We start from the raw sequence: 259,135 nt of genomic DNA, 5'->3' as shown, positions 1-259,135 counted from the left end.
AGGCTGTACATTACAGTCCTGGAGATGGGAATGTCACTTGAGGAGGTTTCCAGCCTGTTTGATATTTGGGATTGTACTTCATCACTTCCTGCATGTTAAAAAATCTCTTGGTTATTGTGAGTTTTAAACAGAACTAGTGAGATCCTGGGGAGGCAGGGGAGGTTGTGGAGCAAAAAAGGTATGAGGAGGAGCCTTTGCTGTGGCTCCCAAACCAGGGGTTGGTATGTTCCTGTGGAGGCCCATCTGCCTTCTAGGGGTGTTGTGCCCAGCAGGAGCCCTGCTCTGAACAGGAGCAGGACTGAGCCTTCCTTGTGTGGTGGATATTTAGTTGCACAGGTGTCTTTGAGATGAATGTTTTCGTGTGTTTAAGAATATATATGAAATATGGGGATCTGAGTGCTGAGATACTGAAGTTGTGTGTTGGTGCCAGCAGTTTCCTCTCTTTCGAGGTGGTTGGGATTGGTTGTGCTTGTTGCTGGTGAAAGCCCATTCTTTCACCCCGTTTTAATGCAGCTTCCAGTGATGCCTCGTGAGTGTGGGATGTGCAAAGCTGTTGGGTTTCACCCGCACCTCCCTTTGTTCTCGGTGATCTCTTTTTACTCAGAACACAGTAAAATTAGTATCTACCCAGAAATGCTTAATTTTTACAAACTCAATGGAAAAATGAGCTCAAAGCACCAAGCAAAGCTTTGAAAATAACTAACCTCATTATATTAGAATGGAAAATGCATTCCCTACTTACTGGTGGCATTTGGAAATAGGCTATGGAAAAAATTTCCGAGTGGGATGGTGTAGTAATGCTTTAACCCTGGAGCACCTGCATCTGAACCTGGGTAGGAAATTATGGAGAATTCTCATACTCCGAGTTCCAACCCATATTCCCTGCCAGGAGAAGTGGGTTGTGTTCCTACCGTGTGTGTCCGTGTGTCCGGCTGTTCCACTGCTGCCATGACACCCAACCCCTGCCGAGGCAATAACAGAGTCTAAGTCAGTGAAACATCGGCCAGGAGTTCCCTGCCTTGGGCTGCCTATTCACTTGAGTGTCAGAACCCTGCAGAGATTTTGTGTGTGCCCCTTCAGAAGGGGGAGAGAGCTCTTGCTGCAGTTTTTACTTGGCTCTTCTGCGGAGTAGAAGTTCAGGTGTTTAATTCGAGAACATGAAGTGCCTGCTGTTTGCGTTAACAAAATTGCATGTCTCACTCCAGTGGGTTTATTGGGCTCCCTCCCTCCCCCCTCCCGAGCTCCATGGCTTTTAATCATGTAAAGTGGAGACATTAGTTTTGCTGCGTTTTATTACAAAACCTTTGTTGCAATAAAGATGCTGCTAAATAAATTGAATTAAATGTTGGGTTTTCTTCCACCCTATTTTCAACTGTCTCTCTCCCTGATTTAGGAGAGCTTGTGTGTAATTAAATCTCTGCCCTCGTTGCGCTGTGGAAAGCAGCAGTGATGTGTGTTTGATGCATGTCGGGTGTTCCGCAAAAGCATCTGCCATGTTTCCTGTCCCTTGTGGTTTGGGAGATGGATACCATCAGGAAAATCAGGCATTTCCTTGGCACAGCGATGTTCCCTCTCCAGAGTGTTTCCATGTGAATGCTGTTAGCAGCTCTTGGCAGCCACCAGCCGGAGCTGTCGCACCGGGGACTGCAGGACACAGCCTCGCCTAGGTGGGACAAGTGCCACAGGGGAGGAGGTGGCCCTGGTGCCCCAGCAGAGGAACCTGTGTGAGTGGAATGGGCAATGCAAGGGAAGAGATGTCTCTTCATACAGTCACCTTGTTCTCAGCCTCCTGTTTGTCTCTCTGAGCAGAATGGGCCTTGCAGGCACCCCAGTCCCATGTAGTGCTGTCCCAGAAGGTCTGGGGGGGCTCAAGGCAGATGCAATTAATGTTTTTACTCATTTCTGATTTTTCATCCATGGAGAAGCACCCCCTGTTCAGGAGGGGGGGAAATGCTAGCCTGTGCTCTGCCCTCTTCCTATACAATGTTCCCAGTTTGCAGTCCTTTGTGTGCATCCATGGAGGCTTCTGAGATCTGAGAGAAAGGAGCAAAGATTTAGCAAAGTCCTTTCAGGCTAAAGTCATGGTATACTTTTAGTGTTTGGGGTCACAGTACTGGTCAGGGACAGGATAACAGGAAAATCTTTCCTGGAAGAACTTACAGCCTGGGCACAATTAACCCTCTCGTCTTCTTACGGGATTAATAACAAAACTGCAAATGGCAGCTGGGATTAAAGGCCTGTGTTTTCCTCCCCAGCATCAAGTCCTTTCTCAGTATAATCATTTTGCAGACTGCTCCTGCCAACAGACCTATGGAGAACCAGTGCTGGTTCACTCAAGCTCCTCAGCACAGGCACGCAACACCACCGGGCTGGCCCTACGGGGCTGCACATTTCCCAGGGAATTCCCAAGATCAGGATTTCCTCTCTTAAAAGCAAACAGCAACAGACTGCTCCAAGGCAAAAACCAGCAGCAAGGAAATGATGACCCAAAAGCAGCAAGGTAGGAACCTGTTGGGAGGAAGGAGTGGTGGTACAGGGCTGGGACTGCATCCCCTCCCTCAGCTCTTGGAGCCATGCTGTTTGCTTCCTGCTGGAAGAAAAGCCCCTTTGCTTTTCCAACAAAGACAGTTTGAACAATTTGCTTTCACCATTGCCCTCCCTCTTCTCCTTTCTATTCTACTTGCAATTTTGTTAGAAATAGATGAGTAAATACCATGTACGTTTGTGTGGGAGCTGTGGTGGCTTGTGGTTTTATGATTTTCCCCCCAGCTGTGATTCATTGCTTTTTACATTTTTTAATCTATTCCCCCACACCCCCTCCTGCTCTCCCTGTCTCCGTGCAGCCCAGCAGCTGTCATTATCAGTGAAATGACTTGACATTATTTTGCTGTACTTTGTTTCTATTCATTGATTTGTTGAATGAAAACTATTTATCTGGCACTGACATGCGAGATTGGAGCCTTTCAAGAAGAGGCAACTCTGCAGTACAATTTTGCTCCAAAATGAGCAGAGCAAGAGCTCTGTGTTAAACCAGCCCTGCTGAAATCCCTGGCCCCATGACGGAGCAGAAGCAGCGGCTGCACAGGCTACGGAGGTGGTGTATAGGAAAAGCATCTTTCCTTATCCTGCCTGCCCCGTGGGAAGCCCTGCTGGGCTCTTGCCAGAGGCAAATGAGGGATTTCTCTAAGGCTGGGGATGCAGGGAGGTGCAGGAGGGGAGGCAGGTGCTGGCAGCAGGTATGCAGTGTCTGAATGGGGCTCCCAACATCAGAAGGATGTGGAGCAAGTCCAGAGGAGGCCATGGAGATGCCCAGAGAAGCTGTGGCTGCACCATCCCCATCTTGAACACTGGAAGTGTTCAAGGCCAGATTGGATGGGCTTGGAGCAACCTGGGATAGTGGAAGGTGTCCCTGTCCAAGGCAGGGGAATGGAATGAGATGATGTCTGCAGTTCCTTCCAAGTGAAACAGTGTCTGATTCTGTGATTCCTTGATTTTGTCTGGGTGCAGGTGAGTTGTTCCCCTCAGCATGATGAGCAAGGCAGTGCTGGAGCAAAATCCAGACTTGCTCCTTTGCCTCCTGTCTTCTCCATCCCCTGTGAGTTCACCCCCATTTCAATATCGGGCATCCAGCAAAAACCACATTCTGGATCTCTCCTGTGATCCAGTAAGCCTGGAGAGAGGGTTGCACATCTCCAAAAACAGGTGCCAGTGGCCGCTGTGATTTTAGTTTAAAAAAGCCCTGGGCATTGTCACCTCAAATGCCAGAAGCTGGTTCCCTGCCAGCGCTGCTCAGAAAAATCCCACCTCCTTGCCTCCATCAATACCATCCCACAGCTTGAAGGACAGGTTTTGCCAAGGAAATACACTCTTGTTTGAGGGATTCAGGATCCCTTTTTCCCACAGAGCCCGGGCTCTTTTCTTTCGGCACAATCAGCCCTCTTGCCGCTTTTCTTGCCTTTTCTTCCATCGCTTTCCCACATTCTGTTCACACCTTCATGAATATTCAGAGGCCATTGGCCATATGAAGCTATTGAGAGCTCTTGTTAACACTCCTCCTAATGACATGCACCTTCAATAGAAAACAAAAACACAGATAAGAGCTTGTTAGCGCAGACCCTTGTTCCCCACCTAACAAGGTTTCCATTGACTCGGACACTTGTGGTGACACATTGCTAGCTCTCACTGTTGCCTCTTTTGATTTGCGACTGGCTTTTACGGAGGGGTTTTTTTCCTTTTATTTTTTTTCCTTCCTTTTTTCCCCTTTTTAGATTTTTTTTATTGTGCGGTTTTAAGCTAATTAAGAAAAAGGTCAAGCTCCCCGAACAATGAGGAGCGGTGGTGCAATGTGCCCTGGGAGCGGCGTGCGCACAGCCCCAAGCAGCAGGCGAGGACCGGCCTCCGGCGCCGCGCGCCTGGGAAAGTTGTGCCACGAGTGGCACAGGAAGAGCCGAGCTTGGGTCAAGAGGTGATTAAAGCTCGGCGAGAGGCTCTGAAAAGGGGCTGAGACCACCCGCCGCGGTTCCCAAGGACTCCCCGGGTCCCAGCCTAGCTGGACATCCGCGGTGGCCAAAACATTGTCCCCAAGGCCCAGGCCACGGGGTGACTTACAAAACATGACCAGGCTTCTGTGAGATGCTCCCAGTGATGCTGCTCCCAATTTATGGCCGATGTTCACGGAGGGCAGAGCCCCATAGCCACATCCCCAGTGGCACATCTGCCGCGGGGCTTTTCCCTGGGACTGGAATCCCATCCGGCTTTGGCAACTCTTTTTTTCCCTCCTCCAGTTGTGCTTCACCTCCCTCCCGCCGTCACGGAGATCTGCCAGGCTTTCATTAGCTGGGCCCACCCATTCGATACCATGAGATGCCTGGCTTCTTGTTGGGTTTTTTGGCCACACCTCATTATTCTTGCTATTATTAGGCTCTCGAGGCGTTATTTGTCATCTTGTCAAGGCCCTGGAGTTTCTATGGATACTGGTCCCCTAAGTGGCCATGCTATCAATTAAGACAGCTCCATGTCTGAACTCTTCCAGGGGACTTTGTGAAGATCCACAGATAATTTCCCTGATTTCCCTGCAGTTGTCTGTTCCTTATGTAGCTGCCTTTTCCGTAAGGACTGCTCGGTCAGAGCTCAGCGTAGTCGGGTGTTTCAAGCATCAAAAGGCAGGATTACCTACTTGGCTAATAGAATTAGCTGGAGGGTGATGGGGTTAATGATAAACCACCAGATTATATATATATGTATATTATATGCATATATATATACACACACACATATATATAGATATATTTATGACAGGCTGTAATAAATAAACAATAATGAGATAACCATCACAGTGATGTAAGTAAAAGCACCAGCAGCAAAAGCTGCTATGGAATAAAAATATGTATGCTTTATTATGCTTTTTTTGGACTCTCTGGGAAGAGGAAAAAGCCTCTTTTTTTTCCTCTTCATGCTCAGCTTAAGGACAGACAACTGTGCAAAGCTCAGAGGATGCTGAGTATTTATTCTGAAAATAAGACTGCTGAAAGTTTCCAAATAGAGCAACTTAAATTTGTTTTCCTTATGAAAAGCAGCATAAGCAAGCAAAATGAAAAGCATAGCATTTCCAGTGGGAAAATTAGACAGAGGAAGATGGTGCTGGGTTGATCAGGACTTTACTGGGAACAGGCTGAGCACAGGAGCAGCTTTGCTGAGCACCTGGCAGTTTCTCACTCTCCTCTCGCTGTTTCTTGAACACCCAGTATGTTTCCTTGGATAAATTTGCTTCACCTACTGATTTTTCTTTCATGGGCATTCTGTCTCCATGCCTGTACCAGCTCATTTTTTGCTCTCCCAATGCAGGTGAGCAGGACAGGGGCGTGTTTCTGGAGCTCCCCCGCTCTCAGCCAGGCACTTCATTTTTCTGTGTCTGTAACCATAAAATGTAGATATTTAATGATTTCTCAGAAGTATCAGGAGGTTTTCAGCCAGAGAGGGGCCGAGCACTGTTTGCATTTACTCTCTGGTGAGAATTAGTATCTGGGGGTAGGAGGCAGCAGGGAAAAAGGCTTTGATTTGGATTTGAGTTTTGGCTGGTGATTACGATTCTTTATATGCTCTAAACCAGTTTATCTCTCCCTAGGTGGATGTGTGCTGCCAGCAGTGCGATAATATCCATCGAGGGCTGCCCAGAGGTACAAGGAATAAACTCATCCGTTATTAGCTAATACAGGAAAGTGATTCGATATGGGTCTCAGAAGCTGGAGTAGATAAATAGGATGATAAATGTTGGCATTAGCAGACGTGACTGACTTCTCTGTCTCTGTGATTTGGTAGTGCCCAGTAATTAAATAGTTGGAGTTTAATGTATTTTAAAGTAGAGCTGCAGCCTGTAAATCACGGAGATTATGCTCTTCCCTGCTGTGCACTCTCTGGGTCGGGAGGAATTCCCATTCCTGTGCCGCAGCTGTCCACGGCTCTGGCTGGGTATTGCATCAGTTGGGACTGGGAAAGGCAGCACCAGCCCTGCTGCTGGCCTGGGGCAGTAAACACATTCCCAGAGCCTTTCCATCCCAGCAGGGCACGTTCTCCAGCCCTGGAAGGATCCCAGCCTGTGTCCTCTCCATTTTGGATTGTCTCTTCTGTTCTGGCGGGAGCAGCTTCATGCCCACGTACACATGCAAACACACCCCAGGCCACTGCAGAGCCTAAATTCCAGGGGGCAAAGCATCCCAGGGGGGTGATTTCCTCCCCAAACCTCTGCTGTGTCACTGTGGGGGCATCAGCCCCTTGGGCTGGTTTTGCTTTCAGACATGATTTTCAGGTTTATTGTTTTCAATGATCCCAATTTCATCATTGTATTTCACAGGAAGATTTACTTTTCTTTGCACCCATACTATGACCTTGTACTAAATTAAAATGGTTGTCTTTTTTTATATACAAGTTGTCCAAGAAGGAAACCCAACCCATTCCAATGCAGCTTGAAACTGTACTGAACTAAAAGTTACTTTTTCTCTATATACAGAACTATTTTTGTTTCTCAGCCATTATTGGCCAGACCTGACTCTTCTGCTGGAGGTTGGTTGTATTACGCAGAGTTTCCCCATTAACAAAGGACAAATTTAAACATTTCCATGAAATTCAGCCATTTTATACCTTTTAAAACCATTTCTGGATTAGTTCAGGCTTTTACTCAGAAATTTCTCTGTGATAACTGGCCACACATTCAGACAGGACTTTACCAGAGCCCTGCCATGATGACCCGGAAATGCTGTCTGGAACTACAGCTGGAAAAAACCTGTCCCTGCTCTTCCTGCATATAATTATTTTTAATAAAATCTATTTGTACCTCAAATTATTTCCTCTTCCAAGCATTTTATAATTGAACAATTAATTTTGCTGTACTGTTGCAAGTTACAGTCTCTGAGGTCTGCCTGCTGCTCTGCACAGAGTGACGGTGAGGAACTTTCCTCTGGGGGAAGGATAAAAATGAGTTCTGTTTTAGCTAAAATAGATGTTTCTTTACTCTCTTGATGAGCAGAAGCTGATGATTGTCAACCCACAACCTGAAGCAACAACTAATATTGCTTTCAGAAAGATCAGCAGCAGCTTAATGACCGATGAGCAGGAGAGGAGTTGTGTTTTGGAAAGCATAAGGTATAACCTTCCCCACTGGGCTTTGCAGGGAGTTGGATCATCTGTTAATCATCTCTTGTTTTTTCCATACACGGTTGCTGTTTTCCTTCCAGACTACTTTTAGCCTGCCTGTTCCAGGTACAACTGTGATGCACAACCCGCACAAACCCAGGGGACTTCACCCTGTGAAGGGTGGCGTGGGAGCTGCCATCGGAAGCTGCAGGACATGGGGACCTTCAGACTCTCCTGGCTCCATTGTGGACTGTGGTAGGGCTAAGGATCAACCGCCTTTTCCAGGTCCCAGTGTAACTCCCTTCTTTCCACGCTGTTGTGCCTCCCTGTGCCCCATCCTTTGAACAGAGGCTGTTCTTTAGTTGCACAAGGGGCCATGTGGGTGGGATACACTGCAGGTTGCCCATGGACCAAAGGAATAAACTTTTACAAGCTCTTGCTGAGATTTAGAATGAAGCTTTAGAATGAAATATGTGAGCTTGTAGCTGTTGGACCAGAGAGGCTGTTTGGATATGAACATGGAGCCATGGAAAAAAGATATTGGTAAGAGTTGGTATAGAGCTGGCAGAGCTGTCCAACAGCAGCTGGAAGATTTTCTCATGATGAAACATCTCTGGAAGAATGAATTCCTAGCCCTGGGTGACCTACAGTCTTAAGTGTTGAGGAAGAATGAAAATGCCCAAATCCTCTCATCCTTGCAGCTGGAAGTTAATTTTCCTCCTGTCTGGTCCTCTGCTAAGCAGAGTCCCTGCCCTTGCAGCTAATGGCACCTTTGGTTGCTAAAGTTATTTTAGCATGAATAGAAGTGACTCAAAGGAGAGTAGTGTGTGGAAAGCAGTAGAAGCCACCTGGTCTGATACAAAAGGGATTTTTTTAGCTAAGTTAAGTGGTAAATGGAAAATACAGCTGGATATAGACAAATGCAAAATGATAATTGTGGGCAACGAATGGAAAGAGGGTGGAAAACAGCAGTAGCACATCAAAACTGGAACAGCCAGAGGGGAGGCAAGAGGTAATGCAAAAATCCTTCAGAGTGATCCAGATAACCCTGGATGAAATGGAACAAAGTGCCCCCATACACTGTACACGAGCAAAGGAGTCAGGGGGGCTGCAGAGGTTTCCCATGTTGACAGCTAGCCCATGGCTTAGCAGCAGGGACAGTGAATATGGCTGTGTCTGAGGAACAGGTCCACACAGTACCTTTGCTCTGGCGCCTCTTTTAAAATAGAAATGATGGGTCATTACTGCAAATTTGCTGAGTTAATTTGTTGGGTTTGTGTGTGTGGAGTGGCAAAAAGGAAAGCAAAGGGGTCCAGGTTTGCCTGCAGCCATCTTTTATAGTCCAAGCAGCCAATTTTCTGTGTAACTGTAATAAATCACAGCGACAGACACACAGGATGGCTCGGTCTTTATATAATTATTCCATAAATCGCCCCATTTTCTCCCCCAGAAAGGCCTCTCAGTCCCTTCTCTTTGCTGCAGCAGGTTGTTATCCTGAACACAATTTGACAAATGCATTTGAAGAACTTACTTTGTAAGCAAAGGGTAAAGAGAGGGAGCCTGCTCCTGTTTCCATCACATGGCTGTTTGCTCCAAGGGGATTTGCAAAGCAAGAGAAACAACGTTACAGCTCAGGAAATCGAGCGTGAACTCCAGGACTGAAGGGAAAGCATGGCTGAAAAGCTAATCAACACAGCTGAGCTGCCAAGGGAGCAGCGGGCAAGGGCATGGCCAAGCAGGGCCCTGCTCGTCCTTTACTCCACTCTTCCTTCCACTGGGTTGCAGCTTGCAGGTGCCTCCTGCATTCCCTGGAATTAGCTTCCGTGATGAATTTTGAAGTCCCTCGCAGCGGTGACAAAGGGAAGCTTTGGCATCTCTGAGCTGTCACTGTGCAAGTGGCATTTTAGTCGCTGCTGTGGACAGGGCAAACTCAGTCCAGCAAAGTCACCTTGATGAGCAGTGCTTTCCAAACCATCCCAGCTCCTTCCTGCTCAGATTTGCTTCTGAGAAGCTTTTAATTCTCTTCTTATTCCTTTTCCATCCTGATCCCCTGACTAACTCCAGATTCAAGCTGCTTAGCTGGAAAGCACAGACCAGGGCAGGCTCTGCCTGCAAGAAGTCAGATAAACTGTTCTCCTGTGGGCACCCAGTTTTAAAACCCCCACAATTTGTGTACAGCGGGACTTTGGGGACCTCTTGGCTTGGCTGGTGTTTTGATAACTGAGCTTGTGTTGTTTCTCTCTCCTTCTGCCCTGTAGAAGATACTTTTTAAAAATGCAGCAAGTGGGAAGGAAAAAAAAAATAAGACCTTTTTCCAACAGGGATATAAAACTTCCATCAAATCGGCTGTGTCACTAGAGACCCAAAGCTAATAAGTTGATCTTACAGATGTATAATAAACTCATTTATTAGGTTTTTATTTTAGGAGTTGGTGGTATTAATTAGATTGATATGGCCCATAAATCACTTGATCTGGCTGAGCCCTCAGATACTTGTAATTTAAATTAATACAAGTACAGCTTAATTAATCTGATTAAATCCTGGGACAAGCAAGGCAGTGTTTGCAGCATCCAGGAATACATCACAAGAAAAAGGAGTATTTTAAGGTAAAGCAGCTTCTTCTCTGGAGGGTCAGTTTTGTTCAGCTGGTGATTTAGGGGACAAGAATGGAACTACAGAAGATGCAACCAAAAACCAGACACTCTGGCTCTGCCCTGAGACCTAGCAGCTGGGCAGAGCTCATTGCAGCTTCTGAGCCCAGCAAGGGGCTGAACTTCACAAATTCATGGCAACCGCTCTAGTTTTGGGGAGTCCTGATCTTTCTTCATCCTTTGGCAGCAATAAATGAATTCTCAGAAGGTGAGTTTAAGACACTGGTGAGCATAAGCCACAGTGTGGTCTCTGTTGTGGTCACAATCTTGATTTTTTACTCCCTTCAGTGCTACTGAGAAGAGATAACATTTCTTTCCAGGAGGGAATAATCCATTAATTGGTTCTTGCTCAAGAGACAGACCTTTCCAGGCACGAGTTGCCATGTTCCCGAGGCCAGGAGCAGACCTGGACAGGAAACAGAGGAGGCAGAGGTGGAGGTGAGCTGACATATCCCACCTGAGACTTACCTACTCTGCTATTCCCTTCCCATCCCAAGTATTCCTCCTCAGGGATGTTTCCGAGTAGTGGATGGTGATTTTATTGTGACTTGCCTCTAGAGAAGATGGAATGCACCCTCCTGTGGGACACACTTTGCAGGGTGCTCTCGCAGGGGGGCACCCGTCTGCTTCCCAGCATTGATGGTTCCTAAACCTTTTCCAGGTGGATAACACCTGACACTCAAACAGTGTTTCCATCTATTTTTTTTCCAGAATGCTCTGTACTTACAGCTCTCAAGATTGATGTTCCAAGTCTGTACAGTTCAGGCAGTTGCTGAGTAGCCTTTTCCCTACACTCCTGCTAATTTGCCTTAGTCTAAGTGAGCTCCCCTATGGATAGGAGTGGAATTCAGACCCTGTGGTCCGCCCTAGCGTTGGTTCCTCTGTTGTCCACAAGCTGTCCATGCAGGGTGTAGGTACATGTCTGGTATTTACAGCAGCTCCCTAGAATCTGAATGAAAACCCCTTTCAAGGCTCCCATGGTATGCTTAGCAGCAAAGCACCAGCCCAGGGCTCCTGCAGCCACAGGTTGTTTCCGTTAGTGTGGACGCCATAAAATACGTTTTCTTTAAAAGCAGGAGATAATGCTGTTACAGCAGTTGGATTAATCCAATATTCTCCTTCATCTTCAAAAGAGAATTGCCTAAATAGCCAGAGAGAGGCACATTTTATGAGTCCTTCTTAAGGGCTATCAATCAAACCTTCCAAGAAAGGCACTGATGCCCTTTTGCTCACGAGAGGGAAATTGGATTCCCCACGGCTTTGCTTTCCGTCTGCTGTAGCCTTGCCGTGTAATCGCTGCATCGCAAAGGGTCTGGCCATCATTTTCTTCTACTGGTCTGAAGAAAAAACCCACATGGAGGAAACCTGTAAGAAGAGAGGGAAAACAGCCCAATTAAAGGCAATGATCTCTTAGCTCTCTGCCCTCTCTCCCGCCTGGATGAGGCAGATGTAAAACAATAGCTTTATTTGTGCAAGTTTTAATTGGGTAGTTCAAAGGAAGGAGCGGAGGCTCTTTTGATCTCTTGGTGTGTTTGAATGCCACGTTGCAACGGTGTCTGCTGGCCACGGAAGTGACCTCTTGTGTTAATTAGTGTTTATCTGAAATCGAATTAGCTCACAATTGGGAGAAAACAGAGTGAAAAGCAGGGGATAAGCAGAGATTTGTGCAGTTTTCAGAGGTAAAAGCATATCTGCTGAAGTTGATGTTAAAATAACTCAGAGAACATTACATTTTTGCTTTGTTTTTCTAACACTCTTGGTCAGATGGTCCCATTTCTCTTCCTAATACCCTGTGCTGGCTTCATCTTTGCTGAGTCTGCTGGTCCACGCCGCTCATTGGAACTTAAACCATAAACCAACACCGAACAATGATGCATTATTTATAGCAGACCGAAGGCTGTGAGGTTGACAATAGTGCAAAGCTTCTCTTTCTTGTGGTCAGTAATCCATAAATAAATACACCATCTATTTAGGTTTGCAGACTTGTCTGATGGATGGGAATAGCCTGCATTATACAACAAGGGCAACAAGGACCTTGTGAAAGCCACCACCTGCTTTTGGGACAAATTGGCTGTTTCTGAATAAATTCTTGATGGAAACAGGGGGTGTGAGAGCTGCCCAGTCACCTTTCTGGTGCTCATCTGGGAACTCTCTTGAAAGTAAAGGGAAAGGGGCTTAGAAATGCATAAAACCACCAGGTTCTCTGAGTGAAGCATTAGCAAGGACAGAATTTTATAGCTAAAAGTATCTCGCTGGACAGGTATATAATCCTAGTTTCTGAGCAGAGAGTAGCCAGGGTTGTGAAAATCAAACATCTGTCCAAACATCTATGAACATCTGCAGGCCTTCAGAGTGTTGGACTGGCTGAAATCCCATCCTCAGAACAGGTCTGGATCCTAAGGTTTTTCAAGTGCAGGAAGGAATGGTTTTATTCCAACCTTGCTTTTCACTCCTAAGCTGGCTTCAAGTGTCAGCAGGCTGGACTTCGCTGCTTGCCCCCGCAATGATCTCATCACTGTGGGGGAAGGCACCCCAAAAATGCCATGGTGGCACTTACTCTGTGTCCTTGGGCGTACAGCACTATATTTTCTGCGATTAGCCACAAGAGGGTGGCATGAGGATGTGCACCAGGCAGCCTCCCTGCTTTGCCGCATGGCATTTTATAGCCAGCTCTGTAGATCCAATAAAACTTTGGAACAGATACTTATTTTTGGCACATGAACACATTTCCCACTACAAACGAGCCTGCCGGGTGTTTCTGATGGCAGCCCTGACAGAGCGTATTCCTTGATGTTACACGTGTTCTTTATGCCTAAACCCAGCCTTAGTTAGTGGGTACCATAGCAGCATATAAAATTTAGACTATTTAGGATCAAAACTTTTATTGGTCCTTGGTAACTGCTGTAGGGAGAAGTCCACAGGTGTTGTTTACGAGAAAATATTATTTTTCCTAGTCCTGTGTGTTTACAAGACAGTGATGTTCCACATGACTGCTTTATAACACACTGGGATGGTTCCAGTAGGTTTTTATTTGGTTGTAGCTGACAGTGAATGAGCTGGTTAACAAACATGCACAAAAATGCCTCAATGACAGCAAGGGACAATAACTGAAATGAAACAGATTCATTTCATCCAAAATCTCAGCCTGGATTGTCTTGATGTGTTTTTTTTCTGGATTGGACTGTCAGCAACCCAACCCAATTCACTTGTCTCAAATGATCACAGAATCCCAGAATGGTTTGGGTTGGAAAGGACCTTATAGATCATCTCATTCCAACCCCTGCTATGGGCAGGAACACCTTCCTCTAGACCAGGTTGCTCAAAGCTCCATCCACCCCCCCTGGTCTTGGACACTTCCAGGGATGGAGCAGCCACAGCCTCTCTGGATAACCTACGTCAGGGCCTCACCACCCTCACAGGGAAAAATGTTTTCCAAATATCTAATCTAAACCTACTCTCTTTTAGTATGAAGCTACTCTCCCTCGTCCTGTCATTCCATGTTCTTGTTAAAAGTTCCTCCCTACCTTTCTTTCACACCTTCAAAATCAATCGATGTGTCTCTGTGTAAGGCAAATTCGCATTTGGTTTTGCAAAGCTTCACCTCACCTGTCTGACAAGTCCCAGAAAGAGCAAGAACCAGGGCACCAGGACATCCAGGCAGCAATATAAATCAAAAAGACATAAAAACCCATGCCAAGTTTGATGTTCAAAGCTTTGTAAATGCTGGAGGTTTTGTACCTTACTTTAACATGATAGTTTTCCATGTGCAGGCAGAGGGATGATGTTGGTACTTAGAATCCACCCTACCCTCATTCCTGCTCCATAGCCTGGCACTGTCTGTATCATAACTCCCCCATCCTGGATCTGTGCAGGTTTCTTCAGGGTGTGAGTCTCTGCTCACCTGTGGCTCTGGCTGTAGGACCAAGGCCCTTGCACACAGAAATCCCTTTTGCCATGAACATATTTTAAATACAAGCTTCCGAATCTCATTATGTGCTGCCTTTTCCATTCGTTTTCCTCCTAACAATGCACCTGCCAATATCTGCCCCTGAGCTCCATTTTAAGCAGCGTTTTCCATAGTTAATGTCACACTCTTGCTCCCAATCTATCTTTGGCAACTGCTGACTGCCTGCAGCACGACCACGGGAAGAAGGAAGGCCCTCCCTGGGTATAACAATAACACAACACCCATTCCTGGAAGAATGATGAGATAAGCTGTGTAATAAATATTTATAAGAGCAAGCGTAATGAAATGGATGTGTAGGATGCTGAGTCTCCCTTAGGGTTTGGTCATCACATGTTTTTTTCCTCTTTTTTCTTCCCTGTGATACAGAATTGTCCTGATGTCCCTGGGTTGTTGAGCAAATTGCTCATTGTGTTGCTCACTTGCACAATGCATGTTATTATGTACAACCAGCTGCTCCTGTTTGGCATTGCTCATGCATACGGAACAGGAGGCTACCATCACTTTCCTTGTCTGGAAGTCAGCATTCCCTCCAGCATTGAAGTTGCTGCCAGACCAGAAGAAGTCTGGGAACAAAGTGAGTCCTGGTGGTAAAGGTCCCCGAGAGACTGTTTCTGGGAAGACCAAGGTTTAAGTCTTGCAGTGAGTTTGAGCTGATCCAGCTTTGTACTGCTGTTGAAAACTTCCTCATGTCTCTGTCTATCCCCGTTGCTTTCCTTGTGCTGGCACTAACTCCTGAGTGATTGCACAGGGAGCTGGAGCAGGGCCCTGATTTTGTTGTTAATGTTGTCACCAATTAAGTTTTCAGCACCATCCTTCCCTCTGTCCAGCTCCAGGCTCATTCAGACACTAATGCCGTCACCAAGGGAAGAGCAGCCAACTCTTCTGGTAATTAGAGCTGCTTAAATCCATCATAAAATGTCAACCTCAGCACTGCAGACACGTCTGGAGTCAGGGATGGTTAGAAAACAGAGCAAGGCTGTATTTGAGACTGGGAAGTTTAATCCTGCTTGGGAGAGAAAGAACCTAAGATGTCAATCTTCTTGCTCCTCACTGCTTTCTCTCTGAAATAGCTTCCCCCTGTTGCCCAGGTTTCTTTTATTTTAGGGTGGTTTTTTTGGAGCAAGTGTTGTTCTTTACCTGAATTTGTTTAGTAACTTGTACAACTAGATCCTGGTAGTCTAAATCCCACAGCTGCCAGTTGGAAGTATACATGGGCTGCTTCGTGTGGGTTTGGACCTAGAGCTGGAGAAGTTCGGGTCCACATCCCTCTGTAATGTGTTGTTGTGCTCTGAGGTCTCTTGCATGACACCAGCCTTTCAAGAAGCATGGATCCTCCCTTGGCTACAGGCTGCCTGCATGGGAAAAACCCTGAAAAAATGAGGCTTTTAACCCTTAAAATGGGACTTTGTGCCCTAAAAATGTGTCTTTGGATGTTCAAAATGACTGCTGAGCTACATAAATTTATAGCAGCTTTTGCTGAATTTCCCTAGTGGGCTAGTATTCCTTGGATCTTATACAAACCAAGACCTGTGTATGATACACTGTCCATACACCTGACTCACCAAAAAAACTTTTGTAGCACAGAAATAATGTCTCTCGAAGGGGGAACGAAAAGCTGAACTACAAACACCTGCCATTTACTGCTGCTGCTCTGCCCGTCACACTTTCTTCTCTCAGAGTAGCAGAGGTTTGCAGCTATTGAAAGGCAGAAATGCCTCATTGACAGGAATAGGAACGCTGGGGAGTCTACAGCACATAAATGGGGGTTTTGCTGCCCTAAGTATTGGGGCAGAAACACCATTGTCTGGGGAGGGAATGTCCCTTCTGTTGGCATGGCCGTTGTCACTTTGTTCTTTATGGACTGACAGCCAGAGAGTTATCTGATCCTTCCCAAATATTCTAAGTGGCTCTTTAGCCAGGCTCTCCCTCTGTAAGTGCCACAGGGAATCATTTCACCTCTGTGAGCAGACACTGGGACTTGGTGTTGCTCCTGCAGAGCACAGGTGTTGTCAGTGTGATGGAGCTGGTGCTCCAGGTGATGTTTCTGCCACCTTCTTAGTTTGGGGGCTGTTTGCCAAGTCATCTTTTTTTCTTTTCCCCAGGGACAGATATTAAAGGAATATGTGTTGCAAGCTTGGGTTTGTCAAAATATTGGTTTAATTCCTTGGTTTAATTCCATGCAGGAAGACAGAGAGGTGCCATGGAGGAATCAAGTAACAGTAAGATCAGGTAGAGAGCTAAGACAGGGATGAGACCTCAGTTTTTCAAAGCCTGGTCTAACCCTGGTCTGCTGACATGGAGCTTGGTCAACACCTTAACACAGGCAGGTGCTCTTAGCCAAAGTGTGCAGTGTTTTGCAGACCACTAGCAATTTTCCTTATTTATATTATGCTAGACTTGCCTGACTGCAGGGTAAAGTTTTTCCTTGCTTAAAGGGAGGGAGAAATGTCTGGGATTTGAAGAAAAAAGGGCAGGAGTGTGTCTGAAAGAAACCACTGGCAGACACAAGTAGATATTCCTTTACAGACTAGTTAAAGCATTTTGACAGCACCCTTAAAACCACCTCACACATAAAGGAGCAAGTGGGAAGTACTCAGAGAGAAAGAAGGGTTTGTTGATGACGTTAATCTTTACCTCCATGTTGGACTAGTGCAGAAGAGAAGGTGGATATTACTACCCCTTTTTCTTTCCATAGGGAGGTGAGATGGTGCAGGAATGGGGTCAGTGGAATGCTGTGGCCTTATTACACACTCCTCAGCAAGGTGCACAGTGAGTGCCCACCTGATGCTGGGCAAAGCCCCCCTGCACATCTGTCCAGAGGGGGGGGGGCTGCTGCTTCCCAGGGCTTGTCTGTACTGGCAAGTGCCAAGTATGAACTTAGAGTTGCATAACTCACACTCCTGGGAAACCTTCTTCCCACCACACAGCCTTTCTGGTTTCATTTAAAATTTTATAGTTCATTATACAAGCTAATAAATAGGAGGGTCTGGATTAAAAAGGTTTCTCTTTTCATATTCTGCGTAGCTGAAGCTCTCTCCGCATTCCACACTGCTGTGATGAAACATCGCTGTGTGCTGGGCAGCTTCGTATCCTTTTGGAGTGCAAAGCAGACCCACTCTAAATAAGGCTGACCTTGTGTTTGGTGCCAGGTACCACTGCCGAAAGAAGGACTTGGTGTCACTTGCCCTTGGGACTAAACCTGCACCTGTGGCTTTATGCACAGACATGTGGTGCGAGTTTGTGTCTGGGACCCAGCCAAGCCAAACTGGGAGTCAGCAACTCTGGACTCCCATCTCTCATCTCCTTGCCTCATTTCCACTGCTTGGCTCAGCTGGTGGATAGGTCCTGCCGCTCTCCGCAGGGATGGGGTGCAGACATGCCACACGATGTATTTTATTTGCTTTATTTTTTCAGATGGCTGAGAAGCACAGGCTAGCCTTTGACGACCACTGAACGATATACACTTGAAGGAGCTGTGCCTCGAAACTAAACCCCAACAAAGCTATGGCGATGCGGGAACTGTGACGATGCGGTCACTGGTGTCCGTTTGCCTCCGCTGCCCAGCCGGGCTCGACTCGGTGAGCTCCGGCAGCCCCGACGGGCAGCGGGGCCGGCGAGGCGTCGCCGGCAGCACCGTGAAGGGAGCGCGGCGGCGGGAGAGGCGCAGCGGTGGGAACGGCGCGGCGCCCTCCGCGCTCACCCGTGGCAAATCGGGAAAAAACGCTAAAGAGAATGGGGGGGGGGGGGGCGTAGAATTTTGATTTTAAAAGCCACATAAAATGTTATAAATGTTTGTGGCTTGCGGAGCTGCTGGCGGGCGGAGGAGCCCCGCACCTGCCCTGTCCACCCCCTCAGGGAGCGAGGCCGCTCCCGGGGCCGGCTGAGGCGTCGCCGGGCAGCATCGTGAGGGGAGCGCGGCGGCTGGAGGCGGCCCTCCACGATCACCCGTAGGAAACCCGGAAAAAAATACTAAAGTGATTGAAGAAAAAATTATTTTAAAAACCCCACATAAAATGTTATAAATGTTTGTGGGTTGTGGAACCGCCGGCGGGCGGATGAGTTCCGCACCTGCCGTCCCCCACCCTGAGGGAGCGCGTACGCCCCCCCGCCGCGGGCTGGCAGCAACCTGTTGGTGCGGGCGCTGCCGGGCGGCGGGAGGAGCCCCTCGGAGGGGCGGCCGGGCCGCTGACAAAGGCGGAGCAGCGGCAGCCCAGGGCCGCCCCCGGCAGCGGGGCCCGGCGGGCAGTGCGGGGCTGGGGCTGGGGCGCTCGCACAAGATGGCGGTGGGGCGGCGGGAGAGTGCGCTCCCCTCGTAGATGCGGCCGCGGCGGCCCCTGCTCCCGGCGCCCGGCAGGGCTTACATGGCGCTGGAGGACCTGCTGCTTTGTCTCTGCTTCTCCGCCCTCGCCGTCCTGGCTGTGCAAGGTGGGTGAGGAGGGAGAGGAGGGAGGGAAGGTGTCGGTGACCCCCCAGCCCGCGGGCGGCCGCGGTGCCACCTGCCTTCACATGGGTAGCGGGCGGCTCCGCGGGGATGCGCTCCGTGGTCGGTCACCCGCTGTACCAGCCTTCCTTCCACTTTAGTGGCCATTTACTCCCGTCGTCCTTTTCCCCCCTTAGTGGCCGTCCCGTCCTTCCGTGGCCATTCCCCCCCTCTCCCCATCCCTTTTTTCCCTCCGAGGCGGACGACAGCTGTGCTCACGGCGGGTGCCTAGATGGTGTTTCCTTTGGGGTCATCATTTGAGGGGTGACACCGTCACACTTTGAGGGGGACACTCCCCAAAGGAACTCCCCTCGGTGTCCGGGCTGGGTGGGCAGCAGACCAGCAGCAGCAGCAGCATTCCACGGTGTCTGCCTGGACAGTGGCAAGTTTCTGCCAGAGGGACGGTGGCTGTGCCAGGCTGGCAGGAAACGAAGCGTTTTTCCGGCACAGGGTGGCCCAGAGCAGGCCCAGGTGTCCGGCAGGGCCATGGAGGGAACCCTTGGCTTCCTTGCCCTGCTCTCGCCGGCATGGGACACACGGGTGGGCAGATGTCCCATTGGTCAAGGAAATGACCCAGGAATAGCCATGCTCCTCGCTCTCGTGTTTTGCAATGGTTACACAAACGGCACCGTGCGAGGGCACACGTACGCGGCCGCCGGGCGTGTTGGTGGCTTTCTGTGGTTGCCGTCGAAGTTTGCATTGGGGGTCGGCTGAGCAGTGGACCTTAGGTTGTGGGGTTCCTTCCCTGTGTGTGCACAACACACTAAAGGTTTTGTTCTCATTTCCTAGAAGGGCTTGGAAAGGTATAGGCTGGCAGAACTGCACCAAAAAATGTGAGCGTGTGCCACGGACTTGCTCTCATCTAAAATCCCCCTTAAACGGGGTATTGTGGTGGAGGAGCCATCCTTATGTCATTGTACATTTTTATTTCTTATAAGATGCATTCCGGTTCAGCAGAGCATAATAATAGTACATGGATGGCTGCAGGGTTGTTTTTATTTTCTTTCTTTTTTCTTAGAACATTATGAGCTCCTGTTAGGGGTACATTATGATTTGACATAGGTGCAGCTTTTCAGTGGCTGTTGTAGAAGTGAATAACGGTCCATGTAAATGGCCCATTGCCACCAGTGAGTGTGGATTTTCCTAGATGGATGGCAGGCTGTGACCCCACCAGCAGCTGAGTGGGTAGGCTGGACTGGGTGGGAGCTGTGCCTCCTGTGTGTTTGGACAAACAGCTAAGTGGATCCCAAGGCTTGTAATGGACAACAGTGATTTTAAAAGAAAAAAAAAAAACACAACAACAACAAAAAAAGCCAAAACAAAAAAGCGAACAGAAAAATGGGGGTGGTGGAGTGGATGTTGTTTTTCCAAACACACTTCAATAAGAAAAGTTCACATGCTTTTCGAGAACTTGCAGTTGTGACTTCTTGGTGTTTCTTGCAAGCAATTAGGCAACTAGTGAAAATTGTTGCTGTTTGTTTTCTAACAATGGGCCACATCTTGTATAGGGAGTCAGTGAGTACATTTGTACAGTCCCAGTCCCTGGATGTGCCGCTGGGTACATGTGGATGTGCTTTTCAACAGGTGGGTTTGATTCTGAAAAGAAAAACACGGACTTGTTTCAATCTGAAAGTAATCTGGCAGAGGGTTGAAATGGTTTTGGGAAAGTCTGCGTTTGATCCCAAAGCTGCCTGTATTTTGATCCAAAGTTCAAGCCTCGCTGAGTATGAAGTACCTGGGAGAGGAGTGGAAAACCTACCCCCCTCTGGGCTTGATGGAAGTAGTGCCAGTGTACACTTGCTGGGGGTGTGATCCAGTGTTTTTGAAAGCCTTCTGCTGTCTGACTTTGAGCCTGTTTTCCCTGCAGTAGCAGGAAAGGGTTTAAGGAAAAAAAACAAGCACTAAACAACTTTCAGTTGACTCCAACAAGGGGGTTGTGCTGGTTCCTTTCCTTGGGGCTCTCTATTGGGGACGTGTTGGTGGGAAGTGGGCTGAGCTTTCCATTCGAGGGATCAGCTGAAATCCATCTGGGTTTGTATAGTTTGGTTTTGTGGTTGAGTTCTCTTGCTTTAGAACAGATTTCCTTTTTCGACATCACCTCACTTGAGTTGTGATTTGTTTTATCCTTCCTGTCGCGTTCGTCTTGGCGGCGTGACCTCGCAGCCGCTGCCTGCCGTGAGAGCCTGTGCCGGGGAAATCGTTCTTCCCATTGTTAGGGATCGAGTGTCCCCGCTGCTGCGGCCGCCTCTGCTTCGCAGGATGTCACCTGCCTGCGGATCCGCCGGCCCTGTGACTGTGGCGTTGCAATGTCACCGGGATGGGCGGTGCAGGGAAGCGGTGTTTCCTACAGCCCCCAAGAAACTGGGGGGGCACTGACAGTGCCAAACACTGTGCGCACAGCGCTGGCGAGACTTCACCTGTATCCCCTTTCCAGAGGCAGGGTTCTCGTGCCAGAGGTTGGAGCTTGCTGCCGTTGTGCCGTGGCTGTTGTGACAGCCAGTCTCTCCAAGGCAGTCAGGGGCTGCTCCAGCGTGGGGAATGCTTTTTGCTGGCATTTGTCTGTTTCTCTTCTGGTCTGTAAAGCTGAAGGAGAAACTGCTCAGGTTTGGTTCTGGTTTTGTCTCTCCTATTTTCCCTAGCTTTTCTTTTTTTTTTTTTTTTGGTGCCTTCACTGCCTTGAAGTCCAAAGTGAAGCAGAACAGGCTCATTTTTAGGCACATCCCTCTTTTGCAGCAGACTTTCTCCTGGCAGCTGTAGCAGGTTTGATCTGCTGTGGAGGCCCTATGGGGGAGGGTGACTGCTGGTGGTACATGAGAAACTTTGGAGTGGTGCAAATAAGAATTGGAAAAGAAAATATTTGACAATCTGCCTCTCCCTGGGGATGAAGGGAGATGATTTTCCCTGTGTGAAGCCTCATTTGGAGATGGAGGCAGCTTCTGTGGGACAACATAAGTGTCTCTGCACTGGAAGCACCAGGCCCTCCTGAGTTTGCGAAGCACTGGGGTGGGCTGTGGCATACACGGCATCTCTTCTGAGTGCACACTGTGATCCCAGGCCAGTGACTTCATCTGCTCTAGCAACCTCATGGCCCATCTTTAGCCAATGTAGCAATGCTTCTCTATGTCAAAGATGAGGATGAAATCCATCAATAAGTATTCAGTACATACATGGTCTTTGTCACTCTAGTGCACAGCTATCTTGAGAGCAGAGTGCTGTGTTGTCCCATGGGTTTGTGACTCCTGATACCATATTGCTTGCCAGATGATTTGAATTCTTACCTCCCCTGGAGCTGTTTTTCCAAAGGCTGGCTGTTCTCCCAGGGAAAAAATCCAGGTGCTTGTGAACCATTCTGGGCATTTGCAGTGTAAGAGATGCTGCTTGCACTATTTACATGCTCCTCTCCTGGTTAAATGGCTTCAAGGCCATTAAGCCTAGTCATGGTTATATAATTAAGATGGAAATTAATATTTAATCTGATTGTAATTTGTTGCTGGAATCCATCCCAAACTGTATCCCTGTGTGAGGTGAGTGGGTACCTGAGGGAAAATTGAGGCCAGTGTTACATGCAGGGTATTTTTTGCATGGACACTGGGAATTACAGGTCTGCCTTGGGTGACAGAGAAACCCTAACCTTTACAAACCCCGAGTGATCATAGTCATTTTGTTATCAGTAGGAAGCAAATGTTTGTTTTATAGTCAGCTGTAATACTAGAGGGGATATGGTAAATCATTGTTATCAGTGTTTGCCAAGTGCACGTTGGGCCAAAATCAACTCTGGTGCAATTTTGTTACTTTCTGGAGAAGAACTGGCTCCACTTGACTGCAGTATTTTTAGCTGGTTTTTGAAGGTGAAGAGGTGTAATTATCCCATCCAGTTATCTGTCCATCTCCCTTTTCTTTTTCCCAATGATTCCTGGACCTGCTGGTCAGTCATAACTAGTTTGGACATGGACAATTCAGAGTTTTTGAAAATAAGTGACCAAGTAGAGGAGGGAGATGCAGTTTCTGCATGGACTGAAGGAGAAGCACTGGAAAACCCACCTGTGGAGGAACCTGAAGTGCCTCAATGGCAGGAAGAGCTTTGAGCAGATCATGAACCTTGTTTGGGTAGAACTGGGCAATCCACTCACAAGACACAAAACTGCAGGAAATCACAGTCTCAAGTCCTTGTATTCATTTGCTTATTTTTGAAGTATTTTCTGCTGTAAAACATTACTTATGATTACACCAGCATTCACGTTATGGGGCTTGGTGTCTGCTTTGCTTTCCTTTTTTTGGGAAAGCACTTCAAAACACAGGATTTGGAGCTGCTGTGACTTTGGCTGTTTTAATTGTCTTTGTGTTGGTCACTTGCTGTCTCTGCCTCAGTTTCCCCACTTGTTTCCACTGATCAGAGGATGCTTTTACACGCTGTAAACATGAAGAACACCATCACTCTTAAGCGCTCTTCTTGCATTTATTAAATCCCTTGAGTAAGTGACCGCCAAGTGCTGCTTGTGCTTTTCTGACTTAACAGCTTGTTGGTGAGAGGATCCACAGCTGCTAAAACTGAATTTGCCACCTTCATAGAAAGCAGCATTGAGCCATGTTTTTACAAGCCCTTCTAGAGCTGCCAAACCCTCCACCAGATGTGGGGGGAAGTCTGAAGAGCTTCTAATTTGTCTGACTAGCACTAGTATGCTGAAGTCACCCTTGAAACACCGTTGTATTTCCTAATTCTGAAGTATCATGGAGGCTTCAAGGAAGAGGAAGAGCTGGTCAGTGTTTCCTTGCAGGAGGGTAAAATTCTGCTGGAGCTGCAGCTGCTGAGAAGGGAAATTCGTGGGGGAGCCAAACCAGGTGTCTGAGCCTGTCTAACATTGTCCTGTTTGCAGGTGTCAGGACACTTTGTGAGTGTGTAGGTCATGGAGCTTCTCCCTTGGACGTGTTTTTGTTCGTGTCACTGATGCCCTTTGGTGCCTCTGAGTCAGATCCTCTCCGGCTCCTAATCCATGTAATCCTGCTGTTGTGATATGGGCTGGCTTTATCTGAGAAGTCCAGCAGCTGCTGTGTCTTATCTCCGTGGGTAATAAACATACTTTTTGGTGGTTATGATAAGCAATTACTGTGTTCCGGGGAAACTTTCATATCAGATGTTCTGAAATTATTTAAAAATATTTATCAACATTTTAAACACAATTGCCTGTTATTGCCATATTAAATTCAGCTGAGGTATTGAATAGCCTGGTTTATTCTATCCTTTCTTGTTTTCTGTGTTTTAATTTTTTTTGAGATCTTTCATGAAGTTGTTGAGGACAGGTCATCAGTATTAAAGGTGTGTTAATAAAATGTGAGCATCCCCAAGGTTTGCTCCCAGCCTAAATTGGTGGGAGAATTAAAATCTAGCATGTGAAGTATTGCATTTGTTCTCAGTCTGCTGTGGGCTCTTTCCCTTGTTCTGACTGACTTCTCTGGTCTCATTTCCTGCTTGGGTCTTTGAACCACATTGAACCCACATCCCTTTGGAGTTGGGATGGCTTAGCACTTTGTTAAATGTAAGACTTTGGGAAGTTAAACAGTTAAAATGGTGCTAGGATGGCAGAACTTGGTGGAGCAAACCTGGGATGCAGAAGCAATGCCAGGCTGGCAGCAGGGATGTGATAAAGTCCTAGTTCTGTTTTACTGTGTGCTGGGAAATGTGCATCCTTGATGGTTTCTATTTACTGTCAATAGATGATCAAGGTAATTGGTGTGACCAAAAGGTCATTACTTAAAGAAATGGATTTCCCATGCCCTGTCAATACACTGAGAGTTTTGGCAAAATCTGTTCGTGCCCTCAGGGCTTTGATAAATCATCTTTTTTCAGAAGCATCATCAGTGCTTGCAGGTTCCAGAATTGCCTTAAGTTTTGCACCTAAGGTAAGGCTGTCCTCTCTGTGGCTGTTGGCTGGCTGTTGGATACAGCTGCAGAATGGGTGCATGTATTTTCCAGACAAAACTTGAATTTTCCCTGATATTAAAACTAGTCAAGAGTTCACTGATTTTTTTTTTTTTTTCTGTGCATGTGAGAAGGATTTTCTTTTGGAAAGAAGGATGTTCTTTTGGAAATCTTTGTCCCTTTTTTGTCTCTTTTTAGCTGATGGTCTAGTGAAAATGTGCTCTTACCTTTCTGCAGTTATCTGTGCTGCTTTAAAGGAATGATGAGCATAGTCCTCCTAATTAGATACGCCCAGAAGGGACAGAGCCAAGTTTGAACCCATTTTTGTGCCCTGCCGGTCCCACCTGTCTGTCTGACTTGTGGCAAAGCCTTGAAAGAGCTTGTAAGAAAGAGACAGGGAGCTTTTCATGGAAAGAAAAACCAAACTAAGGACTGGGGAGGACAGAGAATTAGCAGGTGTTCAGGCTGATGTCGGGGGGGACACAGGGGGACGGGGATCAGCATGTGGTTTAGGGGTGGGAGCTGCCCCTGTGTGGGAGATAAGGGGCTCCTCGTTGAAGGTTATCTTCAGCAAAGGGGTACAGAGTGTGGCATGGGGTGGAGGAGCTGGGGCTGCTGGCTTGGCTTCATGGTTTTCTTGCTTGATAGGTATTTCCCCCTGTCACAGAGGCTAGGGCAGCCCTGCTGTTGGAGAATTCAGGCTTTCACAAGAGGGTGATCCTGTCTGTGGGTGACAGGTCTGTGTGGTTTGCAAAGACACTTCTGAAGGCACGTTGCATTGTTCCATAGCAAGGCATCTTGGCAAAATACACTCAGATAGGATAAAAAGGGAAAAATAATCCCAGGATTTGATCCAACACCAGCTCCTTTGCTGGCTTGGCAAAAATTGTTTAGATTCTCCCTCCCAAGAATGGTTTTGTAAACATAATACTGCCTATTAGCCATGTAAATTACTGTCATTGGTGGCAATTGTTGTGATGGAAAGATAAGTATCTTGAAACTCTAGTTTGATTTACCCCCCTTGCCCACCCAGCTTGCTAACCAATTGTTTGTGTCAGTGCTGATTGTGGTTTTTGTCAGAGAAATCAAAATATTGATCAAATTTATTTAGCCCTGTGTTCCCTAGGTCACAGTAAAGGCAACTTTTCTTTCTTTTCCTTTGTACTCTTTTTCTCTGTACTGAAAACAAAGGAAACCTTCCCTCAAGAAGATGAGCCATACGTTCCCAAAGTCAAAAGTCATCTGCTTAAAGAGGATCCTTGGGAGCAGTCTTCCTATCTGGAGGCTTTTCTCAAGAGTCTGTTAGTGGAAAATCTGGCGAGCAGCATTGCCACAAGTACTATTGTGGGGTTTTCTTTATGTGCACAGTGGGGAGAGATGGACGTTTCTCCCAGCTGCTGGCAGAGAAGAGCTTCCCATTTACTTCGTACTTGTGGCTGCTGCCAGGATTTGCTGTTTAGCAGCAGAGGAGTTAAGTGAGGGGTGAAAGGCTTCAGCAACACTTCAGCAACCAGGCACGAGACTGAGCTGTCAGATCATTCTCTGTTTTTTACACCAGTGAAGGCACTTGGGATAGTTCTGTATGTTTAAGGCAAGCAGTATATTGTGCTGCCTTCTTGTGTACTGTGGGAAGCTGAGACATTTCTTATTCCAGGTTTAATGGTTGTGCTTGAGAAAGAGCATCTCTTAAAAAGCAACACCCACTTCTGACTTAAACATTTTACTGTGGGTGCTTGTCCATCACAGCCCCTCAGGAGGCTGGTTTGATGTCCTTGCTCAGTGATGTGCACCTTCAGTTTGAGTTTATCCAGCTGGGGTTTATAGGGGTATGTGAAGACAGGTCCTGGTATGAAGAGCCTCCCTGTGAGGATGGGTACACTCACTGAATTTCCTGGTAACCTGCTCTTCATTAAGCCAAGTATAGGCAGGTACTTTCTTCACCTATTTTCCGTCCGTAATCTCAGCCTTCTGTAGTAACAGTACTAAGTAAGCCCTGCTTTTCTCAGTCAGGTGTTTGCTCAGCTGGGGAAATCTCTTACTGCTTCAGATCAGAGCCTGACTTCTTGGATCTGGACCGTGAAAATCCCTAGGGCACCAGTTCCCTCCAGCTCAGTGCAGAGCTGCCATTCAGCCAAGACAGCCAGTGCTGGATGTGGCTTTCCAGATGTGATGGGATCAGAGCCAGCAGAGGGAAAAGTAAAGAAACCTTCAGCTCCAAGAGCGTCTCTTTGTGGAGCAGCCGAGCTGTTGCTGAGGCAGATTTGGCATGTTGCAGGAGGATGCTCACATGCAGGAAACCAGAGGAAGCATCAGGATGGGGGCACATCTGTGTAACTTCCATATAGATTTTTAAACAGAAAGGCTAAGTTGGTATGTGGTATGGGCAGGGCTGTAAATGAAAATTCCTGAATACTTGTTTGGTATTTTAAAGTTTGTGAGGTTTAAAAACATGCTGCCCTCATAGGGAGTATTTTCTTCTCACCAGAAAATTGCTAGACTACAAATTTGACAGAACTAATTTTTATAGCATTTTCTAAGATGAACTAATTGTGTATTTTGGACAGAGGAAGACAACAGTGTGGATGTGTGGTTTTTTTTAGATTTCATTTAAAATGTGACTTGGATTATCCTGCAATTTATCTGACCGATGTAAAGGTTTCTGCTGGAAAACGCAAGTGATTATAGGCTGGTGACTAACAAATAATCCTTGGCTAATATAGGTTGGGATTAATTAACGTTAATCCCTTCTCAACAGTAGTAAAAGTTGGATAAAGGAGATTTTGCAAGGCTGTTGCTGACCTGAACGTGAGAACGATCACACAGCATTCCCTGAAATGAAATTGGCTCTCAGGAAGAGACATCATTCTCATAATTTGTTTCTAACAGCAGAGAAGGAGCTATTCAAAGTGGCCCAAAATTGTCTGGTTATGAAGATGAGGATTTCTCCTGTGCTGGTGTTATGTGCTGAGGCACAAGAGACCTCATTAAAGGAGGAGCAGGAGTAATTAGTCTAGATTAATGGAAATAAATATGGTTTTAGTAAAAAATGAGGTTGGATTCCTTGGTCCAGAGCAGCCACCATCTATAGTGCTCATCTTGCAGTCAGATGCACAGAGGCAAAACTCTCCTTACTGTCGAGAAAAGTGGACGATCTGGGGTGTTTTTGTTGAAATCTCAGCGTAAATCCAGGAGTGGTTTTTAGATGTGTTTTGGTGAAATAAGCAGAAGCCCAGAGACAGCCAGGGAGAAGCATCATATCCAAGCCTGGACCCCCATTGATCCAGGACGGCCCCATAGTGGTGTGACAGTCCCCGCAGGAATTCTGCTGCTGGGATACTGTGTGTTGAAAGCATGTCCTTCACCAATTGGAAGCAGACACAGGCCTTTTACTGCTTTGTCCTCAAACTGTCATGTTTCAGCTGGCTGCAGCTTTGGAAAACAGAAAGATTTATGTGTTCTGAAGAGAAACTTGGGCTAACAGTGGGTAAATGCACTGTAGATGCTGGAAAGTTAAACAGCCAAGTAGGTGTGACGCATTTTTGAAATAGGTTATGAAATATATTATCCTCCTGTTGTTATGATAGATGTATGTTTAAGTTTGGAAGTGGGAGGGCAGATTTCCACCCATTCGACCCTTGGTCCTAACCATGTTCAAAAGTTTGTACTGCTCCTTGTTTCCTTCCACCTTCACGTTCATCCCTGTAGCCACAGATATGGCTGTTACGTTGCAGTTTCTCATAACACAATCCCTGAGCTGTAAGAGGTCACTTTGGACTTTCAATGATAACTAAGTTTCCAGATCACGACCAGATACTGTCCTTTCAAACAGGACTAGGTAAGAAGTTAAGCCAGGAGGATTGAAGTCCCAAGGTGGTCAGGTCCTTGGTAAGATCACTGCATGTCTAGCTGTGGGCACCCCTTTGATTTAACAGTTTATCATCTCCCATTTTATTATTTTCTGTGTCAAACCCGCCCTCTTATCTGCTATTGTCCCAGCAAGGCTGGCTGGCTGTGCTGATAACATACCGGTGGGGTTAGGTGATAACAGAAAGAAGCAGAGCAGGTCTAGATAAAGCCAGGATGGTCCACGCCTGTGGAGTGAGCTGGTGTCAGACACTGCAGCTGTAGCCAGGCAGTGAAGCCCAGATGGGTTTTGTGACTTCCCGAAGGCCATGCGGTGGGTGGTGACAGGGCTGTCCCTGGACAGGCTGGTGCTTTGTCAGGACTGCCCACACTGTCTGTTCTCTGCAAAATTAACTCTTGGCCTAAGCCCCCCTCACCTTTGCCTTGTGTTTGTGTGCTGTGTGGGTGGCCTGTATGTCCTTGTGTCCTCCAAGGGAAGTGACACCTCTCTTGGGGCAATGTGGGCTTGCAGTGACAGTTGTCTGCACTGAGCTGTTAAAAAATACTTTTCCTTTAGTTCTCTTTGTTGCTGATCTGAATTGTCTTCTCTTCCCCTGTGTGCTGGCTTATTATTTCTTATTAATTCATAGTTTGTGCAATTACCTGGGAAATGCAGGAGAGTTGGCAGGAATTTGACAAGCCCGACTTCTCTTCTTGGCAGTAGATGACTTTGTTCCAATGCAGCCTGGGAGGGTTGGTTCTTGTCCTCTCTGAGTGACAAGTTGCACACCCAGGCCTTTCTGCAGGACAGATTGGCTGTTTGGGAGAGAGATAGAAAGCACAAGGAGCAGGGAGAGGGTCTATGTGTATTTGCTTGTGTACCTTGTAGGACTGAAACCAGAGCTGTTTTTTGACATTCTGTATCTTTGCATTATGGCACTTTACACCCTGCCCTGAAGACACGCTCCAGATTTGAACCCCAGCCTATCAAGAGCAAACAAGGGAGGCTCTTTGTTTAACTTGAAAAGACAGAATTGTACAATAAATAGTTCTAAACACGTGCCAGGGGATTTTGTTTATTGTGAAAGCTTTCAGCTCAGTCTGAGTAGTGCATGTGTCTTGGGGTTGTCACCGAAGTGACACCCCTGCAGAAGGGTTCTTTGCCCCTTTTCTCTGAAGACAGTATTTCAGGTAAGAACAGAGATGTGATCTGGTCTCCTTTTGAAAGGAGAAAGCCAGCACACAGCAAGATAAAAGGGCTGTCACTGGTTAAAATGTGGCAGTTTGGCTGCTTGTACCTTATGTTTTACTGGCAAATCTGTTGTGCCCCTGGTTTTCCCGTATGAGTGCTCCTCTTTTTAAAAACTGTTGAATTCATACATTGACTTCCCAGCTGCCAGGAAGGACCTCTTCTTGGTGGAGCTGGACTAAGCTGTTTGCTGGATGGCTTCACAGCTAGACTTCAGGCTGTTGGTAGAGAAAGAGCTTTACCTGCCCTTCTCCTTGCAATTTTATTTTCAAGTGAACTGCAGAATTTCATTACCCATGGCAGTGGCAGGGCATTGAAGATTTCTGACCTAATTATCTCATTTGCACTGCAAGTAGCAGTAAAATTCATGTGCTGTCAAGGGGACTTCGCTGTGGCAGCTGTAGAGCGGTGGGAGAAAAAGCCTTCATGAAAGGGCTCGTGCAGAGGATTTGGTTCCCACAGTGCAGGCTGGCTCGGGATGTCTGCATGTTCCCAGCTGTACAGGTGCTTTCCTGCAAGACCTGGATGGCTTGAATGAGGTGTAAGTGAGAAGTTACCACGTTCTGGACTCCACTGAGGCCCTTCAAATGCCATTTTTGGGTAATGTTTGTGAAGGTCCAGCTTGGAAGTGGAGTTATTTCTTTGTCAGGACTGTCAAAGATTAATGTTATGTAGAATCTGCCATTTGACTAAGCCTTGTCTACAGAGGCTGTTCAGTTGTGGTGGGTTAAATATAGCAAGTTTCAGTGGTGAGAGCTGCGATAGAGCCAGGTATTTGCACATCATTTCTGAGTCTCTCATAGATTCAGGTCTCTGTATTTATGCCTGGATGTAAGGAATCTTCTGCTGTTTGAGTGAAACAGATCAAAATATTAACTCTAGCTATTCCTACCCTGAAACTTCAGTGAAGTGTTGCTACATCTCTCCTAGGCAAGGAACTTGTGAGGCAGATGTGGTCTAAGTAACACTAAACTGTGTGTAGCAAGAAGGCAAGAAAAAGGAATGTGGGAGTATTTGGTGCCTTGATCATCAGTTGAAGGCAGAGGGATGAGAAAGATCTTTGATGATTAATATCTTTGATCTTGAAGATGATGAAAAATTCAGAAACATTAGCGTGTGCTCCATCCTGGTATAATTTCTTGTGTATTTTTGGGTCTGTATCTCTGTGCTTCCTCTACCTTATGGAAACAGTAACAACCATGGCTAAAAAAGGTTCCCAGGGGTAGTTTGTTTTCAGGTGCTACAGGTGGCTGTCCTTGGGGGGTCTGTAAGAGCTGTTTTTTCTGACCTCCTCTCTAAGCTGTTGTTCAGAGTCATCTTCCAGGTTTCTGTGTGGTTGTGGCTCAGTGGAAGGCAGCGGATTGGTTCCTGTGGCAAAATTGTGACCAGTCACAAAAGCTTGGCAAAATGCTGGCTCCCCCTGGCATGGCGTGAGGGTCTGAGTGTACCTTCCCAGTACTGATGTGTTGTGAAGCCAGCCGGTCTCTCCAAGGCTACTGCTTATTCCTAGCAACCCTCCCTGTGGCTTGTGTATCCAGGCCACTGATTGCTGAGTAAAACAAGTGTGCAAAGTTAAGTAATCCTTGTACATCTTGAGTATTGCTTTCCCTTTCTGTGGTTCCAGATAGCAGCTGGGAGAAAGTTGGTTTGGAAAACAAAGCTGTTAGGAGCTGTTTGTTTAGACACAAGGCAAAATGAAAGTGGAAAACATAATCTGTCTGTCCCCCTCCGCCTCCCACCTTCTTTTTGTTTAAAATGTCCACATGCTATTTACTTTCAATAAACAAAAGATGTTTCTTATAAGCTGGTGTTTACTAGTAGGGGTATGTGATTTATTAGGAAACAGAAATCCCTGCTCGTGCCTATGTTTTCAAACTGAAGCAAGAGTTCATAATTTTATAGACCTTTCAAGAACAGATTTTCTAAAGCAAACAGTGAGGAACTGTTAAATTATAGCCATGTAAAACAACAGTGTAATAGTGTGATTGCTCAGTAGTAATGGCTTTATTGTTCCATCACGAATAGGAGTGGTTTGGGCTGCTGGGAGATAATGTGGCTTTTCTGAGATAGCTTTGGAGCTGATTCAGAGGAGAAGCCCATTTTAGATTATTTTCCTCATGTTAAGGAGATAAGGAGTGCATGGGTATTCCCTTACCCCAGCTTTCTTCCAGGATCAGGGAAGGTGCAGCTTCCAGAAAAGCGACGCAGAGTTCCTCTCTAGAGCCTGAGAGCCACCAGTCTCCCACTGTCCCTCTGAGTTAGACAGGGTGTCACTCCCCCAGCATTTGCTTGGGGTGTTTTTGTGACTTGTTTTCTCTTTAAAGGGAATAGGAGAGCGCTGCATTCTCCCCAGAACCATGAGTAGTGGGGGCTGTGTCTGTGCCTCTTCTCAGTCCTGTCTGAGCTCACAAGCCCTGCAGGACTCCCAGGCAGTGCAGTGTGCAGGCCAGGGGCTTTGGGAATGAGCTGCTGTGGGTGCTGCTGAATTCTTCAAACCCTTGAGCATGAGCAGAAATGTCCTCGGAGTACCTGCCACTGTCATGTCTGGATCCTGTGGAGCCCCAGATTTGTACCTCCTCTACTCCTTGCTTTCCACAGTTTCTCCATGAAGCTTAAGCAAGTTGAGGTGCCAGATGCCTGACCTTACCTCTGTCTTCCACGTGTCTGTCACCTGTGGATGTTGTTGATGGTGAAAATGGCTGTTGGAGGATGGTCTATGCTCCCTCGTGCAGCTCTGACAGCCAGGTGCTGGCACTTTGACACTGCAGGTAGCGAGTGTGAGGCACGAGAGGCTGGGTGGTCTCAGCTGGAGCTCCTGCTTTCTCTAGCCTTGCAGTTCCCGTGTGTGAGGATGCCTCCCTGGAGCCTGAGTGGGATCCCTGACAGATGCATGCATGGTGCCCTGGCCCTCCTCCAGTTCCGAGTAATTGCAGTGACCTCTGCTGAGACACTGTGTGTTGAAAGGGACCCATCTCCTGTGTTTATTCCTTTCTTTCTCCTGGTTCCCAACTTTTGCCTGGTATATCAGGCTCTTTTCTGGCTGCCCTACACATGTGCCTGCTGGAAAACCTTGTAACAGCTTAGTTGGGCTCTTGGAGGAAATTATCTGCGCAAAGAGAGCTGTGATTTGTAATGAAGTGGCTTTACAGTGACATAGTTTTAGTGCTGCAGTGTGTCTCTGCTCATTTTCAGGTTATTCCTGGGCTAAAAATACGGCTCATTAAGACTTCTGAAACAGGATGCAACCATATTTTAAAGGTATTCCTGGGTATTATTACAAAGTGATTTAATTGATACTGCATTTGGAGACCTACTTTATAGGATCTTTTATCTGAAGTGGAAGTTGAGGAAAGAATTAAGTGTGTACGTCTGTGTTTCTGATAGTGAGGATGTGGTGCTGGCATGGAAGGCTGGGAGGGCTTGGGAGCTGGAAGACAGCTTGGGAGCTGCACTGGTGCCTGGTGCTGACTGATCAAAGCCACTGGACTAGCTATTTCCATTTCTGGTCTTCCCTGCCCTCAGACAACAAGAGAGTCAAAACTGCATGGAAAAGAGTTTTACCACCTATTTCATTTGAAGCTGGATGCACTAGAGATGTGTTGAACAAATGGACAGTAGCCTTTCTTCTCCCTGGGGACAGCTTTTACATGGATGGGAAGCTACAGATGGGGCCCAAGGCAGAAATGCAAATAGGCAGGGCTGTGATACGAAGCATTTGGCAGCATCGCAGGCTTAAAAGCTTCGTCCCCACGGCTGCTTGATCCTCCTTTCTCAGTTGTGCTGACACAGCTGGTTGTGGGCTGTACTGTGAACTGTGCAAGTGGAGCTTTGACCTCAAAACTGTGGGATTAGGGCCTTTGCTGCTGGCACTGCGAATCTGGCCCAGCCTGGGCCATCCCAGAGCTGCTTGTGAGAAGCCCTCAGAGATGTACTTGCTGTGGTTACAGCTTTGCAGAGAAGAGCAGCAGTGAGCACAAACAGCTAATTAGTTTTTATAGCCCTCTTTTGTTTGCTTTTGAAGACACGAGTCCTTTGCTTGCTTGCCTGGCTCAGCATGGTGACATTGTCAGCGCGGGTGTGTGAAGCTCCGGTTACATGGGGAGAGTTCAGACAGGTTTGGTTTCAGCACAGATCTTGTCCCCGAGCTGTTCCAGCGCTTTCCTGACAGGAGGCAATAGGTGTCAGAACAGGTTTGGCCCTGTGACTGTGAAAAAAACCAGTGTTGAGGGGCAGATCTCCAGCGGTAATGAGTTCAGTGGTGGGCTGTCTGTTTTTTGTAGATGAAAAGGTCAGATCTGCTGCCTGGGTTATGTAGGAAGGTTTTGTTCTGGAACAGCCTGCTCCTCATGAGCTCCTGTCTCTGCTGAGCTGCCGGGCACTGTTCTAAACGGTGGTTTTCCTACATTTTCCTCATCAGTGAGTGTTGGAGAGGTCACTTTTCCCTACATTTTCCATTGTTGGGTGTTGAAGAACTTGTTTTTTAGGTATGCTCATTTAAGGATGTGAAGTTTTGAGTTTAGATCAGCAACTTGGACAGCTTTAAAACCTCCATGGTTTTGAGCCTGCCCTACTTGGAGTTTGGTTTTAATCACAAGTTTTAACTGAGTCTGTTGAAAACATTCTCAGTGAAACACCCTCTTTTTTTTTCCTCAGAAGCCATTAGCTGTCTTCAAGAAACAATATTTTAATTGAAGCCATGATAAAAGCAGAGCGGCAGCAGTTGTTGTAAAGCTTAATTTATTAAACAGCCTTGTTTTTAATGCAAAAAAAATCTGTAAAGAAAAAAAAGCTATGCGCTTTAAAACTGTCAAAATAAAACCTACAACTTTGAAGTCTTAAAATACTTTGGGAAATGCTGAATGTTTTTGACTGGTTATATGGAACAGCTGAACTGACTTAACTGGAACAAAATTAGAGGCACAAAGAGGTTTTGTTTCCAGAGTGTATTCTTTGCCCTTTGACAGCACTGTCTGGCTGACACTCTTGAGTTAGATATACGGAGCAGGTCACTGTCAGCTTCCCCCCCTTTGGTTAGACTTGCCACATAGCCAACCCCACTGGAACAACAATAGTATGCTTATAAAAGAGCAAAAAATGCAGGATTCAGGGGCAAGAGCAGAATATGAACCTCCCATAACTGCTGGGTTGGTTTTTTTTGAAGGAGTCTGAGTCTCATATTGATGGTGCCACGTGTCAGTGCTGAGTTTGGGGATACCTCAAGCTAGCAGGGCTTTTCCTGGCTGGTGGTTGATGTTGTTTCCCACACAACTAGACCTTCTCAGCATGCTCTTGAAGTAAGAGACTTTTTTCCATGGAAGATGCTCTGAAAGTCTCCCAGTGAACTCTTCCCATATACCCAGCACCTTTCATCACCAAAAGGGTGAGAGGATTTCTGTGCACATGGGGTGTCCCTGGCTTGGTATTGGCACCCTGGCTCTGGGAGGTGCTCACTGTTCTTCTGTCATTCCCGGCTATTTGCATGAAAACAGCCTCTCTGAAAAGTCTGTCTTCTTTTGGGGAAGGGCAGACAGCAGGATGAGATGAGCAGCTGAGAAATGGGGCTCTTGTTTCCATGCAAATATCGTATAAAGAACAAAAGCGGGGGAGAAGCGTGCACGGAGATGGAGTCTGCCAGCAGAAAGGCTCCAGAGTTGTTTTCCATGAGTAGCATCAAGTCCATGTGAATGTAATTTTTACACTGTTGTGGCTGTGGGTCTCGTGGGTGAGTCACAGATGCTGCTTTTGTTTTGGACTTCTTGAGGGCTAAATCCTCCTCTCTGTGGGAATTTTGCTGCTGAATTCACTACCAGAGAATTAGGGCTTTTAGGATCTGCTGCTGGAATGAGTTACTTCTTGTTCCTGAACCTCAGCTTGTACAAGAGGTAGGATGCAAATGAACACAAGAGGTGCCTTGTGTGTCCCTGGCTGTACCACTGTGTCTGGCTCTGAGGATGCTGAGGGCACATTTCACTGGCTGTAGGACTGCACTGTGGTTTCTTTCCCACTGCATGGGAAAGTGCTTACTTCACTTTTCATGGCACCTGAACAGGCTGGGAAGGTGTCAGAGGGTGGGAAGCCCTGCATATCCAATAAGACCACTAGGAAAACAATGTTGTGAGCAGCAGCCTTGCTGGAGTTGACTTTGAAGGTCTTGGGGAGGAGGTGGGACTGGAGATAGGGACAGCCCTGTGATGCGCTTGAATTGATGTGTCAGTGGCAAAGAGGACTTGGGGGCTTGCTGCTATTCACTGCCGCAGGAGCTGGGGTGGTTTAAGACTTGGCTGCTCAGAGCTGCCTGTAGTAGAGGGAACCGGCTTGATAATAAAGGCAACAGGAGTAAATGTACATCTCCCTCCTCCATCACTGCCCCCAGAAAGGCAGAAACCTTCCTTTATTAGCATTCGTGTCCTTTTCACCTACCGGTATTGAGTTGAGTTGCAAGCCAGTTCAATGCTGGAGCAGATGCGCACTGAATTTAGTAACTTGCTTAGAAATAAGTATCAGCAAGATGTCAGAGAGGTTAGGCTCATTATGAGATCTCATTAATTCTGTGAAATACCCTGTAGAGAATATATTAATATTCTGTTGACATATATTAACATATATAATAGTTGTATAATTGTTACTAATAATTATGATAATAATAAGCTTCTTCTCGTAGGCAAGTCAAAATGGATATTCAGAAGTCCCTGTAGGTACTTTTAACTCACAGTTGATGGACAGAGGTGCTGGTGCCTACAGTGTGGTGAGAAGTGCCAGTTCTTGTACCTGCTCCTGCCGGGGAGTAGCGTGAGCCTGGAGGCCAGATTTCACGGGTACAGTTGCTAGTGTTCATCTGTGCTGCTGGGTTGGGTCAGGCGGTTTGGGTCAGGAAGTTCCTATGCTGTTGACTGGAAATTACTGTTTCCTACCCTGGCATTTGCTGCCATTCAGCAGAAGCACCTTAGTTTGCTGTGTGCCTGCTCTTGTGCCATTGCAGTGGTGCAAAAATAAAAGTCACCTTCGGCCTAAAGCATTGGTTTGGAGAAGCCCATTCTGCTTTGCCTTGCAAAGAGATCACTGTCAGTGACAGTCTCATCGGTGGGTCTCCTTTCTTACCAACTCCAGGCTTTTCAGATCCCTACCCTAGACAAGATAAAGGTCTTGGTTATGTGTGTTTTGTGTGCGTAGTTGCCATCGTACTAGGCCAAATCTTGCCATTAGTTCTAACAGAAAACCAGAGGGTGCTCTGATTTTTAAATCATTAAAAGATCTCAAAGACACGTGGAGCTTGAAAGGTTCTGGATTAAAATGTGTTCTCCTGTTTTCTTAAATATAAGACCTGCTAACAAGCACACGGAGACCCACAGCGATTACAATTCAAAGCTTGGTTCAAAGGGTAAAGCTCTTCTTGATTTATTGGAGAACATTACTCTGTGGCATTACTCTGAAAGCCAGATACAGGGTGATGAACCAGCAGGATTATGGCAAAGCAGTAGTATTAAGGATTGTCCAAAGAAAGATTAACTTTTCCAGCCGTCTTTTACTGATGCAAATTGCCACCCTCTGCGTTGCAATAAAGAGCAGAAATAACTAAATATGAAATGCTGACTCGTAAAGGGGAGTAATCTAAAGTGCTTTGTGTTGCAAGATTTCATGAAAATGGTTTTGAAATGTTCTGCTGCGTTTATCTTACAGAGGCCAGTTGTGCCAGCTGGCAGGTGCTCTCGGCAGTGCATCATCCTGGAGTTGTTCGGGGTGGAGCCTGAGCACTGAAACATCCCATCCGGCTCAAAGGGGTCAAAACAGGATTGTTCCCTGTAGTGCCTTTTTCTTCTTTTTCTTCTTCTTTTTTTTTTCAATAAATAAATTTTAAAAGGCTTTGTCCAGTGCAGGTATAAAAGTCTCCAGCTTGGTTTCAGTCTCTTTTTTCTGGGCAACAGTTCCAAATCACTCCCTTCCCTAGCAGGGGGATGGCTCTCTAAAGTACATCTTAGGGTTCCTGGTCTTTAGGATCAATGCAAGTTGTGTTCAGTGAAGGTCTCTTTCATTAAGTCCATATTATACAATGTAAAGGACATTTTTCTTCCTAGTGTGAGCCCATTGCTCTGTGTTGTAGGTAACTTGTATCCTGGTGCCCAGTGTTACAGTTCCTGTTTCCTTTATGAATTGCTCTTTTGCTGCTTCCATTGTTAATCCTTACCTGGTTTATGTTTTTGTGGTATGTTGGGTATTTCTTCTTTTTTTCTTTTTTTTTTTTTTTCAGTAGCCTGCATTAAAGTTATGTGTTCTTTATAGCGGACATCTTGGGCTTGATTTTTTGTTTGTGGTTGTGAAGCATCCGGTACAGTTTTGCAAGACCACCCCGAGCTAAACACTACTGCCTGTAGACCTTGTCCTGCTAAAGCTTAGAGGTTTTGATTTCCCTGAGTTTTGCCAAGACCCTGTTGGGCTAGGTCCAAAAGGTGAATTCAGACACCACCCAGCTTCTCTAGAACTTTGTTTCCAGCTTCAATCCTTGCATCCCCTCCCCTCAGTCTAATTAAACCCTGCTGTAACGAATGCTGTGAAGCCAGCTGCCATGCTTTGGCAGGTAGCAAGCACAGGGCAGCAAAACCTCCAGCTAATCCATCCATGCTATGAAGTCATAAGAATCTTGTTAATTTTTAAAAAGCCCTTGATGCCCACTAATCCAAATCAATTTTCATTTCTTTCATAAAGTCGTGCTTCCATTTAAGCTTCAGCTAAGAATTACAGCTAATTTGTTCGATTTTATAACAGTATAATTGAAAAAGTGATTTTAATGTCCTGGCAACCATATTCCCTTTCTTTGGTTGTTAATGAAAGAATCCATTAAAGTTAAATGATTTGGGCACAGATTCAAGTTGAATCGCCTGAATATTCTAGGGGAGTGTTTCTGACCATCTGCTGCTCTGTCATTGGCATTTGTGTTGTAAATGGGACCGAGAGAAGGACTTCACAGGTCTTGTTCGAACCATTAAGCATAAAATATCATTTTAATTTTCTGATCTCAGTATAAATAGTGGAAATACTCAGGAGAGTTGGGACTGCGCTGGTCTGTGGGATCCTGCACTCATAAATACCGCTGCTGAGCAGTGCTCCCACATCCTTTCCAGGGGATCTTGTGGCTATTTGTATTGATTACAGTACATCATTCAGCAGCGGGTTGTGAGTTCCTTTTAATGACAGGCAAGACAACTCGAAGTGGAGCCTGTGAAGGGTAAAGCACACATGATGGAGAAGTGTTTTTTCCGCTGCCTCGAGTCACATTCTCCGTTTCTGTCTGGCTGTGATTGGAGTGGTGCATCCTAGGGAGGGTTGGTGATCATGAACAGACACAACTAATAAATTAGAGCAGCTGTTGTCAGTGCCTGCCTCCTTTGCAGAGAGCTGTGGTGGGCGAGTTGGGGCTCTGGGGCCAAGCTGGCACTCCAAGCACAAGCCTTGTGTGCCCAAGCAAGGGCAGAGTCAAGGGGCTCATGTCCTTTCTCTGTAACATGCTCTTCCTCTTTCCTTTGCTGCCAAGCTTTCTTGCTGTCCTTGGTGACATGCAACATGCCTGACATGCTGGGAAGCAAAATGGACCATGAACCAGGTCATGAAATTCACTGGACGTGCCTCTGACTCTCACTGGAGGTGGATGAGTCTTTGGGCACACCATTAAAGCTGGAAGCATGCCTGTCTTGCAGTGTGAAAAAAAGAAAATAAGATTACAGGTGGTGTGTTTCTTTTGAAATTGTAAAGTGTAGCCCAAGTTTCTGGAGGTCTTTAAAATGAGGGAGGAGCAGGATGGGCTCTGATAAAGCTTGCTCCACAGCTTTACACTGCATTTTGTGGATAAAATTTTGAGTTACAAAGGCTAAAGAATTATCAGGTAGAGAGGACAGGATGTATTAGCTGGGAAGTTTGGCTGCTAGATTCAGACTTGGAGTGGGGACACTGTTTCAATCCTCTTTGGCTTTTCCCAAGGTTTAGCATTGGGTATACTGCCTTTTCTTTTCTTTTTTTTTTTTTTTTTTTAGATACTGTAGGGTGATGAGAACTTGACTGATAAAATATTTGCTGTTGGAACTGAACATTTTTCAATTTAACGTATTCATATTTGTATCTTTGGAATATGCAAAGTCCATGACCCAGGGGAAAAGAGCTCCAAAACACTCTTAAACTGTAGCCCACAGGTGAAGGATTTTTGTGTTTTTATTTGGCAGTATTAATTTCTGGTTAAGTGACTATTCTCAAGAGGGATGATACTGAAGCTTGTATCATACTGCATACTTTTAGCTTTCTCAGGCATGAAGAGATGAAAGTATATCCTAAAAATATGCTAAACTGAAACAGTTGAAGTATAAAAATAGGTAATGTTGTAACAGATGTTGTTTCAGACTCCTCTGTGTCATTTGCAGATAAAGTGTATGTATGATGAAGTAAAATCAGGAACTTGTGCATCTCACAAAAGCAAAATAACTGGTTTTCCTTTCCAACATCAGTGAAAAATGCAGGAAGTCAGTATGTGTTTAAATGGGTGTCGGTGAGATCATGCAAATCCAAGGCAGTCGTTTTAGTCTGCAAATCTCAAGCTTATTCAGCCCAGACCCTCAGCAGCACAATTACAGTCACTGCAGCAAAAGGGCCTTCTGATGTTAACACCAGCAGATAACAAAAATAGCATTTAATAACTTTCATTAGAGTTAGTGTTTCTAGGGCTTTGGGGCTTTGCTCTTTCAAATAATTTAAATAATTTGCAGGTACAAGCTGCTGTGCCAGACTGTCCATCTGATTCTCTCTCTGATCAGAGCATATTAATGCACTTGTTTGATGGTCTGTTACCAATAATTACCTTGGATTGCATTAGGAGCATTTCCAGCGTTGCAGCTGGTCTGTATTTTTCACTAAGTGTATTTCAGGGCCCAATTACAGGACTCTGATGTGTTATTGTTCCAGTGCGCTTGTTCAGGCTTGTAATTTTAATGTGCCTCCACACTGTAAATCTCTGAATGCAAACCCAAGGCTGTCCTGAGTTTCCTATGCATCCCGTGCCTGTGGCAGCTTCTGCAGGGATCGTCTCAGCTGTTCCTGTTTGGCTTTTTAGGAAGGGAAGGATGAGGGCTGGGAGATGGACACTGCTTTGGAGATGTTTACAGAGTGAAGCCTGAGGTTTGGTGCATCATGTGCTTGGCATGGAGCAGCTGGGAAAGGCACAGGAACAGCTCAATCCTCCCTGGGTTGGGCAGTGTGGGGATTGTGGAGAGGTTTTCAGGGATTTTAGTGTTTAAGGCACTTCGGCACCTTGAGCATCCTTCAGTGCAAGGGAGGCTGACCTTTATATTGCTATACACAGGGACACCTCTCCCTGTTCTGCTGTGAGACACCTTGAGGAGAAGACCTGGAAAAGGCTGAGTTTAGCAAATCTGGATTTTGAAGTTCTAGACTTCATCTGCCTTCAGAAACCTTTCTGGGGTCAGAGAGGAGAAATACAAAAGCTTAACCTTTGCAGAAGTCAAGCACTTTACTGTTATAATTGCCATTGACAGTTCAACATGATGAATAGATTATTACTGCTATTGATTTGTTTCATCTTTCTGGACCATTTGTTGCACGGGATACATCAGAATAACACACATCTCAATGAGAATGAGCTTGATCTTGAGAGCTGATATGGTGTTTGTCCCTGTCTGTTAGGCATCATCTGTAGACAGATATTTGGGCAAATCTGATGCTTCTGTGGAAGCATGAGAGCACATAGCCCTTTCTAGAAATTGATTGGCATTTTACTTAGGTTAGAGTTTCCAGGGCTGCGTGGGTTAGTGGCTTTGATGGTCTTGGGTGGCTGAAATGAGCAGCTTCAGTTGACTTCAGTGTTAGGAGCATCTTCAAAAATACTTCCATGGGGACCTTTTCAGCTGTTTTATTTCCTTGGTGTTTTCCTTGGTGTATATTTATACACAAAGGTATTCACTTCCCCATGTGAAGAAAATTAATTCAATCCCATCCCAAACCAGCACATCTATTTATTGTAATTACGGCTTTAGATTATATCATTCTTTCCTGCTATGGCCCATAAACAGTGATGCAGTGTTGCACGTGTTTTAGATGTTTCTTTCATGCCATCCCTTTTGCTTTCTTATTTTGAACTGGGAATTTGAACAGGACAAAGGCCAGAGGCTCATGCCCAGCATTGTTCTTCAGGGAGAATTGCATGCTCCAGCTTTCCCTGCCAGTACTCCATCCTGGGTCCAGATGTGTGCTAGGACTTGAGGAGCACCACCAGGCCAAAGCTGGGGAGTGACCAGGACACTGTACATACACCATGACTGCAGCTGGATCTATGCAGGGTGAGAGGGGATTGCTCCTGGCATGGCCTCTTACCCAGCCCGTTGACATGGGGACAATGTGACACTCTCCACATGCTGCCTCTTGCTGCCTGCAGTGCTGGGCTGGCACCCAGCTGCTCATGAATGGCAGGGATCAGCTTAGTGACAGGGGATGATCTGAGAGTCCCTTGCTGCCAGCTGGATAGATACTCCTGCAGCAGTGGGACATGCTGCATTATTAAATAAACCGTCTAGGTTGTTTACATGCAGAATTAGGATAAGGTTGGCTTCCCACTGGTGAACACTGCTCAGCACTGGAACTGCTCCATTGTGCCTGGATATCGAGTCTTAATGAAATGGTCTTTTCAGCAGCTCTGGAGATTAGTTTTAGGAGCCTTCTGTTCCAGAGAGGCTTAATGGGTGTTGAATGTGTAACTTTCTTATTCGTGTTGCTGTTACAAGGTAGAAAGTTCCAGTAACATCTGGTAACTGAATAGGGAATGTAGGGATCTTGACCCTTCTGTCTCACAGGCCTCCTTTACGGTTGAGTGGAAGAATGTTTTCTGTTTTATTGTGCCATGGGGAGGCTGAACAAGTGATGCACAAGGGGATTTAGGTGCCCAGCTCCTCTTTCAGCCTCCCATTCTGCAGAGATCATGGGAGTGGGGTGCTCCAAGCCCAGAGCTCCTCCGGTTCTCCTTTCAGTGCTGATGTTGCCGAGCACCCAGCATGCAGACTGTCAGAGACCTTCATCCAGATTTCTTTCTGGGTCACCACTTGCCAAGTGCAATTGCCCTAAAAACAGACTGAGACCAAGCTATTGACTTGTAATTGTCAATGCATAAAGTTTCCAAGAAGAAAGAGAGCTTTGTGTTGCTTTAATGGGGACACACTGAAGTATAGTCACTCTTTGAATTAGACAATGGGAACGTAAAGATTTTCTACAGCTCTAAGAGCCTCTGAAGAGCATCGGCAGAAGGTTACATTAAACAGAACAATGGCACAGTAGTTGGCTTGCTGAGAGGTAGGAAGACCCTTTGGAAGGAGTAACTTCACTTTTCTTCAGTGCTGTTCACTCCCAATTAAATAAGATTAATTGTGCTGTTGAGTTCCACGGGTTCAACATCCAAAATAAATACATAAATTAAGGCAGGCGACAGTGCAGAGGCTCAAATGCAGTTTGAATTCCTGCCACCTCCTGTGGGATGTGAAGGGGAGAGCGGAGCCCTTTCCTCTTACGGCCTGATATCCCACAGAACACACACGACGACTGAGCGCTCTGCTTGCCTTGCCTGAGCCACTTGCCTTGCTCCTGGGAAGGTTTTCTTTGGCTGGATCTCTGCAAGGTGCACAAGCCAGTTTCAAAGTGCCAGATGTGTGTGGAATAGGAAACGTGCTGGCCAGGCTCCAGGCTGTGGGACCTGCAGCACAACAGCGGCTCCCCAGGAAAATCTCTGGCTGCCAAGAATTAGAAGTGATGTCAGCTCTGGAAGTGTGTCAGATTAGAAACCCTTGTACTTTGCTCCCTGTGAAGTATTAATCTCCCAAGGCCTGTGCTGTAATGGGTCTTGTCTGGCTTGGCTCAGCTCTCTTTGTTTTGGGCTGGGACTGTTTGAGGGGTTTCACAGGAAGGCACTGGAGGCTGTCAGTGGTTTGGCTGCTTTGGGCTGGGTGTCCTTGAGCTGCTCCTGGGGCCTCTCTCAGCTATGCTAAAGATGGGCCTCCCCTGCCTTGAATTGAAGGTCTGAGCCTTGGAATTGTTGAGTGGGCTGGGGTTTGTAGGCGTGGTTGTGCCTTGGGATCTTGTGTGTGCCTAAATGTCTTCGGCTTTCCACAGCTGAATGAGTTTCTTGAAGAGAAGATAGAATTGATGGAGATGTGCTGTCAGTCTCTTATGGACCTTACTTGGGGATTGTGGATCAGGTGATTTCAGCTGTGCTAGAAAAGAAGCATAGATATGCCAGTGCACTGAATCCGTTTTGGTTTATGCCTGAATGTTTTGTTTCCACGGTAATTACTAAACCACGACTTGTTCTCCTCCACACAAAGCCATTTGTCTCCTGTTGAACAGTAACCTTTTATTTGCTCGTGGTGTGTAGCAGAGCTCAAGGACATGTTTACTGCTGATAGCCAAAATTTCACCAGAGCAAGCATCTCCCTTGTCTAGGTTTTTCCACCTTGATTTAAGTGGTTAAACCTCAGAAAAGGGGAGGGAAATAGCCCTGTGTGCAAGGATACAGGTGGGGGTTTGTGCTGTTTTTAGTCATGGAGTGAAGGCTCCCAACTCTGTGGGCTTGGAGTATTGCATGTCCTGGATGTAAAATCACTGCTGTGAGGGTCTCACCTCTGTCCAAGTAATTGCATTGTCAGGAATCTTATCGACCTCGCTGTGTTGCTCGCTCACACTTCACCTGCTTAGTTATAGATTTGAAATTAAAACCCAACAGAATCCATTCTTTTTCCTCTTTACTCAGTGGTGCATTGGGCTATTCCTGCCTCCCTTTGATGTTGGGGAGAGGAGATGATAGGAGTGTGGTTTGGCTGGACGCTGAGATGTGTGATTTGGGAAGGGCTGTTGGCTGGTTTAATGTGGATTTTCAGATGCCTGCCTTGGATCTGAACTCAGGCTGGCAGGGGCTATGCACCTATGGAGGGCAGAGGACAGCTTTGTGCCTTGAAGATTTGACAACCTTTATTCATTTGAAACGCCCTGGTTTTTTATGCCACTCAACAGGAGACTTTTAAATTTACTTCACTGGGCCTGGATGCCGGAGGTGGATGGATGGCTGATGGAAATGAGGAAATAGATGGGAGAAAAGGAACATTTTCTCCTGGGCTGTTGTTATGCACAATGTAGCCTAGGGGTTAGCAACATGGGGGAGGGTGAAAAAACCCTGCAGAACCTGGGTCAGAAATTTTCATGGGAACAAAATGCTTTTAACTTGCTACATAGAAGACCCTTCGTTCCAGGTCATGCTCTGTGTTTGAATACATCTGCTTTCCCCCAGAACTCTGTGTATGTGAATGTACAAGCATGTCATGTGTATCTACAAGTGAGTGTGTGAATGTGCACATACATTTATGATCTTAGAGCCATTACTGCCCACCTTGGAATAGCTCAGCAGTTGAAACTACTTCCAGGAGGAGTCAAAAGCAAAAAGCTGTCTGGCTCCAAAGCAGAGGTCTGTAGCTGGAACACCTGCCTGGGACGGATGTGTAAAAAGCTCTTCTGGCTCCTGCCTTGGAAGCCCACCTTGACTACATTCATTACAGCATCACCTCCAGCAGGTAAGAGGGTGGAGGTTAACAGGAGGCTGTATGAGCACGTGGCTCTGTGCTTAAACAGGGTCCTATCCATTTCTGTCACTATAGGATGAAGAGTGGAGGTTGGAAATAGTCAGCAGCTTCTGTAAGCACTTAACATTCCTGATTTCATTTGTCTTTGATCTCACTTGGACTAATTTTACTCTCTTCTGATCCCTTCCCTTGAAGGGGCTTTTATCTCGTTGTCAGGCTTGCTAATTTAGTGCGGTGTTTTGAACCAGACCTCCTCCTACATTTCCAGAGCCTGGAAGGTATTTTTTCCTTAATCAGGAAGTGTTTATGCAGTTCTTTGAACATCTTGGGACAAAAGTCATACTGGGGCTTTTTGCAATGCCAGGTCTGCACCCTGGACCCTGCTGCTCAACCTCTGTATGTGCAAATGGCTTGTCACCAAAAGCCTGCAGTATTTTGGGGGCCGAAAGGGCAAGAAGGAGGACTGGATGATTCGGGACAGGTCAGAGCAGTCTGGTGTTGGGTGGGAGCTTCATTTGCCCAGCTCAAGACCTTCCCAGGCTGTGTTAAATAACAAACAAGAAGGGGTGGTCACATGTGTTTGACCAACCAAGCAGAAGCTTGGATCCAGGTAGGTTTTGACTTTGGGGAGAAGAGCTGGGTGATTTAGGGCTGTAGAAACATCACCACATGTTTTTGAAAAGAAATACTTCTTTTTGCCCTGATGGAAAGTATGTTCTGTTCTTATTCTGCTGCAAGTAGGTTGAGCTGACTTTTTAAGGAATTGAAGTTTGAGAGGCTGATAATTGCTTCTTACTATGGGAAGCTGTGCTGCAGATCTCTTCTCTCTTCCTGGCTGTCCCCTCGCACTTCACCTTTGGAAAAGGAATAGTATTTTCAGCAAAGTGCCATTCTAATTGCTGTCTGAAGAAGCTAGAAAATAGGACAGATACACAGGCTGTGTTTCCCTAAGAGATGAGCAGGAACTTCTAAAAATTACAAGTGTAAGGAAAGGCAAATAATGAAGACTTTACTCAACAAAGTTTCAAGTATTTTGGAATAAGCTCTGTGTCACATATCACAGCCTTTGCTGTAGCAGCCCTGCCTCCACAGAGGTGGTGTGTACACACAGGCTGGCTGAGCCCTCAAGACATTCTGCCGGCAGCAGCTGCTATAGGGACATCCCTCTGGAGAAGTATCTGTGTCCCTGCTTTTCCATGGATGAGGATTCTCACGTGAATGGGGGTTCTCGTGACAGCATCTGAGTGTGCCTCCTGTCCCGAGCTCAGCTGAATTTTCTCCAGCTGTTAACCCTCTCCTGTGCTTGTCTATGTCACCTGTACAGGTATTTAGTGTGCTAAATTTCTCACTACTTCATACAGTTTTTTGGTACCAGCTGTCTTGCATGAAAGGTTTCCAGAGGCAATGTCTTTCCAGTACATCTGGGGCAGCCTTTCAACTCAGCTTCATGTTCCCCTGCTTCTATCCTCCTGGGGAGCCACTGAGTTCTGTAGCTTGCTGTGATCCTCAAAGGACCAATCTACCCTAGGAGGCATGAATGGGCAGAATTGCCCTTACCTCAGGAGGACACTTGGTGGCATTTGCCTGACCTGGACCTGCCACGGCAGTGCTGGCTGACAAATCCAGAAATTCCATTGTGGTGTGTGCACAGTGGGAGCTCGGTGATGCCTGCTGCTTCTGGCTGTGCTTTCTCTGTGCAGAGTGTGAGATAGCAGCATGCGGGAAAACGCTAAATCCAGGGACTTGCAGATAGCTCTGTGCTGGCAGTGGCTGCCTCCTTGTCACGGAGTACAGTAGCTGGCTGTTGTGCTGACTGTGACATGGACATCTCTGCATCTTGCTGGAATTTGGGGACTGGGAGATTGCCCCCTGGATGTCCTAGTGAAGGTGACAGAAGAGGGTCTGTTCTGTCCCATAACAATGGCAATCAACAGGCAGGGTTTTTGTAAGGCCTCCTTGTCACTAAAGGGACAGAGCTGGCCAAAACCAAGTTCTCAGTGGTCATTGTACAGCAGAGGTGTCAAACCTCACAAGTTCCCATCCCCACAGGCACCAAATCAGCCACACGTGGGGATGGAATTAAGCCCTTCCTTCCAGGGACACCTGCGGTTTCCAGCACACGCCATGAAATAATTCCATCTCCCTGCATATGTAATTTTGCGTGTCATTGCCCCTAATTGCATGCTTAACACACACTCTTTTAAAGTGCAGCCCTTTTATCAGCAGTAGGTAGTAGCAGGTTTAATAGGGTGTTTGAATTCCTATAAAATTAATCTGTAGCCTTCTGTGATAGGAGACAGGCAAGGAGCCATGTGGTTCATATCCAGTGTTGATAAACTTGTTATAGAGGCAGGAAACATTTCTGATTGGAGCAGTGACAAAATAATTTGGAGCGGAGCCATAAAAAGAGTGGATGGTGATGGTTTGAGCGCAGCAGAGATTGAAATTGCTGGTGTGTGGAAGCAGTGCTGCCAGCTAACATTGACTTAGTGTCTCTGGAGAACTCTAACGGCAAATGCATTTTATTAATGGTAATATTCTTTTAGGAAATGCTGAGCATTGTTTCAGAGGTGGAGCTCCCCTCGAGTACGTGGGTTTGGAAGTCAGCCAGACTGAGATGTTCAGCTGAGCTTGTTGCTGGTCACTGCTCTGGCCTCTGGCTGCAGCAGCAAGGTTGCCTAAGGGCATGTGCTGGGTACTGTCTGCAAACAATTGGAATATCCTTTTTTTAGTGGGGAAAATGCATCCATCTATTCTCACTCTGGATTCACCTGTATGGGATAAAATGCTCAGAGACATCAGGTCATGTTTTTAACCGTTCTTTTGTTGTCTTTCCTTTGAAATGTGTTTCCCAGAACATGAACATCAGTGGGAGTTGCTGCTTTCCCAGCTGGACTTGAGCTCTTACTGCCAGTAAGAGGGGGAACTGCTCTAATTAGGTTGTGGTCATTGGCATTGACGTGCCACATGGGGCTTGGATACTTTTCTTTGCACTTAATTGTCTTGTGGGGGTTGATGAGCCTTGGAGGAGGCTCTGATGTGCAGATGAGAGGGGAGCCTGCCAGGGCAGCCGTGGCAGATTGGGGTCCTTACTGCATCTTTGGTGCTTGCTCTTACTGTTACCACGTCTTCACCTCCTTCCAGCTGCTTTCTGCTTGAATCCAGTGTGGAAACAAGTGTGGACAACAGGGGTGGCTGCTTGGCCCATTGGGGCAGAAATGGTGCAGGTTGTACAGCCGTAGGGATGGGGGATGGAGAATGCAGAGCAGAGAATGCAGAGGAGTCACGGGCAGTGCTGGTCACCCAACAGGGCTGGTTTTCACCTGGTACCTCCAGCCACAGTTCCTTCGCTGTGTAAAACTGGGATGTGATTCATCAAGGAAAGCAACCCCCACTGCACACTGTCTTTTCTTTGCAGGGAGGCTGTCGGAAGGGGGTTCTCTGGAGCTGAGCTGTAGTGCTGGTCCTGCAAAGGTGATACTGGAGCCAAACCAGGTGGTGATTTTGGACTGTAACCTGACCCCTGTTGAGCAAGTGATCAATATCACATGGAAGAAGAATGGGTTTCCATTAGTGGAGCAGGAACATCTCCACGTGCTTCCAAATGGATCGCTCTTCATCTCATCCCAGGCTGTGGCAAAGGACAGTAAATATCCCGAGAGGGCTGTTGCTGAGGGTAATTACTCCTGTGTGTCTCACAGCTCCCTAGGGACTGTCACCAGTCAAACAGCTGCAGTCAGATTTTCAAGTAAGTATTCTGGGGGTTTTGTTGATTTTCTTTCTTTCTTTTTCCTCCTGGTATTTATACAGAAATCTGCTTCCCCAGGAGCTTGAAATAAAATGTCTGGGAAATAAAACCGTAATAATGGTGTATAGGTGGGATTGGGCATAGTCCACAAATAAGCAGTGGTGTCTTCCTGTTATCCCAGTGTTAACATCCTGTGTAACTCTCCCAGGTAAGTGACATCAACTATGAATTAAAAACAGGACCCTCCTCTCTCCAAAAGATAGTGCTTGTTTTTGCAGAGAACTTCAGAGCCCTGAGTGCAGCACCCCGTGCTTGGCGAGGTGGCTGTTGGGGGGTCTGGCTATGACAGCCTGTGAGGTGAATATCTCTTTGTATGGAAGAGGTGAAAGAAAGGGTTCTTCAGGGCAGTTTTTGTTTGGATCGAGAAGGACACTCCAAGATCTGAACTGCTGAATATCCACACAGAGTTTGAGAATAAAATTCCTTTGTATTCAGGGTTGACTCCTGGGGCTATTTTAAGTGAGTGCAAATAAATGATTCCTTGACCTACCAAATAGCTGAGGCTAGAAAATAGTACAAATACAGTAACACTTTTCTCTAGTACAGTGACTTGTGTAAATGTTGCTGAAAACAGCTGCACAGCACACCATGGGAGCTGTGGGGGGTGAAGGTGCAGAGAGAATGTCCTGGCAGTCCCTTTGCAATGGGACGTTTTTAGGCTCTGGTACCCCAGACGGGGCCATCTAGGTTTGGCCAAGTGAGTGTTTCAGTCTGTGAGCACTGTGCTATAAAACCAGAACTGCTGGTGAAGCTTTGCCGGATCAGGGGAAAATCTTTGACCTTTGCAGCATGTCCTCCTTTTCTGCTCAGAAAATGTTTAGCATGCAGTCAGACATCCTGCACACAGGTATTGCTTTGGAGGAGGTGGAAGTCCTGCAGTAGAAAAGCTGTCATTAGTCCAGCTGGATTTATTTAGCTGCTTCTGCCTCAGTGCCAGACAGCCTGAGTTAGGATATATTTATTCCCTTTTAGGGGTGACTTATGTTGAAGTTTGTGCTGTGTCTCTTACACAGTGGCAATGGACTGTGTCTCTTTTATGGTCCTGGGTTTATTGTTTGATGTCTTACAAGTTAAAACAGTGGAGACATCTCAAAACGGGGAGGCTGACTTAAATTGCCCTTCTCTCCTCCTGGATTTTTCCAGAGGGGCATACATGGGTGATGCCTCTCTCCATCCCCTTCTGTGTTTCTCCCAGAAACAGGAAATTTCAAGTGAACTCTTTTCTTGTGTGTACTCATATGTCTCCTTTTATTACCATCTTCACGGGGAAAATGCTGCTTCCATGGCACACACATGCACCTGACATAATATACCCATTTCTGAGCGGGGAGCAGCAAGGGAATTGATTAATGAAATGCATCTCTTGCTTCGATTTGTTCCGAGGGTTGGGCAAAAGTGCTTGCTCCATTAGCATTCAGCAGAAGCAAGTGAGGATTTTAAAGGCTTGGGTTTTTTCCCCTGCCACTCAACACAGTCCATCCAAAGCTGGATGGAGTGGATGGACTTACTCTTTGTGCTGATTGCCCTGGGGACTGCTGATCAGGATGGGGCAGTAGAAGAAAACCTGTTCAGCAGGTGGGATGTGTTATTCCTGCCCTAAGCTTGTCCTTCTGACCTGCAGGGTCTTTCCTTCCCTGGGATGAGGTTCCCATGCAGGGCTGTGGGGCTCTCTGTGTGCCACTGAGTCTTGCAGTAACAAGTAGGAGCATTGGGGATTCATAGCACCTGCCTTGCTCAACACTGCTTTGGTGCTGGTGGTGTCATCTGCCATGTTTCAGGCTTGTGGGAGTTCACTTCTCCCCCCTGAGAACCCCAAGAGCAGCTCTGGCTCCTCTGTGTAAGGGCTGCTGGCTTCCCAGTGGAGGGAGGGGATGCTCCAGGCAGCAGGGAGCCCGGAGGCTGGAGGAGGCCTTTTGAAGGTGGGAGTGGTGGAGGTTGGGTGGCGTGTAAAGGCTGTGACAATGTGATGACTTCCATCCTTCCACTGTGGTCCAGGAGTTCAGCTTCTTGGCATTTTGCTGGATAAACATATGGCTCACTGCCCAGTGATCCCTGGTGCTCTGTGTGCCACCAAGGGACCCATGCCATGGTCCCCATCCACACCTTGTGGCAGTGGTGGCCATGGCAAACGAGGAGGCACGAGTCTGGTCCCAGCCTCGTGTGTGAGTACTCCTGTTGAATGAGCAGCTGCTCAGGGTGTTGAATTGGGTTTGCAGGTTTTCCTGAGCCCCACATGCTCCCACATGGAAGTACCAGGGGCGTTACTGTAGTTGTGGGAAGGTGTAGCTTTCTACCTGTTAATAACTACATTGATGAAGATTTGTTAAAGCTTTTAATTTAGCTTAAACATTTTGTGCAAGGGAGGTTGGAGAAAATTACAGTAATTTTGACTGTCAGATGAAGATGTTTGCTGTGCCTGAAGGGAATGGGCCAGTGTCACGTGGCTGCTGGCAGGGAGCAGCAGGGAGAGATTTGGAGTGTTTCTGCACCTGGAGGGACAGGCCACAGCAGGAATCAACACACAGGATCTCTCATCATCCTCTCTCCACACGGACAGTGTCTCTTCTCTGTGGCGCCCTGCGTGTTTGGGATTTGAGGAACGGCAGACCAGGATTTGTTTTTACTTTAAGGATTTATTTTATAGATTTTAACCTATTTATTTTGTGAATTAGGGGAATAGGTGAGTGAAGGCCAGGGACTGTAGGCAGAGCCAGACTGGGCAGTAATACCTCCTGCACATGAATGCACAAGCTCTGTACCATCCGTGACTTTAGATGTGGCTTTAGATACTGTTTTGGGTAGGTGGGGAGCTGGCTTCTGTGGAGAGCAGGAGCAATCCTGTGCTGCCATATGGCCCTGCAGACAGCACTGCGCTGGCTCTGCCTGCGCCGTGCTGGGGGACCGTGGCAAATTGCTCCCACGACTTTCTTTGCGTGTTCCTCTTCTGCCCCTGGCCTGTTCAGAGGTGAGTCATTCATAGAGGGGTGGCCTGGGTGGTGTATGTGATCTCGGTGGGGGCTGAAGTTGCCCCCACCTTGGAAATACCTCCTAATAATTATAAAAGGTACAAAGAGGATGATCACGAAGAGAGTCTGGGGGCAAAGCACTGTGGGAGAGAGCAGTGAGCCCCTTTCAGAAGGCTGAATTCCTTGCATAGACTGCATTTTCTGCCTGGGGTGTAGTGTTGCTGGCTGGCAGCCTTTCCAAGCCTGCAGCCTCCTGCACGGATCACGCTGCTGGGAGAGGGGGGAGGGTGCTGTGTTCCACCATCCTGCAGTCACCCCTGGGCTCAGGGCTAAAAGCCTTGGCACACACGGCTTGGCTCCAGCTGGGTTTAACATGTCATCACGGAGGGAGCTGCCTGCCCCACTGCTGGTGGTGCAGAGCTTGGTGCTTCGGCTGTCGCTGAGGGCAATTTGCTGTAATGCTCTTCACCTCCTCACCTGCAGTAGGTAATTTTTACTGAGTGGCCTATTATGGTGTTCAGGATAATCAGTGCAGCGGGGCTGGGAGGTGTTTTGTGGCTCAGGATGGCTTTGCAAGCTAAACCTTAGTTGAGGAGTTAAAAATAATGTTGAGTATGTGTCATCTTTGTTTGCCTTTTCCCCTCAAGCATCTCCTTTCGCTGCCTCCCTATGGGAAAACCTCTCACTTAGCAGCACTTCTGGAGCAGCCCCTTCCATCAGAACGTGTTTGTGGGAAGAGAACAGCCCCTCCAAGGATCCTGTGGCCCCAGGGTGCGCAGTGTTTTGGAGCCTGTCCTGCACTCGCTGTGACCTGCACACACATCCATGCAGCGTGTCCAAGTGGCAGGACCTGCTCTCCAGTCCTCTCCTCCCCTGCCTGCTTCTTTTTCCTCCCAGCACCAGCTGTTTGCAGCACAGCTCTGAGTGTGCTAGAGGTGCTGCACATGTCCTGCCTCATCTATTCCACCCTGGTACTTCTGGGGATGAGACAGGTGGAACGCAAGGGATCAGAGCGTGCTGTGGTGTTGGCCCAAGCTGATGCAGATGCTTACGGAGTAGCAATGAGCCCAGCCAGCAAGTCTGTCTCTGCCTGACCCTTTCAGAGCCGACATCCAGGGGTCTTGTTCAGTCCTGCATCAAAGAAACTTTTTCACTTCTCTTGCTTTGATTTGGTGTTGCTTTCTGTGCTCAAGAGATCCCAGTTGAAGTTCCCTGTCCTCTCCTTCATGGAGGAGGCTGCAGGCTGCTTCTTTCAGAGCTTGCAGAGGTGTTTTTTTCCAGCCTATCCCTATCCCCACTATCCCTATCCTCTTGCTGTAAAAGGAATATGATGGAGCTGCTCAGCCTCTGAAGTCCACCCCAGGAATTCTGAGACGGCACTAACAGACAAACCTGTTTGCTGGGCATTGCCAGAGTTGAACCCCTGGCACCCACGGAGCTCTCGGCCTGTCGTGGCTCTGCCAGGAGCTGTGATTCGTCTTGAGAAGTGTGGCTGTTCCTGTGTGCTGCTCCAAGCGAGAGGAACACTGCACTCACTAATCAGGATCGCTGTTTGGTCACACTCCTCTGCATCCCAATGAGGCTCTGTCAGGGGTGCATTTCTTGGCTCTTTGCTTGAGCCGTTCCAGCACGGTGGGTAGATGGGGCTGGCTTAAGGTGAAGGGCAGGATTTGGTTCTCAACTGGGAATTTCAAGCTTGCAGGACCAGGTCTGGCAAGTGAAAGCCAGGAATAACCAGGATAGGTTATTGCCAGGGAGCCTAGGAGGCTCTGTCACTTTTTGTACACCAAGATGATGCCACTTAATAATGAACAGCAGAGAGACAGGTGACCCAACATGAAGTGGAGGAAGCAGAAATGCCAACAGATTTCATCTTTTCAGAAGGATTCCTGCCTCCCATCATGATCTTCCTGGGTACATGACCCTCCACAGCCTGCCAAAATATTCTCATTTTCACCTGTAGGATGAGAAGAGAATAATGGGAAAGACGATTAAGGGTATCTGCTGCCAGGAGAACATTGTTTTGATGGTGCCATCCTGAATATGCACTGGCATTTGATGGATTTTCTTTTAAACTCTTGGGTTCAGCAAGTTTTATTAACGTGAACTTAAAAGGTTTTGTAATCTGTAGAAATTACTGTGTTAAAGTGGTCTGCAGTGTGTATTTGAGAATACTAAAGCAGTTGGCTGAATTAAGGTCTTACATATTAATGTATTTTTCAAATTTTTCCAGGAAAACATTTTTCATTCCATTTGTATTGAATTGGAAAACTAAACGTGGCGGACAGCTGGTGGGAGAATTTGGTCTGTAGCTGCTGCGGAGAGCAATGAGTTGCTTGAAACATGTGATAACTATTTAAATTAAAGAAAAACACTAATGACAGCTGAGAATATGCCGAGGTTAAAATGGGTCATGCAAAAGCATTTCATTTTCCAAACTGTACATACTTTCTCAAGCTCACACTGCAATAAAGCATGTATGTGTGTGCATGGATGTTTGTGTGTGTGAGAGATGGAAAGAAAACTTCAAGTCTGTAGTCCTACAAAATCCAAAGCTATGATGGATGTTCTTGGAAAGCGGTGGTGAAACAAGCACATATTGTGTTGGAGGGCCAGGAGGTCACTTGGGGTCTTTCTGAGCACAGTGCTGTGCTCGGCCCAGCATTCAAGTGTGTTTTTTGGCTGTAATTTATGTTCATTGTGCCACGTTTGGGGTTTCTGGCACTTGTGTTACAGCATTGTTAGATGGATTTGTCCGGCAGCAAAGGCAGTTTAACAGAGATGGATAAAGCAGAAGCCAGTTTTTCTGGTGGAAAAGAGTACAGGCTTTCTGCCCCCGTCCAGGAGCCTGCATGAATATTCAAGACTCCACTGTGTGGCTGAGATGCCTTCCGGTTATGCTGTTGATAGGACAGATGCTGACAGCCCCGGGGGAGGATTTCTGCTGCCGGGTTTTGCTGTGTGCGTGGAAGGGGAGGAAGATGAGGCAGCTGTGCATTGCGGTCCAAGAGTGATTCCAAACCTTAGTGTTTTATCTCCAGAACAAGTTCAGCCTCTTTACTATGGAAGGACACATATAGAGAGAGGTGACCGTTGGAAAGCAAACAAGTGTCCTGGCATGTATGAAATCCATCCTCCTCTTAGCAAGGTGTCTGGATCCCCTTGGCTGCCTCCCATCTGGTTGAGTAGGATGAAGTTGGTTTTTGCAGGTAGGAGAGGGTGGGTCAAAACTCTTACGGGCTCTGCCTCTGGTCTCCAGCACTGCCAGCCTGTGGGCAGTTGATTTGTGTAAGGAGCTTGACATCCGGCTCTTGCCTTGTTTTAATTTCCTGTGGCTGCAGGAATGCTGTGAGGCAAGGGGGAAACTCTCATCTCTGGGGTTGTGGCATTTTCACTCTGTTTCTCATTCTGTGTCCTTCCCAAATGGCAAGTGAACAGACAAGGAAGCAATTTAGGAAGGTAACTGGTGAAACCACCTAATTGCCTGTCTTTCTCTCACACTGTTGCCTTAAGGGAGAAAATGAGGCAAGAAGCAAATTTGCACATTGAAACCTTTCAGTTACTGTTGTTAGGGCTGCTGAGGGTCTGTAGGGGCACAGGAAAGGGAGGAGTTACATTTCAGGCTATATTCAGGAGAGAAAAGCCTTTCTCTTAGCTCATACATCGTAACAGGTTTGCATTTCTCAGCAGAAACACTGAGTTACTAACTTTTCTTCCCTTCTTCTTTCCCCAGCATTATCACGCTTTTTCCAGCAGCCGGAGTCGCAGACAGTGGAAGAAAATGGCATGGCCCGGTTTGAGTGCCGGATCGAGGGGCTGCCCTCCCCTGTCATCACCTGGGAGAAGGACCATGAAGCTGTTCCAGCAGAATCCAGGTGATTCCCAGATTGCTTTCCTGGGCCAGCTTGAAAAAGAGCAAAGCAAAACCTGACCATTTAGGATGTGGAAGTCATTCTATAAAATGGTAGAATGACAAGAGAGGTGATAGACCAGGTTTGGACCTGATAACTAAGTCATATAAGAGGAGGTATTCAAGAGGCCCAGGAAAAAAAGTCCATAAACACCTAAATAAAATATCTTTCCCCCAGATATCCAAACCACAAAGGAAGAACAACCCTTGATATTGTGCCAGTTATTACAGCACAGAACCTGCACTCTGCAAGGGCTTGTATGTGCCTGGGATGGGGCATGGCAAGGCATGGACTGCTTTGGCTTGTCCTCTTGTGTGAAATGACACAGAATTCTATGGGGGATTGGGGCCTGGGGTGAGGATTCTTGACCTGGGCATACCCGACTGTACTCCATGATGTGGTTTTTCTTTGATTTTGGTTATGGTTTTAGTGGGAGGTCTGTAGACATCACTTCTGCAGGGGATCAGTGACTGAATTGTCCTTTAGTTCTTAAAAACTCCTCTTCTGTTCTGCAGAAGGAGCTGTTTCCCACCTGGGGAAGTTAATCCAAGTGGCAGAAGAGGAAAAAAAGAGGGTGGGGTGGGGGGATGTTTAGGAATACTTTTGCAGCAGTGACTGTTCTATAAGACTACCCACTTATATCCTTGAGTCTGGAGTGTGGCATCTAAAGGTTCATAGGACTCTGTTGCTTCGTAATGAAAAGAAAATTAATAAAAAAGGAAGGAAAAAAACAAAAAAAAAGGGATCGTAGGGAGAAGTGTGCCATAGATACAATGGCTTTTTAAATGAGACAGCTCGATGGATATTGTGAAATTACTTGCTCAGAGATTGCTTTCATCACAGGCAGCCTGAAAATTGTTTTCCTTGTAAAAGCCAGGCCATAATCTCTGGCTGCAGATCTTGCTTTTTAAATCATGTTCTAGCTAATATGCTTTTTCAGAAGGATTTGCTTTTTTTTGTTGTTGTCTAGTTGTTGTTGGATTTAATATAACCGGCTTTCAAAGGAATTAAGTGAATTCCAGGAAATGTTGGCTGCCAACCAGAGCTTTCTGTTATCCTCCCTGCATCATGCCTAAGGATAGGATCTCAGGCTGGCCTGATTACTGTGGGCTGCCTCTTGTGCACACTTCGGATGAGCCTGTGAAAATGCAACCCTTTGGCTGGGCAGGTGTCAGGGTGATGATTTCATATTCCAGAATAGCCGGGCTTGGGAGGGTGTGCAAAATCAGGCTTGGGGACTGGAGATACAGTCTTGGAGTAATGTTACTAACATCAGTGTTTGTGATTTAAGAAGGCTAGAATAATTGTGTGGAACTCACATTGCTTTTCCCTTTCCTTGCTTTCCCTTTTCCCCCCTCTTTTTTTCCTTTCCCCCCCTCTTTTCCCCTCCCTTTTCCTCTTTCCCCTCTGCTTTTCTTTGTTGTTCTTAGCTTTGGGTACTCTTTTCAGTCTTTGCCCCTGGGTGCAGGTTCTAGAATGGTGCCACCTCAAAGGTACTGAAAGCTAAGCTTAAAGAAGTACTTAAACCACCCAAAGGGTACCAAAGTGCTGATTGGTATTTTTAGAATACCTTTCCTGTCCCTCTTCAGTACAAAAATCTAAATTCCATGTGTGAGTAAGGCACAGAGTATTTTGCAGTTCTGGCTCTGGAGTACATTGAATAAATACAGTCTTAAATCTGCAGCAGCTGCTGAAAGGTGGCTCACAGGATTTCTCTAGATTGCAGTTGCTTTGAGGTGTGTGCAACATCTCTTGGCATAATCTGTGATTTAGGTGCCGGCTGAGTTTCACATCAGGTTCCAAATTGCTGTTTATTTTCTCTAGAGACAAGATGAGCTCTTGCTGGGAACTGGAGGTCTTTGGACGTCTTCACAGCAAATCCATAACCTACAGACCACGTGCTCTGCGGTCATTTTTCCACATTTTGGCTAAGTGAGGGTTTTATCTGTGTGTAGCATTTATTTCTGTGCTGTGTCAGGAGTGCCTTGATGTGTCTCATGTTCATGTACAGGACTCTGGAGCTGTGAGCAAAATGGTTTCCAAACTGAGCCTACAACAGGGCTGCAGATTCCTCACTGTGCTCAGGACTGGTGCTTTGGGCTGTCCTAGGCACCTTCAAAAGGCTGCAGGGAGGGTGTACTGGCAATTTACTGGGGAGAAGGTAAGAAAGGGGATAGAGCTGTTAATGCTGGAATATCCTCTGAGCTGTAGGGTTGCAGGGTTTGGACACGAGGCAGTGGCTCTTGATTTCAGTTCTTGAACACTGCCCTGGTGAGCAGCCCTGAGCCCCTCAGTGCTCTCAGGGAGGAGAAAAGCTCCGTGGGTGTGCCCTGTTCTTCTTGCTGCCTTTGAGGCTGTGGTAGTTGGCCCTGCTCTGAGTGTGCTGTCCTTCAGTGTAATCCAGGGGGGTTTGCCTTTCGCCCCCGTCGAGGCAGTCTTCTCTGAGGTCCTGACAGTGCAGCTATCAACAGCAAAACTCCTGGGAGTGCCAAGGTTCCAGCGCTTCTGTTGCTTCCAGGGCCTTTGTCTGTCTGTCCTTTAGGTTTTGTTTCCTGCTTAATCCTTGGTGAAGGTGAGCAGACAAAAAGATTTGCCCTTTGTGTGGAAGAAAAGCTCTGCCAACTGTCTGCTCTGAGTCATCAGGCAAATTTCCTTGTAGGGAGCCTGGGGATGGAGCAAATGCCCTTGAAGGCTGCATGAAGGCTTCTGGTTCAGGGCTGCTGGGACCCTGAAGAGCTGGAGGCTTTGTGAGCAGCTGGGAGAAATGGTGGATAGAGAAATTCTACTTTTCTTCCCTCCTTGCTTCCCCAGCAGAGCCGTCCTCGCTGCTGCCATGTTTTCTCAACAGGATGTACTGCACTGAGTAGATCTCTACCAGTGGTGCTGAAGGGACTGTCTCAAGCTCTTTTGATGAAGTTTCCCCACTCAACCCCCTTTTTTCCAGCTCCTGCTCTCTTTTGAGACACAGTGGTTTGTTTTGTGCCCTCAAGAGAAGCTGGGTCCTGAACGCCCTGGTCTAGTGACCCTGCTCTGAGAGGACAAAAGCCACAGACCAGAGGTCCATCCCAGCCCCAGTGAATCTGTGATACATCACTGACGCATCTTTTTGTGGCTGGGAGATGCCTTGCCTGGTGTTTGAAATATGTTGATATTAATTACAGACTCAAATAGCAGATGCACGACAAAAATAAATATTATCCCAGTGGGAGGCTTTCCCTCCGCGGAGCTGAGAGGATGCAAATATTTGTCATCTTTCTCCTGAGTTCTGATGAGGCATCCTGATGAGGGCTTTTGTGTGCCACCTCCTCTGAGGTCTTTTGGAGCTTGATTCTGAGCAAAATCTCTTTGTAAGTAGCAGGAACATGGCTTTAGGTATGTAAAGCCATTTGTTTGTGTGCGTGGGAAGCTTCAGCCAGTCTGTGTCTGTGAATCAGGCTGTAGGATTGTTCCAGTGGAGACAGAATGGTCACTGGAGGAGCTCTGGTAGCTCTTCTTTCTTCATCAGCTGTGAAGAGGACAAGACATGATGAGCTCAACTGTAGTAGCTGCGGTCCAGGATCGATGCAAGATTCACAGCAGGGATATTTGTCTCTGGAACAGACCGCTTGGGGCAAGGGAGGTGTTTCCATGAGTGCAGATTTAGGATAAATGTTTGCAGGAGCAGGCATGCTGTTGATGACCATGGCTTGAACACAGGATGAGTGATCCGTTAAAGTCTTCCTGGCTCCATGATCCTCGTTCGTGGCACTCCAGCAGTCTCAGTACCTGGAGAACCACAGTTTGACTTACTGTGATCTTTGTGGATGGCGGGACTGGCATTAATGGTTATAACTTGTCTTTGTGCTGTTCCTGTGGAATAGCTGCTATCCCTCCCCTTAGCAATTGCCTTTGAATGTGTCCTCTTCATAATGAAGACTGATAACCCAGAGCTGCCTGTCAAACCTCAGCAGCTCTGTTTATAGAGGCTTGCAATTAAAAATGGATCTCATATATAATTAAAAAGGATCACGTAGGCTTTGCGCCTTTCGTTCAAGAATAAAGAGGCTGCCATCTAGGAATCCAGGCAGAAAATGGAGATACTGACAGCCTGCTCCTACTTTTATTCTAATTGCTAATCATGTGCTTTGTTCAGTGTAATGCAGCAAGGATTGTGTTCATGTGTGAGCAGTGTAGCCATTTCATTCCGTGGAAGTGTTTCCCAGTAGCATCCCATGGGCAAATCAGGGGATACTGAATGCCCAGCTGTGAGTTTGTCACCTTGCGAAAGCCAGAAACTTGTGGAAGAAGGAAAGGAATCACTACAACCCAGAAATGGTGCAGGTTCAGGTGGCTGTGTCGTGGCTGCTTTGGCCCATGAAGGTGCAGCTGTGTATCATTTGGTCCCCCTTGCTGCACCCTGAGGTGCAGCAAGAAAAAGATGATGTTCAGACTTCTTTGCAATGTGTTTTTTGTGTGGCAACCAAACCTTTGCAAAAAGCAAGTGCTGAAAATGGCTGTAGTGTGTGCTCAAGCACCTGTATGCCTGGGGACATGTACAAATGTGTATGTAGAAGCGTGTGTGTATGGAGTTGGTTTGTACTGTCTAGTTGGTTTGTGTCAGCAAAGTCCTGTTAGTGTGGTCTCCCAAAAGCACCTTTTGCATTGTGAAGACTCCAAGGTGATGGATAGGTCTGTACCTGCTGCTTTTTGAGAACCACCAGTTGGGTTGCTCAGAGGTTCCCTGATCCCATTCTGCTGTCATTACCAGGACCTGCACATGAGAAAAGAAAGGGATAAAAGGGCTTTGGGATGATGAATAGGTGGGGCAATGCATAGCCTGTCTCACACTCTTCCTTTTGGTCACTCAGGTTTATAACTCTTCCCAATGGTGTCCTCCAAATCGTGGATGTGCAGGAGAGCGATGCCGGGATTTACCACTGCGTGGCAACCAACACCGCCCGAAAGCGCTACAGCAGTGATGCCACTCTCAGCGTGGTGAAAGGTGAGGTGCTGGCAGCAGCCTCTTGGGCTGGGCACAGGTCTGCCATATAATCATCTTGTGTGGTGGAGAGCTGTGCTCAAATACCAGTGGCCTTCTCTCCTCCTGGTGTGGCTCTGCACGTGGCCAGCTTTGGTTAAAACTTGTAGAGAAGGTGTTTATGAAAGATTTCTCTTCGCTGTGATGGGATAAGGAGGCTGAGTTGGGAGGACTCCTTTGTGCTCTGGAGTTGTTAGAAGGGATGAGGCACCCTGTTTGCTCCTTGGGGACAGCAGCATTGTTAGTGGTGTTCTCTGCAGCTGCCTTGGATGGCAAGACAGGCAAGGTTTGGCATGTGCAGACAAATGTGCTTCCCAAGCAAACAAGAGAACTAGCTGGAGACTGGAGTATCTGGCAGGACTGTGCCTACCCCAGGTTGCCTGGCACAGTCCAGAAGAGGTTGAGCACAGTGATATCTGACTTGTGTTCTGAGTCCATATTGGTGGTGCTCTGCTGAGCTCCAGAGATCACCAGCTGGGATTTATCCTGGTGATACAGGCCTTTGGAGCAAGGCTTTGGGTGTGAGCTGTCTTACGCTTCCTGATCTGGGCCTCAGCCTCTGCGTGCATTTTCCTGTGTAAGCCAAGAGTGCAGTGGGCAGGTCTGGACATGAGAATGTAGCTGAGAGCATAAGTGCAGTGGGGGTCTCCAGACTCCAGCATCCTTCCCAGCACGCCTGGCTGCCTCCCCGGCTTTGTATAATCCCTGTCCTGCAAGTGGACAGACTCACCAGGGCTGGGAGTCTGGCTGAGCTGTCCATTCTCTCAGGACCCCCTGCCACATCTGTCTCCTGTTTGTGCTGACCCCAGTGTATCTTACAGGGAGCTTTAACCTTGAAAGCTCTGAAATCCTTCCCAGACCCTTTCGTCTTTGTTTAGGATTGCGTTGCTTGACATTCTGCTCCCGATGTATTTTCCCAGCGATGGCTTTGCTGTTCATCCATCAGCAGGGAGTGTAATTAACTGTGGAGCCTGAGAACACACCTCTGATCAATGGATTATGTCGCGGAGGTAATCTGGGTGGAATCTGCAGAGAATTCGTGAGTGGTTGAATGCTCTGTATATAATTGCCAGCCCCTGCCAGATCCTCCGTGTGTTTAATGAAGCACGGAGCCGAGGGGAGCACTTCCTATGGGCAGTTCCACGCTCCAGAGACAGCTCCCATGTTGGGTCTGGTGTGCTATTGATAACTAATATCGATCAAGCTGCAAAGGTGAATTTGATGTCCTTGGCATCATAACTGATTCTGCATAATTGCATCTTGTAGCTCTGCAATGTTTAATCTGCTTTGCAAATGGAGGCACTGGAAGAGGTTAAATGGGAAGAGTTCCTTCTGGAGCACCAGCCGGCCTGAGCAGATTTCTGCCTGGAGTTCTCACCCAAATCTCTCTTCTGCAGCACCACACCACCCGCTGGCTGCTAAAACAAATATGTGAGGTTGAGTTTTTCACCAGATTGAGCTGATAGTGATGAAAAACATGCCTGTTAAATCTCTGGGGTTTTTTATAATTGGGGAGAATATCTCTGAGACAGATGGGAAACTGCAGTGACCTGTGCAGGCTGCAAACTCCTCCACGAGTGACTGGCATGGTCTTGATCCTTTTTTGTTTCAGCACTTCACCATCAGGGCACATTTTCTGATGCCTGGACTGGCTTGAGGAGTCTTTTCCTCCCTGTTCAGAAGCAGCTGATAATAGTTGGAGTGAACTGGTCAGGCAGAAATCCTTTCCTAATTATGAGAAATAAAACCAAACTAAACCAAAACAAAGAATTCTAGGAAAAAAAAACCCAAACCAAACTGAAAAACAGATGACAAAAGAACAATAGTCTGAAATACAGTTATTTAGTGTTGCTTATTTGGAAATTTTCTGGGACCAAACTCCTATGTGTCTGCAGACAGAAGCAACTAAACTGCTTCTTCCCTCCCTGCTCCTGGCTAGGGACTCCTTTGTGCCAAGATAAGGTGACAGTCCAGCTTTTCAGTCCCACTGTACTTCCAGGACCCCTGGAAAAGATTTGTGCAGTGGGACCTCGTGTCTCCTTACCCACTGTCCCACTGGCAGTGCTGTGTCATGATGGTAGAGGCTGTGCTCCTGGCAGATTTTGGGGTCTTGCTGGTGATAATGCAAATGCTTCCAAGGATCAGGCCTGGGAACTTTTCATGTTCATGCCTCTGCCTTCCAGACAGGGCTGGATTTGAATGGGCTGTGCATAGCAGAAGAATCTGTTTCCCTATAGCTCTTCTGCCCAGTTGTCCTGTTCCTCCCCCCTCTCTCCCCTGTTCCTGATACCATGGCTGGGAATAGTTCCATCTCCCTTATTAAAGGCCTTTTCCAAGTAAAACCAACGATTAATGTGACCCCTTTCTGTCATATCTGCACGACCTAAAAACCCCAGAAGTGTTGTTTCCCTGGACAGTGTGACTTCCCCATCCTGGGGGGAATTCCAGCTGTGCTGTGTGTCTGTGGCTGAGCACATGCTGGCCATCTCAGGCAGGGCAGGGAGCAGCGGGGCTGCAGATGTTTTGGCTGTGCAGACTTCATTGTGCAAATTTCCAGGCCTTCCCTGGGGAAGTGGCATTTGGAGCTGGAAGGGAAAAGAGCAGATGGGACAGCAGGATACAGTCACGCAGCCCTGAAACAGAGCCTTCTGCTGAAATAGGGGTGGTTTGGATTTTCCCATTGGATCTCCGCTGCTCCCCAGCGGACAGAGTGCCAAACACATCTGGCAGCACTGTCCCTTCAGCCCTCACCTGGACAGGTGATGAATGAACACTGCGGCTCTCTCTGCCAAAAAGATCATTAGGAGCTGTCTGTGGGATGCTTTTCCTAGGCTCCAGCTGTGCGTGCTGCCTTTCCTTGGGGTCAGCTGTGTCTTGTTTCTTGTCACTTCTTCTTCTGGGAGCAGGCTCTGGAGCCCTACCCTGAACTTGTAGATAGAGAACGAATTCCTTATGTGTCCTGGTCATGTTCCCAGGTTCTTGACATATACATGGGCACGTTGCCATACTTCATAAAGCAGCTCTTAAAATAGAGTAGCAGAAGGGTTTGGGGAACATGACGTGTGGTCTCAGCAGGTCACTTTGCCTGTCACTTCGCTTTCCCCCTCCATGTCATGCGCCTGCTTGCTCTTTGTGTGTTTTCATGGGAATAGGGACTCCCTCTTGCTGTGTGTTTGCCCCTCAACTGGCACAATGTAGCACAAATAGCAGTCAGAAGCTGTGCTGCTGCAAGAACAGTAAACTTTTGCAAGGATTTGATCTATTCTGTTTTTAAATGTCACAAGGAGGGTGGCTCCCCCTAATTTCCACTGCATCTTCCCCATTGAATGAATGCTGGGATATCTCTTCTCCACAGCTAACCCAAATTTCACTTCCCTGCAATTCATCCTATTAGTTTTACTTGCAAAGCATTGGCAATCTTGAAAAAGTTTACATTCCTCCTTATTTTTTAATCCCTTTGACTATGTATAAGCAGTGTGGTGTCCCCTAAGTGACCTAAAGAAAGTTAGACATCTTGGCAATTTTAGAATAAAATAGAGTTTTCTTCCACTGGAGTGGGAGAAACAAGTTTGAGATCCTGACCCCAGAGCTCCTTCGTGTAGATCTGTGTTTGTGTCTATTCATATTTAGTGGGTATTGCAGAAGAATTGTCAAAGCACAGTCCTGGGAGCCAGGACTCCTGGGTTCTCTCTCCCTCTCTGTTGTTGGGCTGCTGAGGAGAATCAGTTCCTCAAAGTTTTAATTTCTGTAAATAGGGATAATGCAATAAATAACATTGGAGTTGCCCTTTGGAAGGGATGGGTCAGTCTGGAGAGTGATTATGGGCATTTGGTGCTGGAGGTCGTGGAGGGGCACATACAGAGAGAGGTGTGGACATGTATCTCAGTGTGGGTGTGAGATTCCTCTTCCTTGTGCCCTCTGCACCCTGTTCCTGGTCTGTGCATGTGAGGTGGCCGTGACTGCTGTAACATGTATGGGAAAAACCCTTGCCTCAAACCAGGCTGGCAAGAATCAGAATCTCACTGTGCTGCAATAATGCAGGAACTGGAGAACAGAGCAGGGTGATGGGTGGAGGTCTGGGCTGAGCAAGCCACAGGAGGGGTCTCCCAGCAGCTAAGCACATCCCCCACAAGCTGGGATTTAGTGCCGTGTTATTAGAGATGACACTGCGAGGTTGCCGTTGGCAGAACATCATTTACGCTGACAGTTGTAGCGGCTTGCTGCAGCAGTGTCCCAGGAAAGTGATTTTTCAGCCAAATATTTGTATGAATGTGATAACAGGGACAGAGCTTGGAGGCAGCTGAAGCACCTTCAGGTTTTTTGCTCTTTTAGTGTTCGTATTGCAGTGCCTTGCAGGTACCAAGGGAGAGCCTGGGACAGGGGTGATTCCTGCTCCAAAGGGCTGTGGGAAAATACAGCTCTTGACTGGGATGAGCTTTAGGGATGGAGGGGAAGGTGGTGATGAAGTGAGCAACAGTCGCAGTTGGCCACCACCTTGCAGAAACAGACGTGCTGTTACCACAAGTGGATTTTCAGTCCCTGCATGTGTGAATGACGTGCTGGATGCTGGCTTGGCGCTCAGCCTGAGCCCTGGCCACGTGCTCTGCTCCCCTTGCGGCTTCCGACACAGGTACTGGGCAGCCAGGGGACAGGGAACTTTGGATTTGGGTCAGTGCTGCTCTGGGCTGACCTCCTTGACCTCAGTTGGGTGTTGATCCCATGTGTGCTGCCATCAATGGAGAAGGGCAGTGTTAACCAGAGTGGAGGGATGGTCCCACCTGGATTGGGGTGGTCTTCCTCTGGCAGGAACCCCTTGCAGGGGCAGCAGGGCCCTGTGGGGTTATGAGGGCAAAGCTATCCACAGCTGTGTATGGGCATGGCATGCTTCTTCTGGGAGGCAAGAGTCATTGGAACGTGTAGGGAGAGAAATTGTGGGGCTTTTTTATTGTTGTGTTTTGTTTTTTTTTTTTTCATTTTTGCTGTGAGTTGTTGGTGTAACCAGCAAGTGATGCACCACCTCTGGAGAAGGAGACAGTTCTGGCCTGCAAATGCCATGTTCCTATTCCGTGTGCCTCCTGTACTGGACACAGAACTGTCACTTCCCCCTCTCTCCTTTTAGCATCCCATTTTTCTTTGCCCTCTGGTCTCTCACATCACCAGCAGTTAAGCAGGGAACTGCTCTCCACTTGACATCCCAAAAGCTCAGCCATGAGGACTGTTTACAAGTGTTTCACAGCTCTGGTTTCCTGGGAAGCAGGTATCTGAAGCTGTTTGCATAATGCATCTGATGGATTCTGTAAAATGCTGTTGCTCCTGCCTGTGGCAGAAGGTGCTAAGCAAGCCATGGTAAGTGTGAATTCAGAGGATGGCAAGATCAAGGAGGAGATACACAACATTTCATGCTTAATAAATTGATCTTTAAAGCTAGAAGTGACCTTCTGCCTAACAAGCTGTAAACTTTAACTCCATCTCCCTTTTACTGAGCCTGGCAACGCTGGTGGGTTTGAAGCACGCGTGGAACAGGATTCAGCCCATAGATATTGGATGAAACTTGTGAAGGTCTGGTGCAGACGTCAGGCACCCATCCAAACACACAGCTCTTCTTGGCTGGGGTTCCTACAGGGCCAACATGCATCCACACCCCTCACGTTGCCGAGGGAAAACTGCTCGTAGCTCCAGTGTCAGCAGCTTACTCTGGGAGCCCAAGGGGAGTTCCAGCTCAGCTGTCTGTGAAGTTCCATGGGGCTCTGATATGCCACACTTCTGACAGCTCCAGCAGCCTACAGTGACAGAGGGTTTGATACAAAATGCAGAGCCCTCACCTCCCATTAAGCACAACAGCTAAGCCCGGGGATGGCACCAAAGTGAGTGGCAACAGAGGTGTCAAGGATAATAGAGCAGAACAAGGGATGTACGGCTGGGAATAGGTGAGCTGTTTCCAGGTCCTGAGGGGAAACTGGTCTAATCCACATGCAGGGTAGCTGAGCATGATGTTTAGAGCTGTCAGATGTGGCCAGGCTCGTGTGTTACTGTGCCTCCAGCTCCTGAAGACTAGAGATGTCTGGATTCAGGTTTGTGGTTTGTGGTCCTCTGGTGTTCTCCACATGCATCTCTTACTAATTCAGGTCTGCTGCACTTTTGAGGCTTCCTGAAATAAGTGTCTGCTGATGTTTGGTAAGGCTCAGACTGAAGCAGGGTTTAAGCAGTAGGGTCCATTCAGTTCTTCTCAGAGTCCCTTGGTGGTGGTGCAATCCTGTGGTGCATCAGCACATCTGCACTACAGGGATCACACCTGGCCTGTCCCAGAGAGTGTGGGACAGGCTGTGCCTTCATGGGGAGGCTGAAGGCAGCTAGGAATAGAGACTATAATTAGGTCAGCAGCTTGCAGTGGGCTGCAGACAGGAAGGTTGATGTGGTTGGGCTCCTGATGACACTTGTTAATTATTAATCATTGGTGTTACAGCTGCTGAGGCTGAGGGCTGGCAGTACCCTCCGGCACTGACAACGTCCAGCAGCTGGAGTGAGTATGTTGGAAGGGTCTGAAGGCATAGCAAAGCTCATGGTGGTGTCTAATCCCATTACTTTCGTCGTGGGATAGACATATGGAGCAACCTTGTCTCTGTCTCTAAGACCCACCAGTACCTACAGGCCTGGAGGGTGCTAAGGAACAGGAATAGGAGGAGTTGGCCTGGGTGACAGGGGAGGCTGAGTCAGGAGCAGAGCTGTGCTGCTCTAAGCCCTCGCTTGGATATCTTGGATGCTAGGGATCACTCAGAACACAGCCGGGAGTTTGCCTTCAGTAACAGAGATGTTTTTGCCCAACTCTGTTTCTGGTGCAGCCAAGGGGCAGTGCCACGTGGATTGTAGACAAGAATGAGGAGCAGGAAGAGAGAGGAAGGATGGGATAAGGAGGGGCAGGTGGTGTTACCAAACACTGTCTTAATGTGTAGCCTTAGACAGATAAGGGTTCTCTGTGGCACCCAGCAAGTGTCCAGCCTAAGGGCTTTGACAGAATCTGTGGATATCAGTGATGATCTTTCCCCATGGAAAGCCAGCTTTTCTTTCAGACTTTTCCTAGAAAAACAGATTTGCATTGTCCTGAGTGAATGCAGATGCATCCATCTGCTTTTAGTTCTCCCTTCCAAGTTGGCAGTCTCGGTTTGCTGCCAGACTGTGTTACTGTGGGCTCCCAGCGTGTTGTGTGTTCACAGCATCGTTTTTGGGAAGCATTCTGTGTACCTGGCATCAGAGGGACCCCACTGCAAAATCCCTTCCCAGAACGTTCCTCTTTTCAAGGCTTCTCAGGACAGTGGATGCTGCTCTGGAAAAGGGAATGGGGCACAGCAGGAGCCGTGGCCACAGAAGGAAGCAGGTTGTGTCCTCCTGCATGGTCCAGGGCCTCCAGCCTCATCCCTCTCTGCTGTCTCTGGATGTGCCTGAATTGTAAATGAATCTGATGTTGCAAATAAATCTGAATTGCAAATAGATCTGATGAAATAGGTGTCAGCCCCTGGGAAACATCAGCCTCAGAACACAAGGAGGAAGTGACTGGAGTGAAATGGCTCCAGTCACTGAGGCAGGGTGAGTAAGGAGGAGTTTCAGGGTGACTTGTGAGCCAGAACAGGCTTCTGTTGACCGTGTCTCTGTGTCATTTCACTGCAAGAGGTAAAAAAAAAAAGCCTTACAGTTGTTTTTTTTTCTTGGACCTTCCTCATGTATCATCCTGGAAGGTGATGTGCTGCCCTAGGATAATGACAAAGAGAGCTGGTGTAATGATGGTTAGAAAGGTGTGAGGATGTTCCCATTGAATCCCAAAGGCTGGCAAGCTTATGTCCCCAGGACCATTTCATGTTTACTGATTTTGGGGGGCGGGGGGGGGGGGGGGTGCGAATGGATGTCTGTATTTAAATCATGGATACTGTGGCTTTTGTCAAGGGTCTTCTGATGCTCTCTGGCTATTACTTTTGCACCTTTACTTCTGTGAATGGCTGTGTTGTGAACCCTGAGCAGATGGAGTCCCAGAGATGCTGAGAGATGTGCCCAGAGCAGCACAGTGACTTAGTGACAGAGACCAGGGGAGACTGGTCCTGCTGGGCAGCTGGGATATTATCCTGACTGGATGTCAGCCATGGGATGTTCCTGGTGTACTGTGGAGGTTCCTGTTGCAGTGGTGACTTTGCAAAGCAGCCTCTTGCAGCCCTTGTTTTTCTAGTCCATGTTTTTGGCAGCTGCTGGGGAATGGCTGGGGCTTACAGTGCTTTAAGGGCTCAGCTTGAGTAACATAAAGCTGTCTGGGTGTTAGGGTAGGGAGGCTGCTCTGCTATTCTCTGCTACACTGAGGTACCTCTGCTCCTTTCTTCATTTCTCCTTGTTGGCCTCTCACCTGATCTAGAGGCTCAACTCCCTCTGTACACTGAGTGACTTTCTTATAAGGAGTTTGCGCAAAAATCTGTGAAAATGTGCCAAGAAAGGCCTATTAATCAGTACTTACTATCTAAAATGGTGACACTATCAATGCTGTTCCAACACAGTCCTTCTGTCAGGTCTCAGCATCCACTGTGCCCTGAGCTGGGGTTTCCTATTGCCTGTGCTACATTCCAGCTCCATGGGGTGCTGCTTCTTCCTCCCACAAGTTCTCTGTGATGTATCTTCAGGCTTCTGAGGATTCAGATGCCTGAAGGCCTGAGGTGTCCAACCTTCTGGCCTGTGGCAGAAGCCAGAAGAGCCCCAGTTCTCAGAGCTCTCTGCAGTGGGGCCGCCTGGCTGTGGCTGCCGGGACAGCTCCTCCTGTTTATTTTGTCTGGCTCTGGCTTGGAGTGGTGCAAATGGAGGCGCTTCCAAGCGCTCTGGGGAAGCGAGCAGGAATTCGTCGTGCAGTCTGGCTGGCTCCCGTCCCTTTTGGCGTGATGAGGCGCAGTTCCAAATGCATGTACGCAAACAGAGAGCCAATGTTGACAGCTTTACAAGAGCTGGAGTGGTGGGTAAAGCACACTCCGACTGCTTTGCAGCAGAATTAAACATACCCTGGACATACAAAACTCCATAGCCTGAAGGATCAAGGGTTTGGGGAGTGGGGCAAGAGCCCCCCTAAAAATCCAAGGCAGTTCCTGGAAACCTGCCACTCTTTCTGGGCTTCTGGTTGCAGAGAGTTCAGGGTGTCAGCTTGTGGCTGAGCTAGTAGTACATTAAAGGATTTAATTTCTGAGCTGAAATCTGTCAGCTGTATAAAGAAGTTGAGAGGAATGAAAGAGTACTGCCTGATGGCCCCTTTGCCTGTCTGGACTGCGATCCATGTGCTCCCAGGGCTTCCAGACACAGGATGTGGAACTGGGGAAGACATTGGACAGGCTGTTTCTCAAGCCAAATGGGAAGCTGTTCCTAGTGCAGCTTCTCCTGCCACAGTCTGTGGAGAGACCCCAGAAGCTGTGGCAGGTGGCGGTCTGAGGAGTGTGTCCAGGTTGTAAATGGACACTCCTCATCCAAACTAATTAATCTCTCTCCATCTTTTTTTAATCAGAGAAATGTGTTCAGTCTGTTAAATTCTCTGTTTTTCATGTATATGCAAACAGGAGAGGAGCAGGTTTTATGAAGTGTAGGTTGGACATATATTTTAGGATCTGTTTGATGACTTCTTTGTTGGAGGTTTTAGGATTGTAGTTTTGAGATACAAGTGCTGTATGTGGAGGTCTTTTAATAACACTAAGAAAGTGATTGAACTATGTTTTAATCACATGTGTCTTTGTGTGCTGCTTTAAAGATGATGGGATGTGTCACTGCTCTGCTGTAGCACCAACTTAGTGAGGAAGAGAGACTGCCCATTCCAAAACATGGAGATAAATTCTTCCCTGTTCAGCTTTTCAGTTCAATGTTTGCATTGACAAATGCATAATTGCTTACAAAACCTTTGGAAGACATGAGGTAAAAAGACAATACAAAACTGATTTATTGAGCTCATCTGTATTATTGGGCAGAAATAACTTGTTATGCCACTACACTGAGCAATGGAAGCTGAGTTCCTTTTCTGCCTCCCTTCCTGGATGACTCATGTGCTGACACAGACACTCCACAGCTACCTGGGAAGTGAAAGGAAAGGAAAGGAACCTTTCTGTGAACATTTCTGGTGCTGACACAGTGTACTGGGACAACCTCTGCAGTCCCAGTACCAAAGCATTGCTCGTGCTGGGGTTTCTGCTGAGGCACACACCTGAAAGATCCTGCAAGGCTTGGGAACCAAAGGCTGCAGAGGAGGAGTTCTGAGATAACTAAAGTTTGGAGAATTGGGTCCGAAATCTTGTAACCAAAAGTCATCCCATCCTTCAGTGACCGGAAAACAGAACTTGGATCCAAACTGCTGCAGGCACCAATATAGCACAGGTGGGAGAAAAACCCCAAAAAGTCAATGGTAATTTTCAGAAAGGATGTGTGCTCGCATTTGGGGATAAGAGGAGGCAATTTTTGACTTAGGATCCTTGGGAAGGCCTGATTTATGGTGTTAAAAGGGCACCACTCACCTTCTCTAGTCACCTATGAAAAGTGCCTCATGCTAGTCGTTTTTGCTTTCCTCTTTGCAAAGCTGTGCCTTGCCATTTTCAGATGAGAATAGTTAGAAAAGAAGAAATGCCTATTGCTAAACATGCTCAGGTATGAGATCTGACATTGTTTATATTGCCCCCAAAGCAAATATTCCCTAGTGTTTGGATACAACCAGGCAAGAGTCTTGCCTAGAGATTTTACATGCTGGTTATCCTGTCCTGAAGTAGAAATAAATTACAGACAAATTTCCAGGGCAGTGTAAAGGGAGGAGAAAGGCAGGTCTGGAGGATGTTTTTCTCTTCCACAGTTGCTGTCAGCTTTTTCCCTAGCAGTCCAGGAGGTCTGTGAGTTATTCAAGAAAAGGGAGAGAACTGGAGAGTGGGAGTAGGACATGCTGTGCAAACACAGCGCCCACATTTTTGAAGGTGTGTGCTTTGCAATGGGTAATTTGCTCCTTTATTGTCTGCAGAATAACAGCAGTGACAGCATTGACTTTCTCTAATGAACAGCTGCTCAGTGCTAGGATCTATTCCCAGAGGAGGCTAGCAGGGATGAATAAGGTTTCATGCTCCTCCTCCAGAGAGGGTGAGAAAGTTTGCAGAACAGAAGATTGTTGCTTGATTGTTGGAGATCTCCAAATCATGACCTGCTGAGAGCTGAATGTGTCGCCATGCAAGTCATGCTTAACCTTCCAGCACTTTTGCCGAGGCAGGGTGTTCATGGAATCGGGAGAGAGGTGTTAGTTCCCATCCAAGAAATCATCCTCTTGTCACTGCAAGCGACCATCACAAATTGGCTGAACAAAAAGTGTTTTCCTCCTGTTGCACTGCCTGAATTCTTTGCTGATACTCTACACTAACAAGAGCAGGGAGACGGGAGAGGATCGCTCTTGAATTATGGACGCATTAGAGACAGAGCCAAGTTATGAACTCTAGGAGCTGGAAATCATGGATGGATGTTATAACTCAAGCCATAAGCTGAAATAAACATTTTGAGCTTTGTCCCAAGCAGCTCCCCTTGGTGCCTCCCTTGACATCCCTGCTCAGAGTTCACCTTCGCTGTGAAATGACTCAATTGGATTTGAGATCAGGCAGCCTTGGGAGTGGACTGAGGTGCGTCTGGCCACTCACTCACAGGTTTCCTGTTCTCCCCTCTCCATCTCCTTTTGGGTTTACAGCACACATGGTCATAACTGCTTTGTTGTATATCCTCTGTGCCTTGCCTGAACGCAGCTCCAGGCACTGAGGGATGCCTGTGAGAGCAGTGGTACCACCAAGTTGAGCACCCAAGTTTGGCTAATCTCTCCTGTCTCATGATAGGAAAGTAGAAAAACACTTAAACTGAGAAGTCCTCTGTAGTGAGTAATTTGGAAACAGTAAACTGTAGGCAATATATCGAAATATTTCTGCAGCTGATTGGTAAGTCTGGTCTCTTGGTCTGTGGTAGCACTTTTGTTGTCTCCCAATGCAGGGGTTAATGAACTGTGCAGGAAAGGAGCTGCCTTCTCAAACTCCTTCAATGCCCCAAGAATTTCCTTCAGTTCTCCCTCAGTACTCCCAGTGATCCCAGAGCCATTCCTGGCACCCCATAGGTGTTTTCTCCAGTAAAAGAGGGTAAAATTGATCCATCTGGTTCAGAAGGGCAGAAAGTCCACAAAGGCCTCAATGGTGGCAAGTTTTGATGTGAATCCATGGGTTGTGCCTTGGGCTGTGCAAAGCTTTTGCCTGGAGCAGCTCTGCTGCTTGGAGAGACAAAACAAAGCTGGCAGAGGGGGAGAAATCTCAAAGCCCAAGTTTTAAATAACAGCTCTATGAAAGCTTTTAATGCCTCAGAGCGGCCAGCACAGTGCAGATGCATTCAGTGACCTGTTTTGTTCAGGCAGTGAAAGACGTCTTGGAAACTTCAGCTCTTTTTTTCCTTTGGTTCTGACAGTATTCCCTGACAATTTTCACCTGAAATTGTCTTAATGGCAGTGGAGACAAAAACCCTCACATTGGTTTTACTCTTTGATGTGTGTTGGAATCCCCTGTGTGGAAGTTTTCCTGGTTAGCTGAGTACTGTTCTTGGGAGCTCCTCAATGGAACACAGTTTGTAGGAGTGAACTTGCGATCCATTGTGTCCAACCAGCCTAGAGAGGTGACAAGGGAAAAATGTGCTCCGAGTGGGCTCAGTTTGAAGAGAAACTTGACTTGTGGACTTGGTCTGAGAGACCCACAATGGAATACAAAGCTGGAGAGAAATGTGTTTGTGTGAGCAAGAAGTGTAAGGGGCATTCATCCATGCACACACCCAGGAATGCACTGGGAAAGCAAGCAGAGCTGTTTATGTTTGTAATATAATTTTCAGTAATAATCAGTTGTGGGGGCTGGACTATTATGTTTTCCCAAAAGTTTTTCAAGGCTGGAACTCCATTAAAACCCTTCTCCTAGTGACTGACAGCACTACCAGGCAGCTGTCAGGGACCAAGTGACATGGGACAAGTGCCTTCAGGTGAAGCTTCTATAACCTGTGAAGTGCCTTTGCCAGTCAGCACCTGGGGCCATGCACCTGATGGAACAGATGAGTGTTTAAGTCAGGTTGAGGAGCTTTCTCTCTTTCTCTGCCTTAAGCTTGGTAGAGATCTGCTTGGAAATCTGGCAGGGAATATATTACCATCTGGCCGGTGTTATTTTTTTACTCTAGATTTATTTTTTCCCCCAGCAGTGCAGAAAAGGACAGCTTTTTGCACGCAGGCATGTCTCAGCCATGTCCTGCCCAGCAGGTATGTGGCAGCTGGTGGTGTTGGGTAAAGAATCTCACTCCCATGGTAGGCTGGAAGTCTTACCATGGATATTCCTGCTCCCAGAATGTGGGGTGTCAGCTGCTGCCCTGTTCGTTTTCATCAGAAGCTGCCATGGCCCTGCAGGCGATGACCAGTGGGCAGATTTGGCTTGCTGAGCCCTGTGCAGGGTGAGCTGGGCCTGAGCCTGGGCTGTGTGGAGATGTGTGACCTCATCCAGCCTTGCTCAGCACAGAGCAGCTCCTCACCTGGGTCCTTTGTACCACTTTTCCCAGCTTGCTCATCACAACTTACTGGGTTCTCCAGAGTCTTTCCAGCACTGTGGCCTTCCCTGCAACGTCTGCTGTAAAACCCTTTTCCTTTGTTTCTGATGCTTTTTCATGTGTTTCCTTCCAGATCCTGGCTGGAAGGCTCCTTGTTCTTCCTCTGACGTTGCCTCATCCCTCTGTGCCATATGGGGTAGAGGTCTCGCACTAACAATGTGCAGAGCAGCCTCACCCATGCAGCTGGGCCTCACTGGAGTCCCTGTGCTCAGTTCTTGTGCAGGACTAATGATTACTTGTGGATTTTAGTGCTTTGTTGAACTGGAGCTGGAGTTAAAAGATAGTTGCTGTCCCAGAGAGCCTTGAGTTTCTCTGATCCTTGAGCTTACGTGCCTGGAAGCTCTCGTGCCAGTTTTTCCATTACGCCCATTTTCTGTCTCAGTCGTTCAGAGTGACCAGGATTTTGATCTGTTTGTCAGTGAATTCTCGGAATCCATATTTTCTGTGTTTTCTTCCAGTCCATTTGCTGTCCCCCAAGTTGTCCTCCTGCAGCCAGGCGTGCTGTCTGTGAGGCTGAAGGTGTCTGTGGATGTGGATGATGGGAGCAGCAGGGGATGTGACAGAGCAAAGCCCTGGCCAGCCCAGGAGACTGGGTTTGCCTGTCCACACCAGCCCCTCTGTGTAGGGTACTCGTTCCACTGGAAGGAGGACAGCTGGTCTGGCTCTTCCCTGCCCCAGGGCAGCTCCTCTTGCTGGTGTTTGCCCAGGGCTGGGGTTGGAGGTCAGCATGGTCCAGCCACTGCCCCAGGTCAAGCACTGTGGGTGCTCCTCGGTCTCTGCTTCCATCTGCTGGACAAGCACTGGCTCCTGCTCGCTCCCGGTTTCCCTTGGTGCCTCCTTTTGACTGTGCTCATGTAATACTAGAGATGGAAATCCCTTTCACGCACGTATGGACTGCAAGAACATTTCAGTGTGGAACCAACTCTTTGGCAAGACTGCCCTGCTTAGATTGACTGGCACTGAGCCTGGGGCTGGGCTGAGCACAGCACATTCAGTGCAGCCCTATGTGGCCTGCTGCCATGCAGGCAGCTCTGCCTGTGAGGCTGAAGCTCCTCTGGTTTATACCCCCAAGGAATTCAGATATGAGTGAGTTGTTTGGATGCCACATGAATGGCCCTTGAGGGTCTCCAGAATTGACCAGAGCAGGTGCTAGAGGACAGCATGTTAAAAAACTGGGCAGGGAGGACATGGTGCTTTCCTTGGACATCTCCCTGAGCATCTGACAGTCAGGGTCCCAGTCAGGAACATTTTGGGCTGGCAACAGTAATGATATCATATTTAATAGTCCTGGTAAATGTGTCCTTTATGAGCTTGTCTGAATCTCTTGGGTTTTGAACTCTGCAGCATCTTGATACACTGAGTTCAGAAAGGTCCTGCTTTTATTTGTTTGAGACCTGCTGCCAATAACTTTCATTGCAGGCCTAAGTGTTACTGGTACTACGTGACTCCTCTACAGTTACTTCTCCCTTCATGAGAACAACAACAAAAGTGTCCCCCAGAGTTAGAGGTATTTGAGAGAGCTGGAGGAACTGGTGAGGGTCATGAACAGTTTGGTCTGCTCAAGTGCTCCACTTGTTTTCATCTGACAACAGAAATTTGGCTGCTGCAAAGGCATTTCCTTAACCTTCCCTTAACCTCTGCTCAGCAGTGGGCAGACACAGGCAGAAGGATCATTTCAAACAGAATATCCCCATCCCATTCTCAAGGCATTGTGCAATGCAGCCTGGAGACCTTCCTGTAAACCTTGCTTGATTTAAGTGTTGGCTCTTGGTCTGTGCACGTCCAAGCTACACACCATTGTCTCCTCCAGATGTGCTATGACTGATCAGTCTTTGTGCCTTCAGGTGAAGGTCAGGACACAGCCATGACCTCTCTGTGTTGCAGTTTACAGTCCAGCATCTGGCTGTTAGAATTTCTTTAGCCAAGTGACTGGATTTTTTCTGAGCTGCTCCAATGCCTTGGCGAAGGGTGAGTTTTGGTGTTCCTCTGAGGACAGCAGTGTCTTGTTTCATCTAATGAACGAACATCCACATAGCAACAGTTCATGAAGGTGCTGGGTTGAAACTCTGTTTATTTTCCATGCGAAAATCCTGACATTAATTTTTACTAGGGCCAGCATGATTAGAGTAAATCTGCAGGGCAAATTGTTCATTTCCTCAGTAAAAATATTGTAGTTGTGTAAAAGCAAGACCTGTTTTTCTCCCCCAACCAGGCATAAGCCGTTTCCACACATGAGACTGCCCAGGGAAGCACAGCTGGGGAGCCAGGGCTCTACATGCTCTTTTTTTCCAGGAACTTGGAAGGACAGACTTCTCTTTTCATTTTTGACATTAGGTTCCCAGCCAGCAGGAGGAGATGTCACCATTGTCGCCGCTCCAGAGAACACCACGGTGGTGGCCGGGGAGAGCGTGGTGATGGAGTGTATGGCAGCTGCTGATCCCACCCCGTTTGTCTCCTGGATACGACAAGGTGAGTATGAGGGGCAGGACTAAATTTTCGTTGTCCATAGGAACCTGTGGATACTACATTCTAAAAATCTATTAGAAGTGGAGAAATCTGGGACAGGAAGGGTGCTTGTAACATCAATACCTAATGACACAGGTGGTGTCACAGTGTGGGATGTCCTTGCTGAAGTGGAATTATTAATTAAATCTTGAAGGTTACAAAGCACGCATTTCAATTTATAGTTGTTTGACCTGTGCCTGGATGCCTTTTGATCTAAATTAGTCTTTCTTGTGTGAACTGGAGCAGTAAAGGTAATGAGATGGGGTCAGGTGCCACTCCTCCCCGCACTCCAAGGTTACTGGGGATTCTGTGGAATCTGCCATTGCACTGGAGAAATAGCTTGTATTATCTTGCAGGATTATAAAACTTGATAAGATCTGTTAATCCTGTTACTGGGAGGTTTTTGTTCAATGGAAGGATCAAGGAGCTGCTTAGGTCTTGTCAGAGGTGTATGAATGAGCCAGGCTGTCAGATGTTACCCAGGGCTGATAGCCAAAGTCACGAGTTGGATGCCTCTGTCACTTCACTGAGAGTCACATCCATCAGGTGTGTTTCAGAGGCACTGACTGAAGACATTCTCGGCTCAGAGGTTGATTCTCCCCCAGAAAAGGCTCTCAGCCATTTTCATAAATCCGGGTCACAATTTAAGACTTCTCTCCCCTGTAACCATTTATTGTGGACGGTTTTCAGCCCAGATTTGTCCACAGGTGGTGATTTTAGCATATAAAAGTACTTCCTCTTCCCCACAAAAAAGGAGCAAAAAAACCTTGGAGGATAACACTTTGGAAATCAAATGAGCAAGGATTAAATGTTATGGCAGAAATGTTTCTAGTTTATTCCATGCACTTCACAATTACAAATGCTCAGCATTCCCGTGCTAGATCACTTACTGCTTTACTGTAAGCTGCTGATGCCCATGGTAAAATAGATATTATTAGAGCTAATTATCATTATGAAAGTTTTTTGTAAGGAAGGAAGACAAGGGTGGAGGGGGGAAGGACTGGTGAACTAGTTCTTTCCATGCTTTATTTTGAAGCGTTTGCTTGGTCCCAATCTCCTTCCTTGTACGGACTCCTCAATTTAAAAGGATGGACTAACAGTGCAAGTCATTCTGAGTTACACAAGTTTCTTTCCAAGCCTTCATTAAGGAGCAGGCTGGGTTACTGGACCATCAGTCGTGTGGGGAACACCAAGGATGTACGTCCAGGTTGCCAGTTTGGCTCTTGCCAGCCTTGGTGGTGTCAGCTAATTGCTACCATCTGGAGTCAGTTTTCCAACCAACTGCTCCAGTGCAAACGGGGTGTGCAAATTGTCTGCTCTGAGTGTGCAGCCACTGAACAGTGAGACCATCTGAAGACCCCCAAAATGCAGGGAGGGGGCAGAGGATCTGCTCTGAGCCACATTCCCTGCTGGTAGCGCTAAGACAGCGCAGCTGCTTGCAGTGGAGGTGGGGATTTTGTCCTGTGTGAGATCCAGGCTCAGCTGAAGCTGGAGAGGTTAAGGCAGGCAGTGCTGAAGTGGTGCTTCTGCAGGTGGAGAGGGACAAGGTCTGGTGGTGCACAGGTACTGCACAAATTAGCTGGTTCTCCCCGTCTTCAAATTTGTGCCAGACCTCCGTTCCAAGGCTTTCCTCAGCTTGTCCCCAGCTCTTGACTCTGTCTCCCACACTCATTCAGAGGTACCAGCGCCATACCCCCGAGTTTCTCACCTCAGAGTGATGCTGAGAATATGCAGTGCCCAGCACCAGCCTCTGCTCTGTCTGTGATCCTGAGGAGCCCAGGGCTACTTGAAGTTGTTAGAAGGACATCTTGGCTTCTGGCCAGTAATATGGAGCTGCCCTCTCCTCCTTCCCTACTCAGCAGTGCTGAGCACTCAGCCTGGAGAATAGGGAGAAGGCAGCTCATGGCCCATGTCTCTGACATAAACACCAGAGTCCCGGGGAGAGCCAGGTGTCTTTCTGACACTTCACAACCAAGCTGTGAACAAGGAGTGAATCAGGAAGCTCAGTAAATCTGGGTTCACATCCAGGACACAGAGGAGGAGGAACCCCTGAGTTGTCAGTGATTCAGCTGTCTTGCTGACATTGCATGAATGAGTGAGGGGTGGAGGTCTGTGTGTTTGTGATTGGGGTCAGCAGGCTGATCCAGCAGCTTTTCCAAACCGTGTGTTAGCACAGCTTTCCTGTGAATGTGCTATTCCTAGGGCTCTCATTGCAGGCACACCCTAGGCATCAGAGACTGTTCTGATCCAAACCAGAACTTTTTGGATTACAGGCTAAACTAAGCCTTGAGCCAATGTTGGCTTGAGCTGGCTGTCAAGCACTGAGGATTGTCCCTGCAGGAATCCTCCTCTGGGCTGGTATTTGGGGTTCTCTCCACTCCCCAGCTGTGAGTCTGGTGTTGTTTACAGGGCCTCATAAAGGGCAGCCTGGGGCTCCCTCCCACACTGGTGCATGTTTCTTCCTGCAGATGGAAAGTCCATTTCCACAGATGTGATTGTGCTGGGCCGGACAAATCTCCTCATTCCTTCCAGCCAGCCCCATCACTCCGGGGTGTACGTCTGCCGAGCCAACAAACCCCAAACCAGGCAGTTTGTTACTGCCGCAGCTGAGCTCCGTGTCCTCGGTGAGTAGAGAACAGGCAAATTCTCAGGTAGAAATGCTGACTAGGTTGCTGTGGATTGGATGGTCCAACATCCGGCAGATCCCCAAGGGTTGTGGCCTTTGTGGCCTGTGCTGGTTAAGATGGGAGCCAGGTTAGAGCCAAGAGGGCCGGGTTGGGATAGCTCTCAGTGGGAGTGTCGCCTCTTGGAAGTTGGAGTTTAGTTCCTGGTATTTACTGAACCATTTTATGCCTTATTCTTGTTCTCCAGGGTTCCCCCTTGGAAATCTCTATCAGCAATTAACTTTCAGTATTGTGGAATCCAGCAGGGAGAACAGCCTAGGATCAGGGAATGCAGCACATGATTGATACAGAATTTATTTTTCCTTTTGGACAGAGTCTAAATTAAGCCTCTAGAGTCTGCCTGGCAAATCCTATCTTGTAAGCAAAGCTGCTACTGAATAAAACATAGCACCAAGTGGGGAGGAGAAGGGATTTGCTTTGCTATCTTTTCCTCCTCCTTCCCGCATTAATTTGTCCTCTCTCCTCCCAGCTACTCCCAGCATCTCCCAAGCTCCTGAAACCATCTCCCGCACCCGAGCCAGCACGGCCAGGTTTGTGTGCAAGGCAGAGGGAGAGCCAGCCCCCACCATCCACTGGCTGAAGAATGGGGAGCCCATCCTCTCCAACGGGCGCGTGAAGGTGCAGAGCAGCGGCAGCCTTGTCATCAACCAGATTGGCCTGGAGGATGCTGGCTACTACCAGTGCATGGCTGAGAACAGCCTGGGCATGGCCTGTGCCACTGCCAAACTCTCGGTGATCGTGCGGGAGGGTTTGCCCAGTGCTCCCAAGAAGGTGTCAGCTGTGTCCCTCTCCAGCACCACCGTTCTCGTGTCCTGGGAGCGGCCGGAGTACAACAGCGAGCAGATCATTGGCTTCTCCTTGCACTACCAGCGGGCTGTGGGTAGGTGTCACCTTCCTGAGCAGCACAGCTGTGTCAAAGGTACAAGGCACAGGTTGACCTTCTTTTCCAGCTAGTGACAAGTGTGAGGCAATTGCCTTTTCATTGCAGGTAAAGGAATTTTCTTGTGGAGTCAGCATCCGCCGGTGACAGTGCCTGTGGATTAGCCAATATATTCTAACTTGTTGATTGGCAGTAGTGTGTCCACATAGCTGAGTTGTCTGGATTCTATGGGACCAGCCACTGCTGATTTTATACATATTGATTTTGTATGCATAGAGTGGGATTACTAACAGTGGTATTGACCAGCTGCATTGTGTACAGGGGGAATTGCTAAATTATCCACACCCAGAATATGCAGTGAGGCACTTGGCTCTCTTGGGGTCTGTCTTCCCAAACAGCCAGCAAGCCAATGCTCCTGCTGAACTGTTGCCAGAACTCCTCTGAAAATTAAGCTGGTAACTGCAGCTGCTTCAGCATGGATTAAGGAGTTTGAGTCAAAATGGAGACATTAACATTGAGGCATTGGAGTTTCTGCCCAAAGAAATCATGTAAGAGATGAGGCTGTGCAGATGCTGGGGAAATTGGAGAAGACATAGTGATTTTTAAAGTGGATTTAGTCTGTGGACCTTGTGAAGTAAGTGACTTTTTGAGGAGTGTCTTGGCAGTTCACTTGACCTGCTGATCAGTGTTTCCTTGGCTCTAGGAACAGATAATGTGGAATACCAGTTTGCTGTCAATAACGACACCACTGAGCTGCAAGTCAAGGACCTGGAACCCAACACCAACTATGTCTTCTACGTGGTTGCATATTCCCATCTTGGAGCCAGCCGGACATCCTCTTCCATCGTTGTCCAGACCCTGGAGGACGGTGCGTTGAATTAGATGGGTACTGGTGCCTGGAAAATGTTCCTGGCCTGGTTCATGGTGAGCACTGAATGTGCTATGGAGAGTAGCAGCAGCTCCTAGAAACCTAAATCTGCACCTTGGTCTCATCATCAGCTTGGGTGATAAAGGTTATGTAAATAACCTGGCTGATGGTGGGGCCCATGAAAATCCTTCGGGAGTTGCAGTCAGCTCCTAAGGGCTTTCACGTAACCCACGTGATATTGCTCCAGGCTTGACTCTGGGCCAGACTGGATTTTAACTCAGAAGACACATCTATTGAAGTTTTTAAGGGTGGAAGCAGTCTTAAGGTCAGATCCCTTAAGAGCCAGTAGTTTGTGTCAATATTACCATTTATCACATAGCGTGTTGTGAGCATAAAGGCGGAGTGCCAGAAGCACAGCTGCCCAACGGGAGGCCATGCACAGCTTTCGGCAGGCTGCAGGACAGAGGCAAGCAGAGATGGTTTTGGCAGACCTCATGTGCTTTATGTGCTTTTAATGCTCCTGACGTAGTGACCTGCGTGGTCCCATGTGTGTGTCTGAAGCCTGAAAGACTGAGTTGAAAGCATGAAAGCTGCCTGCAGCCCAGAGCTGTGGTTCTCAAGGGAATGAGGATTCCCAGGCTGCAGTTCGGATCTGTGAGCCATTTGCTTTCATGTCTCCTTTGTGCCCTGCAGTACAGCACAGGCTGAGAGCTGATGTGTGCCCCCCTGCCCAGTTTGCCCTAGACATGGGTTCCTTGGAGCAGTGTGGCTGGGGCCAGCAGGCTCTGGTCAGCCTGAAAGTGGAACAGTTCATCATCTCCCCTCCCCAGATACCCCTGATGGGCTGTGGGGTGTTGGTTCCCCCGGGACACCAAGTCACCAGTGGCTGTGGCAGAGCCAAGGTAGTGGCCTCCAACCAGCTCAGAGAGCTGCCAGAGATGTGTTGAGGTCTTGCTCTGGTCTTTGCTGACTTCTCTTGGTTCTTTATCCAGTTCCCAGTGCAGCCCCTCAGCTGTCCCTGTCGAGCATGACTCCTGGTGACATCCGTGTGATGTGGCTGCCTCCTCCTCCCGAGCTGAGTAATGGCAAGATAACCAAGTACAAGATTGACTACTGCACCCTCAAGGAAGGTGAGGGAAACACTACTGGGGAGTTGTGTCCTCTTCTCCAGTGGTGTTAACAACCTGTGATGTGGAGGGGAGGTGGTGCAAGGCTGAAAATAGAGGCACCCCTTCTACCCAAGGGAGGAGAACTCTTTCATAGCCTGACTCTGTCTGGTGGTCATGGCAACGCTACTCACACCACCTCGAGGTGTCTTTTCCTGTGATTGTGGAGGAGCTGTGTCCCCAGGAGAATGGCCTGACCCATGTTTGCGCTGTCCCAGGAATGTCTGCATGAGCAGCCCTTCACTGCCATCTGCACTGTGTGTGTTTTGGGGGAAGAGCTTTATGCTGCTTGGGGAAGAGGGGTAAATGCTTTCAATTTCCTTAAAATGGAGTCTAATCAAAGTGGTCCTTGTGGAAAAAAAAACAAATATCCTGGCCAGGTTGTGTTACTCTATTGCCGAGTTTTATCCAATTTTATTTACTTTGTCAGACACGCTAAGCAGGGTTCAGCCCGGATGGTAACATTTACCTCTGCTGGATGTGACTGTTCCAATTCCACGTGTGCTTGCTTTGCAAATCCTTCTGGGTATTTGCTCTTAAAACTGTCAAAGCTCTGCAGCTTCTCACTTCCCAGGGTCATGATTTCTTCCTGAGAGGGGGATGCGAGTGTGATGAGGTGCTGGACATGTTCCCATGTATTTGAGCTGGATTAGTAGTCTGTGCTGTGACTCCTGGCTCTGGTTCTTTTGCCTTGAGCCTGCACATGGCTCAGTGGCATCGTAAAACCTTGGAAACACTTGCAATCCAGGGATCACACTCAGCAGTACGCTGTTACATAGCATGGACAGCGCTCCTGACTGAGTTAACGCCAATGGAATCTGAAATCAAGACCTCCGCATACTCTAAACAGACTGCATGAATCTTCAGCAAAACCAGTTAGTTGATACACTGAAAATCCCAGGCTACTCTCAGTTTAGATTTCCTGTTACCTCCCTTATGAACTTGGGTGGGCTGAAGAGGGAGCAGTAAAACCTCTGTCTGGTGTGGATGAGGGTGTGAATTTTGCAGAAAGGGCTGCTGGACAGTTCTGGCTCACATTAAGGTGAGGGTTTAAGTACAGCAGTGAGAAGCATTGGAACATCCCATCAGCTCCCATTAGCTGTGTTCATGTCCCACCATCACGTCATCAGAGCAAGGTTTCTGACAGCTCCCTCTGGGCAGGCTCTGTGGTGTTAAGGCAACCTGCAGTTTGGAACGTGATGAAGGGAATTGTCAGTCAGAGTATCAGCTCTGCCCAGCCTTTAGTTCTGTTTTTCCTGGTGGCATAAGACTGCTCTGGGCAAAGCCAAGCCAGCCCAGGCTGTGCAGACCACAAGGGGGTAACAAGGCTTGTGGTTGCTCAGCTGTACTTCCCTTTGGCTGGGAAATCCCTGTTTTCAGTGGTGTCCCCTTGGTTCCAGCAGATCAGGTCACCTCCATTGAAGTGGGTGGAAATGAGACCCAGATCACCCTCTACTCGCTCCATCCCAACAAAGTGTACAAAGTTCGGATTGCAGCCAGCACCAGTGTGGGATATGGGGCCCCTTCCGAGTGGACCCAGCATCGGACTCCTGACAGAGACAACCAGACACATGGTAGGAGGCTGGGGAATGCCTGGGATTTGGGGCAGGGTGTGGGGAACTTAAGGCATTTTCAGAGATACTTGCTTTCCTTTGGGTATTACAACCATTGGTTTTTGTGAGACCAAAGTGCTCACCTTTACCTTGCTGCTCAGCAGCCCCTGTACATCTCACTGCTTGCCTGGGCAGTGGGGCTTTGCACCCTCCATGTGCAGCTGTGAAAGTTCTTAAAAAAAAAAAGCAAGCAAACAAACAGAACTCCAGATCCCAATATTATGACATTTGGGAGTGAATAGACAATTCTGCCAAACAGAAACGAGCCCATGCCAGACTCCAGTAGTGGTTAAAGATGGTGATACCTCAGAATACATTGGGAAACCCCCATAGTGGCTTTGTGACATTGTTGTTTCCTGTATCACCCAGCTGGGAAAGTCAGTGGTAGAGTGTGACTGTCCCACTCTCCACTGTCGGGGAGTGGAGACATCCCACTCAGGGCAGCCTTTTCCTCACACTCTTCCCCCACTACTGAGGACAGGGAGGATTCAGTAGACCAGGGAAATGGAGTCATGTGGCTGAATGTTTTTCTCTTGTCTTTTTCTTTCAGTCCCATTTGCCCCAACAGAATTAAAAGTCCGAGCGAAGATGGAGTCTCTCTTGATAACGTGGCAGCCTCCAGCCAACCATGCCCAGATATCTGGATACAAGCTCTACTACAGAGAGGTGGGCCCAGAGGAGTCCAGTGATGAGAGCCCTTTGGATGGTGCTGAAGATGAGAGCTGGGATGTAGGACCCATAAAACTAAAGAAGAAAGTGAAGCAGTATGAGCTGACTCGACTAGGTTAGCTGGCTGCATCTTCCTAGCATTTGGTGTGGAAACCCAGGGCCTGTCTCTTGCACTTAGTAGCATCCCAGGATGCTCCCAAGAGGCTCAGTTGTTTGCTTGACTGGAGATACATAGGGCCAGGACCATCTGAGGTTTTTTAAGAGCATCCAAAATCCTTTCTGGAGTGGGGCTCTTGAGGCTTGTGTTGAGCAGTATCAAAAGCACAGAAATTTCTGATGCCAATTAAGCAGGGATTTTAACCAAGGGTTACCAATATACTTAGTATATGCTAACAAGTGGTTCTTAATTAATTAGTTTTTTTATTGTGTCACTATAAAGAGTGCCGAGATTGAAATCTCCAGTCAGTACAATGGTCTCTCCTTCCCGGTCTGTTTCTAAGGAGCTCCATAATTGCGTGGTGTTTGAAATCTCTCTGTATTAAAGCACAGAGACGGGATAATTCCCAGCATACTAATTTTAGCCCATTATTCTCCTCTACCTCCCACTAAGGGAAAAGGGATGGAAGAGTGAGTGTCCATGACTGGAGAACATCTGAACAGCAGTGAGACCTGCCTGCCTGGCTCACTGCGCTTGGCATTTCCCACAAGGGATTATGTTCCTAACATCTGATTGTATTAATTAATTGATTTGCCCATTGATACAGGATGGAGAGAGAAGAGAGTCATGGCAGATGCATCCTTGAAAGAGGATTTCTGCTTCCTAGAGTTCTTCCGTCCCCCACTTTATGCTTCATCCCTGTTACTGCCCAGTGAGTGGAAACTGTAGAGCGCATGTGTGTCATGCTGGTTTATCTCACACTTGTAGCATATATATTATGCACAGTGTAAAGGTCAGTCTGCAGCACCTGGAAGGACTGTTTGTGCCATCTCTAAGTGGTTTCCCGGCTCTGTCTCAGCCATCTTGCCACTGAGAGTGTTAACAGTGATGAGTTTCTCTGAAGAATTTGGGTCTGTAATTATTGCGCAGAGGAAACCACATGTAAACATCATCACTTGCTGCTCCAACCACTGGCAAGTCAGTCGGTGAAGGGGCTCGGAGTGGGCTGAATTGGTTCCAAATGCTCTGGCATGATGATGCTGAGAAGGCTGCTTGTTCTCCGGTAATTACTTCCTTGAATTTGGGCATCCGTCAAGCCCTAATGGTTTCCGTATGATTTGGCAGCTGTGTATCGGCTATCGCTGTGTCAGGAGCGCAGTCTCGGGTTTCTCCCAGCCCAGGATGTTCCCTCTGCTCCTCTCATGCTGTTGAATGATGTGCTCCTGCACGCATACAGTAAAGGAAGGGGTTAGGAATCTGAGGAAGGCAGGGTGTGTGCACATGAAACAAGGAGGAGTGGTTGGGATTTAGAAGGGTTTAGTTTTATGGCACAGAACTGCCCTGTGCAGGTACTTAGGACTGCAGCTTGTAGGTAGAGCAGGTAGTGGTCTCAGGAAGGACTGGCAGCCCTAATGTGATCTGGGCTGATGGGGAATTAGCTGGGGGGATTTTCCAGCTCATGGATATCTGCCTGGAAAGCACAGCACTGGGAACCTCTCCTAAGATCCATCTGTAAAGACAAATACCCAACACTGTCTCTTGGGATTACCTACAATGATCATTGAGTCCAACTGCCTGGGTACCTCAGTGCTGACCAAAAATTAAAGCAAATTCTGTCCAAATGTCTTTTAAACACTGACAGGCTTGGGGTATCGACCACCTCTCTAGGAAGCCTGTTCTGGTGTTTGAAGTGGTGTCAGGAAATCCCAGTTTGGGCACTGGGAATAACAGGCTGAGCTCAGATGTGGTGCATTCCGTATCAATACAGACAAGGTCCAGAGTGGTCACTACATGTCCCTTGGCTCCACAGCTCCATAGTGTCACTGAAGCCAACGTTCTGCCCCTTATCTTGGTTTGAAACAGAAGACTTCTTCCATCTCATGCTAATCTCTGGAGCAAACTGTGTCTCCTTAGAATGGCTTCACTAATGGTACCTTGTGTCTTACCTGAGAGGTGTGTGCTGCAGTCCTGTGAGAGAGGTAGGCAGCTGGGTAAGGGGACATAGGAAATCCAGCAATTTCATGAGTCTACAAAATCAGAAGGAAGCTATCCTGAATCGCCAGGAGGACTTTTCCCTGAAAAATTCTTAGTGACTTCCATCAATGTTCTAGCACTTAGTCTCTACCAGGGCCATAATTTATGTGAAAAATAAATGGCAGGGATCTGATCCTGTCTTCCACATTCCCATGAAGGAAGATTGCATTCCTCTGGAAGTAATGCTCTTGAAATCAGGGTGTTTTCCCACTTAAAGGAAAGTATGGCTTATGGCACCTGGCCAATATGGGCACCTTGAAACGCTGAGTGAAGCAATGTATTTAGCATATTGGATATATTATGACGCCATCCAGATTAGTGATTTGAAATGATCTGTTCTAGATTATTCTGCTTATATTTAATGTATGATGGAATGCAGTGAAAGACATCTGTTTTCATGCTGCCTACCAGCTTCTTGACAGCTTGATAGAGTTTTATGTCTGCCTGTTCTATGAGCTTGAACATCTGGGCCTGTGTATAAAAGTTGAAGCCAATCGTCTGACTGAGAAATCCAAAATACCCCTATTTTCAGGATGTGAGGTGCTTGATCTTGTAGTCAAGCTCCCCTGGCATCAGGTGTAAGCAGCTGCTGTATTGGTCCTGCCCAGGGATGGAGATGGAGGACTTGACCTTTTCTTCACTCTGTTCTCCAACAGGAGCTGCCCACAGCTGCATTGCATCTGTGAGCTTTTCCTCATTGTTTTGGATCGCACTGTCCATGATGTGCTCGTGTCCCAGTGAAGCCCAGCCCAAAGCTCAGGCAGAAGGAGAGTGTGGTCCTGGCAAGAGATGGGCTGGGGGTTCTTTGTTCTCCTGAACCTGTGGTCCCGGCCCTTTGGAGGTTGAGTGACCCTAGGTCTTATCCCCCTTGTGTGGGTTCAAAACATTCTTCTGTGGCAGGAGAGTGTGGAAATGCAGATCAGGCTGTCTTGGAGGCAGACAAAACTCTGTTTGCTTTTGGGATTCTTTGGGGGAGAAAAATGTGCCTGAACTGTTTTTTATTCTGACCCTGAGCATTTGTTGTGGAGCAGAGAAAGCCTTTGGTAATTGGTACCATCAGCCTCTGGGAGTGTAATCAGGGCAGTAATAATAAAATTGGCATCAATAAGAAAGGTTTCATTCTGCTTATGTTGTCTGGCAAAGAGAGCAGTGATCTGTGAGGGCAGGGAATGAAGAGGCATGTCCCAAATTAACAAACTTCATCAATGTGCTGCAGCCAAGGCAACAAAAGGCAGTGTGGACTGCTCTGGCTGAGCTCCTGAAGGGACTGGCTTAGGCAGTGTCTTCTTTGAGAACTTTATATCTCCCAGGATGTTTCTTTGATTAAACATCTCCATAAAAAAACCCCTCAGATGCTACCGCAGAGAAGCATTTCAGCTGATGAAAGGCTGGAGGAAAAGAGGGAAGTGGATTTTGGACCAGGGCAGCACGGCTTGGAGACAGAGCGCCCTGTCCTGCAGCTCAGTTTGAGATTCCCCACAGTGCAAGGCTCTCTGATGGGAAGAGTGTGCAATGAGGACCCTCAAGTTTCTGGTGTGGGTTTTCTGTGCACTGTTGCTTTTCTAATTGCAAATTGGGAAGCTCTACTGTGGAGGCAAAATAGACACCATACAATAAAGGCTGCCAGTGGCTTAATAGGGCGTTTGAGGAATTGCTGGAAGGAAGATCCTCACAGCAGTGAATAAATCAGAAAGGACTTCAGGAACAGGAGGTGCATTTTGGGGGAGGAGAGAATGTCCTCAGTCCTCAGGAATAAACAGTGCAGTGCAGTGCAATCACTTCCATAGTGGAGAGAGTAGTCAGCATGTGTAGGTTTCTTTAGTAGTTTGCAAGGGAGGAAGATCTAGAGATCCTGAGTAGATGTGCTGCAGGCCAGGACACTGGTCAACCCTTGAGGGCTGGGGCAAGTCCATTTCCTGCTGATAATTTCTGTCAAAAGCAAGGGGAGAACCAAAGAGCAGCTGTGTGGATAACATACACCAGCTGTGAGACAGTGTTTGTGTGTGGGAAGTGTGTAAGTGGAAGGGGGACTTCCTGCTGTAATTTAGGTATTAGGTGATATTTATTTAGGTATAAGGTAACAAATGTATTTATTGTGTTCAAGCTACTTTCTTGGATGGTGACAAAAGCTGGTGGGATCAAAGAAAACATGTCTGACTGGGGAAAGTTGGTGACAAAAATAACCCAAGGTAAACCCTGATTGATTTTTCCAGCTCCTGGGAAACTGTATGAGGTGAAGCTGGTGGCATTCAATAAGCATGAAGATGGCTACGCGGCAGTTTGGAAGGGCAAAACAGAAAAGGCACCTGTGACAGCAGTAGGTGAGAAGTGCCCTTCAGTTGTTGTCTGTCTCTTCTGCTTGGCACATGGCTTCAGAGGAAGGGTAAGAGGGGTAACAGAAGATGAATTTCAAAAAGGACAATACCAAAATAGGGAAGGTCATAACATAAGGGAACTTCCTTTGGCAGTCATTGCAAAATGCATTGGAGGAATTTGGAAGGAGAGAAGGGAGCAAAATATCCCCCTTCTCATTAGGGTTGTTCTTCTACTGGTGTGAGTGGCACTGCTGTCATGTACATCTCCACTTCTCTTTTTGTGCTGCGCCGTAGATCCCCCTGTGCAGAAGGGGCCTCCGCTGCCTCCAGTCCAAGTCTATGCAGAGTCCAACAGCTCAACCTCCATATGGCTCCGCTGGAAGAAACCGGACTTCACAACAGTCAAAATAGTCAACTACACTGTGCGCTTCAGCCCCTGGGGCCTGAAAAACGCCTCTCTTGTGACGTACTACACCAGGTAAAGAGGGGTGCCAAGGGTTCATCTGCCATGTGTTGTTCATGGCAGGAATGAACATGGGGCAGGAGGAAGCTGCATGGAATTTCCAGAACTTAGCAAAATCCTGGATGTTTCATATGCTTGGAATATCTGCTATGGTCACAGATAATGTTCAGAACTGCTGAGATGTGGCAGTTCTTGGGACTTGTCTTGACTTGAATACCAAGGAATTGTTTACTGGTCTCTGCATCTTTTATTGCTGTGGTTGGACCTTACACACTTGTTAACAACCGGGTACAATTACGCATTCATGATCTGTGAGATGGTCCTCACAAATTTGGTCTACAAATTGCTAGAGTTTAAACAGTTTTAATAATTTGGGGATGTATTTTACATCTGAATACTCATGTCCATTTTTAGCCTCTAACCAGGCTGTTTTCAACTTTTCCCTGCAAGTACATCAGAAATGATCTTGGAGACTGGGAACTGCTTTACTCTGTCCCTGGGAGCTGAGTGTTCTTGCATTCACATGGCTGCAGGAGCTTTAGGTGGAAAATCAAATACTCTCAGAGTTAGGATGATCTCTTAGAGTGTTCCTGGTGAGGTGTCAAGGTGACATGGGAGAACCCTCAGGTGTTCATGGCCTCATGCTGTGTCCTCTCTCTCCAGCTCAGATGAAGACATTCTCATTAGTGGGCTGAAGCCCTACACCAGGTATGAGTTTGCTGTGCAGTCCAACGGTGTTGGCATTGATGGGCCCTTCGGCAGCGTGGTGGAACGCTTCACCCTGCCTGACCGTGAGTGTTTATGGGAACCAAATCCTCATTTCTCCTGGCTTTCCTTGAGTCTCTATCAGATCTCTCCTAATGTGCCCCTGAGAGATGTGATCTTAGACTCTGTCTAAGTTCTGATGGCCTTGAGTACATGCTGGGAGGCCCTCTGGGGGCAAATGCTCTACTCCTCTTCTGCTGCTCAGGCTGGGTCTTTATTTGTCTCTGCCAGGCCCCTCCACTCCTCCGTCTGACCTGCGGCTGCACCCTCTCAACCCCTACGCTGTTCAGGTGCACTGGTGCCCACCTGTGGAGCCCAATGGCATCATTGTGGAGTATCTCATCCTGTACAATGCCAACAATACGCAGCCAGATGACATGTGGACCTTGCTGACACGAGAAGGTGAGCCTCTTCCAGGTACCGTAACACCCCAGAGTCCTCCTGCCTCCTCCCCTGCCTCTGTAGCCCTGGTTGCTCAGTCCTGCTGCCTTGATTTCTGCCTTACTTTGAGCACAGACAAGTATTCAAGAGCTCATCCTGCCAGTTCTCTTGAAGCATATGCTGGGCCCGGTCATAGCGGAGAGTCCAGGGACATGGCTACTGAGAGACAGGAAATCATACATGTCTGGGGCTGAAATAGCCATTATCATCCAGGAAATATCCCACAGATACAGGCTGGCAGCCAGTTACTCCTAGAGAAACATGTGCCAGCAGCATCTGTATTGTCGGATCTGTAAGCAGAAAGTTCATTATTACTGAAGAGGTGTATGAAATGCACAAAAATGTCACAAAATCCCTCACTTCTGAGGATCCAGCAATTCCACAGCTGCTTTGCTGCAGCATCTGAATACTCTTGAAACAGCACATTTTAAACCTCTTTTGGTTTGCTTTTGGTCAGGAAACATCTTCAGCACTGAAGTGCATGGCCTGGAAAGTGATACCAGGTACTTCTTCAAGATGGGAGCAAAGACAGTGGTGGGATCCGGTCCCTATTCCAACGTTAAGGATGTGCACACCCTCCGGGAGAAGCTGTCTGGTATGAATTCCACCCTTACCCCAGGGCATTGGGGAGACTGTGATTTGTCAGCAGTGACATTTCTGTTTGCCAAGCAATTGCCTGGTGTCGCTGTGTAGGATGCGAGATAGGATTCTCTGCAGGGCAGTGCAGAGGATCACAGCAGAGCCCTCAGATGTGCAGATTGAGAACCCATCCCACAGCCAAACTTCATCTCTTCCCCATCCTGATTCATCTGGAAGGGCACGTGCAACCCGCATCTTGCTGTAGCATGACATTAATGAATATGCATAGATGCCAGTTTGCTTTAAGTTGCTCTAAATTGCCACTGCCAAGGAGTCTTACTGGTTTTTGTGTATAGAATCAGAACCATAGAACAGTTGGGTTAGAAGGACCTTTTAAACCTGTTTGTTTTAGTACAGCTGGTGCTTCTCTGAACATGAGAAACTTTGTACCTTCTTCCCACTAGCAGCTGAAATGATGTGGCTGTCCTTCCTTGCCCTCCTAGATGTCCTGGATATCCACTCTGTGACGGGGATCATCGTGGGAGTGTGCCTGGGGCTGCTCTGCATTCTCTTCTGCATGTGCGCCAGCTTCCGCAACAGCAAGCACAGGTGGGTGTCACCTCAGGTAAAGGAAGCTGCTGTGGAAGGAGACAAAAACACTGTGAGCTGTATGCCCTGTTCGGCTGGGCTGCTTGGCATGCAGTGTAGGACACAGTTAATGCACAACTTGGATCTGTGGATGGATAAGGAGCATATTTAGTATAATTTTTTCACTGATTTATTTTCTCAGTAGTTTCTCTTCAAATTGCATTCTTAGACTAGTAGGGGTTTTTTTTAGAGAAAGAAAATGCCCAAGAAAATGGAAGAACCAGTTTATTACCTGTGTCTGTTAGTGTGGGTAGTATTTTGCTTCGGAGATTGCACAGCTCTGAGGATGTTTGGAAATGGTTTGTTAACTTCCAGCTGAGAAAATGATGAAAAACTTCCCAGTGAATGACAGGCTGGTTTAAGGAGGATTGGATGCAGCCCAAAGCCCCCTGCTATCCCAGGGGTCTGAATCCAGCCACAAGCATTTGGAAAGACCATGAGCAGAAAACAGCTTAGTTGTTCACATGAGCTTTGAGCTCACAGCAGATTTCAGGACTAGGAACAAGCAGCTTCTGAAGTCTCATCCTAATGTGGCCACTGAACTTTTCTGTCCTGTTGCATCTCTAACCTGTAAAGCAGAGGTGACAGGAGTGACACAGCTCCCCATGGGCCAGGGTTAGTAAGCACCTGCTCCTGCTGGAACTCAGGGTGTCTCCTGCCCTTGGGGTTTGCTGGCAAAGGGAGAGCTTTGCATCCCACAGTGGGATTTGTCTGAGTTTTGGCATTAACCAAGGTGGTGCAGAGATATATCTGCAGTGAAAGGTGTTCGAGTGGGATGTGAATAAAGAATATCCCCAGGAGTGGCAGGGCAGGGCTTGTGCCTAGTCGCTTCCACAAGGACCAGCTGAGATGTCAACTCTTGCTCGTTTTCCCTCAGGGAGGCCCTACCAGGCGTGGATTCCCAGGCTGCTGGCAACCACACATACTACCACCGGAGCAGGCAAGGGGTGGCCTCTCCCAGTGCCACCTTGGACTCACATGAGCTCGAGTCCCTCATGTCCCCGCTCCCGGAGGATGCGCCCTTGCCCCTGGGGGACATCACAGAGCTGACAGAAGTGCACAGCCTCATCCACAAGAGCCTCCCTGAGGACATCGTTCATGGGAAGAGGAAGGTAAGGACCCATGCACGTGGTGACTGGGTTTCCACCCTTGGCCAGAGCCTTTGTTTGGTGCGTGGCTGCTGGGAATCCTGTCCTGGCTCTGCAGTGTCAGCAGTCTTGGCTGCAGGCTGGTGCTAGGCAGTCACACATTTCTTCTCTCTGTAGAACTTGACTGGGTCAGCCTTGGCTGTTGGATATAATTTGGGATCCCTGTGCCATCTACCACCCCTTTCCATCTCGTGGGACAGTGACTCCTCAATCTGAGAAGCTGCTGCCAGACTTGGTGCTGCAGAAAGCTGTGGTATTCCTGTTGCTGTGGTGTGTGGATGGTGGGAGGAAGTGTGAGGTCTAGAGCAGACACATGGCCTTCCAGGATTCTCTTTTGCTTGGACTAAAAGGAGCTGTCTCCATAAATAGTGTGATCACTGGAATACTCTTGAAGATAAACAAGAAGTGAAATTGTGGGGGTTTTGTGAACCTTATTTTTTGAAGTAGTCTTTTCCTGCCCTGCTTGGTTTGTGTGACACTGCATTGTCTTTCATTCCTCCCTGTCTGTTTCCTCTTTCAAGCTTGCCTGAAACATTTCATTCCATTAGGGAACCTTTAATTGGCCTAATTTAGTTAATCAGTTTATGTCTCTCTTTGTAGCCCTGGGAGAGCATGTAAAGTAATTAGGAGGTTCAGTAAAACAAATGCATTGTGAGCATGTGGGATTTCACGTATGCATCAATGATGTGCTCGTGTGTCACTGGAGGGAAGGTGAGTTCAGGTACCTGGCTGACCACGAGCCCTGTCCGTGCTGCTAGAGGCAGTGCAGATGTGATCTTTTGGAAACACAAAGTCTTCTGCTGCTTTTAGTAGCTTGTGAGCTGAAGCCATCCCGTGCCTGTGGCCATCCCTGCATGCTGTGGCAGATCAGCGCTCAGCTGAAGGAGAGGCTGTTTGTTTGCAGCCAAGCCACATCTCTGGATTTTGGTGGAATGTGGCTGCCTGTCTGGATCCAAGCCAAAGAGTGTGAGGAATTTCCTACAGCTCTTTCAGTTAAATAAGGAACAAATGTTTTCAGTGATGGGGACTTACCCCTGAGAACAGATCAGGGTCAGAGGAAGTTCCCTTCTTTGTGAGGCCTTTCTGGAGGCAGCATATCCAGATCTCTCTTCCAGAGCAGCAATCCTGCCTGTAAGGGCTTACACCAAGAGTTGTATATGTGCAAAGCAGGGGCTGGAGGGGACAGTGCCAAGGCCTGGCCCCTCGAGGCTCAGCCTGAAAACTTGGGGCCTTCAGAGTGGGCAGTGCCCAGCAGCAGAGTTACAGTCACAGACCAAAGCTTTGGGGAGACAGACAGTTCTGGCTGTAGGGTCTCCATAATTGGATGGGGAAAGGCCATTGAGAGATAAATTCACTGAGGATTTTTTTTTTTTTTTTTTGGATGGATGTGGATTGGGAAGCAAGGGTCACTGGGAAGCAGCCACCCGGAGAGCAGCGTTGTCATCCATGCCGACCAGGAGGGTGACCTGGCAGGTGGAGGAGATCGAGTGGTGGTCGGGAGCAACAGGCTGTTGTTGCTGGGAGCGGGCACTGGAGGGAGATGTACTCCCATGTAGAAGACCCTGCTCCCTGCACTGCCCCGTTCCTGCTGGAAGTGCTACCTGAGCACTATCACTTCCTCTCTGTACTCTGATGTGTATAATCAAGTGTGAAAGGAATATGACCTTTATGCTGCAGTGGCCAAGAGGCTCCATGTCTGGCTGGTGATGTGATGTTACCTGGCTGGGCAGGTCTCAGGTACGTGGCCAGAGTGGTGCACACATACCTGGTGCCCAGTGTGGATGTAAATCAAGTTAGGAGCAGTTGTGAGTGTGTGCATCTCCTTACTTATACACAAAATGCCACTAGTCGAGGCTGTGGAGTAGGTGTGGGTGTCCTGTGTGCTGCAAATAGCTTCCCCCAGAATCCACTGAAGCTGGAAACCCCCAGGGACCCTGCCTGGAACAGAGTGTTGTGGGAGCTTTGCACCCTGCAGTGACCAGCTGCCTTTGTTGCCTTCTCTTTTCTTCTCTCATGCTGTGTGAAGTTGGGGCCGTGAAAACCCACGGCAAGGAATACAAGAGAGCCACAGGAAGGAGAAAATCATAGTGGAAGGAAATTCCTGTCCAGCCTGGCAAGGGGAAGCTCCCCAGGGTGTTCTAGGTCAGATACTGTGACTTGAAGTCCTATTCACTGAAGAGAGGGAATGAGAAATGTCTCAAGGATCCCTTTTGTTTAGCAGCATATCATGTCGCCACAGAGCTGGGGATGTTGGCTGGGACAGACCCTTGGGCTGAAGCTACTGTCACTGCAGGGCAGGTTTGTGTAGCTGTGGCCTCCAGTTGCCTGCTTGTCCCTCTGTCCTCAGGTTACGCTCCTAAAACCTGGTTTGTGTCGGCTGGTTGGCACTTGCATTGGCTGCTCTGTGCCTGCAGGCTGTTCCTGTGCTGACTCATTACTTATCATTCCATGGATTATTCTTTATTGCTTTTATTCTTGTGGCAGCCTGAGGTTCCAGTTGAGATTGGAGGCTCCATGTTAGATGCAAAGAAGGGACTGTCCTCATGCCATATGGAGTCAGAAGTGACTGAATGTCATTCTGTAGGTGTGGGGACTGGAGAACAGACTGAGGGCAGGAAATCTTGAAAACCCTGAGATTGGAACTGATTTCTGCAAAGAATTGTAGGCAAGGGTTGCAAGATGTCCCCTTGATCATTTTCAGGTCAAGATATCAGTTCCTTTGAACTTAGGGCTGTGATCCTCTTGAGCTGTTACACACAGTGCTGGAGGTGCAGGACGGTGCAAGTGGAAGGTGGGACAGTCCCAGAGGAACCTCCTGGCCCAGCTGTCCCTGCCTGCAGGACAGCAAGGTGCTACTGCAGCCAAGGTGTTGGCACGGGACCCCTCTGCACGGCCACAGCACCATTAGGCAATAGTACACTTGGCCATTCAGTGGACTATTTTCCTTCCTTTATGTAAGTTTCCAGTGGTTGCACACAAGGATTTCCAAATACACTGACAAGTGATTTTCCTCTCTTACTCTCTTCCCCTTGCAAGCACCCCCCGGACTGATGCCCTCAGTAGCCCCATTATAAATGACACTGTCATGCATAGGCTGTGGTGATGCAGCTCTGTCTCCTCTGACAGATGGACTGAGGATGATAAAATGGCTCTGCTCCAGACATCTCTGTCACTGCTGCTTGTGGGCCAAGCAATTTAAAGGGTGGGGGAGAATGTTAAAAAGCATCTGCTTTCCATGGAAGACTTCAGCTTTTCATTGAATGAAGCCAAACCCAAGCATTTTGGCTTGGAAATGTTTGCTGTTGTGCTTCTTTTGAGCTGGTCTTCCTTGCTTGCTGCCCTGCTCCTTCTGTGTGGGCCTCCTTCCCACAGAACTGCATTTCCCACAAAGCATCCCCGTGACTTGGAGAGCAGAAGCTGTAACACATCAGGGAACTTGGATTTACCCGGGTTGTTTGTCAGTTTTGTGTTGAAATTTTTCTGCGTGGAAAAGAAGTCCCAGTGTTTTCAGAGAAGCCTCAGAGAAGAGCTGTGCTCCTGGTGACAGTGAGCAGAGACTTCTCTATCTGCTGGGGAGAGGTCTGTGTTGTGTTGTATCCCAGCTGCGGGCAGGGATGTTGCTGTGTTTGCGTGACACGGAGCTTTCCCGCTCCCACTCGCTGCTGTTCAGCGACGAATCCCTTCTCTCTGCTGTTCCACTCTCAAAAGCTGGGCACATTTGAAATGTCCCCAGCCTCATTTTGCACAGGGCTTCAAGCTACTTTAAATAACCATCCTCAAAAAACAGGGAAGGTTTCAAGTTGGACTTTTGCTGTGTGTTCATTCTCAGCTCATATATTTGCATCAAATCATGACTTGTCACTGAGAAGGTAACATGATCTAGGCACGTTTTTACCAGTCGGAGTTTCTGTAAAAAGGCTAAAATGAAAAGCCTTGTTTGCTTTGATAAGGATTTAGCTGTAATAGAAATGTCTTTTATTGGAAGATGTTTTTATTAGTTTTCATTCTTGTGTTTGCAGGGAACCGACAAAGAGATTTTCCCCCCTTTAAATTAGTATTAGACTGACACTCCTTGCTCCTTGCCTTCAATACTCTGTTGCAAAAACCAAGAGAACATTTCCTTCCTTCAACCACCCACTAGCTCCCCTTGAGTAAAAAGAAATAGTATCATTTCTTACACCAAAAAATGCTACTTAAAAAAGCAGCAGAGCTTTCAGGCACACAGGATTTCTTCAGGTCTGTGATAAAAACAGTCCTAGAGTTAATTGCTGCTGCCCAGCCTTGGAGACTAAGCTCCAAGAGGGATTTGTCTTTTGCTTTTTTTTCCCCCTCTCAAACATAATGTGCTCGAACAACATGTGGGACACAGGCCATGTTGTGTGGCTGATGGTTTTTTCTGTTTGTTGAAAGTTGCAAACTGGTACAAAACAAGTTTGTTCTTCGTTGCAGCCAATTTCAGCCAGAGCTGAACAGGCTGTTCCCAGAGTCATCAAAACCTATGTAAACATGGCAGATTGACATTTCCGCTAACAGATGGTCCATGGGGGATTGCAGTAGAGCTGCCTGTTTCTTTCCACTTTTTTTGGTATTCACAAGATGCCTGCAAGAAGGTTTTCGAGTTTGCTCTGTGTGTGTGTGTCTGCGTATGATGCTCGGATCTCTCTGATGGCAAATATGCATGCAGGCATCTCTAACAGGACACACATTTGGTGCATGTGTGCAGATTTGTGTAGGTTCAGTGCTGAAATTTGCTCAGTATTTGCTCAGTAACGTATGTTCCTTGGAAGAGGCACAGAAGCCATCAGTCAGGGATGTAGCTGCAGAAAGCCTTTCAGATGGCAGCAGAAGCAAATTGAACACACTCCTTGAGCACTCGCATGTGGAGATGTTCCTTATTGTGAGCTCTCTGTGATCGCTTGGTTGATTTCTCGCTATTAAAGCGTAGTTTAATGGTTGTCCACTTAGAAACAGAGCAATTAGGGAAGGCTTTTGACTCAGAATATATTGTTGAGGATTGCAGAGAGAGAAATGGAAAAGACACTGCCTCAAGCATCCACATCTAAATTAGCAAATGCTTGATAGTCACAGCACTGGGCTTGGACATCAATGTTCTGCAGGGTGTTGGCATATCAATGAGGTCTTTCACTATTTGTTTGCTAAAAATTTGCTCCTGAGGCAGCAGCAAAGCTCCTGTGACTTGGAGGTGGTGCTGGGATGTAACATAGCTCTGCCTTCCACAAGGTGTTGAGCCATTTGGGTGCCTGGGTGAGGGTGGACAGAGGGCTTGGGAGCAACTCCGGCTGCCCTTCAGCACACGCGCAAGCGCTTCGGTGTCCTTCTGCCAGCCCTGGCAGCACAAGGTACCATTTGCTTCTTGCTAAATAGCTGACTTAGGAATGCCTGGCTCACATACAACATCTGGTCCTGTATTTCTACCTAATTTTCAGCCAGATGGACCGAGACACAAGGAGGTCAAATGACTCACCCAAGGTCAGGCTGATGTCAGAAATCTCCTCGCTGTCTCGGCTGGACTTGCACTACGTTAGCAGTTATTGGAATAGATTTGGCCTAAGGAGCAGCCACATATGCAGAGCAGCATCCTGGGCTTCTCCTGCTGGCAGTGAGCAGTTGAGGGTCAGTGGGTTTGAATAGACATCCAGTGTATCTTCACCCTACACAGCCATTGTGCTCACACCACCAGTATTCTGTGTGCATGTGTGCACTTGCTGTTGTCAGATCAGGATTTTCTCCCCTTCTTCTTTGCATCAGCCTCTCTTCTACCCACACAACATGTAACATCTGTGGAACAAGGCCAGAGATAATGGGCCTGTGTGGTCCTTAAATCTGTGTGTGTGTGTATGTGTAGATGTATGTGAATACTAGCAAGGCTCAGCTCAGGTACATGCAGGACAGCCCAGTAAAATCAAAACCTGGAAAAAGAGTACTTTTCTGCCTGTGAACTAGTAGTCTGAGCTGTTAAATAACTTCAGCTCTTAAAGACACACATTTCCCATACACAGAGGTGTGCATTCAACAGTTTATTGCAAGGGGAAGCTGAAAGAACCCAGAACAAATTGCGTTCAGCCCATATAATTTAATTAGATCTACAAACAAGGTAACACTGGTTGCCCAGGGGATTTAAAGCTGAGCTAAGAATTGCTTGGTGGTCTGTTACAAAAAAAAAAAAAAAAATTTAAAAAAAATTAAGGCCCCCAATTTTGTGCCTCTGTGTTGATGGGGAATGGCAGAGTGTTTTCCCGAGTCCTGGCTTGGTACAGGAGCTCTTGTCTGTGCTGCAGAGTGAGTGGTTTAGCAGAATCTCCAGCTCTTACTGGAGCACACAAGGCAATGCCCACAGGTGAGGATCTTTCTCCATGCTGTGGAGCATTGCTTGTGCTGAAGCAAAGACTCTGGTATTCATCTCCAGATTTCCCTGTTCCTTCCCAGCTCAGTGGTATTTTTCAGTAGGCTCGTTCTGCTCTGGGCTGTTGCAGCTTTGCAGGGAGCTGATTCCAGTGGACCTCTAAATGATATCTGTGCTATGATATACCTGTTGGCCTCACAATTTGAGAATCAGTGGAAAGCCCCTTATGCAACCAGTTGTGAAGCATCTGGCATCTTTTATCCGTGTGTTCTGCATCAGCCCATGTAACAGCAATAAACCCAGTTCTAAGGCAGTGACTGTGTGAGTCCACTGCAGAGCATTTTTATTTTGATGCTATCAGACGTGTCCTCCACATTTATGGTATTTTCCCAACTTGCACTTTGCTTTTTCAAGCTGCTTCTCATTTCAGATGTATGAGGATAAGAATCTGTGTCTGTGATAACTGGATCTTTTCTCCTCCCACTTTTCCCCTGCAGTCTTCATGGAATAAATCAGCCAACCAGGCCTGGACCAACAGCATCACCAGATACGGGGACACCATCACCAAAGAGCCTCTCTCTGCTGTCAATGGGTCACTGAGGCTCCCTTCCAGCGCAGGGCAGAAGCTTCTCTTACAAGCCCTGGTTTATGATGCTGTGATGGTGGGTGTCTTTGTTGACTTGTGTGTTCTGATGTGGGTTTTCCATTTATGTCTCCATCTCCCTTTCTCCTTTTTGCAGCCCCTTTTTTGTGGGCTTGTTCTTCTGGGGTCAGAAGCTCGGTTGTCAGCAGGGTTGTGGCAGTCCTGGTTCTCGAGGATCTGGAGCCAGACACCAGCAGTCTGCTTGGAGTCTTTGCTGTGACTGTGCAGCAATCAGCCCGAGTGAGTTAGGAGCTGCAGTGCTCAGCACAGTCACTAAGATCTACAGCATGCTTTCCTGACAGAGGGATTGCATTTTTGGCTGTAAAAGGAGTCAAAGATCAAGGATTGATTTAAACTCCCTTCTCCAAATAGGACAGTGTAATCTTCACTGCACTTGTGTTCTTTATGTGGGTGCATAGACTGGGAGGAAATCCTATTTCTGATATTGCATCATTGGAATAAATATGCACTCCTGTGTTTGGGAGAGTGTACAAGGATTGGGATGTTTTAGCAAAGCAAGCTGACACCTGCTCAGGCTGACTGTGTACCAGAAGATTTCTTTGGTTATTCTTTTAAAAAGTTCATTCACCCCCCCAGCAAATACTTCTAAGTAACCTACCTATGTTTCCTTCCTAGACAGTGGTGTGAAAATCAATTATACACAGGATGTAATTAAAATTGTGGATAGAGTTAAGACAGTGTTTTACAGCCCAATAACAGGGCAGCATTTACAGCACAGCTTACCCATCAGAGTTTGTCAACAAAAGAGAAAAGTGTTAAAATATGTAAATGATGCTCAAAATTGGCTTCAATGGAAAGCGCAAATTACACAGGGGATATCACTTCCATACTCTGAATTGTCTTCTTGCTGCTACACACACTCAGCCCAGAATCTGAGCGTTGACTGCCTAGAGAGCTCTTTGTGAGCTTCTACAATAATTTGTCTGTTAAATTATTAAGTGATAATCTCGCAAAATGACCTGCTTGTCAGCCAGATTTGTGGAGATCTGTAGCCCAAACTCCATTTAAGCACTGCGGAGCAGAACTTACTGTTTTCTTTCTGAATTAAAGTGCTTGAAATTACACAGACTTTTGCAGGCTGTGACCAGGGCTTTAACAAACACACACTTTGTGATATGTAGCCAAAATTAAATGAGGAAAGTGAAGGGAGCCCTGGTATCTGTCTCAGAAGCCAGTTTCCTACAGTGCTGCCCACTCAGCCTCTAGAAATCTGGCCCTTAATATGGAAACAGACTGGTGAGATTTGAAAATTGTGGTCTTTGACAGAGGCTTGGAGGAATGGTTGCTCCAGCCTGCCAAGAAACTGTGAGCAAATCACTTCACTCCCTTGGGACTTGCTTTCTCAAACGTAAAATAGAAATAATGATTCTGAGGTGATTTGAGTTGCTTGTTAAGACTTAAGCCCTGAGAAACGTATCAAGATAATGCTTAATAGAGGCATGTGTACATCCCATTGCACTCAGTGGGATTAAAAATAAATATATTTCAGTGCTTGGTTTGGTCACCACCTCAATTATCTGAATTTCACTTACTTTACCTTTTTTTTTTTTTTTTTAATTTCCCCCGTGTTTGATAACAGAATGAGGCAAAGAAAAGCCACCTGCCAGCCAGCCTCCACCAAGTAGAGGCAGATGTCATTGTCCATTCTGATTTTTCAGCCTCTGACAGAGACTATGACTCCAAGCTGCACACCCTGGAGAGTGAAGAGACAGAAATCGAGGACCAGGAGCCTGAAGAGCTCCCCTTGGGAGAGCTGGCTCTTCCCGTCTTTCCCAGTTCCCAGCAGGACACTGGCCAAGTGTTGGTAGACTGCATGGACAATTTGGAGACTCAGGCCCAGGCTGAGCTGCTCTGTACCGACACAAAGACTGACAAACCAGGGGCTGTTTGCATCCGTGGGCTCACCAATGGCTTCCACAGGCATGGGGAAAGTCGGGATTCAGTGGAGAGTGGAGGTTCGGACTCCATCCAGGAAGGCAGGGGTGATATGCAGCCAGGCAAGTGCCAGTTGCTATCCACGGCACCTGAGGAGGCCCTGCTCTGTAGTAACTCTGGTTTAACCAGTCCGTCCTCAGCATCTGAGAGCATGGTACATGTCCACAATCACAAAGAGTGAACTGATCTGATTTTAATCACAGCAGAGCTGAAGCACAAGGAGGGCCTGTCCCTGTGAGGTGCTGCCTGCCCTCGGCTTGCTGACCCCAGCAGGAGCTGGGCAGGTGCAGCATCTCATCAGAGGAGGGCTTGGACCTGTCAGCTCTACAGAGGCCTTCAGGAAGCCAGGTGGGTTGGTAAGGGCCTGTCTTCTTCCCACTAAAGCTGATGAGGAACTGGGTGTTGGTGGGAGCAGGACTGAGCCGTCTGCCAAAGTCTAGTGTGGAACCACAATGGAACAGAGCCTTCTGCGCTAGGCTGGGGCTATCACTTCACCAGAGCCCTCGAGGTGACTGGCAAGATGTCGTTTAATGCTGGGAAGTGGCGAAGTGCACCGAGCGATCCTTCTCAACTGCCTCTTCCTCGGAGAGTGCCCAGGCATTGCCGACTGCCTGGCAGCATCGGGATGGATTCTGACACAAGAGTCCCGGGAGGGGGCGGAAGCCCTGGAAACAAAGGCAGTGAGCTGTAAGCACCAGCCTTTTCTGCCCTCCCGTGGTTAGAAGGATTACCAGGCTCTCTGTGTGCACTACCGCAGTAACTACTACTAGCAGGCTGATGTAGTGGCCTTTTATTACACACTCTACGAGTGCCTCTAGCAACTTGTACTATATAGAACCTTCTGCAGCGTCTGGGTCGTTTTACCAACCTGGGCTTTGTTTTATGTCGGTTCTTGTACCTAATATTTTAGGTACACATCTGTCCTTTTAATGTACAACATGTATTTTTATTTCCTTGGAACATCTTTATATTATTTAATTTTATAGAGTGAAATAGTGTGTGGTATAGAGTAGCATTTTTACTACTTCTCTCTTTCCTTATTTTTTCCTCCCTAACAACACAACTACCTCATGTCTGTTGGAGAAAAAAAAAAAAAAAAAAGAAGCAGATCTACTCATTTGTTATAGTCCATTATAGGTTTTAACTTATTCTTATACTGCCTTTTTCTAAAGAATATGTTTGCACTGGTTGTTGACTCTTCTTTAACACAGTGCTGCAGATCTGATGTCTCTCTTGCTCTGTTTCTTTGACACCTTCCCTACAGCCAGAGAGTTAGGTTGTGTCTCTCTGTAGGACTGTTTTGCAGCAGCTGCCAAAGGAGACTGCTTTAGCTGGCAGGATGTCGATCCATCTTTCCTCAACAAGCTTATACTAACAAAGAGAAAGAAGAACCAGCAATTGCAAAAGTAACTTGTGATATTGGGGCCATGTATTTCTTTTCTCTTTTTTTGGGTGCCCATGTGGAGACATCTCAGATGGTTTTGATTTACAGAGAGCAGCTCAGCCTTCTGTAAGCAGTGGATTTGCTGAAAGCTTTGGATGAGCAAGTGAAGTTTTCCAGTCACTTCTGATAGACCTGGCTGAAGTGCTTTTGGGTGGATTTTTTTCTGAAGAGCAGAGCACCACCAGAGCTTTAAAATGAAAATTCAATCTTTGGTCTCATACTAGTCAGTCTGGCTTGAAAATCATCCAGTGACTTTTCCTGCTGATGCTGTTTGCTTACTGCTGACATGTCTCTCAGCCTGGCCCTGCTAGGGGTAGACTTTTCTCTACTCTTTTTTAACCTTTGTCATGCTCCAGGCTTGCAGGGTTTGACTGCAAATGCTACAGATTGGACCAGCTGCTCAGAGGTAACAAGGATCAGTAATTCTGTTCATGGGTGCTTGGTAAATGTTCTGCCTTCTTGGAGGATTCAGACATCTGACCATTTGTTTAAAAAGCAAAGAAAAAGATGCCCACCTTCCTCCTTTCTTACTAAAATTCTCCCCAGGGTATATGGGGAAACTGTGTGCCAACTTGAGATTCTGTAAAAGACCTTAGATTTTGTTTTTCATGGTGACTGCTGGGTGGAGGTACCACTGCTTGCAGCATGGAGAACTTTACTTCAGCAGCACCCTGCAACCCTTTTAGCTCCTAGCTCTTCAGCAGAGGAGAACCTCCAAGCCTCCATGTACCCTTATGGGAAGGATATTGGAGCTTTCACCTCTCCCCAAGTGGCAGGATCTCCTCCCAGTATGTCACACTGTTCTGGTAACTGGCTGTATTTCCAGTCATTGTGCTTGTTCTGTTTCTCCAGTTGTTGCTTGGTGTCTTGAGGAGTCTCAGAAATGCTGTTCCGTGCTCTGAATAGCCATGACTCTGGAATGCTGTGGGACAGGGACTGGAAATCAGTGCCAGTGAGCAGGCGAAGGCAGGAGTTGGTGTGTGTATGCTACTGCAGCAAGGAGCTAGAAAGGCAAGGAAACATAACTGGGCAGAGGAAGTGTGTAAATAACCTCCAGAACCCACTGCCACAAGACTTTGAAACTCATGGCATTAGCAGGGTTACAGGTAAGGCAGTGAAGTGTTATTGCAGGCAATAAGGGCAATTCCCAGTTCTCTGGGAGCGGATGCAGTCACAGAGGTACAAACCCTCCAGCTGGGAAAAGTCAGGCACTCACTGTGGAGGGTCAGGGGACATTGTGCAGGTCCCAGTTAGTTCCATGAAGAGTCCTTGCTCTTCCTCAGTGACAGAACAGGTGCTGCACAAGCCACATTGCCACTGCTGGTGTGCAGAAAAGGAGGGTGGCACTTCTTGAGAAAGCTCATTCCAAGGGAACCCCTGGTCACTTCTTTCACCTCCCAAACCAAGTCACCCACCCTCAAGTGTGCTGAAGGACTGCTCCTGCTGAGCCTCCTGGCTGTCAGAGGGCTGCGCCAGGAGGAGTTTGGCCAGCAGTGGGTATGACCAGGGCACCAGAGTTCTTCCAGCTCCGTATCTGGACAGTGTATCTGGGGCAGGTCATGAACCTTTCCATCCAGGGGGATGGAAGGGGACGGAGGCTTAGTCCAGTGGCTGATGTAGGAGGGTGGCACAATTTTGGGGGCACTTTGTACATGCACTCCCTGCTTCGCCTGTACAGACTTCAGCAATCCTACAACCCTGAGCTGAGCAACCTAAAAGCTGTCCCTGCCTGTCACTGAAGCCAGCACAAGCAGCACAGTGGGGCACCATTCCCCTGGATCACTTCAGGCCAACCACCAAACCACCACAGTAGTTACAGGCTCAGAGAGCTTTGGGGAGATGCAGCAGAGCACAAACAATTTTGTTTACACATCCCCAAAACACTTTTGTCACCTTATGCTGAGGCTTGTTCTGATCTTGTTACACTTCACCAAACTGTACCAGGGTGTGAAGCTGGCAGTGTTTGAATGTCCAGGAACTGTCGTGGCCATGGGCTGGTAGGCCAGACCTGAGATGCAGAAATCCTGGCAGTTCCCTTGGAGCCAAGAGGTCACCACTGAGCAGCAGCACCAAAGCTGTCCCTGGACGAACGTGTCACAGAGAGTGCTGGGTGTCCTTGTCCAACTCAGCTGCACCCCAGGTCCCCCTTGCCCTGAACGTGCAGGGACCTTTCAGTCTCAGCTGGAAGTGAATCAAAGAAGACAAACAATACACATTTGATGTGTAAAGCTGAAACAACCAGTGCATATATTTTTTTATCATGAAATAAGTAGCTTTCTTGCAGATTTCTCACAGGCACACAAACTGTTGATATCTTTAATTACCCATCATGCTTAATATTTGTTCCTGCACAACAGGTTCCTTTCTGCCTTTTCTTCCTTTCAGTAACACTAAAGATTATTGCTGTTCAACTTTTTTGCTGGTGTATATTGCTTTACATTGTTAAAATGTCAGGTTTGTCTCACTGGCATAATTTTCTAGTATTAATGTTACTGTTTGGCTACACAACTGTATATTCCCCATGCTGCTGTGAGAGTCACAATTCTTATCCTTTTATTTCTTTTCATTTCTTATTATATGAAACATGCAACTCAGATAAAAACCTCTATCAGCCTTTTGTTGATTTGATTTCTTACTTAACAGGCAGCAAAGTTCTGGTTTAAGTAGTTCAAATGAGATAACTTCTAATTTAGAGTTTGAGAATTTTTTTTACATTACTAGCTAACAATCAGCCCATTAAATACGCTGTGTAAGAAAACAACCATTTTACTAGAAGACTGTATATGGGTTTGATCTCATTAGTAATAGGTGTTTTGAAGGAATCATTGTGTCTTTTCTAATCAGTACTTTTGTTAGAAAAGTAGTGTTTAGCCAGCAGAAATCTACCATCTACTTCTGTTACTGCATTCCCTTGCTTGTATTTTCAAGTTAAATTTCATTTCTGCACAGTGCATAAAAATGTGTAACCAGAACTTGATCTTGTTTGAAGGTTGTGTCTGTGTTTGGTTCCATGCTGTACTTTATTATAACTTTCTTTCTTCAGAGACTGTTGTTATTCCACAAATACTCTTTAGTGTTAAAGTGTAAGAAGACATTGTCCTTATATTCCTTAACTAATGGGTTATTAATAAAATGTTTTAAAAAAAGAGTGGAATTTGTCTCACAATTCAGTCTGTTCCAGCTGTGCCAGGCTGTACCTTGCCAGCAGAAGCAGTGGTGGGAGCAGAATGCAGGATTCATGCTCACACCAGTTCAGTACCAGAGCTCATCACTGTGAAGTTGAGATTGTGAGGTGATAGTGGGTACCTGGTTCCTTAGGGATTCTTCTGGAATTTCAGACATGAGCAGAGTTTGTATTCATTAGGCGTTTCTGGATGCTTGCTCCTTTCTCAGTTTTGAACTGATTCCCATAAAAAAAAAATTTTGTCTAGTTTCATGCTTCATCTTGCTGGGGAATTTTTTAATGGGAAAAATAAGCGGAGGCATCTTAGCAGATGAGTGGTGAGACTTCTCTTGGATGGCAGACTGGGCTGAGCACTTGGTGGCTTGTGTCCAGCGAGATTGACGAGAGGATACCTGCCGGTGCCCAAGGTCACACCATTAACTTCCTGTGCATCTCCCTTCTTTCCTGGGATGCATTCCCTACTTCAGTACATATCTTCCATTATTACTTTATGCTGCCACAACTACAGAGCCATAAAATCTCATTTTATCTGTATTACAGAGGTAATAAATCTGCACTTAGCACAGTGTCCTCTGATAGTGGTTGAAGGGAACTCTGTCAGACTGTGTAGCTCTGATGAGTCTTTCTCCTAATGCTAGGTAACCCCACAAACAAGCAAGGAAGGACCTTGGAGGGGGTGATGGGTGACTGCAAATCACTCTTCCAGCTCCTAGTTTACAGCATAGGATGCTGGTTGGAGGCTGCTGAGAGGAGACATGGTGGGATGGAATGGATGGCAGAGATAGATGGACATGGCTGTTACAGGAGAGAAGTGAAGAGCAAAGTGTCTGGTTGTGTTTCTTTCTCTTCCCAACCTTTATCACCCCGATATACTGTGCAAGGATGCAGCTGGAAATACCACTACAGTGGGCTTGGGTTTCTCATGGTCTCAGGTAATTCAGTGAGTTACAATTGCCTGGTGCAGCATGTGGCCCAGCTCAGCCCTCTGGAACACAGCACAGCACAAGACAATGGGCTGTGTGATGCAGAGAGGTGGCCAGGGTTGTGTCACAGAACCTCAACAGACACAGAGAAAAGAGTTTCTGCTGGGGCAACAGCTTCCAGAAGCAGGTCCCAGGGTTGTCCCACCACTGCTGGCATGGCTTTGGGCTCAGTGCCTCAAAGTGGGTGCCACGATTTTGGCTCCTGCTCCCTGTTGCTCACTGTCCGTGAAACAGATGCTAAAACCCTGCATGTACGTATGTAAGGGAAAAGCTCCCAGGCTGTTAGCAGGCAGGCTAACCACAATTACGTATAGAATAATAAATTGAGTGAATTCAGACAAGTTAATCTCCCCCTTCATCCGCTGAAACTACTAATGGTGTCTTGGGGACCTCCGTTTGCAGTTAATTGGTGTAAATCAGGAGCACGATTGGAGCTGATGGAAATTTGCTGTGCAAGGAGTGAGGGGTGAGTGATGCCCTCTGAGGGCAGCTCTCCTGGAGGATAACCTTGCGGAGAGGGAGGGCAGATGGACAGACAGATCCTGTGCCCCTCAGCAGCAAGGGGGATGGAGAAATGGACCCATCGACTGCTCTTTGGGAAAGGGTTTGGAGCCTCAGTTTGGGCTGGATACCATCCCTCCTGTAACCCTGCTGCTTTCCAAAGGCTCCAATTTCTGCTCGCAGTGTGATAAGCAAATTCCTGCCTCCAGTACAAAGCAATTTTTCTAAGCCCTCATGCTTACAGAGCATAGAAAAACGTGAGTGCTCTGAATTCCTGCTCTTAGGTGGCTCCAAAAGCCCCAAACCTGCCTTTTCCCTAAAAGATCTCATGGCTTTTCACACAAGTCCTGTTGTTTGGCAGCAGTGGATCATTTCTGAATGTGCCACAAGTGCTTCTTCACCAGTGTCATTTACAAGATGTGGGGATGAACTTGGTAACAGCCTAAACATGTACCTACCTCCCCCAGCCCCTGGGTCCTGCCAGGGCACTCGGCAGCAAAAGTGCACAAAATCTGTGGTTCACAGGGAAAAGAGCCCTGTAAAGCACATAGTGCTTAATTTCTCTTGGAATTATTAGTTCCCACAAGCCATCCTCAGTGTTAGTGGCCACAAGTCCACGATGGCTTCAAGCGTTACAGAAACGCTGATGGGGCCCCATGGCAGGAGCCAGGGAGTCGGAGCAAGAGCACGGCTGCTGCCAAAAGGTCAGGGACAGCGCAGAAATTCAGATGTTACCAAGAGGCTGGCGGAGCCAGAGCAAATTCTTCCCCAGCTGAAAGCAACTTCGTACAGCTCAGCCCTCCACTAAATGAAGGAAGCTTTAATGTGGAGCAGATGTAGTGACGTCTTCTTTCCCCATTAGCTGACTCCAACACACTCAGGGTGCACCATCCAAGGGAGCCTCGCATTGCTCCTCTTCACAAGGGGTTCTTCACCAGATTTCTGGGAATGGTTACAGGGTTTAGTAACCTGGTCCACAAAATCTGGTTTTAGTCTGAGGAAAGAAATTAGTTAGGATCGACTTTTATTTCTGAGGAAAGAAATTAGTTAGGATCGACTTTTATTTCATTTTAGTTCTTTTTTTGCCAAGCAAACACCACAAAACACGGAGCTGTCCTTGCAGAGATGGCTTTTGCTGCTGACAATGATGATACAAGTTATGTTTGTGGAGAACATGGGCCAAGGCACAGGGTAGGATCAGTTGGAAGGCACAAAATATTGTGTGGGTGCTGGGGCTGAGAGCCAGGTAAGGACACGTTATCCTCATTTCATGCCAGGAGGGCAGACAAATTATCCTGCTGTGGCAGGATTTAGGAGCAGACTCATCCCTTACTGGGTCCTTCCTCATGGGGACTCTTCCAGAGTGAGCAAGCTGGTCCAACACCTGCATTACTGACTCGGGTAAGTCACTTTAGGATAGCATTAAAATAAGGAGCACAGAGGAGGGATAAGCCCAGCTCAGAAGAGCTCCTGCGAGGTTGCCCCAGTGAGGGGAGACAGGTGAGGGAAAGCCCCCGATGTTCCCAGTAATCCCTGGAGCTCTCTGAAGAGAACTCGGGAAGTGAAACCCGTGAGGGGAGATCAGTGAGAGGAGACCCTTGAGGGGACTCTGGTGAGGGAGACACACAAGGGGGAGACCTATGACGGGAGACTCCTGAACCGGCTCCGGTGAGGGGGTAGCCCCGTGAGGTGGCACTGGTGAGAGGAGCCCTTTGAAGGAAGCCCCGTGAAGTGGCACCAGTGTGGGGAGACCCATGAGGGGGGTCTGAATAGAGGGCTCCTGTGAGGGGAGAAACGTGAAGGGGCTCTGGTGAGCGAGACACAAGGGGGAGATCTGTGAAGCTGGACCCGTGAGTGGGTTTTGAGAGGTGCTCTGTGACGGGAGCTCTGTGACGGGAGCCCCGTGAGGGGGTTCCGGTGAAGGCAGACCCCTGAGGATCCCTGCACACTCCCCGCGGGTCCCGGGCGCGGAGTGCCCCCTCACGGGGCCGCCCCTCAGCCCGGCCGGCGCTGCCGGCGCCCCGGCGAATGCGCAAGATGGCGCAAGGCGCTGCCCGCCCCCCGCCCGCCGGCGGCCCCGCTCCCTCAGCGCCGCCCCCCGCCCGCCCGGCGCGGCGGCGTGTTCGCGCCGAGGGCAGCACCGCTGAGAGCCGCTTTCCCCCTTTTTTTTCCCTTTCCTTCCCCCCCCCCCCTCCCCCCTGCCCCGCAGCTGGGGGTGGTTCTCGCCTGGCCGCCCTCCCTTGTCCCCTCCCTCCCTCCCTGCCGGCGGGCTGCTCCGTCCCGGTGGGGCGCAGGGAGGCGAGCGTGCCTGCCCGGGATGCCATGGCTCCGCCGGGCTCCGCGCTGCCCGCCTGTCTGCTGGGGTTGCTGCTCCTTGTCTGCCGCGGAGGTAAGAGCCGGGCTGGCCTGGGGCAGCGGGCGGAGGGGCGGACATGGACCTGCCGCCGCCGCGCCCGGCACCGGCGCCGCTCCCCGCCGCCCTCGCCCCGCGGCCTCTCCGTCCGTCCGTCCGTCCGTCTGTCTGTCTGTCCTTCCAGCACTTCGCGTCCCCTCATCACCCCCGAAGTGGCCGCGGCATTGCTTGTCCCCAGTCCCCTTGTTCCTCCCCATCCCCGCCGCCGGTCCCGGTTCGCCTCGCTCGTCCGCGTTCACTCGCAGCCCCGCTCTCAGCCCTTCCCCGTGGCTCCGGGCCGCCGCGGGCGCTGAACGGGGCCGAACAGCTCCGCATGTGTCCGCCGGTGCGGCGTGGGGGTCCCTGCGGATCAGCAACCCTCGGCGGGAACAGGGCGCGTACCCCCGGGAGGGCGAGCGGGAGACGTGCTTGGGGCTGCGGAGTCCCGCACCAGCCCATCCAGCGCCTTCACCCTCAGAGATCCCGAAGTGTTCCCCGGGAGCTGTGCTTCCAGTTGGAAACCTCTTGTGCGGGGGGCTCTAGGGAAGGACGGTGGTGTTTGTGGAGCTCGAGCCCGCACCGCTAGCTCTGGGGAGGGATGTGATGGCTGCCGGGGCAGTGGCGTGGCTGGGCATCCAGCCGTGCCCGGATCCTAAGAGCTGGCATCGTCACCGCCGTGGGAGCGGGAGGCAGCGCCCGACGGACGCGTCGCGTTCATCAGCAAAGGCGATAGCGACAGAGAAGAGATGTTGGGAGACAAGTTGCAGGGATGAGGGCGAGCAACTTCAGACCTGCAAGTATATTGTGCTCTCCTGTAATGCCAACTCTGTCCACATTGGTAACGCAGTCCACCGAACCAGGGCCGAACTACAGAACATCAAAGGGAGCTTTCCCTGGACCTACTGTGCACGTGTCCTGCTGATAAATGGCAGGGTTTTTCTTCTGCTGGTGATGCTACTTAAGCATAGGTCTAATCTGAGAAAGATGCTGTTCTGCAGCAAAATATTCGTGTGCATTCTGTTCTTGTGTCTCTTAATAGCCTTACAGATAAGGAAAAGTAGGAGCTGAGCAACCTGGGCTAGTGGAAGGTGTCCCTGCCTATGTCGGGGGGGGGGGGTTGGAACGAGATGGTCTTTAAAGTCCCTTCCAACCCAAACAATTCTGTGATTTATTTTATGAATTGCTAAAAAAAAAAAAAACAACCTGTAAGCAGCCCAGCATGGTCAGAGGGAGAAAAGTGTGTGTTAGATTTATCAAAGATTAGCTGCTAGGGTGTTTAGGAAGCAAGGCTGTGGGTTAGTAGTATCATAAATCTCGCCACGTGGTCCGTAGCAGACGCGCGAGGAGGAGAAGCCAGTGTAACTCACGGAAAATAGAAGTGACCTGTAAAGTGGATGTAATGAAGCAGGTCTTGTTACTATGTTGAGATTCCTGCGTAGTACAATGAGCATGGTTTAAAAAGTACCTTTTTTTTTTTTTTTTTTTTTTTTTTCCTGGAGGGAGGGAGGCAAGGAAACGAAGTGAATACTTGAAAGCAGTACTTTAGCAAGTTGAATTTGTGTCTAGGTTTTCTCCTGCTGCTGTCCAAATTGCCCTGTGTGTTTGTTTGTGCTGCGCCTTAGCGGGTCAGCGGCTCCTGACTTTGAGGTGTGTTTTGCTGGCCCCGCTGAGGAGTGTTTGGCTACATTGTCAAAGTTTTTTGGTTCCGAGGGTTTTTTCCCCCCTTCAGTGGATTTATGCGCTCTCGACGTGGTTAACAGCGAGGTAACGTGTTTGTGCTCTCTGCTGTGTTTAATAAACCCTCCCGCGTCGGTGTCAATCAGCGCCGGAGCAGCCTCGCCGCGGGGACGGATGCTGTGTCGGAGCAGTGCCGTGCTGTGCGGGACACGATGCTCCACTCCCAGCCCTGTGGTTTTCAAACTCCCCAAAATGCTGGTCTGGCGACTGTGAACCAGGCACTGGGAGCTGCTGGTCAGCATGCTGGAGTGGGCTCAGCAGCGAGACAGTATTTTCTTTCTTTTTTTTTTTTTTTTTTAAATTTCCTGGATCTCTTTGTTCTGTGTGGTGGACAGCTTTTGTCTGTTATTGCTGAGCCCGGCATTCAAAGGCAGGCATAGGATACGAGAGGCTCCCTGGCTCTGCTCAGTAACAGCCTTGGAATTAAACATCGTCATTTATATTTAAGTAGGCTTAACTTCTAAATTATTGAAGCTATAAGCTTTCACTAATTTCTACTCTGTATGGCTTTGTTGTCTTTTTTTTCAGACGCAAGAAAAGGATTGCTTTCTCCTAAATTGCTGTAATACCCTGTCTTTTTTCTTAATATACATAGAGAGTATCAGGTATCATTTCCCCGAGTAACACTCAGAGACTGTGTATGAAATTCAAGCCCACGTTTGGGCTTCGTCTCTCTCAGGGGTTCAACAGGAGAATCTCAGGACGTGATTTTCCCGCGTGGAGGCAGCAGGCAGCCCATGAAATGGGGCAGGCATCTCACAGCCATATCTGTGTGCACCACGTTTGGGACCTGTGCTCGGGGCGATGCTGGTGTAGGGTTGTGAGTGCAGCCGCCCATACCCATGGTACTCAGGTGCCTGCTGGGGCCATCATGGTGCCAAAAGTAAACTTTGGAAGCGTATAAAGTAAGCTGAGAGGGGGGGCAACAGGACAGGTTGCTCTCCTTCTGATCTGCCCCACCACTCCCTGGAAAGGGAGTCAGAAATACTAAGCTAGTGTAATTGTGCCTCTTCTTGTTACCTGCCAGGCTCTGGATCTTGCACAGACCTAGTTCCCATGTTCACTTAGGAGCTGGCAGAGGGTTCCAGGGGAGAGGATCTGGGCAGAGGGACTCCAGCCTGGTTCCCCACTCCCCTCCATCCTTTTCAATCCCAGTTTTGGCACATGTGCTGTCAGCCTGGCATGGGCTAGCGTGGAGCATCTCAGCAGCAGCACTGCCCGTCAGAGGGCTGCAAAACTACTCTCATTTTATGTGTGCAAATGAGAAAGTCTCTCTCCCTCTTTTCTGGGTGCCTGAACTTTTTTATTTCTGATTTCCTTGTTTCTCAAAGGTCCTGTGTCACAGCATGTGAAGTGCCAAGCAGTGACCCAATACAGTGCCAGTCCCTTGCTTCACCGACCCTTAGACTCTGCTCGAAACCCATGGAATGAGCAGACCATGTGCTTCATTTTGCAGCCTGCAGCAGATCTGGGACAGATCAGATGCTTTTTTCTCTGTCCCTTTCTCTGTCCCTTTTCCCCCCAATATTTCTTGCTTTGCACTTCTGGGCTTCTGGCTCTGGATATTTTCCTTCTATTTAAATAACTAAACAATGCAAGAATCTCCCTCTGCAGATTAAGAATTCCCATTTAAATCAATCAAGTAACATTAGTCAGAAACAGAAATAGTCCATTCAAAATTACTTAGAAATCACAAACTTATTTGAACTTTAGTGGAGCTTTTAGTTTTACAGAGTTTAGAAACTAATAAATTATGTAGCAGGGCTCATGAAAATCTACCCAAGTCTGCTTATCCAAAAGAATATCCAACATTTTGGTTTTGCAAGAAAATAAAAATAATTGTTTACACATGTTCAGGAGTCATTGGCAAGCATATAAAACTGATGGTTAAGGAGGCGAACATGTCAATAATTGCATTTTAAGAGACGAGAGAGGCAAATAGACGAGTGTATGAGGAAAGCACAGAGCACACTGATCTGGCCTTGCTATTATATCAGATGTCACTGTTGCATCACACCCTCCACTCGAGAGCAGCCCAGTCACTTAATAACCCAGACCCGCTCTGCGTTGGTAATTTAAAACCAGTTTCAGAGTAGAGTCAAGGATTTGCTGCCTGGTTTTTTTGTTGTTCTTGCACATGAAATTGTGTTGATGAAGCTGATGGCAAGTCAGGGGATGCAGGTCGTGGTGAATGGTTCTGCTGAGCTGTGAAGATGCTTTTGCAAAAGGGTCGTTGCTGCTGAAACCTGAGAGTACATGAAAGGGGAGAGAAGAGCTCGTGTTTCAAGACACTGGTTTTGGAGCAAGCAGGTTCCTTGAGAAGAACAAGGAGATGCCATCCTCCATCCTGAATTTCAGGGTGGGAGGTGATAAGGCGGAGGGGATGGTGGGGAGCAGAGAGTGCTGAGTTTGCTTTGAATCCCCTGGATACAATTAAGAGTTTCAAAGTTTTTCATGTGCACACTAACTTCTCCTCCTGCAGAAAGACCTTTCCTTCCCTTTCCTTGGATGCCATCCCTGCCTGCCAGAATTCAAGATGAAATTCAAGGGCTTGGTGGCAGAGCTGTGCTGGCTGGTGGGGTTTGGCACTGTGATGCCAAGGCACTCTTTTGGCAGCCTTGTGCCATCATCCCAGCCGCCATCTCTGATCCACGGGCACTATCACTTACCACTTGGGCAGTCCATTTCCTGCTGGGTCTGTGCAAGGGCCCGGCTGTGGGTACAGCTACCTCCCTGATGCTTTCCTGCAGGGTCAGGGAATGAAACTGGCTGTTCCCCTGTTCTACGTTAGAGCAGCCTTAGGAGCTGAAGCCTGGAGGGACCCTGGCTCTGGCACAGCATTTCCCATCTTGGCTGTGCCTTCGCTCTCTGCTTGTGTGCGATTGTTTCCTGCTCTGTGTTTGTGTCACTGATGCCCTCTGAGGTGAGGCTGTGATCTGGTCAGGGCTGTGAAACGTGGGGAGTGCAAATAACAGCACATCCTATGCTCGGCTTGCTGCCATGCTCTTGGGATGCCTCACTGTGGATGGAGCTACTGTGGGTAATTAGCTCAGGAAAGGTCTTTGCCCTTTCCAGCTATACCAACAGGTTTTATCCTGCTTTCTTTAGAGATGGGGGAACCCACAAGGACTTGGAGCTTGTCCTAGAAAGGCTCTTTGTGCTGTGAATGCTTCCAGTTTCCACAGTGTTCAACAAGTGACCTCCTGGGATTTGCTCAGTCTGGTTTCAAACATTTGAAAATTATTTGGGGCAACTTCTTTGGCTCTTCAGCTCTTTGCCTTCCTCAGCTATAATCTGTGTCCTCAGTGAGGGCACAGTGAGGCTGTTTTTGGGCTCTCTGTCAGGTGGCTGAGAGGTTGTGTTATCCCTGTCAGAGACCTCCTGCAGTCGTTTAACTAGTGGATGTGGTTTATGCTCTCTGATGGAAAAATCGCTTTATATAACCTCCCGTCCAAAAGGAAAGGGAATAAAAAAATCTGAGCTAGTAAACTTTACTGCCTGCAAGATGTGGGGCCTGTTACAGCCTATTCTCCTCTTCTTTAAATGTAAATTTTCTGGATGCCCTAAAGAGCCAATTTGCACTTTACTGCAGTGCAGTGCTTTCTCCTTAGGGTCTGGGTCAGCCTCAAGGAGATTTAAGAGGACACCAGCTGGATTTTTAGGCTGCCAATTTCATCAGCCTGAAGCTTGTTATAATCTGTTGGAGAATATCTTTCAGGTCCATATATCTCTTTTTTCCATATCCTCCCATTTGCAGAAGGATTTGAATGAAAAACAACCCACCATTGGAAAAACAGGAGCTGTTTTTCATGTGCATGGCCCAACCTGCATCCAGGTTTTTGGTCCTGATACTCACCTGGATCCCACTATAAAGTCTTCTGGTCCTGCACATCTTCTTTTGGCTTTACTGGAGCAAGACTGGAGTGGTTATCCTTGGTGGTGGTTGTGCTGCTCATTTATGCTGTGTTATGCTGGGAATAAACACAGTAAATCAGAAGAGGGCAAATTTGTGCTGATGTGAGGCAATTTGCAGGTGGATGTCGTGCTGTTGGTGTGATGAGAAAGGAGCTGGTGCTACCTTGGTCTCCCCAGCAGTGCTCCCGATGATGCTGCACCAGGAAGAACAGGGTGGATCCAACTGCTCCCACAATATCTCGCCTTGCCACAGGCTCAGAGTGGGCTGTTGGCAGCTTATTTCATCCCTCTGTGATTAATGTTCCCTGTCTAGAACAGGAGTAATAATACGGGCTTCATCTGTCAGGAGCGCGTGCTCCCAGGGCAGGGATGGCCCTGCTGGCTGCGGGTCTGGATGGGGTCCAGGAGGATGAGCCAGGATGTGACTGAGGTCCTTGGCGATGGATGTCACCGCTAATTAGAGCGGTGAGATTAGTCACTGAAGCACAGGAGGGAAACGCAAAATCATGTTTCCCAAATGGAAAAGGACAATACAGGGGTATAAGCAAGTTCTTTTGATGACCTGAATGTGAATCACAGTGTCAAGTAAAAAATAATTAAACTTATTTTTTTTTAAATGTACTTCAAAGTGTCTTTTAAGCTTCCCATTAATTCGAAGTTCTTTCTCTCAGCGCTAAATAAATCTCTTGGTTCAAAAGCACAAGTGCTAATTGGTTTCTCTGAGTATGCCTGTCTGCTTGATCAATAGGGGAAGTAGTTTTTGTTAAATATTTGCACATATAGTCACATATTGTATTGCTCAGGGAGATGGTAAATGTTTCTCAAAAGGAGACTTGTAGAATGAGGATTCCACTAATTTTCTTGTGGCCTTTATATCAGAGCTAATCACACTTCCTCCTTCCATCCCTTTGCAGAAAGCAAAGCAGTTTTCCCTTGTGCGCTGCCAGCGTCAAGACAAGCAGGCTGTTCAGCTGCCTGCCTGACACCCCGGCTCCAAATGCAAACTCGAGCTGCCACAAGCAGAGTTGTACAGTTCCTGCCTCGAGCAGGGAGTGGCTGTGAGCCACACTGCCTCACAGTCCATTTTGGGAGGTACCTGGGATATTGTGTGGGATTAGCAGGGTTTGGATACACAACCAGCTGCTGGAGAGGGATGGGGCTTTCAGACTCCCTGAGTGAATGTGCACAGCCTCAGCAATTTCCTTGCTATTTCACAATTAATTGCACTTTTACTATTTTCATGGGCCTTTGGAGTGTTTTACTTCGAACTTTTCAGCATCATTTCCATGCCTCACTGCTAAATGCAATCAGTTCTTTATGCTGATGGAATTGGGCCCCTCTCCCCCACTATTGCCTCTTTATTCTGTCTGTGCTCTCCCTCTGGCTCAGCTGAGCTGACCTCTAGAGCAAGCACCAGGAACCTTCTTGTCCCACCATAGAGATTCCTCTGGGAGTGTCTGTCCCTTTGTCTCTCATCCTGAGCATCCTGGGAAAAGAGGGCTCTGTGTTCAGAGTCTGCCTTTGAGACAGGTGAAAGACAGAGCTTGGCTTCTCCCAAATCTGCAGGTGGCGTGAACTGGCTTTTCCACATATGTCTGGTTTGTTGGCCCTGAAACTCCAGGAAAGTGGCAGTGGGCTTTCTTCAAGGACTGATACGCATCCCATGAGAAAAACCTGAGTTGAGTTGGAATTTGGGTACTTTTGGACACTGTAAGGTGTCTACAGGTTGCAAATCAGTTGCACAGTGTCACACCTCAAGGCACAGCCCTCCTATTGAGTCCAGCCCAAGGAAACCCCAGGACCAGTGTCCATCCCCACTCCAGCAAGTGTCTGAGGACACCAGTCCTAATTACAAGTGTCATCACTCCTGCAGTTCAAGCAGCCTGGAGTGAGGATGTAGACCGAATGTTTATGGAGGCAAACATGATTATCTCCAATCACAGGCCTTAATGATGGTTGTTATAATGACAGCAATTGTGGGAAGGGCATGTAATTATGTTGATTCTTCCTTTTATTGTACATATAATAATAAGCTGTTTTATCTAAGAGTACAGGGGTGCTGGGGGAAGATGGGGCATTTATTTAATTAAGATTTTTTTCTGATTGCGTGTTAGGCTAAATCCTGAAATCTTCAATCTTTCTGGAGTCAAAGTCCCTCTTGGTTCAGTGTCAGGATGCAAGGGTCCTTATCCTACCTAACTCACCAGAGCACCTACACAGGGAATGGGGCCCCAGCATGGTGTTGAGACTCTGACCACTTTGCAGAAAAATGCAGAGCATTCATCTAATTCCTTAATTTTCACCAAAAAGAAGTAATTGATGGGTTTGTGCTGGCTGCAGTCTGACTTGCTGAGAGGACCCCAGGGCTATCTCATAAAAAAGAAGTCACAGTGAGCGATAGATCACTGAGATGGCTGGAGCTAGCCTGACATTTTAAGACTTAATGGGTTAATAAAGTGTGTATTTTAGGTGTCTGTCACTGAGTGGGGTTTGTCCATTCCCTGCACACACTCATACCTTGTTGGCAGTACCTTTGGCCTGGCCCTGCAGTACCACTGCTGTCTTTGTCTGCTCCATCCATCTGCCTCGGCTCAGGTTGCACTCAATGTTTATCCCCTGTAATCCAATTTAAGTTGCCGTAGAAAGCAGTCGGAATTTACAGAAAGAAAAAAATCTCACTGGCTTTGCAGAGCAGAAAATACACTTTTTTTCCTTCTCTTTCTTTAGTGTAACTGCCTCTTCTCATTTCTGTTATTCTTACCATGCATTAACAGTCTGCCCTCCACCCTGGTTTTGAGCCTAGCGTGGGGGGATTCTGTCCTTGGTGGGGTCTGTATGAGTGACAGGCATTACAAAGCCTGTGCTGTGGCTGGTGTTTGCCAAGAGATATTGCTTGTATACATCCCAATTCTGTGAGCATCTGTGGAGTTGGTCCCACTAAGCCTGTGAAAGAGGGAAGAAGCTGTATCACAGGTTGGGAAGACACCCATTGAAGGGCCAAATGCATAAGTGAACTGTTAGAAAGGCTTTCTCCATATTTGGATGAAACTGTAGTTTTCTTACTCTGTTGGAATTTCTTCACCATTGCTCTTCTTTCAAAAAAACGCAGTTCACCTCCATCCCTGCATTTACAGCCTTCAAATATCTGTATAACTCCTGTCTCTTGGTTGCTTTTTGTCTTTCATGTCTGCAGGTATTTTGGCCAATCTTTAAGCAATAGTTCTATTTCTGTCATCTTCTGTAGTGTCTGTTCATGACTATAGGGCAAATTATACCCTCAAAAGGTATGCTGTGACCAAGTGAAGCATAACATGCCAAAGACAGAGCGTTTAAATGTTCTGTTGGCAAAAGAAGTAATTAGGACGTATCTGTGTGATGGGAAGTGAGGGTTTGCCTATTGTTGGTACAAAGTCTGCAATAACTTATCTCCTGTGGACATTGTTTAGTGTAATTGCTTTGCAAGAAACCTTTTGTGTGGCTGAGCTGGAACATTGTGCGTTTGTATTTTGGTGCTTAACTTGCTCTTCATTAAGGGCTGAATAGCAGCATGCTTTGCCTGTTACAGCATGAGAGAGACCAAAGTGACAGAAGGGCACGGTGTTGTGTGCTAGAGGCAAACAGCCTCCTGCTCTGCCAAGCGGGAGAAGTGTCGGGAAGATGCCGGTAGCAATATGGTCTGAATCGGGAGCTGCTGATCCCCCCTTCACCCCCACCGGCTGTGCTGCAAACAGGTCTGGGGCATGGCGCAGCCCCTCTGCCATGCTTCTCCCTCGTTATGGGGGGAGAGGAATGGCTTTCTGGCACTGGTGTGCACTTCTGCTCCTGCGCTGGGAATGGCTGACACCCTGTGCTTGTGCAGGTTTTAGTTGTCTAATGCTGCACACCTGCAATGGGAGCTGAAGAGGCAATCGTCAGAGGAGTATGGAGTGGAGCTAGGGTTTTGCAAACTGCTGGAGGGGTGTGCCTGCCTGTCACCTTCACTGGAGCCTCCAAAGGCAGCCTTGAAGGACTTTGCCTGTGGTTTTGCTTTAAGAAATTGCACCCTGAGGTTCTGAGAGCAAAGCCTTGGGAGGCAAAGCGTGCCCATGGGTTTTGTGTTTCTCTGAAACACTTGCACCTTGTAGCCCATCCAAAATGTTTCCATCATCCCCTGTTTGCTGCCAGAGCAGTTGACTCTTGCTGCCGCTCATGGACACACTGGTGACTCTGTCCTTCTCTCTTCATTTTAGATTTTGGCCGTTCCTCCGAGCTGGCGTTCGTTGTGGAGCCTAGTGATGACATAGCTGTGCAGGAGCAACCCTTGATCCTCTACTGCCAGGTGGAGGGCATCCAGCCCATCACCATCACGTGGCGAAAGAATGGTGTGATGATCCTGGACAGTGAGAATGCCTTTATGTTGGCCAATGGGTCTCTCTACGTCTCCCGCTTCCAGAGGGTCCGGGGAGATGGGTCCTCAGATGAAGGCGAGTACGACTGCATGGCACAGAACCACTACGGGCTGGTGGTGAGCCGGAAGGCAAAGATTCAGGCAGCAAGTAAGTACGGGCACTGTGCCACCCCCACCTCACAGGGCAATCCCACAAGGGGCACTGGCTTTGTTGGGAAGTGGGAGGGTGGCATGGTGGGTGCTGGGTTTTCATGGAGGGGGGTTTAAAAAGAAGGAAGAGAAAAAAATCCTGGAGCTGGTGTCAAAATCTGGCTGGCATCTAATCTGTGTAGCTGTCCAAGTGTGAAAGAAGAGCTCATCAGCTTTCTTGGGTAGAAAACTAAAACCCACCTTCTAACAGTAAATTCTCTGTGTTGGAGGTGTAAGTTACAATCAAATCATGTGGTGAAGTAGTCTGTGGTTTTTGTGTCTCCTGCGGTGAATTTGGAAGCCCCTTTGCTGTGCAGCACAGCTGGGCTCTGCTTGGCAGGCAGAGCTTCCCAAACCGTAGGCAAAGACCTCCTGAAGGTCATGGTATCTTTCATTTGTTATTTAATGCTGGCAGTGTAGAGGCAGCAAAATCTTATTTACTACCTGGCGTGGCAGTGCCTTTGGGGGCAAGGCTAACAACACCAGACAGATTGTCTGATGGGGGAGGCTGGAGGAGGAGGAGAGAGATGAAAATGTCAGTGAGGGTATGAAATTTAAAGGTGGGGGAGGAAGAATTCCAGGGCAGGCTGTGACTCCAGCCCTGCACACTACCTGGCTTTAGCCTCTTGCATTGCCCTGGCCAGAATGGTTGGGCTTGTTGGGTCTCCTGGTTCTCCACTGTCAGCTCTGGTTGCTGGTTGGTGTTTGTCCCAGGACTGATGGCAGAGCTGGGCGTCATGGTGGTTTCTGTCCCTGTTGTGTTGGTGGCCTGCTTTGCCCACAGACTGTCTGGGGGCTCTGGGAGTGCAGCCACTGATCATTTTGGCATTCAACCAGAATTGCTGCTGGGTGTAATTTCTATGTGATTGTGAGAATGGGTCTATGGTACGGCCGCGAGACCTGGTGGAGCACTGGTTTGTTAAGTTTTGCTGAAGGGTTCTCCAGCTTGTTTGGGAGATGGCTACTGCTCTTCTTTCTGTGCAAGTCACTTACTAATGCTTCTGTTGCATTTGCAAATATCACTGTGATTTTCTGGTGCAAAGCAGGAAAAGTGAAGGCAAAGTCTGTGGCTGAGGTCCTGTCTGCATTCCCCAAACTGGGGGGCCTTTTGGAGCACTGCTGCCCGCTCCCTGCAGTGCCAGGGCCGGCTGGCAGCCCACCAAGGGAACACTCCAGCCCTTGTGTATAACAATTCCTGAGTGCATGAAGTGGCCATCTGCAAACCTAGCTTTTCAGGAGTGTAAGAAGTGACATTGTCCAGGAGCCAAGGGCTTTGGGGCCGTGCCAGATTAGCAGCTGGATCTCAAAGTTGTCAGTCTTGTGGTGCTAAACCTTGGAGCACTTTTGGTGAATGGCTCTGGCATTTATGAGCTGGAAGCTGACTGATGCACAAGCACAATGCCAAACTTCTTGGACCTGTAAACTGGAGGCATGAGAGCCAGAGGAATTACCTTTGAGATTGTGGGTTGTAAACACTGTTATCATGGCTCCTGCATCAATATGTATGTGATGTGCTGTGTGTCCCTGAATAGCGTTTCCTTTTGTAGCCATAGTTTCACATGAATCAAAGTGAAAAAGAGATTGTGTTGAAAATGCTCTGGGCTCTATTCTGGCTTCAGGCTTCATTTGTTGCCAGCCCTGAAAAGAGGTCTGGGTGAAGCCAGCACAAACAGGGGGCCCCCCAGCCTTGATGCTACAGGTGCCCGCAGATAATGGGAATAAAACAGGATGTTGTGGGCAAATGTAACGTGCTGCTCAGGGCAAGCTCCCCCACTGTGCCTGAGCCACAGGAACACACTCTTGCACTTAGGACTCTGCTTAATCGTAGATGAAATCTCCTGAGAATGAATCACAGTTGTGCCCTGAGCCGCAAAGTCTCAGAGTGGTTACACACAAGAGATAGTGATTTTCCTTGCTCCAAGTCCCAATCAGCAAGTCAAAGGAGAAGGGTAATTGTCCCCATTTTAGGGACCTTTGCATCGAAGGAATGGGTGCTAGCTGCTTGGAAGGGAAAAAAACCCAAGCGCTAAGCAGACCTTTGCGGAGCAGAGTAAATACTGCCGATGGGTAAAACCTCATCCCAGTGCTGAGCTCCTCTTCCCTCTGAGCCTGACATCTGAACACAAAAGCAAAGGAGAAATAAAATCCTTTCACAAACAAAAATCTTGAAAGTTGATCAAGGCTGTGCTACTGAGGAATAAAAGAGATCTGACAGAGCGGAGCCCCTCGAGAGCTCTGTTGCACTTTTCGCTGTCTTCAAAGGCAGGCTGTTAGTCTCATATCACCGTTACAGACCCTGGCTTTGTATTATTGCTTGGAATATAATCTTCTTGGCTCGGAGGAATGTACATATTTGCATTCAGGAAATGTGGGCTGGATATCATATTTTTATGTTTCAAATTTACTTCAACACTTGGCATTGAGTAAAATTTAACTGGAAGAATATGCTGCTCTCAGCCGCTGCGCGTGCGGCCCTGATGGGCTCAAGGTGCCGGCAGTTTCCTCAGGGAGCGGGTGCATCTTAAACCCTTCATCCTAAAAATTAACTCATTAAATTGATTTAATTAAATTCTGAGGTATTTCTGTATGTTGCCATTATTAATTGAAGATACTCAGCGGAAGGAAGTGGACCTTGGCTGGTTTGTGGATTGGCTGGTCAGGTGCTAAATACATTGGTAATATTTTCGTAGTGTAACTTTCTTTTGAACAAGCACAAGTGTGCAAGAAGCCTCCGCGTGACTGAGCTGGGTGGGGAGGCCCTCAGCATTTCTACCCTCTGCCTAACACCCTGGTTGGAATTCTTTCAGTTGCTGTTTCTGTGTCTGTTCAAACCCTGGTGTGTTGGTTTAAAAGGTTGTGGAATGCAACATGTTTTTATAATCTGACCAGGTTATTGAATGCAGATCTTTTCTGTCTCTCAATGACAGTTTCGTAATTTTGCATGACTCCAAGCCGTCTTAATTAAAATCAGCTTCATAGTCAGAGTGTTCTCTGGAGGCACTGCTTGGCTGTGTTTTCACAAGTCTCTGAGGAGCTGGATTTCCCCTGTGCCTGCCAGAAGCTGAACATGCTTTAGCTCTCTGTGGATGAAGATACCCTCTGAGCAATTGTAACATCCAGAGTCAGCTCCTCTGGAAGGTGGGCTAACCCAGAACACAGCCACCTTTCTTCTCGTCACCACCCTTTGCTTAATGTGGCCTCACTTGATCCGATCATGTCATCTCATGGCATTTCCAGCCCTTTTTGCTGATGCTGTAATTTGGTGGACCTGGCTCCACATCATCATAAATCACAGCCCAGCCAGTGGAGTAAGACCCATTGATTATATCACTCAATAACAAGCAGTTACCACTAATTGGAAATGCCATCAAACTGGGTATCGGATCAGGCTCTGCACGTATCCAGCCTGAGAGCAGCAATTTTCCCTGTTTGATCTGATGCTTTTTTTTTTCAAAAAAGGAAAAAAAGAAAGAGGAGAATTAAGTCAATGGTGCAATTTAGAGCCAAAGAGATTTCTTGAAGTTTGGTGAATTGGACCTGCCCAGTATTTGAAGTACTGCAGGACCTGATAATAACTCTGGACAGATCTGAGCTTGTAAAGACATTTTCTTCACTGTGTCTTGCTGCAGGGTGACTGGTTTGTAGTCAAGCATAGCAGCACACATCCCTCTGCCATTCCCAGCTCCCTGATCCCCTTTCCTTTTGCATCCTGCCCCAAATTCTGCTCCTTCATCCCACTGTGTGTGGCTGTCCGTGGCACTTACCCTGCCAGCAGGAGGGCAGGATTGATAGCTTGGGCAAGGCAGATGTTGTGACTCCCCTCTGCATTGATCCCTGCAGACAGCAGCAGCAGCTCCTTTTGCGCAGCCTGGAGACAAGCATGCTGTCCCCACAAACACACTGGCCACTGTGACCTCGAGGCCAAAGGTCTTCAGGTCATTGGCAAAATATAGAAGTGGGGAGGGCTGGTGCATATGCAAACTTGCAGGTTGGTTTCCCTGCCAAGCTGTGTGGCTAGGGGAGGACGTTGGGAATCATAGGGATTTTAAAGCAGCAAAGATCTTCCCATCGTTTCAGCTCCTATGCACAGAATATATTCAGGGTTTAACCTGCAGCCCCCTTTCCAGGCTCTGGGGTGGTGGGAAGAGCTGCTGAGCCCAAATAATGGCAGCATTTATAAGAGTGTAGAGACAAGAAGGAAGTCTAAAAGGATTAGGGAGAGACAAAGGGGGCTGATTATTTTATGGGTCACAATACAAGGCATTAGAGTGAGATCACAAAGGGATGTAATTACAAAAGAAGGCCATACTGGGGGGGATCAAACCAGGATTAGAGTGGGAAATGTTTTTACACAGTTTTGTTCCACTCATTATGAAGTTAGCATTTTAAATTAAGGTTTAAATAAGGTGACACCAAAGTTGTCACCAAGGTATTTCCTGGGCAATGCCACTGTTTGGATGCAGATTGCGAGTCTCAGCTCAAAACATCAAGGCAGACCTTAAACATGTGGGTTTGCTGTTGGTTTCTCTTGTGCCTGTACAGTATCTGTGTTGTCAGCAGAGCCCTGCCTACGGTTTGTGCTTAGGACAAGTTAATCTGTTTTTGCAATTGGAAGTGGGATACTTTTGCGACTCCTTGTTTTACTGGTGCAAAATGTGCTGGAGGTAAAGGTATGCCCTGGTGTCAGTTACAGTTCTAGAGACATCTTCCTTTTACTCACAGAAACTTTTTTGCTAATGGTCATTTGCATTTTCATGCAGTTTAACTCTTGGTGTTATATGCCAAGTTTCCTCCATCCATAAACGAGATATTTTCCCCCCTGTTGTGGCTCTGCTCACATTTAATGCCCTTTCTTCTCTAATGTCGAGCAGAAGGACTCAGCCCTGATGCCAGTGATATTTCTATATTGTCTGTGCTTTGAATGCTTATGGCAAGCCCAGAGCAAATTCTGAGCTTGCAGCAGTGGGTCTCAGAGGGGAAAAATACCCATGAGGAATTACTAAAGGAAAAAAAGGAAAGCAAAAGAAATTAAGTAAAGTAGAAACACTGTGAGAGGTTTCCAGGAGATGGATATGATGGGTGAGCAGGTTATTTTCCTCCATCAGCTCTTTTGGCTGCCCCTAGGACATGCTGGTTCACGTGACACTGCCTCTCACATCTGTACTGTTGCAGTAGTTGGCCTTGTGTGTGCTGCAAAACAAATGTACAAATATAGGCGTCACTAGGGGAAAATTGGAGAGATTTGACTGGGAATTTTAGTAGATTTGCAGGATTAAAAGAGTTTGTCACTTACCACCCACTGCATTTCAGTGTCTGCATGTAACAGCCAGGATTCATCCTGAGACTTGAGCATATTATAAGACCATATTTCTTTTGGCTGCTCATTTCTTAGCAGTGTGATAGTTATTTAAATATCATCTTGCACTTCTTTCCAAGGCTTCTAATGTGGATGTGCCAACCTTAGCTCCAGCAGCGTTATCTCTCATATAGGGGGTTCGCACTGCAGGCAGTAATGTCACTTAGTCATTTGTAGAAAGCTCAAGGGAAATATATCAGAAGAATTTCATTAATGGCAGCACTGTTGAGTTATTTGTCTCAATTAACTCTTGGAGCACAGCTGAGGAAGTTCTGACATCTCTGTGGCCTGCACCTGCAGCATGAGGCAATTCTCTGCCTGCTTTTTTAACATGGTGTGAAGCTCTGTGATACCTGCATGGGCAGTTCTGTGGGGACAGCACAGTGCCCAGCCCTGTGTGCTTGTACCCTGCTTGTCCCTCTGCCTGCTGCTCTGCTCCAACCTCTCCTCGAAGTATTGGGCCACTCTCCTGTATCATTTTAATCAGGAGGACAGGTCTCTGCTTGTATGGCTTTCACTCTCATTTTGCCCTACAAGGGTCCCAGCTGGCCATGGTGTGGCCAGTGGCATCCATGCACCTGCTGTGCCTCAGTTTCCCTTCTCTGAACCCAGGATGTGTTTACGGTCAGTGCCATGATTTGCATGCTCCTGTGAACACCTGGGGGGCCAAGCTGCTGGTTTGTGTTTATCAGGGACGCAGGTTAGCTGGCCATGGTGTTTCATCTGCACTATTGCTTCTGTCTGAGGGGTGCACAGCGCTGGGGCCAGGCTGGGGCCCAGGTGAGAGAGGAGCTGCTTTTTTGCCACCTTTCATTGGCAAGACTGTGAGTAGGAATCAATTTTGGGTGGCATTTGACCACGTTGCTTTGAACGTTTGGGGCCTTTGGGTGCAGTAGTGATGATATGAGCAAGGTCAGACCTCACAAATCCCTTCTTATGCGTGAGTCTCTGCACAGGTGCCAAAGCTGCTTTCCCTGAGCTGGTGGGATGGGACCTAGGAGAGACATCAGCCAGAGCTTCCTGACATCAAGGGATGCTGGATCTGAGCTCCATGCACCTCTTCTTCCACTCTGGTTTTGGCTCTATCCACCATTGCAGCCCTGTTGCTGGGGAGGGAGTCTGCTCCCACTCCTCCTAGGCACAGCATATGGTTTTCAGAAAGGTTCTTGCTTTAAACCCAATTTTACAGTTGGGTTGACTGAGGCAAAAGGAGGTCAAACGATTTGCCTGAGGTCACCCAATAAGTGGCTCAGATTAAATCTCAACCCATGACGCTGCCCGTTCCCAGCGCTGGCTGTGCTGGCCGGACCAGATGGCCTCCTGAATGCAGCGTCAAGATCCTCAGCTTTTTCCCCACCTCATTGTTCTCCATTGTGGGCTTCTGAATGCAGGACCTTGAAAGTGAGAGTCATTTGGATTTGCCAGAGTCCAAGTTGTTCTGTTTAATGGCATGGATTTGCAGGAGAGGGTTTAAACACACTGTTTGCTACTGAGGTTGGAATTTTGCAGAGATTTACCTCTTTGCTTTGGTTTTCTGATGATAAAACTCTCTCTGCCCGACCAGCTAAAATTGGTCCCTTACCTGTTCAGCTGCCCTGCTGCTGGTTCACTGACTGCAGGGCTGTCTTTTCTTTGTACCTGTGCAGGTTTGTCCATAGGTCTCTTGGGTCCTGATCCTTGGGATAATTCCGCAGCACCACACCTCTCTGGTCTGTTTGTGCAGTTTGTGTCTTCCCCCTTAGCTTGGTTCTGGGATCACACAAGGGGTCAGTGCAAGGTGCTGCTGGATGGACAGTGTCATGTGTTTACGTCTGGGAATCTGCAGACTCTCGTGTTAGCTCTGGAAATGCAGATGCTGACATCTCCCTCCTGATCTGATGTGCCTCCCATACATCACCCCTGACAGAGCAGGGGCCACAGAGGAGCTTAAAGCAGAGCTTTAAAGAGCTTTTTAAAGATGAGCTCCATTCCTGCTCTCTCTCTGCTAAGCAGCAGCTTGGAAAAGTGCACCTCTGTAGCCTCTATTGGAAAGCAGGTGTGCAAATCCTTGGGATTGGGACACACAGAGCAGAGCCCATCTGCCCATGAAGCAGCAGTGCTTGGGTGTCTGGGGCAGACTGCAGTTCTTGGGGCAGGGGGGGTTCTCCTGCACCCACGCATCCCTCTGTGTCCCGCCTTCCAAGGGAGGGCCCGCACTTCTGCACCACTCACATGGCTCAGTAAGTTGGCACCTCTTGAGCATGCCTTGACTAATGGTGGGTTTTTGTCAGTCCTAAGAGGCCCCATTATGTCCCTTTGATGATGCATTTTGCACTTACCACTGTCACTGAGCTCAATGACTAATTTTCACAGGTCAAGGGAGAGGGACAATGGATCAGGCCACATTTGGAAGAAACAAATGAAATTTTGCTGCAACTGAGAGCACTAATTAAGAGTGAGATCAATTTGGGTGTACAAAAGAGATAGTTTTAGGCTGCTGGTGTGTAAATGAGTGGCAGTGTTGCGGTAGCAAAAAAGGTTCAGTGTATGCATACTTCAGCTGCAGCATTGTACTCCGCTGCATTTGATCAGTTCTTCTGTGCTTATTCATCAAGGAAAAACTGAGTGTTTTCCTGCCTGCTGTGCCCAGGAAGGGCAGGGACAGCCAACCTGCCAGATCAAGTCGTAGCTGATCCCTGTGAGATGTTTTTGGCCAGAAGGAGCTCGTGTTTCTTCAATTGCTTTGCTCATCTTGGACCATGGCATTGCAGGTTGCCTGATGGCTTTTGAGTGTAGTGCATGGCATTCCTTGCCCAGCTCTGTGAGCAGGATGATGCCCATTTTCATCCCAAGCCATAGCTCACCCTACCAAGGATTGCACTGTTCACTGAGACTCAAAGAAACACTGATTTGGAGCTGTCAGGAAGGGAAGGGACACAGTGAACTTGGATCAAGGAGAATGTCATGGATACAGAAAGGAGAGCAAGGAAAACCAAGACTGCACAAGCTGGATTCATGGCTTCACTAAGCATTGCGAAAGTGTGATTCAAGTTTTCTTAAGTCTTCACATACAACAAAAAAGTCAGGGGTGATGTGTATTTGGGAAGAACTGGTTGCAAATGTCCAGGTGCCCAGTTAAAATTAGTTTGCAGATGCTTTTGATAAAATTGTGTCTGGTTTTGATTGGATTTTCCTAGGAACATCAACTGGAGCAGTCTTTTGCCAAGAGGGTTCTCCAGGGCCTACAGGGTTCCCATGAAGCAAAGCCTAAATGAATATGAATCCAAACAAATTTATGGTACCAAGCAAATCTCCAAAATGATCAGGTGGAAGCAGCAGTCCATCCCATCTTCCCTTGTTATTTGGTGGTGTTTGCCCACAACCATATTATTCCTTGCAGCTCAGAATCTTCCCCAGAGGGCAGTGGGACATTCAGCCTCAGTCCAGAGGTTTGCTCTTGTCCTGGGCCTTTGTGGTGCCATTGCCCTGAATGGCCAAGCAGTACAGTCACATCCCTTTGGGCCCCAGCATGGCAGCTCTGTCCGAGGTGAGGGCACTTGCCAAGAGACTTTATTTCCTCAGAGCAGCATCCATGTCCAGCTCACCATTGTTTCCCACAGCAACATGTAAAGGGGTGGGAGGGAAAGTCCTGACTGCATCTTTCATTAGTGATCCTAACGCTCAGGAGAAGAGATAGGGCCCTAAGGGGGTCAGCTTGAACTGTCTCTCAAAAAAAAAGGAGGGGAAAGAGAAGAAAAAGTCTTCACATGCTGAACTGGCCATTGGAAAGATGACAGCAGAAATAATCCCTTTTTAAAAGTTTTTTTTCATGACCAAAGAGAAAACAGTTTCCTTGTCCCCTGGGACATCCATGGGTGCTCTAAACTTTCATGAGGGCTCAGATGCCGCAGGCACCCACCACCTTTAAATGACAGGGACTGGTCAAAATCCTAAATATAGAGTCTGGGTGCTACACTTAAATGTTCCAAACTTGACTGCTTGGCCAAAGCAGTGTGGTGGTTGATACCTTGGGAAGCCTGACTCCTGCTACTGATCTCAGGCAACTGTCCCAATACCCTTGTATCTCTAGGAATTAGGGATAGCAGCATTGGTCCTCTCCAGATCTCCCCATCCCTGTTGGGTTTGGGGGCCCATTGCCTGCACACTGTCCTTGCCAAGCTGGTGCAGGGAGCCCTCACCCTACTTGAAGCTGTCAGAGCTCGTTACCAGCACAGGCAGCTCCTTCCCACCGCAGTGGGGCCGGGGAGGCCAGGTGCCTCCGGGTGGCTGCTCAGCGCTGATTGCTCTGTGCCTAATCGGGGCTGAGGAGTTGGGGCACTGTGTGGACCTCACGCCACTGCCAGCTGTCGATTTTCATAAGCCTCCTGGCTCTGAGTTTTCTGAGACCTTTGAGCTTGTACCCAACCATCCGGGAACCAGTCAGGGGGGTCAGAAGTTCTTTTATGGCAAGGCAGAAGTCCCCGCACCATATATATTCATATGTAAAACCCTCTTGGAAAAGGAGTTTTATAAGCCGACATGGTGTAGGTGCACAGGAGGTATTTGTGTTGCTGTGCTGCGGAACATGTATGAGCCTTTCTGTTTTAGAGAGTGGTTTGCATGTGTTTGAAGCACCTCGATGATTCACACTTCTGCATCCCGTGGGGAAAATGGATTTGTTCTCTTATGCTCGCTTCCTGCCCAAGGGGACCCTGCTTAATTTTTCTTTTACTGACTAGGTTCTCCCAAGAATGAGAGATTACCTGATCTTCCAAAAGCATTTCCAATGTTCGGAGAAGTCTGGATGACTCACAACTTTTAATTAGCTCTCCTGACGGAGGCAAGGATCCCTCCCTTTCTCCCTCCTTCCCTAACAGAGAGGTGGTGATTAGAATTACAATGAAGATAATCCAAACTGTATGTGTAGGGTTTTCAGTAAGCGGAGAACAAAGCAGGACATCCATCTGGTGAGTGTGAGCCCATAATACCTTTCTGCTCATTTCTCCAGTGCAACAGGAGCTGCTTGGAACGGAAGCAAGCTCATTATTTTGGAAAGGCTTGCTGACACGCAGAGCGGGGCTGGCTTGTAATCTCCGAGGCACTGAAACCACTGCTCAGGAAGGAGCATTGCTTTTAATTTTAAGTCTACCTTTGTATTTCTCCTTGTTAAAATCTGCAGCAATGAGGGATACCAGCCTCTTCTGAGCCTGTCCTTAATTAGTGTGTGAAAGATAGATGCCCTTAGTTTTAGCAAGGCTAATGAAAGCTGTAAGGGAGTTTTAAAAGGCAGCCAAGCTAAGCCTGTTCTGTGCAAACATTCCAGCAGCAGTGAGGAAATGCATTAGCTGGGGACAACCTCCTTTTGGAGTGATGCTATTTCCCGTCACTTAAAATCTCTGTCTGAGAGAGCTCCTGCCTCCAAACTTTGGCTTCCCTTTATGTCCTGTCTTTGCAGTGGGACGCTTGCCTGTGCCATGGGATCAGCTTTCCCATGCTGTGCCCTACAGCAGACAGGGAAGAGGCAGAGTTTGCAGCAGAGAAAAGCAGTGTTGGGCCCTCAGCCACAGTGCTACTGTGCTTTACGGTCAGCTGGGTTTTGCCAGGCTGCTTCAGTATGGAGAGAGGATGGGCACACTGTGAGAAAGGAACAACAAAAAGCCGTTGTGGAGGAGCAGCCGGCGCTCCGAGCTGCTGCTCGCCGCCATGCCGGCAGCGCAACGCATGCCTCGACTCCTGCCATGGCAACAAGTTCATCCTTAGGCCAGGACAACGCTTGGGTGCAGCGTGGCAAAGCAGCCAGGAGCCAGTCCAGCCTGTGGCATCCCCAGCAGGACCCAGGGAGACAGGAGGGATGGGATGAGGTTTCATGCCTGCAAGATGCTCTGCCAGCTTCAAGATTCAGACTGGTGGTTTCCCTACCGCAAAAGCACAGGAGAGCTGCAGGGAGATCCTTCTGAGGTCACGAGCTGGGCAGCACCTGTGTGTGCAGTCATGATGGCTCTTGCCCTCCAACACAAAGAGCTCAGGAAGGAAGATGAAGAGCCCAGATCCAAGGAAATGTTGGCCAAACACAAGGAATCCCTTCCTCTTATTAGTGTTTCAAGCATTAAAAAAATTCCCCCCTGCATACCAGAGTTAGGCACAGCCTTTGCTTGGAAGGAAATGTCTTTTCGAGCCGGGATGCCGGTGCCAAACTTGCCGCGGGCAGCCCCGTGTGAGCCAGGCGTGCCGGTGGAGTGCAGCTGGTGCAGCTCAAAGGGAAAATATGATCAGCTGTTGAATGGCAGAGATTTGAGACGTCACGCCAAGGCTTCGCGTTTTGATTTTGTGAGGCATGCTGTGAAATTCATAGGTGGAATATTTCTAGGGAGCTGCTTTGCTTCCTCTAGGAAAAGTGAGGTGGAAGAGTGGAAAATAAATGATGTTCTCTATTGACAGCTTCTAGCATTAAAAACCTGGTCTGAGCTGTCTCTTCGTTCTCAAAATCGTGACACCTGCTCTGGGTTCTTGATATCAAAAAATAAGAAATTATTATTTCCTTTAGGTCACCTATTGACTTTTAGCTGGTGCACTTAAAAAATGTTTCCAGCATTAATGATTCGTGAGGAAAAAAGGAAGCTTGAAAACATCTCGCTTTTAGCATAACGAGAGCTAAGGTTGACAGAACTGTGAAATCCTGGAAGTTGGGGCTTCACGGCATTGCCAGACATCAGAAGGTCCTTGATGACATGATGAGAGCTGGGAAAGCTGAATAAACTGATGTGCTTCTTCCATTCTGGTCCCTTGTCATGTAAATAGGCTCCAATCTGCATGTCAGATCCCTTGGGAAAAGGAGTGTAATAACATTAAAAATAAGGCATCAAAACCCCCAAGGTGTGTGCGTATGTATGTGTGTTAGCAATCTTTAAACAGGCAAAAAATATGCTTGGAGGAGTTTGGATGGGGTGAGAGGGCTCCTCGTTACCACTCTGCTTCGAATGCAAAAACGTAACTGCCGTGGCTTTAAAGAAAGTACTTTAATGCTACATAAATATAATTGCTTCGATGGAATGTCTTTAGCCTCCTGAGGGAAGTTGTAGTCTGTACGGCTTTAGATATGAATGGACGACTCTGTAATTGCTATTGTTTCGGAGACACATTAGGAGGGCCTAATGCTGATCATTCCTGGCATGTTGTGGAAGCGGAGTAATGGCAATCCCAGGCAGCGGGAAGGGAGAGGGGATTAGTATGCATTTTGCAGGATGAAAAACTGACAAATGCTTCAGGACTGGAAGTTTTTCTTCTCATTAGATTGTGGGCTTGTAAATTGTATTTGATTTTTTTTTTTCTTCCCCCTTTTCCTGCTGATATGCAGAGTGAAGGTATCTAATTCCTGGCAATTTAGGCTTTGGATAATGAGCTTGAAGGCAGCATCTCAGAGGAGTGCAGAATTGATGGGTTAGTACATCAGCTCTGGTTAATGCAAGCTCCTGATTCAGACAGGGTCCAAAACAACTGGTTCAGAGAAAAGAGCAAAATAGGGGTATTGAGAATAAGTATTTTTTACGTAAAAAAAATTTATTAGTTCAACATGGGATTTTCTGATACGTGGGTTGTGCTTCCGTCTCTGGATTGGGAGCAGCTACGTTTGAAAAATCACAACCTGGGCTTAGAGATGATTCCTAAGAGATAATTTGGGTTGTGTCCTAGAGACTGTAAACATCCTGTTTTCCAGCTTTTGTTCCCAGCATAGGGTCTAGAAAGTCTAGCAGACTGCTCTGGCATGGTAAGCAACTAGGCAGGAGCTGAGAAACCTTACCCTATCACAGCAATTCTGGCACTGGTGGTATTTTTCCTGAAGACAAGTGAAATCAGCGTCCTGAGAGGTAGCAGTTGGATGTTTTTTCCTGCAGGAATATCTGTCAGGTAGTAGCCAAAAAAGAGGTGAATTTCTGCCCTTGGGTTGTGTGTCGCCTCTACAGTGCTGGTCTCACACCATCCCATGTGCATCTCCAACTTGTTTTCTGAAGTTGGTTCCAAAATATTTGGCAGCTGCTACTCAAAAGATCTGGAGAGAGAGCCTGGAAAAAACTCTTCTGGGAACAAACCAGAAGAAATGGGGTTAGGTTCTTCATCATTGCTCTGTCCTTGTGTAGGGACTGGTACAAATACCCTCATCTCCAATGCACCTTGAGCATCTTGTTACAGAACAGAAAGTAATAACTTAGTGATGCTTTCCCTTGGATGTTGAACCTCAAGTGGTAAATCTTGATCCAACCTGGGATTTATTTTCTTCTGGAGATTTTTACTGCCTTCAGAAACTTCATGTAGAAGAGTGAGATTTTATGGCTCTAAACTGTTTGATTTTAGAGAATTGTTTTTTCCCCAGGGGCTTTTTTTTTAATGAAGATGAGAGGAATCGTAATCCTTGACATACAATAGATTGTCCCAGATTAATAACACACTGTCTTTCACAGTGAAGACGATCCTGTCCTGCTGTAATTTACTCTCCATCCTGGCATGCTGTTAATTAGGATGAATACTTACGTGAAAGCTCCACATACGGCCAGTGCCACCTTCCATAATAAGTCACCCCAAAAACATGAGGAATGAGCGGTAGTGAGTCAATGAAAATCCCGACATAAATTGACTTTTTGTGTCCTGGCAGTGCTTGGCTGAAAGCCAACGACAATAAGAGCCTGGCGTGCCAGAATTCACAGGCAAATAACACTTTTCCACTAGAGCATCCTTACGAGACACCCCCCCAGCAGCCGTCCTTCCTTCCTGCCACTCATTCCCTTGTGTCCAAGGAGGCTGTCGAGGCGGTGAGCGAAACATCTCGGTGTTGTGACGGGGTGCGATGAAAACATGAGTGACAGAGTGACATTTTGACAGCCTGACTTCAGGTTCCTACTGCAAATGTAAATACGTTCATTTGAATCCAATTTACACAACCAGAAGTTTTTAATGGAAAATAAAGGGGGGTTGCTTAAAGGTGACTTTTCGGGAATCCAGGGTATTTGTGGACTTCTTAGCGGGTTCAAACTGCAAATTTCCATGGTGTTGTGGAGGTCCAAGTGGTCTCCATCCCACTTTGCTCCAGTCATGTGTTTTTATATCAAATTACTTTGTTTTCTCACAGTTTAATGCTAATCCCTGTCTGAGTTGAGAAATGTGGTTCACTAAATGTACCTACTGAGCAGCTGATAAAATTGGACTGCAATCCCATCCTCCTCAGATCAAGGACTCCTTAACAGCCAATAGTCCATTTTATCTTTTTCCTAAGGGGTCTAATCTGTTGCTCTTTCTGACTTGGTGACTTGCTGTGTTTTCAGTGGAGAAGAGTCACTGAGTGTCTTGTCAGGTGGGAACAAGAATGGCTGAATTGCTCTTCAAAGTGTGATTTATTTCAACAGTCTTGGCACCTTGGGGATTTCTTATTCCTTCTTAGTGCTCCTTGTGGTAATTCCTCCCTGAGATTTGGGTGAGTAGTACTGGAAGGTGCAAGTTCCCACTGCAGGAATGATACAGCTGAGCCTCAGTAGCAGGTGGTGTGAAATGATCCCCTGCATGACAGCATGGGGATCCACCTTGGATGCAGAACTCTTATTCTTCTGGGATCTGATTGCAGTGCTGCTCTTGTTCTTTCCCAGGGCCTTTTTCCTCCTGGTTTTCTCAAATAGATACTTTTGTCTCTTCTGTGGTCCTTGGAGAATCTGCTTAGTAGCTCTTTATGGCTGCAGTATTTTGGGTAAAGCAGCTGGACTGAGGGGACAAGATGGACCATGGCCAGATATGGCACAAGTGCGGGAAACTGAAGGTCGCTTGAGGCCAGACCCTTATCCTGGTGTTCGGCACACCAGAGCAGCATGTGGTGCCTGTTGACCCCCACAAATGTGGGTCCAAGTGGGCCAACAGACTGGAGTCAGCACCAGTTCCCAAAGGGACTATTTACTAAGGAGGGTTTAAACAACATTAGGAAAAATTTCTTAATGAAAAGGGTTATCAAGCATTGGAACAGACTGCCAGGGAAATGATGGAATCACCATGCCTGGAGGGATTTAAAAGACATATAGATATGGCACTTGGGGACATGGTTTAGTGGTGGCCTTTGCAGTGCTGGGTTGATGGTTGACTTGATGATCTTAAAATTCTTTTCCAATCTAAATGATTCTGTGATTTCCCTGTGTGTTACAAAATGTTAGGAAAGCACAAGGGATGTGAATAGAGTATATAGGAGTCTGGCTTTTCATGTAGTTGTGTCCTTGGACCAAGCTGGCTTAAGCTGGTTCTCTGATTTTCTCCTAGCTGAGAGTCTCTGTCTCTCCCAGAGGGAGTAGGACTAGGGAAACTCAAGAGTGTGTTAAATCCATGTTGTTTTGTAGCATTGAAAAGAGACTGAAGCTTTCCACTCATTGTATACTCATCATTTGTTGTTTGGGTCCTGTGGTTTGTGTCAGAGTCACCTTGTAGCTGCTGGTCCTCAAATGAGTGGTTTAAACCTTGGTATTTAAAAAATTTTGAAAACAGATTTTGGGGTATTGGGTTTTGTTGTTGTTTTTTTTGTTTTTTGTTTGTTTTTTTTTTTTTTTTAATTTATTTGTTTGGGTTGTTTTACTGCATGTCTATTAGCATATGGGGGTTTTGTCTGTACAATACTCCATTCCTGAGTCTGTAACTGGAGTGGATGAGTTACCTTGGCTAAGAACCAGCAAATCTTTAGTTTTACCCACAGCTACAGAGACCACATGGACCTTGTAGGTCTTTGACTTGGGCTGCCTTAGGACGGGGAGGTGAGAGATGGGCTCCTAGCAAAGCCTGAGTTTCACACCTGGAGTTTTGTTCCTCCAGGGACTTCAACAGCATGCATTGCTGTCGGTGCATGGAGAATGTCACCCAGGATTTTGAAGAAGTAGCAGATTGCTTCCTCCTTACACTGAGACCTGTGAACACCCATGAGGGATGCTAATTAAGCATCTGCTTCCTTCTCAGCTTTAAGTGAAAGGGTGGCAAGTTAAAGTGACAGTCAGACCTCATTTATCTTAACGAGAAGGGTCAGGAGTTTAATGGAGTTTTGCTTAGTGAGGGTGTTTCAGCCTACTTTGTGTTTGTTTGGGAGATGTCTCTGCATTTTAGATCTACAGGGCTTTTTAGCTTGGGTGGTTTGCCTGCATGGGATTCAAGGGCCTCTGCAGTCTTTCCTAGGGAGAGAGGTTTTAGAAGAAATCCAGGAGGCTTTCCGGTGTGTCTGCTGTGATTTTCTAAATGATTGGGATAATGATACAGTGAATTTTGCAGATGACTTCTCCCTGGCCAGCGAGGGGCTGTGTTGCATCCACCTGAGGTGTGCTGTGCTGAGCAATGGTCACTTTGGAGTTCTTGCCTGTAAGAGTTTAGACATTTAGCCAATGTACTTAGCAGATACCAGCAAAAAACAGGGATTGTTTTTACATTCCAGAGTCTCACCTTGTACTTACTACTTCTGAGGTCTGTTTGACACCACACTGACATATTTACAGTGTAGCCTTACTGTATATAGATGGAGTAATCAGGCAGTCACTCAGGGCTGCAGCAACTAGGCAAAAGTAAAGCTCTTTTTACTAGTTCACGTGCAGCACCACACTGTGTGCATAACCTCATTTCTCAAGCCTGTTTCCTGGGTATTGAGCATAGACCCCAGCAACACCTACCCCTTGATGGAACAGAGCTCCAGCTGGCCTGTATCAGCACAGCTCCAGCCAAGAACAGCCCTCCATCTACAAAGGACTATGCCAAGATTAGCGAGGGAATTCATGCAGGGCCAGCAGAGCAGGTGAACGGTATCACTGTCATTTTTCAGAGGGGACAGGAAGGAATAGGAGGGGTGGGATGCTGCTGAGACAGTCCAGAGCTGTGCTGCAGAACTGATGCAGAGCATGAAAGCCTGCAGTCTCTTGTTGGGGCTGCTTGCCATGCCTGGGGAGGAATTCAGACCTGCTCTGCTGGAGTCATTAGTGCTCATTCAAAGCCAACATCAAAAGGTCCCATTCTAATTCGATGCTTTTTAACACACAAATGGCAGTAAGATCATTAATTATTGCACTTAACCAGCTTCAGTGATTTAACACTTTGTGAGTGTCAGGAGTGAAGTCTTTCTGGTGCTGTAAGTGAAGAGCAGAGTGTTGCCAGCTGTTGAGGTTGGATGGTGCTGCAAGCAGACAACAACTACCTGCTCTCTGAAGAGCCACATCTGTGCTGGGATATAAACTCCATCTGGCCCAGAATATTTTCATGTCATGGCCTGATGGCCTGTGAGAGCTCTCTGCTCCTGCTTTGCTGCCCAGGTAGGTATGCAGGATCATGTCTTTTGGAACAGGAAAGCAGTAGTGTGAATACTTTGTGCTGTGGGAAAGTGGAGCACCTTGTCTCATCAAGACAAATGTCTCTGAGGTCTCCTGTAGATAAACCTCTGTTGGATTCTCAGTTTGTGAGGTGTTCAGCAGCTCTAAAAGTGTTACTTTTCTTCCGCCAAGCACAGTGCAGTGGGACTGGAGTAGGGAGCATTCCCAAGGGACGTCTCCCTCCACCTTGGGAGATGTTGGCTTGAGGCAGAGGTGCCTTGGCTTGAGCTCTTTCGAAGCTGAGGAATTCTGCAGGCAGCTTGTAGCTGTTTTTGCCGAACATGGCTGGTAGGCAACAGGAGAGCCAGGCTGTTATTTTCCATCCAGCCAGTTTTTGTCACCTACCACTACCCAGGAGGAGAGAATTTCCCCCCTCCTCCAGAGTGCGAGACCTCATTGTTCCCAGCACCTGAGGCATGCAAAATCCCCCTTGCCTTCCTGGAGGAAGGGTCCAAGGGTAACCATGGCTGATTAGTGAGCCCTGAGCAAAATACGGGCCAAAAAGCTCACACCCATTACTGTTCATGGAGAGAAAGCGGACCCTGAAAACAAGGTGCAGCTCCTGCCCTGGACATCAATGGCTGTGACAGCCTCACTCCCTTGAACTCTGACCACCCAGCAGAGCAGGGCTCGAACTGGGAGGCTCGAATTGGACCTGGGATAATCACACTCTCCATCTGGGTTTGTGTTTGGCATGCTGGGGGGGACACATCCCTTGCTAGACTAATGAGACTAGGCATATGTGACATTTTTATGACTCCTTCCCGAGCTATTTCCTCCAAGTTTTTAGAATTCAATTGGATTGCTTCCCCCAACCCCCTGGTGTTGTCGGGAAAGCCATCTGCAGACAGAAGAGTGATGCAGAGATAATGCTCCTGGTGTGGGTCTGTCTTGACTTTATAGCTCTTATATCTTTCCTTTAGGGTTTCTTTGACTTTTTGCCAGGCACAGACACATCTCTCTGGGCATTTCCCTTGGCCCTGCATTAAGATCTGCCCAGCCCAGCACATCATGGATCACACTCATCCCACAGCCCTCCCAAGACTTTGTTGCAAGAGGTGTTTCGGAGCAGATGTCCCAAACGAGCATTTCCCAAGTTCTCACCCCACTAGAGATATTCTCAAGAGAAACATGCTTCAGTTTTATAATGTAGATGAGCCTCTCTTTTTCTTTCTTTTTATTTTTTTCCCTTCCAGTTTCCAGCCCCAAAAGTAGGTGGTGAATTCTAAGGCTTGAGGGAAGCAACCACACAAAAGCCTATTACAATCCAGTCACATTGTGCAAGGTGAGGATTTGCAATTTTAAGCAGAGGGAGAGGGAATCATCATGATAATTACATATAATACCTAAAGTACCTATAAATACAGATGTATATTTATATAAAGCCTCTCCCAGCACACGAGTTCCCTGTCTGGCTGGGGTTGCCAGACCACCCTGTCCTGCACAAACAAATGAGTTAGAAAGTCCGAAATTCCATCCCTGCCTTTCGGGGCTCGTCTGGGGAATTCCTGAGTAATGGAGGTTGAATTGGGTCACAAGGGCAGCGGGGAATAAATCTTCAAAGGTTAGCTCTGGCATGAAGTCTCCTTTTTTAGGCATGTGAGGGATTCTTTTGTTTTGCTTTGTTTTCCAAAGCCCCCCCCTCCCCAGCAGGGGAACAATACCTCACTGGGGCCAAGCCTGGCTGGGCAGAGCCCCGCAGCATTGTCCGGGGGGCCAGGGAGGGGGCCGGGGGGAGAAATGACATCTTAAAGAATGGTGCTTCTTCTTATGGACACTTAGTAGATCAGTGTGCATTCAATTAACCCTATAAACCATGCAAGGTCCAGGGAAAAGGCCTTTCAGGCATTATGGATTGAAAGTATTAAGGGGGATGGGGGCAGAGCTGTTGGTGAGTCCAGTTTAAATAAAGCCCATTAGGCAGGGGCAGTGAGGTGGGGGTTGAGAAAGGGGATGTTTTTCTTCTGAAAATGAAATCCATGCACAGTCTCACGTACTGATCTGGATTTTCCTTCAGTAAAGTTAGGAATCTTTGCACAGCTCAGGCTGGGTGTCTTGGTTAGGCATTTGGTCCAATTGTCTTTGGGTTTGCTGGCTCGGGAGTGAAGGGATCCTGTAGACTGTCTTGGGTGGAAAAAAGATTTTACATGAGTATTTTCCTCCTCCTCAAATTTTTGCTCAACCCCGAATTGTGTCCTAAGGCCTCAGCTGTAATAGCCTGTGGGACATCCTTGACCTTCCTGAGTGCATGTTTGATGGTCCCCAGGGTATGAAAACATCTAAATGCTTCTGTGAAGGACCAAAACACCTTGGTTTTTCCAGTTGTGCCTCTGACATCTTGCAGGGTCACTACAAGGCACTGATGTGTTTTGAAAATACAATATTTATTCCTATTAATGTTTGGAGGACGGTCAAATTTTGAAACTTTTATGTGCCCCATCATTCACCCCAAGCCCCAGTGCCAGTCAGGGCTGATTAGCCCCTCCAGGATGAGAGCAATATTGTGAGCAGAGAGACGGAAACAGCCAAATTTCTTTCAGTGCATATGGCTAATATTCACCTGGAGAAATCCAACCCATTTGTAGATATTAAACTAGACACAGTAATAAGTTCAGTATGTATTTCAATTTACTTTGCTGCAAATAGATTTAATTTACCAACTGCAGAGTTAGAGATGGAACTGCCTGTGTTCCCGCCATTTTATGCTATGTTCTGAATATATTATACGTAAAGTTGTAAATTAATAGGCCTGTTTATGATTTGTTGCACATATGACATGGACCTGCAACTAAATTAACAGTGAAGTCTTAGTGTTGCAGAGTTTAATTACATTTGCAGGTGAATCAGCATCTTACTCCTCTGTCCCTTCCTTAATGTGAAGTACACTGGAAATGGTTTTTTCCTTCAAGATGTGGGTATTTTGTATTGTTCTGAAAGCTGATCTGTGAGATCTGCTGGACTTGCAACTTAGCTTAGTGAGCACAGTGTTGCGGGCTGAAGAACCTCTAAATCCAGGCTGAGCCTGTTAGTTAACAGCTGTTAGTTGGCTGTTCTTAGGTGGGATGTTTCCTGAATCGGGCCCAGATCGGGCAGTGTCAGCTGTGCTGATTCACTCCTGTGAGCAAACTCCTAATTGCTGGAAGTGCCATCATACTGGTGAGCCAGGAATGTGGACTTCTGGAGCTGCAAAGTTAAACAGTCTGATTTTTGAACAGAGCAATGAATTTAAAGTAGCTGTGGTTTTGCCTGCTAGTGAAGTCTGGTGGTACCAAATAAGGAGGGTATCCTCCCTTTCTGCCTCTGCTTTGCATTGGTTTCCTAAGGAAACAGCACCTATGTAGCTTCCCCTGTCTTGGGAAGTGCTGCAGAGCTTGGTGCTAACAGCTTTATGCCGTGTGCTCCTGAAGATCTGCTAAAGTGTTTGGCTTCTTGGAGGAAAAGAGATGATGTGGGGCTCAAAGTCCTGCCCCAAATTCTTCCCTAAAATGCGCCATTCCCTCACGGAGCAGGTACATACAGAGCTGGAAACTCTTTGAGAAGATGTGGCTGTGGAGAGTGGCATTTGTGTGGCTTCCTGCCAGCACCCTGGGGCTTTTCAGGGGCTGTAGTACCCATCTCCTTGGAGTCTCCAGAAGTGTTAACTTTTCTGGGATCAGAGCCACAAAGTCAACACTTGGTGGCATTACTCTCAGCTGTAAATTGTGTAGGTGCTTTGCTGCCCCACTGGATTGAGGGCTCTTTGCACAACACCTTTGGAAGCTGCCTCCATCCTTGGCCTGTTAGTAGCATCTTGTTGACCTTTTTGAGCAGCTGGAATGAGATAATGAAGTCTTGCTTTATTAGCTCTTTTTAAAATTATTCTGACCAAAATAATGGTTTGCTTTCTCCCTGCATTGCGTTGATTCACTTTTAAATAGCACTGAGCCCTTCTGTTAATTTAAAAGTAGCTTCTAAGCACATCACAGTACAGATCACATCCTAGAAATAAATATTTCTTCTTTCCTGAACAAATATAGACAGAGTCAGCAAATATGAAGCATCTCTTTTTTCTGTTGTCTCAAAACTGTGGCATTCCCGAGATTGATCTGTGCTTGCTCGAGGGTGTGCTTTAACAGGAGCACATTTGGGATATAAAGTGGGGAAGGCTCTCAACAGCTTTTAATTGGAGTTGGTGCTTTTGATGGGGCTGCACTAATTTCCAGTGGCTTCAAAGCTGGTGGGGAGCAAGGAAGGCTGGTGAAATCTCAGCTCCATCCACGGGTGGTGGCAGGTTTGCTGCTGCCTCAAAGGGATGTGGTGTGATGCCACTGCACTTTGGGGAAAAACAAGAATTAAATCCAAACGACACCGATCCATGCACTGGGGCTGTGTGAATGAACTGGAATTTAAATTTGTGTCTGTCACTGCCTAAGAAAGAAATCTGGGCCATGATGAGAGTTTGTAAGGGGAAACCGAGCTATTCCCCCCAGAGCCACTTTCCTAAGCCATGCCTGGTTGCCAGTAGCTTCCTGTCTGTTGTTAGTTTTTCTTTTCAAATACAATTTAGTTTCTGCAGGCCAGTGGCTTTTAATGATTTCCTTTGAGCCCATGCATCCTCTGGAGCAGCCCTCTTCTCCCTTGACATTTGATGTGGGAATGTGTACATCAGTATTGTTACTTAAACAATACCCTTCAGGCACTGATTCTGGGCCCTCAGATAAATCACAGATTAAAATGAACCAGAATTGCTTGATAAAAAGTCTACAGTGTGCTGGCATGCAGGGAACAAACTGCACAGAGTCCAGGTAATGGGAAATTCGGTGTGTTATCTGAAGACGCATGTAATTAATGAACAAGAAACCTGTTTACTCTGAAAATAGATGGCAGAGTTGCTATAATGCCTTTCTGCTTTGAATGCTGAACAAGTATCTCCAGAGGAATAAAAGCTTTAGCAGCTCAAAGTCACATCTCAACCAGAAAGGCGGGTTGGAGACGGTACTGAGCATCTGAGCTGTTTTGCTTTTATGAAGAATATGAAATCAGCCTTCCTTCTAATAAACACCTCATTTATTTTCTCTTGGCTCCTAAGTGATCTCGTTTGCAAATCGTGGTGCGGACGGAACAATTAGCGGATTCGATTCAGTGCACATGCCATTGCCAAGCAGGAAACGAGCATGCTGGGCATGAATAGCATCAATCTGATTTTCAGGCATGTGCAAGTATCTGGCACTTCAGAGAGCTTTGCAAACAGGCTGTACTTGTGGTTTTCCCCTCTTTCCCTCCCAATCATGCTGCTGCTGTATTTGTGTATTACAAAAGGCTCATGCCTTCCCCGTTAGGGCTGCTGGAGGCTTGGTAGGCTTTTACCATGCTCAGTATTTTATCCCAGCTATTTTCCACGTGTGGAAAAATGCACCCGTGCAGGTCTTGGTATTGCAGCGTGTGCTGGGAAGAGGAGAGCTGTCCCTTTAACCATGCAGAGCATGTGGCTGTTTTTAGTTAGAGCTCCTTTAGCGAGTTGTCTCAGCACATCAGGGCCCCGCTTTCATCATGCCTGGCTTTTTTTTTTCCTTCTCTTTGAGTCCTAGAAGTCAGAGGCCACAGAGGGGGTGACAGAAAGCAGTGACCTCTGCATAAGCGAGGGACCAGATGGCCACTCCTCTTCCTCTGAGCCTTTCTCCCCTGGCCCCAGGGCACAGATCTGTGACCTTCACTTTAAGTGAATGCCCAGACTGTGTGACTAGGGCTTTGACATGCTTTTTAATAGGCATACATTATCCATCCATTGCTAAAAGCCCAGGAAACTGGGTTCATTTAGATGGAATTTAAGTAAAACTGTTTGGATTGGTCTTACTATCCCCTAGCTGCCTCCTGCTAAATTGTTGATCTTAGTACTAATGAAGGGAAATGCACTTACAGACAGTCTGGGAAGCATTTTATTTGCAAAGTTTAGCAAAACCCAGTGTTTTTTGACAAATGAGGTGTGCACTCATGGTGTGAGCTCACTTGTGTGCCCACCCATGGCACAAGCAGTGCTCTGGTACTCGGACCACATCAAGCCCTTGCCCTCTGCTGCTGGACTGGGTTCGGTTTTGCTCTAAGGTCTGTCTATCCCAGCTAAGGAAAACTTCTGATGTTAAACAGCGGCAGAACTTGGGTTTGTAGCCTCTTGCAGCGTTTGCAAGCACAAGGGGGAGATGTAATCACTAATACTTAATAATTCTCAGTTCCAGCTTTACACGTTGGTCTGATTCCAAGTGTGAGCCAAGCTAGAGCATTGCAGTGTGGTAAGATCCCATGGTACTGGGCACAGGATTGGTGAGAATGGGCAAAAATATCCCCAAGGAGGAGAGGTTGTACTGGAACAACTGAAAATGGAGAAAAGACTTTATTCTCTGTGAACCTGAAGTCACCGTGTTTTTCCCCAGTACCCCAGTAACCGAGAAGTCCATCTGATATTTCTGTCTGGTCCCGTAGGTGTTATTAGAGGAGGCCAGGCTTTCGTTAAAGCAATTTGCATAATGGTAGCTGTGCTCTTTGGGAATGTCCTTGGGAGAGACTGGAAATACACTCTTTTCCAGCAGAATGGAAATGCAGAGTTGTGTTTTTCTGCTAATGACCAGCAAACATCGCTGCTGATCAGGCGTGGATGGCCTCCAACCTCTGCCAGGCAAGCGGATGCTGAGGAGGGGCTTTATTAATGCCTACCATTTCCGAAGGGTTAAGCACATGAAAGTTATTCCAGGAATTTCCTTTCCAGGGCAGACCTGGGGAGGTAGGTATAAGCAAAGGCCAGTTCAGCCCTGCTGAAAGTGATGGATGCAAAATCTCTTTGAAGTTCCTGGGAGCTGCACTTCCTTGCTGCGTGGCTGAATTGAATCCAGAGATCTTCAACTGTGAATCTGTAGCCACAAAACACGGTTTTGTGACATCTGCTGTGGTTCATCAGCTACTGAAGGTGGGAAGGGGAGAGCAAAAAATTTTCCAGGAACACTGGTGCAGATGATACCCGAGGTTTGACTGCTCGCAGCTCATGTTCCTGTTTTCAATTAAATTAGAAAGTATTTGTGGATGAAGTGACCCATTAGTTGGGTAATAGCACTACCTTATCATGCCTGCTTATCAGTATTAGTTATGCACTATAAAACCCATCCCAAAGCCCTTGGGGGAATCAATTAAAGTGGAGGGGGCAGCTTTGTGCACATGTGTGATGGAGGTGCCATGAGGTGTGTGGGGCACATTTGTGCACCAAACTGTTGCATGTTTGGGGCAGAGAGTGTTTCTGAGCTTGCACACCAGCCCTGCCTGTAAGCTGTCAGCATCACACATTTTTGTAGCCTCTACCAATTCCTCTCTGAGCAGAAGAAACAGGCCATAAATTTGCTGATTATGTGCATTTAGGCAGAGTAGCTCCCTTAATGGCCTTTACGATGGCTGCAGCTGCCAGTGATGGAGTTTTTGCATCCCCAGCTTCTAATAGGAGACGGTTGCTTGTTCATGCTGTACATCCTGTTAAATAAATCTGAGCAAGTGGTAACTGATTGCTGATATTAAACTGCAGAGGGAGAGATTAAAAATATTTTCCCTATCTGCTTGGAAAGCTTTAGTGGTTTGTTGTGAGTTTTTTTAAAGAGGAGGTAGGAAACACTGTAAGCAATAGTCTTGTCTCTCTTTGCCAGTGTTTGAGCTGAGCAGCAGGTAAGGGAAACCTGATTTAATGACATATCAAATAGAGAGCTGCTTCTCATCTGATCCCGATCCCTCTTTGAAATGCTGGTGAGGAGTGATCAGTGCCTGTCTGCATCAATAATTAGACCTTATAAAGTATTTAGACTCTCATGGCACAGGGAGCTGTGGTGGCTGATCACCTGGAAAGGGCTTGATTTCCAGGTAAAATCTCTCAGTGTAGTGATTGAATCTGCTAAGGTTTCAGCTGGCCAAAAGGAGCCAGAGAAAGTCAACCATCTCTGGAGTCTTTCAGGACTGCAGTGTAAGGAAAAACGTGGTGGTTTGACATGTCCATTACATCTGTCGCCCCTGGGGCTGCAAAATGGCCGTGTTCCTCTCAGCCAGCAGCAGCGAGGAGAGATCGGAGGGGAGAGCTGAAGTGTGGGGTGATGTGGGGCTCCTCACCACAACCCCTTCATCCCCCCTCAACCTCCCCTGGGGCTCAGCTCCAAGCATCTTCTCCCTGCTTTGAACCTGAGGAGCCGTCACACCTTAAGGTCAGGCGAGGGGGCCCTGTTAGAGGGTAGGGGGAGGTGGAGGGAGCAGGATGTCATTTTGTCATTAGCCAGGCTTCAAAGGCAGGCAGGCACCGGGGAGGAGGGAGAGGAGCAGTGGGGTCACGGGGGCTGCAAGCCCCTTGCCCAGTCTCCCTGCCGGTCCCTTGCCCAGCCTTCCCGCCAGCTAGCTCACCTGGTGCACAGCTGCTCCACGAGGAGGGAGCGCAGGGAAAGCAGAAGGATGTAGGAGGCAGTGTGGGGAAAGCATTTTACTCCACAGCCTGCCAAATTCAGTGTGAGGGTTTTAGGTTGGGCAGATCTTTTATGGTGCTGGGATGATGGTGTGAAGCACTGCTTGTGTTAGAGTGCTGTTCAAAGCGTAGCCCCCTTGGAGCATTGCTGCCTAGAATGATTTAGTGGGATCCTGAACATCTCTTGGAGACTCTGAAACATGATTTTGGCTTGCTGGAGGTGCTCATGTTGGAGGCTGGTCATAGGGCTCCATGTCCTTGTGTTCATACATCCTCCTTCGGATGGCCTTCAGCTTTCCCGAGTCAGATCCAACCCCAAAAAATTAGCAGAGTGGGTTAAAAATTACAGGATTGCCAAAGGATAAGAAAATTACCCTCATTTTGGTGTTCTGTGAATTTGTGCTTTGGATGTTTTGAGAATAGTTGAATAGTTTGGGGTCCCCTGTCGAGGCTTTCCTCTGCAGCCACCAGGGATGGGTTTGTTTATTCCAATAAGCCAAGGTCCTCCTGCCGGTCCCCACAAGTGGGTCTGGGAACAAACACCGGCTGCTGCAAGGCTGGAGATCAAAGCACACATGTTGTCAATACTGGGAAGCTTCTGGGACCAGATGCTCTTTGACCTGCTGCTGCAAAATCTGAGGGCCCTGATGCACAGTGCACATTGGGAGCCAATGGGATGAGGGGCAGCAGCTTCAGGAGCAGCTGGGCAGTGCATGGAGTGGCTAGAGCCAGCAGAAACATGGCACAGCTCTGCTCCACAAGCTCCTTCCATCCCGCAGCCTGATCAGGCTTATGTGCTGGTAATTAGGATGTTTGATGTCGTTTCTATGGGTGCAACAATGCATATTCATCAAATATGTAAATTAACACATTAAGCTATTTGCATAAATCTGGATCCAACAGGATGGTGGAGATGAATTGCTGCAAGAGCAGCTCTGTAAATGATTCCCTGATACACGTCACACTGGAGTTCTTCACACCCTCTGTGATGCAGAAGCAGGGTCCTACATGCTCCCCATGGGTGATGCAGAGCAGGAACTTGTTTGGGTTAATTAGTGCAAGAAATCCAGGCATCCTTACCTCTGGAGCAGGATTATAGCTGTGTTTACACTGGCAGCCCTCAGGTGGCCTTTTTTCCTGGGTGAGGATGGGTTGGAGGAGTGGACAGGCAGGTGAAAAGTTATCCATGGAAAAACCAAAGCTGCCTGTGCACTAAATGTGCTGGTGGTCTTCAGTGAACAGTAACACACACGGAAGTTTGCTTGGGCTTGCTCCGAGCAGTGAGATTCCCAAGAAACCCCCGGCACAGCCGCTGCCTCCAACACATCTGGTACTACCAAAAGGAAAATACATAAGACCTGTAACCCTTGCCTGCAGTAGCTTAACAATACCTCTGAGTATTGCTTCAAATACATATAATAAGTCTGAACTAATAAAGTAACGAGTTTATGAGCTTTTTAAAGATTTTACTAGATGAACAGAGGGCCTAATAACATGATTCAATTTCTTAATATAAACAATGTATTTGCTGTGGCCTCTTAAAATATTCCTAACTTTAACTGCAGAAAATCCAGCGTATGATTTATATTTCTGGCTGCTGGAAGCTCTGGCTTTCATTATCTGTGTATGCCACAAATCCAATTATGTAATATCATTGAGATAAGGCGTGTAATGTTTCACATCTAATTGTTCTAACATGCAAATTTTTTCCAGTGCTGGTGTAAGTTGGATTAAGAGGAAGGCAAGGGCTGTGTTTCATGGGTGTAGGTTGTGTGGGTGGAATGGGGCTCTCTGCAGGCAGTTGGATGTGTTGACCTGGGTGTGTTGTGTTCAAGGTCTCTGAGAAGCTCTCTGGGAGCCACAAGGCGATGCTGTTTTTTGGGTGACTAAAGTGTTGGTTAAATGCAACCAAACAGCAGCCTCTTGCCTGAATGGGGAGAGCTGTGTATGGCTGCAGAGTATTTCACTGATCCAATCATTGTGACTCATTTTTTCCCCCATGAGGCCCATGCCATGGGGTTTGATAATCCCTGTGCTTCAGTATGAATGGGACAGCTTGAGTCTACAGCGTCCTTGCCCTCCCCAGCAAGCGGCTGTGAAATCAGGGTGTGGGCTGGATATACCCCTGGCAGACAGACTGTGCCTGTCTGGCTGACAGTCCAGGGCACCTGGTGATTCACTGTACAAGATCCAAATTTCACACCCATTTTCTAGGTAGTTTTCATCCATAGGTAGGAAAGAGACCACAGACCTAAGTTCTGGTACATCTTGTTAAACAGCAGCTTATGTGCTTTGCCCCTTCGTCATTATCATCACTGTCTGAACATCCTTGGAAAAGTGTGTGCTCATCCAAGACTGCATAAACTTAACTTTAGAGCTGGCTGTGTCCTTGTCCCTTCCCATGATGGGGTCCCATCCATCCTGCATGCCCAGGTTGCACACCCAGGGCAGGCATGAAGACAGGACTGGACAACACTCAGATCTCCCCTGTTAACATCCTCAGAATGCAATCAAGGAGCATGTCCTGACATGGGAAGAGGATGGCATGGAAAGAAGGAAATGAATGTCATCTGGGAGACCCAAATTTTTATCCTTAGGACCAGAACAGACACTTACATAACATTTGCCCACATTAGTGGGAGGGCAGGTAGCACCATGATGTGAATCAGGGATCTTTATGCAGTGTGCAGGTGTTTGGCTTCTGCTTAAAGGGTGCTTGGTTTCTCTGGAAGGGGGTATGTATATGGGTTGTGGCTTTGATAGCCTTGCTTGTTCACCACAGCACAAAGGAACATGGAGATGTGACTAAAAACTAGGGGATTTTTAATAGGCTTTGTGTTGTCCATGGTGGAGCTGGCTGGGGGAATTTAAAGGAATCATTTTAAGCAAAACGTTGGGGTTTTTTGGCCCAGTGCACTCGAATGCATGAACTTGTCCTACACTTTGATTGGGAAGTACAGGCGGAACTTCTCAGCCTCTGCTCTTCCTTGTGGCCACACACACTGTCCCTGCCAGGTTCTGGTACTGCTGTGGTGTCGGTGATACTGTCCAGACAGTGGTTCTGGTCCTGGTATTTAGCTCTTCTGAGGAAGTTTTCCACTGACTATCTTACAGCCACTGGGCTTTGTGCTCTGGACATGAATAGGTCCCTTTCAACCTTGTTTTATTCATCATCAGCAAAGCATGAAATTACAGTGGAAATGCTAATAGATTTCCTAACAACTTGGTATCTACTTGGGTGAAACAGTTATTTGTTGACTAATTAGTAAGTTAATTGTTTTATACTTTATTGAGGTCAGGTTGCTGTTCTAATGTAGAGGGAGGAGGTGTGGGCTCTTCTAAACAAGATGCTACTTTAATGAGCAGTTACTATCATTGGGCTGAAGAGGTGTAGGGAAATGGTAATGGTATCTCCAAAGGAGATATCTGGAGCCAAAAGGATGAGCTGTCCCTGGGAGCTGGGACAAATCCTGCTGGGTGCCCGGCTTTCTCTCAGACCATTAGCAGCGCAGGCTTCTCCCACAACTGCTCACAAGCTTTGGGAATGCTAATTAAAACCATTCCTGACAAAAAAAAAAGACATTTTGCAGAAAGAGTGGAAAGACCTCTCCTTCCTGGAGTTTATGATTGAATGTATGAGTAACCTGGCCTTAGGTTTCTGGGGCATGAAGTCTTTTTCCTGGCTTGATTTATATCATTTAAAGAAAAAAAGTTTTCTGCTCTCCTCCTTAGTAGCTTTCTTTCTCCTTTCTTCCCCCTCCTGACCCTGTGCTCATGGCCAGGAAAAGTTTCCTGGATTTAGAAACGATCTTAAAAGATACCCATGTGTGGATGGAGGCAGTAGCAGATCACTGGGGAAGGCTCCTCCAGGATAGTTAAGCATATTGCTTTGGGTATTTTTTTCCCCCTTCCATGTCCTTCCTGTTCCTCCTTCTAATTAGGGCTTTGTTGTAAATGCCTGCCTTGGCCAATCCTGTCCTTTCTCAGTTAGAGCAGTCCTGGAGCTGTGATGTGAGTCAGTGGGTTTGTGCCTCTTCTCCTTTGTTCTGATGAGCTTGTCTCCCATGTAGCGAGGGATTTTAAGATGAAGGAGTTCAGAGTTAGATTAGATTCTGAGATTAAATTCTTCCCTGTGAGGCCCTGGCACAGGTTGCCCAGAGAAGCTGTGGCTGCCCCATCCCTGGAAGTGTTCAGGACTGAGTTGGATGGGGCTTGGAGCAACCTGGTCTACTGGAAGGTGTCCCCTGCCATGGCAGGGGGTGGAATGAGATGAGCTTTAAGGTTACTTCTGACCTAAACCATTCCGTGATTCTGTGATTGTTTATAATGTATTATTTTGTGTTAGGCAGAATCACAGGGAAGACCATGAGAAATATTATTGCTTGCAGACAGCCCGTTTTCTGCTGATTCTTCCTCCTTCCAGCTGGAAATAGTGTGGAAATACTGCGACCTGTAGATGTATTTGTGTGATGGTGATCCTGTGCTTTTTTTTAAAAATTGCCTTGAAGTATCTCCAGCCTGCTCTGTAGTCTCATTGGTTTTGGCCATACACCTATAGCAGTTTCGCAGTTCTGCAGAAATGCAGAGTTACAAGTGAGAGACCTGTGTCCAGAGGGATGTGCAGGTAAACCTGCCCAGTCTGTGCCCAAATTCACCCAGTTTTCCACTCCTCTCCTGCTGTAAAATCAAACTGAAAAAGGCAGGATGGCTGCCAGTAAATAAAGCTGGTACCAGTTCATTGCAAAAAAAATTAAACAAAATAGGACTCAGACCAACCAACACGCCATCTTGGTTGCCTTTGTTTTTCTAGTTGCCTTCTTTTTCAGTTGCTTATATTTTTTTTTGCTCGAGTGGCCAGATAGCTCTTAAGTTTTGGTAGTGGTACTTTTCCTGTGCTGTTTCCAATAACCCTCTGCATGGATTAACCGGCAAGAACAATCCCATGGCAGCCAGGGAAAAGGAGTATTTTTACAGCCTGCATCCAGGCGTGACTCCAGTGTTTCATGCCACCATCTGAGCTAGGACAGGCTGTGAATACAGATCACGCCTCTCCTTTCCCTACTTTCCCCAGGCTTCTCATTGGGAAAAGGGCCTTTGCTCAGAAGCCACCAGGGAAGTGGGTTATAAAAGTTTTATTGGTGAGGCAGAAAGATGTTTCCACTCTTGCTGTTCCTTGGGAAATAAGAGAAGAAAAGACAGATAATGTTTTGTCTCTTTATTAGATTGGGAAATCATCTATAAAGCAGAGGTGTATTTCAAACCGAGCCCCCCACGTCTCTTGTTAATGCCAACTCAGCAGCATCCAGCTGGCCGGATGAAGGGTTTGGATGATGCAGTACTTTGAAGGGATCCTGTTTTAGTGGGATGAGAGCCCCAGAGGGGCCAGATGTCTGGTAAGAAGACCACAGCCACCAGCCTGGGTGCCCTGCACTCAGCCCTTGCAGTTCCTTGCAGCAATCCCACCAAGTAATATTCACCTGTATTCACCTGTGACAATCTGCAGGCTGGAAAAACTCATCCTTGAGGGAAGCTACCTGCCTGGTGGGTAGATGAGAGCTTGTGCATGCTCAGGGGTTGTTAGTAGGACACTGAAGGATAGCAGTGAACCGTAAAACGGCCTTAAAAGTGGCAAGTCCAAGTGAAGCTATGCGGCTTAAAATGTTTTATCACGTCGTATGCCAGGGCTATTAGTCCCCTTCTGTGCTTCTGTCAGGCAGTGTGGCAACCAGCAGTGAAGTTTTATCAGATATTAAAACCTGCTTTTGAAATTTCTCTTAGAGCAGAATGCTAAATCAACCTCTTCCCCATGCTGTTTCCTGCCTGGCAGCTTTACCTTTACTTCCATTTCTCTCCCTCATTTTCTATCAGCTTTATCTGTAACCATTTTGTGTTTTATTGAGCGTGAATGAATAGTGGTACCTTTTAGATGAGTGATATTTTCATCTGAAGATGCTTGTTTAATATAAGCCCCCACTCAGCTGTTACCCCAATGGTGCTTTGTGTTTACCAACAGATTATTTCAACTAGCTTGAATTTGGAAGCAAATTTTATGTGGGGAAGTTTTCTGCTTCTCTTCTGGTGGGATGTTACGAACCTGGAACACGCTTCAGAGGCAGTGTGAGCTGTGTAAGGGTTGCAGCTTTGCTCCTGGGGCTGAGTGTAACCTACGCTTACCATATGCTACCAGCCTCTGCTTTGGGTAAAATGGGGGGTGTTTCTGCCTCCCTGCAAATGATAGCGGAGACTATAATCACTCAAGCTGCTGCCGTGTGGGTCTCAGTGCATTTGGGAATAGAATTTTCTACCTGTGGAAATAGGTTATGGATCCAAAATTATTAGAAAGGGTCTGGATTTACCCTTGGTGCTGTAAGCAGGATCTCAGCTGTCAGTGACAGTGATGGATCCCCAAATACCTGCTTGTTGCAAAGCATCACTGCCACCCCCAGAGGTTCCCTGGGATGTTCAATAGCAGCTGGACCTGGGGAGACTGAAATGTGCCTCAGTTGTTAAAAGGTTTGGGTTTTGCTTGGTCTGAGGTTTGTCACGGCAATTCCCAGGAGGTCTCTGCTGGTTGAGCTCACTCTGGGGAAGTATGTGGCTATTTTTTGGCACTGGTGATAAGTGTCACTGCTGCTTACAGGAACTGGGTTCCCATCAGTTCCATGAAGCCAGTGATGGAGGGCAGAAACAAAATTCCTTCCTGAAGGTTGACTTTCCTGTTTACACCCAGATGGAGGGGACAGATCTTTGTCCATTGCTCCAGCCAGAGCTGAGTCTCTTCAGAGAGCTCTGACCTGCAGCAGTATCCAGACATCCCCAGAGTAGCACCTGGGAGGTTTTGGAGGCACAGTCGTGTTGGGCTCAGGAGAAAAGGAGGGACTGAGTCCCCTTGGGCTGAAGATGCACTCTCTAGCACACACTTCCATGCCTTGAGAGCACTGTGCATCTTTAAGCCCCTGTCGTTTGTTCTCTTGATCCTCATGCAACAGCTGGCAAGGGAAGAGGCTGGAGTTGAACTCACATCCTTGACAAGGTGCTCAGCCAGACCTTTGCTGCACCAGCACTGACTTTCCCCTTGTGATTCAGTGCCAGGCTCTGCACCCTTGTCCAGTACCATACTGCTTAGGGAATTCAGACATTCATGGCTGCAAATGTTCCTTTGGGACATGAGTCCTCTGGGTCCACTCTGCCAAAACCATCAGGGTTGCTCCTCAGGGAGAGGCACTGCTGCCGACCCTGGCCCCGAGCACTCACATCGACACTTCCATCCCCTGCTCTGCCTGGACCCCGTGCACACTAATTTCCCAGCCGGTCTGCTCCATTATGGCATTACAGGGACATTAGTTATTGAGGCTGGTTCTGAGAGCATGGTCTGAGTTAATCTGGGCTGTCCCCGCTGCTGCAGAATTTGCATCTGGCCAGGGTCGTGCATCTCGCAGCCGAGCTGCCAGCACTGGATGAAAAGGGCAGCGCTTCCAGAAACCCTTGCCAACAATTTGTCTTGCAAATGAGCAAGGGTGGCTCGCACCGCCCCGGCCCTGCTGAAGTCAGTGCTGGGCTGTGGCTCCGGGTTCGTGGCACGCTGCAGCTGCCTCACACCGCTCTCCTCGCCGCCCTTCACCAGCCAAATTTCTTGCGAGCGGGCCACGCATCTGCATTAATTTAGATGACTTAATGTGGGGAGATCATCAGCTTGATTTCCCCTGTGGCTCTGGGAGTCAGCTGGGGCTCCGGGGCCTCCCATTAGCGGCCCAGCCCGGTGCCAGATGGCGGGTGATGGCTTGCAGAGGCTCCGGAGCTGACGTGCCCCATTGTGCGAGAACACAAAAGCGAGCCAGGCTGGGATGTTTTTTTCTTACCCCCCTTTCTGCTTTCATTTTCCTTCAGTGCTGTCACCCTCAAAGCTAATTCCTGCAGCTCTCTTTATTTATTTATTTTGCTTCGTGGTGGTGAGGGCTGTGAAGTTGCTGACAGTGTTTTCCATGTGGATGCTCCTGCCTTGTGCCACACTAGTATCTTAAGGACTTTGCTTCTCCTGACTCTTATTCTCTGCCTGAATATGCATGTGGGATGCACAGTCCCATGTGCATGTACACCCTCATGGAATATCCTCTTGGACATTTGGGTCACATAATCAAGTTATTAGGATATTACAGTGGGTCTCCTGGGGGGCCATTATATGCCATGAGGTTTCGTTAAGATAGATTTAGTTGCCTTCCTGAATATTTCAGGTGTCCCAGCAATTTTTCAGGTCTCTTAACAGTGTGTTCTACAATCACCTGTTTGTTACAGAGTTTTCATCTCTTTTGTTAATGCTGGAGAGGTACCTGTTTTGGGGTGCAAGTGTTTTTTCTGATGAAGATGCATAGTTCAGGAGGGAGAGGACTGATTCCTCAGTCTTGGTACAGGACACACTGAGCATCCCTGCAAGGGCCCCCTGAAGATCAGGCTTACAGGGCTTTGGCTCTGATTTCCCCAGTGTGCTGCAAACACAGAGGCAAAGCTCAAGTTCAGAGCTCCAAGTCACTAAATATGCCCCTCTGCAATCTCTCAGTTCAGGCACAGCATCTGACCTCTGCCTGCTCCCTAAAACCCACATCGCTTTTGCAGTGCTGCTGCTCCTTGGCATTTATCATCACTCCAGCCCACGCAGCTTTCCACATTCATGTGCGCATCCCAAACTTAAGCTTTAATTAAAATTAAATTTCATGCTGACAGAGAGCTTAGGTGGCTAAATGTGTTTAACCTTGGCATCTGGGAATGAGTCTGGGAAGCAAATGAGAACAGCAAGTGAGCGCATGAGCAGGGATGGGGACAGAGGAGTCCCAGGCAGTTGCAGGTCTGTCTGGCTGTCCCATCACTTACAGTCTTTGAAGGCAAATGCTGGTATTTAAATTTGGATCATGTGGCTGCTTGAGTGTCCAGCCTGTCTTCTAGCTCTTACTCCTTTGGCAGGAGCTGCAATGTCAATGTTGACCTCTTCTCCAGGCTGGGCACTGTGTGCTGGGTTTCTTTTCAGCACCTCCCCTTGTTTTTTGTCCTTGGCACTGAATTTTGTCGCCAGGAGTTGTTTGATAGGATGGATGGAGATCGATGGAGGGTGTAGGGACTTGGTGCATTTGCAGAGGGCTTAGGTGCTGGTAGTAGCAGGAGAATCTGTGAATCCTAGTCAGAGAACCACTGCTTGGGCAGTCTGGCAGCCTGCCCACCCTGACCTGCCCAAGTGAGTTTCAGGGTGCACAAACACAGGAAGGAGCACAAACATTTGGATAAAATATTTCCAAATTTCACAGTAGGAAATAACACAGGCTCTTCCAACCTCTTCTCTTCCCAACAAATCGATAAAGCCCCTCCTTGTAGCCCTGAGAGCTGATAGTTATCCCATCCCGGAGCATCCCTTGGGAATGCTCTTGAAAGGCTTCCTGAGCTTCAATGCCCTCTCCTCCTGTTACCCAGGGCTTCTTGTCGTATCCTGTTCCCATAAACAGTACCAAAGGTCCTTGCAAAGAGAGGAGAGGCACCGCCTGAGGTGACCTATGTTTGTTTAAGCAAGGATAAAAAAGCAAAAAAAATTAGAAGCATCTGAAGTATATATCTGAATGCCGTAGCAAAGTGCTCAAAGCTGAAATTTAGTTTTGCTTGACTGCTCGTTTTAAAAATTCCCCACAGACAGGACTTGGTTATTTCTCTGTGCCAGTAAGAGATGCATATGCAAAGTTCTGTATGTGGTTGTGACACAGTACAGAGGTTGGATGATGGCAGATCACAGTCATGGCTCTCCCATGAGCATGGTCAGATTGTCTTTCGAAGCCATATCAAAAACCTGCTCTTGTAAACCGTCTTCTATCAGGAATCTCGCCCAGCAAGCACAGCCCCGTGTGGTGTGGCTGTAGGTACAATAAACCATGTGACGGCCTCGCAGGAAATCAGTACGTCCCCTCTTTCTGTCAGTTTGCTTCCTTGACGTGATGCTCTGGGATGGTTTAGTGCTGGTGGTGATTTCCCAGGTGGTGTTGTCTCACCAGCCACTGCTGCTCGGCACGTGCCAGAAAGGATGTGATGATCCAGGAGCAGCACCACAGGATAATGGGAGCGTTGCCTCCTTGACCCACGGCTTTTCTCCTGCCACCTCTTTCCAATGAATCCTCAAAGGTAATGAGTTTAATTTGGTAAACTGGGCCCAGGGTGAGGTGTCATGGTGGGTTTAGGAGATAAGCCTCCCTGCTTCTTATCAACAAGAAGCCAGTCCTCCCTGGAGAACTGTGTTTTCTGGAATGCAGTACTGTTCCTTGGGTTCAGAGATGGTCTGATGATAGTGAGGAAGATAAAGATGGTGAGATTGGCGGTTTGTAACTCTGCTATTCCTCTGTGTCACCATCTTCCACATCCTTCTTATCTTTAACCATTCTCCTGTGTCCTCACTTGTGTTTTTCTGCCAGGATGGTGATTGTGTCTCCCAGTTGTATTTAGGGTGCTGTGGGGTACACAGGGAGGAGAGGGGCTCACTGTGGGTGCAGAGGTGCTTTGGGATACAGTGGCTTCTTCGCATGGACCTGGCATGAAATGTAAGATGTCACCTTCTTGTGGGAGTGGGTGTCTGGAGGGACCCTGGCTCACAGAGTCTGACATGTGTTACCACCCCCATGCTGTATCATAAAATCATTGAATCCTAGACTGGCTTGGGTTGGAAAGGACCTTAAAGATCATCTACTTCCAACCCCCTGCCATGGACAGGAACACCTTCCATCAGACCAGGCTGCTTCAAGACCTGTCCAGCCTGGCCTTGGACACTTCCAGGGAATGGGTATCCACAGCTTCTCTGGGCAGCCTGTGCCAGGGCCTCCCCAGCCTCACAGAGAACAATTTGTTCCTATCATATGTCCACATATGTGCACGTGTACACACACTACTGTGTCTATGCTGACAAGCAATGCTGGGGTACAGCCCCAAGTGCAACCATCCCAGTGGAGGCGCAGGAAAGGAGTTAACACTCGCTGGCTCGTGCACAGAAATACAATCGCCATCTCCTCTGAGCTCCCAGAGAAAAATCAGTGAAAACATCAAACCGCACGTCCTGTACCGTGGGGCCGATATGCCGGAGCTATGAACTTTCTCTTTGAGGTGGTAATGGTTTGGCTGGCAGCCAGGAGCAGCAGCCGTGAACGGAAAGGGGGACTTCCAGAGATAAGCTATTTTCAGCGGGCTTCTCACCGCAAGATAAACAGAAAAAAGGACGAGCTCTACGTCTGCAGTCATGTGTCCTGCTTTCGTGGATTTGGCCTATTTTCTGAAGAATGGCTGTAATTCAGCTTGAGTTTCCCCTGGATTGCTGCCAGCAAAATAGGAAGCTGTTGCTATTGCCAAGGAGCGAACAGGAATTTATATAGTAACTCAGCCACAGGGACGAGATGACAGCTAACGGCTTAGCTGCTGCTAGGAGGAAAAGCAGACCTGGGAGGAACCTGGATTTTCTCAGGATCACAGCAGTTCAGTCCTTTCTACATCTTTGGCATTATTCCCTTCAATCTGGACTGGGCAACATTGAAGCACAGTATCTGTGCTCCAAACCAAGGGACGGGAGCAGAGCAGCTCTCAGCATTTAGGAAAATCACCTGTATTTGAGTGAAATTCAGAGTTAAAATGATCAGAAAGGAGCTTTAGAGCAGTTCTTTGCAATGTTAACCCTGTGCCCCGCTTTCTCTGGCTCAATGCTGGGATCCTGTGGTCTCTCCTCTCCCTGTGCACAGGGGATGCTGAGTATTTCCCCTTGCAATGATGTGAGGTAGCTCCTCTGTGGGAATCCAGCCTTTTGTGATTATTTTTCTATTTAAATAACTTCTTTAGTTATCATGTGTACCATTTCCACTTCTGTTTCATTCCTTAATAAAGAAGGGGAGTAGTTTATCGTGCTCGGCAGAGTATGGACATGGTGAAAGACATACTGTTCTGAAGGATTTAAAGTTAATTTCCGTTGGACAGAGAGACCGTTGTTTGGGGTACTTCCACAGCCGCCTTTCCCCCCTGCTCCGGCTGCCTTGGGTCCACAGGGAGCCTTTGCCTTGTGTCTTTGGGCAGCTCTTCCCCCTGCCTGGACCCCGTGTGCTGGGAGGTTTGCAAGCCTGTAATGCTTTAGATTCTGAGGGATACAGCTGGAACTCAGGACTGCTGTGTGATGGGACACAGTGGAGAGGTACATCTGGGTGCCACAGAGCCCATCACCTCTGACTGCCCACTCTGTCATGAAAGCCGGAGTCTCTCCATGCTGTGCTTGGGTTTTTGCCAAGACCTACGAGATACTTCACTGTATGGAATGCCACCCCTTGGACCACCAGATTCAGGAAAGAGATCATCTTGGAGGCAGTTTCACCTCTTCTGGGGACTCCTCAGCTGCTGCCCAAGGGAATATATCTCAATCTGTGCAGCAGGCAGAATGGGCTGTAGCTCAGTTTTCCATGGACTTGCCCATCCTAGCCGAGCAGGAGCAGCGTGATGTCTGTGGCTCAGCACACTGAGTGCTCACTGAGCTCCCTTGCCCAGGCAAAGCTCCCACCTCGGCAGGGCTGACCCTGCAGCAGCAGGAGGGAAAATGAAGAGTGAATTTGCTGTTTGCTGTTGGCCCAATAAAAATGGCACCTTGCCCAAGTCTTCTATAAATCACAGGTTCCATTTGGAAAGGAGTTTTCTGTGGTAATTAATGAGCCAGTATAAAGACATTAAATGGAGAATGTGTAGTGATAGAAAGGCTTGTCATTCACTGAGCCATCTTCCCCCATGTGAATAACCACAGGGGAACAAAGGCCAAACTCCTTATAGACTGAAGTGCACTATCTCTGATAGCTGGGAATGAAGTAATTCTCTGAAAATAACAAAGGCACAGTGAAATACATTAGTAAACTAATTACAAGAGAGCTGGTAAAAACAGATGCTGAAAATTTAAAGCTATTACTGGAATGATTGCTGGCAGAAAAATGGGGGCTGACAACAAAAAATTAAAAAATGCATCTCATTTAAAATTCATTAGCCTGTAAATCAGGACAGCTCCCTGTCTGAAAGCGAGGCTGATGGCATTTCCATGGGCCGTCGTGATGAAAAGCTCCCTTGCCTTCACCTTTACGGATTCCACCAGTGCCTCCGGAGATGCCGAAACAAAGTATGCGCTCGTTGGCAGGCATGAAAAAGCAGGGAAGCTGCGGGCTTTGCTCTGGGAGGTCTGAGCAGGGATGTTTCTACTCAGAGGTGTTGTGAGGGCTGCTGAGGATAATACCTCATGCTTGCTTGGCGCACTGCCTCTCCGAGCTGATGAAAAGCGGGATTGCTCGTCCATCCGCGCTTGATATTGGAAGGAGTTGGCTGCAAACAAAGTGGTCCAGGGCCAAAACCAGCTGTGTGGGAGCTTCCTCTTTTACTATCTCCATCAATATTTGGGAGAGGGATGGAAAACATCAGTATTGTGCAACAAATCAAAATGGTAACTATGTAATTTGTCTTAATTGTGTGTGTCGGAGTAGGAAAAACACGAGGAGCTCTGGATGGGAATCTGGCAGGAGAGACCAGCCTGCTGGCAGCATGCTGCACACTTTGCTCTGCCCTTGCTGAGCCAACCTCTCCCAGAGACTTGTGGACAGCTTGCCCTTCATTTTCTCATTACTTCAGGGGTCTGCAGGGGCACTTGAGTGGGATAAATCATCGCTATTTTGCAAAGAGCGAATGTGCGCTTCAAAGGAAAGTCCTGAATAAGCCATTGCCGTGAATGCAACAGGAGGGGGCATCTTCTTGTGATGCTGGAGGGGAACCCTGCTTTGGGGTGGAGGAGCCTTGTGTGATGCTGGGGTTTCTTAAGAAGTTACCTCACAAAAACATAGGAGCCCTTCGTGGTGAGTTGTACATCTGGGCAGGTGTCACAACAGCCAGTGTTGCCTGGCCAGCATTACCCTTGGTGCTGGAGCCCTGTGCTGTTTACAGATAACCCCTTCCTTCACTGCCAGAATCACCAGCCCCAAGTGCAGTCCACCCAGGCAAATTAAGAGTTGTTTATGACATTTAATGCTCCACCTTCCCTCCAGCAGCAGGGCAGCAGGACCACAGGTTTGGCTTCACAAATGGTTGCCTCAGGATACACTAAATGCTGTCATGAGCCAGAGAGCAATTTCATCTTGAAAAATTACTGCAATAGAGCTCCCTGGTAAAGGTCTCTCCCAGCAATGCCTCCCTCTTTGCCAGAAACAACTTCTCTCCCTGAAACCAATTTGAGAGCATTAAAGGGGCTGTTTATTAGTCTGTTCCCCTGCAAAACAAGAGGGTGCTGGAAGACGAATAACCACCCTGGGCTGTCTGCTGTGCTGCTCGGTGTAGCAGGTAATGTGATGGGATGCTGCCATGTGCTCTGAGCATGGAAGGAAGTGAGAAACGTGATCCATGAGATTGCCAAGATGCATCTTTCAAAGTGATTTGTAAGGAGCAGCATTGCCTCATGGGTAGTGCGTGCTGTTGGTACTCAAGAGATGATGTTGGATTTTGGATGTGACCATGGGTGTCACTTTGTGCCTGTCCCTAAAATGACCGATAACTTCATAGGAAAGGTGTGAGGGTGCTCAGACAGTCCTAGTTGCTCACTGCACTGCAGAAAGGGTGTTTGTGCCGATGCGCAGGGACTCCCTGCTCTTGCTTCCGGGCTGGGATGATTTCTGGCTGCAGCCACATTGTAGGAGGTCTTGGGTCTGAGCAGGCAGCATTTGGGCAGTGCTGCTGCATGAGGGAGAGCGTGGCAAAGGCCAGATACTCTTTAAGGGTTTCCTCTGGCATTGGCAGCTCCCCTGGTGCTCTCTGCTCTCCTAAGTTAAGACAAACAAGGGTGGTGGGCTGTTGAACATTGGGGATGCTCCCTCGCATGCTGTACTGGGGCAGTGTGGGGACAGTCTCTTTCCAGATGTGCAGCATTTTGTGAGTTTTATAGAAATTGTGAGATACTGCAGTATAAAACAGTCCATAGGGCCCCTGTTCATTTCCATGTGTGGTGCAGAGTCAAAAATCTTTCCCGCTCACAGAAGAGTACCCCTGAATCAGCAGCTGATGGTAGTATAGTTCATTTTCCAATAAGTGAGCTATAATCAATACCGTGAATATACTAAATATCCTCTAGGACTGGAATATGGGCTTGGAGATGCCTGTGATTGTGCAGGAGAGGCTGGGTGTGCTGATGATGAGCAGCACATTCAGTCAAGCCTCAGGAGGAGGAGTAGAGCTGCAGTACAGGCATTCAGGGGTTTTCCAGGTGCCACCCTACATGGACCTTTTCAGGAAGAACCCATCATCCTCCTCACAGCCTGGTTCCTTCATTTGTGCAGGGTGGGTAGAGCAACCAGGGGCTCCTGAGGATGTTCCCTCTGACTCCTGCTCTGCATGCAGTGGAGATGTGTTCATTACTTTCGCAGGATATTTATCATCCCTGTGCAGAAGCAGCCCCCACAGGGCTCTGTGCTTTTTTCTGCTTCTGAAAGCAGCAGACCCAACAGTAAATCATGGGTCAGTAGCGTCTATTGGGGCTGTTCATAGCGGTGCAGCCGGGAGGTGACCTGAGCTGGATTTGACTCACAGTCATTTCATGTGTTATGCAAAAAGTTGAGAAGCCACAGTCCCAGACCAGGCAACAATTTGCCTCCTGGTGGACTTGAGTCATGAGGTAGTAGATTTCCCCCCCCACCGCCACTCCTCTTGTAAAATATCTGTTGCATGTTCCCTCCCATGGGCAGCTGCTGTGTCCCACTGCGAGGCATTATCTCTGTTGTCTCCCTTTCATCCCTGTCCCAGGAGCTTGGTACTGGAGAAAAAAATAGGTCAGGTGGAGACTCTTTTCCTCAACCAGAGAAGTCTGTCTGATGTGCTGTCTTTTCAACCCATTTTAAATTCTTCCGGTCAGCTTTGGTTGTGGGTGATAACAAGAGACATGAGGATGCAAAATGCAGAGAGAAAAGAGCCTGGACCATCCTCCATCCATGCTCTCAGGCATCCTGTTAGCTCCAGGGGAAAAAAACAACAGCTAAAACAAAAGAGGAATAAGCATTTGTTTGTGAATATTCCAAATAAAAAGTGTTCAGGACTGACCCCTTCCCCGTACCTCTGCACAGACCAAGGTGCGTTGTCCTCCCCCTCTTATCTCACCATGTATTTTTGTTCCTCTTAAATGAACTACATTCCTCTGAAATGTCTTCGTTGCTTCAAACTCTCCTGAGTTTTGCAGCCCATCTTCTTTTGAGATCTGAGGCTCAGTATGGACAATAGAGATTTGGGATTTTCCCCACTATGATTAGTGGACAGGGGCAGAGAGGATTTTCCTCTGTGCTGGGAGAGGCATGGCTGTTCTTTAATATTTCCCTCCCTTTCCAAAGCTGAGAGAAAGGCAATTTTTCTTCCCTTTAGATGTGAGCAAAGGGCCCCGCTCCTGCTACTCCTGGAGAATTAAATAGATAAATGGGCGGCGCTGTTGTTCACGCTTCACTATGCACAAAGCAACTTGCATTCAAAATTGGGCTCATGGCAGTTCAGCAACAACCTTGCACAATAGCGTCATTAGACACGCAGGGCCAGCTCGCAGGCGCAGAGGCTGCTCTCCAGCTGGAGTAGCCACCAGGCTGGCCTGATGTGGGCTTTTTTTTTAGCTTTATAAAAATGCATTTTTGAAAAAAAAAAAAAAAAACTATAGAAAGAAGATTCAGTGTGGTTTTCTTAAAGACTTGGGCAGGCGTTGCTGTTTGAAGGCAGGGGGAAGAAAGGAGAGGATGGGATTTGTGGTGTCCACACACCTCCCGTCTTTCATGCCAACTCCTTCTTGTAGGGAAGTCCTCCATTTCCAGAGTGTGGAGGGGCAAATAAGGGACCTGTGTCTGCAGAGCCTTCACCTGCCGACTTCTTCAAGAATGTTCCCTGGCAGGTTGCTGACTTAGTGGTGAAGGTCTCTTAAGCCAAGAGGGAGTTGAAAATTAATCCCTATGCTTGCCTTGGCACTGGTGGCTTTCAGGGAAAGGAGTTGGGTGCTCTGTGAATCTCACAGATAGCAAAAGTTGGTTCTACTGGAGCTCTCAGCCTGATTTGAGAGTGGTTCAAATTTGGCATTAAATTGGCATGGTGTTCATTGTGTTTTAAAAACAACCCTGACTTCTGCTGACCTGAGGAGGAATTCAGTTTTATTAATGAGTAGAGAAATTCAGTATAAAAATCAGCAGCTCACTGTCATCAGGATGGAACCAATCTTGGAAGGGGTCAGCTTGCCCATGGCTTGTTCTCTTGCACTGGGTAAATCATTTGCCTCCCAGATTTCACCTTCCTCTGTTGTCACGGAGGTAACAAAGCCTGCCCTCCTTGGTAGGAGCATCTAGAAGCCCAGGTACTGGAGGCACATCCCCATAAAATTCTTCTTCCTTATATTGTGTTAACTTTGAGGCATTTTAAGCACATGCCTCCACTGGAAAACGTCTAGATTTAACAGGTTAGTGGCAGAAATGTGGAGAAAGGATCTTGACTTGTGGGCTGCTATTTGTGGACTCCCTGGCATCTGTGGTGGTGTGGATGTTCACTCCTCCCCAGCATCGTCTTGTGTCAGAGCCAGCCTGGGTCTCTGTAAGTAATTTAAAATGAAGAGGCAATTTGATTGCAGAACTAACTGGCCTTCCCAAATGCTCTCCTAACACCATGCTTGGCACTGAACCTTTCAAGTCTTCCTCCTCTCCTTGTGCCTGCACAATGTTTGTGTTTTAATGACTCTAAAGGCCTTTGCTTTGACATACCAAGTTAATGTTTTCTTTTTCTGTATCAAATCTAGGTCAAGCTCTGGCTTAGCACTAATGCTGTACTGAGCAAAAAAGGATTGGCCACTAATGGTTTCAATTTAGTTTTTTATGGAGTAGAGAAAATTTCACTCGATAGCTGTTTTCAGTTTTATTCCATTGGCCTTTCCACCAGGCCTGTTGGGATGGAGAAAGTGCTTGTGACTTGATTAAAGGAGATCCCAGAATGAATCCGCCATTAATATGGATGAGGATAAGTGTTGCTGCTCACCTGTGCTGTGTCCATAGGACATGCCTTCAGGGACTGCATCCCAGTGGGGGTTAAGTGGTGGGCAATCCCAAGCTTGGGGGTTTCTTTATGGAAGATCCTCACCTGTGATCCAGCATCATCCTAATTGAGGTCCTTAGTTATGTAACACAGGGGAAGGAGAGATGAAGAGTAACTCCTCTGCTTCATGTGTCCGTGTGCCTGTAGACAGCTCAATCTGAATCTAGCCTTGGCCAACATCTCTGGGAGGAGGCTCCTCTATGCCTGCAGCGTCAGAGGGCTGTCAGGGCCATTCCCTGTCTGCTGTGAGCCCTAATTTTGTCTTTCCCTGCCCTGTGCCAGTCTCTGTGTACCGCAGCCAAAATCCAGGTGGGATGATAGCAGAAGCACTGAGACACCACAGCTTGGAGCATTAATGTGGAGCAATGAGTGTGAGCGTAATTTATGTTACTTTTATGGCTTGATGACACAAGGAGATGGCAGAGGGAAGTTTAATGGGAACTGGGGTGGTATTCACCCCTCTGGTGATGGTAAAAAAGGCCTGGAGCAGCACCAGTTCCTCCGCTGGCACGTGGATACTGCATTGCTGGGTAGCAGAGACCACTGGCAGATGGATTAGTGAGTGCCTCCCCTCTTAGGAGCTCGCGGATGAATATTGTGATTGCATGTATTTATTTTTAAAATTATTATGGCCATTAGCATAGAAATGAGCTGCAGCTCCCTGGCTGCTGGCCAAACCCACCCGGGCTGGCATGCAGCTCTTCTCTGTGGCGGCTGGAACAAAAGCACCCGGCTGGTAGCAGGGCTCCTGCTGCTTGCCACGAAAAGACAAGTGACAAACAGGAGCAAGCACTCTGCTGCATGAGTTTGTTACAGTCAGTTGGGACGTATATAAAAACCTCAGATGGGTCAGCAGAGATTTAGCCCCTCCAGGCAATGCCCTGTGAAGCCGTTGAGCTCCTATCCCTCTCCTCTCCTCCCTGGTGATTTATTCCCAGGCTGAAAACCCAGTAATCACTCACATTGAAGTTTTGTTGCTGTTTTACAGGAGATGCTCCAAAAGTCTTTTGTCTCTGCAACTGTAAATAAACTTGTAAACCTGTTTTAAAAATAGCATTTTGTAGCTTAGTGCATGAATTTTTAATGCATCTTCTGCAAACCAGCTGGTCTTGGCAAGGGTCACAGTGTTTCCTAGGCATTTAACATAAAATTGTGCTTCAAAGCCACATTATAGTGTCGTTGAAGAGTAATATTTTACTTAACGTCCTCATAACTGAATTATTTATAACTTGCCATGTTTTATTAATGATAAATATTAATACTGGTGTATTTAAGAGTAGAGGTTATTGCTGCAGTTTTACCTATACGAGGTGATATTATTGAAATAAAGGAATAGCGATGAATTCTGTAGCTGGCAGAGCGAAGTGTGTGCTGGGGCTGTTCTCATTCACACCTCCCTCTTTTATCAACCCTGTCAGCCACCAAAAAACCTCAGTGCAGAGCATCTCTACGTTTGAAACGAATTTTCCTGCATGCATCTGAATCCCTGCTCTTTTTAAAATTTTTCTTAGAGAGCTTTGTGTTATTGTCAGTAATTCTTGGGTTCATTTCTTGGTGAGGGCCCATAAGCTTTGGCTTTGCAAAAATGCTCACCCTGGTCTGGGTCTCCAGCCTTGAACTGTTCTGCAGGGTCCCTTGAGTTCTCCTGCTGCAGGTACCCCTGGATCCCCCATCTTTTGAAGCATCCCTTGCCACCTTGGATGAGGCATTACTTGGTGTAGGAGACCTCCTAGCAGCCTTTGGGCTCCTTCCCACATGGCTGAGTGCTCTGGGCCATGATCAGTCTCATTTCAAGGTTAAATCTATATGAATTGGGTAAATTGCCATTGCACCATTGGCCTCCATCCTTTACCAGAGAGGATAATTGTATTGGCTTTCATCTTGGGAAAGGGAAATACAATTTTCTGTGATCTTTCACCTTGTGCTGGTGTGTCCCCATCTGGCAGGAAACATTGTGCGGCCACTCCCTGGTCTGGCTCCCAGCGTGGAGCTGGCTGCCTATCCCACCCTCATACCTACAAAACCTTCCGAACCCTACAACTGTGCGGGGCCAAGGCTTTGCTCCGTGTTACTCCATCAGCTTAACAAATCTGCCATCACTGGGTTGAGAGTGGTGGTTGCAGGAGCAGCGCAGGTTAATGCAACACATCTTTAATGTATGATTGCTAATGGCCATCTCCCATCTGCCTGAGCCCAAGTGCAGTTTGCAGATGAATGATTAAGCTGCCCTGACACATAGGCAGCTTGTTCCTTAGCAGACCTACAGTCATTACACTTGATGCATGTGAAAAGGGACGAGGCTTTCTAGCTGGGGAGAGGGTGTCATCGGGCTGGGGTGATGGAGCAGGGGGTTCTCTTGGAGTTTGTTTTGTATGGTAATGTGAGAGATCCTCCTGTGGATGCAGCACTTTAAATGAATCATGAGCTCAGTAACCACTGGGATGTTTATTAGCTTTGAATATGTTTATTGCGGAGTCAACAGGCAGCACCTTCCAATTAATTAATAGTAATAATTACGGTATTATTTATGTAGCTCTAACAGCATGCCAGAGTGTTTCCACACAATGGTTACAGCTGTGGCTTGCTGGAACAGGCTGGTCTGTATTCACCCTGTGTGGGCATGCTAGGGTTCATCATTTACTGGTGCTCCCAGCTCCAAAAGCCTCTCTTTGCTGAGCTCTTGGCAGCTGCTCTTTCTTTTGGCTGAATCATTTTGTTCCAAAGTGTGGTGATGTGGCTGTTCCTGCTGCGGTGCTGGAAGGCAGAGTATGCAATGAGCAGGAGAACCTGCAAACAGAGGTGGAAGTCAAGGACGGTACATTTCACTAGGATATTTCGGTATTCTTCTGCTCGGGGTATTTAAACAACATGAGTTTAGGAGTCAAGCTGTACATACCAGAAGGATATTTACAACAGATAAGACATTGATGGCAACAGAAAGAATCCACCTCTCTTCTGATGTGGACTAGGATCCAAAGGCTGCTCAAGCTGTTGGGAATGACCTCTGCTAAGTGCCAGTGCAGTGTCTATGTTTCTTGCTGCCCCTGCAGACCTTGCTGAGGACCATGATCATGGAGCAAAGTCTCCTGTTCTGGTTGAGTCAATCAGTTCAATGTGCAGAGGCAAGTGGGGGTACCAAGAACTTCCCACTAGTCTTGTTTTTCCATGCAGAAGGTTAGCCTACAAGTTGGCCTTCTGCTCTTACATTACGTTACAGTCCCATTTGTGTTCTGTGGGAAATGAGGGTGTTTCTAGGTTATGTAGGTTATGTGAAGTTGCTGACATCTTCCAGTTGTTGGATCTTTCTTCACACGTGAATACTTTTGTCTCTCTTTTTGTCTTCCAGCAATGTCTGACTTCCACATCCACCCTCAGAATGCAGTGGTGGAGGAAGGTGGTGTAGCAAGATTCCAGTGCCAGATCCATGGCTTGCCTGAGCCAGTCATCCTATGGCATAAGAACAGCATGCCAGTCAACACAGACAACGAAAGGTAGGACAGCTCCAAGCCATGTGCTGGTGGCCTTTCTCCAGGTGGGAAAAGATGGCCAGACTTCCTATTGCTTTCACAGCTGTACTTGGATGCAACTAACCTGGGCTAAGGGTCTTGACCAGTGTTCCCACCATGGAAGACTCTTTTGTTTAGTGTTGTGGCTTTTCTGGTTTGGTTCTCCTTCTGGCCAAACACCTTGCAGGGGTACTGGCATTTCCCAGGAGAGGTAGATAAAGCTATTAGCTGATTTTGAAGGGCTTGCACTGACCCTCCCTGATCAACCCTGCTCCAGGTTTGTTTTCCGGCATGGAGACCTGCCCAGCAAGCCTCAAAGAGCTGGATAGCTTTGGCATCCTTCATCCCTCTGTGGCTCCATTTTGCGTAACTCTTTGTGAGACAGATCCATGACTTAAGATTTTGCATATGGGTCCTGGACTCTTTTAAGTGCTGAATTACACTGTGGCTGCTATCCCCGGGTGGACTCCCTCATGTGTGGCAACTGGTGAGCTCCACAGAGAGCTTCCCACAGCACCCTGAGCTGCCATTTCCCAAACAATCTCCTAAAGAGAAACTCCAGCTGCCTCCCCTGCCAACATAGACCTGGAGCGGCACGTCGCTGCTTCCTGTGTTTGACAGGCTGCTCCCTTTGCGTCAGAAACATCCCTCATCACGGTTTGATCCTCGGCACAGCGCGGGACAGGTGGCAGGAAACGCATGCTCGGTGCCGGCAGCCGCCAGTGGCCCCAGCTGTAGCTCGGGAGCCGCACAACCAGTGGTGGGAGACAATCGCTCACAGCACACCTCGATCGCGGATTGACGTCCCTGCCTTGGGAATAGGCGAAACCGGGAAGCTGTAAATATTTTCATGAAAGCCCCTATTCTTAAAAATGTCAGTTCTGCAGCAGAATGTGGTTGGGTTCTTTGGAGGCAGGAGAAAACACAAGGGCTGGAACAATGCCTGACCTTCTCAGAGCGGCAGTGAACTTACAGTAGAAGGACCCAAGAGGCCCAAATCTGCCGTGGAAAACTGCAACTGTCAGGTTTTGTTTTTCCTTGCATTTTTCATCTGAGCTTTTTTTAGCCCAGCACAGGGTTGATTTGTTAAGCCTGGTCTCCTCTGAAGGCTTCTTACTCATACAGGTGCTGAACTGGGGATGCAGTTGAATGGAGCAACTGATCTGAGGTGGCATCAGCAGAAGTAAGGGGTGGAGAACTGGGCTGGATACTTTGTGGCATTCCAGTGAGATGTTGCAGGACAGGTCAAATTCCCCTGAAGTCCTTCATGGATCATTGATCCTTTCCACTTGAACCCGGGGACATGGTTGTGGACATGGTCAGAGATGTGGCAGGGATTTAAATGTGACCAGGACTTCTTTTCTCCACGGCTGAGGAACTCCAAGGTTGAGGAGCTTCAAGACCGAGAAGCCAAGACTTTTCTCCAACCCAGAGAGCTCCAAGCTGTGCTCATTCCCTCTGCTTCTCCTCTGGGGGAGGGAGTCTGCCCAAGCCCAGGAGGATATGGCCTAGGAACAGTTTCCCTACGTTTGTGCCCTGATTTTGAAGAGATTTTGCTTTTTGTAGGAGTAAAGTTACCAGGGAAGGTTTTTATTGTCAGCTCAGTAGATTAATCTCTGATACCAGAGCCTGGGTGATGAGAGTTGCTTCTCTAACTGAATTGGATTTCTGCATTAATCACGCTTGGTGCATTTCTTCGTATAAAGTGTATATAAATTTGTATGCCTAGTCTTGCACTTGGAGGCTTTGAAGGCAGAATAATAGCTTTGGAATTGAATCTTCTAATGATGTGGGCAGATTGTTAACAAAAATGAAGGCTTCTTGTAGTATAATTCATCCAAAACAATGGGCATTTTAAAGTCCCAGAGAGATTGCAATCAACTTTGGGCCATGTAAAACTGATTGCTGTCATGCTGCCACTGACACGGAGCCACGCGTTTGGAACCCGGCACAGGGAGCAGGTTATAGGCACTTAACCATATGCTGATACGGAGAAAGATATTCTTCATCATCCGGACGGAAATGGATTATTAACTCATCACAGTGTAATGACTTACTACCAGCCAATTTAAACAAGTGGTTGCCAAGCAACCTGTAATGTATGTGTACATATATGTGTGTATGCATGCATGATTTAAATGTGCCTATGTTTTAAAGATGTAAAATATTTATTGATGTTTACATTTTCCCACTCAATATTTATTTTAAACATACCTTTTCATGCATCTGAGGTTTTAAGGTCATAAGGATTTGAGTCCTGGACCTGGTGTGGGGAGTGTGGAGCACAGGCTTCTCCTGGTGCTTGTCTGTGGTCACTGTGCTTCAGCTGATGAGTGATGATTCCCACGTCATGGTAACTCTAGTGTCAGCTGTCCTCACATGCAAATGCATTGCCAAAGCTTTTCCACAGGTTAAATAGGAAGCATCTACTTTGTAGCCTTCCAACAAAAATCACCATTTTTCAAGGATGCATCAGGAGATAAATGATTTTCTTTTACCCCCTGTAAAGAAGACCAGAGGCTCAAGTATCCAAAAAAAAAAAAAAAACTGATGCAGAAGTAGGCGTGGGCTCAGCCTGCAGGGGCGTTGGCATCTTAGTGGTATTGGCACCTCTGTACTGGGGTGCAGGGAGCCAGCCTGCCTTGCCTGGATGGGTGTGCAGCCTGCTGTCACATCATGTCCTGCTTTGCAAGCTTTTGATTCTGTTTTCTCTTCCCACAGGTACACACTGCTTCCCAAGGGGGTTCTCCAGATAACGGGACTAAGGGCAGAAGACAGTGGGATATTTCACTGTGTTGCCACCAATATTGCTAATGTGAAGTTCAGCCGGGAGGCCCGACTCACTGTGTCAGGTTAGTGTCAGCTACACTGTACTGGCTTCCTCCCTGTCTTCTTCACACTGCTGTTCTGGACTGGGACAGTTTAAGAGAGCTTCAAGCTAACAGCACTGAGAGGCATTCCTCTGTCCAGCCATAACACCTTCCTTGTTTTGGATTGATATTTGTTCAGATCCCCTCCAGTAGGGGACATCCCAGGTTCCCTGTGGAAATGGAGATTGCGTCTTTGGAGATAAGAGGCAAGGGAAGTCTGCCCAGGGATGGTTGGGTGGAAGTTTCTCTCTGAGTTCTTTCTTATATGCAGCCAAAGGTCTTTCCCCTGAGCTGTGATAATTGCTGGTACCCAGGAGCTGGAAGCTTTCCAGCATACAGCCACATCTCACAGCTTCCCATCACCCTCCAAAATACTACCTGGCCAGTGGTTCTGGAGCAGAGACTTAACACCTGTACCAAGTGTCAGATTAGCCTCTGCTGACCGTAAAAAAGCAGCACATGTGAAATGGAGTGAAGCCAAGGGAAGAGTGATGCTGTGTATATCAACTCTGATAGGGAAAGAAAGCAGGTTAACTGATTCTGAAAGACCTCGGAGCTTCGGGTGCCTCTTACTTATCTGTTTGTTTGATCTACATGAACAGTAGCCACATGGAGGGGAAAAAAGAACAGTAAATTATCGATGTGGTGAAGTTCTTTGTGTCAGTTTACTGGCCTGAGTTATTATTTCTTGCAGGGCAGAAAGTGCTAGTTGTTCTCATCTGACCATCCCACATTGCAGATGGATATTTTCCAGGTTTCCTGTCTGTGAAACATTTGTGGTTTTTTCTCCTCCTTAAAGTAGTCGGATGATGAATATGGGCACCGTGTGTAAGTGTTTGTTGAAGGGTTTGGACCATGCTTCAGTGCCTGCACATCAGCAGAGCTGCTGGAACTGGACATTTGCATGAAAAACTCATTGCTGTGGGTTAAACCTCCATGGAAAAGCTTTATGCTCTGTGGTGTTTGCTAAGAACACACAAATATCTGTTAGAACTGGACAGCAGGTATGTGTTAGCATGTGAACCCTGGGCTTTGGCACGGCAGCAGAGGCTGTGGTGAGCCACAGAGGTGCACGGGGCATTGCTTCACTGGTGTGGGTGTTGTGTCAGTAAATACTGACCTAACGAGAGTGCTGCTGTGCACATTGCATTAGGCATGATGGGGTAAGCAGAATTCTTGCAAATCTTTGTATCCCTTCCTCTTGTGTCAGGGGTGAAGGGAATGGTCTCTCTGCTCTTCATGGTGGTGGGAGGGCTCCCACTTTTCCCTGCAGGGCAACAGCTTCAGCCATTGCTTCACCAACAGAGAAGCACCAGGTCTGCCTCCCTGAGGTTTCCAAACCAAGCCCTGCCTGGAGAGGGAGGAGGGAGAGAATGAGGATGGGCTCTGGAAGCCTGTGCCCTGCAGGGCACTGCCACAGCCTCGTGGGAGAGGAAGAGGAGGGTGGCTGCCTGTGGGGGGTGAAGGAGCCTGCTCACAACGCTCTCCCTCCTCTCCCTGGCAGTGGTGGCGGGGCTGCCAGCAGTGAGCAGCACAGAGATGTCTTCCAGTCCTGCTGATTGATTATTTTCAAGTGCCTGCTCAGCGGAGCTGCTCCCGAGGGGCTGCCTGCCTCTCTGCACTGACACCTTTCCAGTGCGAGCTGCAGCTCTCTCTGCTGCTGTCCTTTTGATCAAGATCTGGCAGGCAACCCTCCCATCCCTGCTGGAGTGCCTGTCACTGCTGGCAGGACTGGGGACCTCCCCATCCTCACTGTGACTGCTGCTGGTAGAGTCCCAGAGGACCACAGGCATCATTAGAGCCTTTTCCCCTTTCAGAATAAATCCCTGCACTGCCCTGAACCCTGTTGAGCTCCAGCAGCACTGGCCTGTCATGAGTCCCTTGATTTGTCACTCCTTCCTTCCTGACCCTGCATCAAAGGGCTGGTCTGGTTGAAGAAGGAAACCTCCTTCTTGATGGTGAGACATGGTTGGCCCCTTTGTGTCATGCTGGCATCTGACTGCTGTGTCCCTGCTGTGTCCATGTCCTTGCTGTGTCCCTGTCCCTGCTGCCCCTGGAGCTGTCACTGCCTTGGGTGGTGTGCTCAACAGCAAGGCTGCAGGACCATTCCCTGGCCTTTGCAGGAGAAGGTGAGCAGTGGTGGAAATGCCACTTCCAGAGTTGGACAGCATTTGCCCAAACTCAGGGAGCTGAATCCACACTCAAAAACCTGAATGTCTATTTAAGACTCAGAGTTGAAATCAAAGAATGTGATTTTAAAATATTTTGTTGTCAAGCTAATGTGTTTTATAAATTCTGCTTTGAGCTTGGCTCCCATTTGCTGATATTCTTGGGTGACCTTGGACAATTCATTTCATTTCTCCATGTTTTGAAATATTGAAATCGCTATATAATACGCTGATAATACCGTATTATTCTAAGCGTGAACATTTAGTATTGTGATTCAGAACAATAAATCTACATGGGTTTTAAAGGCACTCCGAGGTACTGAGGGGAAGGTATTGTTTTTCAGATCTCTTGGGGTTAACCAGCCGGTCATATGAATTTATTGTGCATTCTGGTTCTCATCAAAAAATCTGCATTTTATGGCTTGCAGTGAAATGCATTTAGTGAGAAAGTCTACTCTTAAGTCACACTGACACGGTGATTTTTCTTGGATTTTGCCCATTTACACACAAGCTCGGAGTCACTTTATTGCTCCCTGCTTGGCCCCCGTAGGAACAATTAACAAACAAGCTGCTCTGATCTGTGCTTGCCCTTGGACCACTGTGGAATCCCCCTGCTATGCCCTGATTCCAGCCCCTGAGCTGCTGTGAAAGGATAACACTCAAAAGTGCAGAAAGAAATTGTTTTTCTTGGAGAAGAGCCCCTGTAGATAGATTTTGGTGGATCACTTCTCTTTAATGAGCCTTTTGAACATTGGGAAGTCCATGTACAGGAGTCAGTGTGGGATGGTCCCTATGGTAAAGCCCAGCCAGGGCTGTGCTCCCCAGCCCTCCCTGTGCCCCACTCCTGCTCAGCGGCAGATGACGAGCCCAAGTATTTCTCTCTGCAGGTGTACAGAGCTTTTTTTGCCAGCAGCTGTAAGATTGATGGAATTTCTTAAACACTGCTTGACCTCAGCATTTCTGGAGTATAACTTAGCTCTTATCAGAGACAGGGAGAAAGACTAATGCAGAGATTTTCACTGTTCCTGTTTACTGAGAACTGAGAATATCCTCCTCTCCTACTCTCAACAAATAGGAGTAAAGGCTGCAGGGACAGCAGGGATAAGGCACTTTTTAGGGAGTCAGGAGATGTGGGTTCAGCTGTGGTGTATGTAACACAGGATGATGCTTTTGTCCCATGCTCTCGTTCTGTCTAGTGAAATGTGTTTTCTTTTGCCTTTCTTGTGCCTGTCTGGTGTCCAGGGTCCTCGTTCAGGATTTTGTTCTGTTATGGGTCTGTACATCCATCTTGCACAACGGGTTTCATTCTTAGTTGCTGCCACTTGGTGCTACTATAGTGCAAATAAAGGATTAGTGATTGTTTCACGAACAGCAAATGTGTCACAGTTATATCAGAGCAATGGGATGCATCCTCTCCCTGCAGGGAAATGGTAGGAAAATGACCACCCTTTGGGGTGCAGTCACCAGAGGAGTTTCCTCTCAGAAGGATCCTCAGCAGGAATTAGGACCGTTACCTCCATCACTCCTTGTGCCAGGATGGGGCATTTGGAGCAAATGACACCAGCAGCGAGAGAAGATGCTCACAAAGTTAGGCATTGTGGACTGTATGAATTACTATATGGCTTGAGATGCTAAAAGATAAAGCAACTCCTTCATTTATTTGCATTCCTGCTGTCCTGCATGTTGTGTTTTCCTTATATACCATGCACATCTTCTCTTTGCAGTTCACAGTGCAGTTCCTTCTTTATGCTGCTGATATCCAAGTGTAAACAGGGCTGTTTGTGGCTGGATCATTGGTTCAGGGGTTTTCCCCAGGAATAATCAATGCACACTAAACATGTTCAGTGTGACTGTCACACAAACATTGTGCTCCTTTTGTTTCATGTACATCTCAGATTTATTGAGGATTACACCATCCACATCATTTAGAATCCTAGAATGGTTTGGGTTGGAAGGACCCTTAAAGATCATCTCATTCCACCCCCTGCCATGGACAGGGACAGCTTGCACTAGACCAGATTGCTCCAAGTCCTGTCCAGCCTGGCCTTATGGATTCCATCCCTGGAAGTGTTTGACTTCTCTGGGCAACCTCTGCCAGGGCCTCACTGCCCTAACAGGGAAGAATTTCTTCCAAATACCTAACCTAGATTTCCCCTCTTCCAGGGAAGATGAAAGTTCCCGATGAAAGAGGATATGTACTTAGAAGAGATGTACTTAGAGGATGCCTGAAGTCCTCGATGTTCCCTTTAAACAAGAGGGAATCAGATGCCTTCTGACAAATGTGCTGTCTTTGCAGGCTCCCACTCCACCGTGTACAAGGACCCCATGATTCTCGTGGGCCCAGAGAACCTGACGCTGACCGTGCACCAGACGGCAGTGCTGGAGTGCATTGCCACCGGCAACCCCCGGCCCATCGTCTCCTGGAGCCGCCTAGGTAAGCCCTGGGGGTCACTGGGATTTCTTCCTCCTCTCCATAGCCATCAGGTAGGAAATAGGTAGGTGCCACTGACTATTTTATATAACTGATTCATCCTCTCCCTTCCCACGGAAGCTAATTGTAGGCTTGAAGTGCTTTTTATCCTCATGTCTACACTTTGTTTTTTCTCTCTGCCAAGATTCTGTTTTCAGCTGTTAGAGAAGTGGGTTGGTTAAACCTGTAGATGTTTCATGAAAGGTGATAATTTTATCTTTTCTCAAGTGACAGCATCTTCTTCTGCTGCATCAAAAACATCACCACTGTTGGCCTAGAGAAAGCAAAATCATACACAAACATATCTTTCACATAAAAACAGACTTGAAAGAAATTTGCTGCCTGTTCAGGGAGTTTTAAAACAATTTTAAGGGGGGGAGGGTGTTTAAAGTAGTGTGTCTGAAGCCCTGAAAAAACAAATGTTTGCTGCTGGGATCCGTGATATGTTTTTAAATCAGCATGGAAACCAGAGACAGTGTCTGATGGCGTCATGCAAGTGAGGAAGAGCAAAAGGTTGTGTTTCTCTATGGTTTATTTTAGGTTCTAACTTTGTGATGATAGCTTAGAAACTGTTTTGCTCAGACCAACACTCCCATTGCCCTACAGAAACCTGTGCTGAGTGAAGAGCTGATGGATTTTGTTTTATCTCCCAGAGCTTGTAACTCTGCCTGTGCACACAGTGGGGTTGGGTTGAGTTAGGATTTCCCAAGATCTTGCAGTCCTCGAGGTCACATCATTTTTGGGATGCTCATTTCCCAGTGTCTCCCAAGGTGGCTGTGAAGCACAAACAGGGATAATCCTGTCTCATGCTGCTGTGCTGGATGTGGGACTACACCCCCATGGCTCTCCAAGGGTCAGGGTCAGCTCATGGGCAGGGTGACTTCCTGCTCCAGAGCTGCCTGCCAGGGAATCAGGACTTGCATCCAATATCAGTTGCACATTTTTTCCATGTTTTCCCTCCTTGCATCCTCTGGTGGCTTGTAAAATCAGCCTGTGTATGCCACTAACTGGCATTTTTGCCTCCAGAGCAATAACCATCAGATTGATGCTGTTTTAAAAATTCCCCAGATACTCTGTATCACTGGTTTGGTTCTCTTGGACACAAGGCAGCTCTATGTTAGTGCTCAACTATAATAAACTACTTTATAATTGCCTTAATTATAAGTGCTTATTACCTTCTTCAAAACACTTGTCTCTATAGAACAGTGCAATAATGAAGATGTAATAGCAGTGTGTGATGTTTGTCTGCATGGTCTGAGCTCAGCATTGCCTTCCACCAAAAATAAATACCCTCTCCACGCTGCTTTGCAGCACAGTGGCAGAATCAGAGCTACTGAAGGGGAAACAGATCCTGTTATTTTCCCTCTCCTTCAGCAGGAGTGTTTCCTGTCCAAAGCATCACAAGGTCTTGTTTATTATGACAGTGATCCTGATAGCGACATGGTGCGTGGGCTCTCTGATGACTTGGAGAGTTTGTCATGTCTTTGTAGCCATTTCGGAAGTGCTTTCATGTGTCCTCGTCTCTGTGATCACGAAGAGGGAGAGGGGTTTATGGTGGACAGGGAGGTCCTCAGACTATCTGTCATCTCTGGCTTCCTCCCATGTAAAGGTCTTCTTTCTGAAGTTCTTCCTACGGAGCCAGTTTAGCTTAGACAACCAGTTAATTCACTCAACTTAGGAAAAAAAACACTTTTAATCCATTTGCAGAAATAAAAAAATCCACAGCCACAAAGTCTTAGAGATGAAGCTGATTTAGCAATAGGAATGGCTTAATTTAAGCAAAAAAAGTCAATTCTGTGTGAGCATCTTTCTTGCCTGGTAGAAGTAAGGAAGAGCTGTGGTGTTGCTGTTGTGCTGGGGCTTTGCACAGGGCACGTTGCCTTTTTGGAAACCCCTTCTGAACCCCTTTGCTCACAGTTTTGACATTGTGGCATTTCTTCTGTCAAAAAGAAGCAAAAGAACAATTTTGCTTTCGCAGCTTTCTGGTACAGGGGAAATCAAGCCATAAACACCATTTGCATTTCTTGCTTTGGCTTTGCTAAAACCTGGCCTGTTTTCAGTGGGAAAGGCAGCTATATTTTGCTTAAAGGAAATAATTTGGATTCTGGGACAATTTTTGAGTGTCACACAATCAATTTTGAATTTAATTTCTTTGGGAATATGTTGTAGCCCCTGACCACAAACAGAATTCCTGTGTCTCGCCGTGCATGAAATGTCAACATTCATTAGAGAGCAGGCTCTGAGAGAGATGTAAAATCATTAAGGGTTTGTTCAGGGAAGATAGGGATTTTCCTTTCAGAGCTATGCACTTCAGGCTTGGACCTGTATGTGTGCACAAATTAATATCCTGGGCACTTACTGCAAAGCCTTTTGAATGAATGACGATTTTAATGTATCCTTACTCTTTAACTGACAGGCCACTGAGCTGGCCTCCATAAAAGGTACCAAAGCAGAATAATAAACTATTTAGAGAGATACAGAAAAGTGAGGCAAGAAAGAAAGGACAGTGATTATCTGATAGCGTTATACAGAAGTTGTCAGAAAGGGCCGCACAATGGGAAGGAAATTACTAAAGAGGGAGCCATTCAAGAAGTAAACTATACAACAATTGTAGGAGCCAATTAATTGGTAACTTATTGGACACAGAAGCTTGCAGTAGATGGCTGACTGGTTGACAAGAGCACCGTTCCGTAAGTGTTTAGAAATAATAGAGTAAATTTCACCACTTCACATACTGAATAGTCAACTGTTGCAATGTACTCTAAATATGCTAATCCATAGTGCCCAGTGTCCGCAGGAGCAGGAGACCCATGTGTCTAAAAAGTGGAAGGCTACTATGACACAATACAAAGAATTCACAAAAGACCTAAATGATCAACATTAGAAAGTTGTTACTTTCTTTCTACTTGCTACTTATAAAAGAAAGGCGTTCCTGTTGTTGCATATTCATATCGCCTGGCACGTTTTAAGGGGGCTCTGTAATTGGTGCTAGTGTGCCAATCACTCGGTTAGCAGGCAGAGAATGGGCTCCAGAAAGCATCACATACACCTTGGAAAAATAAATAATGTGGCTCCCAAACCGCAGACGTCTTTCATCCAGACTTCACCCCAACAGGGAACCTGGAGGTATCTAAAGGGGCCTAAAGGAAGGCTGGAGGGGGATTTTTTGCATGGGTGTGCAGTGATGGGACAAGGGGGAATGGCTTTAAGCTGAAAGAGGGTAGATTTAGATTGAATATTAGGAAGAAATTCTTCTCTGTGAGGGTGGTGAGGCCCTGGCACAGGTTGCTCAGAGAAGCTGTGGCTGCCCCATCCCTGGAAGTGTCAAAGGCCAGGTTGGATGGAGCTTGGAGCAACCTGGTCTAGTGGAAGATGTCCCTGCCCGTGGAAAGCATTGGAATGAGATGATCTTTATGGTCCCTTCCAGCCCCAACCATCCTATGATTCAGTGAAATCTCTACTTGTCTATAGCCAGAGCATCTTTTGGGGGCATCTCCCATTTGGACAATGGTCTCCTTTATTAATTAGAGGTCTGTCTGCTCTTCACAACAGCTGAGCCTCCCCCTTTTGTCCTCATCAATTGAAGATCGAAAGACATTTCCCTCCAGACTGGCTTTTTTTCAGCCAGCCCTCAAATTTTCTGCTTTTTGACGTCTTTAAAAGAAGTAGAAGGTCATGTTAAATGAGCAGTGGTTTCAAGCCTGCCTGGGTCCTGAGAGCTTTGGGAACTAAGCAAGTGCTTTTGCAGTCTTTCAGATCTCCATGTGAAGAGATGACTTAGCGGTGGCAAGTGATGCCAGGAAGGTGGATTTTTACAGGGTTTGGATTGCTTGGTCCAAACCATTCTTCAGGTCTCCGTGTAAAGAAAACAGGGTAAAAATAAATAGCAACCTTTGCAAAGCAGGTGTGAGACATCAGTCCTTCAGCACAGCAGTTCTGCAAAGTGCAGAGCTTTCAGGATGCATGGAATTTCTTGTGTAAACACTCTGTATTATTTATATGTGTTGTCAGTGTTACTAAGTTGGACTAGATATTAGCTGAAGACCTTCTAGCTGACTGCAGGACGGCTCAGGCTGAGTGAGGCACAGTAGAGTGAGAAGGATGGAACAGACTGGGAAAGTAGAGATGTTTCTGTAGAAGCCCTTTTCAGTGCTTTTTGAAGGGGAGGAGTTGAGGTGAGAGGTGTCTGGGATGATCTGGCACAGTGATCTTTGCTGGCTGTTAGGGATGGCCATGCTGACCCAAATGGCAGATCCACTGAGGTTTCTGAGCTTGGAGGGCTGTGTTCTCCAGGGAAATGAAAGATGTGTGGACAGGTGCTGTTTTTTCAGACCACTACACCTCTAGTAGCTGGGGTTGGAGAGATAACTGAGGGCATATTGATGCTGGTATTTGGACTTGGGGGGGAGCACCTGCTGCAGGCTGAGTCTTTGCATGCTTAAATGATGGAGCACGTTATAAATAATACAGTAAAACTGCTGACATTCAAGTCACATTTCTGTGGTATTTCTCAAGGCAGTGATGTGATGAAGGATCCAGGTATGACCACTTTTCATCTTTCACTGGTCCCATCCCTCCCTCAAGAGAGAGATTTGATTTTTATGCCTATTGTAAATATAGACTTCTGAAAGGTCTAATTTAAAAGATGAAATCAAGTTCAATTTGGATTTAATTCAGACCTCTTTACACTTCAGTTCAAATGCTGTTTGGAAGGAATGGTTCCTTGTTATTGCTCATTAAATGTGGGACAGGTCATGTTTTACTGTCCTTTTTATGGTTGAGCCATTTACTGCGGCAGTGGCTTGGCCAGCAGTGTGATCATTTAATGACATTGTTTTTCTCTCTCTAAAAGACCTGAGCATTTTTCTTTGCAATGCAAATAATGAAGAGGTCTGGCATTTCCTGTCTAATGAAGCAAGGAAACCTTCAAGCTTCAAAATTTCCTGAAAAACAATATATGAAGAGCATGGCAGGAGATAGGTTTGGGAAGTACTTTTGTAGCTCTCAGTCCATGCTTTGCCGATGTTTCCTAGAGGGATGCTGCCCAGAATCTGAAATGGGATCCCTCACTCCTATGGTTGTATTGGGCTTGCATGACAAGGTTTTGGTAGTGTGGGGGCTACAGGGATGGCTTTAATGAGGATTTGCTGGGAGCTTCTTCATATCCAGTGGAGCCAATTCCAGCTGGCTTCAAGATGGACCCACCACTGCCCAAGGCCAAGCCCATCAGCAATGGTGGTAGCACCTCTGGGGTAACAGATTTAAGAAGGGAAAAAAGTTACTGCACAAGAGCAAATTGCAGCTGCAGAGAGGAGTGGGAACATGTGAGAGGAACAGCCCTGCAGACCCCAAGGTCAGTGCAGAAGGAGGGGCAGGAACTGCTTCCAGTACTGGAGCAGAGATTCCCCTGCAGGCTGGGATGCAGCCTGTGGTGGGGCAGCTGTGCCTCTGCAGCCCATGGAGTTCCACAGGTAAGCAGAGATCCACCTGCAGTCCATGGAGGAGCAGGGGTTTTCCCAATCTATTCCAGAACCTGCTGGTTATGAATGACCCAAACTCTCTAATATTTTTTATTATGCAAAGCATGACATTACATCTAAAGCATGTAATTGCTGGGGAACTTTTAGCCAGCCCTGCATGCTGTCTGTGTTGGACCATGAAGCTCGTGGCAAGATTATGGCACAGACTTTGGAGCACAAGATCAGGCCTCTTCTACTGTAGTGGAGCACATGAGTATGGAAGTCTCATGGGATGGTCAAGTGGGGACATCACCAGGGCTGCTTCTTGTTTCTCTGGTTTCTGTAGGTTCTTTAAACTCCTCCATGAGCAAACTTGAGAGAACTGAATTCATGATTCCTGTCTGATTGAAAGCATGCTCCCTTTAACTGCTCCTCCAGTAAAACTCCTCCCCTGCCTTGCCCCTCTGCTCAGACACCCTGACATGTGCTAGGCCTGATTTAGAGCTGCCTTTGTCAGACAGTGTCTTAAAACACAGATCAATGAAACAATAGAAAGCAATAGCCTGATGCTAATGAAACACATTGTAATTAGAGCTGGCTGGGAATTTTCCAGAGAAAACAGGGAAGAAGTGAATTCCCTGATACTGAACTATTTCACATGCCTCATATCCAGCACTCAGGATGGGGGCAGCTCTTTTCAGTTGCCCTTCCAAGCCAGAGTAACTGAGATCTAACCACCAGCTCAGAGAGTGACCAACCCTAACCCTTGGCCCTGAGCTTGTGTGTGTTCAAGGGCTAAGGAATCAAAAATCAAGCATTCTCTTATTTTCTGAAGCCACAAAATCCATCAAGGGTTATCAGGTAAAGTGGTATAACTTCTGGATCAGGTAATCTACAGGTCATAAATTGCTGGTGGCTGGGAAAGTGCATCAGGGAAACACTGCAGTAGGTTGGCTGAACTTCTTCTTGAAGCCTCTCTGTTGGAAATAGGCTATTGAGCTGATTGGATCCTTGCTCATTCTAATGCAAGAACCCAGGCAATGACTCAGAGAAGCTGAGATGATTTATCTTGGTTTAACCCCTCTTGAACTGTGTTCTGGGTGCTTTGTCTTAATCTGAACATGTGGTTGAAAGCTTTCACATTTCCTGTGGTGGTACTTTGGGTTTTTAAGCAGCACAAAGAATGATTTTGGGCAAACATGTAAATAAGGATCTGGCCTTCTGCAGAAGGCAGTTCTGATAAGAGCATCAGCTAAATCCCATTGACTTCACTTTTCAAATGCCAGTAGCAGAACCTGGCACCGTTCTATAAGTACTTAGATTGGACTTCACTGAGAGCTATGGCCTGGAGAACCTCATGCAGAAGTCCAGCATGTGACTCTTGTCCTTCTCTCCTTCTTTCAGATGGCCGTCCAATTGGTGTGGAGGGGATCCAGGTGCTGGGCACAGGAAACCTCATGATCTCAGACCTCACAGTGCAGCATTCTGGCATCTACGTGTGCGCTGCCAACAAACCCGGCACGCGGGTGCGCCGCACCGCGCAGGGCAGCCTCGTCGTGCAAGGTGAGCCACTGGGACCCTGAGGGCTTGGGTTGGACAAGTGCTGACTTCATCTCTGGTGGTACCAAACAAAGCACTTCTTCTCTGGACACGTGGTTTCCCAAGTGGGTGTGTGTCTGTGTCCCACACAGGTGAGTCACAACCAGGTATCATTCAGCTGAGGCATCAGCTGCATGGCCTGCAATGGTTTCCCACCCCATCACAGGCATTTCTTTGTCTTAGCAGACACTGGTTGTTACTTGTTATCAGACTTGTACATCTCAGCAGAAAACCTGAATTAATCTGCCAAATTTGTCTCATGGACACCTCTGAATGATAGATACAACTCTGGCAGTGATATCCAGCAGTGGATACCACTCACAGAGTATTGTTCTCCAACTGAAATGGCACCAGTAAGTCTAAAACCATTTCCTAAAAGTCTGTGAGATTGTTTCCTGTAGCAATTGACACTGTCTGAGCCCATTGCCATGACCTGAGTGAAGCACCCTTTGGGGGCCATGCCCATAGGATGCAAGTTGTTCCTCTTCCTGCAGCAACTGTCCTGAAATGCTACTTGTAAAGGGCAGTTCAGCCCAAAGCAGAGATCAGCACTAGGGAAAGCACACAAATCCTTTCCACATGCTCTGTGTGACCAGTCTCCATGGTGAGGGGAGCCAGGCAAGTATTTGTGAAGGCAAACCCAGCTGGCAGCATACTCTGAATGGCAGCAATTCGCCACTGATTACAGGCACTCACCTCCTCTTCAAGCTAGTCCACTTAAAGCATCTCACGCTCTCATCAGTTCACTCATTAACTATTGACTGATGATATCCTGAATCTAAAATTACACACCTCCTGCCGGAGCCGCTAATTGAACCTTTCGTGCTGCTGAGGGGGAAAGTGCCCTGCTCCAGCCCTGATGCTCACCCAGCTCCAGCCCTGATGTCACCTGACAGATCCTAGGAGTCGCTGGTGGTGATCCCACCAGCCATGGAGGAGCAATGTAGAAAGGCTGTGGAAAGGGCTGCCTGTGCCTTCTGAGCCCCAGGTGCTGATCAAACATGAGACAAGGTGAAAACTTGCTGTTTCTTTTGCTCTTGGATTTCTGGGTGAGCAGTGCAATGAGGGGACTTCCCAACTGGCACAGCTATGAATCCCCTTATTAAGAAACATCAATCCTGGCACTAAGAGCAACCTCTCTGTACTGATACAAACCCTTTAGAGCTGCTGCAGGACAGCTCTGAACATGGTGCATGTAGGAGAGGTCTCCTAAGCCCAAGTGCCAAGCTGATGTCCAGGAGGCAGGGAGGCAGACCCAAAACAAATTACTTGGAAAATCTATGAAGTTGTAAAAATACAGCCATTGAATACAGTTGACTGCTCGTGTTAGCAACTGAATGATAGGGTGAAAGGTAGCACAGCTTCTTATTGCTGCAGATTGGCAGTTCTTAGTCTTTCTGGAGATTAGAACATCAGCTCTCGAAGAGCTGGTCTAGTGCTGGAGTTCAGCTGCCGTAGAATTACTGTGGATTTTCTCCTGGGGAGCAAAGATAAGAATTTGTGCATAAAATGTTACTCACGGGGCCATTGGAGCCCAGTCTTTCTGTGGAAAGGGGATGCTCTTGTATTCAGCCTCAGCAGAGAAGCTGCCAGTGGCATGGAGAAGTGTGGCCAGTGTGTCCTTGGAGTAGCCATTAGACAGGACCTGCAGTGTCCAGGACCCCAGTCTGTATTGCCCATCCTTAAAATGCTTCATGTTTTTTAAGGGAATGTTCCCCAGTCAGGGTAACGGCAGACCCCGGCTAGGCAGCTGAGCTCATCCCAGGTTTGCTCACCCTCCCTCTGGAAGCAGTTTTTCCTGCCTCTGCATCTTATTTTGCCTGAATTTTCCAGCTGAGAGGTACAAATGATTGCTGTTCAGGTTCGTCTGTGAAGAAAACAGCGATAATGACTGACATGGGAGACTGTGGGTTTTATCTTTGTCAAGATGTCAGCGATGCAAATTACATCCGTAAAGAGAAGAAAAGCAAAGAGCGCTTTATCAAAAGCCTGGTTGGAGAGGAAGTTAGCACAGGGCTAGGACAATACGACATCCTCAAAGCACACCAGGCCAGGTACTTGCTGCCTTTATGCAGGGGCCCTTGAAGTGCCTGGAGGCACAAATTAACTTGCCCCATGTCTTTTGAAGGAGGGACGTTTTATGGGTGGGAAACTGGAGGAGAAAGGGCGATGTTTCCTGTTGTAAGGCAGGGAGTTAGCGGGAGGCTGGAACTGAGACCCTGTCCTCCCTCCTGCTGCCAGCAGTGGTCCTTGTTCCATCCAGCAGCTGCGTGGGCAGAGGTGTCCCAACACAAGGCTCTGCTCTTCCTCCAGCAGTAATGTCCTTTCCATTGCAGGTTTTCCTTCAGATAATCTAACACCATTGTATTATCTTCCTGGGAATTCCTCCTCCCTCCAGAGTAGAAGGCGTCAATCCCCCACTCCTTCCCTCCCTGCCCTCCCTTGGCCACTTAGGCTCCTTTGATCTCTTTTGTAAGGTTCTCACACAAGAAAGTTTCCATTTTCCCTTCAGATCCTGGCACAGCCATTTGAATATTGCTTTGTGCTGGGCTTCGAATGAAAGTCTCACGGGGGGAGTTGTCGAAGGGCCGAATGCGGTGCTGGCTGAAACCGAGGGTATGCGTGTGTGTGAGGGGAGGGAAGAGCAGGATTCGGTGGCAAGGAAAAAAATATATCAAAGCACTTTCCCTCTACCTCCTGCGCAATCTTTTGTGCTTTATTATGTGTTTGGTGTCATAACAAACTGATGGGCTGTGAATGGCCAGATGGTCACCAGTGTTCTCCACTCCACGCTTCATTTCCTCCTGAAAGCTATGCAGAAAAATGAGATCCCATCTCATAAATGAGGGCCCATCTTAAGGACATGGGTTTGAAGGCTCTGCTGACAATACCCGCCTTGTTCGCCTTGCTTTCTGTTGGCAGGACTGGGCAGCGCTCCTTGGTCCAGCAGATCTGGCCACCGCTGCGCTTCCTGATGTTTCTTCCATCGTTCTTGCTTGCTGGCATCACAAGTCTTGGCTGCGGGGTGGAATTCAGCAGCAGATGTATTGCAGTTGCTGTGGTTTAGGCTCTGTGGTACTTGGTTTGTCCTTGAGTTTAGCCCTAAATTCATTCTGCAAACCAGCTTCAATACATGCTGTGTGAGTCAGTGTCTCCCATGGAGCAGTTCCATTCCTGTCCACATTTTCCTTCTCCAGAAAAGGATGTGTGTGATCCCTCTGGAGCATTCTTCCAGGACCACACTTGTGGGTGACATTGGAACATATCCTGCTGGTGTGGAGCTCCAGCACCTTGCTGGGACAAGAATTTCATGAGGGCTGAAGGACAGGCTCTATTGACAGCACCCTTGAGTGTTCTCTGTCTGTTTTCCAGGGGACATGGGCACAGTTTCCATCTTTGGCCCTTGCAGCCCCATCACTGCTACTGTAAGTTACTCAAGTAAACATCTGAGCATCCTCTATAGTGAACAGAGAGAAGCCAAGTGAGCAGCAGTTGTCTTAAATCTTCTGTCACCATTGCTGTGCTTGACTGACTTCCCCACTGACCTGACTTCTCCTTTTTACCCTTATTGTGGGTGCTAGTAGCCTAATTTATGAGGTTTTGTTGTTTCCATGTTATTCTTCCTTCTTTTCACCCCAGCTTCCCTCCCCAACCCTGCCACTTTGTCCACTTGAGAATTAATGACACTTCACACTGTGATGCAAGAGGCACGGATTGGTCTGGCACCAGAGCATTGGCTGTCAGTGCTTCCTCATCCTTGGTATCTTCTCAGTGACCTGTCAGTGCTCCCTGATCCTTGGGACCTTCTGTGAGCCATCAGGCACTGCCATAAGCACCACACTACAACCTCATGGCAAGGACAGCAAAGCTCCCCCATACCTTGGGGGACACACTGGTGGCTGGTCCCTGTTGACATGTCCCTAAAGAGATGGAGCCCATCTGGGTCTCTGTTAGAACCTGCTGTTGCAGTGCATCTCCATGCTATCACAGTTTGCTGAGCACAGTAAAAGCTATTGAATCACTTTGTTAGCAATTCTGGGGGTGGTATTAAGTGTTATTGCTTTTTGATACCAATGTCAAGTCTTTAAATATTCATTAAAACTGCATGATCCCCTCCCTCCTATTAAGTCCTGAATAATCAACGCTCTGGTTACCAGGGCTGGATCCTGCCCACTCCTCCTTGCCAGGTTTGAATCCTCTGCTCTTAACAGTGATCTCCATTAATACCTTTATTAAAATCTTAATGGAGGGCTGAGAAATGCTTCCTCTGGCTGCCTGCGATGGTCTTTTGGCATGTAGTGTGGAAGGGGCAGAGGTGTTCAGGCCACTGTGCCTCCATGCAGGGTGGGATGGGCCCTGACAAGATGCTCTATTAATTATGAGTGATGAGGAGGGTGAAGGGCTGGCAGCGGGCAGGACTTGGCTGAAGGCAGGCCTGGCAGCAGGCAGGGTTGGATTCTGCTCCTTTCCCACTAACCCAGGGTGGCAAACTATTGGATCCTGTCAAAATCATCTGGAAGGGCAGGGGAGGGGACCTAGGAAAGGAGAGGAGATGTTTTTCTGCCCGGGAAAGGAGCCATTTGCCCTGAGTCCACACAACAGCAGTTGCCTGAGGGCGTCTTCCTTGGGGCACTGGTTATGAACACCAGGTCGGATGCATCCTGGTCCAGGTAGCAGAGGGGCACCCACTCAGTCTACGTCCTTTAAACTCCATCTGTTCCCAGACCACATCCTTCTGACTTCATGGGTTTCTGTTTTGACCTGAGCCATTTGGCACTACAGCTTCACACTGTTGAGATCTGAACAGGTCAGAGCAATGCCTGGGGAAAGCCAGGAAGAGCAGGAACAGTGGAAGGGCAATCTGTGTCTTGCAACAAGGGATGCCATGGAACAGGGGACAGCTCAGCACAGCAGAGGTGGGAACCTGCTCCCCAGAGAGTTTAAGCAAGTTAAGCAGGGGCTGGGGTTTTGATCTGGTTGTGTTTAGCAAGGCAGCAAAGAGGGAGAATGGCAGAGGGGAGCAGGGACCTGAGGAACCTGTGGGGCTGTGGCACTGAACAGTGTCACTGGCACCGAGCCAGCGGCCGCAGCTGCACATTTGTTACACCAAGTCACATGCGACACTGCTCCAATTACTCCCTCTTGACACGGGCTAATAAGGGAGGATAAGGAGAGCTGGTGGTTCCAGAAGGGTTATGCTGGATGCTTCTTTCCATATTTCAACTTTGTTTCTGCTGGAACAAACAGTGGGTTTGAGATTTGATGAAGCGAGGGGGAGGCAGAGGCAAAGAGCCAAAAGGATCTTTAATGAAGCTGCAGCGAGGAGCTGGAAGGTGGCTGTGCCCTTCCTTGGCACCATGGGTTTGCACCTGCGAGTGCTGTGGGTGCAGCTCAGCAGCTCAGATGAAAGCAGGGAGGTGCAGCCATTTGCAAAATAATTGCTCCTGCAAAACTGCGCCAGCACAAAGCGGGGGGCGGGAGGCTGAGGAAAATCAAGTCTCTAATGCTCTCACTGTACACCACAAAGGGGCCATTCATGGCAGGGAAGAGGGGTTTTCCCCCTGTTTATTCTTGCTTCTAACTTTTATTGAACCCATCCTGAATTTTGTTTTAATCTGTAAGTCTAGAGCAAAAACATAGAAGGGAAGTAAAAGAGCAAGAGATTGATTGTCACATGGGGAAGTTCGGCAGGAGATTCTGGAAGTACATGTCCATTGGGTTTCTGGGATCAGGTGCATTAGTGGAGCCGAGCGCTGACAGTGGTGGCCTGACAATAAACTTTGCTAGCAGATACCCTGTACCAGTAACGTAAGTCAGACCTGCCATGCTCCACTTCCCTCTGATTATTAAAAATGAAGGAGGGGGCTCCTTCAAGGGAGACGGGCTCTGTGATGAATTTCTCTGTCTTCCTGCTTGGAGGACTTAGAATCTGCACAACTGGGCTTTTATTCTCACACAAGCACCTGTCCCTGCAGTTTGGCTGGGTTACAGCAGTAGCCTTGCTCTTCCCTTACCTGCACACATCTGGGAAAGAGCTTTATCCCCCGCAAAATGCTGCAGCAAACCCCAAGGGGTGTTTTGGCCATGAACCACAAGACTCAACTCTTGCATCCCACTTGCAGCCTGGCCACTCCTCAGTATATTTTGCTGGACAAGTTTGCTCCCTTCTCCAATCCCATAATCTCTGCTGGTGGCACAGCCCACCAACCCCATGCTTGGAAAATGACAGTGAGTGGCTCTGAACGTGTCTCCCTCGGTAATCTTTCTTTTGTCAAAAAAATTTAATGTCAGCCATCCGTTATGTGATGTTAGTCAGTAAATTTATTATGGGCCTGTGCCTCTTATCTGTTTGTCTTCATTGTGTCTGCTGCCAGTTCCACCTGATTTTAGGTTTCAGTAGCAACATGGAGTATATTTATCACTTTGCCCTTTGAAGCAGAACTGCTTGAATAATCTCACTTATTTGGCAGTGTCTGTCAGGCCCTGCTTTCTGCAGGCTGATACGCTGGTTTATTCTGATAAATGATTTAAAATCTAATTTGAGCTGCTGGAAGGAGAAGAAGATCGCTTTCTGTTATGAAATGTTATTGCCAAAGGTGAAGACATTTGGTAGCAAGGTGAGCAGCAGTTACAGGCATGGTGTAGTCTGCCAAGCTTGGCAGGACCCCAAGGGTCCCAGACCGAAGATCTGGGGTAAAAAAGGTTCCCCAATCTCTTGCTAACAGGAAAAATTGGCAGCAAATCTGGTATTTCCTGGGGAGAGAACACCCTGCCAGATTGCTGTATGATATCCATACATTTCTTTCCATTTCAAGCAGTTTGCTAATGCCATTCAGGTCCTTTGGACAAAGCCAGAGTGTTGCTTCAGCTCTGCCACTGAGGAAAACAGCACATCTCCCCAGTGTCAGCACTGGGGTTGCTTTCCGTGGAAGACCAGGGAGAGGTGAAGGGGCTTAAAGCTTGGTCCCATTTGTCTGAACCCTGCAGGACTCATCTCAGCTTTCCATCACTTCTGATCGGGCCTTCAGGTGCCTCTTGTGAAGCCATGAGTGCCGAGGTGGGCAACCAAAAAAGCAGCATTGCATTGTTTACAGACACACCATCCAAACAAGAGTTATCTTTGTTACACCAAGTCACATGCGACATGGGCTGTGGGTTGGCCAAGTATCCCATGTTCCCAGGCAGACAATGCTTATTTACAAGGTGGATTTTTTGTACCAGGATAAAGTGGGATCATCATGACTTTTCTCACCCTCTTTCTCCTTCCTTCTCTCAGCCCCAGCAGAGTTTGTGCAGCATCCCCAGTCCATTTCCAGACCAGTGGGGACTACTGCCATCTTCACATGTGTGGCCCAAGGGGAACCCCCTCCCCAGATCACGTGGCTAAGGAATGGGCAGATCCTGGAGACCAGCGACCACATCAAGCTGAAGAATAACAACAGGTAAGTCCTGGTGCACTGGGCTCTGACACCGCTGTGGAAATGGGAGTGGGAGAGAGGTTAGTTTGCTTTCTGCATAACAAAGAGCTGATGTGAAGGTGGCAGTGTTCTGAAGCAGATCTGTGGATTCAGCTTAGGCTTTGATAAACTAAAACACTGCTTCAGTCCTGCTGGCTGCACCTTACAGTCTTACATTTTGGTGCTCCGTGATTTTTTGTGCCATGACATCAGCATTAGACTTTGTTGATGCAGGAACCCAGGAAAAGTTTCTCTTTTGTCCTGATCATCATCTGGGTATTTCTGGAAGGGCTAAATGTTGTTCCTGGAGCTGACAGGGACCACATTCACTCCTCAGTGGAGGAAATGTGCTTTAACGCCTGAACATTAACCTGCCTGGGTGTGCAAATGCAAATACATTAGAAATAATACTTGTGTGGAGCCTGACTTTCACTAAACTTTAGCCTTCTATCTCACCAGGGAAGAGTGTATTCTCTAAGCTCTAAATAACTGCATTTTCCTGTGAGGGGATGGGGATGTTTGTACTGAGGAAATGATGCACTTAGTGTGAAAATTACCAGTCGACAATGTAGTTTCTATGGAAATAGCATGAAAAAATACACTACAAAATAATAGCACCTGTGTTGTAAACTTGAAGTATTGGTAGAGGTTTGTGCTCTGTGGTGTCATATAGCTGCTCTCTATATTAACAAATGTGTCTCAGGAAGGCAAGTATCCAGCCTTGCTGGAGGGTCTGGACCTCCAGTTTAGACAGTTGGGAAGTGCTGTGCAGGCACCATGGTTTGTTCCTCAGGGGACAAGAGTGAGTTTATTTTTCTGAGTGTCTATATAATGTGGCTTTTTGTTTTCTCATTTGAGGGGTTTTTAAAGCTTTGTTACACGAGTGATGGAAGGATGTGTGATGCGAGAAGGTGTGAGTGGTAATAAAATCATCTCAGTCAGTAGAGGTTTTCTCCAAACTGGAAATTTTTAAAGCTTCAGGAAACTTTGTATGTGCACATACAGATGACACTCACTTCAGGCTTGTGGTCTTCTAGTTCATGGCATGGCTTTCTGAGGCATGTCTGCCCTCTATGGTATGAACAGAGCAGAAGGGATAGGAGGGAAATTAGTGCATCCCCTTTTATTGATGAGATAGCCAAGTCAGAAGTGATGAAGTCCAAGTGGTCATTAAATCCATGGCAAAACTGACACTGAATCCAGCTGTGTGTCTCGCCCAGGTATCTTCCCTGTGAAACCATTCCTCTTCACTGCTTGAGAAGAGCTGGAGTTGGGTCTTTGGTCATGGTCCTGTCTCCTTGCCAGGTCCCTGTGCCTGAAGCTGTGCTACCCATGCACATGAACTGCAACTTCGTGAACATTACTGTAATCATTTTCTTATGGGAATCATTTAATGCAATTTTGCATCAGCCTTTTCCACAGCGAGCTGAATGATCAGATTACAGCATCTGGCATAGGCTGAGGGAGCTCAGCCCATTCCTGGGGCTCAGCTGACACGTGGCATCTTCTTAAGCTATAGTAACAGGATTGTAAAGCTGAGCCCTCAGGCTGCCATACTCGACAGTGTTGAACTTTTGTCTTCCTTCACACTAGTCTTGCTCCACTCCAACTGCCAGCTCTAGGCAAGTGGCCATGCCTAGTGGTTTCCAAAGCTGTCGGTCTGGAAAATGCCCTCACTGGTGCAGCAGGGCTGGGAGCTCCATGAAGTGGAGGAGACACATCAACGGATGATGTTTTCCTGAGCTTTTTCAAGTTTGCCCTTTGTTTTCCTCTCATGGGCATGACTAAGTGCTGTAACCCACTTAGTTCCAGGCAGAATCAGTTTGTGGTTATGTCTTGGATTTATCAGTCTGTTGCACTTGGAAAATACTTGTCTGTGTAAAGATGGATCTTGAATCTACCAGTAATGAATCTACTAAACTGCACTGTGAGCTTTTTAATTAGATTACATGGTTTCCTAGAAAATTCATTTGGATTAAAACTCTGCTTAATATTGCCATAGAAGTCTGAATTCCCCCTAAGGAATTTTTAGGAAAAAAAAAGAAGTAAATCATCCCAAAACATCATGTGCTAATTGACTGCAAAATGTGTCATTAGGAGCAACTTCATTTTTGCAAATTAACACAGCCAAAAGTGAGGTCCAGACCTGCAGAAGATGGTGTGCTCGAGATGCTGCTCTGCTCCTGAAAGCTTGAGGCCCTGTGGCAGCAGCACAAACCCACAGCCAATGGATCTGTTGCTTCCCAAAGTTGTGAAGGGCCCTTTTGCATCTGCCTCATGCCACGCTATCTCTCATATACAGTAACTGCAAATCCAAGGAGAGCAAACCCCACAAGGTGAGGGGACTCCAGAAGCCCTTCATTGCTGGGATGCAGCTTCAGGACTGGATTCACTGGAGAGTGGATGTGGCTGCTGGTACAACATCAGACATTCACTTGCTAAGCAACTTCCAGGCTTTCAGCACAGTAAAATCAGCCTCACAGGCTGCGTCCAATAAATATCTCATCCCTCGTGGTCCCTCAGACATGAATTCCCATCACCTGATGTGTTGACGGTTTCTGGGCACATTAGCATTAAAGATCAGCCTTCTGCTGTGCCCTCTCCAGAGGTGGTTGTTATGTTTTCAAAATGCCAGCTGTGTGGGAACAAAATAGCCAATCGATGATTAGCAAAAAAATCAAAAGCAGTTCTGGGATAGCGGATAATTGTTAATGAAAAATGCATGAAGGCTCAGGCATAGGGAATTGTGGGCTTTTCCATTAAAAGCTGTGAATAAAAATGACTGAAGGAGCTGACGATGGGGCTGCCTTGCCATGCAGCCCCTGGGCTTGGGATGCAGCCGATTGCTGTCGGGGTGATACTGTGCTGAGCCAAGCTCTCTGAGGGAGAAGCTGATGGAGCCTTTTGGACTTAGGTGCAGCTATCCCCATGTCCAGCAGTGGCAGGGTCTGTCCCTCTGTGCTGATCAGAGATGCCCATGTTGCTCTTGGAGTGATTCTGATCAATCATGGTCCAAAAGCCTGAGAGGTATATGGGAAATTTCTAGCAAAATTTGCACCCAGCATCACCAGACCATCCAAAAGGTGGAGTATTGCTGCCGAAGGAAGGTGTGGTTACTGGCCAAGTTAACCGTGGGCTTGTGTAAAAGTATGTTTCTAGCTTATTACTTCAAAATTTACAAGCAAGCATGAAATAGTCCCTGAATTACCACTGTGAAAGGTTTATTGCTTTTCTTCCTTTGACCTAGTCAGGTTCAGGGGGGTAATTTTCAGCCTGGAAGTGTATCACACTGTGGGGTTTATATTGCCATAATAGCAAGGAACAAAGGCCAACATCTTCAGAGAAGGCAGGCTCTAAATATTGATTTTCCAAGAAGATTTTATTTACAAATTGTAATTAAGGGACTTCATTTGTTCCATCAGAAAAAGGCTTTGTTAGAATTTGGGCTCAGGTGGCATTTGCTCTCCTTGGTGACTTTTGCTTGTGAACTGTCCCCTTTTTAAATTCTTCCTCACTGGTTTGCACTAGGTTTAGTGCTCTGGAAATGTCTCCCTTTCAGGGCCATGAATGTTCAAGGTTCATCAGGGGAAATACTCCTTTGTAAATAAACATCAGGACAGCTTTGCTCTTCTTGCACTTCTCATGCTGTTAAATCCCAGTGCAGGTACAGAGAGGGGTCTTCAAGCACAAACATCCAAGCACTTGGGACCAGACAGCCCTTCTGGTACTAAACCCAAGGAAACCAGAGCCTGTCATTCACAAGGTGGCTTTTTTTCTATAAACCCTACATTAGCTGGGTGTGGAAAGGTGCAGATGGGTTTGTACATCCCTTCATGGTGCACAATCCCCACAAACACTTCAGTTTGTAGGGTTTTGGACCACATAAGGGAGGACAGGCAAGCCTGAAGTTCCTTATGCTGTGAGTTTGCAGACAGTTGTGATTGAGGGAAGGGTGCTCTATAGCAAATCATATTTCAGTTCCCAGAAGCACGGCAAATAAGTACGTGGAGGATGGGTATGTGAACCACCTGCTCCTGATTTAAGCATAATTTATGGGTTTGACTTTGGAAGACACATGGAAATGGCCTTTGCAATGAGGATCTCTGCACAAACGCCCAAAGCCCCGCTAAGCAGTGGGGAATCAGCATGATCCCTGCACCAAGCAGCGATCCTGTGCTGGGACCACACAGCCGTATCCCACAAAAAGGACCTGCAGCAGCCCTGGATCAGCCAACAGCAACAGGGATCAGTCTCTCCTTCTCATGTGGCTGTGATTATTTTGCTGCCAAGTTGCCTGTGTAATTTCTCTGTGTGCTGCTCCACTGAGCTGCTCTTGAAGTGCATCGAGTCAGGAGTTTAAGTGCTTGTTCCAACTGTTGCACACAGCAAAATCCATCAGCAGAGAATAGTCCTTACACAGGAGGCTTTGAGGCAGGACTGAGCCCATAGTGGTGCAGCCTAAAATTAGTCTCCCCTGAATTAGCCTGGGTTGTTTTCTTCTCCAGCATCTGTGCTGCTTGCTGGGAAAAAGGTCTGGGGGACTTTCCATTTAGCAGTAAAGAGCTCTCCCCAGAGTCTGCATTTGCAGTCCTACCAATATAGGCTCTGTCCTCCCTTCCAGTAGCTTTTCCTGAGATATTTTTTTGCTTCCCCATGGTCCTGATGATGTAAACACTGCTCTGCTTCCTGGGGCAGGATTCACTTAAGCCTGTGATTGTACTCTGTGGCTCATAAAAACAGACTGAGTGGCTGGGACCAGCAACATCGTTCCAGAAGCTGCTCTTGAGTGAGTCTGAAGTCACAAGATTGGGCTGGTATCCTGGCCAGTGGGCTGCAGTACCTGCAAAATAGAAACCAGTCCTTCTGCATAACCCAACCCAATTTCACCTAGGATACTCTGTACGATATTTAATTTCTAGATATGTAAGAATATGCATATGGAGGGCTGGGAATGATATGCAGTGTCCCTCTGGGTTGCTGAGTGTCACTTCTCAAACTTTGCACCTTATTTTCAGCCTGTGTGAGGCAACCTTCAGAATACAGGACATTTCTACAAAGCTGAGGGGCAAAGGGTCCTTCCCTGTGCGGCATGGGCCGGCAGCCCAGGAGCAGATCATTCAGTGCAGCACAGCACAACACAGGCCGTGACAGAAACAGAGCAGGGATGGGGCACCTGAATGTGGCATTGGTGGCTTTCTGTATCTGCTGGCACTCAGAATGCTGTCCCTGCTACCACAGCCTGAAATTAATGCCTCTGCATTAATTTCATCACACTCCCTCCTTTGTGCGCCTGTGCGCACGCAAGGCTGATGCCCTCCCAGATGGGCCCCTCTTCTTTGTGCTGCTGAATCGATGAAGAGGCTTCCTTCAGTTTGCAGACTTTTTCAGAGGAGCCTTTGGAAAGCCGATCTCCGGTCACCGGCCTGGACCCCTGACCTGAGCCAGATCAGTCATCCTGATTGCCTATGAACTGGGAAGACAGCTTGGGAATACTTTGGCTTTCAAGCAGCGGAGGCCTCTCGTTTCAGCTCAGCCGGGTGTGAATCTGCAGCAACTCCTCTCCCCACTTCCATCAATGCCTGTCAGGGCATTGTGTGGAGATGTGATGGAGCCCTTGGCTCGCCGAGAGGCTCTGGTGACCAGCAGAAAGCCTTCTGGCATCTCGCCTCGTCTGACATGCTCGCGGCACTGCCAGTCTGGCACTCGCGGGAAAGTTTTCCAGCAGCAGATGTCCCAAAGTGACAGATTTTTTTTTTTTGTGTTGACGGGAAGAAATAAAAGGACACTGCATATTTCAGATGGTTGATGCACAGAGACACTCTGTGCCTTCTCACACGGCAACTAAAGATTTTCCTTTTGTTTGAGCTTTCTTAAAAAAAAGACAAAAAGCAGCAAAACCTGGGAGTGAACACTGGCCCTGCTGCACCACATCCTCCACATGCTGGAAGGTGATGCAGTGGGTGAAGGCAGGAAGAATTTGTCCATAGTTAAGGTGGACATAGATGCACAGCAGAGATAATCAGCTAGGGTGATGCTGGAGTTCAAGTAACTCACTTCCAGGTCCCACCCCGCTCATGGTAGCTTATGCCAGGACTTGCAGGAAGCCTCCTTTGGAGATCTGCTGGTGGGTGTCAGAGGGACCCACCCGAGAGAGAAAACCTTTTTTCCCATGGAGCTAGTGTTTAGATGCTGGGCATTCTGTTCACCAGCTTCTCCATGCTCTTATAAATCTCTGTTTTAGTGTCCCTTTGCCTGCGTGTCATTCCAGTTAACGTGGGCACCAGGCTGCCAAGGGTCTCATTGCTCAGCACAAGGAAATCTCAATGAAAAGGAACTTTTTGAAGCCTGAAGCAAGTTTCCAGCTACGTGCCATGCCAACTTTGCAGAAAACACTGTATTTATTTCTTTTGACTTGACTGTGCATGGCAGAGACTCCACTAAACTCCAGGTCCCAGTGGCCAAGTGCCATCCATCCAGGACCACTGGCATGCTGCAAATCATCTGTGTCCCACATGAGGAGAGAGAAGTCTTTGGCCCCAGAATCATAGCACTGCCATCAGGCTCCTTGCACTGCATTTCAGCCTAGCTCCCCTCTTCCTTCCTCCACGTCTTTTCCTCTCTCTGTGCAAAGCAAATAAATGCACCTAGAGGCGATGGAGCCTAAATACTCCTTGTTCCAGATCTGCTTTGTGCTTGGGAAGCTTAAGGTTACTCTTGACCCATGTGCCAGCCCGGCCGGGCTGCTCTGGGTGCCCAGATGCACAGCAGCCACATGGAAATAATCCCTGCATTGACAGGGCAGAAGGAAGTGCTGCTGCTCCTTCCACGCATCTGTTTTGTGCAGGGCTGGGAGTGCAGCTCTCGGATGGTGTAATCCTGCCTTCTGCCATCTGTCCTCACAAGAGTCAGTCCTTGTTGACACAGCTGAGCCACACATCGGGTCCTTCCTCCCCATGCCCTCTCCCAGCTCTGCCTTTCTCCTTCCATTTAATCAGATACATTGAGCCTGTGGCTATGAGAGGAGCTTAGGGATGACTCTCGAAAATCACCGTATCAGCTGAAACCATCACATTTGATATTCCATTTACAATGTTTCCAAGGAAACAAAGGCACAGGACATAAATAGATGACTGTTAAACGTTTGCTCACTCACCATGGCCCCCGATAATTTGCAAGGCAGAAATAGGAATGTTAAATCAACAGCAATAATAAATTTTAATATAGGAAGACCAATATTTTGCTGCAATTAGAAGAAGTATTTGTTCTGACATACGGGCAGGCAGTGGCAGGTTACTTATCATTTCCACTTCCAATGTTCAATTTTTCATTTACATAAAAGGCAGCTTTGATTGTGATTCCCAAAAAGCCATGAAGGGCCCCTTGCACCAGCAGGGATGCTTGGGATTTACTCATGTGCAGTCAGGTTCCAAGTCAACCTGGAATTCACTGCAGGAGAAGAAAGTAATTCTCCTTAAAAACAAGTAGTGGATGTGGATTTGGTTAGGTGTGGGTCATTTCTTACAGAAAAGTAGGAAAAAGCTCATGTGAGCTTCTGAAGTTTTCCCAAGGATGTCCTGTGTGTGACAACACCCTCCCAGCACCAAAGGCACTGTAAGCAGATTTTACCATAACCTGAGCTGCTGCCTCAGAGTTGGGTAAAAAACATCTCCAGTGTCAAATCTGCCTTTCCAGCTCCAGTTCAGAGCTGTACACAGTGGTGACAGTGACCCAGTGACCATCCCATGCCTTGGAAGGGAGATACACTTGGTATTTATTTATTTATTTATTTAGGCGGCCTTATGTCTGATGGATTCAGATATTGAATCGTGTTGTTCCTGGCTTGGTTTTGAGTGGAGCTTTCATCGAAGGGTCCCTGTTTGTGAGCAGATGTTACCAAGAAAAGCTGCTTTGCACATTCAAATGGCAAGACAGAGCTAATGTGTCACACAATTATTTCTGAGTCAGTATTTGCTGGTGTTGTTTTAAAGATATTGAGCTGGCCCTGAACTTGCTCCAGTCGTTCACAGCCATTGCTGGAGGGTCCTGCAGTGCAGAAAGGCCTCCAGTTCATGTGGCCACATGTACAAGGACTCTGGTTGTCCCTGTGCAGTGATGGGCACTGTGCTCAGGAATATGCTCATTTGGGAGGCTGGTATATGGCTGGTTTTTCCCCCTCCTTTAGGGATGTTTTCCAGGGTAGCCAGTGCCTGTTCTTTATTGGATAGTGAAAACAGCATCTAAGCCTGATATGGAAGCCCCCAAGAGCACGCTGGAAGAACTGTTCTGGTTGTTTCCTGGAAGGCAGCAAGCTCTGATGCACCAGCATCAAAAATACACTCAGAGGTCCTGCAGACAAAACCTGTGACTTGCTTATAAGCTTTGGCTTTTGGCTTATGGTGATGGTGTTTCTGGAGTGCAGAAGCAGGAGCTGAGGCTGTAACCCTGCTGGATAAATGAGCTAATCCCAGTGTTACCCTAAGACAGCTCTAATGTGCTATAATGCAATTAGAGCATCACTAGAGGGCTTTCTGGCTGTGTTTGATTAGACTTGGCTTAGCAACCGTGTGCAGTGCCTGGATGGGTCTCACTGGTGTATACTGGAGCTAAGCCAGTTAAAGCTCTTTTGAATGTGTGGATGCACTTGCCACAGAGCTGGCTCTGTAGTGTGACTGGGATCTTCCTGAATCCACACCTTTAGATCCTGCTGATTCCTGTCCCACCCTGTGTCCACATCTGGCTGTACTTGAACCACAGTATCTGCAGGTTGAGACAGACAATCTGCCCAGTCACGGGTTCCAGGGAATGATGCATCCACGTCCTGGACTTTTCCTTCCCCCAAAGCACCAGCCCACAGCTTGCTGAAAGCTTTCTGTGGAAACAGAGGCCATGGGATGCCCTGCCATGAGAGCCAGCATGGGGACCATGGCAGTCAGTGTAATGATTGTCCCCCTCATGTCCCCACACAGCACTCTCTCCATCTACGGGATCAACCAGGCGGATGAAGCCATCTACCAGTGCCTGGCCGAGAACAGTGCGGGCTCCACGCAGGCCAGTGCCCGCCTCACCGTGCTGTGGGCTGATGGGCTGCCCAGCCCTCCTCAGGGTGTGAGGGCAGAGACTGTGTCTGCAACCACCATCCAAGTGTCCTGGGAAAAGCCCCTGCAGAACACCAAGGAGATCATTGGCTACGTGCTGCACATCCGGAAAGCTGCAGGTACGGTGCTACACCCACTGCTCAAAGCATCCTCAGCCTTCCTGTAATTTAGCAACACGGCCCACTAAGTAAAACCAGGTCTGCACTGCAGCAGTCCATGCTGCCATCAGTGTTCTCCATCACCTCCCAGTTTCTGAAGAGCAGAGATGAGGCTGTAAATACTCTGTAAATACCTGCAAATACTAAATATACCATTGTAAATGTTGAAAGTGTGGGGAGGGTGAACCCACATAGTCAAATATTGCTGCCCATGTAGCTCTCTGGCAAAGCACACAAAAATCACAGAATCAGAGAATCACAGAATGGGTTGGGTTGGAAGGGGCCTTAAGGATCATCCAGTTCCAACCCCTGCCACAGGAATATCTTGCCCTAGACCAGGTTGCTCAAAGCCTTATCCAACCTGGTCTTGAAATGTAAGCAGAAATGAGTGGGAGCATATCCACCCCAGGGACCAAAATTACTGCTTGCAACATCTGCTTATTCTCTTTATCTCTTGCAAAACCTAGCACTGCTGAGTTCTCTCTCCCTTTGCATTTCAGATCCCATAGAGATGGAGTACCAGGAGGCTGTTAGCAAGAGCACCTTCCAGCAGCTAGTGACTGATCTGGAGCCCTCAACCAGCTACAGCTTTTATATAAAGGCTTACACCTCCCGGGGTGCCAGCAAAGCCTCAGAAGTGACAGTGGTGAGCACGCTGGGGGAAGGTAAGGAACGCTTTGTGCAGGGACCCTCAGATGCTGACAGATGCTGTGTGTAGCAGCAGTGCCAGTCACCCCAACACTGCCCCACAGCACTGTGGCACTGTAGCCTGTGGTGTTGATGCTCCTTGTTCCTGCTGCTCCGCCTACTCTGGGATATTGTGTAAAACTCACTTGTATCATTGCAGGGGGGTTGACTGATTAAACACAGCATCGTCTCTCCCATCTGATGTTGTAGCAGGGGGTGAGTGCAAACCTGCCTGGCCTTGTGCATTGCAGCTGCTCTGGGCTGTTCCTAAACTCCTTGCTAAATGCAGACTTCCTGCTCCAGCAGCATCTTAGCATCTTCCAGCAGCTCTGGTACTCACAGCTCTTACTTGATAGGTGCCACACTTTTAAAGATTTTATTATTTTCTGCTCTATCCTGGGAAAACGATACTAGAGCTGAGCTGTCCCGACCTATAAATCCCTACCCTGGAGCAGCTTTCTGTTTCAGTGGGAAGTTAGGGTGATCTCTAAGGCTTTTTTCCCCTGACTTGGCCACCAGTTAGCTTCCCCAGTAAGACAGTGGGTGTTTTAATACAGGACCCTTGCACACAGGTACAAGGCAGAAACCACAGCCCCAGTGTTATCTGTCAGTCAGAACTGGAAGAATATTTTCCTAGAGAATCATCTGTTTCTGAATCCTGGCTTGTCTCAGATATGGAGACTAATTTCTTAGGAATCATTCTCATGAACATTCAGTAATTATGAATTTCCAGCGGAGAGGGCCGTGGGTATGAGGATATTATTTAGGATCAAATGGAAAAGTGTGTTGACTTCCAGGTGGGGGATCCAGTTCTCATTCTGTTCTCAGCCCTTGCACATATTTATTACAGAATATAAGCAAAAACACCAGTAAATCCTCACCCACTGGGTTGTTGCTCTGCAAGTTTATTTTCCTTGGTACTCTGCAGGGAATCAGTCACCCTTGGAGTTTGTTTTTCCTCCCAATTTAGAGGCATAAGGATGGGCTAAGGCAAAGCTTGAAACTCCTTGACCCGATACTCTGAGTTCAGCTCCAGGAGCTACAAGCCAGCCATGCTCTATAGAGCTTGGTGACTGCAGAAGTCCAGGTCAAGTCAGAGAGGACTTCTTGTCATTATTACTTTCAATCATGACAGGAATAGTTAGGTATCTGGTAATGGAATCATAAATTTCCTGGCTCTCTGAAGTTTTAAGGTATCTCTGTCCTCCTGTCCTTTAAAAAAGCCTTGTCCTGTGTAAAAAAGCTTCAGGAATTAGCTCTCTGTAGATGATGGACACTTGCTTGGTTCAGATCACTCAACCCCAGCCTGTGTTTTCCTTGTAAGAAGGTAAAAAGATATTTAAAAGCCCCAGTTCTGGCTTCATTTGTTTGCTTTGCTTCACTCGGGTGCCTGTTGCCTTCTGCTCACAGAGGAGAGCAGCTCAGAGAGCCAGGGCCCGGTGGCTTTTGTCACCAAATTTAGGCTTCACTGCAGATCTGTCTCTTCTCGTGGCCAAGCTGTTTCACCCTGTGCCCTCCCTACATGCACAAGAGAGCTGTGTCCACCCTGAGCTTGGGAACCCCTGGATCTGTGCTAACAACCTCAGAAAAGGATGGATTTTCCAAGATGCCATATCCAGCAGCCAGGGACAGCTCAGTGGAGCCAGGGCAGCAGAGATGCTGCCAGCTGGAGACTGGAGTGACCATGTTATGCTGGTATTGTTTGGAGCAAGAATATGAAATATTCCTCAGAAAACAGAGGAGCAGGGTTACTTTTGGCTCAGGGCCATCAGCTTTTCAGGGCTGGCAATACGCTGAGAGCATGCTTGGCTGAAGCCTCCGATGCTTTCTTGAGACACAGTGCTCCTTCCTTTGTGCCAGTACTGATTTTGGATGGAAAGTAGAAGGGAAGACGCTGTAGAGAAGGGACCCAAGTGAACCTTGTCCTCCTCCATAAACCTCACTCTCTGGGAAGGCTCTTCTGCCTCCTCCCTGTCATTCTCCTTTACGCCGTTTCACAAATGCTGTGGTATTTTAAATCTCAAATGCTTTCTGCTTCATTAAGCAGCACACACTCCTCTGTTCTTGTCTTTTAATGCTTTTTAGGGTTTTCTCCAGGACTTTTTGACATTTCTCTAGGATGAAGACTGTTCCTTTAGTCATCTTCGGCTAAAGACGCCTTCAAGAAGAAAGTTGAAATGACCTGGGGAAAATTCCAAACAGCACGGAAGAGGAAAACAAGTATCCCAGCCCTTAGCATGAGGGAGATGCCTCACTTATAGTAGCTCCATATTATGTCTAATATATACTTCTGTGAAGCACCTATCTGCTGGTGTGTGTACATATATTTACACACACACAGATATATTCCATTGTATACACTTATTTGTGTAATCACGTTATAAACAGCACGTGCATTCTGCGAGTGCATATACCTATAATCAGTATTATACATATATATATACTCAAAGTTTGAATAAATACGATATATTCCATACTTTGAAGGAGAGATATTCTTGTGGTTTTTATTAAATGTAAGGCTCTGCAACCATAAAATAAAGCCAACTCTTCACAAATCAGGATGGCCCACATCAGTGTTTCTTTGTCCATGGGATAATGTGATAATTTCCCTTTCTGTGGTGTTTTCATCTGTGGCTGGAAAAGTGATGCTTTAAGCAAGGGTCCAACTTCTCAGAGCGGGGATTTTGCCCTAGAGGGAATTGGGAGAATGAGAAAAAAGGAGTATTTAATTGGACTGCAAAAATACACAGCCTTGGGAGGAATGGCACATTCTGATATAAATAGACTTTACTCTGTGTTTTGTACTCAGGAATTGTTAAGTTCAGCCTTCCCAGCAATGAAATGCACATCAGAATAAATCCTAGCAAGAAGGAGTACTTCAGCCCATTTTTTTCCCACTGGCAGCACTCAGGCAGGATGGGATCTCATTAATGTGACCCAGGACACTGGGTCTTTCCTCCCGAATCCACGTGGAAATATGCAGCAGTCAGCAAGGACTTGTTCATCTCCATGGGCTTATTCAGAAGACATCGAGCAAAGCTCCTGCAGCCTGAAGGAGGGCATCACTTTGGGAAGAGACAGGATTGCCCAGACCCTCCTGCTCACCTGGAGAGGCATCCATCCTTCCTCTAAATCTCCTTGTGGGAAGGCTTGAGCTCTCAGTACCTGGGAAAAGACAAACGGTTGTGCTGTGCAGTTTTACTGTTAAATTGAGGAAATGCCCTTTTTAGCTCTCATCAGTCTTAGACTGACATGGCCACATTTCATCTGCTTTTCCCCATTGCTCACTAATGGTTGCGCTGAACTCTCTGCCAAAGGCCGGGTTTGCATTGCTCATCCTTAGAGACCCTTTAGGGAGAAACAAGCCAGAAAGCAGCTTCGGTCCAGTTCAGGCCCAGCAATCCTTGTATTTGGAACTGCTGAGCTTCTAATCATGTGGGATTGGAAAAATAGCTCTACCTCAAAGCTTGGAGGCTGCTGGAGAAGTAGGGCTGTTCTGCTGGATGATTTTGCTGTGGGGTGAGCTGAACTTGGTGCCTGCTGCCCAAAAACTCTTCTCCTTCCTGATGCCAGTGTTGGAGCAGAGCCCTGGGCAGGGCAGAGCCTGCAGCACCTCATGCTTTGCACTTTCTGGATGGTGCCAAAGGCTGGGGAACTGATGGGAGAGTTTAGCCTGGGGGTGTTTTGTGGAAATGAGGAAAAAAATCATCAGTGAAATGTCCTGCTGAGACACATCTGGTATTGGTGTGACCAGTGTAGGAGAAAGCGGGGGGGAGGAGGAAACACGGACTGGATGCCCCAGTGCTGCCCAGGGCACAAGGCTGGGCTAGGGGCAGAGTCAGCTTTGGAAAACCCAGGTATCACAAGAAAATTGGCTTTGATATGCAGATCTTTCCTCTCAATCCAGACCGATGGGGCAGGATGGGGCCAGGCAGCTTTTTGGGGACCTGGAGAGGGAATGGTCTGACCCCCTCTGCAGCACATCCCGAGAATAAGGGCAGGGTTTTGGGGCATTTACTGGAGCATGTTCCTGGTGGACTTAGAATCAGCAGCAGGGACATCTTCCCAGCTAACCCCCTGTGTGCCCCTAAGGTCAGGTAAGTGTCTGCCTCCCAAAACAAGCCAGCCCCAGCTGTGCAGGGATCTCGGGCTGTGCGGGGATCTTGGGTTGCTCAGCTGTTCAGGGCTGTTGATGAAGATGCCTCAGTTCTCTTCTGAGTCCCCAGCACAGTCACAAACCTCCCTCCTAAAGCTGATGGGGAGAGCAAGCCCCCTGCAAGCCAGTGCAGGTACCTAGCACACTTTTAAGACGAATGTCTCCAGCTCCATCCCATCTGGTTCCTTCCTCCAGGAAGAGGGGATTAATCACTGTGAAAGGTCTGTGCCTCAGGGTGAGGGCAAAAAATTGGAATTTGAGAATGCATTGCCAAAGTCACTGCATTCCTGCCCTGACCCGGCCAGGCTGAGCATCAGATTGCAACCAAAGTGTAAAAGTAGCTTCTGCTTGCTGATGTGAGCAGAGGGAACTCTTGGAAGCTCCTGCAGCTCCCTGAAGAAGTTCAAAGCTGTTAAACCAGATTCTGGTGTGCTCAGATTTTTCTCAGTCTCAGCTGGCACATTCTTTGGTGCAGTGACTGCAGGGAAAGGCTGCTGGGAAATTTCTCATCACACAAACAGAAAAAGCACATGCAACCCACTGTCTTTCTCTCTCTGTTTCAGTCCCAGCCATGCCATCCCTCTTTATTAAAGTCATTAACAGCACCACCGTGCAGGCAACGTGGGAGCCTTCCATCAAACTGGGCCAGCACAAAGGCTTCAAGCTGTATTACCGCAAAGTCCACCTCTCCCAGTACACAGGTCCAGTGCTCCTGGCCAGCAACGTCACTGCCTACAACATTACCCACCTGGGTGAGTATGGTGACACCTTGATCCATGTCCCCTCCCCACCCCTGTCGTGATTAGCAGGAGAGAGCTCGAATGTGCAGCCCAACCCCTTAATGCTGCAGCTTCTCCCCCAGGTTTTGTGGGTGCTTTCCCAGCAACAGGTACGTTTGCAGCATCTTGTGTGTATTTGGTAAGATGTTCTTTTCCCAAATAAGTGTTACTGGGGGAGATGAGGCTCATGGTTACACCTGAACTGTCCCTCTTGTGTCCCGCCCCGGGCAGACGCATCGGTGGTTTACGAAGTCAAGCTCCTTGCCTACAACCAGCATGGAGATGGAAACTCCACTGTCCGCTTCGTATCCCTGAGGGAAACCGTGGAGAGGACAGGTGAGATGGGACCTGGGTCTCAGTGCTGGTTTTGGGAAGCTCTGCAGGAAGGTGGTGAGGCCAAACACATCCTGCGTGCCACCTGTGGCATTACCCTCATTTCACCTTCAGCCACTCATTTATTTTCAGCATCACAAATAATGCTGAGGCAAAACTCTGCAGGGCTGAGAGCACCTGGATGGCTTTTTTACCAATGGGGAGAAGACAAACCAAATGTTTTGCATATGCCAGGTTTGTCCCCTAAACTTGAACCAGAGGTGAGGCCATGAACATGAACAACCCCTATGCATAAGGTACAAGCTGCCATCCTCAGGTGAGACATGGTGCACTGAGCATCTCTGCTCTCCTGGAGCTCTCCTGGATATTTTGACCTTCACTGGTCAAAAGGGAGGACACATGGCTTTGGAAAAGGAAATGGCTGCAGAGTGTGAGCCCTGCATTACACAGCAACAAAGGAGAAACCTCTAGAGGGAATTTCTTAACTGATCACACCTTTCATATTCATCTATGTGTAAAAAACATCCTGCTGCTTTTGGAAGCCTTTTAAGCCTCCAATGGGAATATCTTCAATAGATAGTTATTAGTCTGTCTGTGCTGGAGTAAATACTAATCTCATTGGCATCTGTCTACTCCATCAGGTTTCAGCTTGCTCTGATGTGGTGGCTGCCTCTTACCTCCCACCTTGGCATGGGGGATTGCAAAAATTAACATCAGAGTGGGTTTTTTCATTAATTGTGTCTCATGACAGCAGCCAGGTAATGGGGCTGGCTCACTACAGACATTCCAGTCTTGTGCTTGCTGTGTGCACCCTCCTGGGGTGCTGGGAGCAAGGGAGGTGCTTGGCAGGCAGCGACCCCCCTGCTTCCCACGTGGTTCTCCTCTTCCTATACACAGCTCCCAGCACTGCCCAAGACTCTGACTTTGGCTGTGGGCTCCCCAAAAGCTGGAGGAGCAATAGAAGAGTAGCACCACTGACCTCCCTCTTCTCCTTTTCCTGGCAGTGCTGAATCCTCCCTGTGACTGCATGAAGGATGAGCAGAACAATAAAACCTCCACAACGGGCATCATCATCGGGATCCACATCGGTGTCACATGCATCATATTCTGCATCCTCTTCCTTATGTTTGGGTACCGAGGAAGGTAGGGATGCTCACGCCACTGCTCAGGGGTGGTGGTCCCTGGTACTGTGGGTGTGCCCAACTGAGTCTCACATTCCCAGTGCAATGCTGGACTTTATAGGATAGACTGAAGGATGAAGGAATGTAGCACAGGGATAAGGCAGATGCTGGCTTGGGGGAAGGAGTAGAGGATGAACCACCTCTCTCACTCTCAGGCCCCATCTCTTTATTTTTCAGGTTGCTGATGTGCAAAAATGTGCAGGAGCAGCTGTCAACCCCACAGATCCCCCGGAGCCAGCGGAGCGCCACGGGCCTTGTCCTGAACGGGGCCACTCGTAGGGACAGGGACGACCGGGACTTGAATGGAAAGCAGCTGGATATGAATGAGCTGGAGAGGTTATTTCCAGCATCCCCATCCCAGGAGCAGCAGGAGAAGGGAATAATGGTAAGTCCAGCAGGACGGGAGCACACCTGGCTGTGCATCCGTGAGCTGTCACTGTCACTGCATTGTCCCCCCCTACTCTCTCTCTCCAGTTGCCTCACAGCCCGTCAGCCCCCCATGATGAAACCCAGATCTCTACACTCCCTCTGGATGAGTTCAGCATCATTGAGGAGCAGCCAGACCCCCTCCCAAAAAACCCCTGTGGCAGCAGTCCTGCTGCTCTGGCTCCCAATCATGGTCCTGCCAATGAAGGATAAAACTGCCAAGACTCAAAGCCTCTTGTAGGAGTTACCAGAAACCAAACCCGCGGCTGGTGATATCTTTACGAGTTGTCAATCTCAGGTCAATTGAAGATTTCTACGGTCTGATTGTTATTTTTTTGTTTTGCTTTATTTTTATATATATATATAAATATATATATATGTATACAGCCTTTTGGAAATTCTGTGAAGTTTATCTTTCTGACCTCTCTTGAGCCTCTCAATGTGTTTCTTCCAATGACGGCTCTCTGGAGACTGGTCATGATGGATTTTCCCTGCAGCTGCTATGTAACAGACTCCTTGGCAGAGTTTGGCAAACCCTCTAGTCTCTGACAGACTGGAGATACAGTGGAGCCCCCATCTCTTGGCATCCCAGACTTTTTCCTGATCAGCAGCTTTAGGACTACTTTTTGGATCTATTTTTCATTTCCAGAAGACTGGATTTGGAAAAATCCTTCTAACTTGACTCCAAAAATCGAGGCCCAGGAAGGCTCTCTCTCCATGGATTTGATGATTTTGTACACTTTCGCTATTTCTCAGGATACTTTTTTTGCGGATTGACTTTAAATAATATGAAAAAAAAAAAAAAGAAAAAAAAAAGAGTGTATGTGTGTCAAAGGATGCCTGAGGGCTACTGAAAGACTCGGACAGACAACCCGAGTGAACTCAGAACCTACCTCAACCGGAATGAATGTCTTCTGGGAAGCAGAAATACCTGTGTCTTCCTTCGTGTTCAAACAAACAAGTAGCATAGCACTTGGTCAGTACAAGCATGGTCCTACCTCAGCAGTCACGCTCTGTACCCGCCACCTTGGTGGCTTCCTTGTTGTCATTCCCATGTAAAGCACTTCCAAACATTTGAAAGCAATGTTCTACCTCAAGCGTGAGAGAAACTCATGTGTGAGAGTGTGTGTGTGTGTGTGTGTGTGTGTGTCCCCTCTTCCCCAATTCCTGCATCTCCCACCCAGCCCCAAGTGAAGCCCAATGCTTCACTGATGTTATGAGCTTTACTTTTGGGCGTTCTGGTGTGATTTTGTGTGGCGGAGATTCGTGTTGTGGTTTTTTACTTCAAAGATTGTTGGGGCTGTCACAGACAAGCAGCGCGATGCCATGTGGCTCCCTGGCACCGCTGCCCTTCCAGGGCTGATTTGGGCACCAGTCCATCCTGAGTTTGAAGATATGGGGTGCTCAGATGCCAGTACTGGGGCCAGGGCACCCTTCTGCCTCATCAGTGTGCTGCTCCCCAAGGCTGATTCCCAGCAGGATGATCTATGGCATGTGCTGGCACAAGCAGCACAACACACCCTTGGGAGGTGGGAACTTGGATGTCACTGTCTTGTCCCAAAGCCCACCCTGCTATCAGGAGCACCCATGGGGAAACCCCAACAGAGCACTTCCAGAATCCCTTGAGATGCTACTGAGCTGCTCCCAGCTCTTCCAGCGCCTTTCCAGCCACAGGAGAATGTCCAAAGGATGAGTAGAGCCAAAAAGGGTTCAGTTTCCCAGACGGGACAAGGCAAGGAGGATGCTGGGGGCTGCCAGAGCTGCTCCTTCCCCATGCCCATGGTGGGCAGAGGAGCTCCTGACACCAAAGAGAGGGTTTGTCCCTTCCAGAGATCAACCACCAACCTGACAGTGTGGAGGTTGGTTGTCCTGGCGTGGTGCAGCCTTGTGAGTCAGTGCGTGACTGGCATTGTCCATGGGTGAGAGGGGGGCACACATGGGGAACAGGGACACCAGGTGCCAGATGGTGCCGGAGGGCAGCCCTTTCCCTGCTGTGTGAGGTGGTTAAATCCAGGCAAATGTGAAGGTTTGATCTCTTTGTGTAGGTGGTGGTAAATCAAACGTTGCTGTATTTGCAAGGACAGTGAAAGGAATCAGGAAAGGAAATTAGTTTTTTTTTTTAAAAAGTATTAATTGCATTTTTTTAAATGGTACCAGTGGGAGAGTCCCTCATGACCTGCCCAGCTGGCAATGGGATGAAACTGATGGCTGTGTAAATAGTACAATATACAGGAGGATGAGCAAATGCCTCTTCCCTGAGTTGAGCCCTGGTACTGGGCAGGGTTACCTGGGAGCAGGACTCTGTCCTTCCATGTTACCTCATCCAGCTTGGCCCAAGTAGACGTAATGGCACCAATCTCAAGAGCAAGGAGCTGTTCAGGCTCAGTGTTCCTAGCCCTCTTCCATTAAAATTTCTCCTCCTGTAGACATCATGCAGGACAGAAAAGATGCGAAGGGTTAAATTTTGGCATTAACCCCCCCCAAACAGCCTCTCCCCACCCCACCAAAGAGGCTAAATGGGCTGTCAGAGGATCCCTGCTCACACCTGTGATGCTGGACCTGGAGACAGCCTGGGAAGGGACTGCTGGGGGACAGCACCATGTGAGACCAATAGCACAGCCCACCCTATCGCAGGAGCCGAGGTTAGGGGAAGGCAGGAGGGAGGAGAAGACACCAAACAGCTCGAGTTATAACCTCATATCAAAGACAACCTGATCCTCTCCTGACATCCCAGTCCCACTCCAGCCCAGTTTTTCTTTTTATTGTTTTTTTCATGTGTGTAATGCCGCCATTCACATTGAATAAGTACTGTTGCCAAAGTGAACACAGAACCTAGAGTAGTGTTCAGCTCAGACTTCCTGGAGCTGTGAACATGCTATTAAATTAATATCATATTATTGTGATATTGTAATAGTAACAAGTATTTGTCACTACTTCCTTTTATTAAAGGGAAATGCTGTGCCATTTGACTAGTTGGAATACAATAGTATGTGAAGAGTAGAGCTTTTTCTTTTGTTTTTTTTTTAATTATGCAGAAATGTGGTGGCTTAAACCAATGCAGATTCTGTGTTGGTTTGAGATGGTTGAAAATGGATGTAAATCTTTAAAGACTATTTTTTAGATGTTTAGCTTTTCCTATTTTTTGGGGTTTCTTTTCCACTCTTGTGAGTCTGTACCATTGGGACCTAACGCAGATGGTTGCAGCAGCTCAGTCCCTGAAGGGGTGTGGCTGAAGTCTGGTGATCCATGAGGATACACGGTCTTCCCTGAATTACCTAAATCCACCAAACTGGGCAAAAAAACCCACTCAAAATTACATATTGGCTTTGTGCTTCTAGCTGTCACTCAGCTGGATAAGTGACATGTAACAGCCCCACTCACTGTACTTCAGTGCTTGAACTGGGCTGGAGACGAAGCTGTCCCAACCCAAAACTTGGGAAAGCATCACCTAGAGCATGTCTGGCCCTTAATCTGTGAAATGAGAAGGAAAAAAGAATTAAAAAAGAGCTTGTGTTTGGTTTCAGCATGGGGGACAGTGTCCTTCGTTCATCCAAACTGCTGCCCTGGTTTTGAAGGAAACTGATGGAATTTTATTCTGTGCTTGGGGCACAATTGTACTCAAGCAGACAAGTTGTACTAGGGTAGACACATATTTGGGTGGATGTGGGACAGCAGGTGTGTTGCAGATGTGGGGCTGTGTCACAAGACACGGGTCAAGGCATCATTTGATGTCCCCAGACCAGAGGCGGAGGCAGCCAGACAGTCCCAAGGTGGTTCCCAGCGCTTTTCACCATTGGTGCCCGCCTGCGAGCCAAGGGCAGCACTCCCTTCACACTTCTTTACACACCACAACATCTAAGGAGCAGGTTGCAAGGCTTCTCATTCCTTTCTGCCCCCCCCCTCCCCCCCACCTTTTTCCTGATGGGAGGAATCAGTTCTACCCAGAGATAAAACCACTGGATAACGGGCAGGTGTTGGATCTGGTGCAAACTGCTGGAAACCGCCTGTGTTTGGGGTAGGAATCTCATCCTGTAGTATTTTTCAAATAATTACACTTATTCAACCTGTTGCCTTTTCTCAGCTGATCCCAAAAACCCTCTTATTTTCTGGCTGTGGTGAGATGAAATTATAGGAAGGAATAAATATCCAAAAGCTGATTTTTTTTTTAAATTTTTGGTAACCCATAATGGGCACAACCTATTCTTGGAGATCTCAAGTTAACCAGAGATGGCTTCTTCCTCAGGGATAGTATCCACATTGTCTTTAGTTGAACAGGGAATAGTTTCATGCTGTGACAGGGTATTTTCACAATGTTGGATTCAGGTATTTATTTGTCTACCGTTATCTTTCTTCTTCCTTGTTTTGTAAAGGTATTTAAGTGCTGGACCAGTTTGGGAATTTTAAAGCTTCCACCCAAAATTATACCAAGGTACTGTAGGTTTTAAGTTGGCAATAAGAGGAGAGAAGCTATGAAGTGTTGCTGCCTCTGGATAGTGAAGGGAAGAGTTTTGCTGCCTGTGGGGGTGTTCCTCTGGGATAACCATCCCATGGCATTTCAGGGGGGATCAGTACAGTGTCCAAGCCCTCTCTGAGCTGAGTGACAGCACTTAAGCCTGGGAAGATTGGTTAAAAAAAAGGAAATTAAAAGCTTATGGAAACAAATGGGGGGAGCTCCTCACTTCATCTGTGCAAACAGTGTGTGGAAATCTATCCCTCCCCATGCGCACCAGAGCAGGCAGGTTACAGATCCCATTGAGCAACTTGATGCCAGCTCGTTTGTTTCCCTCACCCTCCAAATTAAAAAAAGGGAAAGGAAAAGGAAGGTGCCTGGGCTGGAGCTGCGGGCGGGGAGATGGGGATGAGTGAAGCAACAGCACCCCCAGCTGAAAGTGCTGCTGGCATGGGGCCATGGCATTGAACCCCCCTGGAACACTCAGAATCAGGGAAATGGCTCCAGGTTTACTCCAAGGGCAGAGCCTGGGCTTCAGCATCATGTGGGAAGAAGGGACGGGGCCAGTTGTGAAGCCCAGCGAGTCGGGGACAAGCCTGATTTCATGGAGCTTTGGATCAGGGTCTGACTTAAAAAGCAAAGAAGGATTTGTACTTTGATCCTATTTATCATGTAAACTTGCAATATCTTTATGTTTGTAAGAAAGTCATAATGAAACCAATGCTAAACCTTTGTCCCAGTCCTTTTAGGGAATCAACTGTTAGGAGTAATACTATAAACCCAAATTGCAAAGCACTTTTCTACTGTTTATTTTCTACCTTTCTTACTTTGAACTGTCTTGGTACTGAAATCCCACTGATCCCACAATTGTTAGCTCTGTATTAAAAAAATAATAATAAAATAAAACCCAGGTTTTTTGTAGTTTGCTCTGTTTAGATTTTAGCCTGTGGCTACTTGTACAAGAAAAATAAAACTAGAATAAATGAGCCTGTGTGGGGCTTTTCTTTTCACATGCAGGGCTGTGGTGTGGGGATCATGCAGGGCAACTTGGGGCATCATCACATCAGATGGATGGCAATGAATCCAGCTCCTCTCAAAGAGCAGCTTCCAAAACTCAGCATTTAAGGGCTGAGGGGTTTTTTGGGAGCTGGGTGAGATGAAACCTCCAGGGTCACAGTGTGACACCTGTGCTTGGAAGTGCAAATCAATTTCCAAAGAATCTTGGCTCTTGTTCAGCTATTGCTGCATCTGCTTTTTCCACTGCCTGCAGCGCTAATGGGGCAGTACCTGTGAGGGTGGGGAGGCCCTGGCACAGGCTGCCAAGAGAAGCTGTGGCTGCCCCATCCCTGAAGTGTCCAAGGCCAGGTTGGATGGGGCTTGGAGCAGCCTGGGATAGTAGAAGGTGTCCCTACCCATGGCAGGGGCTGGAACTGAATGATTGATAAGGTCCCTTCCAATCCAAACCATTCTGGGATTCTAAGGTGCATCCTTGCCCCAAAACAGGCTGTGAACCATAAGCCACCCTCCTGCCACTGTCCCGTGTGCTGCTGCTGCTGCTGCTGCCCTCGATGCCAAAGGACAGGCAGAGTAGAGGCTGCAGGGAATAAATGAGCAAGATTGAGCCCAGCAGCACTTTCTAAAGGGGTTTCAATAAGCAGGTGAGTGAAAAGTCACTTCAAACAACTCCCCAAAGCTCTCGGAACTGCTAAATTGCAGCATGGATTGTCTAAATATATACTTCATAATAAATACCAGCACAAAAACTGATTTTATTTCCCAGTGGCAATGCAAGAGGTGAAAAAAAGATCAGAGTGGGCTCACTCAGGGGATTTTCATGTAAGTTCAGTGAAATCTGGTACTGCAGATAGCAGCTGCAAAGTCAAGGTATTGTGTAGAGCTTGTGGCTTTCATTAAAAAGGACTTTCCCTGCCTTTATGGCAATAAAAAAAAGGTTTGACAATATTAATCTGAAGTCTTAGAAACTAAGGCAATAAAAAACCCCAAGCAATACATTTAAATCGCTTTGAGTTTGGGCTGTTGGAAATACTAAGAGCCCTCAAAAAAACCCTACTTGAGTGCTCAAAACTCATCTTTAATAGACACAATCTCCTTTTGACCATGTGTATTCAAATTTCTGCTGGAAACATCTCAAATCAACTTTTCAGCTACAGAAACACTAAAAAAAATTAAGTTAGGTGTTTTCGGCTCCAAACACTACATTCCTGCCTCAGACATTGCCAGAGAAAATGTTACTAATGTCCTAGTTATAACCCTGCCAACACAGGGAGAATTTATAATATCCCATAAAGCCCTAACTGTTGGAAAGGTCATTTTGGTGTTAATACTGCTTGGGCATCACCGCTTCATTTGCTGACACTTTTACAGAGCCACGCTTGATTCCAGCATTGCTGTTGTAAAACCTTTACAGCGACGGCCTCAGCCTCCAAAAATCATCTTAAAAATCAAGAGCTGGAACATCTTCATCAGCAGGTGCAGGCAGCCCAGAAAGGCTCCGCTCTCTCTCAGTGTGGGGTCCCCCAAAACCCAGGGTGAGTACCCAACCCCACTGCTATGGGGGGGATTTATTCCTCACATCTCATCTCCAGCCCTGTTATTCCCAGCACCTTCAGTGGCTAAATTAAGTCTCCTAATTTCATACAAAATTACCAACCCCTTGCCTTGCCCAGAAAACCATTTCCTTTGCACTAAAATAGCTAAATTAGTCTTGCTCAGCCTTGTAAAGGAGCTTGTCTTGTTTATTGAGCGATAAATATAAAGGTACAGTAACTAAATTCATCAGTCCCTAAACGCAGCCGTTGGGAACGGCCATTTCCACCATCCAATCTACGGCTGCATGAATATTTCAGAGTCCTTTTTCCCTTGGGTGCTCGCCTTATCTCTGGAGCCTGGATATTATTTTCTGCTTTTCAGCTTTTTGGATGTATTGGAGGAAATGTCATTATTTGGACCTGGGTGGATTACAGTTGACTTTCCTAAGCCAATTTATATTGGCAAGCTGCTGTTTTTAAAAACCCCTATAAATCACTCCCATGAATTTTAATAATATAACGTGGTTTCAAACATGCTCCCTTAATACGTGACACACTATTACAGCCGGCAATTGCTCCTCGGGTTGTGAACTCTGTTTTACCGTCACCTTCGGCAAGCGCCGCGGGGGACAAGTGGTGCCTTGGCCAGAATCATGGAAATATCCATTCCTGCCCCAAATACCTCATCATTGTGGTGATTGCGATTTAACAGTGAGCCTTTAAAAGATGCTGGTGCAGAAATCATGGGGATTAGGACTATCTGCTGATATTTCCCTAAATAAAGATAAAAGATGCACATCCAGAGTGCAGCTCCAGGCTGGGATTCATAGCTCCAACTGGTCCAGAAACTCCCACATGCCAGGAGATAAGGCTATGCCTCTTCATCACCTATGGACTTACTTGGATGAGCTCTGTCCTCTTCTTGTGCAAATTATATTCATTTTCTTCCCATCCCCATTGCAACAATGCCATGGTGTCTGCTAGCTCTCAAGGGGTGTCTGTCAGTGGAGAGTGGTCTCCTGGTCAGAAGAAAAAGGGCTAAGAGGGATAAGGAACAAAAGCCAGGGCAAAGGAGAGACCTTGGGAGACCTTTGTCAAGGAACATCTGTGGATCATATGAAGGAGCTGATGATGGGGTTTGACGCCCCAATGGTGGCACTGGTGATGTCCCCACTGTAGAGTTGCTTGTTCACATTTCCTGGTTTTAGTTGTACAGAACCAAAATATAAGATTATTCCTGGAAGTGTTCAAGGCCAGGTTAGAGCAGCCAGGTCTAATGGAAGGTGTCCCTGCCTATAGCAGGGGATTGGAACTGGATGGTCTTTAAAGTCCCTTCCAACCCAAACCAGTCTGTGATTCTGTGAATATAATAAGAACATCTGCAAGAAAGAGGATCATTAAGGGATGGACTAATTGCAGGCAGGGAAAAAAATAATGAACCAGACTTTGTTTTTTGGCTTCCAAAAGCAGCGAGGGCTCCCCAGCACAGGATGCAGCAGGATGGGGGTAAAAGGGGGTGCAAGGACCTCCTCAGACCTTGCCATTGCCTGCTCAGCTGCACCCGGCACCAAAGCACCCTGGTTTAATATTCTTGGGAGAAAAAAATAAAAATCCCGTTTGTACAGGGAGCAAACAGGCTTTTCAAAGGCTTTCACTGCGATGATTTACCCTGAAATGTTGTCACGTTCATCATTAATCTATTTTTTCCCTTTTCTGTAACTTAACCTGCGACAAGCCAACATTGTAAGTGCTTGATTTTCCAAGAATAAATTACAGTTTCATAAATGGTATTTTGCTTCACTGCTCAATTTGCAAGTGAAATTATGCCAATTGCTTTGTTCACAGGATTTTATCTAGCACGAACAATACCATCCTCAAGACTTATTTATTTTTTAACCCTCGAGTTATTTTCGGAGCCTTTATAACAGGAATACATGGAAAAGTACATGACAACCCATATGTTTTGGCATGATCGACTAACCATGAGCAGATACAAGGGCCCACATGCCTATAAAACATCAGTCTAGGAATGAGATGTCACACACAGAGCAAGCCACTGCCCAAAGAGAAAATAATGTCTTAGATCAAAAATATTTACAGTTGCCCCACGCTGGGTTAGAGTGCCCTGAGTGACTTTTTATATGCATGATTGATGATTTGGGGCTGGGAAATCAGCCCCCTCAGCTTCTCCCAGGGACTACCAAGTTGTCTCATGGACCCAAAGGAGTCTTCAGAACATAAGGTCCCTCAGTCCTGTTGAAAATATGGGTTTTACACCAGTTTAACATTTTTTTTTCTTATATGATAAAATTATGAGAAATAGGAAAAAAATAAAAGCACCTCGGGCTATTTATGTTTTTTAAATGCAGAGAAATCCTCCCTGCTGGGGACACCAGCTCTGCCCAGGGACAGCCAGGCCACACAGATTGGGACATGTCACCATTAAACCTGGTAAAGCCTGTCGTCAAAGGGAGGAAAAGAGAGAAAAAGTCCCTGCATGGGAAATCTTAATGTTACAAGATTTGGTTAACAGCCATGGCTTCTGCCAGGACTTTTTTAACCCGTGTTTTTAGGGAAGACCTTGGAAGAAATACCCACTTTGGGGAAATTTTTGGATGTTATTCACTTTTGGTGTAAGACAGAACGTGAATGGAAATGGTCGTATTTAGAATGGAAACCTGGTGTTTGAGGTGTTTGTGCTCACCAATACATCGGGATGAGTTTGGGAAGAGCCTGGAGCTTCATCTACATCCTTTAACTGAGCCACCCTATTGGAGCTGGCTGGCTCCAGGTTTTCCTGCCGTTGATAAATCATTTAGCCAAAACCACAGAGCTCTCAATCTGCAGGTGACATGGGCAACAGAGGCAAAGTTTGCATTTCCAACAGAGAAACGGAGGCACAGAGAGAATATTTGTCTTCCCCTTCAGATATGAAAATATCTGTTATCCCTCCTCTGCTTTTCACCCCGCTTCTCTCATCCCCCTAAATGAGACATTGGGAAAGGCTTTTGCTTTTCCTTGCAAATGGATGCTTCAAGACAGTCCCAGACCTTCAGAGGCTTTGGATTTGGCACAGAACAAGGATAAATTTCTGGTAACAAACCACATCACAAAACAGAACTGTCACCTTTCGGGCAACTCCAAGAGGAAACATGGAAATCCTAGTGAAATGAAACATTCTCAGCCAGACAAAGTATGTCCCACTGTCTCTGCTGAGGCCATCATCTGCTGATTGTTACAACATGGAAAAGCAGAATAAAATTGAATTTAAAAGAAGTGAGGGGTTGCCCACTGCAGGTACTGTGTGGATGGGTCCCTCCGCGGTTTCCCCACACACACGGCTGCTGGCCATGGGCTCCGGGCTAAGGGGCTGGGCTGCTAATGGCTTTAAGCGGCGCTAATTGATCCGTGCAGTCACTGTAATTACGGAGCGGGATATGGTGGCAAAACGTTAACTGCTGCGAAAGGAGAAATCCAAATCACGGGTGAATCTATCCTCGAGCAGCCGGCACTGGCAGCCCCCGCTCTCACGGCTGAGGGTTTTCCAATGCGCTGAGGTTTTCTGCAGGAACGTGCTGATTTCAGGAATATTTGACGGGAAGAAGGGCGGCTGTTAGCTCTTTTGATCTATTTGTTTGCATTTTTCCTTCAATCCCAGGCTGAGCCACTGCACAGCTCCCCGGGTTTGCCCCCGCTCCACTGAGCAACCCCTAACACAAAGGTACCCATCAGAAAGCACTGGCTATCTTTGCAATTAATGAACCTTAATGACAACTTCCAGCAGCTTTAGTGCAGGGTGTTGTATAAGCCACAACGAAGAGCTGCTCTGTGCGAGCAACAGGGACCCACTCCATCCTTTTCCTAATGCAACTCGGTGATTATTCTAATTAAAACACGCGTTAGTAGGTACTTCTGATGGTGACGGGTTGTGTGGGGCCGAGGGCGAGTGGGAGCAGCCCCCAGCTCCTGCCTGCAGACACAGGCTCCCAGCAAGCACCTGAGGATGGAAAGTGGAATGAACAGGGGAAGGAGAGGGGGTTTGGTCCGGGGACAGCGCTGGGAAGTGACAAGGTGTAGGAAGACGACGTTGTTTTGCAGTAACCTCCCAACCTTCGTTAATACTGCTGTCACAGCGCCGACGTGCTGCATTAATTAAAATGAATGGTACATGACAGAGCAATAATTCCATTACTTCTCCATGCTTGCAGCTTCCTGTGCTTCATCCTCGAGGAGCAGGGGAGGGGGAGCAGGGAACAGAGTGCCAGGACCAGGGTCCCTGAGCAGCCGAAGGTCCCTGACCTGCTGCCTCCTGTCACGGACCTGGTGCCGACAGCAACAAGGACGCGCGGGGCTCCACGGCTGCCGATCCCGTCCACACCCTGCACCGCTGCCACAGCAAATCGCTGCCCCTGCAGCCGTGAGGGTCCACATGCCCCATCCACTCAGGGACACACCGAGGGCAAGGAGGCCCCTGCAGCCATGAAGAGCATCCAGTAAAGGGACAAACCCTTCCCTCCCACAATTAGCAGCCACAAGCAACAGACAGGCACGGACTGACGGTGAATCAAGGGGTTTGCTAAAATGCCTCTTCAGAGACTGTTCTCCCCCCTCCCACACCTCTCCCTGCCTCTGTCCAACAGCATTCCCAAAAGACTAAACACCTTTGGTTTCCATGGCAGCCTGATTTTCAATGAGCATCCTTCAAGTCCTAACCAGAAAGTGTTTCATTAATGCATACAGGACACACTGGCATCTCCCTGGGGTGACAGTATCCTTCCCCCAAAACTAGCACCTTCTGCCCATAGTTTTTTTATTTTAGTGGATTGATGGACTGATGGAGCCATGGGAAGGGGCTGACCAGCTCTGCCACTGACTCGCAGAGCTTGCTTAAAGAGGGAATTGGGCTGCTTTTGCTTGGGGGAAATTAAATAAATAAAGTGATGTTGAGCATCGGGAGGTGGCATGCAGAGCTTCCCTCCAAAGTGGCTGCCTCCGCTCCAGCCCATTGTGGGGGGACATTGACACCTCCCCAGCTGTCCCCTTCTGAGCTGTCCTGGATACCAATCTTCTCAGTTTAGTTTGCCTATTTCCATCCAGACTCCGCTTCTGTCTCCTGTTTAACACAAGCCAAGCAGTTTGCACACTCAGAATTTGCTATTTCTTTTGGGTTTAACCCCATTCAGTGGCTCTGCCAGGCAGATGGTACCCAGAGCTGGAAAATGGGAAACTAATGAACTAATGATTTGAAGCACAGGGCTTCAGTCCTGCAGGATTTCATCAGAAAGGGTCAAAGGACATTCCCTCCAGCCCAGGGATGCCAGGGCAGGGCAAAGTGGGATGTGTTTTGCTACGTGATGTCCAAATCAAGTAACCACTAAGCAGAACAAGTGAAATTTGCCTGGGGGAGGATGCGGAGGATGTGCTGAGGCAAAGCAACCCAACCTTCGCTAGCCTGAAACCATTCAAAGGTTTTTTAAGAGACCCCAGGTCATGGCACAGCCTTGGCCCTGGCTTTTTCCCAGCCCAGAGGATAATTGCTGTCCAGCCGTGACGTACCCTTTTGCTGACCCTGCCTGGGTCCCAACCACCCTCCAGGATCTGGCAAGGACAGATATAAAGCTGGACCTCAGGGGGCTCCTAAAAGCAGGTCATGCCAAAACAATACAGCTTTGTTGGAGGCAAAGGGGGAACCAAGCCGCAGTCAGCCCCAACTGCTGCCGCAGGATTTACTGCCCACAGATGGGATGGTAGTTGTGGATGATGTACCCAGCATTGCCCTGGGGCAGCCAGGGAAAAGAGAGCTGGGAAAGTGCCCCCACACTTGGCTTGATTTTTGGTTTGTATGTGCAGCATCTGCTGCAGCAGAGGCTTCTCTCCAGAGACCAGGATTTGGCAAGTCTCAGGTGGGTCCAATGCTTGGCTGAGGTTCCCTGCTTGGACTCACTCCCCCTCCTGCTGGGATGTCTAAATCCAGGCTACCAGAGCTGAGCTGAGCTCCAGAGCAGGGTTTGCCCCCAGGGAGGTTTGCTCTGCCTTTTACATCACCCTTCCATGGGATGAGCCTGCCCATGTGGACTCCCCATCTCAGAGGGACCTGGACTTCAGTCCTCCATCCCTGAAAGGAAAGCAGGATGCTGCCATGCCAGAAACATGTATTTATCTATAATATTTATTCAAGAGGCTAGGAAGGAGCTATAGGGACATGATAAAGAGCCTGTCTATGCACCAAGGGGCGGTCAAAGAGCACCAAAGGTAAATGCAGACAAAGATGCTGCAAAGGATACAGGTGAGATAAAAGGTATTATTTCTTACAATACAGTTTTATAAAGTTAAATTAAGCATGTAACAACTGTCCACCTTAGCACCACCCTCTCAACTTCTTTTGAGAGGACACACTCCATTAAGACTCAAAATCTTTAGACACACTAAAAAAAAACCAAACCCAAGCCAATACATTTTGTCTTGTCCAGCGCTAATAAAGCCTTCTGCATTGCATGGGGCTTTTTAACAGAGAAAAGGAACTTTTCCTAATCCTTCTGCAAAACCAGGGCAGTTTCCACAGTCAAATTTCAGACCAGCCTTGCAGTTCTCTGACTATCCTTGCTCCACTAGTCTGATGCATTTCCACAGCACAGGGCAGCCCACGAGCCCTCGCATCAAAGCCTCTGGTGCTTCCATGAGGCAGCTCTCTGCCAGGAGAGAAAACTCATTAGAGCTCCCAAGAGCAGAAACATGTTGGAAGCCAGCAACATCATTAAATGAATATTCATAAATTATTTTTCTACATAAACAATATTAATATCACACCTTCCACCTTCAAAAGCCTATTGCAGGCAGGGACTCATTAAGACTCCAGCAAAGACCACTTGCAGACTTTCAGTTACATGGAAACTCAGAGACTTTATTAAACACAAGCAATATATTTATTTTAATAGAGTACAAAGCCTGGATTTGGCCACCCTAAAACACCACTCGGAGCACTGAATCTCCGAATAACCCGATCAAACAAGGCTAATGTGTGCAATATATCTTGGGTGAGTAATATACAGCCACATTTCCTGCTCCATTTACCCAGTTTTAACTACACCTGACCTACTCTTATCCTAATAGAAAACGGCTGCTCTTCTCATTGCCTGTCCTCCACACATGTTTTTCTGATAATGACCAAAACTAAATCACTTCCCTTTCTCCTAACTGCTGGGCACCAGCTGTCTTGTGACATTTAACTATAACAAGTCCTTTTGCAGGACCTCCAGGTTAGTACCTGGGGCCCTGGACCTCCGTCTCTGTGTCCTGTCTCCATCCTGCATCCGGGCATCGGAACTAAGGCATTAGGTGAAGTGCCAGGTCCTGCACTTGGGTCACAGCAACCCCATGTGACATGACAGGCTTGGGAAGAGTGGCTGGAATGCTGCCTGGTGGGAAAGGACCTGGAGGTGCTGGTTGATAGCAAACATGAGCTAGAGTGTGCCCAGAGGGCAAGAAGGCCAATGGCACCTGGCCCATATCAGCAATAATGTGGCCAGCAGGACCAGGGCAGTGACCGTCTCCCTGTACTGGGCACTGCTGAGGCACCTCCAATCCTGGAGTCAGTTTTGGGCCCTTCACTCCAAGACAGACAGTGAGAGTCTGGAGCATGTCCAGAGAAGGGAACAGAGCTGGGGAAGGGTCTGGAGCACCAGGAGCAGCTGAAGGAGCTGGGGGGCTCAGTCCGGAGGAAAGGAGGCTCAACTAGACTCAATGATCTTAATGATCTTTTCCAACCTAAATGATTCCATGATCGGATGATCCCAGCCCTGTGGGATTTCCCTATGTGGCCTCACCCAGGAGGTATGTGGAGAAAATCCTGGGAGCTGCCTCATCTCAGGCTGCCACTCTCTTTCTGACACCTTGGCTCAGAAAGGTCTCCCTGCAGCAGTGAGGATGCTGCTTGTCAGCAAGCACTATCCATCGGTTCATGCCTGGGTGAGAGGTTCTCCCAAAGCTGTGAGCATCACCTCATAGAAGAGGTTCAGCTTCGGCAGGGAAAAAAATCTGCTTCCAAGCAGTGTTTTTGCCCCCCATGGAGCTTAGCTCGGAGTGATCCATCGAGGTGGATTTAAAACTTCCTGAGCAGCATGTTTAAATGGCCAATTTGACCAGAAAAAGTGCTTGATTCACAAGCGCTGGCTGCGTTTCTCCAGTGCTGAGAAATCACGGCTATATTTCATTATTGTTACTAATTGCTATAAAGTATTATGAGGAAGCGATGGCACAGGCAGAAAGAAATATAAACCATTTTCAGTCTATTGAGCCCAGAGAACATTTCCCAAGCTTGCTTAGGGGTGCAGAAATCAGTGCTCAGTGCAAATAAATGAGCAAAAGCATTTTCCGAAGGAATTAGCGCATGGCACGAGCAAATTGCAGCAATTGTGTCTCTTCTTTCTAAGCACTGAATTGCCTCTATAATTCCCCATCATTTAGTTGCATAAATCTTGCACAAATAAACCCGCAATTTGCATATGCACAGAAAAGAAATTATAGAAACACAAGGAAAGATGTTATATTTTTCCTTCATGAGCTGGAAATAAATATGCATTGCTTACTGCCTAAGCTGTGTTTGGCCCAGCTCAGAAATAAAAATTTAGGAAACCCTTTAATTTTCAATAATAAATACATATCAAAGGATGAAAAAAATATAATTTGTGGCATATGGAAGCCACAAGTTTCTGGGTTGTTGCATCATGAAATGCGACGCCAGAGCCATGCGTGCATGCAGAGGATGCAGCACGATCACAGCATCATAGAATCCTAGAATGGTTTGGATTGGGAGGGACCTAAAGATCAGCTGGTTCCAGCCACCTGCCATGAACAGGGATATCTTCCACTAGAGCAGGCTGCTCTAGACCATGGGTCATGCCTTTCATGACAATGGCCAAGGGATGCAGCTCACCTCAGCTGACAGGAGGAGCAATGGAGAGGGGTGAATGCAGCTGCCTGTGGTGGAGCTCAATCAAGCACTTACTGAAATAAATGCAGAGGCTTTTGGGGCAGCAAATACCTCTTGAAGACAACACCTCCTTTATGCATCATATTGATTTTCAGCCATGAAATGCCTATTTGTCGTGATTTCTATGGAGGACGCTGAGGTTTCACTACTACAGAAAACCCAGGGTCAAGGCCAGAAGCAATTAAATTATATCTCTCAATTATTGAGCCATAACGCACCATCTGGCCTTAGACCCCACGGGTGGACCAAGGCACCAGTGGGCAGCAGGGGTAGGAGTGGCTCCGACCATTTGTCATGCTGGTGGAGGCTTCCCAGAGGAGCAAAATAGCTGTTTCCGATTAACTCCCCGTGTGACTGATCTCATTCTGGAATAAGAGGGTGTTATTCCAAAACACCATAATCCTCTTCCAAATGACTTAATCGCATTTGGAATAATGTGCTTTTCTTCCAAAACATTCATATAGGAAAAAAATCAGGGGTGAAAAAAATCAGAAACAGCCCTTTGGAATAACACCTCGTGCAGAAGAGCTCTCAGTGGGGACATATGATACCGCACTGGTTTACAAAGATTTAATAAATCACCATTTGCAGTAACTCCTGCAGGCTGGGAGAGCAGCATGACTGAGAGGCACACAGCATCTCCTCTTCCTCACTCCAAAGCTATGGAACTCCAAAATGATCCCACTACGCATTGGTGCCTCAGGCACTCATCCATGTCCCTTCCGTTCCCCATGGACCACATATGGCTGGAGCGTTGCTGCAAACCCATTGTTCAGGGATAGTCAGTCAGGCCAAGTTGGAAAGTAAAAGAAGGTAGGACCAGCAAGACCACCAACATCCACTGGCTCCCACAGCCATTCTGTCTCTCTCCCCTCTGCATCTCCCACACCACTGGGGCAGGAGGACCCTCGCATCAAGGAGAAGAAAGAAGAAGTGGCCTGGGATGAAAGCACGAGCTTTCACATCTTTCATCCATTAACTAACCATTCCTCCTGCACAATACATGTGCCGATTCATCATAGGTGATCAATACCTTCCTTGAGGCCCCAGGATAATGAACGTCTCTGCTGATATTCAAATGACCTTGAGAGAACAGGGGCAGCTCCCTCACGCACAGGTCAAAGAGCCAAGCATCATGTAAGATGATACATGGTCCCAAAATCTCTCTGTAAGGCACAGAGAAATGTTTTGGCTAAAAAGCTTCTCCAGAATCACAAAGGAAGACTTTAGGTCATGCAGAGGCTGAAAGATCATGCTGGACCAAGCAGACCTGGATTTTGTGTGGCAGGCTGGAACAGAAGGCTGTGACAGCCTCCTGCAAAAGGGCAATGTGGTTCCTATCCTGTGCTCTAGCTCTCGGCTTAGGGTCAACTCACGGCGTCTCTGTGTAGAGTTAGAGATGGATTCACAGGCTGGGACCTCCATTCTTCACAGAGACCAAGAGTTGATGTGCTCCTGTGTAGCTCCTCTCTCAGTCCCTTGCTCAATCCCTAAGGCCATTACCTGTGGCAGGGTAAGGAACAACTCTCTCCCTCTCCAAATCACTGTTCATCTCACCAGCCCAGCAGATCCCAAGAGCTGCTATCCTCCAGCATGAAGAACTGCTGTCTTCAGCTACAGCTTTCCCCTCTGCCCATATCCAGCAATGCGAGCAGGAAAACAAACCCCAGTCCTGCTCCATGTGCACTGCAAACCAGGCTCAGCCTTGTGGGCTGCCCATGGACTACATGCAACATGTAGGGTTTATTTTTCTCAGAAGAGGAAAAGAAAGATAACCAAAGATAACTAAAGCAGCTCTCCACCTTCAAGAAACTGAAAACCTATCATTCAAGACAGCTGTTAGTCCTGCAGAGCTCCATGTTTGCCCCAAAAATAATTGAAAGAAATGCTGAGAACTGGCAAAGCTCCTACAGTAGTTGTTTGCGTGATTTAGGTTAAAAATAATTGCTGTCCAGGCTTATCTGCCTGACATAAGTAATTAGATCACAGAGTACTTATAAGCTGCCACTTCCTATGAGCATATTTTAACATGGCCTTTATTGTTTGACCTTTATATCTGCAGAGGCTTCATCTGCTCCCTGCTACTGTGATGGATTTATTTTTGAAGATCGGGCTCAGGCTTTCCAGTCCTTGGGCAAGGATGCGGCACAGGAGACAGATTATGGCCCCAGCAGCTTCTGCAGCGCGAAGGAGAGAGCCTCTCTTTATGAGGAGACGTGCCAGACCTGGACCCTGCTGCAGCTCCACCAAAATTAATCTGCAGGGTTAAATTATTGTTTGCACCAAGAGAAATTATTCATACAAATTATTATAGAAAGGCTCAGGCAGTGTAGAGCTGGGGGAACGTGGCAACACACCACTGAAAGGGAATGGTCCTTTTTACATGAGATACATTAATATATCTCAAATATTCATACTTTCAAAAAAAAACATTGATACATTTTCCCCCCCAAAATGGAGAAGTGTGGCAATCCTTTCTTGTACATCTCAAAAGCAGGAGATGTGCTTCCTGGCTCATGGGTGAAGCAGCTCCCTGACTCTCAAAGCCCAGAGGGGGCCAAAAGCAAAATGCTAAGAAAAGAACCCAAGAGATTAGATCACTGTCACTATTTTCAGTCACAAAACCAGCTACAGGGACACACTGATCCTGTGCACAACAAAACCTATAGATACACAGCAGGGACCTGAGTCCTCCACAGCTGAGCAGCTCTGAGTAAATTAAAAACCCCCAAAGAAATCTAACACAACATCAACTACTTTCCATGCGTTTTTATGAATCCCAGACTTGGGCAGGCTCCCTCTTCCCATCAGCATCCCTTGAGAAGCAATTTGACTTTGCTGGAGGTGTCAGATTTGTAAAATAAGAGATTTAATTTTTACACCTCACTCATTTTTTTCATGAAATCTACTTTCCTTTTAAAAGACATTTTCAAACTTCCCTCACAACTGATGGATTTGTTTTTCTTTTATTGTCCAAACCTCCTTAATGACGTAAAGACCCTAAATTTGAAGGGATTTAATGTTTGCAGAGCGTGTTTCAATGTCTCCATGGATGGCAATCTTGTCTCTCTCTTCATGCAGATAAAGTGAACAGAAAGCACGAGCTCTCTGGGGTCAGAGTTATTTTGGAGAACACACAGACTAAGAGGTCACCTTCTTTAGGGGACCAGGCTGAAAATCCTGGAAGCTGCCAGTCAGGTACTCTTCCTGCTGAGTTTCAAATTAGGAAGCAGAACAATAACGTTGAGTCTCACCTTCATCTGACAGTGGTGGGATCTCTCCTATCCAGATTCTCTAGCACTCCACACCTTTGGAGTAGGTGGAAAAGCCAATGGGACAATTCATCCCTTGCCACTGGTAGGACATGACATGGATTGAAAAGATGCTGTACCACCCATTCAACCAGTGTTCCCTGTCCACCACATCTCAAGCAAGTCCCCAGTCCATTTACCATAGTTTTCTGCTGGTAGCTTGAGGAGGATTTGAGGAGCTGAGAAGGACCATCAGTCCCATATAAAAGCCAAGGGCTGTTTTAGATCCCCAACTGCTTTCAGAAGTGGTACAGACGGGAACAGCTGCTGCAAACCAGAGCTGTTTCCCATCAGGTAGGCAAAACCAAGGGTCTCTTCCAAGTTCCACACAAGTTTGTCTCATCTGTGAGTTTGTCTATTTTAAGGGGAGGCAGAATATCTCTTAATAGGATTTCAGGACTGGTTTATCAACCAAGGAAAAAATCCCACAATGAGACATCACCACCAAGAGATTATCCTGTGCTCTCTGAAGGAAACAGCACAAGATTATCCCCAAATGAGGTTTGTTTCTGTGGAGGTAATGAAAAATAATTGGTAACTCCCTTGGCATAGCTGGGTGACCCAGTGAGTAGTCCTAAAGTAGAAAAGCAGCAGCATTTCCAAAGGCAAGGAATCCAAGGTCTGCCGTGGACTCAATCTGAAAGAAAAACTTCTGGAAAGGATCAGGGCAAGGCCATGAATTTATGAAGTAGTTGTTCGGCTGACTCTAATTTTTAAAGCATTATTATCCTTTTAGCAGGGCTGTCGGGTAGATGGAAGCCAGAGCCAGTGTGATGAAGAGCAGCTGAATAGCGATTTGCAGCAATTCCTCCTGCCTTCCACACTTTTTTCTGCAGAGCAGCGAGCCAAATTTCTTGTAACCAGCTTACTACAGCCTGAAACGCTGCAAAAAGGGAAATTTCTGGGCTGGTGGTATGAGGAATGAAGAGGGAGAATGAAAAGGAAGAGAAACACCAATGGCAAGTCCTGAAATTTCCTGGCATTCCAAAGCCCAAAGCCAGACAGGTGTTGGAAACATTTACTTTGAATTCTTGGAGATTCTTTCTAAACTGACCCAAACAGGGCAAACCAAAGAGACATTTCTGCAGATTTAAATACATTTTGTGCGCCCTTGCAGCAAATCCTCATCTTGATCACAGCCATATCATCTGCACTTCTCCAACAAAAGCAGCCCAGTTGGATGCAGCACCCCTCTAACATTCCAGGTGCTCAAAAGCCACCTTCCAAGTAATGCAATCAAACCAATCCAGCTAAAAGCCTTTCTTCTGGCCTAGGCTGACATGAATTGTTTCTAATAAAGCTAAAGCTCTGTGGGACAGCTAATGGGTGCTTATTAGTACAGGCAATGGACTATTCAATCATCCATACAGAGAAACTAATGAGGATTGATGGCCAAAATACAGGATGAGGATTTACCTCTAAATAAACACCTGATAGGCTGGTGATCAGATTAATCTTAGGTATCAGTGGGGAAAGTTCCTACCTGGCTAATAAAGAGATCAACAAAATATGTGGAAAATAGCATCACTGGGTCCCTGGGGGGTTTAATGTTACTGCTGTGGCAGCAGGTGGGTTTCCAGAGATGTTCACCTTTCCAAACAGCATTGGTTTGGAAGAGAGTTAGAAGGTGGTGTAACCCAAACGGTGGGAGAAAGCAGCTGGAAAACCTCTGGATGAACCTTTGCACTCAGTAAGAGTAGGTTTAGATCAGATATTAGGAAGAAATTCTACCCTGTGAGGGTGGGGAGGCACCAGCATAGACTGCTGAGGGAAGCTGTGGATGCCCCATCCCTGGAAATGTTTAAGGCCAAGTTGGATGAAGCTCTGAGTAGCCTGGTATAGAGGAAGGTATCCCTGCCCATGGCAGGGGAGTTGGAACTGGGTGATCATTAAGGTCCCTTCCAACCCAAACCATTCTATGATTCTGTGGTCCTTTCTTTTTTTAACGACCTTGCAGACAATCCCACCTTTTCCTGCTTCATCTCCTCCGTTCAGCAAACGCTTCCCAAGATTTTTCTACAACCCAAGATTTTTATACCTTTGTCCTAGAGCTGATGAAGGAATTCAATGATTTGCTGAACTGAAGGAAGGGCATGTGCACCTCTGGGGCTTCTAAGTCACTCTTCCCTGCAACAAACTGCTCCTCGATCTCCACCCTCCCACTTCCTTCCCTTTGAAAGGCCTCTGACCGGATCACAGATGGCAATTCCTATGTGACAGATCCTGATGTCATTATTGATGACAAACCAGATGTCCATGGAGACATAATGCTCCTTTTAATCCAAAATTCATTAAAGGCCTCACCTTTGTAGTTTAGGGTGAGTGCAAAGGTATCTTCATGGGAAGCAGTTGGGGCCATGTATTTTTTTTCCCTCTTGCCTCAGTTTTCCTTTGCACAGCGTGGCTGGAAGTGACTAAACCAGACACCACAGGGGTCCTGCTCTCATTAGCACCATCATTAAAATGCTACAAAAATCTGTCTTGAACTTTACAAGGGCCTGGGAAGGGACATTCTGTATGTGACAGTGTGTATGAACCTCAAGCCATTACAACATGCTGCTCCTGTTCCTTGCTGCATTTTAGGTACGTAATTCCTAGTTAAGAAAGAAAGAATTCCTAGTTTAGGCTATGGAGCAATCCTGACTCCTAATGTATCAGTTTGTCTCCTGCCTGACAGCTAAATATGACAGATTTTTCCATAGATTAAGTGTTGTACAGCTCTCCTGCTATAAGCCACTGGATAAAAAGGGAATGACATGGCATCAGCATAAGCAGGAGATGCAGTGTGGGCCACAGCTAGTTAGCAGGTAAAACACCACAGGTGACTTGTTCCCACTAATATTTTAAAACAAGAGCTCTTGTGCTCGTTATCTCTCTTGGAGACAGGGAAAAAATCCCAACAGCCTTTGTGGCAGTGAAGACAAAGCTTTGCTCGGTAGGAGATGTTCTATACAGCATAATGTATGCCGGGAGCAATGCTGGTGTTTTATGGGCCCGCTTAGTGTGAAGTGCAAAACAGGCTTGGGGCTGAGGCTGCATTATTCATGGGGGACCTTAAATATTTCAGTGTGAGGCTGAGGTAGGGAACAACGGTAACAATAGCGTATTGTCCTCTTTCTTCCCCTAAAATCATTGTTTGTGTTTAAGAAGGCATGCAGGGAATCTTTCCCTTTCATTGTAATGCCATGCACTGACACACCCCAGGGAAAAGCAGGATAGCAGCAAGGCAAACCCCACAGTGCCTCCAAGGGAGTGGGAGTTGTCCCGTCACCTCCCAGCTCCTAAGGAAATATCAGTCCTGTCTTTAGAGAAGGAACAACTTAACGCCTGACATATATTCTTGGAGATGATTGACCAGTTCTGTGCATGAAGGGACACATCAGCAGGTGGGTGTGCATACAAAGAAAGTTTGTGGCAGTTTTTCCCCTTTGAAGCAGCAGAATTATTTCCTCTCAACTCTCCGATCACTCTCCTGCATATGACTTGCTTGATCCGAAGCAATGGCTGGTTCGCAGCAGGGCAGTGGGAATAACCCAAAATTGCAATATTTGGGGTAATGTGGTCAGAGCAGCAGAGGGCAGAGGCAGCTGAGCAGGCAGAGCAGCCTCTGTGCAGATCCGCTGCTGCCATCAGCCGGCAACTGCAATCCAGCACAAGGCCTCTCCCTGGGACATGAGCTAAAGCAGACACAACACACACACACCACTTATGCCAAGCTCCTCCTTGGCTGTTTTCACTGTGAAGAGGCATCCTTGGGCTCAAAAAGAGCAACACAGCAGATGGAATGCTCAGACAGGGGAAAGCTGGACCTCTCCAGGCAAAATTTGCATTTAAGTGCTGCTTTATCCTCTCCAACACCACAGAGATGAGAGTCACCAAAGCTTAAGGATAACCCTCACTGCATCCCAGGCTCGGTATTCTGGAGCTCAGCAGAAGTGGGATCACTCTGGCAGCTCCTTACGTTACTTTCATACAGTGCTGAAGCTGGACCAGAACTTCAGGGTCCAGTCCCCTTGCAGACAGCCCGGGTCTTGCTATTTATCCCTATAGCTCTAGTCTGGTGTTGAGACCCTTGCGCGAAGTGAGGTTTGGCCAAACTTCAGATAACCAGTTATTTCAAATAACATGATTCTGGCCAGAGCTACATGAGATTCCAGACCTTTCTCACTTCTGTTTCCCTTCCTGCAAAGACAAATCTTGGCAGCTGTCTCTTGCACAAGATAAAACAGAACCAGCTCCCCACATCTGACACAGCTGAAGCGCAATAAAATCCCTGTTTCTGCTCTTCTTGGAACCATCAAAAAGAAACTCAAGTGACTTCCCCAACAGTGAGAAATCGTGAGATTTCAGTTACAATGTTTAAACTCATGCATGTTCCTTCTCAGCTTCAGTCAAGGTTCATAGCCCGAAATTCACATTCCATAGCCACAAAACCTTACACTAGTCCACTGTATCAGTTTATTTGTGACCTGTAACATGTGCTGTGCTTTCTACCTGGAATCATTTGCATCCAGTCCCTTCCAAAAAAAAGCTGTACAACCTTTCCTTTGAAATCAGCCCTCCAAAGGTGGGGAGACAAAGGGCTCATATATTTCTCAGGTAACAGCCCTTTACTTGCCAGGAGATGTTGCTGCCTCCAGGACAACTGTTGCACATCCAGAAGTCTCTTCCTACAAGGCTGATATGAGCACTTTGAAGACTTCCCTTTTGTTTAGATTAACTGATAATTAACAGGCACAGCTGTTGCATTTTTTGATAAGACGGAGAACACAGAGATTGGTGTGAAGGATTGGGTGTGACCTGCACACATCCCATGCCAGAGCACTCAGCGTTCTCCAGCAAGAGCATTCCTGAGAGCCAAATCCTGATGCAGCCCCTGCGCTGCCCTGGGTATTCCCATGTCATTTATCTCCTTGGCAAAGCTGCAAAGCTCTCATTTGGGAAGTGGGGAAGAAGCAATAGGTTCCCCATTTGCTGCAGGGGTGTCCCTACAGACCCACACACCCCCGGTGCCATGACACAGGTGCAGCACAGACATCAGGGGTGCTGCCACCCCCAGCTCCTGCCAGAACTGACCTAGAGGCTCACTCCTGACCTGGCCTGGATTGGAGACCATGACCTAGAGGTGAACTGCTCTATATCCCATATCCAGTCTCCCACTGAGTTTATTTTCTGGTGTGGCAGATCAAAGACTGCAGTAAGGAGAAAATCTATCAAAGGCTCAGCACCCTAACATAGCTTCAGCTCACTTTTATGTTTACTTTGAACCAGCATACTCCTTTCTATTGTTCAGCAATCGCTTTAAAATGGACAATTATCAGATTTCCCTATTAATGGGAGAAGTCAGGCAATCATAAATCTTAAAACGTGCTACTACCTGCAAACTGCATGTAACACATTATGGAAAAAACAATCTCTGGAGGAAAGCTACTACCAAGTGACCATGTCTTGGCTCAGCAGCTGGTTTTAATTTCAGCAGAGGATCCCCTCTGCTTCCCAGCATCCAGCAGCACTGCTCTTCCCACTGCTTCCCTGTAAGCACTGCAAACCTACAGTGTTGGCCTTGCACTACAGCAATTCAATGGTGCAATCAACAGGGAGAACCTCTGCATCTAAGTCAACAACTGCCAGCCCCTCACTGCATCTGCCTTGTCTTTCATCCAATCCAAAAATGGTTTGAGTTGGAAGGGACCCTAAATATCATCCTGTCCCACTGCCATGAACAGGAACACCTTCCGATAGACCAGGCTGCATCCAATGTGTTTGAAAGAATTGAAAAGTTCTTTTCTTTCCCCTATACAGTGACCTGCACAAAGCTGAATCTGGACTCAAATGACTGGTGGACACACAGCCTTTCAAGTCCCGGTATCTCCCTTATGGCACAGAGAGAAAAAGAGTAAGGGCACATGGACCAAAAGATACCAGTTAGTCTTGTGGATAAAGCAGCAGAATCCAGGAATTCTCAGGTGGGATTCTGGTCCTCTCCATCAAAAAGGGTTGGAACGTAAAGTAGCCATGAGGACAAATCTGAGTTTTGCTACAGTTTACAAGTGGCTTTGGGTAAATTGCTTAACCACCCTCAGTTTCCATTCCCTGTGCTAGCTGGGATGCTCATGCCCTTTTTACTGGGATGTCTCATGAATTATCTGGTATTTGGGAAGGTCTTAAATCCATGTAATTCACACGTAACAAATATGATCCTGCTTTTAGATTAGAATAACAATAATTCAGAACTGAGCACATTTTGTTTCGATTTTTCTAAGACTGTCTGAATTCACTGAGACAAGTGACAAAGAAATATGATTCACCATATTCATGACTACTTCCAAAACGGTTTACTTTAATCTGAGCAATTGGAAAAGTGTTAAAGGCAAAACTGCTTTACCCAGCTGACTTTAAAAGGTTGTGTTATTCCACACTTCTGTTTTCAATAAACATCTCAGGATAAAAACATCCCCTGCAGCAGATCTATGCAAAGGACAAAAAGGCGTTAAATCCAAAGTGGGGGCGGGTGGAAGAGATAAATAGTTTACTTCTATTATCTTTACCATATGTTCTATTCCAACTGGATACACATAAACAGCATGCAATCTTCAAGCTCAGCTTTAGACTCTTTGAAGTGACCTGACCATACTACTGATTTATTTCAAACTAACCTTTCTCTTTGAACCTTAGGTCAAGGTTAATTCCATAATAAAACATATCTTATACAGCTGGCTGTTCCAGTGGTGCTAGCAAGGAACGAAGCCCTCAGTCATAAGCATTTGTTTCACTGAGTGTGGTATTGTATTTCTATTTTCCCTTCCTTGTATTAATTTCCTTCACAGACCCTAGTTAAGGGGGAAAAAACCCTCTTTTCCGGTCCATGAGATCAATTTTAAACACACTGGAATTAAATGAAGACATTTAAGCCACATTTCTTTGCTGAAATGCATCTGCCAACCCCAGAAACTATTTTTATTACAGTCTATGTTTAATAATCAGATCTTCAATTTCATAAGAAGCCACACAGCTACGTTATTCAAACTCTTGCACCGGCAATGACCCTTTCAGCATCTTTTACAAAATCATCTTTGCACTGAATCACAGCAAATCACCAAGGATAGCTTTTCTATCTAGGAAAATAAAGTGGGAAAAGAGAAACACGTTTGAAGAGTCCTTCTCAAAAAACCAAAGGAGAGCTCCTTGCCAGTGCCCCAGCCAGTCTTGCCTGCCTGTAGCTATCGAAGCACACGAAGCAGGGGTGCAAATGTGTGGGAGTAAGCTTGGGATGTGGGACGCAGTCGCTAAGAAATGCTGAGGTGCATAACATATCACTCAACATTGCTCATCGGGTTGTTTTCCAGAGGATTGGAAAGACGCTTTTGAATTTCAGCCTTCAGCCCACAGCACACACTCACAGCACTTAATTAAAAAGCAGCAACACCAAAGCTAAACCAGCAGCTGTTCCACATTTGTCCTGACTCCAGAGCCTTGCCAACATGGTGCCTCTTGGAGCTGTCGGGAGAGGGATGAGTAGAAACCTTTGGTTTGCTTTGCAAAGCACAGGCTGGAAAACCTTATCTGCTGTAGCTAACCCTGAGGGGAATTGTGCTTCCCCTCCAAAGGAACAATGATTTTATCCAGGCTTATCTGCCTACATTTTACAGGTCTGAGTCTACAGTGGTTGATGCTCAGAACCACCAGCACAGAAAGGGGCACCTCTCCTAAAACAGCCCCAAAAGCTTTCAGTGCTTCATCTCTGGCTTAGGGGCAGCTTTGTGACAGAGGGTTTAGCACAATGTTGTTTAAACGAGTTTGAGCAGGCAGCACTCTCAAGCAGCATCGATACAGCAAACTTGTTATCTCATCAATATCTGTCATCGCCGAGCACAGCTGAGCTTGCCGTAATGGAAGCACCATCCATTTGGAATCCCAAAGGTAGGCATCAGTTTTGGATCAATGCTCTCAGAATCTCCATTAAGTATTACAGTGCCAGTGATGTTTTAGATCTATTTTGGGTTAATTTCTTTAAACCAAAACAAGGCCACAAAAGGTCTTTCACTGCATTTTGACTCTCTTAGAGTAATATAAAAAGTGGTGGCACAGGAAGCTCAGCATCCCCAGAACAGATGTGGTACCAAGGAAAACCTTTTCCCTCCAGCTCTCCATTCCCATTTCACCACACTGTCTTTCAGCTTCTCCTCAGGGACTATTGCCTATTCCCACTCCTTAATCACATGCCAGGACGCCCCACTCCCCACAGCAGTGCTCCAGCTGGTAGTGCCCTGAGTGTCCTGCTCTCCACCCCACTCTCTGTCCCAAAACCACAGCCCTGGGCATGCTGTGAGGTAAAAGATACAGCATGCAGAAATTCCTGAACAAGAGACACACCTTTTGCTGCATGGAGTGTCTTTACCTGTCCCATAGATATCAACAGCAATACTCCTCCTCTTTCCTCTACCACAGTAATTGGTACCTTAAATGAGGGCATTGGAATTATATCAGTTCAAGAGCTCAAAATAACAATGTAAAATTCCACCCAAGGAATTTTTGAAATTGAAAGAGACATCTCTACCATTTTCTAATCTTCTTTAACAGGCACCAAAAAATATTACATCTAATGATTTATTAGTGAATGAAACCAGCCAATTAGACAGCCAAGGACTGATTTTTCAAAAGGATCGCACAGAACAATTTAATATCATGGGAGATAATAAACATGTCCTGAGCTGGATCACTGAATGATGTTGCTAACAGCCTGACAGAGATATCAGATATTTACAGGAGAATAAGGCACCACATCAGATAAAGTAAAATACATCCTCTCAAGGATATAGAAAAATAGAAAGGAATCACTCCAGCTGCATTTTAAGTCTGGGTAATTTCCGTAACTCCTGAGAAGAGGCTTTGTGTGGTGCTAGTTCTTGTCTTAAGGCACCCATCCATGCTGCTGGCATGTGGGAGACCCTCTGGAGCAAGCAAGTTGAAAAATAGCACAGACCTCACAAACTGGACAATGTTTTAAAGATAAAAACACATACAGGTATCTACTAAATTGGGTAACATAAACTAAAGGCACCTTTAAAATAATATTGTCTACATGCCATTAAATATGTCCCAAGCAAGTATTTGTGCTGTCCTAGAAGTGATGGCTTCCTATTGCAGCCTTTGTGATGAAGCTGTCATGGAAAGACACTTTTTTGATAAACTAGTAAAAAGCAAGTAAACAAAGCTACAATTTAATTCAATTATATATATCATTGTGAAATATATTACAATTTAATGCAATTGCGCACAGGCTATGATCAATCTGGTTCTAACCAAAATTTTGAAACCTCCTCATTATTAAACATAGTCAGAATTATTAAAAATTTCAAGCCATTCAAGTGGATGAGTAAGAATAGGAATTCTGCACTTGGGAGTGAAGTTCCTATTTTTTTTTTGCTTTGATACCAGCTTGCCCTTAGACAGGATGTAACACAGCTGGTGTTCCTGTTCAAGAAGGCTGCAAATTGCAGCTCCAGCTATCTCTAGAGATTCAGCTATGAGATGAGAGCCCAGTTACAGGTATTCACAACTGACCTCAGCATTTTTCTGAGCATCTGTGCAGTGCCTGTATCAGTCACTTCATGGATATGTGCAATCCCTCCTGAATGAAGAAACCAAGAAAGGTGTTAGAAGACATCCAATATTGCTATACATTTCCAAAACTGTACTCGGGACACCAACAATTTGGGTTGAATGGACTTCCACCCTGATAATGGGGATTTCTAAGACATTCTGGGACTGGAAAGATGCTTCACAGCACTAACACTACACCAGCATTCCAAGGAGGAACACTTGAGTCTCAATCTCAAGCAACATAGTGAATGCAACCTCATGAAGAGGTTCAATTAAAAAGTGAATTCCTCTCCCTTAATCCTGCAACGCCAGCCTGCAGAGATGACTCAAGCCAACTTGGGTTCTTCCTTGAGACTACAAGTTTGGATGATAAAGGGAATTGTTGAGGAGTAATGACATCTACATGTTTTTGACTTTAGTCTGTTAAAATTAGAGATACATAAAACCAAATTTGACACAAAAAGCAGTCTCCTTGGATGACCTTTCTGGTTAATCTGCTGTTTCACACGAATGCAATGACCAAGCTGTGAGTTTGCATCTGCCATGCCCCAGCAGTTGAGGGCAGGAGCCAGGGACCCTCCCAGTGCTGTGCAGAGGATGGGGCACAAGCCATCTGACATGGCCATGGTGCAACTAACACCCCAGGACACTGTCACTGTCCCCCCACTGTCCCAGGCCTTGGGATCCCAATGTGCTGGCATAGTGGGTACAGAGAGCTGGGATCCCCCTCCACATTCTCCCTGCCCCATGGGCCATGGACCTGAGCTGGTCTATACCTGAGGTGAAGGTCACATTTCTCCCCACAATCCATAACCCCTTCCAGTCTTTGAGAGGAAGAGGCAATTGCTCCCTTTACCCCCTCCAGGTCACTACCTGAGAAGATGCTGTTGTACCTTGTAGGCCTCTCACAGTTTCCACCTGAAGAGAAAGCACTATTTCCCCATACCCCTCTCCCAATCTCTACTTGTGAGAGCGATGCCATTTCCCCCTGTACCCCTCTCCCAATCTCTACCTGAGGGCAAGGTACCATTCCCATCTATACCCTCTCCTGGTCTCCTCCTGAGGGGAAGACGCCATGGCCCGCTGTACCCCTCTCTTGATCAACACCTGGGGGGATGGCGCCATTTTCCCACTGCACCTCTCTCACAGTCCCATCCTGAGGGGAAAGCACCACTCCCTCCTCATACCCTTCTTCAGGTCATTACCTGAGGCAAAGGTGCCATTCCCTCTCGTACCCCTCTTCCGATCTCTGCCTGAGGGGAAGGCGCTATTCCCCACGAACCTTCCCTCGGTCTCTGTCTGAGAAGAAGATGCCACTGCCCCCTGTAACCGCCTTCGGTCTCTACCCGAGGCGAAGGCGCCACTCCCCCAGACCTCCGTCCTTCCTCCCCGTCCCCACGCAACGCGCACCGGCGCCAGCCGCCCCTGCTCCCGGCGGCGCGGGGACCGACGGCTCCGGAGCGGCGCGGGGCGGGCGGAGGCCGCTGCAGGGCGGGGCGGCGGGGCCACGCCGCGGCCCCGGCGGCGGAAGGGGCGACGCCGGCGGGGCGGGCGCTGCCGCCTTGTCGGAGCGGCCGCGCTCGGCAGCCCGTGCCGGGCATGTCAGCGCCCGGCCCCGACCCCGGCGCTGCGGCCCCGGGCGCCAGGGAGGCGGCTCGGCGGGACCCGCTGGCCGCCGACCTGCGGTGCAGCCTGTTTGCCGCCGCGCTGCAGAGCTACAAGCGCGACTCGGCGCTGAGGCCCTTCCCGAGCCGCTACGCCAGCGGCGACACCAAGGACTTCGAGGGGCTGGTGAGTGCCGGGGGCCGGCCCGGGGGAGCTGCCCGCAGAGCCAGGGCACCTCCTCAATGGGGGAGCACGGGCTGCCCGCCGAGGTGAGGGCAGCGACACCGCAGGGTCACGGATAAAGCAGGATCAAGGGTTTATCCAGTCAAGGAATCCAGGTTTAAAAGAGTATTTGGGATTCTGACCGATAAACCCACACTGGGAAACGCCCAGATCCGGTGTGGGCACGTGAAGTAACAAGCGATAGGTAACAGGTAGTGAGGGACAGGACGAGAGGAAGCGGCCTCAAGCTGCTCGAGCATTCCGGAATATTTCTATCCTGAAATGGTGGTCAGGCATTAGAATAGGTTGCCCAGGGAAGTGGTGGAATCACTGTCCCTGTAGGTGTCCAGAAAACACATAGATATGGCACTTGGAGACAGGGTTTAGTGGTGGGCTTGGCAAAAAATAATAACTCAGTAATCTCAGACGTCTTTTCCAGCCTTAATGTTTCTAACATTCTATGAAGTGTTACGAGAGCTTGCCCAACGTGAAATTCAAATTCATATTGAAGGGTTTGCATGTTACATGGCGTGAACACCCCCACGTCAGGCCTGCTGCAGACTGCTTTGTGACAGCTTGTTTTCTCTCAGGAGTCTTGATTGTTCCTGTACAAACCCTACAGATACTGTTGGTAATATCACTGTTTATAACTTGCCTGCTATTTGCTTTCAGAGCAATTGACAGACTTCCCCACAAACTGGATACAAGTGTTTGTATCTCAGAACAGAACCTGTTTTTCAGTTTGTTGGGGTGAAATATTGTTTTGTTTTCACTAGAGGTCCCTGTTCAATCGCAGTGGCACTAAGGAGCTTGTGCTAAATGCCTCTGTTAGCTTGCAGATACCAACGCTCTACCAAGCCTGAAAGAGCTTCTGGAGTCTGTTCCAAATACAGATAAAAGGACGTGGGACCTGTTTAGTTGGATTCTATCATCTAAAGTCTTCATGATACAAAGTACTAAGAAACAGGACGTAAGTTTTGTATTTTGAAAATCTTGATTAGAATTTGGTTTTTAAGGCAAACTTGCACTTCAGAGAATATTTCCTCCTGTCAGAATTAAGTTGGTTATTGTGTGAGCTTGACAGTTGAACATAAATCCATTCTTCTCTGTATATAGAGAGGGGTGTTTTTAAGTAAAATTTTCAGGAATACTGGTTGGAAGAAATAGTTATCACTGTCAGTAGTTGATGATGGGCAGTGATTGTAGTTGGTTACTGCAGTTAACATAACACATACATGCATGGTTTAGACTGAGAGTCCAACTCAGATGTCGTGGAGCTGGGTCCTGCTTGTCACTGAGAAACAGAACTCTTGTCTTCTGCATACTGCCCCAAAAAGGGAAAGGTTCAGAACCACTGAGGCACTTCTGTAACAGGGATCAAAATAGTTGTAGAGATTAGCAGCAAGATGAAAACACCTTCTATTTTCGTGGTTTTTTCTCTTGCAAGATCAGCTGATGAATATATTATTTTAGTAGCCAAGGTAGAATTGTGATATTGTCCTTGCATCATAAACTAATTCATAATTACAATTCAGATTTGGGTTTTTTTCTGGAGAGAAGAATAAGGATTTAACTTTGATAGCAAGAAACCAGTAGAATTTTTACTGTTCACTTACTTTTGAATTGTGACAGTGTTGAATTCTAACTTAGAAAAGTATAATCAGAATACATTAAACAGTATGAAGGGACAGGAAGCAGAATTTCCAGTGAGTAATCTAACCACATAAATCAACACTGATATTCTTTCCTGTTTTTTAAGTATGAGAAGATCCAGGAACTCACAGGGATGTCTGGGGCTGCAGTTCCTGCTCCAGACTACCTCTTTGAGATCGTGTACTGTGATCAAATGAACACCAAGTTTGCTGAGACCAAGGGAGAGCAGGACCTTATCTATGCCTTTCATGGGAGCCGCCTGGAGAACTTCCATTCCATCCTGCACCACGGCCTGCACTGCCACTTGAACAGGGTGAGGCTCCTGCCACTGACACCATCTTCCCTTGGTCACTTGCAGCTGGGGACACTTTTTAAAAATAGGCCCGGATTCCTTTTGGGGTATGAAATGTGCTGATGATCTTGTACTGCTGTTTTCATTTCAGTGTAGGCCTTTGTGGATGGCTGTGTTGGATTTTCTAGTGCAGCCTGAGGGTAAAATCTGGAAGTGGCATGAAACCCTTTTCACCAGCTTGACAATTCATGACTGTCCTTTGCTTCTTTATAAGGAAGTGTAATTCCTCTGAAAATCCTGACCTGTCTGACAGCCTGCAGCTGGGAAGTGCCTGTCTAAAGAGGAGGAGGACAGTGGAGATTTTCTGCCTGGCCTTGTGTTTAGATCAGCAAAGTTTCAGGTGCTACTTGCAAGTGGAGCCTTCTTAAATGGTCTGGTTTAGGGATACAACCCACGGGATTTGCACCTCTTTTGATTTCAGTGGAAGGGCAGTTGAGACTCCTGGCTTTTTGTGTCAGTTGTAAGGCAGCTTTGACACAGCACCTGCTTGACCTAGCAGTCAACCTGGACTATGTTATTTTCCCCACATTCTCGATGAGTAATGGTTTACTGGGTACAATGGACTTACTGGAGTAATAATTTTAGCCAGTGTGGCAAATTGAAAAGTACCTTCCTCTTTTCTAGTAAAGCATGGATTAAAATGAAGTAAAGCCTTGCATTGTTTGGGGAGTTTGGATTACTTGAATGATGACAGTCTCAATAAATTGATGAAATGTCTTTTAAGAACGGTGCAGTCATGTTGATGTAAAATACTTATGCTGGCAAACTAACTCCAAATCCGGGAAAGCATGAATCTGTCCACACCAAATGCTCTGCCAAGCAGCTAATTTGAGGGATGGGAGAGGGCAGCAGCCCCACCCCAAGGAGGTTGTGCCAGGACAAAAACAGCGCGTGGACCAGGCCCAACACGGGTCAGAAAGGCCTTTTGTAATTTACCTTCAGAAGCAGAACTGCCAGTCTGAAAGGAAAGAACATTTGTATGTTGTTTGAGGTTTGCAGTACATGATTTTAGGATAGATTTCTGCTCTGTTTCAGACATCCCTGTTTGGTGAAGGCACCTATCTGACCAGTGACCTGAGCCTGGCTCTGCTGTACAGCCCTCATGGTCTCGGCTGGCAGCGAAGCGCACTGGGCTCTATCCTCAGCTGTGTGGCTGTTTGTGAGATCATTGACCACCCAGATGTAAAGTGTCAGGTGAAGAAGAAAGGTGAGTCTATTACAGTAATAACTGTGTAGTTAGTACATCTGTCCTTCATGTTGTTTTTCTTTCATTATTATCAGTGGCTTCTCGAGCACTGGATGGGAGACTCACCTCCTTGTCACCCTGGTCTGGGCCATAATGTCATCCATTCCAAGGATGACTAGGAGTGGTATAGCCTCAAGCAAACTTCTCAGTCTATTCTTGGATTCAGGGGAATACCAAGACTAGATCTTCAGTTATCTCATTCCCATTCTTCTGGGGGGTGTGTATGGGGGTGTTGGTTGTTTACTTTTTTTGCAGTTACTTGAAGTTCTGCATTTTTTTTTGTTTTCTCTTGCCAATTCAGATTCAGAAGAAATAGACAGAAAAAGAGCAAGAGTGAAAAACAGTGAAGGAGGAGATGTACCACAGAAATACTTTGTTGTCACAAACAACCAGCTCTTACGAGTTAAATACTTACTAGTGTATTCACAGAAGCAGCATAGGAGGTAAGAGTTCAGCTGTCTAGAGGGATGAGCTGCTACAACAGCCAGATAAACACATCTCATTGTTGAAAAACAACAGAAAACAACCAAGAAAGACACACTGCACCACCAGAATTTGTTTTTAGCCCATTGCCTATGGAAATAAGTCTTACACCATCACATTGCCTCTGTCTTGCTCTTTGACACTCCCAGGCTCGGCTAAATTAGCTTTTTTTACCAGACCTGTAAGCACTTAGTGTCTGTGAGAGCTCTAATTATCTGTTTGTGGCAGGAAACCAGGAGTGGATGTCTGGTGAGTGCACCTCTTAAAACTGCCTCAGTTTTAACTCTGCCCTTATCTATCCTAAGTGGCAGTGTTCACTTAGCTAATCAACACATGTACAGGCCAGGCAGCTACAGCTCCAGACCACAGGGAAAGGTGTGAACACGGGGACAAAAGACAGGATTGTGCATGGAGACTTAGGGAAAAGGGATGTGGTGAAAATCAGGCTTTGTTAGTTACATGGATTGTGGAACAACTTTCTGTTTCTATTGCATTTGCTTAAAATATCAAAACCTGAGATACTCTTTGCCAACTATTCATGCATATTTGACAGAATTAATGCACTTTTCCCTTTTCAGGCCTTCTAATGAATCTTCCTGGTTTTACACCCACCGTTTTGCCGTAATGATGATGTTGTACCTGCTGTTGCTGATAGTGATAGGGGCCAGCAACTCGCCAACCTTCATCTACTACTGGCACAGAATGTTTGACTCGGAGAGATGAACCACCCGAGATGATAAACTGTTACTTTCACCATGTGCCTTAAGAATAGCTGATCTGCAATGCACTGCATCTATTCCAGAGCTCTGGAAATAAAGGTGCCTGGAGCTTTCTGGTTCTGTCACCAATACATTAATCCTCATGGCATCTCTGCATTTATTCTTATTTCTGTGTTCCTGGGATTCATGAGGATCCTGAGTACAGCTGAAAAGGATCACAGTGGTGCAGTTTAGCATGAGCCAATCATTAAGGGTCCATGGGAAAAAAGGTTATTTAAGATTAATGAAAACTAAGTGTGCAAACACTCAGGTGTAACTTATTTTCTGTCAAGCTGAAGTATGTTTGCACAAGTTGGAAAGGAGGATTTTTCTGGATGTCAGGCAAAGCAACTTGTTGGGAGTCTTATCAGTATGTTTTCAGAAACTGAATCTAGTGATGTTTGGCATGTATCAATGCAGATGGAATTACTTTTAAACTTTTAAAACTAACTTTGGTCAGGAATTTTTATATTTGAGCATAATGATTGTAAGTTAAAAAAAAACAACAAGAAATAAAACAACCACTAAAATGGAAGAAGTTAAATGGTTTCTAGTGTGTTTTTTCCCCTCTGTAGAACATTGTTGTGTTTTAATCCCAGCTGGCAGCCAAGCACAAATCCAAAACATAGTTACTACACTGCTATGAGGAAAATTCATTCTATCCTGGACAAAAACAGCATAAACATCTACAAGGCTTGTGGTCTCAGCCATGATCTGTCTTATCCTAGCTTACTGTGCAGATTAGACAAAGTCAGGGTTTTCAGCATCAATACTGAATAAGGATTGTTCTTACCAAACTGGGGATTTGTTAGAGAACACACCATGTGCAAGTTAGTAATGCAACATACACAGTGCAACACTCACTCCCTCCTGTCAAGTCATTTGTGTTTGCTGTTGTTAAAAAGCAACCTGCAACTGCCTGAAAGAGAAAAAGGAGCAAAGAACTGTCCTCTGATTAGTGACTGGCCATGGGATAACCCCATGAAGACCCAGGGATTCTAGGCAAAGAGAAGCCAGATCTGTGCCACAGTTCAGTCTCTCAGTCCAACCTTTAGTAGATTTGATAAATGCAGGTTTTCATTGCACAGTGAACCCTAACCACAAAAAAAAAAATCTCATCACATATTTCCAGCAAATGAGTCTGTGATTACTACCTTACTCATTAAATAGTTCAAAGAAAATCTCTTCTTTTCTGATGTTGTTCTAGTACCTAATTGCCAGAAATAATGTCCTGGTAACCAGGTTTTTTTAACTTAAGGCTGACAACAAATTCATTTACAGCGAGCCCTCTTCTTGGTGACTGGAGCTAGACACATTTATCCCAGTTAATTTTGCTGCCAGAACAAATTTATTTATTCACCATACAGCTTGCAAAACAAGAACATTATAATCCAATTCCCCATTGCCTTTTACAGCCCATTAATAATGCTCACTGTCAAAGCACACTCAGCACATCAGCCCAAGAAGTGTCCGTGCTAATTATTGCAGAGATTTGCAATTAAAATATACATAAACTAATAATTTATTGTGCAACAGGTTCAACTTTATAGTAGTTTACTCCTTGATATTTCAATGCAGAAACTTGGGCTTTAAGACACGCACAGGGGTCCTGGGAATATTTGCCCATTTTTGGTCTTCCTCAGCATGTTATATTAAATGTTGCGCAATGTAAATATACAAGTTTATGGGAGGTAATGTGACAGCCAGAAAACCTGGAGGTATTTGATGCTGTCTAAAGGGTAATGGTTTGTTAAAAAGCCTGGCATGTCTGAAAAAACCTCCATCTTTGGGAACAGATGGGCTATTCGGGGCAGTTTGGAAAAGGAGGAGACTGAGCAGCAGTTTGTGGGATGGCTGTCTGCTGGCACTGCAGGGAAAGGCACAAACCTGGGAGTTCCTCAGACAGATGAAAGGAACACAGCAGGGATTTAAAGCTCTTTTCTTAGGATTTCTTTGCATAGGAAAGTTTCTGAGAGTAAGCAAATGAAGTAATAATAGCTCCAGGCTATGTCCCCAGAGAGAAAGCATTGTGGGGGCTCATGGCAGACAGGCACAGTCCAGCTCTGCAATGAAATCAGCAGGTATCAAAGGAAAAAAACCAGCTTTTTCTGCTTTGATCAGTTTGAATAGACCCAAAAAAAAGGAGGTGGCTGCAGGTGGGAGCTGAGTCCTGATGGATGTGTGTGGAGTATGCCTCAGAGAGCTCATAGCCCCATCCCTCATGCTCAGGCCTGCAGGGATTCTGGGCACAGCCTCATCATTGCTTCAGCTGCACAGCTGCAGAGCGGGGCAACAGCAATGGGAAAATATTTTAAATACATTTAAGGTGCTCAGATCCTACCTAGCAGCCTGGCAAAATACTTAATATCCTACTCCCACGCTTGTTTTCTGTGCTCCCTGCTGATTTCAGCATGTGTTTCCCAACGTGGTGAGGTGCAGTCAGCTGGATTAATGCGGGTATTGTGCTGAGTAACTAACAGTATTATGAATTAACCCAAGGTTTGTGTTAGCCTCTTAAGCCACTTGCGTGGTTCTCTGAACATGCACAGTGCTATAAAAACACTAACAGGGAATGAATCAGAATTTCCTCCCCAACAAAGGGCCGCTGTGTTTGGAGCAGGCAGCCCAGGGTGAGGTCGAGGAGTTGTAAAATACAGAGCTACCTGCTTTTATTAAGATATTCATTACATTACTGTGGTGAATATTAAAGAATTGTTACTGAATCAGACAAATCTAATCCTGGCTGGGACTGCAAGAAGTGTGGTAACTGGTGTTTCCTTGGTGGAAATGGGCAGGTTCTGAGGAAGTGGGAGAATTTTCCTCCCACAAGCAGACACAGATAATATATATAAAAAGTATTTTTTGTCTCTCTATGTATTTTAAATATATTTTTATATGGAGATCTCAGGAGCCAGCTGAGGAGAAGGGCAGGTGCTGTTGGAGACAAGGGGTTTGAGGCAATGTGGGGAGAGAGAGGGAAGCCCCACAGAAAGCAGGACCACCCCTACGCAGGGGGGAAAGTGAGACTCTGAGATTCATGCTCCCGATAAGTGATGCAAAAATCTTGTGCTCTCTAAAGTGTGAGCAAATATAAAAAAAGCAGATTCAGAAATGCAAGAATATTCAAAGCAGGCCTGGGCTTTGGTCTACCTCTGGCAAGATCCAGACCTAGACTGATCCCAGCTTGCCCAGGGAGGTGCTGCCCACCTGCTTGCTCCCACTTCCTGCATGCAGTGGGCACATGGCTTGGCAGCACACTCTTCCAGTGACATTTTTCTTCTCTCATGAAAGCTGTCACTTTGGGCACCTTGCCCACACTCCAGGCTCCACAAGATGTCACGTTGAACATCAGCAACAGGAGGGAAGGTATGAAAGAGATGGGCAAAAGGAGCAATGCTGGAGTGCCTGCAATCATCCCAAGAGATGTGCTATGCTTCCCCTCAGGACTAATGTATATATGCTTGCCAGAATTCCCCTTTTCTACTCTTCATAGAGAACTTTTCCAACCTAAATTACTGTAAGATCACCAAGTCCCCCTAAAGCCAAACCTATTTTTGCCTTTTCACTGTACCCATGGGGTGTGAAGATGGTAGATCCTTCCCACAAGGAAAAAAATGTTTCTTGCTCCTCAGAGAAGACCTCTGAGCTCTCCTGTTGCTGGGCAAGAGGAGACATGTGGTCTTAAGTGCATGAGCAATGTTGGATCTGTTCTGTCCCACTCAGCAAAAAGTGGATGAAGACAGTTTTCAGTAGATTAAAGACACTTTTCTGCTTATTCAAGGCTTGCCAGAGAACCAATACACCTTCAAGGCCTGCCTCCCATCAGCAGTATAAACAAAGAGACCAAAGGAATGTCTGATGAATAAATTAGCTTCCCCTACTGCAAGCCTTTCCCATCACCTTTCAAGAAGCCCTTTTTTGCCAGCCTGGCATCAGCCAGCCCCTGCTCTGTTAGCATTGGGTAATTAACATTGAGCAGACTGAGCCCAGGAAAGCCAAACTGCGATTACGCATCTCATTGGAGTTTGGATGCTTCCTAAATGGCTCACACTAATCCCCACCAGTTGGTCTGGACTCCTGCAGTTCTAATTGATTTTTTTTTTTCTCCTCCTTGGGCTACATGTTTAGCATAAATAATAATTAGTACCAGAAAGGCAAAGGCTGAATACCCATGTGCAGCTCAGCATCACCCTGAGCACCGTGGCTTCCCGTGTCCTCATTGCACAGCCTCAGCCAGCCTGCAAGGACTACTTGCCACCCCTCCAATTTTAGTAATTTGTTAGCTGGCACACTGGGAGACCAGTCCAGATCCTTTCTGGCTGATGGGGAGCCAACACTTCTCGGCAACAAGGTTGAGAAAAATCCCCCTCAGTGCCCAAAGGAGACTTGTTTTCTTGAGGGGAAGACATCTCCCAGCTCCCTACACATGCAACCACAGCAAGACAAGAGTTGTTTTTAAAACAAAGCTCTTTCATCCTGATAATGTCCAGATGCTCATTCAAAGCTGCGGTGGCCACAAAAATAGCCAAGGAACTGCCTCCTGCCAAGTCTAGAGCTCCTGAGCTGTCCAAAGGTTTAACTAAACTAAGAAAACAACCACCCACCTGGCTCAAAACTAAATTTCTCTTCAAAAGCAAATCCCACTTTTAATAACAAGCATCAGAGAATGAAAAAAAAGCAATAATCCACTATTTCTAATTACCTGGAAAGGACAACACATTTGAAGAAATGCATCTCTTCAACCCACACCCAGAGAAGAGACCTCTGCCTTCACAAGCAACTTTTGGCACAGTTGTAGAAAGCAAACAACCCATGTTACTCACCACAGCTCAGCTGATCCCTCCAGAAACCCTCCTTGCCCTCACTTGCCTCTGGCACAAAGAGGTGCTGATAGACCCCTGCACCTACCAGCTGCTTCCTATCCCTTCCATCGTTGGGACACCTCGGACAACACCTGTGGGGTGGCTGCACCTGCTCTGCTGGGGCAGAGCCAAGGGGCTGGTGCTGCTTAGAGCAAAGCAAATGTGTCCAGCATGTGGCCTGCAACCTGCCAGCTTGTGCTCTGGGACATGAGGACAGAAAAGTCTAGAGGGCCTGGGCAGTGTCAGGTCTGGTTCTCATTACCCCAAATGCCCTCCCTCCTGGTTTGCCCTGTGTCCCACAGAGCTGCTGTGTAATGATGTGTCTGTCTGTACCATCCCCTTCACACCAGAAAACAGTAGCAGGGACTGTTTTCTCTTCTGGTTGTCTTCAAAAGAGAGAAGAAACCTCACCCCACTCCCCTGTGGTTCTTTGTACCACTCTTGCTTGAGCCCCTCCATCCCCACAGCACTCCCTCCCTCCCCACCACACCTGGAGGATGAATGCCCCTGAATTAATCAACCTCCAGACATTTGGATCTTTCCCAGGGTTTGTCACACAGCCATGGGAGAACCAGGCAGGTTCTGAGTCAGGAGATCTGGAATTTCCAAAGGGCTTTTCCAACAACGGGTGGAGAAAACAGAGTAAAAGCCTGTGATCACACCTTTGCAGCCTCAGGGTGACACCATCCATGCAGCTCTACAGCTGGGTGTAGGTGCAAAGGGCACTTGAAGACCAGCCGCTCCAGAGACATGACCCTGGACCACAGAGGAGATGGCAAATTTCCTCCCAGGGGTTGATGCTGGAAGTGTGGAGAAGCTTGCTCCCAGAATCAGGGCCGGAGCATGCGTTGAGTACAAAAAGAATGTTTTTCTAGTTGTCACAGTGCTGCCAGAATACAGCAGAATGACCATAAATACCCCCAAATATTTTTCACCCTGAGTAAAGGCAGGAGACACATTCTCAGTCTCTGGCCAGAGACCCTCATCCAATAAAGCTGAGTAGGAAACCTCATCATGAAAGTCTCCAGAATGGTCCTACAGGACAAAACATTCCCAAAGCTGTGCCTGCCATCCCCTTGTGGGTATATCTCTTCATCAGACCATGCTGACAGTTGTCCCGTTGGAGCCCCCTGATGCCACCCCACCATTTGCAGCACTGTCCTTGATGTTCTTCTCTGAAGCTGAGATGGGCTTGTGTCTCTTTTGCCTGGTGATGGCTGTTTCAATGCCCCTGAGACACAACTGCACATCCTCCCGAAAGGAGGGTGTGTACAGTCCATAAATTATAGGGTCGGTGCAGGTGTGCAGCAAGCCAAAGAGGAAGAAGCTGTGGTTGACATACTCCGGCATCTTCTGGATCATGGCTGGCTGGAACCAGTACCACAAGCCCAGGAGGTAGTATGGGGTCCAGCAGATGATGAAGGTGGCAACAATCACTATGGTCATCTTGAGGGTCTTCATGCGTGCCTTGGAGATGTGGTCGTTTTGATTTCTTGTCAGACCTGCCAAGGAGAGTCAAAAGGATAGTTGAAGATAGGGGAAAACCAAGACAACACAACCACCCATGACTCTGCTTCTGCCAGAGAGGGGAGACCATCTCATAATCTGGTCCATGTCCCAGAGGAAGAAGACAGCAAGGACTGGGGTCAGTAAGTTTGTGCAAAACCTCTTAGTTGGTTTACCTTTCAAAGGATGTTGTGGCAGACCCAACAACAACTCCAGGATGGAGAAGTTCAGTCATGGAGTCATGGTGGACATTAAAGGGTTGGGATCTACTTACCTTTATTGACCTTTAGCTGCTTACTGATCTCCCAAAGGATCCGGATGTAACAAACGATCATGACGCTCAAGGGGGTGATGTAGAGGGTGGTGAAGGTGAACATGTTGTAGACGGTTTCCTCCCAGTGCGCTCGGAAGCTTCCGTGAGTAACACACTGGGTGAAATTCCCTCCCGGGGCTGTGTTCAGGTGGAAGAGGAAAAGCTGAAATGGAGAACCAAAGAATAACTCAGAGAGGATTTGGAACAGAGCACCACATCCTGGAGATGCTGCTGACTGTGCATGGAGAGCATCTCCCTGCTGTTGTTGGACTGGAAGAGGGGCTCTGGGCACCTAACTCATGGCTTGGTCTGGTGCTGGTGGAGCCCATTGATTGGGATAGACTGCCTGGGGATGTCAGGGTGGAGAAGCCCTTCTCCAAAACCACCCCAGCCTAGGCAAAATCCATGGGGAGGGCACTGAACCTTACCTGGGGCAAAGCTAGGAGCACGCTGCCAGCCCAGGCAGCACGGAGCAGCATCCCATTGTGGTGGTGAGCACGGGAGAATGGATGGAGGATGGCCGCATGCCGGTCCAGGCTGATGACCACCAGCACCAGGGCAGCCGCATACATGGCAAAGAGCTTGAGGAAGTTGAGGATCTTGCAGGAGATGTCCCCTCCATACCACTGAACTGTCACGTTCCATGCCGCATCCAGGGGCATCACCATCACTGTCACTAGCAGGTCGGCCAGTGCCAGGCTGAGGATCAGTGGCTGCACATGGGATTTCCTCCTCTTCCTCAGCAGGCTGCCCAGCACCGCCGTGTTGCTTCCCACCGCCAGCAGGAAGAAGACGGCTGTGATGATCACACGGACCTTCGCTGCTTGAGTGAACTGGGGCTCCACCCAGTACTGGGGGTACCCAGAGGCTGAGACATTGGTGTCCTCCCACACAGACGGGCAGTGGGGAGATGCAGGGAGCTGCTCCTCACTCATCCCCTGCTGAAACACAAGCAGCAAAGTGAAACCCTTCTTAGGGGCTGTGTGGAGTGTACAGCTTCAACATATGGAAAAATGGGGAGATGGTGGGATCTTCACTGGAGGCATCAGCAGCAGTCTGTCCCATCTGTCCTGTCCTGTCCCCTCTGTGTTGACTATTTTGCAAAGCCACCGTGTCCCCCCATCAGGGTGACCCAGCCTGGCCGCCCTCTCTTGCTTACCCCTGCTGTAGCTACAGTGACTGCTCACACAGACATATATTTTTAGCTCTTTGTGAGGTGGCTGAGCAGCTGGGAAAGCAGGCGTGGTGGACAGGACCATGGAACCAGTCTGTCTGCCAGCATCCTGCTGGGAATGGATCATACGAGAGCTGGCTGAGCCTGTGCTGGGACAGCTGTGCTCGATTCAAGGGCTTGTCTTTCCAAAGGGGGTTTGTAAGCAGGGCTCAGCTTTTTAGAAACCCCACAGCCCTTCCCGTTAGTGTGTTAAACCTTAATGGTCCACCTCCATCTCCAGTACTGGATCTGAGGTCGTAGGCAAGAGCAGCTGGGGGTGGCCAGGCAGGGAGAAGGGGGATCCCACGCTGTCCAGCATCTGATAGTGGCTCCTCAGAGAGGATCACAGTGGCTCCTCGGAGAGGATCACAGTCCAGGAGCCTGGACTTTCCCAGGACCTAAGCAGCACCAGCTCAACACCTCTGTCCCCTTTCACGTCTGGAGCCAAAGCAGGAGGGGAGGGGAAGGTAGAACCCTCCCTAAACACGGGGTGGCTGGGGGGTGATGAGCAGTGTGGTGGTCCACACACTTGATTTCATTGCCCTTTTTACCTGAACAGAACTCACATTTTAAGGGCAAATACTTCCAACTTCTGTGGCCATGAGCTGTTTACAGTCCCAGCTGCAGGTACAGCACATCTCTTACTGTTTCAAGCACCTTCCTGTTTGCTGATTCCAAAATCACAGAATCACAGAATGAACTAGGTTGGAAAAGGGCTTTGAGATCAATAATCAAAACAAAGCATTCCTTACCTTTGTACAAAAAACAGGAACAGCAGAGATTAAATCTGTCTCCCCAGCTCTGCAGGATGGAGATGCCAACACCTTGCAGCAATGCACCCTCCTCCAGCCCTACCACCTGCACCCCAAGCCCCCTTCCCCTTGCTGTCTTCACCCCCTCCCTCCCCAAAGACCAACCCAACAAACAAGCAGCAAAAAGAAGGAACAGCTAAAAAGTACCAAGTTGCTTGTCTGCAAGAAACAAGGAGAAATCCATATCCAGGTCAGGATTTATCACAGCTGATGGAAACATACCTGGCATACGCATGCCCTGGTGCTGAGAGAAGATGCTCTGTGTCTTTCCCACGGGTCCCCCACCGCTGCAGTGCTGAGTCAGGATGCTCCAACGTTTCCTTGCATCACATCCCTGCAACAAACCTTGAAGCAGTAAAATTTCCCCTTGCCAGCGGCCAAGCCAGGAGCGACGCTGCTGTTAGCACAGGCGTATGCAGGCATCTGGAGATGGGAATGCTGCTGCAAACACCCCCCTGCACCGGCAAACCAGGAGCAGGGCACACCGAGGTGGGCATCCACAGGCAGCCTGGCTCAGGCAGCCACCATCACCCCTGTCCTTGTCAGCTTAATGAGCTGCCCACTTAATGAGCAAGCAGCGGGGATGATAACAAAGCCACCGTAATGCAAGAAATGGCCAAAATTCAAAACGTTGTGCCAAATGTGGCCCCATCAGGGATAAGCGCCAATACTCCCTGTACTGGTTTGCTATAAATACAGGAAAATGAGTTAATTATCCTGAGAGTTAGTGATGAACGTCCCGTTGCTCAGACAACCGAGAGACTCACAGACACACACACACACACACCTCAGAGATGCTCCAGGACCACACGGGTCCATGGGAGCATCACAGGTACGTGCCTGGACTGGAAATGCTGTAAGGAGGGAATTAATAAGGGGAAATGTGGTTCATTTTGCCATTTTAATGAATACACTTTTTTCCTGCAGTCTGTCAGTTACCATCTTGTTCTTTCTGTATTTCTTGCAGCATAACACAGTGAGAGGGAAGGACCTTGGGAGGGACAAAGAGCTCACAAGAGCCTAAAAAGTACGATGTGCAATGTGAGGGGAGGGAGGGAAACTGAGGACCTCCTGCTCCTCTGGCCAGTAAAAGAGCTGCGGGGGTGAAAGAGGGACAGCCCCAAGCCCTGGTGGGGCCAGCACTGGCAAACACACTCCCAGGGGCTTCACTAGGACTTTAATGACATGCAGATAGACTTCCACATCTTCCAGGCTACTAAATTAAAGAGTACATGGCGTACAGGTCCCTGCAGATCCCAGGCTGGCAGTGAGGGCTCTGCATTATTCCCCAAGAGGAGGAGATTCCCTTCCTGGAATAGGTTTTCCATCATTAGAACTACTCCCACTTATTTCAGGAGGAAATGCCTGAGCTCTGAGGGTGATTGCACCATCTCTGAGGCTGCTGGGCTGGCAGGAGTGCTCCTGGACACAAGTAGAAAAGATATTTTCTTCTTTGTTGGGTTTAAGAGTCAAAATTGTGTGCCAGAGGGACCAGCTCCTGAGACCCAGGAGATGCTGCAGGCACCGGACCATGTTTGCCCTGGAATCCCCTAAACTCTCCATCACTTCTGCATGGAGCTGCCGAAAAGGATCAGGATGGAAACTCTCTGCTCAGAGCCACAGAGGGCAATTCCTGCATCCAAAGTGCTTTACATACAGGAGGAAAGAGAAAAGCAGACCCTGCTGGCACTGCCAGCGAGCACCAGCCAGCCCTGCCACATGGGATGGGACTGTCCCCCTCACCTCCTTACCTGATAGGAGCATCACCCACCAGTGCCTTGGGAACAAGCCTGGCCCTTGGGGGAAAAATAGCACAAAATCCACAAAGAAGTTAGGTGGAAGCCTGTTTGTTCCAGCAGCCACCTCCTCCTGACATTAGGTTCCTGCTTAAAGCTGAGATTAATTCAGCCCCACGCACTCATCCTTATTTTCCCTTTCATTTAGCCCTTTGCACCTGCACGAAAGCAATTAAATAGCAAATCAGGAATGTATTCCCTGTTTGTCCTTTGTCCTGGCTGATGGCCTTTTTGTCTAGAAATGTCCTCTCCATCCCTGGCTGTATGAGGCAAGAGAGGGACAGGATTTTTCTGGGGAACTGTAAGCCTTGCTCATGCCACAACAAAGCCTTTAGTCCCTGTTCGGAGAGGATTTTTTTAGCATACCATCACACAGAAATGTCCTGGGCATGCATTAGCAATAAGTCTTATTTTAAGGGTGGGGTCCCTTATTGAAATGACTGCTTTTCTCTGGTGTTTGCACAGTAACCCCCTTGTGTTTTCTCTCTTTTTCTTTTTTTCTCATCTCCTCAAAGGTCAGTTTGGATGTTGTCTGCATGGCAGCCTTCAGCCGAATCTCTGAACACTGGTTTAACGATCAGAGGGTTTTGGTGTCCAGGATTAGGAAACAGTGCTGGCAGGAAGGGCTTGTTTCCATACATCCCAGCTTGGCTGTTCCCAAAATCTCCTCCTCTTGGGATGCTGCCCCAGTACATCCCCAGAGCTGCAGTCCAGCGCTGGGTCATGAGGGGACATCATCCCCCAGCATCCCCAAATAGGGCTTATCTCCCTATGCTGGAGAGAACAGAAATCAGGAACCACACTGGGTAATACAGTCCCAGTGACAATTTCTGCACAGCAGACCTCAAATAAAAATGCAAGTGCTGTGTTTTTCCATCGGACACCCTGTATATACCAGGATCTCATCCAGGGAGAGCAGTGTGGGATATAATTTCCGTTAACCTATTGCAAACACAGGACACGGAACCTGCTGCTGTTTATCCTGGTAAATCACTGCCAGAGTTTTGGCTTCCCAAAGAGAGAAAAACTTGTATTCATCTCTCTGAGAAAAACTCCAGCTGCTGATTGTTATGGGGGGTAATGATGGGTGATTCTTCAGCTGGACTCATCACCCACACCCTCTCCCCAGGCAGGTGCTTCTGCCGGGCTGGCTGCCCAAAAACTCCCCTTTAGTCAGAAAAACTTAATGATTTCAGTGTTTTTAATGCTGATTCCCCCTCCCGCTACCCCCCCCCCCCCCCCCCCCCCCAGTTCTTCTCCTCCAATCTTTGAATTGTCTTAGGAGCAGCTCGTCCAAGGAAATTTTTGTCTCATACTGGACTTGAAACAGAAAGTCTAGTCAGGGACATCTGACATGCAATGTTTTTGTGAGTAAATACCAGCGTCCATGAAGTCATTTCCCGGGGTTAGAAATGAGCTCACCTCTGGAACAACTTCTCTTCTTACCCAAAGTTCACAAGTCAAGAGATTGGGAAGCTCCCACTTTTCAGCCTTTTCATTAAATAACAGAATCATAAAAATTAGCATGGTGCCACTGTGCTGTAAGTTACAAACAGGTCCAGAACAGGACATCACTCAAAATTCCCCTAAATCTCTGCAGCAAAAGACAGAGACACAAAGCCCAGCGATCACCGGGAATAAACCAGCAACTCATTCTGCCTGCTCAGCCGGCCCTGGCTGCTCTGCCGAACCTGCCAAGGAGGGATGGTGATGGCTGCCCCTCCTGGGGATAATCTGGGTCATCCCATCCCCCTCTTAAAACCCCTTGTTTAAAGCAGAGGGAGGGATCTGTCCTGCCTTCCGGGCTCAATTACTTGGTAAACTGTGCCTTTAGACCATTCATTAGTGAGACAATGCTCTGTTTCTGATTCAGCTTTGTATATCAAAACCTCACTGATAAAAACCCTTCTCCAGGGGGTATCACACCATCGGACAGGGGTACTGGGAAAAACATACTCAAACCTGCTGCAGTTCCCACTTTTTAATACCCTGCCTGGTGCTCCTGATGCAGCTGAGCCCAGATGTCCAGAGCATAATTCCCAGGGGTTCCCTAAGTTTACATCTTCCCATGCAGAGCAGCAGCTCTCAGGATCCTTTCTCCACCTTTCACCAGGACACGTCAACCCGAGCAACATCCCCCTCCTTCATCTCTAAACTGGAAAAGAAAGAGGAGGGAATTCATCATCCCAGACCAAATCCTGAGGTCAAGCTCCACAAAACGTGGTGGGATCTGATGCCAAGTCCCATCTGCTCACCACCAAGCGATAAAACCTGTTTTTGTGTGTGCATCACTGCCCCACTCAGCTCAGCTTCTCCACAGCAGCTTTGCTTTCTTGCCCAGGCTGGAATTTATTTGGGGGGGGAAATTATTTGGGAACTTTCACCTGGCACCCCAGCCCCCAGAAAAGCAAGAAAATCACACACAGGGTCAATGGAGGGACCCTGGGTCCCCTTCAGCTTCAGCACATGCTGACCCAGTCAGGGCTCTCACTGACCTAACTGGTATTTTTCTTGAGCTGGAAGAAATTATGAAATGCCAATGTTTTCGTTGTGACTAACCATGGAAGTGAACAATTTTGCCCTTGTTTTTGGACAGGGTTTAGTTGCTCTCCTTGACTTTGCCTTCTGTGCCTTCTTTTATCCTCATCTTTTCTTACTCCTTGTGGGACCTGTCCATCGTGTTGCTCCAAATATCCTCCTCCCTCCAAGCTCTCAAATAGGATTGTGTGTCCCAAGGCCATATTTCGGTTCTCCTTTTGGATGCTCCTTCCCAAACATTGGCCAAATTCAAGGGCTGGTCTCCTTTGTTGCACTGAGGGAGAGGTGAGACGTGGGGAAAGCTGACATCCCTGTGGGACCCTTGGCAGTGTTACACAGGGCTTGCAGGAGCAAAAAGCAGGGAACACCTCCCCTGACACCTCCTTCCCATGAGCTTCGTATCTCCAAGCAGTTTTCAAGGCTTAAAGATACTCCTGGGTGAACTTTATGCAGGCACATGATCATTCTCTATGCTTTTAGGAAAGGATCAGTGGCTTGGGGGACAGATATCATTAATACTGAATTTAATGAGTCAGAGGGATATAATTTCTGCTCCCCAGCCCTGCTTTTGCCCTCCTGCAAGAAATCTGCTCTGAGCCAAGCCACTGGGGCTGCAGGACCCTAGTGACCATCCCTAAGAGGAACATCAGTGCTGACATCTATCCCCATCCAGATTTGGCCTCCCAGCGAGGTGTTTTGGGGAGCCAGTGCTCAATTTGCTCCTGTTGTTTCTCTGCAGAAGGGCTTATCTCCCACACTGCCTTCCCAACCTGCACCCAGCAGTTTTTGTCTCAGATGGGACAAGGTGCTCACACCTGGAGCTGCCAGCCCTTCCTTCTGCAACTCTTGGCCCCAGAAAACCCTCTGGTGCGCTCCCGGCAAACACACGTTGACCCTCCAGCGAAAGCTGATCTGGCCACATATTCCAGGGGGAATCCCAGCAGTGCTGCAATTAGCTCAGCAGAGACCAGCTTTTCCAAGCATGTCCTTGGCATATTGCATAAGGTCGTGAGATATTTTACATCTCTGGTCGCCCCCATGACCACAGGCACTCCAGGAAGGGGAGGCATTTCCAAGCCCTCTTTTGTCAGTGGGGATGCTTGCAAACTCTTTTGGAGCTGAAACCTGGGGGCAGATCAACCCTGGTTACCCCAGCCCAGGCACGGCTCCCCATTGCTCAGTGCAATAATTACCCTGACATAAATTCCCACATGGTTCAGTGAGAAGTGCCCACTACCCACATAACTCCATCTCTTCCATCTTTCTGCCCATTCCACGTAGAGCCTCATCTGAACACTAAAAAAAACTTTTTAACTCCAAACTTCACTTTCATTCCCATCATTGTTGCCTCTGGTCTGACTTACACAGCCTACGCCTCTCCAATGTGCTGCTAGTGCAATCCCTGCAAAACAGGAGAAAGACAAACTGGAAGAACCAAGCCCTCCCCTGCACACTCATCGATCAGGCAGGATCTTGCTGGTTTTTAGGAAAAACTGGCTGATGTTTTGCTGGTGTAAATCACTGCAAACCTGCCCATCTCAGCTTAGTTCATAGCAAGAAAATGGAGAAAAAGGCACAGATGAGATCAGGGATCACCATCCCACGTGTGGGAGGCTGCTCTTCATGCCAGCACGGGTGCACAGCCTGGACTGCATCCCAGCCCAAAGCCAATACCCATAAACAAGAGCAATAAACCAAGGACTTCTTCAGGAGCAATTAATTACCCAAATCAACATGGACTTTGACACAGGATGGTCTTTGTCCATCCAACCCTGTCCAGAGCTAAAGCAAACAGCTGGTGGACTGTGGGTTGGAGCTCTGCTCCAGCCCTTCCTTTGCAGTGTAAATGTCCCCACTGACGTGCTGTCCTGATTTGGACCTGGCCACATTCCCATCACGCCTGTTCCCATCCTTCGACCGCTTTTACATCATTGATCAGAGGTTGTGCAATAGCTCAGGTGCTGCCACAAGCCCACATCTGCCAGCAGGATGTTCCCCACATGCACCTATGATGCTGCCCTGCAAGTGTCCCTGTGCAGTTAATGCTCTAGGGAGAGGCTGGAATATGCATTATTCATGGCGGGCTTGAAAATAATGGCTTTCTCCATCTCACAAAGAGTTTCTAAATGAGTCAGAATTCTTATTTCTAAATGAGTCAGAACTCCTAATTTCCCCAGCTCAGCAATGCAAGTAAAAAGGGATTCACTACTGAGGCACTTCTGGTACTCTCACAATTCTGCCCCTCCACGCTCTGATGGGAAAGGAAAGACAGCAAATGTGGGCAGGGCACCTAGGAGGGAAATATCAGTGGGACCCTTCTGCAGTCCAGGATATCCCAGTGACCACTGAGTCCCTCCCCAGGGTACGTGGGTCTGTATGTGTGCAGCAGGGATGCAGGTGACAGTCCTTGACCACTCCAATAGCAAACATGCCCTGCAAAAGCACTAGAAGAAGCGCTTTTCCTTTACAGATGGAATCGTGGAACAAAGGGCACCCTCTTTTACATGTCAGGGGTCAGTTGTGTTGTGCTGGTGCCAGCAGACATTTGGGGGTTCAGCATGTGGAAGGTGAACTCAGCACAGCCACAGACACTTACTGTCCCCTCACTCCTGGCTTTTTCACCACTGCAGAAAAAGCCTTCCTGAGCTCCAGAGCTAAAATCAGTCTTTCCCTGGATCCTGGCTCTCCTGGTGTCCCCACTGTGCACTGCATTTTGTATCTGTTCCATAAATGATGTTAGCACTACTGAGCCCCAGTCGAGGCTTTAACTCCCAAGCAAATCCTTCCAGAGGGGAAAAAGTCCACTCACTCCTTTTCTCCCAGTCACAGTCTGTAAATCCTCATCTGCACAATGAAAACAAACTCCAGTAATTCATTTTTTTGGTTCTTTTCCAAAGATTTTAGGCAGCTGGAGTGCGATTTTGTGCTGATGAAGTGGTGGAGGAGGGCTTAAGTGAAACAA

General features: G+C 47.4%; 4 protein-coding genes across 5 annotated transcripts; 3 read left to right on the top strand and 1 right to left on the bottom strand.

Annotated features, from left to right (window-relative positions):
- Positions 1-18,563: 18,563 nt before the first annotated feature.
- On the top strand, positions 18,564-102,760 carry IGDCC4 (immunoglobulin superfamily DCC subclass member 4; the record flags this gene model as incomplete). Its single annotated transcript, XM_082290599.1, has 20 exons — positions 18,564-18,672; positions 48,763-49,092; positions 55,852-55,993; positions 60,877-61,010; positions 77,016-77,150; positions 79,655-79,810; positions 80,340-80,750; positions 81,454-81,618; positions 82,611-82,748; positions 84,185-84,358; positions 84,948-85,181; positions 89,471-89,578; positions 89,867-90,050; positions 90,699-90,826; positions 91,032-91,202; positions 91,699-91,836; positions 92,324-92,429; positions 93,346-93,580; positions 100,478-100,642; positions 102,224-102,760. 20 exons carry the CDS (start codon positions 18,564-18,566, stop codon positions 102,758-102,760), a joined length of 3,900 nt encoding a protein of 1,299 aa, XP_082146725.1.
- An 8,253-nt stretch (positions 102,761-111,013) lies between these two features.
- Positions 111,014-208,125, top strand: IGDCC3 (immunoglobulin superfamily DCC subclass member 3; the record flags this gene model as incomplete). Its single annotated transcript, XM_082290384.1, has 14 exons — positions 111,014-111,080; positions 120,965-121,270; positions 168,915-169,059; positions 171,796-171,926; positions 176,409-176,546; positions 183,446-183,604; positions 190,917-191,082; positions 200,064-200,311; positions 200,851-201,015; positions 205,757-205,945; positions 206,204-206,308; positions 207,310-207,448; positions 207,664-207,871; positions 207,961-208,125. The coding sequence occupies 14 exons, from the start codon at positions 111,014-111,016 to the stop codon at positions 208,123-208,125; spliced, it is 2,331 nt and encodes a 776-aa protein (XP_082146510.1).
- Positions 208,126-238,344: 30,219 nt separating this feature from the next.
- PARP16 (poly(ADP-ribose) polymerase family member 16) lies at positions 238,345-243,677 on the top strand. 2 transcript variants are annotated; one of them, XM_082290538.1, is made up of 6 exons: positions 238,345-238,605; positions 239,474-239,611; positions 240,401-240,607; positions 241,682-241,853; positions 242,194-242,335; positions 242,954-243,677. In XM_082290538.1, the coding sequence occupies exons 1-6, from the start codon at positions 238,414-238,416 to the stop codon at positions 243,096-243,098; spliced, it is 996 nt and encodes a 331-aa protein (XP_082146664.1). In that variant the 5' UTR covers positions 238,345-238,413; the 3' UTR covers positions 243,099-243,677. The 2 variants fall into 2 exon arrangements, with proteins under 2 accessions (XP_082146664.1, XP_082146665.1); XM_082290539.1 differs by lacking the exon at positions 239,474-239,611.
- Positions 243,678-249,090: 5,413 nt separating this feature from the next.
- Positions 249,091-250,749, bottom strand: LOC309578456 (gonadotropin-releasing hormone II receptor-like; the record flags this gene model as incomplete). The annotated part of the gene is made up of 3 exons (XM_082291111.1): positions 249,091-249,497; positions 249,776-249,977; positions 250,243-250,749. 3 exons carry the CDS (start codon positions 250,747-250,749, stop codon positions 249,091-249,093), a joined length of 1,116 nt encoding a protein of 371 aa, XP_082147237.1.
- Between the last annotated feature and the right edge of the window lie 8,386 nt (positions 250,750-259,135).

Source organism: Coloeus monedula (genome assembly GCF_965178545.1).
Source record: "Coloeus monedula genome assembly, chromosome: 14".
NCBI classification, from domain to species: Eukaryota; Metazoa; Chordata; class Aves; order Passeriformes; family Corvidae; genus Coloeus; species Coloeus monedula.
The sequence above is the reverse complement of the archived record's forward strand: the minus strand, read 5'-3'. Positions and strand labels throughout refer to the sequence as shown.

Coding starts and splice junctions, on each gene's coding strand:
- PARP16 (XM_082290538.1), top strand. CDS start 238,414: ATGTCAGCGCCCGGCCCCGACCCCGGCGCTGCGGCCCCGGGCGCCAGG. Junction 238,606..239,473: donor CCAAGGACTTCGAGGGGCTG/GTGAGTGCCGGG, acceptor TGCCTCTGTTAG/CTTGCAGATACCAACGCTCT. Junction 242,336..242,953: donor TCACAGAAGCAGCATAGGAG/GTAAGAGTTCAG, acceptor TTCCCTTTTCAG/GCCTTCTAATGAATCTTCCT.